Here is a 288,358-nt window from a genome sequence, read left to right as displayed (position 1 = left end):
ACAACTGACCCAGCCAGCACCGCTGTCTTGTGTGGTGTCTGTGGTGCGTATTCTTGCCTTAAACCTCAGGGCAGTTTTTCTGTGCTGCTGCCGTGCTGCATTCACATAATCACAGCAAATAGTACGCACGCACGGTACTGCGCAACTGACACGCAGGCAGCACCACTGTCTTGTGTGGTGTCTGGGGTGAGTATTCTTGCCTTAAAACTCAGGGCAGTTTTTTGTGCTGCTGCCGTGCTGCGTTCACAGCAAATAGCATGCACGGTACTGCACAACTGATGCAGCCAGCACCGCTGTCTTGTGTGGTGTCTGGGGTGCGTATTCTTGCCTTAAACCTCAGGGCAGTTTTCTTGTGCTGCTGCCATGCTGCATTCACAGCGAATAGCACGCACAGAACTGCACAACTGACAGGCAGGCAGCACCACTGTCTTGTGTGGTGTCTGGGGTGCGTATTCTTGCTTTAAACCTCAGGGCAGTTTTTTTGTGCTGGGAGATTTAAGAAGGTTGGTGCATCTATTTTCCTGGCGAAATTTCCTGATCTGGAACATAAACGGGCCTGGAAGCCAGAAGAACAAGAGCGGATTCTGTCTTGGATGGCTGATAAGGCCTCCACGAAATGTTCTAGCAGCACCCAATCGTCCATGACAAAACAGTCTACAGTTCATACAGAGAACGCTGGGTCATCCTATTCTCAACCTGTTCCTAGTTCAACATGAGGTCAGGAGTCACAGGAAACATTTGACCCCAACCTTGGTCACTCTGAGGATCTGTTTGGTCCATTTTCTTTTGCTGCCTCTGTTCTCTCACCGTGTGACATTGAAGAGGAACGTGAGGGGGCATCGTCTGTTGAAGATGGCCAAATATTTGAAACCCCACATCCAGAAGAAAGCCACTTTCATCCACGTGATATACCGTGTGAAGAGGTGGAGGCTGATGGTGATGACACACAGTTGCCATCTGTCCAGTCGCCAATATCAACACGGAAGGAGGATGACATGGACGACGAGGTGGTCGATGATGAGACCACCGATCCGACCTGGGCCGTTGGCACGCATAGCCAGCACGGCAGAACAGAGGATGATGGTGGATACGTAGCACCAACAAAGGCACCAAGGGCTACTGGATTGAGCAGAGTGCGAAGTGTGTCAACTGTTGCCAAGAGCAATCCCTCTGTGCCCCAAGTCAAGGCAAGGGTGCGTTCAGCCGCTTTATGGAAAATTTTTTCCAATAGTCCTTCTGAACCAAATGTTGTCATCTGTAGCATCTGCCATAGGAAGCTGAGCAGAGGCCAGGGCAAAGGCAACCAAAGCACCACCAGTATGCGGAAACATATGGCAGCCAAGCATCCTAGTTGGTGGGCTGAACAACAGGGTACCAAATCAGTGTCTGCGACTGCGGGTCAAACCACTGCCATGTCGTCTGTGATACTGCCTCACCAATCTGCTGGGCAGGAAGCAGGTGATCATCATACCTCTTGCTCACAAGCTGCAGTTGCACAGACACAGGCCACAACAAGCTAATCCACTAGTTTGTCCCAGGAAAGCGTCCAATTGTCCATGCCCCAGATGTATGAAAGGAGGCGTAAATACCAAGAAACGCACCCACAAGCACAAATACTGAACGTGCACATTGCCAAGTTGCTAGCCGTGGAGATGTTGCCGTTTAGGCTTGTGGGGACATAATCTTTCCGTGATCTTTTGGCTGTGGCTGCCACACGATACTCGGTTCCCAGCCGGCACTATTTTTCCCGGTGTGTCATCCCCGTGTTACACCAGCATGTGTTAAACAATCTAAAGCGTGCTCTCACTAATGCCGTAACCGGGAAGGTCCTTCTTACAACAGACACGTGGACAAGTACTCTTGGCCAGGGACGACACATCTCTGTCTCCGCACACTGGCTGAACCTGGTGGGAGGTGGGACAAAGTTTCAAACTGGACATCAACACATATCCTACCCATGCCACGAATAGCGGGCCCAACCTCAATCAGGGTTTCCGCCTCATCATATAAGTCCAGTCTCCCCTCTTCCTTTTCCTCTGCCTCGTCATCCTATGCTGAATTACCCTCCACATCACTCCCAAGTTGGGAGCTGTGCAGCAGTGCATCGGCAAAGCGGCAAAACGCTCTGCTCAAGCTGATCTGCTTAGGTGACACACCACACACTGCAGCAGAGCTTTGGCAAGGAATAAAACAACAGACCGATCAGTGGCTCTCCTCACTGCAACTCCAACCTGGTCTGGTTGTCTGTGACAATGGGCGTAACCTGGTGGCGACTTTAAAGCTCGGGAAGCTGGTACACGTGCCATGCATGGCTCACGTGCTGAACCTGGTGGTGCAGAAATTTGTAAAAACATACCCTGACTTGCCATACCTACTTGAGAAGGTGCGCCGTTTTTGCGCCCATTTCCGCCATTCCTCAACCGCTGTTGCCGATCTTGCAGCACTTCAAAAGCAATTTAATTTGCCAAACCACAAACTCATTTGCGACCTGCCAACATGGTGGAACTCAGCATATCATATGTTGGCAAGGGTAAGTGAGCAGCAGAGGGCACAATCTGAATACCAGCTTAAACATGCCCGTCACACTGAGACTCAGCCAAGACACATAACAACTGTCGAGTGGGTGTGGATCGCTGATATTTGTGAGGTACTTGATAACTTTGAGTACTGCACCAAGCTTGTGAGCGGTGATCACGCTATTATCAGCGTAACCATCCCTATGCTATGTCTGCTGAAAAAATCACTTCAGAATCAAAAAAATTGAATCTTTGCATGCCCAGCAGCTGGGTATGGAGCAAGATTTCACAATGGGTGATCCTACCCAGCCCAGCCAATATCATCAGGTATCATTGGGGGATGAAGAGGATGATGAAAATGAGGAGGGAGAGGACTTATTTTTCAGTGGTACCGAGGGGACACCTCATGCTACAGAGGGGAATCCCAACCCAAGCTTCATGTCTGTCCAGCATGGGTGGGCTGAAGAGGAGGAGGTGGTGGAGGAGAGTCAGTGTGAGGAGAGGATGGGCATTGTTTCTCCTTCAGGGGTCACAGAAAATTTGCCTCTATGCAGCTTGACACTCATGGCACACTTCATATCTGACTGTCTGTGGCAAGACCCTTGCGTAATCCACATTTTCAATAGCAACCTATACTGGTTGGCCACCTTTCTAGACCCACGGTACAAGGACAAATTTCCTTTGCTACTATTGCAGTCACCAAGGGGTTTCACAATGGAATCCTTCAAGAAGGCTGTTGTCGATAATTTGATGGCAACAGCACCCTCAGACTCCACTGCTAGCAGAGATACCAGCTCTGTGCAACAGCATGCATTAATGGGGAGAGATGCCAGGCAGGTCCAAAAGAGGTAGTGGTAAAATGTCCACAAACTGGGCCATCTTCAATAAACCGGCTCATCACCAAGAACTAGCTGGAACAGTAGCAATGTCAAGGAGGGAGAAGTTGAACAAGATGGTCAATGACTATCTAAGTGACCATACCTGCATCCTTCCTGATGCTTCAATACCATTTAATTACTGGGTATCCAAGCTGCATATTTGGCCCGACCTCTCCTTCTATGCCTTGGAGGTGCTGGCCTGCCCTGCTGCTAGTGTGATGTCAGAGCGTGTTTTCAGTGCTGCTGGGGCAATCATCACAGATACACGCACACGGTTGACTACAGAGAATGCAGACAGGCTGACTGATAAAATTTAACAAGGACTGGATTTCGCAACAGTATTTAAACCCTCCAGATGACAGTATCCCAACCTAAAGTCACCCAACACGTTTTTTTTTTAAAAATTGGTGATCACATCTATCCCTTTCCATACAAGCCCCTTTTCTTCTTCTTACACATGTTTTCAAAACCTGCTTCTGACACATGTACCTCACGGTCAATAAGCTTAAAACAATGTTACATTAATTAATATTTCCCATCGGAGGCACTTGTGATGATAGTGAGACCCTTCTTCCTTCATCAACCATGATACAGCCCCTTGGGCTAATTTTTGGAGACACTATTGCTATGCCTGGACACTGGGCACGGCCACCTCTATGCTCATAGTCCTGGCTTTATCATAATGGTTTGGCCCTTCAGACCTGCCTTGCTTCCTTCATCAACCATGATACAGGCCCTTGGGCTAATTCTTGGAGACACTATTGCTATGCCAGGACACTGGGCACGGCCACCTCTATGCTCGTAGTCCTGGCTTTATCATAATGGTTTGGCCCTTCAGACCTGCCTTGCTTCCTTCATCAACCATGATACAGCCCCTAGGGCTAATTTTTGGAGACACTATTGCTGTGCCTGGACTCTGGGCAAGGCCACCTCTATGCTCGTAGTCCTGGCTTTATCATAATAGGATGGCCCTTCAGACCTGCCTTGATTCCTTCATCAACATGATACAGCCCCTTGGGCTAATTTTTGGAGACACTATTGCTATGCCTGGACACTGGGCACGGCCACCTCTATGCTCATAGTCCAGTCTTTATCATAATGGTTTGGCCCTTCAGACCTGCTTTGCTTCCTTCTTCAACCATGATACAGCCCCTAGGGCTAATGTTTTGAAGACACTAAATCTATGCCTATACATTGAGCAGTGGCACAACAAGGACAGTAGTCCAAGCTTTATAATTGCGAATCCCTTGTGATGATGATGATGGGTGGCTTCTTCCGGTGTTAACCATAACACAGCCCCTACCCCTAGGGCAGATTGCTCTCCTTACACCACTTACACACTCAACCGTCAGTAGATTGCCTCCAGCATCACTCGCTCTTACGGTACTTCTGATATATCACTGACTGGCACTGCGTAAGTGGCATACGAGTCCCACTCTTCCGGCAAAAAAACAAAGGACTTAAAATAGTGTTTGCACATTCTAGTGAAGCAGTGGTGTAAAAACAATCGTGCAGCCTCTAACCAGGTGCCCCCATGTTATATACAGCAGTTTACAGTTTACAGCATACATTTTTTAACATTTACACATTTTTTAGCATTTTCCTCAGCCCCAGACCGCTTTGAAGGGTCCAGCAGACAATTACTCACATTTTCCATTGACTATCATTGGACTCGCTATTCGTACCGAATACCCAAGTATTAGTGTATACTTAGTACGAGTATTGCGAGTCCGAATACTTCAGTACTCACTCATCCCTAATGATGAAGTCTTGCTATGTTTCTGTTGAATAAAATGCCTGTATGCATGAGAGATCTCACAATTAGTATCAAAGGTATTGTAGATGACAAGTTCTCAGAGATTAGTTTGTTTTATAGTTTCTGCAATGTACAACCAACATATATTTTGTCGCATGAAGAACATTTGATGATATATATTACATTGTTACTATTACAGTTTAATGTAATGTTTGACGTCAAACTGCTGTGACTCATCTGAATTAGAATAATTTTTTGTTGTACATGCCTGATGAGTCATGACACATCTTGCAATGGTTAATACCACATTTATAAAATTCTCTACAATTAAGCCAGCTGTGATGGTGTACCATGGTCCTGGATGAATCGGATGATAGTACTGTATATTTCCTAGAGTCCTTGCTCTCTTTGCCACAACTGAGCAAACCGGGCTGAGGATTTTTGAAAGATTGGTATCCTCATGTAGTAAATGAAAATATTCTAGCACAAAATTCTTAATTTCACTAAACTGGGGATTGAACTGAAGGGAAGGAACTTGTTTATTGTCCAAAGAGCTGTCATTCCTAGGTGTACACCTGATTAAATCTGTACGATTTTTGTCATAGATATAGTTTCTTGCAGAGATTTGTACTTACTTTGCTGCGGTTGAGGTAAGCTCTAGTGATGAGTGAGTGTACTCGTTACTCAGGTTTCCCCAAGCATACTCGGGTGGTCTCCGAGTATTTTGTGGAGAAAGCCACACAAAAAGATTAAATAACAACCACTAGGGTCAATGTATGTGAAAAGCCATCAGTTTAAAAAGCAATATGCATGTGACACTGAAGCAATAGCAGTGCCTGAAAAAATATACAGTAGTTATTTGTACTAAATGATGCACGAGAAACTGATCAAATGATCAAAAAATAATAGCATACCCATCATGACACAATGTGAAGTAAGTGCTGGCCTAGGACCCAACGCACGTTTCGCGGCTGAATACCGCTTTCTCCACTAAAATGGGGCCCACATAGATCATTATATATGTGTATATTCCTTGAGAGCCATTACTGCAGTTGCATGTTATATGCATTTTTTCTCTCCTACAAAGAGATAGTTCTATTTAAGTACTATATGATACAGTTTTGACATTAAATCTGCTTCCCTTTTGGTACACAAGAGGCTCTGATATATAGATATATATATTCATGCCCTCATTTACACACATTTGTGATGGGCTACCCTTGTAGACATGTAGATTCAATCATACTCTTTTGCTGCTGTCCCTAATATTATGAAATTTATCTTTGATTACTGCAGTATGTAAGCTTTATTATTTGGGCTATGTGCAATAATTAATATATTACTTTGCTCACACTAATTTAATAGTGTTTGATCGATTTGTATTACAATAGGAGTGTCTACTAGGTTATCCTTTTGATCCTCAATAGTGCTGACCTGTTTTTCCATTGGTTCCGGGTTACCTATTTACCTCATGCCTCACTTTTTCATATTTTAAAACATTTTTGTCGTGTTCTCCTCATGTGCCTTTTTTTTTATGCTAATAAAAATTGATTCTATTTAAATAGTTTTGGACTCCATTGTCTATCCTGTTTTTCATTATGCTGTTTTAGGAGTCGTCTATATTGCAAACATTATTGAGGCCCACTATATGTATATCATTGGTGATGGGTTTATAATGTATTTTTGGAGCATTGCTTTCATGAATATTGTGGGTTTGCCTGCTCAAGTTAGTGTTCAATTCTTAAGGGTCATTAGAAAATGTATAAAATGTAAAATGTATACATAAATCAGATGAATAACTACTGCATTGGGACAAGTGAAATCTCAAAGCTTCAAAGGCAACCTCATATGGTATACAAGTATACAACGAAGTGACATCACAGCCGACCCATGAAAATTCGGTACACCAGGACGAACCAGACAATTCATCTAGTATGTCCCAAGAATCCTTGAGGAAACCAGAAGTTCTTTGTGCAACTGGCTGTAATAAAGAGTTCAACCAGTCTCCCAAATGTTCAGTTACCGAACCAATATCAAAAACTATGGGTCTCAGTGGGGGAGGGTTGCTGGCTTTATGGACTTTAGGAAGACCATGTAAAAGAAGCAATGTAGGATGTTCTACAATCAAATAATCATTTTGTTTTTCAGTTGTGACCCCAATGTAAAACCTTCACTGATGAAAATATGGGTTTACTTAGTATATAAAGATAAAAGATTGGAAGACAATTTTCTATAAGCAGCTTCATCAGACAAGATGCAAACATCAAAATCCAAAACAACCACCAATCTTCCTTTAGCTGACATTTTAATAATAATGTCATCCATATTCTTTTGCTTTTAGTGCAGCAATTTCTTGAGGAGAAAAATTAAATTATCTACAAGTTGAGGCAATTGACGCATTTAAATCCCTTAATTCTCGCTGAACTACTTCTTGGAATCGGTCCATAGATTCCGAGCTAGACTGAATTGGATAAAAATATGGGTTGCGCGTTTTACATTTTTGAGTCTGGTTGATGGTGGATGTTGCGTAAGCCTCCTCTATATGTAGTTCTTGCAAGTTCAAGAGTGATATTTTCTCAAGAAAATTGAATGAGCGATATTCATGTTCATAATGCAGGATAAAATCATTATTTGAGTATATGGAATCCTCTGGAAAAAAAAGTCTTTGCATACTTAAATTCCTGATAAATTTATTAATATCCATAAAAGTGCCAAAAGATTGGATGATTGCTGCTCATTTAAAACACTTTCTTGCAGCAGGTTAACATGCCGGAAACTTTGTTATGCTTGCATCCACAGTATTTTTTGCTTTTTTTTGGACAATTTTTATTTTTTTGCTTTGCAATAGTAGGAAAAATCCTGATAGGAATTGGTGGAGTCAAATTCATTAGTAGTGCTGTCTGATGTTTCCAGTTCCAAGGAAACTTTTATATATATATATATATATATATATATATATATATATATATATATATATATATATATATATATTATAAAAGCATAAATGCTATTGGCACACAAAAGACAAAGAGACATTAAAAAATAAGTAAAAACATGTGGCTATATCCACTCAGAGTCACCTGCATGAAATACATAATACACAACATAATATACAGTGGGGAAAAAAAGTACAATTTTGCTTCTGATGTCCTTCAACAGCTCTTTGGTCTTCACCATAGTGGAGTTAGGAGTGTGAATGTTTGCGGTTGTGGACAGGTGTCTTTTATACTGATAACATGTTCAAACAAGTGCCAATACTACAGGTAATGAGTGGAGGACAGAGGAGCCTCTTAAAGAAGAGGTTGCAGGTCTATAAGAACCAGAAATCTTGCATGTTTTAAGGTGACATCTTGCATGTTTTAAGGTGACCAAATACGTATTTTCCACCATAATTTGCAAAATGAATCTTGCCAAATCAGACAAGGTGATTTTCTGGATTTGTTTTCTCATTTTGTCTCTCATAGTTGTGGTCTACCTATGATGTCAATTACAGGCCTCTCTCATCCTTTTAAGTGGGAGAACTTGCACAATTGGTGGCTGGCTAAATACTTTTTCCCCTCTGTATATATATAGATTTGTGTCTGGATCCTTGTTTCTTGAAGCTTGGCTTATAAAGCAGTTTCAACAGAAGGTCTATCATGATGCTATGTTATGCATACCATTTTGGGTCACAGCCACTGATATAACCACTGTATTCCTCCTCATTGGTTTTACATCCCCATTATTGGGCCTAAAGTTGTGAAATGCATAGGCATATGGTATTTTTTTTCTGGATTCCTAGTCTTACACACCACACTGTTTATGCCATGGCTGTGTTAACCTAATCTCAAGGCATGCCCATTTGCAGTGTTAGCTTCTTGTGTATTTTGATGATTTCATGCATCCAGCTGAAAGGAATCAATGTCACTGGGGGGTGTTACTGGTGTCCACCCTCCTCTGGGATACTTCTCTGTGTGAGTGAACTGGATGTGGTAAAACATCCAGGTTGTATGCGCTTTACAATGCGGTCCGAAGGTCTGAAGTAGCGTCATATACCGGCGCTACTTGAGAGAGAGCGAACTGGATGTGACATCACTCACATCCAGTTAACTGCATCCCACCAGAAATAAGATCAGACACCAGCACTAATGAGGGGGAGCACATCCTCATTTAAGGGGTTATTGTATTGGGGGCCTTTTCATGTATCACATACCTGTTAGATGGGTTATGAAAGGATTTATGAAACCTGATATTGGGTTCCTTGTCATTGCAGGAACCTGTTACTTTTTCCCATAATATACTTTTTTACTCACCTGATGAATCTCTCACATGATGGAGAAAATGCGTATGGAGGAGAACACATTTAATGTGGGTACATCTCAGCAGCCTATATTTGGGGACTGTCCTTGTGAGGGCAGAAGCAATATAGGGGCACAGCAGGGGATCATAGGAAACCCCCACCACCCCACTATACATTTAGGTTGAATTTTGTTCCTGCATGTTTTTTCCTGCTGATGGCAAGATAGACAGATTATTTGTGAGACCAAACCATTTTTTATTATTGAACACTGGTTGATTTAGAGCACATGCACTTTATCATATTGTCATGTTTCTCTGTTGTGTTGAGGAAATGTAAACGAAAGATGACATCTTTAGGTAAATCTGTTGAAATCCCATAAGGGCGAGGGAGTCTGTGAATCCTGTCTATGGTTAAGTCTACAGTATCTCAGAGAGGGATGGAATAGTCTTGATCAGGAGATTTTTCATGTAATTCAGAAATTTATTTTGTGTGTTTTTTTTTCTGTAATGCCTCTTAGTTTGACTTTATTCCTTCTGTTGTGATTTTCTAAGTCTGCTATTTTAGTGTTGAAATAATGGATTTCTCTTTGTAACATTTTCTGGCCTTTGTTTAGGGCTTCATTCTTTTTCACCACAACTTCTTTTTGTCTCTGGAAATTTAGCTTTGTGTTTGTAGCTCCTATGTTGGATTGGAAGAGTTGTTTGTTTTTCTTGTGCAAGCTCAAAATTGTTTGTTAAAGCTGTAACTATGTCTTTTATATATTGCTCTGTAGCATTTTTTTTATGTTGCATTGACAAAATCACATTTGGTGGGAACATTTGGTCAAACTACTGGACCAAAAACAGAAGTAGATAAGGTGGCTTCATCTAGTTCTAATCTTGGTCTGTTCTTGTTGGGCTTTGCATTAGTAAACTTTCTTCCTGTTCAAGGTTAGTATTGTGTTGTGTCTCAGGGAAATGAACCAAAAAAAAGAGGGACTTGCCCATGAAAAGGGGAACACCACTGAAAGAACACATATAGAGAACAAAAAATGTTTTTATTAAACAAAAATGGCACACACATAGAACAACACCTGACTAGTGTTGAGCTTTCCGATACCGCAAGTATCGGGTATCGGCCGATATTTGCCGTATCGGAAATCCGATACCGATTCCGATATTTTTTTTTATATCGGATACCGGAATCGGAAGTCCCAAATTGAACAGAGCCACTTTTGTGGCTCTGATTGGCTGCCGAAATGACGCCATCATGATGCGCGGTTTGTGCGCATCATGATGCGCCGTCACTTCGGGCCTTCCGGGTGGTCTGTACCGGCCTGCCGTGGGGCTGTGCAGGCTCCGGGGGGTTGGTGCCGGCCTGCCGGGGGGCTGTGCAGGCTCCGGGGGTCTGTGCAGGCATCGTCCGATGGGACTACAAGTCCCATCGGGCGATGCCTGCTACCATGATGGTGATTGACACATTTGCCAATGATGGGACAGTAGTAGTCGGATGGCTAATGTGTTGAATGTAAAAAAAAAAAAAATTACATACATACTACATACATACATGCTACATACATGCTACATACATGCTACATACTACATACATACTACATACATGCTACATGCTACATACATGCTACATACATACTACATACATGCTACATGCTACATACATGCTACATACATACATACTACATACATGCTACATACATACTACATACATGCTACATACATACTACATACATGCTACATACTACATACATGCTACATACATGCTACATACATGCTACATACATACTACATACATGCTACATACATACTACATACATGCTACATACAAGCTACATACTACATACATGCTACATACTACATACATGCTACATACATGCTACATACTACATACATGCTACATGCTACATGCTTGCTACATACTACATACATGCTACATACATACTACATACATATATACTACATGCATGCAACATACATATATACTACATACAATACATTCATACAATACATACATATAGACATACAGTACATATAACATAGAGTACATACTTACCATCACTTGTCACATTGTTCCCCGAAGCCATTGTCGTCTGAGGATTAAAAATTAAAATAACAAACCACAAATATACATACATACATACAGCCCCCCGGCAGGCCGGCACCGACCCCCGGAAGGCCCGTACAGACCCTCGAAAGGCTGTACGTGGGAAAAAAAGGGTATTTCTAATTCCGATACCGGAAGTCCCATAGACTTGAATGGGACTTCCGGTATCGGAATCGGCGATACCGATACTTTTTTTTAAGATCGGCCGATCCATTCCGATCCGATATTTTCAAGTATCGTCTGGTATCGCTCAACTCTACACCTGACCCATAAAAACAATTAAAAACATGCAAAAGCACAAAATGGTCATATCATGTAATAATGATACAATGACCCTCCCACATCCAAAAAATCCACAGAATGAAAACAGATATATTTGAACAATGCCAATTGCACACACATAATGTGCATGCAAACATAAGTACTCTATAATATCATTATATATGCACAATTCAAATGAAACAATTCACAGCACCAAGCCAGAGATTAGGCATTTAAATCTATATATGGAGATAGGTTTATATACCTCTCAAGTGATTTAGTTGAATATAACAATCACTATGTATATATAAGAGTGGGCAAAAAAGGAGACTTAGAATACCTCTAGAGTAGTTTTAAACAAATGCATATGATGACCATGTGTCGTCAGAAAGCAAGGAGCAAGATCAAACAAAGCTCCAAAAGACATGAAGGTGCAAAAGTGATACCAACATGCATACAGAGACACCTATGTACCTCTAGAGTAGTTTAAATAACTATAACAATCACCATATATTACCCAAAGGAGAGGAAGCCTGGAGCAAAATCGGTCAAAGCTCCAACAGGTATGAAGGTGCATCAAAAGTAAAGTGCATGGTGCAAGTGTGGAGTGGAATAGGGGGAAGAGCGGCCCCACGCGTATCGCCACAGCCCAGGTGGCTTTCTCAAAGGAGGATGAAGCGCTGAGCGTCAGTGTGTGCCCAATATATTTATACAAAGAACACATGTGCAATATAATTAAGCATAACAAGAACTTACTGCAATGAGGTAACATGGGAATCGCGCGTCCGTGGCCATCTTGTTAACATCTTAAGGTATAGTAATAAAGTTAAGCAGAAGGTAGAGCGGCGCCTGCGCTAGAGCCAGTGTAAGGCGCATGCGTAGAATTTTGCATCCATATTCTCTCCCAACACAGACAGTGCTTGCGTTGAATTCAGATAAAGGGCGCATGTGCGGACGCTGCATCCATGTTACGTCATATAAGGCATCTTAGAGGGCAGAGAAAACAAACAAACAAGATATGCACAGATGTCATATCATAATGAGTGCATTGAATCTATGAGAAGCAGAGGGTATAGGTCAAAACAACAGCACATGTACAAAGAAAGACTTAATGCATGTTATGTTTCATATATTTCCAGAATGGATATCCCCCAAGTCAAACAGCGCTTGCATTAAATTCAAATATAAAGCGCAGATTCGTTTGTCCAAGATACTTTCCATCTGATCCGCCAACTCCAAGATATCACAGTGCCAGATGGTACTATCCTTGTGACCATGGACGTTGAGTCTCTGTACACATGCATTGGCCACACGGATGGAATTGAAGCAGTATCCTACTTCTTCGACAGATAACAGGTGATCGGAGGCACCAGTCATTTTTGTTGGATTTACTGCTTTCTGTTCTGTCAAATAGCTACTTTGTCTTTGACTGCACGTTTTACAAGCAGGTGTCTGGCACTGCCATGGGGTCACGCTGTGCACCTTCTTATGCCAACCTCTTCCTGGGTTGGTGGGAGGAGACGCAGGTGCGCCCCCTGGCTGCCTTTCATGCCAATGTTTTCTGGTGGTTCAGATACATTGATGACGTTTTGGTATTTTGGTCTGGTTCAATAGAGGATTGTCGTCTATTTGTAGATCTGTTGAATAGGAACTCACTTAATATATCTTTGACAGCCTCATTTTCTGACAAAAGTGTTGATTTCCTGGACCTAAGGATCATGAAGCATGGCACTACAATACAGACCAAGTTATTTCGGAAGGCCACAACGACAAACAGTCTTCTCCATTTTTCCAGCTTTCATCCTCAACACCTGCGCAACAACATACCCAAAGGGCAATTTTACCGGGTAAGACGTAACTGAAGCATGGATCTTGATTTTCTTGAGGGGGCCAAAGACTTGACCCAATGTTTCGTGGAAAGAGGATATCCACGTAGAGTCATCTCTAATGCCTATCAAAAATCATTGACCATGGAGAGATCAATGTTATTGCAGCCTAAGAACCGCAGCACACCACGCACCATCAATTTGACTACACCCTATAATAACCAGTGGCGGGAAATTTACAACGTACTTGAAAAACACAGGGATATTCTTTTGAATGAACCCAAATTAAAACCCTTTCTCTCGGATAGGCCAAAGATGGTAGCCAAAAAAGCTAAAAATTTGAAGGACCATCTCACAACTAGTAACTTTAAAAGACCTGTGTCACGTATTGGGACTGGTCATCATTTGTTTGGTTCCTTCCCTTGTGGTGGATGCTCCATTTGTCCTTTTATGATTGCCTCTGATGTCATTACTCTTTCAGTTTTTCCAGGCACGATCAGACTGAAGTACTTTTCCAACTGTAAATCCAAGAACGTGATTTATTTATTGATTTGCCAATGCCCGAAAATCTATGTTGGCCAAACCAGCCAGGAACTCATGCGTAGAGTTCAACAACACATTTCGAATGTCAATAAAGCCCAAATTGATCATGAACAGGGTAAGTCCATTTCCTCTCTGGCAAGCCACTTTCTGTACCATCATGGTGGCAAACATCAAGGCATAAGGGTTTTGGTGGTAGATGAGATACAGGGCAACATTTGTGGTGGCAATCTCACTAAGGAATTGCTTCACAGAGAATCACGTTGGATCTACAATCTCAAGAGTATGGCTCTGCAGGGGCTTAGTGAGGAGCTCCTCTTTTCAGGTTTTTATGGTTAATCTTATATATATTTTTTCTTTTTGTTTTCAGGGGAACAAGTGGACTTCGTCCAAATCAATGATACCATTGTCACTTTGATATGGATTATATGCACCGTTTTGGATTCTGAGCCCCTCACCATCTTGGTGGACTAGCCAGTCATCTTTAATCAAGGGGGCCCCCTTCCAAGTCTGGGACATACCTTATTTTTCAAACTTGGAATACATATATTGACTTTCTTGAAACAGATTGTTCAGCTTGCTGTGCATCGAAATGGACTTTGAGCTCTATGGAGTATATAGAATTCTTTGTCTTTTCTGATCAAACCTACTGTGTTCATTCGATCGAGGTGTCCTATGTCCTTTGTGTCTTATGCCCTCTGTATGGTTTAGCTTTAATGGCATTGTTTCTGACTAGAGTTGAGCGAAACGGGTCGAAAAAATTCAAAAGTCGCCGACTTTTGGCAAAGTCGGGTTTCATGAAACGAAACCCGACCCTAGGATGAGGTCGGCCATGAGGTCGGCGACTTACGCGCCAAAGTCGCGTTTCAAAAGTTTGTTTTGCGCTCTTTTTCAGCCAATCAGGATCCACGGACACTGTGGGCAACGTGATGACATAGGCACGGGTCACCACCATCTTTCAGAAGGGCATGAAAGTGATTGGCTTGCTTTGATGGGCGTCACAGGGGGTATAAAAGGGCGTGCACGCCGACCGCCATCTTACTTCTGCCGATCTTAGCATAGGGAGAGGTTGCTGCTGATTCTGTAGGGAGAGCGTTAGGCAGGGAAGAAGACAGAAAAACTGCTTCTGCTGCTAGCGATTTGGCCTGCACAACACACCAGTCACTGTGTGTGCAGTGCAAGGGGAGGCTATATAGTGGTGTATCAGTGGTGTTGGTTGTTGGGCTGCCTTCTAAGGCTTCCTGACAGGCTGGCATTGCTGTTTACCCACTGCTCCGCAAACTGCTTTTTTAAAAGCAATCCAATCTCCCTTATCCTCTAGTCACTTTGGTCACAGCTGCGCCATCGAGCCTGTCACATAGCGCTCAGATATTCATTGGGCCTCAAACTGCTTTTTTAAAAGCAAGCCCAATTTTTTTTTTTGTCCTGCTGAGAAGAAAAAAAAACTGCTTCTGCTGCTGATAGCAATTTGGCCTGCACAACACACCAGTCACTGTGTGTGCAGTGCAAGGGGAGGTTATATTGTGGTGTATCAGTAGTGTTGGTTGTTGGGCTGCCTTTTAAGGCTTCCTGACAGGCTGGCATTGCTGTTTACCCATTGCTCCGCAAACTGCTTTTTTAAAAGCAATCCAATCTCCCTTATCCTCTAGTCACTTTGGTCACAGCTGTGCCATCGAGCCTGTCACATAGCGCTCAGATATTGATTGGGCCTCACACAATCCAAAAGTGTCCAGTGTCCAAAAGTGTGTGCAGAGATTAAAAATCTCCCTTATCCTCTAGTCACTTTTGTCACAGCTGTGCCATCGAGCCTGTCACATAGCGCTCAGATATTCATTGGGCCTCACACAATCCAAAAGTGTCCAGTGTCCAAAAGTGTGTGCAGAGATTCAAAATCTCACTTATCCTCTAGCCACTTAGGTCACAGCTGTGCCATCGAGCCTGTCACATGGCACTCAGATATCAGTGGGCCTCACACAATCAAAAAGTGTCCAGTGTCCAAAAGTGTGTGCAGAGATTCAAAATCTCACTTATCCTCTAGTCACTTAGGTCACAGCTGTGCCATCGAGCCTGTCACATAGCGCTCAGATATCAGTGGGCCTCACACAATCCAAAAGTGTCCAGTGTCCAAAAGTGTGTGCAGAGATTCAAAATCTCACTTATCCTCTAGTCACTTAGGTCACAGCTGTGCCATCGAGCCTGTCACATAGCGCTCAGATATCAGTGGGCCTCACACAATCCAAAAGTGTCCAGTGTCCAAAAGTGTGTGCAGAGATTCAAAATCTCACTTATCCTCTAGTCACTTAGGTCACAGCTGTGCCATCGAGCCTGTCACATAGCGCTCAGATATCAGTGGGCCTCACACAATCCAAAAGTGTCCAGTGTCCAAAAGTGTGTGCAGAGATTCAAAATCTCACTTATCCTCTAGTCACTTAGGTCACAGCTGTGCCATCGAGCCTGTCACATAGCGCTCAGATATTCATTGGGCCTCACACAATCCAAAAGTGTCCAGTGTCCAAAAGTGTGTGCAGAGATTCAAAATCTCACTTATCCTCTAGTCACTTACGTCACAGCTGTGCCATCGAGCCTGTCTCATAGTGCTCAGATATTCATTGGGCCTCACACAATCCAAAAGTGTCCAGTGTCCAAAAGTGTGTGCAGAGATTCAAAATCTCCCTTATCCTCTAGTCACTTAGGTCACAGCTGTGCCATCGAGCCTGTCACATAGCGCTCAGATATTCATTGGGCCTCACACAATCCAAAAGTGTCCAGTGTCCAAAAGTGTGTGCAGAGATTCAAAATCTCACTTATCCTCTAGTCACTTAGGTCACAGCTGTGCCATCGAGCCTGTCACATAGCGCTCAGATATCAGTGGGCCTCACACAATCCAAAAGTGTCCAGTGTCCAAAAGTGTGTGCAGAGATTCAAAATCTCACTTATCCTCTAGTCACTTAGGTCACAGCTGTGCCATCGAGCCTGTCACATAGCGCTCAGATATCAGTGGGCCTCACACAATCCAAAAGTGTCCAGTGTCCAAAAGTGTGTGCATAGATTCAAAATCTCACTTATCCTCTAGTCACTTAGGTCACAGCTGTGCCATCGAGCCTGTCACATAGCGCTCAGATATCAGTGGGCCTCACACAATCCAAAAGTGTCCAGTGTCCAAAAGTGTGTGCAGAGATTCAAAATCTCACTTATCCTCTAGTCACTTAGGTCACAGCTGTGCCATCGAGCCTGTCACATAGCGCTCAGATATCAGTGGGCCTCACACAATCCAAAAGTGTCCAGTGTCCAAAAGTGTGTGCAGAGATTCAAAATCTCACTTATCCTCTAGTCACTTAGGTCACAGCTGTGCCATCGAGCCTGTCACATAGCGCTCAGATATCAGTGGGCCTCACACAATCCAAAAGTGTCCAGTGTCCAAAAGTGTGTGCAGAGATTCAAAATCTCACTTATCCTCTAGTCACTTAGGTCACAGCTGTGCCATCGAGCCTGTCACATAGCGCTCAGATATTCATTGGGCCTCACACAATCCAAAAGTGTCCAGTGTCCAAAAGTGTGTGCAGAGATTCAAAATCTCACTTATCCTCTAGTCACTTAGGTCACAGCTGTGCCATCGAGCCTGTCTCATAGTGCTCAGATATTCATTGGGCCTCACACAATCCAAAAGTGTCCAGTGTCCAAAAGTGTGTGCAGAGATTCAAAATCTCCCTTATCCTCTAGTCACTTAGGTCACAGCTGTGCCATCGAGCCTGTCACATAGCGCTCAGATATTCATTGGGCCTCACACAATCCAAAAGTGTCCAGTGTCCAAAAGTGTGTGCAGAAATTCAAAATATCCCCTGTCGTATAGACACCTTGTACCTTGTTTTACATACTATATAGTTTGTTGGATTTTGTCTACATTTCTACCAAAAATGAGGAAGGCTGGTGGAAGAGGCCGTGGAATTGGGCGGGGGTTGGCAGCTGGTAATGATGGTGTTGGTGGTGGATCTGATGGTAGTGGCAAGAGCAAAATAGGACCGAATGCAGGAGGTGTTGAGCCTGCGTCATCGTCTGGCTACATAAGGCCTCGAACGCTTAGTTTTCTAGGAGTTGGCAAACCGCTTTTAAAACCAGAGCATCAGGAAAAAGTTTTGTCTTACATTGCTGACTCAGCCTCCAGCTCTATCGCCTCCTCTTCTTCAGTTGTAAAAAGTAAAAGCACTGAGTCGTCATTGGAGGGTCATGTTCATGAACCACACCTTTCCTTGTGTCCTTCACCCCAACCAAGATTGAAGAATGACGCAGGCCATACTACTGATTACTCCATGGAGCTGTTTTCACATACCATGCCTGGATTATCAAGTGAAATGGTGAATTACCCAGGCCAAGATGAATCTGAAATGGAGTGCACTGATGCACAGCCGCTGATGGATGATTCTGCTGGTACATTCACTCAGAGCACTACATTGTCCTCGCAGTGTACAGAGCCAGATTCTGACCCTGATGAGACTCAGGTGCCCCTTCCCGCACACTATACCACCATACACGGTGACACAGAGGAAGGTGCACATGACATAGAAGAGGAGGTGATGATGACCCAGTTGTTGACCCAGATTGGCATCCATTGGGGGAAGAGGGTGCTGCTTCCAATAGCTCAGATGAGGAGCATCCACAGCAGACATCGACATCGCAACAGCTGTTATCTGGCAGGCCCGGAGCACTCCAAAGACAGGTTCCAAACATCAAAAGAGTTGCTGGACAGCTTGTCCAGAGGGTCAAAAGATCACAGCGTGCTAGGCCGCAAAATGTCTGCCAAAGTAGGAAGAGTGCAGTGTGGCACTTTTTTGAACAAAATCCTCATGATCAGGCCAAGGTTATCTGTAAGAAGTGCGCAAAGACCTTTAGCCGAGGGAAAAATCTGAAAAATTTGAATACCAGTTGCATGCTTAGACTTTTAACCAGCATGCACTTGCAAGCGTGGACACAACACCAAACCTCAAGTGCCACATGTGCAACTGATCACAACGAAGGTAGTCAGCAATGCTACATTGTTTCCCCCACTGTAAGCCCACCGGTTAGCACAGCAGCAAATGTTGAGGTGTCGTTGCAAGGCCACAGCAGTCAGGGAATCCCACTGTTATATCAACGAAAGACTGATTCCAGGCCATCAGAAAGAACACCAACTCCATCACCATCATCAACCCTCTCTCAGTCCGCCCTGTCCACCGCTACTTCCACCATATGCAGCTCTCAAGTCCAGCTCACCCTCCCAGACACTATGAGCAGGTCAAGAAAGTACTCAGTCTCTCATCCACGTACACTGGGTTTGAACGCCCACATTGCCAAACTAATCTCGTTTGAGATGATGCCCTTTCGGTTGGTGGAAAGCACAGCTTTCCGTGAACTCATGGCCTATGCAGTACAACGCTATGACCTACCCAGTCGCCACTTCTTCTCTCGCAAAGCCATCCCAGCCCTCCACCATCATGTGAAAGACCGCATTGTCCATGCACTCAAGCAGTCAGTGAGCGGAAAGGTGCACCTCACTACTGATGCATGGTCCAGTCGGCATGGCCAGGGCCGTTACGTGTCCATCACTGCGCACTGGGTTAATGTGGTGGATGCAGGGTCCACAGGGGACAGCGGTGGTGGGACAGTGCTGCCTAGCCCACGGTATAGGAAACAGTTGGCTGTAGGCGTTCCACCCTCCTCCTCCTCCTCCTCCTCCTCCAGAAGCGAAAGCTCGTCCACAGAGCGCAGTCGTACGAGCACTCCATCTGCAGCTGCCACTGTTGCACATGATGTGTCCCCCTATCGAGCAGCTAGTGGAAAGCGTCAGCAGGCTGTGTTGCAGATGATGTGTTTGAGCGACAGACATACCGCCGAGGTGCTGGCCGAGTACTTGAAGCGACAAACTGAGTCATGGCTGGGCAGTGTACATCTTGAGGCAGGCAAGGTAGTTAGTGATAACGGCCGTAATTTTGTGGCAGCCATAGCCCTTTCAAAACTCAGCCACATACCTTGCTTGGCTCACACCTTGAACCTGGTGGTGCAGTGCTTCCTCAAAAATTATCCGGAGTTAACAGCCCTGCTCCAGAAGGTGCGAAGACTGTGCGCGCACATACGCCGGTCGCCTGTACACTCCGTTCGTATGCAGAAGCTGCAGCGATTGCTCCACCTTCCCAACCACCGCCTCATTATCGACATTGCAACAAGGTGGAACTCCACCCTGCACATGGTGGAGCGGCTGTGCGAGCAGAGGCAGGCCATAATGCATTTGTGGGAGGATACACGGCCAGGCACTTTGAGAGCAGACATGGAGTTGACAGGTGTGCAGTGGTCGAAGCTGAAAGACCTCTGTAAAGTCCTTCAGTGTTTTGAGGAATGCACACGGCTGGTAAGTGCAGACGACGCCATCCTAAGCATGAGCATCCCACTTATGCGTCTGCTCATGCAAACTTTGACGCACCTTAAGGAGCAGGCTTCTGCAGCCAATGTTGATGAGGAGGAAGAGGAGGAGGGAATCCTTGATGACATTCAGCCATTGTCTGCTCAGGGACCTCTCCTGGACGAGGTGGAGGAAGAAGAGGAGGAGGAGGATGATGATGGGGATGATTACTTAGGGGAGGAGGATGCATCTCGTGGGGCAAGTGAAAATGTTGGCGTGGCAAGGTCTGGTACAGGGTTTGTGCGTGACTGGAGGGATGTGGATTTGCCAGAAAGTGCTCCTCCAACCAGCACTCGCAGTGCATCATTGACACCAGGAACATTGGCCCACATGTCAGATTATGCCTTGCGGATCCTAAAAAGGGACCCCCGCATTGCCAAAATGATGAACGATGACGACTACTGGTTGGCCAGCATCCTGGATCCACGCTATAAAGGCAAATTACAAAACATCATGCCACAGGAGAACCTTGACCTAATATTGGCTAATAAACAAGCAACTCTGGTAAATCGGTTGCTTGAGGCATTCCCCGCACACAGCAGCGGTGATGGTTCTCACACGAGCCGTACGGGCCGGGGGCAGCTTGGCAGAGGTGTTCGTGGTGCACACAGCAGTAGTGGCGTTGGAGACAGGGGTTTCATGACAATGTTGTGGACTGATTTTTCAAATACCGCTCACACAACTGGTAATACTGCATCGATGGAAAGTGACAGGAGACAGCAGTTGTCAACCATGGTTACAAACTACTTTTCCTCCCATATCGATGTTCTCCCACACAGGTCATTCCCCTTTGACTATTGGGCCGCTAAACTGGACACCTGGCCTGAATTGGCCCAATATGCCTTACAGGAGCTCGCTTGCCCAGCTGCAAGTGTGCTATCGGAAAGAGTCTTCAGTGCAGCTGGATCAATCCTGACAGAAAAAAGGACCCGTCTGTCAACCCAAAATGTGGATGATCTAACCTTCATTAAAATGAACCATGCATGGGTTTCCAAGGATTTTGTCCCACCTTCCCCTGATGACACATAGGGTGACAGAAAAATGGCTTGCTTTGGTCCACCTCTTCCTGGGACTTGACCTATTTCGCCTTTTGCATCAGCTGAATGTCCAACATCAACATATGCCACTTTCTAAAACTCCCTAACTGTGCTGCCTCCCCCCCCATGGCCGGGGTTACCACCTAGCGCACGACACCGTGCAAGTGCCGTTGCCCTGGACAGGTGAGTAGGCTGACTCTTGGGTGCGGGCACTGGCACAGGGTCCCTCATAGTGCAATCAAGTGTCTCTGACGGTGGTGGTGCACACCCGCCGTCAGACACACCGCTGTACTATGAGGGGCCCAGTGCCAGTACCGACGCCCACGAGTGGGCCCCCCTTGCTTGGGCAGGGCCCCAGCATTTGCAATCTTTACCTCTCCCTGCTCCTCCGCTGTGTAATCTGGGCCGTCAAATCCATACTGTGCCTGACACCGTCTGAGCCTGCCTCCTGAGACATATATTTTGAATGTGTACGCTATCCATACATGTTATCCGGGGATACGGTACCCTTTCTAACCTTTGTGCAATCACGTGCAATCCATACTGGGCCTAACACCGTCTGAGCCTGCCTCCTGAGACATATATTTTGAATGTGTACGCTATCCATACATGTTATCCGGGGATACGGTACCCTTTCTAACCTTTGTGCAATCACGTGCAATCCATACTGGGCCTAACACCGTCTGAGCCTGCCTCCTGAGACATATATTTTGAATGTGTACGCTATCCATACATGTTATCCGGGGATACGGTACCTTTTCTAACCTTTGTGCAATCACGTGCAATCCATACTGGGCCTAACATCGTCTGAGCCTGCCTCCTGAGACATATATTTTGAATGTGTACGCTATCCATACATGTTATCCGGGGATACGGTACCCTTTCTAACCTTTGTGCAATCACGTGCAATCCATACTGGGCCTAACACCGTCTGAGCCTGCCTCCTGAGACATATATTTTGAATGTGTACGCTATCCATACATGTTATCCGGGGATACGGTACCCTTTCTAACCTTTGTGCAATCACGTGCAATCCATACTGGGCCTAACACCGTCTGAGCCTGCCTCCTGAGATATATATTTTGAATGTGTATGCTATCCATACATGTTATCCGGGGATACGGTACCCTTTCTAACCTTTGTGCAATCACGTGCAATCCATACTGGGCCTAACACCGTCTGAGCCAGCCTCTTGAGACATATATTTTGAATGTGTACGCTATCCATACATGTTATCCGGGGATACGGTACCCTTTCTAACCTTTGTGCAATCACGTGCAATCCATACTGGGCCTAACACCGTCTGAGCCTGCCTCCTGAGACATATATTTTGAATGTGTACGCTATCCATACATGTTATCCGGAGATACGGTACCCTTTCTAACTTTTGTGCAATCATGTGCAATCCATACTGGGCCTAACACCGTCTGAGCCTGCCTCCTGAGACATATATTTTGAATGTGTACGCTATCCATACATGTTATCCGGGGATACGGTACCCTTTCTAACCTTTGTGCAATCACATGCAATCCATACTGGGCCTAACACCGTCTGAGCCTGCCTCCTGAGACATATATTTTGAATGTGTACGCTATCCATACATGTTATCCGGAGATACGGTACCCTTTCTAACCTTTGTGCAATCACGTGCAATCCATACTGGGCCTAACACCGTCTGAGCCTGCCTCCTGAGACATATATTGTGAATGTGTACGCTATCCATACATGTTATCCGGGGATACGGTACCCTTTCTAACCTTTGTGCAATCACGTGCAATCCATACTGGGCCTAACATCGTCTGAGCCTGCCTCCTGAGACATATATTTTGAATGTGTACGCTATCCATACATGTTATCCGGGGATACGGTACCCTTTCTAACCTTTGTGCAATCACGTGCAATCCATACTGGGCCTAACACCGTCTGAGCCTGCCTCCTGAGACATATATTTTGAATGTGTACGCTATCCATACATGTTATCCGGGGATACGGTACCCTTTCTAACCTTTGTGCAATCACGTGCAATCCATACTGGGCCTAACACCGTCTGAGCCTGCCTCCTGAGATATATATTTTGAATGTGTATGCTATCCATACATGTTATCCGGGGATACGGTACCCTTTCTAACCTTTGTGCAATCACGTGCAATCCATACTGGGCCTAACACCGTCTGAGCCAGCCTCTTGAGACATATATTTTGAATGTGTACGCTATCCATACATGTTATCCGGGGATACGGTACCCTTTCTAACCTTTGTGCAATCACGTGCAATCCATACTGGGCCTAACACCGTCTGAGCCTGCCTCCTGAGACATATATTTTGAATGTGTACGCTATCCATACATGTTATCCAGAGATACGGTACCCTTTCTAACTTTTGTGCAATCATGTGCAATCCATACTGGGCCTAACACCGTCTGAGCCTGCCTCCTGAGACATATATTTTGAATGTGTACGCTATCCATACATGTTATCCGGGGATACGGTACCCTTTCTAACCTTTGTGCAATCACATGCAATCCATACTGGGCCTAACACCGTCTGAGCCTGCCTCCTGAGACATATATTTTGAATGTGTACGCTATCCATACATGTTATCCGGAGATACGGTACCCTTTCTAACCTTTGTGCAATCACGTGCAATCCATACTGGGCCTAACACCGTCTGAGCCTGCCTCCTGAGACATATATTGTGAATGTGTACGCTATCCATACATGTTATCCGGGGATACGGTACCCTTTCTAACCTTTGTGCAATCACGTGCAATCCATACTGGGCCTAACACCGTCTGAGCCTGCCTCCTGAGACATATTTTGAATGTGTACGCTATCCATACATGTTATCCGGGGATGCGGTACCCTTTCTAACCTTTGTGCAATCACGTGCAATCCATACTGGGCCTAACACCGTCTGAGCCTGCCTCCTGAGACATATATTTTGAATGTGTACGCTATCCATACATGTTATCTGGGGATACGGTACCCTTTCTAACCTTTGTGCAATCACGTGTAATCCATACTGGGCGTGAGAACGGCTGGCGAGCTGTTAAGCAAGCTACAGCACCTGTGGTTTGCACACGTAAGTTTTTCATTTTTTCAGGAATGACGGTTAGGCCTAATTCCGGAACTGCAGTTGACCTGCACTTACTGGGAAATCATTGTTCGCGGGTAATAATTGTAATCAGTGATCCCCATCACTAACGTTGTTCAGCGGGTTATCTGCACCTGTAAGTGACAAACGCTGGCCTTTTCAGTGTAGCGCACATGCAGCCACGGACATGTAAGGGCATGACACACCAGTTATTGGCCAATCTCATGTTCCAGAGCCTCACGTGTCCCTCTAGTAAGCCGGACTCGGACCGCGGGGCATGACGGAGTCTCGTTCGTTAACAGAATTAAGCTTGCAATGTGTGCATCTGTTCTGTAGCTGGCATGGTTGAGGTTTCCCAGGTGGAGTCGAATTTAACCGTAGGCTCCACTCCTGGTGGTGCCCTTCTGGACATTCCTTTAAGGTTCAGCTTTGCAACCATACTGCCCACGTAAAACAAACAATTTGCCTTCATGAACGCTGTTTGGAGGGTCATGACTCGTGGGAATAACGCCGCCCAATCAGTTAACCTGCTAGAGAGATCCTTCGTTGCTCCCAAGCATGACATCACACTCCCTAGGAGGAAGGTAATGCCACTGTGGCGACCGTACTCCTGGGGGCGACACAAGTGCACTGATGCCCAGCCACTGCTCGATGAATCTGCTGGTACATTGACCCAGACCACTACATTCCCCTCGCACGCTACACGGCCTGAATCTGACCCTGATGAAACTCAGGTTACCCTTCCCATATACAGTTCCATCTTACACGGTGACAAAGAGGAAGCTGCAGATGAAAGTGCAGGTTCGGCCCACCCGCCATCAGACACACCACCGTACTATCAGGGGCCCTGTGCCAGTGCCATCGCCAACGAGTGGGCCCCCCCTGCTTGCTCAGGATCACAGCACTTGCAAGGTTGAAATACTGTGCAGTGAGATGGAAGATGGGGACGACGAGGAGTGCAGACTAGTACAGGGATTCCCTAGCGAGGAGACTTATTTGATTGTTTTCAATGTTGGGACAGCAATTTTTGCGGAGCACGTTACTCTGGAGAATGATAGATGGGGCCCACCATACACTGGAACATTCCAAAGGTGGACATCAGACACTGGAGCAGCATTTACAGGGCCCATTATACACTAGAGCATTAGAAATGGGGCCCATTATGTTTGGAGCATTATTTGAGCCCATAAGACAGTGGAGCTTCATCCATGGGGACCAACATATACTGTAGCATTATGTGGAGCTCATCATATACTGTTTCAAACATTATATGGGACCAATGATTCTGTATGGAGAAATAGATGGGCCTCGTCATGAGATGTAAAAAGTGAAGTATTTTTCATTGTACTATACCGCTATTTCTCTGCCGTATCGGAGCATGATGAGTTTTGGTATGTGTTAAAGGGGCGCTCTTTCGCCCAGGGCACATGAAAACCTGGAGCCAGCCCCCCCCACAACTTTAGCCAAATAACCCCCATTTTTCAGTGCGTAACTTGTATTATGAAGTTAATTAAGGTTGACAAGCTTAAGTAAGAAGAATTGATGCTTTTGGCATTCAAATGGGCACTGTAGGTGTGTCTCCTGTCCTCCTCTCACTGCCGACTTTTATTCCCCATTGACTTACATTGGGTTTAGTGTTTCGGGACAACCCCGACTTTTCCCTATAATCGGACGATCTTGCTCGAAGTCGGGTTTCACGAAACGAAACGCGACCCTAAAAAACCAAAAGTCGCTCAACTCTATTTCTGACTATTCACAGCACCATAGTCTATAAGTATATGAAGAATGAGTGTTTCTGTAAATTTTCTTGTGTAAAGTTCGGCCAAGAACAACCATCCTAATTATTATATACATATATTTCATGGCATATATGCCTTATATACATTATTGGCTTCATTGCACCTTTTAAAAAAAAGTTGTTTTCTATATACTTATTGGTACATCTGTTTGCTCATGCCTTTTCTATGTACTAACAGGGAGATATTTTAATTACCAAATTATGTTCTCTCCATTTTTTGACTTATCAAGGGTTATGTATTGGGATTTTTGATTGCCACATGCCTAACACCATTGACTGGTTGGACAAATGTGCTTATAATGCATTTTTATACCTTCTCCCTAAAGGTACTGTCACATTTAGCGATGTACCAGCGATCCCGACCAGCGATATGACGCAGTCAGGATCGCTGGTATATCACTAAGTGGTCGCTAGTGAGCTGCCACACAGGCAGATCTCACCAGCGACATCGCAGTGGCCGGGGGTCACTACTTACCTGTCAGACGAGGCGATCCAGATGTCCTCCCGCCCACCTCCACGCGTCGCTCGTCGTCACAGCAGGAAGCCCCAGCAGGAAGCTGACGACGAGAAACAGTCCAAGATGTTCTCGCGCGATCAGCGATAACCGGCGGGGGAGCGGTCGGAGGTAAGTATCAGACATAGCGATATCGCTATAACGTCACAAAAACCAGTGACGTTATAGCGATATTGCTAGCGATATCACTTAGTGTGACAGGCCCTTAAGCCCCTAAGTAAATGTATACATCGTTGGCACATTAATGTCTTATTATTGTCATTCTTCCTTTTGAGGCTGAAAAAACAGTTTGTTTCATCAGTGCCGTTACATTACTTTTTTAGACGGAGTCTATAATGGGCTGTTTACCATAATGGGATGTTTACTACAAAGGGCCCAATGCATGTATTTACCCTTTACCCTTGAGTCCTTCTGCGAACGAATGTGCCTTTTGGTTTATTTTTTGGCAGTCTGACTGCCTTCATAGATATACAGATAGCTTTACATTGTAGTTCATGTCTTCATTGACCACCATATGGTATTGCTCTCCAAAAATTCATTTATCCAGGTTTCATATATTTTGGACCTTTCATCTATTTCCTTGCTCATTTCGACACCTTTGCAGGGTTTCATTCGTTACCCATATTTTCTTGGTCGTATGCGCTTTCGTATTATCATAAAATACATGTTCAATAATATTGTTAATTTGCCAAAAAAACTTCATAAAACTAATATGGCATTACAATGGCTTATTTTGTATTTGTTCTGGACGTTTGATCCTAGCATTCACATGTGTATATTGCACCTTTATTTGCTCAACATCATTGTTGATTGATTGGTGCATGATTCCCTCATGGGGCAAGATTTTGTTGTTGTTTTTTTTTCCCCCACAGGCTACAGTTGTGGCCAAAAGTATTGACACCCCTGCAATTCTGTCAGATAATACTCAGTTTCTTCCTGAAAATGATTGCAAACACAAATTCTTTGGTATTATTATCTTCATTTAATTTGTCTTAAATGAAAAAACACAAAAAGAATTGTCCTAAAGCCAAATTTGATATAATTCCACACCAAATATAAAAAGAGGGTGGACAAAAGTATTGGCACTGTTCGAAAAATCATGTGATGCTTCTCTAATTTGTGTAACTAACAGCACCTGTAACTTACCTTTGGCACCTAACAGGTGTTGGCAATAACTAAATCACACTTGCAACCAGTTGACATGGATTAAAGTTGACTCAACCTATGTCCTGTGTCCTTGTGTGTACCACATGGAGCATGGAGAAAAGAAAGAAGACCAAAAAAATGTCTGAAGACTTGAGAAACCAAATTGTGAGGAAGCATGAGCAATCTCAAGGCTACAAGTCCATCTCCAAATACCTGAAAGTTACTGTGTCTACCGTGCGCAGTGTCATCAAGAAGTTTAAAGCCCATGGCACTGTGGCTAACCTCCCTAGATGTGGACGGAAAAGAAAAATTGACAAGAGATTTCAACGCAAGATTGTGCGGATGTTGGATAAAGAACCTCGACTAACATCCAAACAAGTTCAAGCTGCCCTGCAGTCCGAGGATACAACAGTGTCAACCCATAGTATCCGTCGGCGTCTGAATGAAAAGGGACTGTATGGTAGGAGACCCAGGAAGACCCCACTTCTTACCCCGAGACATAAAAAAGCCAGGCTGGAGTTTGCCAAAACTTACCTGAAAAAGCCTAAAACGTTTTGGAAGAATATTCTCTGGTCAGATGAGACAAAAGTAGAGCTTTTTGGGCAAAGGCATCAACATAGAGTTTACAGGAGAAAAAAAGAGGCATTCAAAGAAAAGAACACGGTCCCTACAGTCAAACATGGCGGAGGTTCCCTGATGTTTTGGGGTTGCTTTGCTGCCACTGGCACTGGACTGCTTGACCGTGTGCATGGCATTATGAAGTCTGAAGACTACCAACAAATTCTGCAGCATAATGTAGGGCCCAGTGTGAGAAAGTTGGGTCTCCCTCAGAGATCATGGGTCTTCCAGCAGGACAATGACCCAAAACACACTTCAAAAAGCACTAGAAAATGGTTTGAGAGAAAGCACTGGAGACTTCTAAGGTGGCCAGCAATGAGTCCAGACCTGAATCCCATAGAACACCTTTGGAGAGATCTAAAAATGACAGTTTGGAGAAGGCACCCTTCAAATATGAGGGACCTGGAGCAATTTGCCAAAGAAGAATGGTCTAAAATTCCAGCAGAGCATTGTAAGAAACTCATTGATGGTTACCGAAAGCGATTGGTCGCAGTTATTTTGGCTAAAGGTTGTGCAACCAAGTATTAGGCTGAGGGTGCCAATACTTTTGTCTGGCCCATTTTTGGAGTTTTGTGTGAAATGATCAATGTTTTGCTTTTTGTTTCATTCTCTTTTGTGTTTTTTCATTTAAGACAAATTAAATGAAGATAATAATACCAAAGAATTTGTGTTTGCAATCATTTTCAGGAAGAAACTGAGTATTATTTGACAGAATTGCAGGGGTGTCAATACTTTTGGCAACAACTGTATTTCACTCCGTATTATGCGCCGGTTGTTTGTCTTATACTTTTTGCCTCTCATAGATTCATTGTGCTCACTATGATATGACATCTGCGCATGTCCTGTCCTGTGATAGGTTTCACATGACGGCACATAGAGATGACGTCTGCGCATGCGCTTTATATTTGAATTTAATGCAAGCGCTGTGCGACTTGGGGGATATCCATTCTGGAAACATATAAAACATAACATGCATTAAATCTTGCTTTGTACATGCGCTGTTGTTTTGACCTATACCCTCTGCTTCTCATAGATTCAATGCGCTCATTATGATATGACATCTGTGCATGTCTTGTTCGTTCATTTTCTCTGCCCTGTAAGATGCCTTATATGACGTAACATGGATTCAGCGTCCGCACATGCGCCCTTTATCTGAATTCAACGCAAGCGCTATCTGTCTTGGGAGAGAATATGGATGCGACGTTCTACGCATGCACCTTACACTGGCTCTAGCGCAGGCGCCGCTCGACCTTCTGCTTAACGTTATTACTATACTTTAAGATGTTAACAAGATGGCCGCGGCAGCGCGATTCCCCTGTTACCTCATTGCAGTAAGTTCTTGTTATGCTTAATTATATTGCACATGTGTTCTTTGTATAAATATATTGGGCACACACTGACACTCAGCGCTTCATCCTCCCTTGAGAAAGCCACCTGGGCTGTGGCGATACGCGTGGGGTCGCTTTTCCCCCACTATTCCACTCCACACTTACACCATGCACTTTACTCTTGATGCACCTTCATACCTGTTGGAGCTTTGACCGATTTTGCTCCAGGCTTCCTCTCCTTTTGGTAATATATGGCGATTGTTATAGTTATTTAACCCTCCGTCAGGAACAATGGATCTGACAGGCGCAGCTCTTCTACTTTCATTTCTCCCTTCTCACCAGATTTTCAGGAAACCCCCTCCCTCTAGATAGTCTCCTGGCTCTAGCTGCTGTGTGAAACCTGATACCACAGTTGGTCTGCAGAGCTTCAGGAAGGAAGATATAGCTGTGCTGGCTTCTCAGGCTCATTGGTCCCGAACACATCACACTTTATAAGGATGGTATGTAATGTTTTTAGTCATTACTATTGTTTATTTAGCTTGTTTTATGAATTGATAGAGAAAGGTTTGTGGATATTTCATATAAATAAGGCAGATTTTCTTACAAATGAAAGTGTACTTCTCAGGAGTTTTGAAATTTGTGTATATCAAAGTTATTACTTTTATGTTGAGTAAATGGGTTTGTTTTGCACCTGATAATGTGTAGTATCTTTTATTACATCGCTATGAAGGTCTCTGATCACTTTTAGATCACTGAAATTGAGAAAATTAGATATTCTAGGCATTTTTCTAGCCTGCGCTTGACAGGCACATTGTTCCATTACGAGTTAGTGCGAATATTGTTCCTGATGGAGGGTTAAACTACTCTAGAGGTACATTGATGTCTCTGTATGCATGTTGGTATCACTTTTGCGCCTTCATGTCTTTTGGAGCTTTGTTTTATCCTGCTCCTTGTTTTCTGATGACACATGGTCATCATATGCATCTGTTTAAAACTACTCTAGAGGTATTATGTCTCCTTTTTTTCCACTCTTATATATACATAGTTATTGTTATATTCAACTAAATCACTTAAGAGGTATATAAAACCTATCTCCATAAATAGATTTTAATGCCTAATCTCTTGCTTGGTGCTGTGAATTGTCTCATTTGAATTGTGCATATATAATGGTATTATAGAGTACTTATGTTTGCATGCACGTTATGTGTGTGCAATTGGCATTGTTCAAATATATCTGTTTTCATTCTGTGGATTTTTGGATGTGGGAGGGTCATTGTATCATTATTACATGATATGGCAACTTTGTGTTTTTGCATGTTTTTAATTGTTTTTATGGGTCAGGTGTTGTTCTGTGTGTGTGCCATTTTTGTTCAATAAAGACATTTTTTGTTCTCTATACGTGTTCTTTCAGTGGTGTTCCCCTTTTCATGGGCAAGTCCCTCTTTTTCTCTGGTTCTTGACTTTATTTGACAAGCTCTGGGTGAACTCCTCCTTTTTCTTATTATAGCTAGCGGTGCCCTCCTTTCTTGTTGTTTTTTTTGCATTTGGTGTCTCAGGGAAATGTGACAGTGTGTTAATTCCTCAAGCTCAATGTTCTTTATGTATAGTTTTGGAGGTTCTAATGGGTGTTGTGTCAATAGATGACAATGAAACAAGAACTGAAAATGGGTTAAAGTTGGAGGGGTTAAAGTTGCTACCATCTTTGCTATTTCCTGAGTTTTTTCCAAAAATGATTGGTTTGTTGTTAGAATTTTCCTTGGTGCTTCTGACTTTATTATCCCCATTGAGGTCCTTATTTTTTTACTTTGTGATGATGGTTGTTGTGGTTTTTCTCTTTGAGGTTTCGGGTTATTTTCTGTCACAGGCAGTTAGGAAGAATTTGCCTTTGAGAGTGAAGCAGTTATTTCGAGGTTGTTTTTAGTGGTGTATCAGTTACCAAATATATCTTATCTAACTATGAGTGGTTTAAACAGTTACCCCAGTATATATTAGAAGCACTATATTCAGTTTGAGAAATTGCTCTAGACCTGTGCTTCATCATTTATTGTCACAATATTGGAGGAAAAATATTTGCGACCATTTTCCTAATCTTCTGTTATATTGCAAGCTCATTAGGAACTCAAAAGTTAGCATAAGGAAATAGTAAGGGTAGCTTTTCTGCACTTCTGGTAATGCAGTAGACCAAGAAAACCCCTAAGCAGGAGTCTATGTGCTTTTAGTAATGCTGTATGTTGAGAAGGTTCTGAAGGCGCTCTCCTGTACAGTATTTTCTGTTTTTCAGTTATCTGCATCCTAAGGCTGGTTTCACATTTGCGTTTTTTAGCGCTGGAAAAAAACGCACATGTGCGCATGCGTTTTTTCCCCTATATTTAACATGGGTGCGCATACCTGCGCGCTTGTAAGCGCATGTATGCGATTTTCATGCGCTGCGTTTTTTTGGGGTGTGCGTTTGTATTTTCCAGACGCAGCATGTTGCATTTTTTGGCCCTGCAAAAAAGCGCATGCGCACATATGCGCACGTTTTGCGCTAAAAATGGCCATTATAGCCTATGGATGCGCATATGTGCGCACTGGCATGCTCATGTATGCGTTTTTTTGCATATGCGTTTTTTTTTTTTAAACAAGGAATTTAGGGGTTTGGGTTAGAGTTAGGGTTAGTTAAGGGGGTTTAGGGTTAGGGTTAGGGTCAGGGTTAGGGTTGGGGTTTGGGTCAGGGTTAGGGTTAAGTATGGTTTGGTTAAGGGTTAGGGTCAGGGTTAGGGTCAGGATTAGGGTTAAGTATGGTTTTGTTAAGGGTTAGGGTCAGGGTTAGGGTTAGGGTTAGGGTTAGGGTCAGGGTTAGGGTTAGGGTTAGGGTCAGGGTTAGGGTTAAGTATGGTTTTGTTAAGGGTTAGGGTCAGGGTTAGGGTCAGGATTAGGGTTAAGTATGGTTTGGTTAAGGGTTAGGGTCAGGGTTAGGGTTAGGGTTAGGGTCAGGGTTAGGGTTAAGTATGGTTTTGTTAAGGGTTAGGGTCAGGGTTAGGGTCAGGATTAGGGTTAAGTATGGTTTTGTTAAGGGTTAGGGTCAGGGTTAGGGTTAGGGTTAGGGTCAGGGTTAGGGTCAGGATTAGGGTTAAGTATGGTTTGGTTAAGGGTTAGGGTCAGGGTTAGGGTCAGGATTAGGGTTAAGTATGGTTTTGTTAAGGGTTAGGGTCAGGGTTAGGGTTAGGGTTAGGGTTAGGGTCAGGGTTAGGGTTAGGGTCAGGGTTAGGGTTAAGTATGGTTTTGTTAAGGATTAGGGTCAGGGTTAGGGTCAGGATTAGGGTTAAGTATGGTTTGGTTAAGGGTTAGGGTCAGGGTTAGGGTTAGGGTCAGGGTTAGGGTTAGGGTTAGGGTCAGGGTTAGGGTTAGTAAAGTCATGGTTTGGGTAGTGTGAGGGGCCACCTAAAAATGTTGGAAAAAAACGCAAACGCGGTAAAAACACACTAAAAACGCATACAAACGCATAAAAACGCTGCGTTTTTTTCATGCATGCTCATAAAAATGCTTGAAAAAAACGCAGCAGTTGTATGCTTTTGTATGCGTTTTTTCAATGCGTTTTTTTGCGGGAAAAACGCGCTGCAAAAAAAAGCAAGTGTGAAACTAGCCTTAGAATATCTGGGTTATCACCCCAGGAAATAAAGCTTTTATTAAGCTGTATGCTGCTAATAAGTTCCTTTGCAGCTTGAGAAGCCATTAGCTGAGAAGTCTTATCAGATTCTATTAAACTGGAAAATTCCCTCTAAATGGTTCCTTCGATCACCTCCAATATTCGATGAGAAGTGCCTCACAAGTAATTTCTCTTAACACCAGAGAGATAAAGAGAATGTCTCAGTCTAAGTTCCTTGTCAAACATATGCCCACAGATAGCGTATTACTTTTACTAAATCTCTTCAGTCACACTAAAGGTCCCGTCACACACAGCGATCTCGCCAGCGAGATCGCTGATTTTGTGACGCCACAGCGATCTCGCCAGCGATATTGCTGTGTGTGACATGGATTAGCGACCGGCCCCCCTGCCGGGTATCGCTGATCGTGCAGGATCGTCCTGGGCCATTTTTTGATCATTGGCCTCCCGCTGGCCAGCACGCATCACTGCGTGTGGCAGCGAGAGACCAGCGATCAGCGACGCTGGATGCTGGTTTCCAATGTAAAAAGCGGGTATCGAGCCTCTAGGTTCTTAGATACCCGCTGTTTACATTGGAAACCAGCTTGCTCACTGGTCCTGATTGCTGGAGGGGCTGTCTATGTGACGGGGCCACTCTGGGTCCGATTTGGTGAGCGGGGAAACTCTGGGTTCGATTTGGAGGCCAGGGTGGCTCAGCCTCCGATTTGGAGGCCGGTGTGGCTCAGCCTCCGATTTGGAGCCTGGGGTCACTCAGCTTTCGATTTGGCCAGCCCTTTAAGACTCATTTCGGTGCGCTGGCCCTTTAAGAATCAATTTGGCGCGGCGGCCCTTTAAGAGCCAGTTTGGCTCACTGGGCTTCTAAATCCACTTTGGCGCACATTCTCTCTCAGGGGCATGCGTCGTGATGAAGCTAGATTTGTATTTGTGCTGTGGGTTTCGCTTTAAGAGCTGATATTATCTGCCACTTAGCACACCACTCGTGGATGCTGGCTTTAAAATGACACCTCAATGGAGTCTGTGCTTGTAGTGGTTCGGGCCGCATTAATTGCAGAAAATCAACTGAATAATAATAACGAGATGTGTATTTCCTGAAGGAAGTACAGATAGTGCTTTGAAATGGTGTCTGGGCTGCCCCTTTAAGAGAGACTTGCCTGCTGCCCCTGCAAGACTTTCAACTCAGGATCCGTTTTAACTGTGGGTGCCCCTCAGGGGCCACTTTGGCCTGCAGGGCCCCTCAGGGTCCGATTTGGTGGGCGGGGCCCCTCAGGGTCCGATTTGGTGGGCGGGGCCCCTCTGGGTCTAATTTCGTGTGCGGGGCCCTTCAGGGTCTGATTTGGTGGGTGGGGCCACTCTCAGTCCAATTTGGTGGGCGGGGCCACTCTGGGTCCGATTTGGAGGCCAGGGTGGCTCCACCTCTGATTTGTAGGCCAGCATTGATCAGCTTCCGATTTGGAGCCTGGGGTCACTCAGCTTTCGATTTGGCGCGCCGGCCCTTTAAGAATCACTTAGGCGCGTCGGCCATTTAAGAGCCAGTTTGACGCACTGGGCTTCTAAATCCACTTTGGGGCACATTCTCTCTCAGGGGCATGCATTATGTGATGTAGCTAGATTTGCATTTGTGCTGTGGCTTTAACTTTAAGAGCTAATATTATCTGCCAGAAACTCTGTCCTGTAGGGGTCATGAAAAGTTCGTAGGCGTTGGCATAGTAACTGGGTGTGCTTGCGCATATCAATGAGCTTAACTGCCATTTGAATCGCCTCAGGGCATGTTTTCCCTGTGGCAACATTTTCCCATTGAAATGCATTGAGGAAAATGTTTTTTCAAACGCAAATTGCGCAAAAACTACAAATTTGATTGACACGAAAATTACTTAGCACACCACTTGTGGACGTTGGCTTCGAAACGACACCACAATGGAGTCTGTGCTTGTAGCGGTTCGGGCCGCATTAATTGGGCAAAATCAACTGAATAATAATAAGCAGAAGAACTAGATGTGTATTTCCTGAAGGAAGTACAGATGGTGCTTTGAAATGGTGCCTGGGCTGCCCCTTTAAGAGAGACTTGCCTGCTGCCCCTGCAAGACTTTCAACTCAGGATCCGTTTTAACTGTGGGTGCCTCTCAGGGGTCACTTTGGCCTCAGGGTCAGATTTGGTGGGCGGGGCCCCTCAGGGTCAGATTTGGTGGCCAGGGTGGCTCCGCCTCCGATTTGTAGGCCAGCATTGATCAGCATTGGCCGGGACCCCTCAGGGTCCGTTTTGGTGGGCGGGGCCCCTCAGGGTCCGTTTTGGTGGGCGGGGCCCCTCAGGGTCCGTTTTGGTGGGCGGGGCCCCTCAGGGTCCGTTTTGGTGGGCGGGGCCCCTCAGGGTCCGTTTTGGTGGGCGGGGCCCCTCAGGGTCCGTTTTGGTGGGTGGGGCCACTCTGGCTCTGATATGGTGGGCGGGGCCAATCTGGGTCCGTTTTGGTGGGCGGGGCCCCTCTGGGTATAGTGCTTTCTTCAAAGCACTAATTTTAAAAAAAATCGCTAAATAAATAAAAAAAATAAAAAAATATTCCCTAATAAATTCATTTTTTGAAAATAAAAAAACAATAAAAGTACACATATTTGGTATCGCCGCGTCCGTAACAACCCGCCCTATAAAACTGTCCCATTAGTTAACCCCTTTAGTGAACCCCTGAAAAAATAAAAATAAAAAATGAAGCAAAAAATAATGATTTATTATCATACCGCCGAACATAAAGTGTAATAACGCGTGATAAAAAAAGACGCATATAAATATCCATGGTACCGCTGAAAACGTCACCACACAGCATCATCAGCGAAAAAATAAAAAGTTATAGCTTGCAGAATAAAGCGATGCAAAAATAATTAATTTTATATAAAAAATATTTTTATTGCATAAAAGCGCCAAAACATAAAAAAAGACATAAATGAGGTATCGCTGTAACCATACTGACCAGAAGAATAAAACCACTTTAACAATTTTACCGCACGCGAAACGGTGTAAACGCACCCCCCAAAAGAAATTCATGAAACGCTGGTTTTTGTTCATTCTGCGTCCCAAAAATTGGAAAAAAAAGCGATCAAAAAATGTCACATGCCTGAAAATGGTACCAATAAAAACGTGAACTTGTCCCGCGAAAAATAAGACCTCACATGACTCGGTGAGTCAAAATATGGAAAAATTATAGCTCTCAATATGTGGTGATGCAAAAACTATTTTTACAATAAAAAGCGTCTTTCAGCGTGTGACAGCTGCCAAACATAAAAACCCGCCATAAATAGTAAATCAAACCCCTCTTTAACACCCCCCTTAGTTAGGGAAAAATAATAAAATTAAAAAAATGTATTTATTTCCATTTTCCCGTTAGGGTTAGAATTGGGAGGTTTCCACTGTTTTGGCACATCAGGGGCTTTCCAAACGCGACATGGCGTCTGATCTCAATTCCAGCTAAAAAAGTTAAATGGCGCTCCTTCCCTTCTGAGCTCTGCCATGTGCCCAAATAGTGGTTTACCCCCATATATGGGGTATCAGCGTACTCAGGACAAATTGCACAATAACTTTTGGGGCCCTGTTACTCTTGGAAAAATAAAAATTGGGGGTGAAAAGATCATTTTTGTGGAAAAAATGATTTTTTTAATTGTACAGCTATACCTTATAAACTTCTGTGAAGCCCTTGGGGGTTCAAAGTGCTCACCACTTATCTAGATAAGTTCCTTGGGGGGTCTAGTTTCCAAAATGGGGTCACTTGTGGGGGGTTTCCACTGTTTAGGCACATCAGGGGCTCTCCAAACGTGACATGGCATCGGATCTAAATTCCAGCCAATTTTGCAATGAAAAAGTTAAATGGTGCTCCTTCCCTTCCGAGCTCTGCCATGCGCCCAAACAGTGGTTCCCCCCCACATATCAGGTATCAGCGTACTCAGGAGAAATTGCACAATAAGTTTTCCAATCTAATTTCTCCTGTTACCCTTGGTAAAATAAAAAGATTGAACCTGAAATAATTTTTTTTGTGAAAAAAAAAAAAAAAAAAAAGGTAAATGTTCATTTTTTTTTTTTTTTTTTTTTTTTAAACATTCAAAAAATTCCTGTGAAGCACCTGAAGGGTTAATAAACTTCTTGATTGTGGTTTTGAGCACCTTGAAGGGGTTCAGTTTTTAGAATGGTGTCACTTTTTGGTATTTTCTATCATATAGACCCTTCAAAGTGACTTCAAATGTGACGTGGTCCTTAAAAATAAAATGGTGCTGTAAAAATGAGAAATCGCTGGTCAACTTTTAACCCTTATAACTTCCTAACAAAAAAAAAGTTGGTTCCCAAATTATGTTGATGTAAAGTAAACATGTGGGAAATGTTATTTAAGTTTTTTGAGTGCCATATCTCTGATTTAAGAGCATAAAAATTCAAAGTTGGAAAATTGCAAAATTTTCGCCAAATTTCCTTTTTTTTTTTTCACAAATAAACGCAAGTTATATGAATGAAATTTTACCACTAACATGAAGTACAATATGTCATGAGAAAACAATCAGAATCACCGGGATCCATGGAAGTATTCTAGAGTTATTGCCTCATAAAGGGACAGTGGTCAGAATTGTAAAAATTGGCCCGGGAATTAACATGCAAACCACCCTTGGGAGTAAAGGGGTTAAACCTTGTCCATCATTGTTGTTTTTGTGTATTTTCTTTAACCAACAACATTTGTATTATTAATTTTTGGTTCTTGTGTACATTTTTTTTTTTTTAATTTTATTCTATCGGTACTGAACCCAATTTACATATCCATATTTTGTTTTTGGCATTTTTTTAATATAGTTGTTTTGGTACAATGCCTTAGAGTATTGACTTTAAGCTTTTGGTTTTTCCTATGTTCCTATGCCTGAGAGTACTGTTCTTTAAAACCAAAAAACGTCTGTACTGTAACAAAATAGGGAGTGTTTCAGATGGTAGTGCAGGATTGTGTGACTGAATAAGGTTTTCCACATTTCTGTCATCCTATCTCTTCCAAGATGCTGCCAGTGCCCCAGCAGCATTGGTGACTTAATTCTCCTCTGCCTTGTGCTTCCACTAAGTCTTCTCTGACAGGTGATAATGTCATCAGTAGTGAATCTACCAGGGTGCAGATGTTTTCCTGTATTTTCTAATATGACTCTAGTGACAGAGGTAAGGATGGCATGCTGTGCTTGTAGTGGCGATCCAGCAGGGTGGCCACATAGTATTCAGCACTTGTAACAATCCAGGCAACTTGGCAGTTGTTGTGCTGGCACAGCAGAATGTAATCCCTCATGTATGCCAGGTTGCTCAGATACAATGACAAGCTGTCCTCAGTGGGAGGTGTATCATGTATGTCCTCTGTATCATCTGTATCCCTCCATCACGCTACAATGATACCTGTGAGCTGCTTTGAGTGTCACCCTGCTGTGAACACGGTTGTCCCTCATCCTCCTCCTACTTCTTATCCTCATTCTTCAAAACTATCCCGTCTGGATATTTGTGTACCTGGCTGATGCTGTTAGTACAGGAAACTATTCTCCAAGACATGTGTGGACGCCTGGCCTGATAAGGGTGTAAATGTTCCCTGTTCCTCCTTCTCTTCCTCCTGTTCCACCACCTCATCCATCATGAGTGGCTAGCAGATTTTTTTCACTGCCTGTTTTCAAAGTACCCCCCCAAAAAACAATAAAATCCACAAAATTTAAATAGGACACCTCCTCCTCCTACACCTGTTCCACCTACGCCATGACTTCCACCTTCTCCTCAACATCCTCCATCACTTGGACCTCCGACTCCTGGTTCAAGATTATAATTTTGTTCTTTTTTTATTCTATGTAATTTTAAGCCATTTCCCTATCCACATTTGTTTGCAGGGCAATTGTCCTGCTCTTACCCCTATTTAACAGCCTTTTTAAAGCACCGAAGTTTGGATTCAAATTGACTTCTAATGGGCTGAGTTTGGGGTCAAGTTCGTATACCAAACCAAACTTTTAACTCTAGTTCGGCTGAAAACAACATACCCGAACAACCACAGGACCGCTCGTCTCTAGTCTAAACTCATCTAAATATTTTTTTATTAATCAAAATGTTTTCAAAATCAGGATGGGGTTTACTTAATCTTAAGCTTACAAATCTTTTAAAATTGTGTTAGAACTTATATCCCCATATACAGTTTTACCTTGAATAATAAGAATAGGTGGCATTATACCGTGGGAATTACACTGTTAAATGTGTAATGGATGTCAGTCTTACTTTTAATGACAGGCTTAAATAAAATGCAGTTTTATCTTAGTTTGTAAAGAAAATAAACAGTAACTATGAGGTAGATATGTGCACTCAGCAGTAGAACTTGGTGTGATCCTCATGCTTATTATTCATACCAATATTCCTGACTACTACTTAATGCACTGAGGTTAAAGCTTGTAGTTTCCACATATCATGTTAATTATTTAAATTAGACAAATAAGTTACTGTCAGACAATGGGATTTTAGGACCATTATTATTCTGACCTAGTGTACATGTCATGACCTCCCTTGGCACTCCAGCAGTAAATGAAAGAAATCAGGCAGAGGAGGTGACAGGAGGCCTGTCCATAAATCAAGCAATTGGACATTATGACAAGTTTTAGTAAAGAGCAAATGGATTGCTTGACATTCTGCTTTGTAGCTGGGAGTCAGGAAATGTAAATTCAACCATTTTTTTTTTTTTTCAGTAGAGAAAAAACCGATCACACAAGCCCTTAAACTAGAGAAAAAAGATGCAGCTTGCTTCCACCTCCTGAATACTTTTATTTCAAAACTCAATAAGGCTTTTAAGATGTCTAAAATGCCCAAGATGGATAGTAGGCAACAAAAGTCTAGTTATTTGTAAAAGCCAGCCTGAAACTCAGATGATGAATATAGCTTCTGGTACGGCTCTCTAACTTAATTAACTTAATACACTGTTTTCGGTTGACATATTGGTTTCCACTGATTGTAAACTTTCCTACCGTTATTTACGGTTCAGCCTACAATAGAGTTAGAATGGGAAACCAAAACCTGCAGTATGATTGGCTCCATTTTAATATGAGCCTAGGCTGCTTTAACATTTTCTTTTAACTGCATCTCAGGTTTGTTTAAACTAACAGTCACATATATCTTTATTTTACACCAGTGTTCCCCAGCTCCAGTCCTCAAGAGCCACCAACAGGTCATGTTTTCAGGATTTCCTTAGTATCGCCCAGGTGATAATTGCATCACCTGCACAGGCAGGGATTCCATCACCTGTGAAATACTAAGGAAATCCTGAAAACATGACCTGTTGGTGGCTCTTGAGGACTGGAGTTGGGGAACACTGTTTTACACCATTCTATCGCAAGTCTCAGCCCTCAAATGTCGTCTATCACACCCTTTAAAGAATAACCGTCACTTTGCTTTTTATTAAAAAAATTAATAGTCCACAAGAAAAAAACTAATTTTTTATATATTTTATCAGAGAAGTGTGCTACTTTCCCAGACAGGACTGATTTATCATTTTAAAAATTCTAAATTCACAGGTAAAATCTGTATTCAGTGAAGACACTTTACCATTACTGATATAGGAGATGGCAGTTGCTACTGATAAGATTCTATGTAGAAGTGAGGGATGGGGGATCTGCTTGTAGCACCTCCCTCCTTCCTTTTAGATAGATTTTTAGATTATAAATCAATAATACACATGAACATTAGCAACTATATTATACAGGGTGGGCCATTTATATGGATACACCTAAATCAAATGGGAATGTGTTGTGAGCTCATTTTCGGGTTTGCTTCTGGTGTGGGTTATGGAGCTGGCTGTGCTGACAGAGGAGTAGTGAGTTCTCTATCTGGACTCCCTCTGTTGGTGAAGGGAGGTAATGAAGCTGATCTAAATGGCAGAGACTGGCCACTTGAGGAAGAGGACTGCGATTGGACATCAAGAGTTTCTGATTGGATTTAAGGCAGCCGACTCCCTAGTTTCTTGCTGGTGATTTTTCCTGACTCTGGCTCCTGGTTTCCAGCTTGGTTCCTGCCTTCCTAAAGCTAAAGTTTTCTCTGCTATTGTTCATATGAGTTTTTGTCTGGTTTACTTAGTTTTTGTGTTCAGCCAGCCCTGGCTGGGACTGGGCTGAATCCCCATTTTGTCTCTGATCAGTTGATCTCTTTTGCTCTGTCTTCAGAATATACCTGAGTGCTGATATAGTGATTTGAAGTCTAGCGACTTCAGGGCCTTTTTCTATCAGACGTGTTGGACATTCTTTTTGGCAGGGTATTTTGCGTGATTGCAGACAGCAGCTTTTCTTTCCTGTCCTTTCTAGTTAGGGTACCGTTACACCTAGCGATGCACCAGCGATCCCGACCAGCAATATGTCGCGGTCAGGATCACTGGTGCATCTCTAGGTGGTCGCTAGTGAGCTGCCACACAGGCAGATCTCGCTAGCGACATCGCTGGGGACGGGGGATCGCTACTTACCTGTCAGACGTGACGATCCTGCGTCCTCCCGCCCAGCTCCATGCTTCGCTCGTCGGCGCCACAGGAAGCCCAGCAGGAAGTGACCGATGAGGAATGGTCCAGGAGCTTCTCGTGCGATCAGCGATAACTAGCGGGGGAGCCGGTCGGAGGTAAGTATCACATGCAGCGATATCGCTAGCAATATCGCTGCAACGTCACAAAATCGGTGACTTTACAGCGATATTGCTAGCGATATCGCAGTGTGTAACGGGGGCTTTAGCGAGGGCCCCATCATTTGCTCAGCCTATCTTTCTACCTGTGTCTGTGTTTTCATCTTGTTTCACTGACAATACATGTTGGGGGCTGTCTATTGCTTTGGGGTCTGCTCTGGGGCAGTTTAGATTTTCCCTTTCTTTCTTTAGGCTTATTTAGTTCTCCGGCCGTGATGAGGCGTCTAGGACCACCGTAGGCACGCTCCACGGCTACTGCTAGTTGTTGTGGATAGGATCAGGGGTCTGCAATCCGCTAGTTACCAACCTCTCCGGTTTTCTGGGCTTAGCTTGCTTTTTTGTTTTTTTCCTCCTCGGTGACTCATTCACAACAGTAATGGTTGGTGATATCAACTTCCTGTTTGTGGCACATTGGTATATGGGAGGGGGAAAACTTTTCAATATGGATGGTGACCATGGCGGCCATTTTGAAGTTGGCCATTTTGGATCCAACTTTACTTATTCCTATGGGAAGAGGGTCATGTGACACATCAAACTTATTAAGAATTTCACAAGAAAAACAATGGTGTGCTTGGTTTTAGAGTAACTATATTCTTTCATGAGTTATTTACAAGTTTCTTTGTTTACAGTCATTGACATGTCACAGAGTTTAACATGTGAGGAGCGGATAGAAATTGTGTTGATGACTGGTGAATGCACTACCTGGGTGATTGCAGCAGATTTCAATGCAAAACACAGTAAGCAAGAAAACTGTCACCATTCCCATTTGATTTAGGTGTATCCATATAAAAGGCCCACCCAAAAAAGTGTGCCCCATCACTGAATATAATGTTCTGTGCAAACTGAGGGTCCTGTTCGAATTTTTGTTTTGCCCATTCTGCAAATTCAGCATGCCGATATGGGTCATCCTTGTTGAGATGCTGCGGAAAGCTGGATTTTGTAAGGGTGCCATTTGTGAGTAGCTAATATCCGCCGAAGGGATGTTCGACTGATGCCAGATTGGCACGCTGAATTTGCAGAATGAGCAAAACAAAAATGGGAACAGGACCCTCAGTTTACACAGAACATTATGTTCAGTGATGAGGCAAACTTTTTTGGGTGGGCCATTTATATGGATACACCTAAATCAAATGGGAATGGTGAGTTTTCTTGCGTAGGGTGTCTTGCATTGAAATCTGCTGCAATCACCCGGGTACTGCATTCACCAGACATCAACAAAATCTCTGCCGACTCCTCACGTGTTAACCTCTGCAACATGTTAATTGCTGTAAACAAAGAGAAACTTGTAAATAACTCATGAAAGAATAAAGTTATGTTAAAACCAAGCACACCATTTTTTTTCTTGTGACATTCTCAATAAGTTTGATGTGTCAAATGACCCTCTTTCCATTGGAAAAAGTAAAGTTGGATCCAAAATAGCCCACTTCAAAATGGTCGCCATGGTCACCACCCATCTTGAAAAGTTTTCCTCCTCCAATATACTAATGTGCCACAAACAGGAAGTTGATATCACAAACCATTCCCATTTTATTTTGGTGTATCCATATACATGGCCCACCCTGTATAGCTTATCACAGAAATCTGCTTCTTTCTCCTCCTGGACTTACTATTGATTCTCAATTCACGGATAAATTCTGTTTTCGGTATAGACAGATTTTACACTACTGGACGAGATAGAAGCATAGATCTCTGAAAACATATATTACAAAGTTGCTTATTTCCATGTGTACAAATTGTCTATAAACGGCATCGGCGTTGGGAAGAGCTGGCTGGGAGCAGAGCTGGACTGTTCATGTCTCTGGCTATGTTTGGCTGGGATTTCAGAGAAAAAAATACCTGACTACAAACGTTCAGCCATTTTCTGATTCATGTTACTCACAGTTTGAGGTGCAAGAATCAGGTGAACATTTCCCTTTAACCTTCTGCATAATTCAAACCTCCAATTACCCTCTCAGACACTTTTCTCAAACTGCAGCAATGCGCTGAAATAAAGTACACCATAATATCATGTTATTAGCTGACGTTCAAAAATATCCATGGTTAACAAGCACAAATCAACTACATACTAATTTATCACACTTGTTTAGTATTTCTGTCACCTATGCTGACAAAAGTGTGCAAATGAAAAAAAATTGCAAACATTGAGAGCCCACAGCAGGCATGAGAGGATAAGGCAAAGTTTGAGTTCATCTGTTTGTGCAAATTTTCCTGGGTAATTTGAATTGCAGAAGCGTTATTCCCCACAAATTTAATGTCCCTTATTATGCTCTGAGGTTTCTCCAGACTGAGTTAAAATAATTGTAAGATGTAGAAAATGAAAAAAAAACTTCTCACCACTGCTCATTCTAAAATCCTAGACCAGTCACAATGGGCTCGAATTTCCAGCTCTAATGAGGCCTGTGACAGTTATACCCAAGGGTGCAAAAAGTCATGACTAGAGTTGAGCGAAACAGGTCGAAAAATTTCAAAAGTCGCCGAGTTTTGGCAAAGTCGGGTTTCATGAAACGAAACCCGACCCTAGGATGAGGTCGGCCACGAGGTCGGCGACTTACGCGCCAAAGTCGCGTTTCAAAAGTTTGTTTTGCGCTCTTTTTCAGCCAATCAGGATCCACGGACACCGTGGGCAACGTGATGACATAGGCAGGGGTCACCACCATCTTTCAGAAGGGCATGCAAGTGATTGGCTTGCTTTGGTGGGCGCCACAGGGTTATAAAAGGGCGTGCACGCCGACCGCCATCTTACTTCTGCCGATCTTAGCATAGGGAGAGGTTGCTGCTGCTGATTCTGTAGGGAGAGCGTTAGGCAGGGAAGAAGAAAAAAAAACTGCTTCTGCTGCGAGCGATTTTGCCTGTACAACACACCAGTCACTGTGTGTGCAGTGCAAGGGGAGGCTATATTGTGGTGGATCAGCGGTGTTGGTTGTTAGGCTGCCTTCTAAGGCTTCCTGACAGCTGCATTGCTGTTTACCCACTGCTCTGCAAACTGCTTTTTTAAAAGCAATCGCAATTTTTTTTTTTTTGTCCTGCTGAGGTACTGAGCGTGCATTTTTTCACACCATACAGCGGTGTACGCTCCTCACACAGTACCGTATAATGGCTGTTATCACAGCCACAGTGAAGCTATCTGTGTGTCACTCTGTGAGAATAAGTCGAGGACATGTTCCGTTCTTACAGACCTGCACCTACAAGTTTTGTCTAGCTTTCAAACAGTTAAATATATTTGCTGCTTGATCACATTCAAAACTATAGAGAGACAGCGTGTGTATACTTAAAAAACACAGAGCTTGACAATTTTACATACACCGGACAGCCGTGTACGTGCACGCTCCTCTCAGTACCGTGTAACGGCTGTTATCACGGCCACAGTGAAGCTATCTGTGTGTCACTGTGGAAGGATAAGTGGAGGACTTGTTCCGTTCTTACAGACCTACACTCTAGGGAGATTCCTATTATGCCCAATTCTACATACACCTTGTAGTTTGTGATACACTAGCCAATTTCTGCCTGTGACATAGCGCTCTGATATTCAGTGGGCCTCACAAAATCCAAAAGTGTCCAGTGTCCACAAGTGTGTGCAGAAATTCAAAATCTCCCCTGTCCTATAGACACCTTGTACCTTATTTTACATTACTATATAGTTTTTTGGATTTTGTCTACATTTCTACAAAAAATGAGGAAGGCTGGTGGAAGAGGCCGTGGAATTGGGCGGGGGTTGGCAGCTGGTAATGATGGTGTTGGTGGTGGATCTGATTGTAGTGGCAAGAGCAAAATAGGACTGAATGCAGGAGGTGTTGAGCCTGCGTCATCGTCTGGCTCCATAAGGCTTCGAAGGCTTAGTTTTCTAGGAGTTGGCAAACCGCTTTTAAAGCCAGAGCATCAGGAAAAAGTTTTGTCTTACATTGCTGACTCAGCCTCCAGCTCTATCGCCTCCTCTTCTTCAGTTGTAAAAAGTAAAAGCACTGAGTCGTCATTGGAGGCTCATGTTCATGAACCACACCTTTCCTTGTGTCCTTCACCCCAACCAAGATTGAAGGATGACGCAGGCCATACTACTGATTACTCCATGGAGCTGTTTTCACATACCATGCCTGGATTATCAAGTGAAATGGTGAATTACCCAGGCCAAGATGAATCTGACATGGAGTGCACTGATGCACAGCCGCTGATAGATGATTCTGCTGGTACATTCACTCAGAGCACTACATTGTCCTCGCAGTGTACAGAGCCAGATTCTGACCCTGATGAGACTCAGGTGCCCCTTCCCGCACACTATACCACCATACACGGTGACACAGAGGAAGGTGCACATGACATTGAAGAGGAGGTGATGGATGACCCAGTTGTTGACCCAGATTGGCATCCATTGGGGGAAGAGGGTGCTGCTTCCAATAGCTCAGATGAGGAGCATCCACAGCAGACATCGACATCGCAACAGCTGTTATCTGGCAGGCCCGGAGCACTCCAAAGACAGGTTCCAAAAATCAAAAGAGTTGCTGAACAGCTTGTCCAGAGGGTCAAAAGATCACAGCGTGCTAGGCCGCAAAATGTCTGCCAAAGTAGGAAGAGTGCAGTGTGGCACTTTTTTGAACAAAATCCTCATGATCAGGCCAAGGTTATCTGTAAGAAGTGCGCAAAGACCTTTAGCCGATGGAAAAATCTGAAAAATTTGAATACCAGTTGCATGCTTAGACATTTAACCACCATGCACTTGCAAGCGTGGACACAACACCAAACCTCAAGTGCCACATGTGCAACTGATCACAAAGAAGGTAGTCAGCAACGCTACATTGTTTCCCCCACTGTAAGCCCACCGGTTAGCACAGCAGCAAAGGTTGAGGTGTCGTTGCAAGGCCACAGCAGTCAGGGAATCCCACTGTTATATCAATGAAATACTGAATCTAGGCCATCAGAAAGAACACCAACTCCATCACCATCATCAACCCTCTCTCAGTCTGCCCTGTCCACCGCTACTTCCACCATATGAAGCTCTCAAGTGCAGCTCACCCTCCCAGACACTATGAGTAGGTCAAGAAAGTACTCAGTCTCTCATCCGCGTACACTGGGTTTGAACGCTCACATTGCCAAACTAATCTTGTTTGAGATGATGCCCTATCGGTTGGTGGAAAGCGCAGCTTTCCGCGAACTCATGGCCTATTCAGTACCACGCTATGACCTACCCAGTCGCCACTTCTTCTCTCGCAAAGCCATCCCAGCCCTCCACCATCATGTAAAAGACCACATTGTCCATGCACTCAAGCAGTCAGTGAGTGGAAAGGTGCACCTCACAACTGATGCATGGTCCAGTCGGCATGGCCAGGGCCATTACAGTCATATGTAAAAGTTTGGGCACCCCTATTAATGTTAACCTTTTTTCTTTATAACAATTTTGTTTTTGCAACAGGTATTTCAGTTTCATATATCTAATAACTGATGGACTCAGTTATATTTCTGGATTCAAATGAGGTTTATTGTACTAACAGAAAATGTGCAATCTGCATTTAAACAAAATTTGACCGGTGCAAAAGTATGGGCACCCTTATCATTTTCTTGATTTGAACACTCCTAACTACTTTTTACTGACTTCCTGAAGCACTAAAGTGGTTTTGTAACCTCATTGAGCTTTGAACTTCATAGCCAGGTTTATCAAATCATGAGAAAAGGTATTTAAGGTGGCCACTTGCAAGTAGTTCTCCTATTTGATTCTCCTATGAAGAGTGGCATCATGGGCTCCTCAAAACAACTCTCAAATGATCTGAAAACAAAGATTATTCAACATAGCTTTTCAGGGGAAGGATACAAAAAGTTGTCTCAGAGATTTAACCAGTCAGTTTCCACTGTGAGGAACATAGTAAGGAAATGGAAGAACACAGGTACAGTTCTTGTTAAGCCCAGAAGTGGCATGCCAAGAAAAATATCAGAAAGGCAGAGAAGAATGGTGAGAACAGTCAAGGACAATCCACAGACCACCTCCAAAGACCTGCAGCATCATCTTGCTGCAGATGGTGTCACTGTGCATCGGTCAACAATACAGAGCATGCATAACGCCTTTTTGTATGACCAAACAACTCAATCTTTGTTTCATCAGTTCACAGGACCTTCTTCCAAAATGTAACTGGCTTGTCCAAATGTGCTTTTGCATACCTCAGGCGACTCTGTTTGTGGCGTGCTTGCACAAACGGCTTCTTTCGCATCACTCTCCCATACAGCTTCTCCTTGTGCAAAGTGCGCTGTATTGTTGACCGATGCACAGTGACACCATCTGCAGTAAGATGATGCTGCCGGTCTTTGGAGGTGGTCTGTGGATTGTCCTTGACTGTTCTCACCATTCTTCTCTGCCTTTCTGATATTTTTCTTGGCCTGCCACTTCTGGGCTTAACAAGAACTGTACCTGTGTTCTTCCATTTCCTTACTATGTTCCTCACAGTGGAAACTGACTGGTTAAATCTCTGAGACAACTTTTTGTATCCTTCCCCTGAAAAGCTATGTTGAATAATCTTTGTTTTCAGATCATTTGAGAGTTGTTTTGAGGAGCCCATGATGCCACTCTTCATAGGAGAATCAAATAGGAGAACTACTTGCAAGTGGCCACTTTAAATACCTTTTCTCATGATTTGATACACCTGGCTATGAAGTTCAAAGCTCAATGAGGTTACAAAACCAATTTAGTGCTTCAGGAAGTCAGTAAAAAGTAGTTAGGAGTGTTCAAATCAAGAAAATGATAAGGGTGCCCATACTTTTGCACTGGTCAAATTTTGTTTAAATGCAGATTGCACATTTTCTGTTAGTACAATAAACCTCATTTGAATCCAGAAATATAACTGAGTCCATCAGTTATTAGATATATGAAACTGAAATACCTGTTGCAAAAAACAAAATTGTTATAAAGATAAAAGGTTAACATTAATAGGGGTGCCCAAACTTTTACATATGACTGTACGTGTCCATCACTGGGTTAATGTGGTGGATACAGGGTCCACAGGGGACAGCGGTGGTTGGACAGTGCTGCCAAGCCCACGGTATAGGAAACAGTTGGCTGTAGGCGTTCGACCCTCCTCCTCCTCCAGAAGCGAAAGCTCGTCCACAGAGCGCAGTCGTACGAGCACTCCATCTGCAGCTGCCACTGTTGCACACGAGGTGTCCCCCTATCGAGCAGCTAGTGGAAAGCGTCAGCAGGCTGTTTTGCAGATGATGTGTTTGGGCGACAGACACACCGCCGAGGTGCTGGCCGAGTACTTGAAGCGACAAACTGAGTCATGGCTGGGCAGTGTACATCTTGAGGCAGGCAAGGTAGTTAGTGATAACGGCCGTAATTTTGTGGCAGCCATAGCCCTTTCAAAACTCAGCCACATACCTTGCTTGGCTCACACCTTGAACCTGGTGGTGCAGTGCTTCCTCAACAATAATCCGGAGTTAACAGCCCTGCTCCAGAAGGTGCGAAGACTGTGCGCGCACATCCGCCGGTCGCCTGTACACTCAGTTCGTGTGCAGAAGCTGCAGCAATTGCTCCACCTTCCCAACCACCGCCTCATTATCGACATTGCAACAAGGTGGAACTCCACCCTGCACATGGTGGAGCGGCTGTGCGAGCAGAGGCAGGCCATAATGCATTTGTGGGAGGATACATGGCCAGGCACTTTGAGAGCAGACATGGAGTTGACAGTAGAGTTGAGCGAAACGGGTCAAAAAATTTCAAAAGTCGCCGACTTTTGGCAAAGTCAGGTTTCATTAAACGAAACCCGAAACTAGGATGAGGTCGGCCACGAGGTGGGCGACTTACGCGCCAAAGTCGCGTTTCAAAAGTTTGTTTTGCGCTCTTTTTCAGCCAATCAGGATCCACGGACACTGTGGGCAATGTGATGACATAGGCACGGGTCACCACCATCTTTCAGAAGGGCATGCAAGTGATTGGCTTGCTTTGAGGGGCGTCACAGGGGGTGTAAAAGGGCGTGCACGCCGACCGCCATGTTACTCATGCTGATCTCAGAATAGAGAGAGCTGCTGCTGATGATGATTTTGTAGGGAGAGCGTTAGGCAGGGAAGAAGACACCAAAAACTGCTTCTGCTGCTAGCGATTTTGCCTGTACAACACACCAGTCACTGTGTGTGCAGTGAAAGGGGAGGCTATATAGTGGTGTTGGTTGTTGGGCTGCCTTCTAAGGCTTCCTGACATTCCTGCATTGCTGTTTACCCACTGCTCCGCAAACTGCTTTTTTAAAAGCAATCCCAATTTTTTTTTTTTGTCCTGCTGAGGTACTGAGCGTGCATTTTTTCACACCATACAGCGGTGTACGCTCCTCACACAGTACCGTGTAACGGCTGTTATCACAGCCACAGTGAAGCTATCTGTGTCACTCTGTGAGAATAAGTCGAGGTCATGTTCCGTTCTTACAGACCTGCACTCTAGGGAGATTCCTACTCTGCCCAATTCTACATACACCATGTAGTTTGTGATACACTAGCCAATTTCTGCCTGTGACATAGCGCTGTGATATTCATTGGGCCTCACACAATCCAAAAGTGTCCAGTGTCCACTAGTGTGAGCAGAAATTCAAAATCTCCCTTATCCTCTAGTCACTTTGGTCACAGCTGTGCCATCGAGCCTGTGACATAGCGCTCAGATATTCAGTGGGCCTCACACAATCCAAAAGTGTCCAGTGTCTGCAGAAATTCAAAATCTCCCTTATCCTCTAGTCACTTTGGTCACAGCTGTGCCATCGAGCCTGTGACATAGCGCTCAGATATTCAGTGGGCCTCACACAATCCAAAAGTGTCCAGTGTCTGCAGAAATTCAAAATCTCACTTATCCTCTAGTCACTTTAGTCACAGCTGTGCCATCGAGCCTGTGACATAGCGCTCAGATATTCAGTGGGCCTCACACAATCCAAAAGTGTCCAGTGTCCACTAGTGTGAGCAGAAATTCAAAATCTCCCTTATCCTCTAGTCACTTTGGTCACAGCTGTGCCATCGAGCCTGTGACATAGCGCTCAGATATTCAGTGGGCCTCACACAATCCAAAAGTGTCCAGTGTCCACTAGTGTCTGCAGAAATTCAAAATCTCCCTTATCCTCTAGTCACTTTGGTCACAGCTGTGCCATCGAGCCTGTGACATAGCGCTAAGATATTCAGTGGGCCTCACACAATCCAAAAGTGTCCAGTGTCCACTAGTGTGAGCAGAAATTCAAAATCTCACTTATCCTCTAGTCACTTTGGTCACAGCTGTGCCATGGAGCCTGTGACATAGCGCGCAGATATTCAGTGGGCCTCACACAATCCAAAAGTGTCCAGTGTCTGCAGAAATTCAACATCTCACTTATCCTCTAGTCACTTTGGTCACAGCTGTGCCATCGAGCCTGTGACATAGCGCTCAGATATTCAGTGGGCCTCACACAATCCAAAAGTGTCCAGTGTCCACTAGTGTGAGCAGAAATTCAAAATCTCCCCTGTCCTATAGACACCTTGTACCTTGTTTTACATTACTATATAGTTTGTTGGATTTTGTCTACATTTCTACAAAAAATGAGGAAGGCTGGTGGAAGAGGCCGTGGAATTGGGCGGGGGTTGGCAGCTGGTAATGATGGTGTTGGTGGTGGATCTGATGGTAGTGGCAAGAGCAAAATGGGACCGAATGCAGGAGGTGTTGAGCCTGCGTCATCGTCTGGCTCCATAAGGCTTTGAAGGCTTAGTTTTCTAGGAGTTGGCAAACCGCTTTTAAAGCCAGAGCATCAGGAAAAAGTTTTGTCTTACATTGCTGACTCAGCCTCCAGCTCTATCGCCTCCTCTTCTTCAGTTGTAAAAAGTAAAAGCACTGAGTCGTCATTGGAGGCTCATGTTCATGAACCACACCTTTCCTTGTGTCCTTCACCCCAACCAAGATTGAAGGATGATGCAGGCCATACTACTGATTACTCCATGGAGCTGTTTTCACATACCATGCCTGGATTATCAAGTCAAATGGTGAATTACCCAGGCCAAGATGAATCTGACATGGAGTGCACTGATGCACAGCCGCTGATGGATGATTCTGCTGGTACATTCACTCAGAGCACTACATTGTCCTCGCAGTGTACAGAGCCAGATTCTGACCCTGATGAGACTCAGGTGCCCCTTCCCGCACACTATACCACCATACATGGTGACACAGAGGAAGGTGCACATGACATTGAAGAGGAGGTGATGGATGACCCAGTTGTTGACCCAGATTGGCATCCATTGGGGGAAGAGGGTGCTGCTTACAATAGCTCAGATGAGGAGCATCCACAGCAGACATCGACATCACAACAACTGTTATCTGGCAGGCCCGGAGCACTCCAAAGACAGGTTCCAAAAATCAAAAGAGTTGCTGGACAGCTTGTCCAGAGGGTCAAAAGATCACAGCGTGCTAGGCGGCAAAATGTCTGCCAAAGTAGGAAGAGTGCAGTGTGGCACTTTATTGAACAAAATCCTCATGATCAGGCCAAGGTTATCTGTAAGAAGTGCGCAAAGACCTTTAGCCGAGGGAAAAATCTGAAAAATTTGAATACCAGTTGCATGCTTAGACATTTAAACACCATGCACTTGCAAGCGTGGACACAACACCAAACCTCAAGTGCCACATGTGCAACTGATCACAACGAAAGTAGTCAGCAACGCTACATTGTTTCCCCCACTGTAAGCCCACCGGTTAGCACAGCAGCAAATGTTGAGGTGTCGTTGCAAGGCCACAGCAGTCAGGGAATCCCACTGTTATATCAACGAAAGACTGATTCTAGGCATCAGAAAGAACACCAACTCCATCACCATCATCAACCCTCTCTCAGTCCGCCCTGTCCACCGCTACTTCCACCATATGCAGCTCTCAAGTGCAGCTCACCCTCCCAGACACTATGAGTAGGTCAAGAAAGTACTCAGTCTCTCATCCGCGTACACTAGGTTTGAACGCCCACATTGCCAAACTAATCTCGTTTGAGATGATACCCTTTCGGTTGGTGGAAAGCGCAGCTTTCCGCGAACTCATGGCTTATGCAGTACCACGCTATGACCTACCCAGTCGCCACTTCTTCTCTCGCAAAGCCATCCCAGCCCTCCACCATCATGTGAAAGACCGCATTGAACATGCCCTCAAGCAGTCAGTGAGCGGAAAGGTGCACCTCACAACTGATGCATGGTCCAGTCGGCATGGCCAGGACCGTTACGTGTCCATCACTGCGCACTGGGTTAATGTGGTGGATGCAGGGTCCACAGGGGACAGCGGTGGTGGGACAGTGCTGCCTAGCCCACGGTATAGGAAACAGTTGGCTGTAGGTGTTCGACCCTCCTCCTCCTCCTCCAGAAGCGAAAGCTCGTCCACAGAGCGCAGTCGTACGAGCACTCCATCTGCAGCTGCCACTGTTGCACACGAGGTGTCCCTCTATCAAGCAGCTAGTGGAAAGCGTCAGCAGGCTGTGTTGCAGATGATGTGTTTGGGCGACAGACACACCGCCGAGGTGCTGGCCGAGTACTTGAAGCGACAAACTGAGTCATGGCTGGGCAGTGTACATCTTGAGGCAGGCAAGGTAGTTAGTGATAACGGCCGTAATTTTGTGGCAGCCATAGCCCTTTCAGAACTCAGCCACATACCTTGCTTGGCTCACACCTTGAACCTGGTGGTGCAGTGCTTCTTCAAAAATTATCCGGAGTTAACAGCCCTGCTCCAGAAGGTGCGAAGACTGTGCGCGCACATCCGCCGGTCTCCTGTACACTCCGTTCGTATGCAGAAGCTGCAGCAATTGCTCCACCTTCCCAACCACCGCCTCATTATCGACATTGCAACAAGGTGGAACTCCACCCTGCACATGGTGGAGCGGCTGTGCGAGCAGAGGCAGGCCATAATGCATTTGTGGGAGGATACACGGCCAGGCACTTTGAGAGCAGACATGGAGTTGACAGGCGTGCAGTGGTCGAAGCTGAAAGACCTCTGTAAAGTCCTTCAGTGTTTTGAGGAATGCACAACGCTGGTAAGCGCAGACGACGCCATCCTAAGCATGAGCATCCCACTTATGCGTCTGCTCATGCAAACTTTGACGCACCTTAAGGAGCAGGCTTCTGCAGCCAATGTTGATGAGGAGGAAGAGGAGGAGGGAATCCTTGATGACATTCAGCCATTGTCTGCTCAGGGACCTCACCTGGACGAGGTGGAGGAAGAGGAGGAGTAGGTTGATGGGGATGATTACTTAGGGGAGGAGGATGCATCTCGTGGGGCAAGTGAAAATGTTGGCGTGGCAAGGTCTGGTACAGGGTTTGTGCGTGACTGGAGGGATGTGGATTTGCCAGAAAGTGCTCCTCCAACCAGCACTTGCAGTGCATCATTGACACCGGGAACATTGGCCCACATGTCAGATTATGCCTTGCAGATCCTAAAAAGGGACCCCCGCATTGCCAAAATGATGAACGATGACGACTACTGGTTGGCCAGCATCCTGGATCCACGCTATAAAGGCAAATTACAAAACATCATGCCACAGGAGAACCTTGACCTAATATTGGCTAATAAACAAGCAACTCTGGTAAATCGGTTGCTTGAGGCATTCCCAGCACACAGCAGCGATGATGGTTCTCACACGAGCCGTACGGGCCGGGGTCAGCTTGGCAGAGGTGTTCGTGGTGCACACAGCAGAAGTGGCGTTGGAGACAGGGGTTTCATGACAATGTTGTGGACTGATTTTTCAAGTACCGCTCACACAACTCTTAATACTGCATCGATGGAAAGTGACAGGAGACAGCAGTTGTCAACTATGGTTACAAACTACTTTTCCTCCCATATCGATGTTCTCCCACACAGGTCATTCCCCTTTGACTATTGGGCCGCTAAACTGGACACCTGGCCTGAATTGGCACAATATGCCTTACAGGAGCTCGCTTGCCCAGCTGCAAGTGTGCTATAGGAAAGAGTCTTCAGTGCAGCTGGATGAATCCTGACAGAAAAAAGGACCCGTCTGTCAACCCAAAATGTGGATGATCTAACCTTCATTAAAATGAACCATGCATGGGTTTCCAAGGATTTTGTCCCACCTTCCCCTGATGACACATAGGGTGACAGAAAAATGGCTTGCTTTGGTCCACCTCTTCCTGGGACTTGACCTATTTCATCTTTTGCATCAGCTGAATGTCCAACATCAACATATGCCACTTTCTAAAACTCCCTAACTGTGCTGCCTCCCCCCCCCATGGCCGGGGTCACCACCTAGCGCACGACACCGTGCGAGTGCCGTTGCCCTGGACAGGTGGGTAGGCCGACTCTTGGGCGCGGGCACTGGCACAGGGTCCCTCATAGTGCAATCAAGTGTCTCTGACGGTGGTGGTGCACACCCGCCGTCAGACACACCGCCGTACTATGAGGGGCCCAGTGCCAGTACCGACGCCCACGAGTGGGCCCCCCTTGCTTGGGCAGGGCCCCAGCATTTGCAGTCTTTACCTCTCCCTGCTCCTCCGCTGTGTAGTCTTGGCCGTCAAATCCATACTGTGCCTGACACCGTTTGAGCCTGCCTCCTGATGTATAGACATATATTTTGAATGTGTACGCTATCCATACATGTTATCTGGGGATACGGTTCCCTTTCTAACCTTTGTGCAAACACGTGCAATCCATACTGGGCCTAACACCGTCTGAGCCTGCCTCCTGATGTATAGACCTATATTTTGAATGTGTACGCTATCCATACATGTTATCTGGGGATACGGTTCCCTTTCTAACCTTTGTGCAAACACGTGCAATCCATACTGGGCCTAACACGGTCTGAGCCTGCCTCCTGATGTATAGACATATATTTTGAATGTGTACGCTATCCATACATGTTATCTGGGGATACGGTACCCTTTCTCACCTTTGTGCAATCACGTGTAATCCATACTGGGTGTGAGAACGGCTGGCGAGCTGTTAAGCAAGCTACAGCACCTGTGGTTTGCACACGTACGTTTTTCATTTTTTCAGGAATGACGGTTAGGCCTTATTCCGGAACTACGGTTGACCTGCACTTACTGGGAAATCAGTGTTCGCGGGTAATAATTGTAATCAGTGATCCCCATCACTAACGTTGTTCAACGGGTTATCTGCACCTGTAAGCGACAAACGCTGGCCTTTTCAATGTAGCGCACATGCAGCCACGGACATGTAAGGGCATGACACACCAGTTATTGGCCAATCTCATGTGCCAGAGCCTCACGTGTCCCTCTAGTAAGCCGGACTCGGACCGCGGGGCATGACGTAGTCTCGTTCGTTAACGGAATTAAGCTTGCAATGTGTGCATCTGTTCTGTAGCTGGCATGGTTGAGGTTTCCCAGGTGGAGTCGAATTTAACCGTAGGCTCCACTCCTGGTGGTGCCCTTCTGGACATTGCTTTAAGGTTCAGCTTTGCAACCATACTGCCCACGTAAAACAAACACTTTGCCTTCATGAACGCTGTTTGGAGGGTCATGACTCGTGGGAATAACGCCGCCCAATCAGTTAACCTGCTAGAGAGATCGTTCGTTGCTCCCAAGCATGACATCACACTCCCTAGGAAGAAGGTAATGCCACTGTGGCGACCGTACTCCTGGGGGTGACACAAGTGCACTGATGCCCAGCCACTGCTCGATGAATCTGCTGGTACATTGACACAGACCACTACATTCCCCTCACACGCTACACGGCCTGACTCTGACCCTGATGAAACTCGGGTTACCCTTCCCATATACAGTTCCATCTTACACGGTGACAAAGAGGAAGCTGCAGATGAAAGTGCAGGTTCGGCCCACCCGCCATCAGACACACCACCGTACTATTAGGGGCCCTGTGCCAGTGCCGTCGCCAACGAGTGGGCCCCCCCTGCTTGCTCAGGATCACAGCACTTGCAAAGGTGAAATACTGTGCAGTGAGATGGAAGATGGGGACGACGAGGAGTCCAGACTAGTACAGGAATTCCCTAGCGAGGAGACTTATTTGATTGTTTTCAATGTTGGGACAGCAATTTTTGGGGAGCACTATACTCTGGAGAATGATAGATGGGGCCCACCATACACTGGAACATTCCAAAGGTGGACATCAGACACTGGAGCAGCATTTACAGGGCCCATTATACACTAGAGCATTAGAAATGGGGCCCATTATGTTTGGAGCATTATTTGGGCCCATAAGACAGTGGAGCTTCATCCATGGGTACCAACATATACTGTAGCATTATGTGGAGCTCATCATATACTGTTTCAAACATTATATGGGACCAATGATTCTGTATGGAGAAATAGATGGGCCTCGTCATGAGATGTAAAAAGTGAAGTATTTTTCATTGTACTATACCGCTATTTCTCTGCCGTATCGGAGCATGATGAGTTGTGGTATGTGTTAAAGGGGCGCTCTTTCGCCCAGGGCACATGAAAACCTGGAGCCAGCCCTACCCCCCCACAACTTTAGCCAAATAACCCCATTTTTCAGTCAGTGCGTAACTTGTATTATGAAGTTAATTAAGGTTGACAAGCTTAAGTAAGAAGATTTGATGCTTTTGGCATTCAAATGGGCACTGTAGGTGTGTTTCCTGTCCTCTCACTGCCGACTTTTATTCCCTATTGACTTACATTGGGTTTTATGATTCGGGACGACCCCGACTTTTCCCTATAATCGGCCGATCTTGCTCGACCCGACTTTTGGAAAAGTCGGGTTTCACGAAACGAAACTCGACCCTAAAAAAACAAAAGTCGCTCAACTCTAGTCATGACATCATGATATCATGAAATGCGACATGACCGATGCGAGTGCTGGTGATAAGAAGATTCACCGAGGACCGATGGATGATGAGGACCAGAAGGGCTGCAGAGGTGAGCCATGAGGTGAGCATAATTTTACATGCTTTCTTATCTTTTTACGATCTTTATGATTCAGAGGAAGCGCATTGCAAAAAAACTCTGCATTTCATCAAATGTGGATTTTTGTAAAGTTCAAGTAAAATTTAATTACAGACAAGTGTATTTGCTCATCCCTAGTCCTAAGTGGTTGTCGGGATCCCTCAGATATCTCTTTCATCTGAAGGACCGATGTTCTTGGGTGTAGGACACCATATGTCTCTAATTGATTGCTCCATCGAGAAGAATAACACAGACACAAGCTGTATAATACAACTCGGGATGCCTGCCAAGACGCCTCTGGCTTATCAGTTAGGCTTCCATCTTTTATAGCAAAGAATTTAGACATTTACAGACATGCGCAATAAAGAAAAGAAAAATAGTTACTTCTACAACAGCTTTGCCATGTAAGCAGGAAATATTTGACCTTGGTTCACAAGGGAGATGTCTGAGACATCTCCTCGAAGAAAAGATAAAGTTCAGCAGAATTCATTTAACTCATTCAGTTCTTATCATTCCCCCTTTGACATCTTCATTTTCCACAATCTGGAACACTGGATCCTGCAACAACAGCGGATAGTGGCTCGTTCACCAGGTACTATCCCAGGCCGACGGGTTGCCCAAGGGAGACAGGTCTTCTACCTTCTCCATCCCCCAGATACTGAAGCCACGTCCATCATTGCAAGAGTACGCTCCTTCATGCCAGAAATGAGATGTCAATCTAGGACTCAAAGGAATAATAGTTAAATTCTTGTTGTTTACAGTCAAACTTCCTTATCTATTTCTACATCTTTTCTTGCATACAGAGATACACCAAAAAACAAGTTTCAGTAACACATATATTATAAGGAGACAAACGGCAATACGTAATAAACTTAGTATAATCCCAGCTATCCAGCCTCCAATACCCTTAAACCAATTAGCTGGATTAAGAAAGGAGAAAGTGTCTGACCACCAACTATCTTTAGTACGATCATTGTCTTTATCATACTGATCTCTAAGTCTCAGGACTTCAGAAGGAGACAAGCCTGTGTTTCTATTTGGAGTGTGTCTGACTGAAAAGAGTGCAAGAGGCAAGCACTCCACCCAGCTCTTTCCTGTGTCTGCCATGGCCTTTTGAATTTTCAGTTTGTGTCCCATTTAGTCTTTCCACTTTCCCTCTACCTTGTGGCCTATATGGTGTATGAAATGTTTGCTGTACACCCGGGGCCTGCATGACTTCCCTCTTTATTTCTCCCGTGAAGTGTGCACCCCTATCTGTTTCTGTGGTTTCTGGGACACCATACCTGCAGATCAGTTCTTTCATCAGTTTGTCTGTAGTCATTTTAGCATTTGCACGTTTTACCGGATAGGCTTCCGGCCAACCAGAGAAGAGATCTACACATACTAGGATATTTGCATACACTCCTACCTTGGTAGCTGTATGTCGTCAATCTGCCGTCTCTGAAACAGGTAGAGAGGCCTAGGTGTCGCTTTCTTAGGGACTTTTACTGTTTTACCTGGGTTGTGCTGTGCCCAGATGAGGCATGATTGTACAAGTTTCGCGGCTGCGTAACTGAAACCAGGAGCGATCCAGAAGGCATCTACCATGGCACACATGTGACTTTTTGAGGTGTGATTGGGGCCATGTGCTGCTTGCGCCATGATTGGGAACAGGGACTTTGGTGGGCACATTTTATCCTTATTCTCCCATACTCCATTTGAGTTCAGCTCAGCTCCCAGTCTCCCCCGGTGTACCTTCTCTGTTTGGGCAGCTTTATGCTGGAGGGATTTCAGGACATCTAGACCCAATGTGGCTGGAATATGCTGACTCCCCGCCACCGTCCACTGCTCTCTCTAGGCCGCCTTGTGCTATTTTAGCAGCCTAGTTCGCCCTTCTATTGCCCTCTACCTCCACGGAGTCACCTTTGTGTGTGCTTTTACCTTGACAATGCCAACCTGGACTGGTAACATCAATGCCTCCATCAATTGTTTCACCAGCTCTGCATTTTTAATGGGCTTCGAATCTGTGAAAATATTAGCGACTTTACCTGCAGCGGCTCTACACGCCTCAGTGAGTGCCTTCAACTCTGCCTCCTGCGCCGACATGTGAGGAGAGAGTGGTTCCGCTCGGATTACCTCATGTGAGGATACTACTGCATATCCAGTGTAGAATCGTCCATCCTGGTGGTATCTGGGGCCATCTACAAAAAAGAAACTCAAAGTCTGCATTAGGAACAGGTTTTTCATGAATGTGTGCAAACCCAACTGTCTCCTGACTCATCAGTTATATGCAGACATGTTCATGCGTCATGTCAAAGTATCCTTCCTCACTCGCTAATACGGTCACCAATTCCCCCTTTTCTGAATCCACAGGCAGGAGGGTGGCTGGATTCAGAACGTTACATCTTTTGAGGAGTGACATACTCAGGAATTAGTAGAGCACACTCAAGTCGGAGCTGTCTGGCCATAGACAGATGTTTTGGTTGAACTTGTAGGAGTATGGCATGGATGTCATGTGGGGAATAGATTGTCAAAAGAAACGTCAGTGTGATCTCACATGCCTTCCCTATTACGTCTCCACTTTTTTCCTTGTGCTCCAGCATACATGACAGGTTGTCTTATTGTCCTTGTTTGCTCAATTTCTTTAGCTACCTTAAGGAGGTCTTTCGGATCTACATGTCTCCATTCAGGTCTGGCTGTCTGTACTGCGTCTCGTAAGTCTTTGTTCATACCGTCAATGAATGCATTCACCAATATTCTAACATCAAGTGGGTTTATGCAAATGTACCCCATGTCTGCCCATTTCAGCTGTAACCGTCCAAAGTACATCTATACACTCTCTCCTTTTTGCTGTGTCACATTAGTCAGGAGTACAGACTGCTCTGATTGTTCCACTGCAGCCCATTGTCTTAGTGACTCACAGTACGTCTCCCCAGATCGTGCAGATTTATCATCCATGCCCCAAGCCTGATTCTTTGTCACATCTGTATGTGTCTTAATTATATGTCCTAGTGCGTCACCTGCCTTTAAACTCACCAACCTCTCTAGGTCTGCCCAGGTACACTTATATGTCTGCTGTACTTCCTTTATGTGTCTGTAAAACGGGAATGGTTGGTCTTCAGGGTCAGGCAGCTGCTTCAGCAAAGCTAGCTGGTCAGAGGGGCTCCAGGCATAATACACCTGTATCTTTCTTATTCTAGTCACACTTCTAGGTCCTGATGGGGTTGGTCGTCTGATGTCTACTGTCAGCTTACTCCTCAAGGGCCAATGTCCCCACTACCCACTATCCACACTATTATGTCAGCTTCTTATGATCTTGTCGGGATAAGATTTAGTGCAATTCGCTTAGGTCAGTAGCACAGGTCACACAATTAGCTATTCAGTCTGGGTTTGTCTGAGTCTGACCACAGTGTTTACAAGTCCATCTGTTTTGTCTGGGTCTCTGGTTACACTTTGTCAATCAAACATTCATAATACACCTTCCATACTGCTGCACATTCTCAAGCATCATTTATTCACTTGCTATTTTCTTCCCTTGTCTGTGCCTTTTTGTACATCCAAACATTCACACTCTGGTATTTTTGCCTTTTTCAATATTTGTCCCACTTGTTTTACTGCTTCCTTCCTTCTCTGTCTTTTGTAATTTGACACAATTTGCTATACAAATCAATCACACAACTAGAAGCAGGTTCAAACACATTAATGACCAAGCAATTACTTACAATGACCAAACAATCACTTACAATTCCCTTCTAAATTAGGCACCATATCTTACTTTTAACTTCCAATCTTCAATTAAGTACTGTTGCTTTAAAATGCACAAATCTTTCAGCGCGTACCTTACGGATAGAATTACAGAGAATTTTGAGCACAGCTCACACTCAGCAGAGATAAGAGCGAAGGGAGAAGAAAAACTGCGCAGCGCCATCCTTCCTCCCTCCCGTCAGAATGCAGCGTCGTCCTTCACAGAATTCTATAGTTCTTTAGACTTATCAAAATCAATTTCTACAAAGAAACTCAAAATCACGGGATTTCACTGTAAGGGCAGATAACTTTATAATGAGATTAACCATGCTTTGCCCTTTTTCTGGCCAAATGCATTCAGGAAACTTTACAATGTAATGCCACATATAACACGAACTATATCATTACTCAATTCATTCAGTCTCAGATGTAGATTTGAAATATCTATAACGCATCTGTCCGGGATTCCACCACAACTAGAAAGGTCACAAATCTCTTGACACAAAAATGATGTGTGATGATTCATTCATACGTGCTCATTCACTGATTTTTTTTTTTTTTTTTTTTTTTTTATACTCAATTACTCATCTCTCATCTTATTCAGAGGTTCTCATAGACATATATACAAGGATTCACACAGCCTGCCTATCTTGCACTTTGGATTTGATTAATACTTTTTCCAGGTTCTTTGCTGCACTACTTCCATATCTATCCTCAATTATATCACATAACCGGTCTCCTCCTTCGGGTGTCTTTCCCTGATTGTTCCCCATTTTATCTTTTATTCTTATCCTGTTTTTCTTGTTTCTTTCCTGTTACTCCTCTCTTCCTTAGGTGGTGTATTGGGTAAGCTCAAGACTAGGCTCTACTATACCTCGTTACCTTCTTCCTAAGGTGCCAACAGGTTAAACGGGGTGTCTGTTCCTCCTTGTACTACGTGTCTCGTGTACTTATATGCTAGGTAGCATCCGAACAGTAACACTCCCACAACACACAGGATTGTAAACAAAGTATCCATTTATCGGGGTTCTTCAGTCATATCCTGTCACAGGCTCATTTCGTGGTCCTGTGCTCATTCGGTCACACTCTTATCTGTCACAAGGTTTATTCGTAAAGGGTGTTGATTTAAGCTTAGGCGGTGACCTCCCCGAAAGGACGCTGTCACATAACCCAGTTAGGCAATATCACCACTCTTTGAACGAATACCTACTGTGCAGCTTATTTTTCTACTTTCCACAACCTTTCAAATCAAAGTAGCCATTCAACAACCTCCCTGATTCCTAACACGGAATCTTCTATTGTGGAGAACTTGTCCGTCGGGGCTTTGCAGCATGAACTGTTCACCCAGCCATATATTCCGTAATGTCAGACCTCTCCCATTTCGATTTGCATCAGCTCTTTTTCTAAAAATAGCTGTGCACAGACAGAACCTACAGTAACCTCTCATTCGAGCAGAAATTACATATGCGTGTCACACCCGATTTCCTCAGAGTTCTTATATGGACCTGATCTTACGGCCCCCTCCTCTACTAGATTCCCCTTTATACGGACCTTAGTTATAATGATAGATTATGAAGAGCAGAGAAGAGAAAAATTGATCTCTTACCTGGCCAGGTGTTTTGGTCTGCTGTTCACAATTTCATCAGTAACTGGAGTGGTCTGTAGATTGGGTAGTCTTGGAGAGGTGCCTATATCAGGTCCCTGTTTCGGGCGCCAGGAAACTGTCGGGATCCCTCAGATATCTCTTTCATCTGAAGGACCGATGTTCTTGGGTGTAGGACACCATATGTCTCTAATTGATTGCTCCGTCGAGAAGAATAACACAGACACAAGCTGTATAATACAACTCGGGATGCCTGCCAAGATGCCTTTGGCTTATAAGTTAGGCTTCCATCTTTTATAGCAAAGAATTTAGACATTTACAGACATGCGCAATAAAGAAAAGAAAAATAGTTACTTCTACAACAGCTTTGCCATGTAAGCAGGAAATATTTGACCTTGGTTCACAAGGGAGATGTCTGAGACATCTCCTTGAAGAAAAGATAAAGTTCAGCAGAATTCATTTAACTCATTCAGTTCTTATCATGGTTGATACCAATTAACGACTAACTTAAAGGGGTTGTCCAGACTTTTCACCAAGTCTGCAGTCACACTATGTGACTGCAGATGTGTGAATCCTCACATCATGCTTTGTGTGCGCCATGAGGATTCTCCCATTCCGGTGGCAACATAGAGCAATCATGTGACCACAGGCATGCAATATGCATACATCCAAACACATTCAAACTAGACATATGTGAGCTCATATGTCTAGTCGGAATGTAGCTGAAAGTATGCATATTGCATATTTTCACATAAAGTCATAAAGTAAGTGCTCAATGCCTTTTAACCTGTTCACCCCCAAGCCTGTTTTCACCTTCATTACCAGGTTAAGTTTTACAATTTTGACCAATGTCAATTTTGCGGTAATAACTCTGAAATGCTTCAACAGAACCCACTGATTCTGAGAATGTTTTTTCATGACATATTGTACTTCATGTCAGTAATAAAATTTAGGCAATATGACTTACAATGTTACTTATTTGTGAAAAAAAATCAGATATTTGGCAAAAATTTGCACTTTTACTTTTTATGTCTTTAAATCAGAGAGTTATGTTACACAAAATAGTTAATAAATTACATTTACAACATGTCTACTTGACATCAGCACCATTTTTGAAACATACTTTTTTTGTTAGGATGTTAGAAGGGTTAAAATTTGACCAGAGATTTCTCATACTTCTAAAAACATTTACAAAACCATTTTATCCATATCACATTTGAAGTGACTTTGAGAGGTCTATATGACAGAAAAACCACATTCAAAAAGTTTATTAACTCTTCAGGTGCTTTACAGGAACTGAATCAATGTGATATGAAAAAAATGAACATTTAACTTTTTTTAAATTACTTTAGACACCAATTTTTTATTTTTTTATTTTCACAAAGGTCACAGGAAAAAAAATGTTGTGCAATCTCTCTCTGTTTGGGCTCACAGCAAGGCTCGGAAGGGATGATGCATCATTTCACTTTTTGAATGCAAAATTGCATGACATGTCATGTTTGGAACCCCCCTGATTTGTCTAAACAGTGAAAAACCCTTACAAGTGACCCCATTTTGGAAACTAGACCCCTCAAGAAACATATCTAGATGATTTGTGAGCACTTTGCAACCCCAGGTGCTTCATAGAAATTTATAAGTATTAGCCCCAAAAGTTTTTCTTTTCACAAGGATAACATGTGATAATGGATGCCTGAAATTATTGTGCAATTTCTTCTCAGTATGCTGATACCACATATGTGGAGAGAACTACTATTTGGGCACATGGTGGGGCTTTAACTTTAACATCTTTAACTTTTTAAATGCAAAATTGGCTGGAATCGAGACAGTGGAAACCACCCAACAAGTAACCACATTTTGGAAACTAGACCAAAAAAGTAACTTATCTAGAGGTGTGGTGAGCACCTTGAACCCCCAGGTGTGTCACAAAAACTTACAACTTTGAGCTTACAATTTTTTTCCATGAAAATGTTCTTTTAGCCCTAAACTTTTTATTTTCACAAAACTATGAGGAGAAAATTGACTGCAAAATTGTCATGCATTTTCTCCTGAGTATGCTGATACCCTTATATGTGAGGGAAAACAACTGTTTGGGCACCCAGCAGGGCTCAGAATTTAAGGAGCCCCATTTGACTTTTTGAACGCAAAATTGTCTGGAATCGAGAGCCGATGACATGTTGTGTTTGGAGAGCCCCTAAACTCCAATAAGTGACCTCATTTTGGAAAATATACCCCTCAATGAACTTATCTAGATGTGTGGTGAGTACTTTCAACCCCAAGGTGCATCACAGAAATTTATAACTTTGTAAAAATATCAAAATTAAATTTTTTTCCACAAAAATGTTCTTTTAGCCTCCAATTTTTTATTTCCACATGGATAACAGGAAAAAATGGATCCCAAAATTGTTGTGCAATTTCTTCTGAGTACACTGATCCCCATATATGGGGAAAAACTACTGTTTGGGCACATGGCAGGTCTCAGAAAGGAAGGAGTGATGTTTGGAATGCAGACTTTGATGGACTGGTCTGCGGGTGTCATGTCAATTTTGCCAAGTCCCTGACATGCCTATACATTTGAAACCCCCAAAAGTGACCTTATGTTGGAATCGATCTAGTGTTTCCTGGTATGTGAATTTTATAATGTAGTGGCATACATAAGATGTGCAATGTTCATCAGGTTAGCATATGTGAGTAATGTACAGTAGCGTGCATCAGGTTTGCATACGAGAGTTATGTTGAGTGCATAAGGTTGGCATATGTCAGTTTCGTAGAGTGCCTTAGGTTGGCATACATAAGTTAAGTAGAGTGCATGAAGTTGGCATACATAAATTATGTAGAGTGCATGAAGTTGGCATATGTGAGATTGGCCTAAGTAAGTTGTGTAAAGTGTATCAGGTTGGCATACGTGAGTTGTTTACTGTACGTAAGGTTGGCATATGTGAATTGTGTAGTGTGCATCAGGTTTGAATTCATCAGTTGTGTAAGTCAGAAAAGAATTTAATAGTGAATTTATGTGTGGTGCACTTTGGAGCATTATTTTATACACAATCCAGGTTTGTCGCGGCAGGTGTCGCATTGATCAGTCATGTCCTTGCGTATCCCCATTCTATAGCACATTCAGTACCTCTTTTGCGACCTTCCTTTCTTTGTGATTTGAGGGATGTCACTGGCGAAATGTTGGCCTGGTATGATGCAAGCGCCTTCAGTTCCAGAAGTACTAGGGCTCTCTCCTTATTGACTTCCAAAGATTAGGACCTTGATCACTTTTTATAGGAACTTAAGGTACATACCCATCTGGCCTGCACATCATGATAGCATGAAAAAGTTGTAAATTGACATCTGTTATGAATGGGTCACCGAGGCGGATGGCAGGAACAGGCTAAGCCACCAGAAGACCAGAGAGGTTGGTAATTAAGCGGATTGCAGACCTCTGATCCTATCAACACAACTAGCAGTAGCCATGGAGCATTCCTATGATGCCCTAGACGCTTCGGCACAGCCGGAGAACTAACTAAGCCTAAAGCCAGAAAGGTGAAATCTAAACTGCCCCAGAGCAGATCCCCAAAGGAATAGACAGCCCCCAAACATATATTGTCGGTGAGACAAGATGAGACACAAACACAGGCAGAGAACATAATGAGCAAACGGTGGGGTCGAAGCTGTCTAGACAGGACAGGACAGAAAAGATACTGTCTGCAATCACGTACAAAACCCTACAAAAGTCCAACACTTCTGATATACAAAGAACCTGAGGCCACACGACCTCACACCCACTAGATCAGCACTCTGGTATAAACTGGCAGCAAAGCAAAAAGATACTAACATAACAGGGGACTGAACAAGCTGTAACATATGAAGCAGGGCCCAGTGCTGACCCCAGCAGGGAGCATGCTGAACCCTAGCAACAAAGCAGAAAGCAAACAAAAGGCACAACCAGATTAAATGCAAAGGATTAGCAAAAGAATCACTTAACTGAACCATGCAGATCAGGCAGGGGACAAAAGAACTCCAAATGCACAGAGAGGAAATCACCAGCAACCACCAAGAGCAGCCAGCTCAATTATATGCTCTCAGCCAGTCATCCCTGGTTCTCAAATATTGTCGTAAGGTGGGGAACTTCCATCAACCTGGCCAGCTCCACTACTCTCAGTAACCGCCAGAGGGAGCAGAGGGAGCTTCGGCTCAGAAATCCAAGCAAGGGAGTTCACAACAGACATCTGTATGATGTGCATGGCACTGTTTGGTCTAATTTGATGACCTGTGTAGAGGTACCTCATTCAGTGGTGGAGGAGCAGACATCAACATGTATGATGGTCAAGAAATGAACATTCCTCTTGTCCTTGTTCTTGACCACCTGCATGTTGTCTCTAAATTGGACTCTGCCCTCACCCTTTCTAAGGCCCTGCCCAATTAAAGTCTTAGGGAAGCCTCTCTTATTTTTGCAGACAGTACCGCATGCTGCGGTAGCTCTTTGAAAGACACTTGAAAAGTGGGATAATGGTATAAAAGTTATATATGTACAGGTGATAAACTTGATCCAAGTTTGGGTGCACTCACTCCCATGACAGGGCAAAATCCAGGGGGGTTCAGTGTGGGTAATTTCCCTTCATAAACTCTAAAAATGTGGGTGCACCATGAGGTTTACAAAATCCTCAGAGAAAAAGACTGAAAAAGACTGAACAAGCCTACTTCTTTGAGACAGGTAGAGTCAAATTAGATTCCTGATTGTGCCACAAAATCATGAATATATGGCTCATAATATTCGGGGGGTTGAGGTCCATATGGGGTAAGTAATGGTGGCCGCTGGTTCATTTCCTGTCTTGGGGCCTCTGCGTGGTGGTTCAGTATCACTTGAGGAAGAGGAGGAGTATGAAAAATAAAGTAAGATGGCATCCCTTCCCTCACTATCAATGTTGGAGACAAAGAAAGCATATGCCTCCTCCTCTGAAAACCGTGATTGAGATAAGCAGGACATGTTTTCACGTATGAAGTGTTTGTGTGAGTACCAACTTTTATTCAGGTGTGTGAGTGATTGGTGTAAACTTTTTTAGTTAGAAGAGAAAAAAAGAAGAAAATCTAGAAAGAAAAATGTAAAAATAAAAAAACTCTAAAAATTTGGTAAAATAAAAAACAAACTTTACAGTACCTTGCAAAAGTATTTGGCTCCCTGGAACTTTTCAGCCTTTTCCCACATATCTTGCTTCAAACATAAAGATACCAAATGTAAATTTTTGGTAAAGAATCACCAACAAGTGGAACACAATTGTGAAGTTGAACGAAATGTATTGGTTATTTTAAATTTTTGTGGAAATTCAAAAACTGAAAAGTGGGGCGTGCAATATTATTCCGCCCCTTTAATTTAATACTTTGTTGCGCCACCTTTTGCTACGATTAAAGCTGCAAGTCGCTTGGGGTATGTCTCTATCAGTTTTGGACATCGAGAGACTGAAATTTTTGGCCATTCTTCCTTGGCAAACAGCTCGAGCTCAGTGAGGTTTGATGGAGATCGTTTGTGAACAGAAGTTTTCAGCTCTTTCCACAGATTCTTGATTGAATTCAGGTCTGACTTTGACTTGGCCATTCTAACACCTGGATAAGTTTATTTGTGAACCATTCCATTGTAGATTTTGCTTTGTGTTTGGGATGATTGTCTTGTTGAAAGACAAATCTCTGTCTCAGTGTCAGGTCTTTTGCAGGCTTTCTTCAAGAATGGTCATGTATTTGGCTCCACCCATCTTCCCATCAATTGTAGCCATCTTCTCTGTCCCTGCTGAAGAAAAGCAGGCCCAAACCATGATGCTGCCACCACCATGTTTAACAGTGGGCATGGTGTGTTCAGGGTGATGAGCTGTGTTGCCTTTACACATTGTTGCCAAAAAGTTCGATTTTGGTTTCATCTGACCAGAGCACCTTCTTCCACATGTTTGGTGTGTCTCCCAGGTGGCTTGTTGCAAACTTTAAACGACACTTTTTATGGATATCTTTGAGAAATGGCTTTCTTCTTGCCATTCTTCCATAAATGACAGATTTGAGCAGTGTACGACTGATTGTTGTCCTATGGACAGACTGTCCCACCTCAGCTGTAGATCTCTGCAGTTCATCCAGAGTGATCATGGGCCTCTTGGCTGCATCTCTGATCAGTCAGTGGTATGATACTCCTTCCATTTCAATATGATCGCTTGCACAGTGCTCTTTGGGATGTTTAAAGTTTTGGAAATCATTTTGTTTCCAAATCCAGCTTTAAACTTCTCCACAACAGTATCATGGACCTGCCTGTCGTGTTCCTTGGTCTTCATGATGCTCTCTGTGCTTCAAACAGAACCCTGAGACTATCACAGAGCAGGTGCATTTATATGGAGACTTGATTACACACAGGTGGATTATATTTATTTTATTTATTATATTTATTATCATTAGTCATTTAGGACAACATTGGATCATTCAGAGATCCACAATGAACTTCCAGAGTGAGTTTGCTGCACTGAAAGTAAAGGGGGCGAATAATATTGCACGCCCCACTTTTCAGTTTTTGAATTTCCACAAAAATTTAAAATAACCAATACATTTCATTCAACTTCACAATTGTGTTCCACTTGTTGTTGATTCTTTACCAAAAATTTATATTTGGTATCTTTATGTTTGAAGCTGAATACTTTCGCAAGGCACTGTAAATGAATGTCAATTTAAAAAAAAATTCTGAGCACCCGCAACTCTCAGACACTTACCCTGGCTATATTCATTAAAAAATACTGTAGTAGATCAAGTACTGATTAGCACTCAGCTGAAGAAGGGGGTGTGGGAAGGGGGTTAGTGAGAGGAGGAAAAGCAGGGAGAGGGGGTCTTGGGTGGATTAGGAAATTTCATGGATCAGAAATGGATCAGTAATGGATCATCTTTCTTCTTTCAGGAATCGCAGGAACATGAGCAGCAGTGATGGCACAGGCTTCAAAACGTTTGTGGAGCCGCAGGACTCAGCACAGAACAGCACAGCCCAACAGAACAGTACTTTGACATAATAGCAATCTGATTGGTGCGATCAACATAACAGCACCAATCATATAGGCTGGACCAGGGCTGCCACTAGGAATTTCGAGGCCCCATACTGGCAAAATTTTCGGGGCCCCCTTGAGACTCTGCCCAGGCTCCACTCCAAACCCACTTCCACCCCTCAAACTGTCCACAGTAAAAAGATTTTTTTAAGCAGCCACCACAACAAGGCACACTCTTTTGGCCGGGCCCGACTCTACTCTAACCTTTTAAACATTTGTTAAAATATCCAATACAATTTAGTTATCTTTTTACAGAGAAAAAATACCACCACACCATGACAAGACACCATATTACCACCACATAGTGACCAATAATACCACATACAAGGGATAAATACCACCGCACCATGTTCCAATCACATATTACCACCACATGATGACCAATAATACCATATACACTACCTTTCAAAAGTTTGGGGTCACCCAGACAATTTTATGTTTTACATGAAATCACATACTATTATTAATCAAATGAGTTGCCAAATGAATTTAAAATCTAGTCCAGACATTGACAAGGTTCGAAAAAAAGATTTTTATTTGAAATAATAATTTTCTCCTTCAAATTTTGCTTTTGTCAAGATTGCTCCCTTTGCAGCAATTACAGCATTGCATACCTTTGCATTCTAGCAGTTAATTTGCTGAGGTAATCTGGAGAAATTTCACCCCATGCTTCCAGAAACCCCTCCCACAAGTTGGTTTGCCTTGATGATCACTTTTTGGGCACCATACTGCCAAGCTGCTCCCACGACAGCTCAAGGGGGTTGAGATCTGATGACTGCGCTGGCCATTCCATTAGAGAGAATACCAGCTGCCTGCTTCTTCCCTAAATAGTTCTTGCATAATTTGGAGGTGTGCGGTCATTGTCCTGTTGTAGGATGAAATTGGCTCCAATCAAGCACTGTCCACAGGGTATGACACGGCGTTGCAAAATGGAGTGATAGCCTTCCTTATTCAAAATGCCTTTTTAACCTTGTATAAATTTCCCACTTTATCAGCACCAAAGCAACCCCAGTCCATCAAATTACCTCCATCATGCTTGACAGATGGCACTCTTCCAGCATCTTCTCAGCTGTTACTGCATCTCAAATATTCTTCTGTGTGATGCAAACTCCTCAAACTTGGATTCGTCTGTCCACAACACTTTTTACCAATCTTCCTCTGTCCAATGTTTGTGTTCTTTTGCCCATATTAATCTTCCCCTTTAGCTAGTCTCAGATATGGCTTTTTCTTTGCCACTCTGCTCTGATGGCCAGCATCCCAGAGTCGCCTCTTCACTGTAGATGTTGACACTGGCGCTTTGCATGTACTATTTAATGAAGCTGCTAGTTGAGGACCTGTGAGGCGTCGATTTCTCAAACTACAGGCTCTAATGTACTTGTCTTGTTGCTCAGTTGTGTAGCAGGGCCTCCCACTTCTCTTTCTACTCTGGTTAGAGCCTGTTTGTGCTCTCCACTGAAGGGAGTAGTACACACCGTTGTAGGTAATCTTCAGTTACTTGGCAATTTCTCACATGAATAGCATGGAATAGCCTTCATTTCTAAGAACAAGAATAGACTGCAGAGTTTCACATGAAAGTTATTTTTGGCCATTTTGAGAGTTTAATGGAACCAACAAATGTAATGCTCCAGATTCCCAACTAGCTCAAAGGAAGGTCAGGTTTGTAGCTTCTCTAATCAGCCAAACTGTTTCCAGCTGTGCTAACATACTTGCACAAGGGTTTTTAAGGGTATTCTAACCATCAGCCTTCTTACACAGTTAGCAAACAAAGTACCATAAGAACACTGGAGTGATGGTTGCTGGAAATGGACCTCTATACACCTATGAAGATATTGCATTACAAACCAAACGTTTGCAGCAAGAATAGTCATTTACCACATTAACAATGTATAGAGTGTATTTCTGAATCATTTAATGTTAGCTTCATTGGAGCAAACTGTGCTTTTCTTTCAAAAATAAGAAAATTTCTAAGTGATCCTAAACTTTTGAACGGTAGTGTACAAGGAACAAATACCACCACACCATAACCAGATCACATATTACCACCTCATAGTGACCAAATAATAACACATACAAGAAAAAATACCCCCACACCATGGCCGGACAACATATTACCATCAATAGTGATTGAATACTACAGTGCTGATCAATGATAAAAAAACAATACTAATATCATCACAGGAGATCTGTATTTAGTATGCAGTGTCAGTGTACAGGTAATAAAGTGATCACCGTTGACATTATACACAGGAGCTCTGTATATAGTGTATAGTGTAAAGGTAATAAAGTGATCACTGGTGACATTGTTCACAGGACCGCTGTATATACTATACAGTGTATAGTGTCAGTGTACAGGTAACATACTGACTCACTTGTGACGGCTTTAGGTCAAGTCCTTCATCTTTGCTTTTCATCTTCATCCACCACAGACCACCGTCACTTCTTCCAGCCAGAGCTCGTCTCTGCAAGAAATAACAGTTATCTAAAGAACCACTTGAAAAACACATTACTTATTTTTTTCTAAAATTCTAAACTACACCAGATGAAAAAACCCTAGGACGTGCTGTGTTTAACGGGGGGAATGTGGCACCCCTGAGGATCCAGTCACCATAGAGGTACAGAACCTCACTCACACACTTGCACCCAACATTAGACCTCTCCAGGCCAGGGAGGAGCTGCGTAGAGAATGTGAGTGGAGGAAGTGGAGAAGGGGAGGAGCTTAAGGGAGTGACAGGTAGAGCAGTGTGTTCAGTTGGTGAAGAAGACTGGAAGAGTGAGGAGCTCGTCCCAAGACTAGAGAAGAGTGAGAAGAGAAAGAAGGGGTCATAAGGGGAGAGTGAAAGCACCCTTACACTTTCATACTAGATATATATTTGTATCTGATATCTTATGACGTGTCACATTCGGCAGTTCCAGTTGGTCAACGCTGCCTAGTATAAACAATGAAAGACAGAGGGATGTGGGGTAGATCTGTCCAAACTGTGATATGGACCTTACTGATTAGTCGCACATCTGTGGATTTACAACTGGAGAGGAAGTTTTTGACAGAATCTAAGACATGCTACATAGACCTTTCAGTGACTGGAGCAATCTGCAGTTTACCAACCTAATTGATTAATTCGCTGCATATTGCAATATTATATTTGAGTCAGAGACAATTGAAATAATGAAAAATCAGTTATAGTTTTAGGCTGGGTTCACACGTAGCGGAACTCCCACGGAAGTTACCCTGAGAATTCCGGAATTCCATTCCGTGGGAAAATCGTATTTTAAATTCCCACGATGTTCCAGTGGAAAACTAGCGATTTGCAAGTGTAATTAGCTTGCAGAATGCTAGCGTTTTCCAAGTGATCTGTAGCATCGCTTGGAGAACTGATTGACAGGTTGGTCACACTCGTCAAACATAGTGTTTGACAAGCATGACCAACTTTTTACTATTGAGGCCGCCTATGCAGCATCAGTAGTAAAAAGATCTAATGTTAAAAATAATAAAAAAATAACAAATCCCATACCATATCCCTGTAAAAAATAGAATTAAAATAAAAAAATCGGGTTGCATTCACCTTCCGATGTCCCGCGCAGCGTCCCCAGGCCTCTGCGTTGCTCCGGCAGGTCCTGTTCCCAATGATGCATTGCGGCAATGACCTTTGATGACGTCGCAGTCTCGCGAGACCGCTACAGTATCGTGAGACCGCGATGTCAGCAAAGGTCATTATTGCAATGCATCACTGGGAACGGGACCTGCCGCGTGTATCGCTGGAGACGCTGCGCGGGACATCGGAAGGTAAATATAACCCGATTTTTTTTATCTTAATTCTATTTTTTACAGGGATATGGTATCCACAGCCCGGAGGACAGTCTCCTCTTCTCCGGACTGTGGGTACCATCCGCAAATGTTCTGCTTCCTTTGCGCATGGTGGGCACAGCCACATGCAGATAGTAAGCAGAACAATGCATTCCTATGTGGGCGGAATTGCCACGATAACCCAAAATAATGAGCATGCTGTGTATTTTTCCGTGATGCGATTCCGCAGAGGGAAAATCCCCAGCATTAGCACAGAATTGCAGAATCCCATAGGATTGCATGGGAGGCTGTTTTTTTGCGGCAAAATTGCGTGTTAAAAAACGCCGCAAAAACGTGAAAAAACTGCGACTTGTGAACGCAGCCTTACTACTTGCATGTACAAAGTCAAATAATACATTCCAGTTTTCAAGTTCTGGCTGTTGTAGCTCAAATTAGAAAAACATTGAGAAGCGTAGGTCTAGATATAGTACAGATTGGCTTAATGGTAGTTATTATGGCTGATAATAATATTTCATTTTTTACGTTTCATTTTTGTCTTCATTGTCAGATTATTATATACAATTGGAATATTCCCTAGATAGATCTGATTAAGTTTTCAACTACTTTGATGATTTCTTTATCATAAGTCTTCGATACAGGGAAAGGCAATAAGTGGTTGGGTACGGGAACAGTTTTAGACAGTACAAGCTTATTCACAGAGCAGGAGTGAATGTGATAAACTGCTGCTTTTTCACCAGAAATAAAAAATGTTTGCCTTCTATTTCATCATCTCCTGGAGGCGTAAAAAAAGAAAATAAGCACATAGATTGTCATTATGACAGGATGAAAATGGAGCCATCATATTTCAATAACACAATGCAAGTAGCCCCATCAAGTGATAAATTATGGAGTCTCTCTTTTACACTCTACTATAAGTTAATATTATCTCCCCAGGATAATTAGAGTGAAGTTCAATTACTGACCCTGAATTACCATGTGGGCTGCACCATGGGTTTTGACACAGCATTTCATACATTTATCTTTTCACCTAACAGACTAAATCTGCATTACAGCAGAGATTAATCTTTGTAGGTCTTTTCTAACCGTAGCTATTTTTCTTGTAAGGATTGGCTAGTCCCTGGAGTCCCCTTGAGCAAAATACAGGTCTATCACACAGCTCTTATGCCAATTCTTGTGCAGGCTTTCATGTCCTTATCTGGCAAGGCAATTTCAGAAATGTATTGACATTGGCAAAAAACTATAAAGTTTAGCTTTTTGGAAATTTTTTTCAGTAAGTAAACTCATGTATGCAAATGTACTTATTTAAGTCCTTATGGCAGTTTTTTTAAGCTAAGCAATGAAGTTTTTAAGAGTTTCAGTTTTTTCTTCCTATTAGTTAGATTAATTCCAGGCCCCAATTTTAAAAACTTAAACAAAATTTGACACTAACAGGGAAAATTCATAAACCAGTTTTCACTATAGTTCTGGTGGTAAACAGTTTGAAATGTCAAATAGAGTTGCACAAAAAATTGTGAATTTTAGTATTTTTATTCCAGTCCTGTAAGCATAACCATTTATTTTAAAAGTATTATTTTTAAAGTAGGAAGAGCTTAGTAGGGTGGGCATGTGACAGAGTGAAGCCAATAAGATTAGTCAGCATTTTCACCACAAAAGTAATATTATTTACATCACCTAAAGCAAAGGAAATAATTATTTGATCCCTTGCTGATTTTGAAAGTTTGCCCACTGACATGAAACATCATAGATATGAACAGTCTATAATTTTAAAGGTAGGTTACTTTTAACGTTGAGAGATAGAATATCGAAAATAAAATCCCGAAAATTACATTGTATAAATTATATAAATTTATTTGCATTTTGCAGTGAGAAATAAGTATTTGATCCCTCTGGCAAACAACAATTATTACTTGGAGGCAAAACCCTTGCTGGCAAGCACAGCAGTACTACTTTTTTTGTAGTTGATGATAAGGATTGAGCACAGGTCAGGAAGTATTTTGGTCCACTCCTCTTTGCAGATCATCTCTAACTCATTAAGATTTTGAGGCTGTCGCTTGGCAACTCGGAGTTCCAACTCCCTCCATAAGTTTTCTATGGGATTAAGGTCTGGAAACAGGCTAGGTCACTCCATGACCTTAATGTGCTTCTTTTTGAGCCACTCCTTTGTTGCCTTGGCTGTATGTTTTGGGTCATTGTCTTGTTGGAAGACCCAGCCATGACCTATTTTTAATGTCCTGGCGGAGGGAAGGAGTTTGTCACTCAGGATTTTAGGGCACATGGTATCATGCATTCTCCCATTGATGCGGTGAAGTAGTCCTGTGCCCTTAGCAGAGAAACATCCCCAAAATATAATTTTTCCATCTCCTTACTTGACAGTGGGGACGGTGTTCTTTGGGTCATGGGCAGCATTTCTCTTCCTCCAAACACAGTGAGTTAAGTTAATGCCAAAGAGCTCAATTTTTGTCTCATCTGACCACAGCACCTTCTCTGAATCACTCACAGAATCATCCACATGTTCATTGGCAAATTTCAGACAGGCCTGCACATGTGCCTTCTTGAGCAAGGGGACCTTGCGGGCACTGCAGGATTTTATCCTTTATGATGTAATGTGTTAGCAATGATTTTTTTTAGTGACTGTGGTCCCAGCTGCCTTGAGATCATTAACAAGTTCCCCCCGTGTAGTTTTTGGCTGATCTCTCACCTTTCTCATGATCAAGGATCGCACACATTGTGAGATTTTGAATGGTGCCCCAGATCAATGTCAATTGACACTCATTTTGTATTTCTTCCATTTTCATACTATTGCACCAACAGTTGTCTCCTTCTCACCCAGCATCTTATGGTTTTGTAGCCCTTTCCAGCTTTGTGCATGTCTATGATCTTGTCCCTGACATCTTTATAAAGCTCTTTGGTCTTGCCCATGTTGAGGTTAGAGTCTAACTGATTAATTGAGTCTGTGGACTGGAGTCTTTTATAAAGGTGACTATGTAAGACAGCTGTCCTTAATGCTGGTAACGAGTTGATTAGGTGCATCTAAAGCCCCCGTTACACACTGCGATATCGCTAGCAATATCGCTGTAAAGTCACCGATTTTGTGACGTTGCAGCGATATTGCTAGCGATATCGCTGCATGTGATACTTACCTCCGATCGGCTCCCCCACTGGTTATCGCTGATCGCGCGAGAAGCTGCTGGATCATTCCTCGTCGGTCACTTCCTGCGGCGCTTCCTGCTGTGACGACGAGCGACGCGTGTAGCTGGGCGGGAGGAAGCAGGATCGCCGCGTCTGACAGGTTTGGCAGCTCACTAGCGACCACTTAGCGATGCACCAGCGATCCTGACCGCGTCATATCGCTGGTCGGGATCGCTGGTGAGTCGCTAGGTGTAACGGTACCCTAAGTTTGTCTGTAGGAGACAGAACTCTTAATGGTTGGTAGGGGATCAAATACATATTTCTCACAGCAAAATGCAAATAAATTTGTATAATTTATACAATGTGATTTTCTGGATTTTATTCTTGATATTCTATCTCTAAATGTTAAAATTAACCTACCCTTAAAATTATAAACTGTTCATGTCTTTGTCAGTGGACAAACTTACAAAATCAGCAAGGGATCAAATAATTATTTCCTTCACAGTATGCATTCTAGTCTCTGACTGGATTATATTTGCTATGGTGGCATACAGCAGCTGAAAGATTTACAAAATACATTAAGAGGTGCAAACTCCTTATTGAATTTGGTGCTTCTAACACCAGCGCACTACTCATCAAGACAAGCATGCAAAATGTCATTCTTGATGAATGGAGGCCCTAAACTGCATGTTTGATTCCAGCTTATTTGTCAGAGTTGAGAAAAATGTGGTGAAAAGATTTGTCTGAAGCATAGCTAAGATCAAATTGACACACAGAGAAAATCAGGTAAAACAAGCTGGGTTTGGATCTGGACTAGGATACACATAGAATCAATAGCTTACCAGGAATATAGGTAAACCATATACAAGAAGTTTCCTAGAATGACACAGCCAGTCACCTGACCTAAATCCAATAAAGTTCATAGGAGAAGACCATGGAGCCCTCAGCATGAGAAGAGTGTTTGTGTGCAAGAAAAGGACAAAATCACATATCAGCAAGACATGCTACTAGTTTATCCACAAAGGAGGCGTTTTTAAGCTGTGATCTCCAACATAGGCTTTTGCATTTATTATTAGATTAAATTAATGTTATTTGTAATTATGAGAAATGACACAAGAAAAAAGTATTGAACATGATTATCAAAAAGTATGTAATACTTTGTTCCAAAGCCTATGCTGGTGATGACAGCTCCAAGATGCAAATATAATCCAGTCAGAGATGGTCTACTTTAATTAACTTCTTCAGAAAATCATGATGAGGTAAACGCTTTTTATTCACAATGCACTACAACGCCGTACCGGCATCTTTTTCAATTTTTCACTTGAAAAAGACGTTGGTAAAGCTTGGAAACGCATTGTGAATAAAAAGCCTTTTTTTTAATTTACGCCAACATTCAGCCCATCTACGCGTTCATCCAACTAGGTTCAAATTGCACTGAAGGATTAATCCACCAGCCACGGGGTAGCATCAGCTATTTTTCTTCATACCTACAAAGGAGTTGTGCCTTTAACAACTCTATCAGATGAGGGAAATCAATAACCTAGTGACAGATTCACTTTAAAAATAAAAAGTAGCAATCAAACAATACATTTATTTTCAGCAGGAGTGTAAATGAAAGTAATTGGAAATGTAAAAATTCCCACAATAAGCTTTTGGTGAGTTTTTGATGAGTTTCTGCATTTATTGAGGTAATTATGTTACATAATTCAAAAGTACTGACTCTGGAGTAAAAATAACTTTTTTGTTGCCAACAAATTAAAGAACATTTATTTTAACTTAGTAGGAACAGTATTAAGATCAAGTACAGCACGCATTTTCCTTTTACATGGTCATAGCATGCGGTGTCCAACAGTTACCACAAACAGTACTTTCTTCCACTTTCCCAGTGCATTTTCCACAAACTAGTTTGTTACAGCTTGCGCAAGTTTTAGTTGTTTTGCTTTCGTTGCATCTTCCAACTCTACATTTTTGATGCTTGCGGATTTCTTGTCCTTTTGTTTGTGGTTCAGACTTTGCGGATGATGGGCCAGTTCTTCTGACTCATTTTCAGATAAATTCTGAAGACATTTCAAAATTTCATCACTTGTCAGACCCCTCTGTTTACTAATGTTTCAAATATACGTCGCAAAAAGGGACTTGTAAGATTGCAGAAGTAATAAAACGACATTGTACAAACATGCAGAGTTGTAGCTTCAACTGTAATGTTTGCTACTGAAGTGCAGACAGAAATCGCTTCAAGAGACATGGATCAAACATGTTCAGACAAGTTTAGACAAAACAAAATGCTGAATCATCCCTGATATGCAAAGATACAATTACACTCTACAACTAGGGAGAAGCACTGTGATTTTCTGTACTCTGTAATATTAGGTGACTTGCCTACTACTACTTTTATGTATCGGGTCAAATTGACCCCTTCAGTACTTATAGGTATGAATTGTAAAATCCGGGCCCCTGAAAAAGTTACAATTCATTTTTGTGTCCTAAAATATACTACCATGAATAAGTAAAAGTCAAAAAAAGTCAGAACTCATTTGTTAAAATTTTAGAAATTATAGGAAAAAGAAATAGCAAAAGGGTCAAAATGACCCCTCCGGTAGTTCTAGTGTTAAGTTTCCACACTAGAAAAAGAAAAAAAATCTACATTGTGTAGCAGAATAAACTGTTATAAGCAGCAAAAATGTGATTAAAATAGTGCTTAGAGGTAGAGTATTGAATTATCCACACATTTTTCTAGTAAAACAGACAGCTCAATACTGTCTAAAAATTACAATTCTAAACATTTACCAATCAATCCTCCACCATTTATCTGTAGTACTGCTCAGATCCCTTTGCCAGTTACCTTGCTTCTTCCAGTGTGGATGGCATGGGACTGCTGTGGATAGTGATTATCTGTGTACTCCGATCATCTGCTGTCAACCACTGGTCACAGCAAGTCATCTACCATCCATTTCCACGTATGAAACCAACCTGTTGAAGACCATGGCATTGCCAAGAGTGATGGGGATCAATAGGTGATTACATACAGTAGTATGTTAATGTTTGGGCACCCCTGGTGTTGCTGTTATTGTGAATATTAAGCAAGTTGAAGATGAAATGAACTCTAAAAGGCCTAAATTTAAAGATTACACATTTCCTTTGTATTTTAGGCAAAATATATACAGTATATATTTTCATCTTTTATCTTTTTAAAAATTATTAAAGGAAAAATGGGATGATGCAAAAGTATGGACACTCTGCATAGTTAGTATCTAGTAGCAACCCCCTTGGAAAGTATTACAGCTTGTAAATGCTTTTATAGCTATCCAAGAATCTTTTAATTCTAGTTTGAGGGATTTTGATCCATTCTTCCTTGATAAATTCTTCCAGTTCTGGGAGGTATCTCAGTCATCTTGCATGCACTGCTTTTTTGAGGTGTACACAGATTTTCAATAATGTACGGTTCAGGGGACTGTGAGGGCCATTGTAAAACCTTCAGCACGAGCATTATGAGGTAGTCTATTGTAGATTTTGACTTTTGTTTAGGATCATTATACATTTGTAGAAGCCATTCCCTTTTCATCTTCATCTTTTCTACAGATGGTGTTATGTTTGCATCATGAATTTGTTGAAATTTTATTGAATTCATTTTTCCCTCTACTCGTGAAATGTTCCCCGTTGCTACAACACGACCCCAAAGCATGATTGATTCACTACAATGCTTAATGGTTGGCAGATGATATGTTTCTGAAATTCTGTGCCCTTTTTTCTCTACACATACCTTTGATCATTTTGGCCAAAAAGTAATATTTTAACATCATTGGTCCACAGGACTTGTTTCCAGAGTGCATTAGGCTTGTTTAGCTGTTCTTTGCACATGCTTCTAAAGCTGAATTTTATGGTCAGGATGCAGGAGAGCTTTTCTTCTAATAAACTTCCATGAAGGCTATATTTGTGCAAGTGTCTCTGAACAGTATAAAAATGTACCACAACTCTAGAGTAAGATAAATCTTTCTGAAGATCTTTTGTAGTTAAGCAGGGGTTCTAATTTGTTTCTCTAGCAATCCTGTGAGCAGCTCTCACTGAAACTTTTTTTGGTCTTCCAGACCTTATCATGACTTCCACTGTTCCTGTTAACTGACATTTTTTAATTACATTTCGAACTGAGAAAAGTGTAACTTGAAAACGCTTTGCTATGTTCTTATAGCTTTCTCCAGTTTTGTGTTTTCAGAGTGCTAGGCAGCTGCTTAGAAGAACCCATGGCTGCTATTGTGGCAAAAGGTTAGACGAGGCTGGGTTTTATAAAGCTGGGAAATTTGTATCACCTGACCTTTTCTAACGATGTTAGTGAACAAGACAAAACCCTAACAGGCTAATTAAGGTCTGAAACCTTGGTCAAAGTGATCTGAGCACACAAATATCCAAGGGTGCCAACATTTTCTCACTGCCTTATTTTCCTTTTTGTAATTTAAAAATGTAAAAAATGTCAATTTTTTTTGCCTAAAATACAAAGCAAATGTGTCATCTATAACTTTATGCCTTTCAGAAATCATTTAATCTTCAACTTACTTAGCTGTCCACAATAACAGTAATTTTGATAAGGGGTGCCGATACTTTTACATGCCACTGTATTTGTTATTTTTAGACACTGTTGGAATGTTTATTTTAAGTAGAAACAGAATTGAACAATTAATTATTGCTGATCTCCTCTTCACTCTCTTGAATAAGCTGTTTTTCATTATTGTGAAACATAATGGAACATAGATATTATTTTTAAATTTGATGAATAGTTTGACCAGTGCGACAATTTCTTTCCCTTGTGTGGCAGATGCCCTTTTAATAACAGTGGGGTAAAGTCAATGCCTGTTTGTAAATATATTTTTAGAATACATTTTTAGAAAAGTGCTGGATATGTTAGGCTATTATTGATAACTTTTTCCTAACAGTCACACATGTTAAAAAAGGAAAGTTACCCAGTCCAAAAATATTGCGTTTAACTTAGACACCTTATTTTTTTAATGCATTTATGTCCTAAATGCATTGCTAAATATGACCTAATTACATTGTTAGACCAACCCTACTGTGTCTATAGATGAAGGGTTAAAGTTAAAATGGAAACCTAAAAGCCAGCAAATTTCATAGGATGAATAGCGGAAATATTGATCTGAAGATACAAAGCCTTGCACAATTTTAAGAAACAATGGGTTCAGCACTTTGCCAGTTTATCAAAGGTATAAGAACAATTGGATGTTACATCAAGCTAAACTTGGAATCAATATCCTTGTTATTTTGTTCTTTCCTTATTTCCAAAAATAATTCACACATCTTTCTAAGCTAACAACCCAAATGATACAATGGTTGTATTGATATATGTATTTTTGAAAAATGTGCTGTAACTGGCATACACCAAAAACAGAAAAAAAAGGAAATTGGTATCACAAAAGCAGAACATACAGATTTTAAATATTTAATAGTATGTCGATTGGAATTGAAGATGAGTTTTAAGTTGTGCAAGATTGCAATAGTAAAATTGAAAGTAGATTACATTTGGCATTATAAATAAGAAGAAAAGCAGAAAGTAAATTCTGAGAAAACAGAAGCCTTAAGCATTGACCTTCTAGGAAAATATGAACACCTGAATTTATTTTAGAATGCAACACACTTATATAAATGATGCAAACTTATTATAGCACAAAAATGCAGTGAATAAATGTCTTAATCATGCAACAGATTTGTCTTAAAGGTTTTACATAGAGGAATAATTTAATTTAGAAAACAATAAAAAGAAGAGCAATATAGAGTTCCAACGCTCCTTATAAAATTCTGCTTACAAAACACATAATAATTCAGCTATGTTAAACATAAATGATTCTATATGTGTTTCAAATATTTTAAAACATTTTGTAATTGAGATTTTGTGCACTTTGAAAACAGTTACCAATTTCCAACATGGAAAAATGAGATAAAGCCTTCCGCTTTATTCATTCATTTCTGCTGCTTACAAATTCTGTATATCTTTGATCCTCATCAATATATTGAAATGTTTATTGAGGCTGTAGTTATTTTGTCAGGTCTGCTGTTGATCGGGCGTGTATATTTTCCATTTGCAACTTGTAATGCAATTATTACATTAATTCCTTAGCATTGAGCCAAAACTACATAAATCAGATGTATAGTTATTTGCATTTCATTTATATTATTAGTTCATTTAATGCTAAAATATAATATTAACATCCTCATCCTAAACATCAAACATAATGGGAATTTACCTTGACATTCGTATTAATTCCTTTGTCCTCATCAGTCATTAGATATTGGGAAACAATGATGAGCATTGTGATTCTGCTCTAGTGCAGCCAGCTCCTTGCATTGCTAGATTTCAGAAAATTTAATTCACTTTTATGAAACATGTGTTAAAAAGTTGTACACTTCCAATAATTATACTATAACATCTCTGCTCTTATGCAAAACTAACTAGATATTGTCACATTAAAATAGAAAATTCAATCCCCATTTTATGAAACACATGTTTAAGAAAAAAAAAAAAGGAAAGAAAAGGCCCCCTGTAATTATTTCAAGAGTCTTCCAACAGACTGGCTGGCCTACTGGATATTGCATTTGTTTAAAACTCAATCATGCAAAATGAAGACTCGATTTGAAAAATTTTAATAAAGATAACCAGCCTATCATTATATCATGTGAATGCTAATCGCCACTTTCATTCAGTGGAAGAAAAACTGATAGTGTCAACTTTGCTGGAGGCTCTTTATTTTGCAATAAAAACATTTACATTCTAATGATTTTATTAAAGCACAGTAGCTGTCACCGGCCCCAGATGACTCCCTTGCAAACTGTATCAGTTATCAACTCATATTGCCTTTATCAAAACCACCCAGTGGTGAGCCAGGGCCTGCCACAATGAGGTGTCTGTAGCTCGGAGAGCTGGTATTTAATCATTTCTTCTCCAGTATTGTTCTGCTTACAGTGCATAAATAAGTGCTTCAAAATAACCCCAGAGTGCTACTGACAATGAAGCAAGTATCGCTTCTATTTATCTTCCTTGCATTCTTCAGAAATGCTTTTTTCCCCCTCCGCTAGTGCTGCAGGCGCTCTTTTTATTCACTATAACCTATCTTTCAGCAGCTTTGAATTTCTCCAAGATGAGCAATCGCATTCACGAATAGAGTCTTTTTTTTCCAATCAAAGAGGCGGGTGTTATTTGCTTTGGGAAGTGATATAATGAATGTTGAAAACAAGTATATTAAAGACAAAAAGTGGACTGCGAAGTTGGCTTGACCTTAAGAAGGATAGCTTGAAGAGGAAAGATGTGAGATGTTATTTTTGTTGCTGTCATTGTAATAGGGTAGTAATCTGAAGGCAAAACAGATATACAATATCAAAATGTAGGTGACTGTATCTTGTTCTGCTCGGCATTACCTATGAAACATAACAGAAATAAAAGGAGCTGTCATTATTTTAGTCAATGGCTGTCTACCATAATTCACGTCAGTGAGTGTGACTGCGACGTTCCTGAGATTCACATAATAATTTGCATTTTACTCTAACCACATGAAAAATTAAGACAATAAATGGGGTTGTAAACAGTTGAAGTAATAAATATAGCTGCAGGAAGCAGTAGAAATCAAAAAATGCAGACGTTACTACTGATGATGAGTGAACATACTCGTATAGGGTGTTATCCGAGCATGCTCATGTGCTAACCGAGTATCTTGGGCATGCTTGAAAATATGTTTGAGTTCCCTTGGCTGCATGTCTTGAGGCTGTTCGACAGCCGGCATCACATGCTGAAATTGACTGCTTGGGCTGTGTCAGCACTTTCACATGAATGAGGATAAAACTTTTTTCTAAATGTAGATAACCTCATTACATCCTATTGGACAGTTACATATCCTACAATAATTTTTCACAATTATTACAGCTATTTCTCCAGTATCAACATGGGATGCATTTTATCCATTAAAATTTGGTGACTGTAGAATATCTACTGCATTTCAGAAAAAAAGACAAAGTTTGGTTGCAATGTAAATCTTTATAAGGTAAGAACTAGTGATTAACGAGTACACTCGTTGCTCGGGTTTTTGCGAGCATGCTCGGGTGATCTCCGAGTATTTTGGCGTGCTCGGAGATTTAGTATTTGTCGACGCAGCTGCATGATTTGTGGCTGCTAGACAGCCTGAATATAAGTGGGGATTGCCTGTTTGTTAGGAATTCCACACATGTATTCAGCCTGTCTAGCAGCCACAAATCATGCAGCTGTGTTGACAAGCACTAAATCTCTGAGCACGCCAAAATACTCAGAGCTCACCCGAGCATGCTCGGGAAAACCTGAGCAAAAAGTATACTCGCTCATCCCTAGAAAGAACCACAAAAACCTAAACAAAGTATGTAAAAACATTTAAACCTGTTTCCTAGGCCAAAACTTGGCACTAGGATATAACCTAGGTGTATGGCCGACATGATAACTAATAGAGTCAAAATAGTATAATGGATACTTGAAATACAGTATGCATGCATAGACACTCAAGACCTCTGAGGGAGCCACCTCCTCCTATGGCGATATATGTCAGGTCCTCATTCCCATATGATGCTTTTTCCATGAGCCAATTTAACTGGGTGGCTATATGCATGGCATTTTTTTGCTCATAGTTATTGCTTACCATATTATATTCTTTTGATGCTACATTATTTGTGTACTTTTTGTACATGTGCATTGCACAAATACTATCTGACATCACTTTAGGGGTAGTGTCCATTCATAACTATGTCAGATATCCATTACAAAGACATTACTGAACTTGAAAGGGTTCAAAGGCGGGCTACTAAAATGATAAATGGAGTTGGTTCACTACAATACCCAGAAAGGTTATCAAAATTAGGTCTATTTACTCTAGAAAAGAGAAGACTTAGGGGAGACCTAATATATATGTACAAGTACATCAGAGGGCAATACAGAGATCTCTCCAATGAACTGTTTGTACCAAGGACTGTGACAAGAACAAGGGGGCATTCTCTTCGTTTGGAGGAAAGACAATTTCTGCACCAGCATAGAAGAGGGTTCTTCACGGTAAGAGCAGTGAGGCTCTGGAATTCTCTTCCTGAGGAAGTGGTGATGGCCAACTCACTGAATGAATTTAAGAAAGGAATGGATGCTTTTCTTGTGAGTAACAGTATAGAAGGTTACGAATATCAGAATATTATGGGTAGGTGGTTGACCCAGCTTAGGAGAAGGAATTTTTTTCCCTATGGAGAAAATCGGCTTCTACTCTGTGGGTTTTTTGCCTTCCCCAGGATCAACAATGCAGAACAGCTGCACTAAAAATAGGCTGAACTAGATGGACATAAGGTCTTCCTTCAGCCTTCAAAACTATGTTACTATGTTACTATGTTATATTTGCTTGGCTCTATTGTTTATTATCATACTGGTCATATGGGTTGTGTGCACCCAGGAAACAGGCTCTGGGGCAATGTCGCTATTTTAAATGTTTTATCTAGTTTGTCTAGGTTTTTGGGTTTGTTACTTAATAAGGATTTACATTGCTTAAATTTATGAAGTGCACCCGATCTTTTGTACATGTCTTTTCTATATTTTTAATTGAATTTGTTTTATATGTATTTTGGCTATTACTCCATTAATACAAAGGTGATGCCTGCTCCATTGTTACTTTTTAGTACAATGACCACACCAACTGATAAATATACTACAGATTAAACAAATCAGACTACTACTACTAATAATAATAATAGTAACTAATATTTCAGAACCTTTTTAATTTACAATGCTTACCTAAATTTTCAACATATATTTGAACTTTCTTCAATGAACCTTTCACCTTTAAATATATACACGCTATATAATTTTACCCAATGCTTGTTAACATAAATGTAATCCAAATCTACTTTTCTAAGTAGAGGACAAATTCCTGGTATTTACTATTACCATTATACAATGTATCCTATAATGTCCTGCATGCATACTAGCCTTTATTGCACAGCCTGTGCACATGTAACATACGTGTTTGGCTATGATTTTGCAGTGTTTCATGTGTAAGGCAAAACTAGGCAATCAGAAATGATTTATGGTGCTCAGGTTAAAGGTTATGTAAGAGTACAGATACTATGTTATAAAGGCATCACTGACCCTGTGAAGACTTCATGATGACCATACAATAAAACCAAGTAATGAATTGTAAAAATACTATATTTTAAAAAAGAGAGCTAAATAGCTCAATGTACTTTACAGAGCAGGGATTGCCATCACTATAAATTAATTGTGAAAATATGAAAAATAATCTTTTATATTAGAAATTTGGAAAGCCTGAAAACATGGTATGCTCTAAATTTACAATGTTTCAGACAAATTACATTTCTTCACAGCTGGAAAATTATCATTACTAAAAGTCATAGAACAGTATTCCCAAAACTGCATTATTTGACTATAACTGAGTAAATGAGTTTCTGAAAAAACTTTCAGACAGGACGGACATGTCAGGCTCTGTCATTTTCTTTATTAACAGTAAAATTTTCATCTAGTTTGAATTGTGGTTGAATTATCAGCAGGTTAATTTCATGTCAATAAAAATCTTATTAATGTTTAGTATAAATATAATATTTATATACATGTACATTACAGATGATTGATTGTGCCAAGATTCAAATTCAGCAAACTGCACAGATTTTCCAGTGAAATTCAATTTGCAGAGCAGTCATTCTCATCTAATCTTCCTTATTGAGATATGGCATCAGTCCAGACCCCAGAGCATAATAAAAGTAGGATGTAAAAAAATAAATACCACACTGTACACTTGTTTCATTGCCCCTACAGCTCACGCTCTAGGCCTCTGCACCTCTTCTTTTCCCCTTTCCCTGTCATGTGCATTTTGTTTGGATTATCTACTCAACTCGACCAGTACTCTGATGTCACCATGTGCTATGCGATCACTCTGGTAATGCACGACTCGATATTTGGGGTCTGGTCAAACTAGAGGCCATGGCCTGAAGTGAAGACGCAGAAGAAAATACTCACAGCAGGGGAAAAGAAAAAGAAGACCATCAAAATACCAGATGGTAGGTTGCATGGGCAGTGGAACACTTGAGTAATCAGGTGAGTATTCTACTTTTTAACCATTTGCAGGACACTCTACAGTTCAGAAAACTAGTAGCTACAGCAGGCTGCTGAATTCACACGGAGCAAAATGCAAAGCATTCTTATTCCTTTTGAATTTGAATTTTTGTGAAACTCATTACGATTTCAATTCTACTCAAATAAATTTGTTCATCTCTAATGCATATCTACTTTCATTCTGTCTGAAGACTGAACTTTGGATTGATATCATCCTCTGCATTGTGACCGAATCATCTAATATGACTGGGAAAGATTATGTAATTAAAGGTATTGTTCCTTATTTTTATGCTTATCTTAACCCCTTTGCAACCTTCGCCGCACTAGTACTGCTCTGCGGGTGTTAGGATTGGCGGAACGCACCAAATGTAAATTAAAATAAGGTGTGTTTGCAATCCGGGGTCCACCGTGCGGTAATGGATGAACTGCAGCTATAAATCAATGGCGGAGTGAGCAGTACGAAAACTAAGAGCACTCGAACAGAGCGCAAACGCCTGACTCTGTTACTCCACAGAGCAGTACGAAAACTGAGAGCACTCTAGGCTATGCCCTGTTAGATGTCACAGGAGCAAAGACGAATTGACGCTAGTGGGGTCCCTATAATTCATCCTCCACTACGCTGGTGATTGAACATGCACGGACACGCAGTGGCTTTTGAGCCCGTGCCTGAGGATGCCAAATGCAGCTGCTCAGTTCAAGCGGGAGTTCCCACCCTACACTGCTTGTCTAGAAAGACACTCGCAGTGCTATTAGCGACACACGTGCACGCAGGGTGGTAGCTGTCCCACCTACACACAGCAAATAAGCATGATACTAGCACACAGGTGTGTGCCTTTTATACCTTTAGCTCAAGTCCAGACAGACAGGACCTTGCCTGTGGACCAATCAGAAGCTGTCATCTCACCAGAGCAGCTGATGTCTGAGCACCAATGAGAAGGCTCCACATTATGGCCATGCTCAGTAGGGTGAAATCTGGACTTAGCCTCCAGAGCACAATGCTGCACTTGTATACCAGTAGTCACTATAGGCTTAGCTGGAGAGTCAGCAGCAAGTACACAAGCAACATGAGCTTGGGCAAGGTGCTGGGTCCTGAGTCTATGCTGAGCAGTCATCCCAGCATCCGAATCCGAATGGGAGACCACTGCACCAGACAAGGCTTGGGATCAATCCTGTGCAGCGGGAGAATCCCGGCGCCTAACAGCGGGAGGTGCATTTGTGAACAGAGCAGTACTAGTGCGGTGGCACAATTGCGTGGCATCACACTGAGCACTGATTCGATCGCGTGCAGGTGTCAGCTGTATGTGACAGCTGACACCTTGCAGCAACGCCCAGATTCGGCCCATATTTATCCTGCTCTTTGTGCTGACCACTTACACCAGGGTTTCCGTGTAATTCTCTGAAATATGTGATTCAGACAGAATCTCTGGCTGAACTTTCCCTATAGTAAGGCAGATGTAGGCACTGTGACCACCGTCTGACCTGTGATCTGAGGGTGTCCCTTTTTTTAGGATTGAAAGTGCCATCGGCCACAGTTTTGTGCACTTCTGAAAAGAAGGACACCATGGAACAGAGGCCAGATGGAGTTCAGAGTAACTCTGCTGCCACACTAGTGAATGGATCCATAAGGGGTTTCATCTCAATCACATCACTCAGAGATTTAGATGGAGACCCCAAAGTAAGTGGTCAGCTAGAGCACCAGATAACTGTGATCCCAAACATTATGTAAAATGTTCCCAATAAAAAAAGTCCACTAAATCCTCAAAATAATCAAGTCCCCACTCAGATCTGTCATCTGATAACGGAAATATAGGGGGGTTCCATGTTATTGGTAGCGCATAGGCTTTAGAAAAGCGAAGTGGCTCCTCACCCACCAAAAGAAATTCAGCTTGTTATCTGTTTTCAACTCCAAATGCCCCCCCATTCTAAGCCCCAGTGTGCCTAAACCACATATAGCTCCAAGGTAGGACTAGTCCACCAGAGAAGCAGAGGAATCTCCAGAGGGCCCAGGCTCTATCACCTGCTGGCATACTGGCCAGCAGCTGCCTAGGCCCCCACTGTTTCAGGGGCCCCAGCCAGTGGCATGTCACTTATAGTGGCACACTTAGCAGCTATGGGGCCCCTGAGTCAGTGGGGCCCGCACAGTGCCAGCGGAGCAGCAGCTGGAGTAAGGAGCCTGTCCCCGCTGCTAAAGAAAAATGAATATTCACGCTTCTCCACTCCCCCATGGGCATGGAGAGGAGTGAGTATTCATTTCACTTTAATAACAGGCAGTGTTAGCTGCAGGCTGAGGCTAATTCTGCCCACATTTGAAGCCGGTGTGGCTGCATCGAGGCCCCAGAGGTGGGCTCCTGCAGGGCGGCTAACCCTCAGGGCGATCGGTGGCCAGGGAGCAATCCCTGCAGCTTGGCAGCAGAGTGGAGATGCAGGGATCTGATGCCATTTAGCTTCCTGCTTGACATGTCCTGCCTGACACAGCACGGCTGTATGACATCATTCAGTGCGGCTGTTTCAGAGAGAAAACTGCCGGCAATGAAAATGCTGTCGGGATGTTCTGCGGCTGCAGGGAACATACAGAGAGGTGAGTGGTGATGTGTGTCTGTCTGTGTATCGACCTGCGTGCATGTATGTGGTGCAGAGCGGTGCTGTGTGTTTGTGTCTCTGTGTGTGTGTGTGGTGCTGTTTGTGCATTGTACAGGGTGGGCCATTTATATGGATGCACCTAAATAAAATGGGAATGGTTGGTGATATCAACTTCCTGTTTGTGCACATTAGTATATGGGAGGAGGGGAAAATTTTCAAGATGGGTGGTGACATTGGCGGCCATTTTGAAGTCGGCCATTTTGGATCCAACTTTATTTTTTTCAATGGAAAGAGGGGCATTTGTTGTGAATTCACTTTCTGGCCTACCTCTGGTTACTAGTGATATTTCCAGGCTCCTCTGGTGGTTACAGGAGGTAATGGAGCTGATCTAATTAACAGAGGTCTGCCACCTGATAATGAGGAGGACAATTGGACATCTGGAGTTTCTGATTGGATTTAAGACAGCCGACTCCCTCTATCCCTGCTGGTGATTTTTTCCTGCCCCCTGAGGTCTTAGCTTAAGCATGCAGGGACTGAGCTGGAAACTAAGTGTTCTTTTGCTATTGTTCACATTTGATTTGGTTTTGTCTATTTCAGTTTTGTGTGGTCAGCCAGCCCCGGCTGGGGCTGTGTTGAATTTCCATCCTTATGTTACTGTTTGTGGCAGTTTGTTTTTGTCCCTTATTAGATTGGCCTCTCTTTGCTCTGTTTTCAGAATATACCAGAGTGCTGATATAGTGGGAGAAGTCTAGTGACTTCAGTGTTTATTCTATCAGACGTGTTGGGCATTTTTTGCAGGGTTTTTTGCGTGATTGCAGACAGTGTCTTTCCTTTCCTGTCCTGTCTAGTTAGTTTGGGCCCCATCGCTTGCTCAGCCTATTTTCCTACCTGCGTTTGTGTTTTCATCTTGTATCACCCACAATATATCTTTGGGGGCTATCTATTCCTTTGGGGTCTGCTCTGGGGCAGTTTAGATTTCCCCTTTTCTTGCTTTAGGCTTATTTATTTCTCCGGCTGTGTTGAGGCATCTAGAATCATCGTAGGTACGCTCCACGGCTACTGCTAGTTGTGTGAATAGGATCAGGGGTCTGCAATCCGCTTAGTTACCAACCTCTCTGTTTTTTTGTTGCTTAGCTTGGTCTTGTTTTCCTCCTCGGTGACCCAATCATAACAGGCATGTGTCTCATCAAACTTATTGAGAATTTCACAAGAAAAACAATGGTGTGCTTGGTTTTAATGTATCTTTATTATTTTATGAGTTATTTACATGTTTGGCATCTCTGTAGTGATGAGAACCCGCCTAATTTACAGGTGCTTGTTTCCAGAAGCATGAGCTGGACATAACATACTGGTGACTACAACATACTGTTCTGTTATGAATGAGTCAACGGAGGAGGAAAAAACAAAAATGCAAGCTAAGTCCAGAAAACCGGAGAGGTTGGTAGCTAGCGGATTGCAGACCCCTGATCCTATTCACAACAACTAACAGTAGCAGTGGAGCGTTCCTACGGTGGTCCTAGATGCCTCTTCACAGCCGGAGAACTAAATAAGCCTAAAGAAAGAAAGGGGAAATCTAACTGCCCCGAGCAGACCCCAAAGCAATAGACAGCCCCCAACATGTATTGTCAGTGAAAACAGATGAAAACACAAACACAGACAGAAAGGCAGGCAGAGCAAACAATGGTGCCCAACTAATTAGATAGGAAAGGACAGAAAAGATGCTGGCTGCAATCCGCAAAAACCCTACCAAAAATGTCCCAACACGTCTGATAGGAAAAACGGCCCTGAAGTCACTAGACTTCAAAATCCCTATATCAGCACTCCGATATACTCTGAAGACAGAGCAAAAGAGATTTAACTGATCAGGGACAAAAATGGAAATTCAGCAGAGCCCCAGCCGGGGCTGGCTGAACACAAAACTAAGCAAATCAGACAAAATCTCATGGAACAATAACAGAGCAAAACTTAGCTTTATAAGACAGGAACTGAACTTGAGGGCAGAGCTCAGAGCAGAGAAATCACCAGCAACCCTACAGGGCGTCGGCTGCCTTATATCCACTCAGAGATTCCGGATGTCCAATCGCAATCCACCTGTTCAGGTGACTGGTCTCTCCCATCCAAATCAGTTTCACCACCTCCTTTTCACCAGCAGAGGGAGTTCATCGGACATCAAAGGTGAACGAGAAAATGAGCTCACAACACTGGTCCCTACAATGTACTGGTCACTACAATGGCAGATTGCAATTTTCAGTCAGCAACATCCACTGCTACCTGTTTCTGCAAAACACCCATGGAGTCAAAATCATCACATCTGTAGATAATTTCACAAAGGGTTAAAATTTCCAAAATGGGGTCACTTTAGGTTAGATTATGCTATTCTAGCACTTAGGGTCTCTTTATATGGAATCCACAAACTAGTCTAGGAAAATCTGCGCTCCAGGAGGCAAATAGCTCTCTGCCCCTTGCGAGTCACTCTGTATGGTAAAGTAGAACTGTACAGTCACATATGGGGGATTTCTATATTCAGCATAAATTGTGAGACAAATTCTGGTGCCATTTTTACCCATTTCCCAGTGTGAAAATGTAAAACTTGAGGCTAACACAATCTTGGTGGTAAAAATATAAATTATTTTTTCTTCACTGCCCAATGGTATAGAAGTCTGTGACACACTTGTAGTGTCAAAATAATCACTGTACCCCTATATGTCTTCACTGAGAGGTATAATTGGTAAAATGGGGTCACTTATGGGGGTTCTGCTGTTCTGGCACCTCAGGGGCTCTGTCAATGAAACATGGCACTCTCAAACATGTGCAGCTAAATCAGCACTGTAATATGGCACTACTTCCCTTCTGAGCTTTGCTCTGTGCCGCAAAATAAGTTTTCTTGGTAGCTTTCTTCTTTTATTAAGTTCCACTACGCGTTTCGACGGATAACCTCCATCTTCATCAGGTAACATGCCACCTGACGAAGACTGAGGTTATCCGTCGAAACGCGTAGTGGAACTTAATAAAAGAAGAAATCTACCAAGTATACCCTCCTCCTTCTTGTCCTTTGCGCTCCCCTGTGACCGGGCTTTCTCTGCTTTCCATGTACTCAACCTCTCTTGAGGCACCCAGCAGGAGCAGCACCGGATCTCAATTCACAGGCGCCCCGAGACCTGTCAGCCTGGCTCTCCACTAATCTGTCTCATCTGGACTGTTTCAAAAGTAGTTTTCAACCACATGTGGGTTATCGGTGAACTCAGGAGAGATTGCACATCAAACTTTTGGGTCCATTTTCTCTTTTTGCCCTTGTGAAAATACAAAATTTGTAGCAAAAGAAGATTTTTGTGGGAAAAATGTGATTTTTTTATTTTTTTTATTTTCAAAGCTTAGCATTATAAACTTCTGTGAAGCACCTGGGAGTTCAAGGTGTTCAATACACATCTAGATAAGGTCCCATAGGGGTCTAATTAATTTCCAAAATGGTGTCACTTGTGGGGGGTTTTCACTGTTTAGGCACATCAGGGGCTCTTCAAGCGCTACATGGTGTCCACTAATTAGTCCATCAAATTTTGCATCCCAAAAGTCAAATGGCGCTCCTTCCCTTCCAAACCCTGCCATGTGCCCAAACAGTTGCTTTCCTCCACATATTTTGTATCACCGTACTCAGGAGAAATTGCACAACAAAATGTATGGCACAATTTCTCCTTTTACTCTTATGAAAATGCAAAATATAGAGCGAAAAAGATTTGGGAAAAATGTGATTATTTTATTTCCACTGCTCTATGTTATAAACTTCTGTGAAACACCTGTGGGTTCAAGGTGCTCAATACACATTTAGATAAGGTCCCTAAGGGGTCTAGTTTCCAAAATGGTGTCACTTGTTGGGGGTTTCCACTGTTTAGGCACATCAGGGGCTCTCCAAATGTGACATGGCAACTGCTAATTATTCCAGCATATTTAACATTCAAAAAGTCAAATGATGCTTCTGCCCTTCCAAGTCCTGCGATGCACCCAAACAGTAGATTTCCCTTACATGTGGGGTATTGGCATGCTCAGGAGAAATTGCACAACAAAATGTATGGTCCATTTTCTCCTGTAATCCTTGCAAAAGTAAAAAAAATTAAGTCTAAAGAAAAATTTTTGCGAAAGAATAGTAAATGTTTGTTTTTCCTTCCAAATTCCAAAAATTCCTGTGAAGCACCTGAAGGGTTAGTAAACTTCTTGACTGTGGTTTTGAGTACCTTGCAGTTTTTAGAATGATGTCACTTTTGGAAATTTTCTTTCATATCGACCATTCAAAGTGACTTCAAATGGAATGTCGTCCTTAAAACAATGGTTTTGTAAAATGTGTTGAAAAAATGAAAAATTGCTGGTCAACATTTAACCCTTTATAACTTTCTAACAAAAAAAATTGGTTTGAAAAATGTGCTTAAGTAAAGTAGACATGTGGGAAATGTTATTTATTAACTATTTTGTGCAATATGACTCTCTCTGATTTAAGGGCATAAAAATTAAAAGTTTGAAAATTGAGAAATGTGAAAATTATCACCAAATTTCCATTTTTTTCACAGATAAACGAAATTTTACCTCTTTCATAAAGTGCAATATGTCACAATAAAATATTCTCAGAATCAATGGGATCCGGTGAAGCCTTTCAGAGTTATTACCTCATAAATTTACAGTGGTCAGAATTTTAAAAATTTGCTTGGTCATTAAGGTGAAAACAGGCTTCGTCTCGAAGATGTTAAAGAGACTCTGTCAGCACAGAATGACTGTTCAAGCCAAGTACAGGTGTTTGGTGCATCATGGTGGGGCCAATCATTTAAATACACCTTGCAACCCAGTTGTTTTGAAGTTATCTCCACTCTGTGTCTATGAAGCCAGAGCTGTCAAATAAATAAGGGAAGGAGGGTGGAGATAAGGAGACAGGAAGAAGGTGGGAAGGTGTATTTACATGATTGGCCTTATTGTAAAGTGTTAAGCACCGATCAGATGGACTGTCAGCACAGAATGATTGTTCAAATGCAGTCCCTTTAACAATCAAATATACTCTACCTTTCAAAAGTATGGGGTCACCCAGACAATTTTGTGTTTTCCATGAAAACTCTTACTTTTATTAATAAAATGAGTTGCCAAATGAACTTAAAATCTAGTCCAGACATTGACAAGGTTCAAAAAAAAGATTTTTATTTGAAATAATTTTCTCCTTCAAACTTTGCTTTCGTCAAAGAATGCTCCCTTTGCAGCAATTACAGCATTGTAGACCTTTGGCAATCTAGCAGTTAATTTGCTGAGGTAATCTGGAGAAATTTCACCCCATGCTTCCAGAAGCCCCTCCCACAAGTTGGTTTGGCTTGATGGGCACTTTATACGTACCATACGGTCAAGCTGCAACCATAACAGCTCAATGGGGTTGAGATCTGGTGACTGCACTGGCCACTCCATTACAGATAGAATACCAGCTGCCTGCTTCTTCCCTAAATAGTTCTTGCATAATTTGGAGGTGTGCTTTGGGTCATTGTCCTTTTGTAGGATGAGGCTGGTAGTGCAATAAGAGACTGCGCTGCTGTGGTAGAGTTCAAGATATCTTTATTGCCAACGCATTTCCTGAGCCAGTCCCAGCTCACTTCATCAGGGCTGAAGAAGTGAGCTAGGACTGGCTCAGGAAACGCGTTGGCAATAAAGATAACTTGAATTCTACCACAGCAGCGCAGTCTCTTATTGCACTACCAGCCTTCTCTTTGTACCAAGTCCTTGGACCTCGTGCAGACTGCTGCAGCTCTTTTATGCGATTATAGGTGTTGTGACTCTCACAACCCTATCAGGTGAGCCTAACATTTGCTGTGCACTCATCTACTTTCCATCCAGACCTACGCATTGGAAGCGCCCTGTCTCCCCCTTTTTCTTTCCTTTTGTAGGATGAAATTGGCTCCAATCAAGCACTGTCCACAGGGAATGGCATGGCATTGCAAAATAGAGTGATAGCCTTCCTTATTCAAAATCCCTTTTACCTTGTACAAATCTCCCACTTTACCAGCACCAAAGCAACCCCAGACCATCACATTACCTCCTCCATGCTTCACAGATGGCGTCAGGCACTCTTCCAGCATCTTTTCAGTTGTTCTGCATCTCACAAATGTTCTTCTGTGTGATCCAAACACCTCAAACATGGATTCGACTGTCCATAACACTTTTTACCAATTTTTCTCTGTCCAATGTCTGTGTTCTTTTGCCCATATTAATCTTTTCCTTTTATTAGCCAGTCTCAGATATGGCATTTCTTTGCCACTCTGCCCTGAAGGCCAGCATCCCGGAGTCACCTCTTCACTGTAGATGTTGACACTGGCGTTTTGAGTGTACTATTTAATGAAGCTGCCAGTTGAGGACCTGTGAGGCATTGATTTCTCAAACTACAGACTCTAATGTACTTGTCTTGTCGCTCAGTTGTGCAGCGGGGCCTCCCACTTCTCTTTCTACTCAGGTTAGAGTCTGTAGTGCACACCGCTGTAGGAAATCTTCAGTTTGTTGGCAATTTCTCGCATGGAATAGCCTTCATTTCTACGAACAAGAATAGACTGTCAAGTTTCACATGAAGGTTCTTTTTTTCTGACCATTTTGAGAGTTTAATGCAAAAAAACAAATGTAATGCTCCAGATTCTCAACTAGCTCAAAGGAAGGTCAGGTTTATAGCTTCTATAATCAGCCAAACTGTTTTCAGATGTGCTAAAATACTTGCACAAGGGTTTTTAAGGGTATTCTTACACAGTTAGCAAACACAAAGTACTATAAAAACACTGGAGTGATGGTTGTTGGAAATGGGCCTCTATACACCTATGAAGATATTGCATTACAAACCAGACATTTGCAGCTAGAAAAGATAATTTACCACATTAACAATGTATTGAGTGCATTTCTGAATCATTTAATGTTAGCTTCATTGGAAAAAACTGCTTTTCTTTCAAAAATAAGTAAATTTCTAAGTGACTCTAAACTTTTGAACGGTAGTGTATTCCTGTAGCTCTATTATTAATTAAAATTTAACAAAAAAATTTCACTGACGAAGAAGTCTTGGCTTGCACATAGTTTGATCTTTTCTGTGGTAACATACAGATATGAAACCTCGAAGATAAAGAAACAAGACAGAAGAAGAATCAACACCTTCAAAATGAGGTGCTGGAGAAGGATGTTATGAATAACATGGATGGCAAGAAGAACAAACAAATACATTTTTGTTCAAATCAAGCCAGACATATCACTCAAAGTAAGGTTCACCAACCTTCAACTTGCCTACTTTTGACACATCATACAAAGAGAGCAATCAATAGCAAAGGATATCATGGTCAGAAATTTAGAAGGAACAAGGTGAAAAGAAAGACTAGCATCTGATGGCTTGATATTATCAAGATAAAAGCGGAAAAGGCCATGGTGAACCTATCTAGGCTTGCACAAGATCAATCTTCCTACATAGCATTCATCTATGGCTCCAAATGAAGCACAAGGCTGCTATATAAAAATTAATATGTATTAAGACTGTGTTTGTGGCAGTAGCATTCTTCTGATAATTTCATCTACTAAATTTAAAATTATCAAATTTACCAAGATTACACAGATTTTACCAGGAAGTTTGATTTGCAGTGCAGTTATTCTCTATGAATGAATTGATTGCCCTGTAAAATGCTCTGGGGGTACATAAAACCCTATGAAAAAAATGTATAAGCAATAAATTAGAAAGATCTTTGAGGGATGTCTAAAACTCTCATTGGCAACCTCAAAGGGGTACAATCTGTTATTTGTCAGAGCTTGACAAAAAAGGAACCATGTTTCAATTTCTTTATTCTACTCCAAAAGTAGCCCAGATGTAAGCCACTCTATATAAGGCCATTTTAGGTCATTTGACCTAAAATAATTCAGTCTTAAGAATGAGGCTAAAGCTATCTAAATTTTGGGTTACTGGACATGAAAGGTAGCCAAGAAATTGCCAACAGTAATAACAGCCCTCATAGACAGGCAAATATAGTTGTTATTATACCCTTTCAACTTTATTTTTAGCATTTTCCTCAGTGAAGATCAATTTTAGTGTTAAGTATACTCATGGATCTGCTCATTTGACTTACTAGACATGCATAAAGACAAAACTTTTAACAACCCAGTTTGCAAAAGGCTGATATTTGATTTGATAGCAGATACTTTAAAATGTACAACCATGATCATGAGAACTGGTGTTCTGAATAACATTTTTTATGTTGAATGCAGGCCTTTAGACCTCTTTGCCCCTTGTCATCTCTTAGCTCAGTGCCAATTCAAGCCTTCAGCTAATGACATAAGAGACCTGAGATAGATTCACTGTTTGACAACACAAGTTAAGCGGCTAATGCTGCCAGGTCATGTATCAGCAGCAGACTGTCTGTTTTAGATGACTCAGATATTCAGCACAAAGATAGACTTGCACTGTGTTGACAACCGGGAAGAGGAAAGCAGCATGGTAGCAATCCTGCCATGCCATTCCTCGTATCAATCTGAGATATTAATAAGATTTTTAAACATGACTTCAGAAGGAGTGGCTACAAAAATGTGTCTTGCTTTTTGCCCAGCTTCCCCAGAGCCTTTCATTTTTTTTCAACAAGTAAATCTCAAAGCCAGATTGATGATACAATTTGAGATGTTGTACTGAAGGCAGTGAAGTAAAATGATATTTGATGGATTTCATATGCACAGTGAGCAAAAGGATGCCTATACACAAGAATAATCTGAAAACTGTTCTCAGCAATGTGAATTTAGACTGACTTACAGGAAGCTTGTGTATGCTATTGCCTACTGTCATACTGTATGTAAAGATTTTAGCTTGGAAAGAAGCTGCAAGAAAGCATAAGTCAATCCAGATGTTAATCCAGCAGAAAGAACCACCATAGACATAAGCAAATTGCCCTCATCTAAGGGAAATTACCTCTTGACTTCAAACACACCTCCAGGAATCTAGCACCCATAACTTGTAATAATGTTTCTTCAGAATTGAAGCAAAAGATTGAAGTATGTAACTTGTTTAAGAAGTAACATTTTATGAAGCTTTTATTTTATGATTTGAGTTGTTTTATTTACTTATATGATTTTGGCAGAAATGATCATGACTAGTGTTGAGCATTCCGATACCGCAAGTATCGGGTATCGGCCGATACTTGCTGTATCGGAATTCCGATACAGACTTCCGATATTTTTTCAATATCGGAAGTCGGCATCGGAATCGGAAGTTCAAAGTTGATTGACAGCCTGACGTCATCATGATGCGCGGTGTGTGCGCATCATGATGCGCCGTCATTTCGGGCCTTCCGGGGGTCTCTGCCGGCCTGCCGGGGGGCTGTGCCGGCCTGCCGGGGGCTGTGTGGACTGCCCGGGGTCTGTACCGGCCTGCCGGGGGGCTGTGCCGGCCTGCCGGGGGGCTGTGTGGACTGCCCGGGGTCTGTACCGGCCTGCCGGGGGGCTGTGCCGGCCTGCCGGTGGTCTGTGCACCCTGTGGGGGTCTGTACCGGCCTGCCGGGGGGCTGTGCCGGCCTGCCGGTGGTCTGTGCACCCTGTGGGGGTCTGTACCGGCCTGCCGGGGGGCTGTGCTGATGTCCGGGGGTCTGTGCAAGCATCGTCCGATGGGACTATAAGTCCCATCGGGCGATGCCTGCTACCATGACAGTGATTGACACATTAGCCAATGATGGGACAGTAGTAGTCCCATCATCCGGCTAATGTGTTAAATGTTAAAAAAAAAAAAAAAAAATACTACATACATACTACATACATACTACATGCATGCTACATACATACTACATGCTACATACATACTAAATATATACTACATGCATGCTACATATATACTACATGCATTCTACATACATACATGCTACATACATACTACATGCATGCTACATACATACTACATGCATGCTACATACATACTACATGCATGCTACATACATAGTACATGCATGCTACATACATACTACATGCATGATACATACATACTACATGCATGATACATACATAACATATACTACATGCATGCTACATACATACTACATGCTACATACATACTACATACATACTACATGCATGCTACATACATACTACATGCATGCTACATACATACTACATGCATGCTACATACATAGTACATGCATGCTACATACATACTACATGCATGATACATACATACTACATGCATGATACATACATAACATATACTACATGCATGCTACATACATACTACATGCTACATACATACTACATACATACTACATGCATGCTACATACATACTACATGCTACATACATACTACATATATACTACATGCATGCTACATATATACTACATGCATGCTACATACATGCTACATACATACTACATGCATACTACATGCATGCTACATACATACTACATGCATGCTACATACATACTACATGCATGCTACATACATACTACATGCATGCTACATACATAACATATATACTACATGCATGCTACATACATACTACATACATGCTACATACATACTACATGCATGCTACATACATACTACATGCTACATACATACTACATATATACTACATGCATGCTACATACATACTACATGCTACATACATACTACATACATACTACATACATACTACATGCATGCTACATACATACTACATGCATGCTACATACATACTACATATATACTACATTCATGCTACATACATACTGCATGCTACATACATACTACATACATACCACATATATACTACATACATACTACATGCATGCTACATACATACTACATACATACTACATGCATGCTACATACATAACACATATATACTACATGCATGCTACATACATACTACATGCTACATACATACCACATACATTCTACATACATACTACATGCATGCTACATACATACTGCATGCTACATACATACTGCATGCTACATACATACTACATATATAGTACATGCATGCTACATACATACTACATATATACTACATACATACTACATGCATGCTACATGCTACATACATTCCACATACATACTACATACATACTACATACATGCTACATACATACTACATATATACTACATGCATGCTACATACATACTACATGCTACATATATACTACATGCTACATACATACTACATACATGCTACATATATACTACATGCATGCTACATACATACTACATACATACTGCATGCTACATACATACTACATGCTACATACATACTACATATATACTACATGCATGCTACATACATACTACATGCTACATACATACCACATACATACTACATATATACTACATGCATGCTACATACATACTGCATGCTACATGCATGCTACATACATACTACATACATACTACATGCTACATACATACCACATATATACTACATACATACTACATACAATACATTCATACAATACATACATAGACATACAGTACATATAACATAGAGTAACATACTTACCAATACTTGTCACATTGTTCCCCGAAGCCATTGTCTTTTAAAGGAATAAATATTAACATAACAAACCACAAAAATACTCACCCACGATCCGAAGCAGTCCACGAGTGTGTCCCACGACGATCTTGGGTAGAGAACGGCAGCATCAGCTGATGCCGCCGTTCTCTACGGGCTGCAGGAATCCAATGACGGAAGGTAGGTATCCTTCCGCACTGTATTCCTCCGCCACTTAAAAAAAAAAAAGTCCCTAGTCTCACTTTATGCCATTGCTGCGTGGGAAATTCCCACACAGCAATGGCATAAAGTGAGACTAGGGACTTTTTTTTTTTTTAAGTGGCGGAGGAATACAGTGCGGAAGGATACCTACCTTCCGTCATTGGATTCCTGCAGCCCGTAGAGAACGGCGGCATCAGCTGATGCTGCAGTTCTCTACCCAAGATCGTCGTGGGACACACTCATGGACTGCTTCGGATCGTGGGTGAGTATTTTTGTGGTTTGTTATGTTAATATTTATTCCTTTAAAAGACAATGGCTTCGGGGAACAATGTGACAAGTATTGGTAAGTATGTTACTCTATGTTATATGTACTGTATGTCTATGTATGTATTGTATGTAGTATGTATGTAGTATATATGTGGTATGTACACTCACTGGCCACTTTATTAGGTACACCTGTCCAACTGTGTGTTAAGACTTAATTTCTAATCAGCCAATCACATGGCGGCAACTCAGTGCATTTAGGCATGTAGACATGGTCAAGACAATCTCCTGCAGTTCAAACCGAGCATCAGTATGGGGAAGAAAGGTGATTTGAGTGCCTTTGAACGTGGCATGATTGTTGGTGCCAGAAGGGCTGGTCTGAGAATTTCAGAAACTGCTGATCTACTGGGATTTTCACGCACAACCATCTCTAGGGTTTACAGAGAATGGTCCGAAAAAGAAAAAAAATCCAGTGAGCGGCAGTTCTGTGGCCGGAAATGCCATGTTGATGCCAGAGGTCAGAGGAGAATGGGCAGACTGGTTCGAGCTGATAGAAAGGCAACAGTGACTCAAATTGCCACCCGTTACAACCAAGGTAGGCAGAAGAGCATCTCTGAACGCACAGTGCGTCGAACTTTGAGGCAGATGGGCTACAGCAGCAGAAGACCACACTGGGTACCACTCCTCTCAGCTAAGAACAGGAAACTGAGGCTACAATTTGCACAAGCTCATCGAAATTGGACAGTAGAAGATTGGAAAAACGTTGCCTGGTCTGATGAGTCTCGATTTCTGCTGCGACATTCGGATGGTAGGGTCAGAATTTGGCGTAAACAACATGAAAGCATGGATCCATCCTGCCTTGTATCAACGGTTCAGGCTGGTGGTGGTGGTGTCATGGTGTGGGGAATTTTTTCTGGGCACTCTTTGGGCCCCTTGGTACCAATTGAGCATCGTTGCAACGCCACAGCCTACCTGAGTATTGTTGCTGACCATGTCCATCCCTTTATGACCACAATGTACCCAACATCTGATGGCTACTTTCAGCAGGATAATGCGCCATGTCATAAAGCTCGAATCATCTCAGATTGGTTTCTTGAACATGACAATGAGTTTACTGTACTCAAATGGCCTCCTCAGTCACCAGATCTCAATCCAATAGAGCATCTTTGGGATGTGGTGGAACGGGAGATTCGCATCAGGGATGTGCAGCCGACAAATCTGCGCCAACTGTGTGATGCCATCATGTCAATATGGTCCAAAATCTCTGAGGAATGCTTCCAGCACCTTGTTGAATCTCTGCCACGAAGAATTGAGGCAGTTCTGAAGGCAAAAGGGGGTCCAACCCCTTACTAGCATGGTGTACCTAATAAAGTGGCCAGTGAGTGTATGTAGCATGTAGTATGTATGTAGTATGTATGTAGCATGCATGTAGCATGCAGTATGTATGTAGCATGCATGTAGTATATATGTAGTATGTAGCATGCATGTAGTATGTATGTAGTATGTATGTAGCATGCATGTAGTATGTATGTAGCATGTAGTATATATGTAGCATGTAGTATGTAGCATGCATGTAGTATATATGTAGTATGTATGTAGCATGTAGTATGTATGTAGTATGTATGTAGTATGTATGTGGTATGTATGTAGCATGTAGCATGCATGTAGTATGTATGTAGTATGTATGTAGCATACATGTAGTATATATGTAGTATGTATGTAGCATGCAGTATGTATGTAGCATGCATGTAGTATATATGTAGCATATATGTAGTATGTATGTAGCATGTAGTATATATGTAGTATGCATGTTGCATGCATGTAGTATATATGTAGTATGTATGTTGCATGTAGTATATATGTAGTATGAATGTAGCATGTATGTAGTATGAATGTAGCATGTATGTAGCTTGTAATTTTTTTTTTTTTTTTACATTCAACACATTAGCCGGATGATGGGACTACTACTGTCCCATCATTGGCTAATGTGTCAATCACTGTCATGGTAGCAGGCATCGCCCGATGGGACTTGTAGTCCCATCGGACGATGCCTGCACAGCCCCCCGGCAGGCCGGCACAGCCCCCCGGCAGGCCGGCACAGCCCCCCGGCAGGCCGGCACAGCCCACCGGAGCCTGCACAGACCACCGGCAGGCCGGCACAGCCCCCCGGCAGGCCGGCACAGCCCACTGGAGCCTGCACAGCCCCCCGGCAGGCCGGCACAGACCACCGGAGCCTGCACAGACCCCCTGGCAGGCCGGCACAGCCCCCCGAAAGGCCCGTACAGACCCCAGAGAGGCTGTACAAGGCAAAAACAGGGTTTTTCTTATTCCGATACCGGAAGTCCCATAGACTTGAATGGGACTTCCGGTATCGGAATCGGCGATACCGATACTTTTTTTTAAGATCGGCCGATCCATTCCGATCCGATACTTTGAAGTATCGGACGGTATCGCTCAACTCTAATCATGACTGAACTTGTTCTAAGATGTGAGCAGCAGTTCAATTTCACAGCAGTCACTCAAACATGATGACACTTTAGGTCTCCAGACATTAGATTAAAGTTGTGTGAACCTAATGATTTTAGACGACTGTCTCTCCATTGTGCATGAGGGCCTCCCGACTTTTCCCAGACAATGTTTGGGGAGGTAAGAATGTAGTAATTTGAATACAAATACCTAATTTTTTCATTCCTATGTGAAAGATATTTGTGAATATTAAAAGATTTCATGGAAAAAAAAACAACAAACAAAAATGTCACTTTAACCCTTTAGCAACTGTTGATATGCTTTTGTGGAGTCATATATTAAATTACAGAATTATATCCCAATGAAGGTCTTCTAGAGGTCATTGGAGCAATCTATCTGTCCTAGAATATAATTATTTGAAGGGTTTGATGAATGATAACGCTATTACCATCAAACAAGCCAATATAAATGGGGTAATAGTTGTAATGGATACATGTAAATATTGGGAAGAAATTTTACACAAATTTAGGAAGGAGTCACGCATGCATTTGGTGCACATGAATTGTGGAGCCACTATGCTATGGGGCCAGGCTTACCTAGGAATGGCATTGCTAAGTGGCTGCCTTGTTTTCACTAGAGCTCATGATGGTGGAGTTATACTTGAGGTGCAGTTAGCTGCCAGGTACGACTTCAGGAACCAGTTACTGCAGGTGCTTCACAGACACGGACACGGGTTCATAGTCACTGTAGGAACAGGATTCGGACTTTGTTCAGACTATACAGGTTCTGGGTCATTGGACAGAACAGATACTGACATGGAGTAATTGGGAGGGCTACATTCGGATACTGGAAAAGGCTCTGACAGTACGTACTCTGGAACACTATCCAAAGAAAAACTGGTGTATGTTTAAGTACCGCCTTAATGGGTTCAGGTTCGGGTACTGTTGATGCGGCTTCAGGGTTCAGTTACTGCAGGTGTGGCTTCAGGGATATGGTACCTCTATTGCATCTTCAGGCTCAGATACTGCCAAAGCGGTGTTCGGGTTTGCATACCACAGGTGCTGCTTCAGGCACAGGTATGACTGGGAGTGATGTCGGGCTACAGGTACTGTTGGTGTGGCCTCAGGCACAAGTACCGAAGGGAGTAATGTCAGGGTTCACGTACCACAGGTGCTTGAACCCTGACACTACTCATGCCTTCCTGCTTCAGAGGTGCACTGCGTATGTCCAGAAGTGAAGAAGACATCTTCTTTACCACCAGACATGCGCATTCTGCCTCTGGAACTTTGAGTCGTGCAAACGGTTTCAAAAACACAATGGCGTTGGCAAAGAAAGCATATGCACAACATTTGCAGAGCTGGCAATGACACAGACTCTTGCAAATCATGCTATTATACCCAAAGGTGCGAGATAACATGCTGTGCAGGCTGACTACCTGAGAAAAGCAACACCTCATCAAATAGTCTAGTCTAATAAATGTGTAGGGCTCCCTTTTTTAATCAAATACAATTTCAGTTGTAATTAGAGTTGAGCGAAACGGGTCGAAAAATTTCAAAAGTCGCCGACTTTTGGCAAAGTCGGGTTTCATGAAACGAAACCCGACCCTAGGATGAGGTCGGCCACGAGGTCGGCGACTTACGCGCCAAAGTCGCATTTCAAAAGTTTGTTTTGCGCTCTTTTTCAGCCAATCAGGATCCACGGACACTGTGGGCAACGTGATGACATAGGCAGGGGTCACCACCATCTTTCAGAAGGGCATGCAAGTGATTGGCTTGCTTTGGTGGGCGTCACATGGGTTATAAAAGGGCGTGCACGCCGACCGCCATCTTACTTCTGCCAATCTTAGCATAGGGAGAGGTTGCTGCTGCTGATTCTGTAGGGAGAGCGTTAGGCAGGGAAGAAGAAAAAAAAACTGCTTCTGCTGCTAGCGATTTTGCCTGTACAACACACCAGTCACTGTGTGTGCAGTGCAAGGGGAGGCTATATTGTGGTGGATCAGGGGTGTTGGTTGTTAGGCTGCCTTCTAAGGCTTCCTGACAGCTGCATTGCTGTTTACCCACTGCTCTGCAAACTGCTTTTGTAAAAGCAATCCCAATTTTTTTTTTTGTCCTGCTGAGGTACTGAGCGTGCATTTTTTCACACCATACAGCGTTGTATGCTCCTCACACAGTACCGTGTAACGGCTGTTATCACAGCCACAGTGAAGCTATCTGTGTGTCACTCTGTGAGAATAAGTCGAGGACATGTTCCGTTCTTACAGACCTGCACCTACTAGTTTTGTCTAGCTTTCAAACAGTTAAATATATTTGCTGTTTGATCACATTCAAAACTATAGAGAGACAGCGTGTGTCAGTCCATATACTTAAAAAACACGGAGCTTGACAATTTTACGTACACCGGACAGTCGTGTACGTGCACGCTCCTCTCAGTACCGTGTAACGGCTGTTATCACGACCACAGTGAAGCTATCTGTGTGTCACTCTGTGAGAATAAGTCGAGGACATGTTCCGTTCTTACAGACCTGCACCTACTAGTTTTGTCTAGCTTTCAAACAGTTAAATATATTTGCTGTTTGATCACATTTAAAACTATAGAGAGACAGCGTGTGTCAGTCCGTATACCTAAAAAACACGGAGCTTGACCATTTTACGTACACCGGACAGCCGTGTACGTGCACGCTCCTCTCAGTACCATGTAACGGCTGTTATCACGGCCACAGTGAAGCTATCTGTGTGTCACTGTGGAAGGATAAGTGGAGGACTTGTTCCGTTCTTACAGTCCTACACTCTAGGGAGATTCATATTCTGCCCAATTCTACATACACCTTGTAGTTTGTGATACACTAGCCAATTTCTGCCTGTGACATAGCGCTCTGATATTCAGTGGGCCTCACACAATCCAAAAGTGTCCAGTGTCCACAAGTGTGTGCAGAAATTCAAAATCTCTGTGATCCTGTAGTCACTTTTTTCACACCTGTGCCATCGAGCCTGTGACATAGCGCTCTGATATTCAGTGGGCCTCACACAATCCAAAAGTGTCCAGTGTCCACTAGTGTGTGCAGAAATTCAAAATCTCCCTTATCCTGTAGTCACTTTTTTCACACCTGTGCCATCAAGCCTGTGACATAGCGCTCTGATATTCAGTGGGCCTCACACAATCCAAAAGTGTCCAGTGTCCACTAGTGTGTGCAGAAATTCAAAATCTCTGTGATCCTGTAGTCACTTTTTTCACACCTGTGCCATCGAGCCTGTGACATAGCACTCTGATATTCAGTGGGCCTCACACAATCCAAAAGTGTCCAGTGTCCACTAGTGTGTGCAGAAATTCAAAATCTCCCTTATCCTGTAGTCACTTTTTTCACACCTGTGCCATCGAGCCTGTGACATAGCGCTCTGATATTCAGTGGGCCTCACACAATCCATGTGTCCAGTGTCCACAAGTGTGTGCAGAAATTCAAAATCTCTGTGATCCTGTAGTCACTTTTTTCACACCTGTGCCATCGAGCCTGTGACATAGCGCTTTGATATTCAGTGGGCCTCACACAATCCAAAAGTGTCCAGTGTCCACTAGTGTGTGCAGAAATTCAAAATCTCTGTGATCCTGTAGTCACTTTTTTCACACCTGTGCCATCGAGCCTGTGACATAGCGCTCTGATATTCAGTGGGCCTCACACAATCCAAAAGTGTCCAGTGTCCACTAGTGTGTGCAGAAATTCAAAATCTCCCTTATCCTGTAGTCACTTTTTTCACACCTGTGCCATCGAGCCTGTGACATAGCGCTCTGATATTCAGTGGGCCTCACACAATCCAAAAGTGTCCAGTGTCCACTAGTGTGTGCAGAAATTCAAAATCTCTGTGATCCTGTAGTCACTTTTTTCACACCTGTGCCATCGAGCCTGTGCCATAGCGCTGTGATATTCAGTGGGCCTCACACAATCCATAAGTGTCCAGTGTCCACAAGTGTGTGCAGAAATTCAAAATCTCCCCTGTCCTATAGACACCTTGTACCTTGTTTTACATTACTATATAGTTTGTTGGATTTTGTCTACATTTCTACAAAAAATGAGGAAGGCTGGTGGAAGAGGCCGTGGAATTGGGCGGGGGTTGGCAGCTGGTAATGATGGTGTTAGTGGTGGATCTGATGGTAGTGGCAAGAGCAAAATAGGACCGAATGCAGGAGGTGTTGAGCCTGCGTCATCGTCTGGCTCCATAAGGCTTTGAAGGCTTAGTTTTCTAGGAGTTGGCAAACCGCTTTTAAAGCCAGAGCATCAGGAAAAAGTTTTGTCTTACATTGCTGACTCAGCCTCCAGCGCTATCGCCTCCTCTTCTGAAGTTGTAAAAAGTAAAAGCACTGAGTCGTCATTGGAGGCTCATGTTCATGAACCACACCTTTCCTTGTGTCCTTCACCCCAACCAAGATTGAAGGATGATGCAGGCCATAATACTGATTACTCCATGGAGCTGTTTTCACATACCATGCCCGGATTATCAAGTGAAATGGTGAATTACCCAGGCCAAGATGAATCTGACATGGAGTGCATTGATGCACAGCCACTGATAGATGATTCTGCTGGTACATTCACTCAGAGCACTACATTGTCCTCGCAGTGTACAGAGCCAGATTCTGACTCTGATGTGACTCAGGTGCCCCTTCCCGCACACTATACCACCATACACGGTGACACAGAGGAAGGTGCACATGACATTGAAGAGGAGGTGATGGATGACCCAGTTGTTGACCCAGATTGGCATCCATTGGGGGAAGAGGGTGCTGCTTCCAATAGCTCAGTTGAGGAGCATCCACAGCAGACATCGACATCGCAACAGCTGTTATCTGGCAGGCCCGGAGCACTCCAAAGACAGGTTCCAAAAATCAAAAGAGTTGCTGGACAGCTTGTCCAGAGGGTCAAAACATCACAGCGTGCTAGGCCGCAAAATGTCTGCCAAAGTAGGAAGAGTGCAGTGTGGCACTTTTTTGAACAAAATCCTCATGATCAGGCCAAGGTTTTCTGTAAGAAGTGCGCAAAGACCTTTAGCCGAGGGAAAAATCTGAAAAATTTGAATACCAGTTGCATGCTTAGACATTTAACCACCATGCACTTGCAAGCGTGGACACAACACCAAACCTCAAGTGCCACATGTGCAACTGATCACAAAGAAGGTAGTCAGCAACGCTACATTGTTTCCCCCACTGTAAGCCCACCGGTTAGCACAGCAGCAAATGTTGAGGTGTCGTTGCAAGGCCACAGCAGTCAGGGAAACCCTCTGTTATATCAACGAAATACTGAATCTAGGCCATCAGAAAGAACACCAACTCCATCACCATCATCAACCCTCTCTCAGTCCGCCCTGTCCACCGCTACTTCCACCATATGCAGCTCTCAAGTCCAGCTCACCCTCCCAGATACTATGAGTAGGTCAAAAAAGTACTCAGTCTCTCATCCGCGTACACTGGGTTTGAACGCCCACATTGCCAAACTAATCTCGTTTGAGATGATGCCCTATCGGTTGGTGGAAAGCGCAGCTTTCCGCGAACTCATGGCCTATGCAGTACCATGCTATGACCTACCCAGTCGCCACTTCTTCTCTCGCAAAGCCATCCCAGCCCTCCACCATCATGTAAAAGACCGCATTGTCCATGCACTCAAGCAGTCAGTGAGTGGAAAGGTGCACCTCACAACTGATGCATGGTCCAGTCGGCATGGCCAGGGCCGTTACGTGTCCATCACTGCGCACTGGGTTAATGTGGTGGATGCAGGGTCCACAGGGGACAGCGGTGGTGGGACAGTGCTGCCCAGCCCACGGTATAGGAAACAGTTGGCTGTAGGCGTTCGACCCTCCTCCTCCTCCTCCAGAAGAGAAAGCTCATCCACAGAGCGCAGTCGTACGAGCACTCCATCTGCAGCTGCCACTGTTGCACATGAGGTGTCCCCCTATCGAGCAGCTAGTGGAAAGCGTCAGCAGGCTGTGTTGCAGATGATGTGTTTGGGAGACAGACACACCGCCGAGGTGCTGGCCGAGTACTTGAAGCGACAAACTGAGTCATGGCTGGGCAGTGTACATCTTGAGGCAGGCAAGGTAGTTAGTAGTGTTGAGCATTCCGATACCACAAGTATCGGGTATCGGCCGATACTTGCTGTATCGGAATTCCGATACCGACTTCCGATATTTTTTCAATATCGGGCATCGGCATTGGAATCGGAAGTTCAAAGTTGATTGACAGCCGAAATGACGTCATCATGATGCGCGGTGTGTGCGCATCATGATGCGCCGTCATTTCGGGCCTTCCGGAGGTCTCTGCCGGCCTGCCGGGGGGCTGTGTGGACTGCCCGGGGTCTGTACCGGCCTGCCGGGGGGCTGTGCCGGCTGCCGGTGGTCTGTGCACCCTGTGGGGGTCTGTACCGGCCTGCCGGGGGGCTGTGCCGGCCTGCCGGTGGTCTGTGCACCCTGTGGGGGTCTGTACCGGCCTGCCGTCGGGGCTGTGCCGGCCTGCCGGGGGGCTGTGCTGATGTCCGGGGGTCTGTGCAAGCATCATCCGATGGGACTACAAGTCCCATCTGGCGATGCCTGCTACCATGACAGTGATTGACACATTAGCCAATGATGGGACAGTAGTAGTCCCATCATCCGGCTAATGTGTTAAATGTTTAAAAAAAAACAATATATACTACATACATACTACATGCATGCTACATACATACTACATGCTACATACATACTACATATGTACTACATGCATGCAACATACATACTACATGCTACATACATACTACATATATACTACATGCATGCTACATACATACTGCATGCTTAGATACATACTGCATGCTACATACATACTACATGCATGCTACATACATACTACATACATACTACATACATATTACATGCTACATACATACCACATATATACTACATACATACTACATGCATGCTACATACATACTACATGCTACATACATACCACATATATACTACATACATACTACATGCATGCTACATGCCACATACATACCACATACATACTACATACATACTACATACATACTACATGCATGCTACATACATACTACATGCTACATACATACCACATATATACTACAATTTCCCATGCAGCAATGGCATAAAGTGAGACTAGGGACTTTTTTTTTTAAGTGGCGGAGGAATACAGTGCGGAAGGATACCTACCTTCCATCATTGGATTCCTGCAGCCCGTAGAGCGCGGCAGCATCAGCTGATGCTGCAGTTCTCTACCCGAGATCGTCGTGGGACACACTCGTGGACTGCTTCGGATCATGGGTGAGTATTTTTGTGGTTTGTTATGTTAATATTTATTCCGTAAAAGACAATGGCTTCGGGGAACAATGTGACAAGTATTGGTAAGTATGTTACTCTATGTTATATGTACTGTATGTCTATGTATGTATTGTATGAATGTATTGTATGTAGCATGCATGTAGTATGTATGTAGTATGTATGTAGCATGTAGTATGTATGTAGCATACATGTAGTATGTATGTAGCATACATGTAGTATGTATGTAGCATGCATGTAGTATGTATGTAGCATGCATGTAGCATGCATGTAGTATGTATGTAGCATGCATGTAGTATGTAGCATGCATGTAGTATGTAGCATGTATGTAGTATGCATGTAGTATATATGTAGTATGTATGTTACATATAGTATATATGTAGTATGCATGTTGCATGCATGTAGTATATATGTAGTATGTATGTTGCATGCATGTAGTATATATGTAGTATGTATGTTGCATGCATGTAGTATATATGTAGTATGTATGTTGCATGCATGTAGTATATAGGTAGTATGAATGTAGCATGTATGTAGTATGTAGCATGAATGTAGCATACATGTAGTATGCATGTTGCATGTAGTATATATGTAGTATGCATGTTACATGTAGTATATATGTAGTATGCATGTTGTATGTATATAGCATGTATGTAGCATGTAATTTTTTTTTTTTTTTTTTTTTTTTACATTCAACACATTAGCCGGATGATGGGACTACTACTGTCCCATCATTGGCTAATGTGTCAATCACTGTCATGGTAGCAGGCATCGCCCGATGGGACTTGTAGTCCCATCGGACGATGCCTGCACAGCCCCCCGGCAGGCCGGCACAGCCCCCCGGCAGGCCGGCACAGCCCCCCGGCAGGCCGGCACAGCCCACCGGAGCCTGCACAGACCACCGGCAGGCCGGCACAGCCCCCCGGCAGGCCGGCACAGACCACCGGAGCCTGCACAGACCCCCTAGCAGGCCGGCACAGTCCCCCGAAAGGCCCGTACAGACCCCAGAGAGGCTGTACAAGGCAAAAATAGGGTTTTTCTTATTCCGATACCGGAAGTCCCATATACTTGAATGGGACTTCCGGTATCGGAATCGGCGATACCGATACTTTTTTTAAAATCGGCCGATCCATTCCGATCCGATACTTTGAAGTATCGGACGGTATCGCTCAACTCTAGTAGTTAGTGATAACGGCCGTAATTTTGTGGCAGCCATAGCCCTTTCAAAACTCAGCCACATACCTTGCTTGGCTCACACCTTGAACCTGGTGGTGCAGTGCTTCCTCAAAAATTATCCAGAGTTAACAGCCCTGCTCCAGAAGGTGCGAAGACTGTGCGCGCACATACGCCGGTCACCTGTACACTCCGTTCGTATGCAGAAGCTGCAGCGATTGCTCCACCTTCCCAACCACCGCCTCATTATCGACATTGCAACAAGGTGGAACTCCACCCTGCACATGGTGGAGCGGCTGTGCGAGCAGAGGCAGGCCATAATGCATTTGTGGGAGGATACATGGCCAGGCACTTTGAGAGCAGACATGGAGTTGACAGGTGTGCAGTGGTCGAAGCTGAAAGACCTCTGTAAAGTCCTTCAGTGTTTTGAGGAATGCACACGGATGGTAAGCGCAGACGACGCCATCCTAAGCATGAGCATCCCACTTATGCGTCTGCTCATGCAAACTTTGACGCACCTTAAGGAGCAGGCATCTGCAGCCAATGTTGATGAGGAGGAAGAGGAGGAGGGAATCCTTGATGACATTCAGCCATTGTCTGCTAAGGGACCTCTCCTGGACGAGGTGGAGGAAGAAGAGGAGGAGGAGGATGATGATGGGGATGATTACTTAGGGGAGGAGGATGCATCTCATGGGGCAAGTGAAAATGTTGGCGTGGCAAGGTCTGGTACAGGGTTTGTGCGTGACTGGAGGGATGTGGATTTGCCAAAAAGTGCTCCTCCAACCAGCACTCGCAGTGCATCATTGACACCGGGAACATTGGCCCACATGTCAGATTATGCCTTGCAGATCCTAAAAAGGGACCCCCGCATTGCCAAAATGATGAACGATGACGAGTACTGGTTGGCCAGCATCCTGGATCCACGCTATAAAGGCAAATTACAAAACATCATACCACAGGAGAACCTTGACCTAATATTGGCTAATAAACAAGCAACTCTGGTAAATCGGTTGCTTGAGGCATTCCCAGCACACAGCAGCGGTGATGGTTCTCACACGAGCCGTACGGGCCGGGGGCAGCTTGGTAGAGGTGTTCATGGTGCACACAGCAGAAGTGGCATTGGAGACAGGCGTTCCATGACAATGTTGTGGACTGATTTTTCAAGTACCGCTCACACAACTGGTAATACTGCATCGATGGAAAGTGACAGGAGACAGCAGTTGTCAACTATGGTTACAAACTACTTTTCCTCCCATATCGATGTTCTCCCACACAGGTCATTCCCCTTTTACTATTGGGCCGCTAAACTGGACACCGGGCCTGAATTGGCACAATATGCCTTACAGGAGCTCGCTTGCCCAGCTGCAAGTGTGCCATCGGAAAGAGTCTTCAGTGCAGCTGGATGAATCCTGACAGAAAAAAGGACCCGTCTGTCAACCCAAAATGTGGATGATCTAACCTTCATTAAAATGAACCATGCATGGGTTTCCAAGGATTTTGTCCCACCTTCCCCTGATGACACATAGGGTGACAGAAAAATGGCTTGCTTTGGTCCACCTCTTCCTGGGACTTGACCTATTTCGCCTTTTGCATCAGCTGAATGTCCAAAATCAACATATGCCACTTTCTAAAACTCCCTAACTGTGCTGCCTCCCTCCCATGGCCGGGGTCACCACCTAGCGCACGACACCGTGCGAGTGCCGTTGCCCTGGACAGGTGGGTAGGCCGACTCTTGGGCGCGGGCACTGGCACAGGATCCCTCATAGTGCAATCAAGTGTCTCTGACGGTGGTGGTGCACACCCGCCGTCAGACACACCGCCGTACTATGAGGGGCCCAGTGCCAGTACCGACGCCCACGAGTGGGCCCCCCTTGCTTGGGCAGGGCCCCAGCATTTGCAATCTTTACCTCTCCCTGCTCCTCCGCTGTGTAGTCTGGGCCGTCAAATCCATACTGTGCCTGACACCGTCTGAGCCTGCCTCCTGATGTATAGACATATATTTTGAATGTGTACGCTATCCATACATGTTATCCGGGGATACGGTACCCTTTCTCACCTTTGTGCAATCACGTGCAATCCATACTGGGCCTAACACTGTCTGAGCCTGCCTCCTGATGTATAGACATAAATTTTGAATGTGTACGCTATCCATACATGTTATCCGGGGACACGGTACCCTTTCTCACCTTTGTGCAATCACGTGCAATCCATACTGGGCCTAACACCGTCTGAGCCTGCCTCCTGATGTATAGACATATATTTTGAATGTGTACGCTATCCATACATGTTATACGGGGATACAGTACCCTTTCTCACCTTTGTGCAATCACATACAATCCATACTGGGCCTAACACCGTCTGAGCCTGCCTCCTGATGTATAGACACATATTTTGAATGTGTTCGCTATCCATACATGTTATCCGGGGATACGGTACCCTTTCTCACCTTTGTGCAATCACGTGCAATCCATACTGGGCCTAACACCGTCTGAGCCTGCCTCCTGATGTATAGACATATATTTTGAATGTGTACGCTATCCATACATGTTATCCGGGGATACGGTACCCTTTCTCACCTTTGTGCAATCACGTGCAATCCATACTGGGCCTAAAACCGTCTGAGCCTGCCTCCTGATGTATAGACATATATTTTGAATGTGTACGCTATCCATACATTTTATCTGGGGATACGGTACCCTTTCTCACCTTTGTGCAATCACGTGCAAGCCATACTGGGCCTAACACCATCTGAGCCTGCCTCCTGATGTATAGACATATATTTTGAATGTGTACGCTATCCATACATGTTATCTGGGGATACGGTACCCTTTCTCACCTTTGTGCAATCACGTGCAAGCCATACTGGGCCTAACACCGTCTGAGCCTGCCTCCTGATGTATTGACATATATTTTGAATGTGTACTCTATCCATACATGTTATCCGGGGATACGGTACCCTTTCTCACCTTTGTGCAATCACGTGTAATCCATACTGGGCGTGAGAACGGCTGGCGAGCTCTTAAGCAAGCTACAGCACCTGTGGTTTTCACACGTAAGTTTTTCATTTTTTCAGGAATGACGATTAGGCCTAATTCCGGAATTGCGGTTGACCTGCACTTACTGGGAAATCATCGTTCGCGGGTAATAATTGTAATCAGTGATCCCCATCACTAACGATGTTCAGCGGTTTATCTGCACCTGTAAGTGACAAACGCTGGCCTTTTCAGTGTAGCGCACATGCAGCCACGGACATGTAAGGGCGCCAACGAGTGGGCCCCCCCTGCTTGCTCAGGATCACAGCACTTGCAAGGTTGAAATACTGTGCAGTGAGATGGAAGATGGGGACGACGAGGAGTCCAGACTAGTACAGGGATTCCCTAGCGAGGAGACTTATTTGATTGTTTTCAATGTTGGGACAGCAATTTTTGGGGAGCACTATACTCTGGAGAATGATAGATGGGGCCCACCATACACTGGAACATTCCAAAGGTGGACATCAGACACTGGAGCAGCATTTACAGGGCCCATTATACACTAGAGCATTAGAAATGGGGCCCATTATGTTTGGAGCATTATTTGGGCCCATAAGACAGTGGAGCTTCATCCATGGGGACCAACATATACTGTAGCATTATGTGGAGCTCATCATATACTGTTTCAAACATTATATGGGACCAATGATTCTGTATGGAGAAATAGATGGGCCTCGTCATGAGATGTAAAAAGTGAAGTATTTTTCATTGTACTATACCGCTATTTCTCTGCCGTATCGGAGCATGATGAGTTGTGGTATGTGTTAAAGGGGCGCTCTTTCGCCCAGGGCACATGAAAACCTGGAGCCAGCCCTACCCCCCCACAACTTTAGCCAAATAACCCCCATTTTTCAGTGCGTAACTAGTATTATGAAGTTATTTAAGGTTGACAAGCTAAAGTAAGAAGAATTGATGCTTTTGGCATTCAAATGGGCACTGTAGGTGTGTTTCCTGTCCTCCTCTCACTGACGACTTTTATTCCCCATTGACTTACATTTGGTTTCGTGTTTCGGGACGACCCCGACTTTTCCCTATAATCGGCCGATCTTGCTCGACCCGACTTTTGGAAAAGTCGGGTTTCACGAAGCGAAACTCGACCCTAAAAAAACAAAAGTCGCTCAACTCTAGTTGTAATGTAATGATCTTGAAGTATGGCAATCTTTTAGAACCTGTCATAAGCAGAGTCTTACAAGCTGTGTCAATGTGATACTAAGGCCACGTGCTGAGTATTTTGTGAGTTTATTACCTTAGTATTTGTAAGCCAAAACCAAGAGTGGGTGAAAAGTGCAAAATTGGTACATGTGTTTACCACACTTTTCCTCTGATTGTCACACTCATGATTTTGACTTACGAATACTGAGTTAAAAAAGCACCAAATACACAACATGTGCACGTGACCTAGGAGGTCTTCTGCACTGCAGTTCATAAAACCAGAAAACAAAGTAAAAAAGTCACATAACACAGTAGGAAGAAGTTATAAAAAAATCAATAAAGTGTGTAAAAATTTAAAAAGTGCAAAAAGTCACAGAAAGTTTTTTCACAAATGTAAAAGTAGCTTTTGTGTAAAAAACAAAAATAAACCGAAAAAATGCATATAACTGGTATCTATACATTCCGGAACAACCCACGCTATTTATTCCACACTGTGAAAACTTTAAAAAGATAAAAACTTGCCAAAAACGTAGCTTTGTCATTGTAATGATTCACAAAAATTAGAATAAACATGATCAAAAAGTTGTATGTAAAAAATGGTATCAATGAAAGCATCAACTTGTCCATTAAAAACAAGCAATCATTCATCTGTTAACAATAAAAAATAAAAGTACAGCTGTTAGAATGGACAATGCAAAAGAAAATACACTTTTGTAAAATAGTGCTTTTAGTGTTCAAAAGTAGCAAAACAAAAGAAAAACTTACAATATGTAAGTTTGATTTCACTATAATTGTTCTAAATATGATCACCTTAAATGTATGGTGAATAGTGATGAGCAAACCCGTGAATGTTAGAGTCTGGTGGGTTCAGCTGAACATCTAAATAAAAAGTTTGGATCGGGTACCAGAATGGTACCTGAACCCAAACTGTCAGGAACATTGCACTGCACTTGATCACTGAGCCATTGCGCATGTCCTGAGTAGAACAAACTATACTCTAAGATACCTGTGGGGCGGGACAGCAGCAGTGGAGATGCATGCTTCAGGCAAATAGGACCTGAAGCATGTGACTGTTGGGGGAGTGTTTGGGGGCGGAGACAATCCCGGGTGCTCCGAGACCAGCGCTTGGGCTAGAGATGCCCAGGATTAGTCAGGCAGGAGTGGGTCTAAGCCAGAACATGGCATGGTACAGGAGGGGCAAGACAGAGACATAGTCAGTCGCAAAGCAGAGTCTGGAAGCCTGAGATAGCAGCACGGTACAGGCAGGAGCAATGGAACAGAAGGTCGGGGACAGGCAGAGGTCATAACAGAGAGGCAAAGCAAGTACAGAGTCGAGCAGCAATATCAGAAATAGGAACAGACCAGGTCATACACAAGCAAACATACACAGACAGACAGTATCCACAAATACACAGGGGTCAGGATCTAAGCCGAGGTCAAAAGCGTCAATGACAATGGACAGAGCCCAAATGAGGCTATTTAAAGCCCTCCCAGAACCAAAGAGAGGACAAAAGTATTAAGCCCTGCAGCACTAAACCAGAATTCACATACAGACCATGACACAAACCTGGACCCCAATCAGATGAATGCTTTGCACGAACATCTGTTATTTGTCGCGCTGTCATGTAGCACTGATCAGCTGTAAGATAATTACCACCGGTTAGACAGCTGCAGTTCCTACTGTCAGATGACTTTGTGAGCCAGCAGCTGCGCCCGACAGTAAAACGTTTACCTCTGGTCACAAGTTGCACTGTGAGATCATCGGGATTCATCAGGTAAACTTTCTCATGGGAGCTCAGTGTTAGACACAGCAGGCTTGCTTTTTTAGGCTGAGGGCAATATCTGTGGCCCATTATCATCCCGAGGATACCATCCCCCTGCTGTTTGCTTTAGCTTGGCTGGTTGTTAAAAATGGGAGATCCCATGCCGATTTTTAAATTATTTATGTAAATAATGGGAATAGTACTCTCTTGTCAACTGATGCTTGTGACCAGGGGTAAACTTTTTACCGCTGGTCATAGCTGATGGCTCACACTGTCATATGACAGAGTGGTAATCACAGCTCAGCTGATCTTACTGCTGATCAGAGCCACCAGTGTTTCTTGTGCTGTCATGCAGATGACAGCATGGGAAACAATGAGGTTTGGGGTGCCTTACCCAAACAGTAACATGGACTTCCTGTAACAACAAGCTTAGGAAGCTGACAGTTCATTGAGGGACAAGGTCAGGTGACTGGTGGGTCACATCCTTGTTTCTCCGAACATCTCTATAGAGCCAGGTGACCAGTGGGTTCCAATCCTGGCTTTCCCATGCGTATCCAAATGTGGTGGGTCCAAATCCTGATTACCCAAAATGTATCCATGGGTTCAATGATGGTCAATGGAGCAGATCTGTATTCTTTCAGGTGAGGCCATGGTCCCCTATGCTGGCATCCTGTAGAATGTCAAATCTGTGTCGCTTGTGATTGAGCCATGATCTGGCAGCTATCCTGTAGCATGTTCCTGGCTGTCGTTTTGAACAAAATATCCAGTTCTCTAGATCTCTGAATCTTTGGATGTCTTGGATGTTTGGATACATTGTTACAAAGGCATATCCCCTTTATATAGTTGACAACTGTTGTCCTTCAAGCCATCATCCAGAGGTGAAGAGAAAAGTTTGATGAAATTAACTTGCATTGTTTAATTATTTAGTTTAGTGAGATATAAGAGATAAATAACAACCATTCATTAATTTACAAATATCAATTTAACATACAAGAGTTAACATTTCAGACTCTTGACCAACCAAAGAAAGAAACACATATATTCAAAAGTCGACATTTAGATAACAGTTTATCCCTCCTGGCTTACTGAAAATAGACGTCTGGTTCAATAAGATAAAATGCTATGTCGTCACAGTGCTCCTTCCTTTCCAATCTCAACGGTGTGTTCATACAGTAGTGTATAACCACACACAGAGTATTTGGTAAAAATTGCATAACAAATTTTGGTGTCCATTTCCTTCTATTAAGCTTTGTTAGAACATTGAGGCAAAAGAAACCTTTTAGCAGAAAAACCTTAATTTTTTGCTCAATCTTATAAAATTATGTGATGTAGTTTCTGGGTTGAAATTGCTCACCACACCAAGAGGAATTAATTGTGGGGTTTAGTTTTCCAAATTGGATTACGTTTCAAGCCCTGCCATGTGCCCAAATATTATTTTGGACTATACAGTAGATCAAGTATCAAGATATCACTTTGTTTGGAAGAAATTACATAACAAATTGTGGTATCAATTTTCCCCTATAACCCCAATTATGACATTTGTAAAGTTCAAATTTAATGCTAAAACAACATTTTACTGGAGAAAAAACACAATTTTTCGTTTTTATATCTATATCTTACAAAATCCTACAAAGCACCTGTTGGGTAAAAATGATCAACATACCCCTAGATGAATTTTTTTAGGAATCTAATATCTAAAATGTGGTTGCCTGTGGGAAGTTTCTTCTGCTTTGGCATGTTAGAAGCTATGAAAATGTAACTTAAGATCCACAATCTATTCCAAATTTGCAATCCAAGCATAAAATTGAGAAATTTAATTTTAGAGCCCTGCCATGAGTCCAAACATCAGCTTTTGACCATATATGGGGGGGAATGAAATTGTGAAGCAAGCCAAATGATCTCTCTTTTCCTTTTACCCTTTGTGAAAATTATAAATTTGGGACTAAAATGATATTTCACTGGAACAAATTTAATTTTTAATTTTCTTGTATAAAGTTCTGCTAACAAGTTATGGTTATGAAATGGTCAAAACAAATAGATTAATTCCTTTAGTGGTCTAGTGTACAAAAATATGGTCACTTGTGGACATCTCTGCTGCTTAAGGATCTTAAGGATTTTCCTGGGAATTTAACTTGTAGGATAGTTATTTTCTGAAAATTTAATATCCCTTATTATGCTCTGGGATTTTTTAAACCCCAAATGTAAGATGTAAAAACAAATAACCATATACATAATTCACCACACACCTTACCAGCCACCTCTACTGGTCCCTGTCTGCTATTCAGTTTTCCACGTCTATATTGTATCACTACAGGTTGTAATTTTGGCCTTGAGTAGGTCCCAAAGTATGCACAATAAATTCCAGGGTATACTCATGGCCGGAAGTTTCGGCCTAGAGTGAACAGTGGACGAGAGATGCAGTGCAATGTAGGACTGGACTAGGGAAATGGAGAAACTGAGAAGGTTGCAGAGGTATGCGGCTGCCTAAGTGTTAAAAATCAAAAATTATATAATTGCTAACCTTTTCTATTGTCCCCTCTGTGTCCTGAATTTACTTTTAGTATTCACTTAAGGCCACGGTTTCCAGCAGCAAAGCGGCTTTGGAGCATGCATATTGAACTCAGCATATTGAACTGGGAAAGCCTCAGTCAAGAGTAAAGACTAGATTGAAGATGCAATTCAACAGAGGTGCCAAAGACCAGATATTGGGCACTGAACAGCTGGGGTGATCAGAAACATGATCTGTAAAGTGCGTATATATTTTTCCTTTTTAACCTTTTGCCGCCCTTCTACTTTTCAGCAAGATGGTGGCTGCAACTAGATTTTTGTAAAATTTGATTTGAATTAATTTCTACTTCTAGCACTTCTTCCCTTTCAAGCCTTAACTTGTGTCCAAACAGTAATTTTTAACAACAAATGGGATTCTGCTATGTTCGGAAGAATTTGTTAATATACAGTATAGTCATGTCAACTTACCCCTATTGCCTCTTGTGAAATTGAAAAACAATCTTTTAGTAAAAAATATAATAATAATTTTTTTATTTGTTACACTTTGCCTTAATTTCTGTGGAGCACCTAAAGACTGAACACATTTACTGACAACAGTTCTGAATAATTTGAGTGGTGGAATTTTTAAAATAGCATCACTTTTTGAGGGTATTGCAATGTATAGTTACTTCAATGTGAAAAGATTCACAAGCAAATTGCAAGTTTCCTTGAAAAAAAATGAGAAATTCATGTCAAATTTTAACCTAACATCCTAACTTTTTTGTTAGGATGTTCGGTTAAAATTTGACATGAATTTTTCAAAAGTTTGACAAATGATGCTGACCTAAAATAGATATACATAAAAAATATTTATTAACTTTTTGTTTGGTATGGCTATCTGGTGTACAGATACAAACTGCTAGGGTTAGCAGATTGCATTTTATTAGTTATTTTACGTAGTGCAATCGCAACTCGGGGTCCACCATGCAGAGATGTTAACCTGCTGGTAATGAGCAATGGCAGAGCAGTGCGGCATGCAATCACAAAGAACACACGGAGTTAAATGTCACCCTGTGTGGACTGAGTGCAGATTACCTTGCTCTGATAACTTCTCAGAGGGGTGAGCACTGGCCGTGGAATACCAGTTGTTCTAGACGCAGAGTGGCAACGAAAATAAAACTAACTAATTCAGCTCCAATAAGTGATGCAAAAATACAGGTACCATGCTCAGCTAGCCGCCGAGCGGTGCCAAAAAGGTGTGTGCTATACCCAAAACAAAAGGGTTAAAGCACATGGGTTTGATTGTGTCCTGTAAACAGCCCATGCTAACAGCACACGTGGCCAAGACAGGTGCTAGGCCAAGCCAAGGAAAACCTGCCTTTCTAGGTAAAACTAAATCATCACACAAGTCGACAGAGCGGCAGAGTCTCCACCCACACATACATGACATAAATGATCTTAGCGCGCCGCCAGGCACCCCAAGGACCCTTTTACAGACTGCGCCTAAGTCCAATCAGACAGGATCTTGCTTGCTGGCCAATCTGGAGCCAGCAAAGGACCTGAGCAGCTGACAACAGACCACCAAAGAAAGGTCACCACTAGAGTTGAGCGATACCGTCCGATACTTCAAAGTATCGGATCGGAATGGATCGGCCGATCTTTAAAAAAAGTATCGGTATCGCCGATTCCGATACCGGAAGTCCCATTCAAGTCTATGGGACTTCCGGTATCGGAATAAGAAAAACCCTGTTTTTGCCTTGTACAGCCTCTCTGGGGTCTGTACGGGCCTTTCGGGGGGCTGTGCCGGCCTGCCAGGGGGTCTGTGCAGGCTCCGGTGGTCTGTGCCGGCCTGCCGGGGGGCTGTGCCGGCCTGCCGGTGGTCTGTGCAGGCTCCGGTGGGCTGTGCCGGCCTGCCGGGGGGCTGTGCCGGCCTGCCGGTGGTCTGTGCAGGCTCCGGGGGGCTGTACCGGCCTGCCGGTGGTCTGTGCAGGCTTCGGGGGTCTGTGCAGGCATCGTCCGATGGGACTACAAGTCCCATCTGGCGATGCCTGCTACCATGACAGTGATTGACACATTAGCCAATGATGGGACAGTAGTAGTCCCATCATCCGGCTAATGTGTTGAATGTAAAAAAAAAAAAAAAAAAAAAAAAAATTACATGCTACATACATGCTACATACATACAACATGCATACTACATACATGCTACATTCATACTACATACTACATACATGCTACATTCATACTACATAAATACTACATGCAACATACATACTACATATATACTACATACATACTACATGCATGCTACATACATACTGCATGCTACATACATACTACATGCTACATACATACCACATATATACTACATACATACTACATGCATGCTACATACATACCACATACATACTACATACATACTACATACATACTACATGCATGCTACATGCATGCTACATGCTACATACATAACACATATATACTACATGCATGCTACATACATACTACATGCTACATACATACCACATACATACTACATGCATGCTACATACATACTACATGCATGCTACATACATACTACATGCTACATACTACATATATACTACATGCATGCTACATACATACTACATGCTACATACATACTACATATATACTACATGCATGCTACATACATACTACATGCTACATACATACTACATATATACTACATGCATGCTACATACATACTACATGCTACATACATACTACATATATACTACATGCATGCTACATACATACTACATGCTACATACATACTACATATATACTACATGCATGCTACATACATACTACATACATACTACATATATACTACATGCATGCTACATACATACTACATGCTACATACATACTACATATATACTACATGCATGCTACATACTACATGCTACATACATACTACATATATACTACATGCATGCTACATACATACTACATACATACTACATGCATGCTACATACATACTACATGCTACATACATACCACATACATACTACATATATACTACATGCATGCTACATACATACTGCATGCTACATGCATGCTACATACATACTACATACATACTACATGCTACATACATACCACATATATACTACATACATACAATACATTCATACAATACATACATAGACATACAGTACATATAACATAGAGTAACATACTTACCAATACTTGTCACATTGTTCCCCGAAGCCATTGTCTTTTCCGGAATAAATATTAACATAACAAACCACAAAAATACTCACCCACGATCCGAAGCAGTCCACGAGTGTGTCCCACGACGATCTTGGGTAGAGAACGGCAGCATCAGCTGATGCTGCCGTTCTCTACGGGCTGTAGGAATCCAATGACGGAAGGTAGGTATCCTTCCGCACTGTATTCCTCCGCCACTTAAAAAAAAAAAAAAGTCCCTAGTCTCACTTTATGCCATTGCTGTGTGGGAGAACGGCAGCATCATCTGCCCCCCACAGGGTGCACAGACCACCGGCAGGCCGGCACAGCCCCCCGGCAGGCCGGTACAGACCCCCACAGGGTGCACAGACCACCGGCAGGCCGGCACAGCCCCCCGGCAGGCCGGTACAGACCCCGGGCAGTCCACACAGCCCCCGGCAGGCCGGCAGAGACCCCCGGAAGGCCCGAAATGACGGCGCATCATGATGCGCACACACCGCGCATCATGATGACGTCAGGCTGTCAATCAACTTTGAACTTCCGATTCCGATGCCGAATTCCGATATTGAAAAAATATCGGAAGTCGGTATCGGAATTCCGATACAGCAAGTATCGGCCGATACCCGATACTTGCGGTATCGGAATGCTCAACACTAGTCACCACCTCACGAGCATGCTCAGTATAGTGAATCCTGGACTTAGCCTCAGGAATGACTGCTCGCTGCTGTCTATTGTTAATTACCATAGCTGGGGACCTGGAAAGGCAGCAGAAACAATGCACACAGCCTGAGTCTGAGCAAGATGCTGTGACTGATGTCTTTGCTATGCAGAATCTACTGCGGTCAGAACTGAATGGGAGACTGCAGGAGAAGATAAGGCTTGGGATCCACCCTGTGCAGAGGGAGAATCTGGGCGCCTAACACAAGTGTTCACATTTTGAAAATTGCAATTTTTTCTAAATTTCATCAAATTTAAGATGTTTTCATACAAAAGCAAAACATGAAACATATCAACCTAAATTTATCATTAACATAAAGTATAATATGTCACGAAGAAAGATTCTTTGAATCAATTAAATATTTTGAAGCAAGCCAGATTTATTACAACAAACTGTATGTCAGATTTGAAAAATGGGGCTCTGTCAAAAGGATAAGACTAAATTCACATGTTGCATTTTTGCTGCGTTTCTTTCTGCAGACAAAACCTGCTCTTAACAGTAAATTAGCTGCTTACAAATAGCAGGTTTTGGTACATTTTTTTGTTATTTTTTTCTGCGTATTTGCTGCATTTTTTGCTGCATTTTATTGTGTCTTGTGAAAGCTGAAAAAGTTTAGTACACAAAAAACATTAGGTTTCAGCACAAAAAATGAAGCAAAACCATTTTTTGCTGCGTTTTTGCACTTAGTCATTAATTTCTATGGGTGAAGAAACGCTGCAAAAGTGCTTAAAAAATGCTGAAAAAAGTGACATGCTGCAGCTTGCAAAAACAAAGCAGTTTTTAATTCAGTCAGGGAAAAAACAATGTGTGTGCATGAGTTTTCTGAAATATCATAGCTTTTGCTGATACTGTAAAAAAGCAGCTTAAAATTTTCATTAAAAAAGCACAGCAAAAACGAAACATAAGAGCAAAGCCTTGAGGTCAAAATTGGCTCCTTCACTAATGGGTTGAATAGAGAAAAAGCATGACCCATATTATAGCTAATTTTTCTGATGTGGACGCATTACTTTAAGTATTTGTACAATAGACAAAGATTTGTTGCAATAAAGGCCTAGCCTGCATTGTGAAAATAATTATTAAAATTAAATTTGTTGGAAAGAAACACAAAGTGTGATATTTATATTGGAGCTTAATAAGGCAGTAAGCATCTTCCATAAAGGACACTAGCTTCTGTATATTTTTAAGTGAAGGATCAACATATTATTTTAGTGAGAACCTAATGTTTAAATAAATAGGGTGATCTTTTTCCCACACAAAATTACAACTAATTAAACATTGCAACTCATATTTCTGAGGAAAGAGTAACTAATATCTCTGTGGGAAAGAAGATGATGTGTGTCAAAGTTATAACAAAAAAATGTTGTCAGTTTTCTCAGCTACAAGTAATTCGCCATTTACTGACAACAGTCTTATCTGATGTCCTGTTCATGCCCTTCTTCATATTGCTGATAAATTTAACCATCCACTATACATTCAATAAAGACAGAGCTGTATTCACCACCAATCATATAATAAAGGGCGAGTATTTAAAATTGCTATGGCAATATTTTAACAAACTTAATTAAGAACATGGCATTCCTGCCAAACACAGTATCTATCATTCTATTCATTTATCTACATACCGTATTTTTCGCTTTATAAGACGCTCCGGATTATAAGACGCACCCCAAATTTTGAGGAGAAAAATAGGAAAAAAACTTTATTTTTAATAAAATGGTGGTGCATCTTATAATCCATGCGTCTTATTGCTTTCCAGGGGTGGTGATGGAGGAGGCCGGAGTGGAACATTGCTGCTGGGATGAGGGGGTGTTTTGATGTGCAGCGTGCCGCTGCCGGTGTCTGTTACTGCCGCCGCCCTCTGTCCCCTGATGCTTGCCATCACCGCCACGCTCTGTCATCCGGTGCCTGCTTGCCACCACCGCCGCACTCTGTCCCCCAGTGCTTGCCACCACCGCCACGCTGTCCCCCGGTGCCTGCTTGCCACCACCGCCGTGCTCTCCCCCGGTTCTTACCGCCACCACCGTGCTCTGTCCCCCGGTTCTTACCGCCACGCTCCTATCCCCCGGTGTTTGCTGCCATCGCCGCGCTCTGTCCCATTCTGAGGGTACTTGCCGCGGCACTCTGTGCCCTGATGCTGCCGCTGCGCTGTCCGCCACCGCCGCGCTCCTGTCCCCCGGTGGTTTCTTCCGCCCCACCGCCGCCGCGCTCTGTCCCGTTCAGCATGGGGGGTCTCTGTCGCTCCATGCCTGCTTTCTTCCTGGAAAATGGCCGCCGCGCATGCGCAGATGGACATCTCGGCACTGAAATCTCGGGAGATGAGATTTCAGCGCTGAAATCTCATCTCCCGAGATTTCAGTGCCGAGATGTCCGTCTGCGCATGCGTGGCGGCCATTTTCCAGGAAGAAAGTAGGCATGGAGCGACAGAGAGCCCCCACGCTGAACGGGACAGAGCGCGGCGGCGGCAGTGGGGCGGAAGAAACCACCGGGGGACAGGAGCGCGGCGGTGGCGGACAGCGCAGCGGTAGCATCAGGGCACAGAGTGCCGCGGCAAGTACCCTCAGTGGCAGCGCAAATGTATATCCTCTTTGTAAGACGCACCCCCTTTTTCCCCTCAATTTTGGGGGAAAAAAAGTGCGTCTTACAAAGCGGAAAATACGGTATATCTATTATCTATCATCTATCTATGTACGTATTATCATCTATCTATTATCTATCTACACACGCGGTCAAAATTATTGGTACCCCTCGTTTAATGACAGAAAAACCCACAATAGCGACAGGAATGACTTGAATCTGACAAAAGTAACAATCAATCAACCAAAAATCTATCAAAATAAACAAATGAAAGTCAGACATTGTTTTTCAACCATGCTTCCACAGAATTTAAAAAAAAATCAAACTCATGAAATAGGCCTGGACAGAAATGATGGTACCCTTGAAAATAATGTGACAAAAGGGACATGTTAAATCAAGGTGTGTCCACTAATTAGCATCACAGGTGTCTGCAATCTTGGAATCAATGAGAGGGCCTGTATAGAGGGTTACAGATACTCACTGTCCTGTTTAGACCAGAGGAAGAAAGAGTTGTCTCAGGAGTTTAGAAAGAAAATTACTGACAAACATGTTAAAGGTAAAAGATAAAAGACCATTTCCAAGCAGCTTGAGGTTCCTGTGACTAGAGTTGCAAATATTGTTCAGAAATTTAAGCTCCATGGGCCTGTAGCCAACCTCCCTGGACATGGCCGGATAATGACCCAAAACACACAGCTGAAAACACTCAAGAATGGCTAAGAGGAAAACATTGGACTATTCTGAAGTGGCCTTCTATAAGCCCTGACTTAAATCCTATTGAGCATCTTTGGAAAGAGCTGAAACATGCCGTCTGGAAAACGGAGCCTTCAAACACAAGACAACTCGAGCAGTTTGCTCTTGAGAAGTGGGCCAAAATACCTGTTGAGAAGTGCAGAAATCACAATGACTGTTACAGGAATCATTTGATTACAGTGATTGCCTCAAAAGGTTGTTCAACAAAATATTATGTTAAGGATACCATCATTTCTGCCCAGGCCTAAACCATGAGTTTAATTTTATTAACAACTAGCTATGAATCCATTCTAAGCCCGGGTGGTGAGCATTTTTATTGGCACATGGTATCCTATCCTGGTATCTGCTGCCCCCCCTCCTATCCTGGTATGCATGGTTCCCTCACCCCCCAATACTGGTATGTATGGTCCCCTCACCCCCCAATCCTGGTATGCATGGTCCCCTCACTCCCCTATCCTGGAATGCATGGTCCCCCTCACCCCCCTATCCTGGTATGCATGGTCCCCTCACTCCCCTATCCTGGTATTTATGGTCAAAGTGACAAGTGATGGTTAGTATGTACTCTATGTTATATGTACTGTATGTCTATATGTATGTATTGTATGAATGTATGAATGTATTGTATGTAGTATGTATTTAGTATGTATGTTGTATGTATGTAGCATGCTGTATGTATATAGTAAGTATGTAGTATGTAGTATGTATGTTGTATGAAACTCCCAGAAAAGGGAACCTTAAAGGCCTTCTTGTGCCAGATGATGACGCAGGCTCAACACCTCCTGCCTTAGCTGCTATTGTGCTTTTGCCAGAACCAGCCAATGCATCACCATCATCAGTACCAACTGCGCCCCCCCTGCCCACGTCCTCTTCCACCAGACTTCCTCCTGTTTGGGAAAATTTACCAAAAATACCAGCAGAGAAATGGTACTGTATGAGCAGCGTACAGCTGTGTAAGGTGTTTGCAAGAAGTGAAATCTCCGTATATATTTTGTGAGTCACAGACACTCACCCAGTATGTATTTCACCGCAATCCAACAAGCAGATATACGGTACTGTATCAGAGGTGTACAGCTGTATACGTTGTTGGTGAAACTGTCAATCTCCGTATATGTATTTACGGCATGTCACACACACACGCTGACTCTGTGTAGATGTGACCGTAATAAGAACACCAGATATCTGATACTGTTTGAAAATCGGACAGCTCAATACGGTGTGTAGAGAAATGGAAATGTCTGTATATGTATTTATGGAGTCTCACAGACACACGCTGACTCTGTGTAGATGTGACCGTAATAATAACACCAGATATCCAATACTATTTGAGAATAGGACTGCTCAATACGGTGTATAGAGAAATGGAATAGTCCGTATATGTATTTATGGAGTGTCACACACACACGCTGGCTCTGTGTAGATGTGACCGTAATAAGAACACCAGATATCCAATACTGTTTGAGAATCGGACACCTCTATATGGTGTATGTATGGAAAAATGTTAATCTCCGTGTATTTTTTTACGGAGTCACACACATATAGCATGTATTTATCGGTGATACCAGCCGGTACACGGTAGTGTGTGAGGAGCGCACACCTCTATACGGTGTGTGAAAAAATGTACGCTCAGTATCTACTGTGCAGAAAAAAAGGAATAAAAGGATTTTTGCTTTTAAAAAAGCAGCCTGCGCAGCAGTATGCAAACAGCAATGCAGCTATCAGGGAGCCTTATAAGGCAGCCTAATCACCAACAGAGCTGCTGCACAAAAAAGTGTGAAAAAATGAAGGATTGGTAACTGTGCAGAAAAAAGGAATAAAAATATTTTTGCTTTAAAAAAAGCACTCTGCACAGCAGTGTGCAAACAGCAATGCAGCTATCAGGGAGCCTTATAAGGCAGCCTAATAACCAACAGAGCTGCTCCACACAAATATATCCTCCCCTGTCACTGCACACTATACTGTTGTGTTGTACAGTGACATTCGCTATCAGCAGAAGAAATTTTTTTTTGGCCTGCCTAAACACTCTCCCTATTGAGAACAAGCAGCAGTAACCTCTCCCTATGCTAAGATCGGCAGAATTAAGATGGCGGTCGGCGGTCACGGCCTTTTATAGGCACTGTGACACCACACAAAACCAGCCAATCACTTCAATGCCCTTCTCTAACATGGTGGGGGCTGCTGCCTATGTAATCGTGTTGCCCACAGTGTGCATCCTTGATGATTGGATGAGAAAAGGTGCTGGAAGCATTGTGGGTAATGCGACTTTGGCACGCAGGTTGGCGACCTCATGGCCGACCTCACGCTATAGTCGGGTTTTGATTGGCAAAACCCGACTTTAGCCAAAGTCGGCGGATTCTGAATTTGGCCGACCCGTTTCGCTCAACTCTAAGTGGCACCAATTCCCCGGCCGGCCGGTTACGAGAGGATTTAGAGTGAGCAATCCTTTCACAGGAAGACACAAACCCAAAGACATCAGAAGCCAACGAAGGCCACCAAAACAACCTAGTAATGGATTTACATGTGGTCGAGATTCCAGGATGCCAACTCAGAGCTGAGTCATGGAACTCCCGAAGCACCCTTAACCAATACTGAACAGGCACAAAGAGCTTATTATCAGGTATGGATGAAGGAGCAAGAGATTGGGCCTCACAAATCTCTCATTCCAATGCTGAGGACACCACAGCCACCACTACTCCATGCTGAAGAATGGAGATAGGAGGTTCAGGAGGTGAAACTGGATCTAGGCTACGAGATAAAGCATCAGCCTTCAAATTCTTGGACTCTGGTCTGACAGTAATAGAAAACTGAATTCGGGAAAAAAAATTGACCACCTTGCCTGTCTCGTAGTCAGACGTTTTTTCGGACTCGATGTACGACAGGTTCTTGTGATCCGTAATGACAGTGATACGATGGACAGCCCCCTACAAAAAATGCCTCCATTCTTCAAACGTCAATTTAATGGCCAGTAGCTCCTGGTTACCCACATCATAATTCCTCTCAGCAGGGGAAAATTTTCTCAAAAAAAAGGCACAAGGCCTTAAGATAGTCAACGTGGTGGGTCCCTGAGACAACAGCCCCCACTGCCACCTCCAAGGTGTCCACCTCTACGATAAATGGTTTAGACAAATCAGGTTGAACCAATACAGGGGCAGTCATGAAACAGTTTTTTAAAGAAGAAAACACCGCCACAGCTGGAGCTGACCAGTTTTTAAGACCACCCCCCTTACGAGTTAAATCCATGAGGGGTTTGACAATCTGGGAAAACCCCTTAATGAATTTTCTATAATAATTGGCGAAACACAGAAAACGCTGAAGACCTTTGAGATCTCTGGGTTGCACCCAATGCACAATAGCCTGTACCTTCCTAGGGTCCATACAAAACCCCTCAGCAGACAAAATGACCCCTAGGAAGGACAATTCCTGAGCAAAGAATGAACACTTCTCTGGTTTAGCAAATAGTGAGTTCTCCCTAAGCCTCTGATGAACCGCACAGAGGTGGCCTATTTGACTCTGCTTGTCAGAAGAATATTTAAGATTTCCATCCAATTAAATTACCGTGAAATGCCCAATAAAAACTGAGAAAACATGATTCATCAAATTTTCAAATACTGTTGGTGCGTTAGTCAGGCCTAAGGGCATAACCAAATTCTCAAACAGACCCTCAGAGGTGAGAAATGCAGTTTTCCACTCATCCCCCTCCAACATATGGATGAGATTGTATGCCCCCCGAGGTCCAACTTAGAGAACCACTTGGCCCCTGACAATTGATTGTACAAATCGGGTTATAAGTGGAAGGGGATAAGTGTTTCTTATAGTGATTTTATTAAGTTCTCAAAAATCAAGGCATGGGCATAAACCACCATCCTTTTTCTTCACGAAAAAGAACCCTGCCACTACAGGAGAGACAGATGGCCGAATGTGCCCCTTATGGAGGCTATCAGAGATGCACTCCTTCATAGCGGCCCGCTCAGGGACGGAGAGATTGTACAGATGGGCTTTGGGCAATTTGGCACCGGGAGCAAAATCAGCAGCACAATCGAATGGATGGTGTGGTGGTAGAACCTCAGCCTCCTTTTTGGAGACCACATCCTCAAAGTCCTTCAGGTACTCTGGAATGCCCTTCAGACTGACGGATGACACCGATACAGAACGAAGACATTTCTTAGAATATTTGGGACCCCATAATAACAATGTTCCAAGATTCCCAATTAATCACAGGATTATGTAATTGCAACCAGGGTAACCCCAACACCAGTCCCACAGGCAGATTGTCCATAGCAAAACATGAAATACGTTCCTGGTGCAAGGAACTCACTTTAAGGAGAAACTTCTCTGAAACAAATTTGATGCCATTCTTAGCCAGTGGTGTTTTGTCAATGGCGACAACATGCATAGGAGTCTCCAGCCTGACTGTCCCTATCTTACACCTGGACACCAAGTCAGAGTTAATAAAGTTAATGGATGACCCACAATCCACAAAGTCAGAAGTGGATGTGGAGCCACTCCCACATCAAAGTTCCACTTGCAACAAAATTTTTGAAAATGGAGAAAAAGGTACCGGAGAGTCTGGGTGACCTCCACGACAATCACGCAGACTCAGCCGCTTGTTGGTCGGTGGACTGGAGGAGCAGTCCTTTTTCCAATGTCCGGGATCTCCACAAAAAACAAACAAAAAAAAAACACAATTTACCTTCATGACACCGTCTCCTCTCCTTCTCCTTGAGGGTGGCGACACCCGCCTCCATAGGTTTAGACAGCGGCAAAACAACTGGACCAGTATAGAGCAATGGAGCCTCTCGCTGTGCGATATCTCTCTCACGCAACCTCCGATCCATGCGGATATCCTGAGTCATAGCTTCCTCCAATGAGCTGGGAGGTGAATGGAGAGCCAGAGTGTCCTTCAGATTATCTGCCAGTCCACACCTAAACAGATCTCTCAGTACGGAGTCACCCCAGGACACTTCAATGGACCATCGACGGAGCTCGGAGTTGTACAACTCGGCTGAGCGCTTTCCCTGAACCAAACCAATAATAGTGTCCTCTGCCACCCTGACACGGTCTGGTTCATCATAGATAAGTTTTAGGACCTCAAAGAACCTATCTATCAACATCCGTTCAGGGGAAGAAGAGGGCTGTGAGAAAGCCCAAGATTGGGGACCCTCCCTAAGTAAGATTATAATCCCTACCCGCTGAGTCTCATCCCCAGACGATCGAGGTCTCAAAGAAAAAAATAATTTACAACTCTCAGTGAACATATGAAATTTATCTCTTACACCAGAAATGGTATCAGGAAGCTGAGGTTTGGGAGAGTGCACAACAACATCAACTGAATCCCCAAGTCGACTAACAGCATCATGGGTGGATTCCTGCACAGTCTCAACAGTCTCAGTCAGTTTTTTCTGTAAGAGAGTATGAGATGTGACAAGGGCCTGATGTTCCACCGAAGAAACCTGCATCTCCTGTGTCAACCTGGAAACTTGATCCGCTAAGTTACCAAGCGGATCCATGACCAGAGGAAAAAAAAAGCAAAATCCTCTTTAAATGTATAGGTCAGCTATAATGTAATGTGCTGCTGCAGTGCAGTACAGTGCAACCTCCACCAGGGGGTGCTGGTGAGGGAAGAGCAGTTGCACACACACACACATACACACACACAGTGTAGTAACAACAGCACAGGTGTCACAGGTAGCAAAAGAGTGGTCAGACTAGCCAAAGTCAGTAACTGTCAGGAGCAGAAGTACCAAGGGAGACAGCAAGTGTGTAGTCAGGGGCGAGCAAGAAGTTAGGACCTACCAGGAACGTGGTATCAGAAACATAAGACATAAGACGTGGTCAGGGTACAAACCAGAGTGTCAAAAGCCAGTCGGAAAGCGTGGTATCAGAAAGGTAAAAACCAGAAGCATAGTCCAGAGATCATGCCAAGTCATACACAAGTCCAGGTAATCAGGGGCAGAACGAACACTAAAGGAATACAGGTCATAGGCACTAGCTTGGAAGCTTGCAGTATAGCTGACACTGGTCCGCAGGCTGCAGAGGACTGAAATAGCCCAGTCAGCTCCAGAACAAGGCAGAGGGGATTAACCCCCACATGACCAGTCCAAAGAGAAGACAGCAGAAAGCAAACTCTGGACTGGATCATGACAGTATCCAGGACAATGGCTACAAGTGTCGCATTCCTTGTGTCAAGCCACTCATGACCAATAGACAATGACAAAAGCGTCTTATCTGGGCCAACGAGAAAAAGAATTGGACTATTGCTCAGTGGTCCAAGGTGTTGTTTCAGATGAAAGTGAGTTTTGCATTTCATTTGGAAATCAAGGTCCCAGAGTCTGGAGGAAGAGTGGATAGGCACACAATCCAAGCTGCTTGAGTTCTAGAGTGAAGTTTCCACAATCAGTGATAGTTAGGGGAGCCATGTCATCTGCTAGTGTAGCTCCACTTTGTTTTATCAAGACCAAAGAGAGTGCAACCATCTACCATTAAATTTTATAGCACTTCATGATTCCTTCTGCCAACAAGCTTTTTGGAGATGAAAATTTGATTTTTATGCTGAACTTGGCACCTGTCAACACTGTCAAAAGTAACTATACCAGGTTTAAAAACAATAGTATCACTGTGCTTGATTGGCCAGCAAACTCGCCTGATCTTAACCCCATATGCGATATTGTAAAGAGGAAGATGAGACACCAGACCTAATAATGCAGTCGAGCTGAAGGCTGCTATAAAAGCAACCTGGACTTCCATAACACCTAAGCAGTGCCACAGGCTGATTGCCTCCATGCCATGCTGCATTGATGCAGAAATTGATGGAAATGGAGCCCCAATCAAGTATTAAGTGCATTTACTGAACATACATTTCAGTAGGCCAACATTTCAGATTTTAAAATCATTTTTCAAGCTGGTGTTATAAAGTATTCTAATTTCATAATCCATCAACATTAACAGAAATAAACACTTGAAATACATCACTCAGTTTGTAATGACTCTATAAAATATATGAGTTTCACTTTTTGTTTTGAAGAACTGAAATAAATTAACTTTTTGATGATATTCTAATTTTGTTAGAAGCATCTGTATATTCTGTGTCTATTATCCAAATATATATCTATTATCTATCTATTACCATCTATCAATTTATTATCATCTATCAATCTATTATCTGTCTATCTAAATCTACCTACAGTGAGGGAAATAATTATTTGCCCTCTGACAAAGACATAAACAGTCTTTAATTTTAAGGGTAAGTTAATTTTAACATTGAGCGATATAATATAAAAAATAAAATCCAGAAAATCACATTGCATAAATTATGTAAATTATTTTGCAGTGAGAAATAAGTATTTGTTACCCTACCAAACATTAAGCGTTCTGGCTCCTACAGACCAATTAGACGCTCCTAATCAACTTGATACCTGCATTGAAGAAATCTCTCTTATATAGTCACCTTTATAAAAGACTCCTGTCCACAAACTCAATTAATCAGTCAGACTCTAACCTCTACAACATGGGCAAGACAAAAGAGCTTTCTAAGGATGTCAGGCACAAGATCATAGACCTGCACAAAGCTGGAATTGGCTACAAAACAATACGTAAGGCTCTGGGTGAGAAGGAGACATCTGTTGGTGCAATAGTAAGAAAATGGAAGAAATACAAAATGACTGTCAATCGACATCGATCTCGGACAACATGCAAAATCTCACCTCATGGGGTATCCTTGATCATGAGGAAGGTGAGTGATCAGCTTAAAAGTACATAATGGAACTTATTAATGATCTCAAGACAGCTGGGACCACAGTCACCAATAAAACCATTGGTAACACAATACATCGTAAAGGTTTAAAATCCTGCAGTACCCACAAGGTCCTCCATCTCCTGAAGGCACATGTGCAGGCCCATCTGAAGTTTGCCAATGAACACCTGGATGATTTTGTGAGTGATTGGGAGAAGGTGCTGTATTCAGATGAGGCAGAAATTGAGCTCTTTGGCATTAACTCAACTCGCCGTGTTTGGAGGATGAGAGATGCTGCCTATGACCCAAAGAACATTGTCCCAACTCTGAAGCATGGAGGTGGAAACATTATGTTTTGGTGGTGTTTCTCTGCTAAGGGCATGGGACTACTTCACTGCATCACTGAGAGAATGGATGGAGCCATGTACCATAAAATCCTGAGTGACAACCTTCTTCCCTCCACCAGGACATTAAAAATGGATCTTGCCTGGGTCTGCCAGCAAGACAATGACCCAAAACATACAGCAAAGATAACAAACTAGTAGCTCAAAAAGAAGCACATTAAGGTCATGGAGAGGCTTAGCCAGTCTCCAGACGATAATCCCATAGAAAACTTATGGAGGGAGTTGAAGCTCCAAGTTGCCAAGTGACAGCCTCAAAATCTTAATGATTTAGAGATGATCTGCAAAGAGGAGTGGACAAAAATTCCCCCTGATGTGCACAAATCTAATCATCAACTACAAGAAACATTTGATTGCTATGCTTGCCAACAAGGGTTTTGCCACCAAGTATTAAGTCTTGTTTGCCAGAGGGATCAAATACTAATTTCTCACTGCAAAATGCAAATACATTTATATAATTTATACACTGTAATTTTCTAGATTTTATTTTTGATATTCTATCTTTCGGTGTTAAAATTAACCTACCCTTAAAATTATAGACCATTGACCATGTCTTTGTCAGCTGGCAAACTTACATAATCAGCAAGGGATCAAATAATTATTTCCTTCACTGTACCTATCAATCTATTATCTATCTACATCTATTTATCTGTTATCAATCTATTTATCTATCTATCTATTTTTGTATCTACACCTATCTATCTTTCTATCTATCCCATATCCATTTATTATCTATCTATCTATCTATCTATCTATCTGTCATCATCTATTATCTATATATCATATCTATCTATCTATCTGTCATCATCTATTATCTATATATCATATCTATCTATCTATCTATCTATCTATCTATCAACAATTTATCCCATAACTATCTATCTATCTATCCATATCTATCTATCTCTTATCTATCTATTCCATATCTATCAATCTATCTAAAAAGTCAAAAAAATAAGATCAGCACAAAAAAAATCACAGTTTAGAGTGCAAGGCCCCGTAGGTATGTACCAAATAGAGATGAGTGACTTTGCCTTTTTTCGGGTCGAGTCGGGTTTCACGAAACCCGACTTTCGCAAAAGTCGGGTCGAACGAAATCGGCCGATTATTGTGAAAAGTCGAAGTCCGACTGAAACACGAAACCCAATGTAAGTCAATGTGGAAGAAAAGTCGGCAGTGAGTGGAGAACAGGAAGCACACCTACAGTGCCCATTTTAATGCCAAAAACATCAATTCTTATTCCTTAAGCTTGGCAATCTTAATTTACTTTATAATAATAGTTAGGCATTGAAAACTGGGGGTTATTTGGCTAAAGTTAGGGGGTAGTGCTGGCTCCAGATTTTCGTGAGCCCAGGGCCAAAGAGTGTCACTGGGCTCTTTAACGCATGACACAATTCATGATCCTTTGATACGGCAGAGAAATAGCGGTACAGTACAATGAAAAATACTTCAATTCTTACATCACATGACTGATATCCATTTTAAATCCTCCAATAGCTCCAAAAACATACAGTATATTCCTCCATACAGTATTATGGCCACCGCATAGTGCGCCATACAGAGTAATGAGGCCCATATATTTATCCATACAGAATCATTGGTCCCATATAATGTTCCATACAGTATATGATGAGCTCCACATAATGCTACAGTATATGTTGTTCACCATGGACGAAGCTCCAGTGTCTTATAGGCCCAAATAATGCTCCATATATAATGGGCCCCATTTCTAATGCTCCAGTGTATAATGGGCCCTGTAAATGCTGCTCCAGTGACTGATGTCCACCTTTGGAATGCTCCAGTGTATGGTGGGCCCGAGATATCATTCTCCAGAGTATCGTGCTCCCCAAAAATTGCTCCCAACCTTTAAAACAATTAAATAAGTCTCCTCGCTAGGGAATCCCTGTACTCTGGACTCCTCGTCATCCCCATCTTCCATCTCTCTGCACTTGGACTGTTTAGGCAGGGGGCGTACAGATGTGATGTCATCGCGCTCTTTGACCAGAATGTCACTGTCAGGAAAAGTGTTTGGTTTCTGGGGGCAGTATGGTTGCAAAGCTGAACCTTAAGGCTATGTGCCCACGTAGCGATTTTTAAGTGTTTTTGCCACGATTTTCAGTGTGAAAACGCTTAAAAATCGTGTACAGAACGCCCCCCATGCATTCCTATGGCATTCCGCACATGCTGTGCTAATGCTGCGCTTTTTTCTGCGGCGAAATCGCATCACGGAAAAAATCGCAGCGTGCTCATTCTTTTGTGCGGAATCGCAAAGAATTGACGCGATTCCGCACCCATAGGAATGCATGGGAATCGCTTACTTCCCGCATGTGGCTATGCCCACCATGCGGGAAGTTAAGCGTCTCATGTGCGGTTGGTACCCACAGTGTGGAGGAGAGGAGACTGTCCTCCAGGCCCTGGGTACCATACCCCTGTAAAAAAAAAGAATACAAAATAAAAAATCGGGGTATATTTACCTTCCGATGTCCCGCGCTGCATTCCCGGCCTAGCGTTCCCAGTAATGCCTTGCGGCAAGGCCCTGTAATGATGTAGTCTCGCGTGACTCTAGCGGTCTCACGAGACCGCTAGAGTCATGCGAGACTACGTCATCACAGGTCTCGCAAGGCATTACTGGGAACGCTGAGGCTCGGGAATGCAGCGCGGGACGCCAGCAGGTAAATATACCCCGATTTTTTTATTTTTTTTGGCATTTTAACATCCTATCTTTTACTATTAATGCCGCATAGGCGGCCTCAATAGTAAAAACCTGGTCACACTTGTCAAACACTATGTTTGACGAGTGTGACCAACCTGTCAATCACTTTCCAAGCGATGCTTCAAATCGCTTGGAAAGTGCTTGAATATCGCACTCGAAAATCGCGGCAAAATCGCGATCATAATCGCAGCAAAATCGCGGTGAAATCGTGCGGAAAAAAACGCGCGATTTCTGGGAAGGAGTCCGGTTTTTAGTGAGCGTTTTAAAACGCTACGTGGGCCCACAGCCTAAAGGAATGTCCAGAAGGACACCACCAGGAGTGGAGCCTGCGGCTTAATTGGACTCAACACGGGCAACCTCAACCATGCCATCCACAAAAATGCTGCACAGATTGCAAGCTTAATTCCGTTAACGAACGAGACTCAGGCATGCCCCCCGCGGTGCATGTCCAGCTTACTAGAGGGACACGCGAGGCTCTGGCACGTGAGATCGGCCAATAACAGGTCTGTCATGCCCTTACATATCCAGGGCTGCACTCGTGCTACAATGAAAGGACCAGCGTGTATCGCTTACAGGTGCGGATAACACGCTGAACCACGTTAGTGATGGGGATCTGGGATTACAATTCTTCCCCACGAACAAGCATTGCCCAGTAAGTGCAGGTCAACCGTAATTCTGGAATTAGGCCTAAACGGCATTCCAGAAAGAATGTGAAAAAATTAAGTGTCCAAACCACAGGTGCTGTAGCTTGCTTAACAGCTGAGCTCCTCTGCTGAGTAGTACACAGATCTTACATAAACAGGCGGCATAGCTTGGTTCATGGGTGGCCAACTCTGCTGAGTAGCATACACAGTTACTAGGCCCAAAGTATTAAGTGGTGTAAATGCAGTCAAAAACTGGTTCTTTCATAAACAGGCGGCATAGCTCGGTTCACGGGTGGGCTCCTTTTCTGAGTAGCAGACACACTTACTAGGCCCAAAAGGATTTTCAGGACAATATGCGGGAAAAATTATTAGAAACACACACGGTGTAGCTCCTTCACAGGTGTACTACACCGCTCGCTACCAGACACCGCTACTATGCCCTAAAACTGTCTATTATCATTGAAAACCATTATTAATGTGAAAAAAAGATACGCTTTTGTTTAATGAAACGTTCTCGAACGGAAACTCGAACAGCTGAATTTTAATCAAAGTGTTGTAGTTCGATGAACGGATCTAACACCGCCCAAAACAGCTAGAATTTGAACTTGGCCAACAGTTCCACTCAAACACCACTCATCTGTAATCAGGAGGCAGACTCAGAAGGTCTCAGGCACAGTATGGATTCGACAATATTGCAGAAAGTTGAGAAAGGGTACAGTATCACCAGATAACAGGTATATATAGCATAGTTTAAACATTTAAAATCTCCGTGTTTATTTCTGGAGTACGACAAAGACACACAGCCTCAGTATGGATTAGACAACAATCTAAAAAGTAGAAAAAAGGAAATGTTTTTGAAGCGTACACCAGTATACACTGTTGGGGTATTTTTAAATCTTCATATATATTTCTGTCTCAGTAAGACAGTCCAGACTATCCGCAAGAGGAAACGAGATGGATAAAAGTACAGACATAAAGTCGAGTGATTGCAAAAAATTTAGGAATTACTAATAAGGGGAAAAACTCCCTGGAGAATTCTCAGAGGCGATGCTGACCCTCAATTACTTTGTATGTGGAGACAGCTAAAACAGTTCTTTGTAAAGAAAGGGTTGCTGTATCGCAGTACCATTGATCCCATCACCATTACTCATCTCCATCAAATTTTGATCACAGGGAGAAATGTAGACATGGTCCTCACTGCCTATCATGATCTATCAGGTAACTTTAGAGTGCAAAAGACAGAAGCTACAGGCTGTAGGCAATTCTATTGGATTGGCATGAGAGGGCACATTTAAAAATGTGGGCAGGAATGTCAAACGTCTGTGAGTAGGAAAACTGTGAAAGCTGATTATAAACCACCACTGCATCTCATTGTGAGTTGACGTCCATAAGAAATGGAAGCCATTGATCATCTGAAGCTAGAGCCCGGCCAGCAGGACAGGGCATAGCTACGTCTTAACCATCATCTATCAGTTCACCAAATTTGTAGTGGCAGTCCCAGGGAAGGATTTGACAGCTCATACTACACAGCGGAGGAGCAGAGAGAGGTAAATATTGCAAATGCTGGGGCCCTGCCCAAGCAAGGGGGGCCCACTCGTGGGCATCGGTATGCCGGTGTGTCTGATGTGCACCCCCACCGTCAGAGACTCTTGATTGCACTATGAGGGACCCTGTGCCAGTGCCGGAGCCCAAGAGTCAGCCCACCCACCTGTCCAGGGCAATGGCACTCACACGGTTGCGTGCGCTAGGTAATGACCCCGGCCATGGAGGTGAGAAGCAGCCCAGTTAGGGAGGTTTAAAAAATGGCATATGTTGATGTTGGACATTAAGCAGCTGCAAATGGAGGAATTGGAGAAGTCCGAGGAAGAGGAGGACAAAAGCGAGCCATTTTTCTGGCAACCTATGTGTCATCAGGGGAAGGTGGGACAAAATCCTTTGAAACCCATGCATGGTTCATTTTAATGAAGGTTAGATCATCAACATTTTGGGTCGACAGACGGGTCCTTTTTTCTGTCAGGATTGAGCCAGCAGCGCTGAATACTCTTTCCGATAGCACACTAGCAGCAGGGCAAGCGAGCTCCTGTAAGGCATATTGTGCCAATTCAGGCCAGGCATCCAGTTTAGAGGCCCAATAGTCAAAGGGGAATGACCTGTGAGGAAGAACATATGGGAGGAGAAGTAGTTTGTAACCATAGTTGACAACTGCTGTCTCTTGTCACTTTCAATCGATGCAGTATTACCAGTCGTGTGAGCGGGACTTGAAAAATCAGTCCACGACATGGTCATGAAACCTCTGTCTCCAACGCCACTTCTGATGTGTGCACCACGAACACCTCTTCCATGTTTCCCCCTACGGCTCGTAGGAGAACCAGCTCTGCTGCTGTGTGCTGGGAATGCCTAAAACAAATGGTTTACCAGAGTTGCTTGTTTGTTAGCCAATATTAGGTCAAGGTTCTTCTGTGGCATGATGTTTTGGAATTTGCCTTTATAGCATGGATCCAGGATGCTGGCCAACCAGTAGTCGTCATCGTTCATCATTTTGGCAATGCGGGGGTCCCTTTTTAGGATCTACAAGGCATAATCTGACATGTGGGCCAATGTTTCAGGTGTCAATGATGCACTGTGAGTGCTGGGTGGAGGAGCACTTTCTGGCAAATCCACATCCCTCCAGTCACGCACAAACCCTGTACCAGACCTTGCCACGCCAAAATTTTCTCTTGCCCTATGAGAAGCATCCTCCTCCCCTAAATAATCATCCCCATCATCATCCTCATCCTCCTCCTCTTCTTCCTCCACCTCATCCAGGAGCAGACAATGACTGACTGTCATCAAGGCTTCCCTCCTCCTCTTCCTCATCCTCCTCGGCTGCAGATGCCTGCTCCTTAATGTGCATCAAAGTTTGCATGAGCAGACGCATAAGTGGGATGCTCATGCTTATGATGGCGTCGTCTGCGCTTACAAGTCGTGTGCATTCCTCAAAACACTGAAGGACTTTACAGAGGTCTTTCAGCTTCGACCACTGCACACCCGACAACTCCATGTCTGCCCTCAAAGTGCCTGGCCGTGTACCCTCCCACAAATGCATTACAGCCTGCCTCTGTTCGCACAGCCGCTCAACCATGTGCAAGGTGGAGTTCCACCTTGTTGCAACGTCGATAATTAGGCGGTGCTTGGGAAGTAGGAGCAACCGCTGCAGCTTCTACATACGACTGGAGTGTACGGGTGACCGGCGGATGTGCGAGCACAGTCTTTGGACCTTCTGGAGCAGGCCTGTTAACTCTGGATAATTATTGAGGAAGCACTGCACCACCAGGTTCAAGGTGTGAGCCAGGCAAGGTATGTGTCAGAGTTTTGAAAGGGCTATGGCTGCCACAAAATTCCGGCCGTTATCACAAACTACCTTGCCTGCCTCAAGATGTAGACTGCCCAGCCATGACTCAGTTTGTCGCTGCAAGTAGTCGGCCAGCACCTCCGCGGTGTGTCTGTTGTCGCCCAAACAAACCATCTTCAACACAGCCTGCTGACGCTTACCACTAGCTGTTCGATAGTGGGACACCTCGTGTGCAACACTGGCAGCTGCGTATGGAGTGCTCGTGCGACTGCGCTCTGTGGACGAGCTTTCACTTCTAGAGGAGGAGGAGGCGGGTCGAACGCCTACACCCAACTGTTTCCTATACCGTGGGCTAGGCCGCCCTGTCCCACCACCACTGTCCCCTGTGGACCCTGCATCCACCACATTAACCCAGTGCGCAGTAATGGACACGTAACGGCCCTGGCCAAGCCTACTGGACCATGCATCTGTTGTGAGGTGCACCTTTCCACTCACTGATTGCTTGAGTGCATGGACAATGCGGTCTTTCACATGAAGGTGGAGGGCTGGGATGGCTTTGCGAGAAAAGAAGTGTCGACTGGGTAGGTCATAGCGTGGTACTGCGTAGGCCTGGAGTTCGCGGAAAGCTTCGCTTTCAACCAACCAGTAGGGCATCATCTCTAATGAGATTAGCTTAGCAATGTGGGCGTTCAAACCCAGTGTACGCGGATGAGAGGATGAGTACTTTCTTGTCCTACTCATAGTCTCTGGTAGGGTGAGCTGGACTTGAGAGCTGCATATGGTGGAACTAGCGGTGGACATGGCGGACTGAGAAAGGGTTGATGATGGTGATGGAGTTGGTGTTCTTTCTGATGGCCTAGATTCAGTCTTTTGTAGCAATAACATGGTGATTCCCTGACTGCTTTGGCCTTGCAACGACATCTCAACATTTGCTGCTGGTGGTGTGCTAACCGGTGGGCTTACAGTGGAGGAAACGATGTAGCATTGCTGACTACCTTCATTGGGAGCAGTTGCACATGTAGTACGTGAGGTTTGGTAGTCCGTCCACACTTGCAAGTGCATGGTGGTTAAATGTCTAAGCATGCAACTGGTATTCAAATTTCTCAGATTTTTCCCTCGGCTAAAGGTCTTTGCGCACTTCTTACAGATAACCTTTGCCTGATCATTAGGATTTTGTTCAAAAAAGTGCCACACTGCACTCTTCCTACTATGGAAGACATTTTGAGGCCTTGCACGCTGTGCTAATTTGACTGTCTGGCCTAGCTATCCTGCAAATCTTTTGGTTTTTGTAACCCGTTTTTGGACTGCTCCGGGCCTGCTAGATAACAGCTGTTGCGATGTCGATGCCTGCTGCGGATGCTCCTCCTCCTCTTCTGAGCTATTGGCAGCGGCACCCTCTTCCCCCAATGGATGCCAATCTGGGTCCACAACTGGATCATCCATCACATCCTCTTCAATGTCATGTGCACCTTCCTCTGTGTCACCATGTATGGTGGTATAGTATGCGGGAAGGGGCACCTGAGTTTCATCAGGGTCAGATTCTGGCTCAGTACACTGCGAGGACAATGTAGTGCTGTGAGTGAATGTACCAGCAGATAAATCTAGCAGTGGCTGTGCATCAGTGCACTCCATGTCAGATTTTTCTTGGACTGGGTAATTCACGATTTGACTTGATAACCTAGACATGGTATGTGAAAAGAGCTCCATGGAGTAATCTGTAGTGTGGCCTGTAGCATCCTTTACTATTGGTAGGGGTGAAGGACACTAGGAAAGATGTGGTTCCTGACCATGAGCCTCCAATGACGACTCAGTGCTTTTATTTTTTGAAAGTTCAGAAGAGGAGGCGATATTGCTGGAGGCTGTGTCAGCAATGTAAGCCAAAACTTGTTCCTGAAGCTCCGGCTTTAAAAGCAGTTTTCCTACACCCAGAAAAGGGAGCCTTTGAGGCCTTGTGGAGCCAGACAATGACGCAGGCTCAGCACCTCCTGCATTAGGTGCTATTGTGCTTTTGCAACTACCAGCAGATCCACCACCAACACCATCATTACCAGCTGGCAACCCACGCCCACTTCTATGGCCTCTTCCAACACACTTCCTCATTTTTGGGAAAATGTACCCAAAATGCCACCAGCAATATGGTACTGTAAAACAAGGTACAAGGTGTATTTAGTATTGGGGGGAATTTGAATTGCCCTACAGACTTGAGGACACTGAACTAATATCTCAGGCCCAGTGTAGATTACACCTCAATATAACAGGCTGAAATTGGATGGTGTATAAAATGTCTATATAGGACTGGGGAGAATTTGAATCTCCCTACAGACTTGAGGACACTGAACTATTATCTCAGGCCCAGTGTAGATTAAACCTCAATATAACAGGCTGAAATTGGATGGTGTATAAAATGTCTATATAGGACTGGGGAGAATTTGAATCTCCCTACAGACTTGAGGACACTGAACTAATATCTCAGGCCCAGTGTAGATTACACCTCAATATAACAGGCTGAAATTGGATGGTGTATAAAATGTCTATATAGGACTGGGGAGAATTTGAATCTCCCTACAGACTTGAGGACACTGAACTATTATCTCAGGCCCAGTGTAGATTACACCTCAATAAAACAGGCTGAAATTGGATGGTGTATAAAATGTCTATATAGGACTGGGGAGAATTTGAATCTCCCTACAGACTTGAGGACACTGAACTAATATCTCAGGCCCAGTGTAGATTACACCTCAATATAACAGGCTGAAATTGGATGGTGTATAAAATGTCTATATAGGACTGGGGAGAATTTGAATCTCCCTACAGACTTGAGGACACTGAACTATTATCTCAGGCCCAGTGTAGATTAAACCTCAATATAACAGGCTGAAATTGGATGGTGTATAAAATGTCTATATAGGACTGGGGAGAATTTGAATCTCCCTACAGACTTGAGGACACTGAACTAATATCTCAGGCCCAGTGTAGATTACACCTCAATATAACAGGCTGAAATTGGATGGTGTATAAAATGTCTATATAGGACTGAGGAGAATTTGAATCTCCCTAGAGATTTTAGCAAGCTGACAATGATGCTCTAAGTCCCAAGTATGGCAGCAGGCAGCCTAATAAGCGGGACTGCTGCACACAAAAGTTTGGAAAAATGAACGCTTGGTAACTGGGCAAAAAAGAGGATGAAAAGTATTTTTGCTTTTAAGAAAGCAGTTTGCTCAGCAGTGTGCAAACTGCAATGCAGCTATCAGGGAGCCTTATAAGGCAGCCTTATAACCAACAGAGCTGATGCACCAAAATATAGCCTCCCCTTGCACTGCACACTAACTGGTGTGTTGTACAGGCAAAATTGCTAGCAGCAGAAGCAGTTTTTTGTATCTTCTTCCCTGCCTAACGCTCTCCCTACAGAATCAGCAGCAGCAGCAGCAGCTCTCCCTATTCTGAGATCAGCAGAAGATGGCGGTCGGCGTGCATGCCCTTTTATAGCCCCTGTGACGCCACACAAAGCAAGCCAATCACTTGCATGCCCGTCTCAAAGATGGTGGTGACCGCTGCCTATGTTATCGCATTGCCCACAGTGTGCGTCCTCCATCATTGGCTGATAAAGGGAGCTGAAGCATCATTTGAAACGCGACTTTGACGCCATGGTCACCGACCTCGTGGCCAACCTCACACTATGGTCGGGTTTCGTTTCACGAAACCCGACTTTTGCGAAAGTTGGCGACTTTTGAAATTGACCAACCCATTTCGCTCAACTCTAGTAAAAAACCTTTATGTAGAGTTTCAAAAAAATGGAGGCAGCACACCATTCAAAGTGAAAAAGTAGAAGTGCTTCTGTTTAATAGCCCATCATGGCGATTTTTCAGCTCACAATGAGCTTTTCTCAAAGAGCCCTATCTATCTATCTATCTATCTATCTATCCCATAACTATCTATCTATCTATCTATCTATCTATCCCATAACTATCTATCTATCTATCTAGCCCATATCTATCTATCTGTCTAGTCAATAGTATGACGTTTGGTTTATGAACATTAAATATTTGATATTTCACTATTTTGTAGTCTTTTACATCTTTGCCTTTTAAGCAAAGATGTGAATGTCTCAATGTCTCTGTGTATTTTATCCCTCGATTTCTGCACTGTAGTTAGTGTTTAAGAAACTAATCTTCCTTAATGCAAAACAAATATCAAGGAGTTCATATCCTTTTTCCAATGACCTTTTCTCAATTTGTTATAGTTGATTTAAGTACCTTAATAAGTATTGATTGAATCATTTATTTACAATAAAATTCTAGACTATTTTTAAAAGGTTTATAAAGGAAGGGAAAATATTATTGCTACGGAAAGCAAAGCTTACTGTTTGTGACCTCCACCTTGATTTTTAAAAGTTCACTGCTATGTGCCAGTATAATTGTATAGGTTTCCCAAGGAAGTAAAAAGTGTATTAAAATGGTTATACAATGACAATAACAAGATAACCAGGCAACGTAGAAAGCTCATATTTGTCACTTACCTAAATTGATACGTCGCTGATGCATTCTGGTGATTTATGTTGCTCTTTACATATTAAATATATTTGTAAATATTAAAGATATCAAATGAAATATTTAGCAGATATATTTTATCATTGAGCCTCATGCACAAAACTATTTTTTTTACATACTGTACTCAGAGTCACATGGATACTTACATTTTTTTCCTAATGCAAAGACCTCTCAAGAATTGACTGTTCAATTGCAGCCACTTTTTATGGCACTCAAGGGTGTTTTCTAGATTCCTCCTTAGAATGTCCCCCCAATTTATAAATATTGGTGAACAAAGGTTTTTTTTCGTGTAATAGCTTTTATTGACTGCTCTAGTACAAGAGTTTCTGGTCAGTGGAGTGGAATTGAGCTAATATGTTTAATTGAGCTCTTGCATTGGACATGTTTGGTCAACAGTTCAACCCTTTAACCCTGGAGGTATTTTCATGTTTGTGTTTTCATTTTTGGCTCCTCCTTCTTTCCAGAGCCATAACATTTTTATTTTTATGTCAATATGGCCGTGTGAAGACTTGTTTTTGTGGGACAAATTGTACTTTTGAATGACACCATTGGTTTTGCCATGTCATGTACTAAAAACCATGAAAAAAAATCCAAGTGTGGTGAAATTGCTAAAAAATTTCAATCTCACACTTGTTTCTTGTTTGGTTTTTTTACTAGGTTCACTAAATGCTAAAACTGACTTGCCATTATGGTTCTCCATTACGAGTTTATAAACACCAAATATGTCTAGGTTCTTTTTTATCTAAGTGGTTAAAAAAAATTCCAAACTTTGTTAAAAAAAATTGCGCCATTTTCCAATATCCCCAGCATCTTCACTATTTGTGATCTCAAGTTGGGTGAGGGTTTATTTTTTGCGTGCCGAGCTATCATTTTTAATGATACCATTTTGGTGCAGATACAATCTTTTGATCACCCGTTATTGCATTTTAATGCAATGTCGCGGAGACCAAAAAAACGTAATTCTGGCATTTTGATTTTTTTCTCACTATGGCATTTAGCGATCAGGTTAATCCTATTTTTATTGATAGATTGGGCGATTCTAAACACGGTGATACCAAATATGTGTATGTTTGATTTTTTAAGTGTTTTATTTTGAATGGGGCAAATGGAGGGTTATTTGAATTTTATAATTTTTTATACTTATAAAAACTTTTGTTTACTTTTGGCATGCCAGCAAGCTGGCACTGACAACCATAGAGGTCTCCAGGAAGCATCCAGTTGTCATGCAAACCCACTGGAGATCCACGATCATGTGAGGTAGGTCATGTGTGGGCGGATTTCCAGCACGATTGCTAAAAGTGCTTCTTAAATGCCGCTGTCTGCATTTGACAGCGACATTTAACGGGTTAATAGCCGCAGGTGGATCATGATTCCACCCACGGCTGTACCGGGCACATCAGCTGTTCAAAACAGCTGACATGTCCCAGGAAATATGAGGGCTAAGTGCCAGAGCCCACATCAAAGGGAGGGAGTCCGACATAGGCATACTCTTACACCTGATGTTGGAAATGGGTTAAGTAAGAAATGCAAAAAAAACCCCACAAAAAATCTGTAACAGCAATTTCTAGATATAACTTTTTAGCTTAAAAATTATTGTAGTTGAAAAAAAATTGCATAATATAACAATATAAATTGATATAACATTTTTGGCCAACATATTCAAAGTGAATGTCAAAATTTTCTTAAGTTATATCTTTGTGACTTATTTGGTCTAGTCCAATTCAATACATTTAGTGGGGCTTATATACATTCTATATTATATGAATAACAAAAACATAGTAGTCTCTATCTGTCAAACAAAGATATTAAAACACCATTCAAGCATTTTTTTATTTTACCATTGGAGTAATGCTTCTAACCTCAGGTACCTGACCCTATTCTTATACTTACCACCCACCACCTTCATCTTTTTTCACCGCCACTCACATAAGTCTCCAGCAATTTCTTACCTGGCAAATACACAAAAAGAAAGCACAGAATGACAAACGTGCAAAAATACTCTATAGTAAAAAATATAACAGTAGTCAGCTAGTGCTAGTAGAAAGATGGTGACAAATACAGGGTATTTAGTCGATAAACTTTTTGCAAAAAATGTATACAAAGCTACTCCACCTCGTCACGGTAACCCTTAACGGAGCAGTCCCTATCTAATGTATTTAAAACCTGAACATGTGAACAGTACCTAAATGAGCAGGATTCAGACAGGCGCTTCCTGATCTGGGCACGTGGTGTAAGATGGCTTTTTATGTGAATGCCACACAAGAGAGGGGGGTGGGGATCTCCAAAACCATGCATAAGCAAGGAAATAATTGATTAAAAACACATGTGACATGCACATATGTGAACAGGTCCGACTGACCTGTTCACATATGTGCATGTCACATGTGTTTTTAATCCATTATTTCTTACCTAGCAAGTTGCTCCATATCTCTCATAGGCTTGCATTGAGAGCTTGTGATGTAACTTCTGACTTTCAGACAGTCTGAAATTGTGGTCACAAGATGACACCATGAGATCGAAGCAGTACTGATAAAGGTGAAGACACTGACGGGTGAGTAAAAGAGTGTGGCAGGAACCTTACATTAGAAGCACCTCTCCAGCACTGAAAAAACCCACTCTAGTGGTGCTTTAAAGTGAACCCATGCTAATCACTCCCATTCCAGTAAATACTTTTATTTTTCGTGAAATAATAAAGCTTAATTGGGCTTTTTCATATATGTAGGTTATTCCATTCCACTCTTATTTATGAAGAAATTGACAACTAGGCTTTGGATCCTGTGAGGGTGATGCTGTCCAATCGGAGCTGGCACAGTCAGAGTGAATAGAGACACGCTCTTTTGACACATGCAATGCTAACATCCAGTATTTGTTTAATGAGGAATGATTAGGAGGAATAACGGAGTGTTAGGATTGGCAGATTGCGCTAAATAAATTATAATAATAAAGTGCTATCGCAACCTGGGGTCCACCATGCAGAAATGTCTCTGCTGCTAGAGTGACTAATGATGAAAGCAAACAGCGAGCAATTGCTAGAACACACTGTGCTAACGCCAACAAAGTGTGAACGGAACATTGAGTAGCCCGCTTCATTACTTCACAGCGATACTGAACAAAAGAATACTTAGTGCAATACCCTGTGAAACGTCACAGGGATAAAGCATGAGAAACTTATATGATGCTAAATATAATACCCTCTAAGCTAAGGGTTGGACTTGCCCAGTAACTCAACTGTGCTAACCGCACACATGAAGGAAACTGGTCCTAAGCCAAGAGACTAATTGCCCCCACTGACACTAACTGCCTGCCAATGTGCACAGTCTCAGGGCTTAGACAGGCTCACACAACCTGCAGGCAGAATGGTACAATCACACACAATAACACAATAACATTCATGATACTAGCACACTGGCATGCGCCTCTGAGAGCCTTGAATACACTAGGCTCCACCCAAAACATGCCCATCCAGTCATGACATCGCCCACAGGCCAATCCAGAGCTGCCACATCACCAGAGCAGGTAATGTCCAACCACCAATGAGAAGATGCCACATTACGGACATGCTCAGTAAGGTGATCTCTGGACTTAGGCTCCAGAGTGCAGGACTGCACCTGCATATTGCTGGCTCCCATAGACTTAGCTGAAGAGCCTGCAGCAACCAAGCATGTACTACGAGCCTCAGCAAAACCCTGGGACCGATGTCTGTGCTGAGCAGCAATCTGAGTGGCTGGACCCGAATGGGGGACCACAGCACCAGGCAATGATCAAGATCTATCCTGCGCAGTGGGAGAATCCCAGCGCCTAACATGGAGAATTGGTACAACACCGAATTATAGCAAAAGATGCTAAAAAAAAATTAGTACAGGAAAATTTTTATTGCTAAGGTAGCCAAGTCAGACGGCTATTTTACATAATATGGTCATCAACTATTTCTACTGTTACATGCAAATAAAGTAGAATTAGATGCATGAATTTAATCAAGCACCTTTCATTTTATTACTCCAGCAGCACAACACATTTCTGCAGACTGCCGACCTTACTGGTCATCTACTGTCTTTTAACACATGAAGCTGGACTCAACACACAAAAAAAAGTCAAGAAACTTCTTTTGAATGCATGAAGCTGACCTGCTTAAACATGTGATTGGCCCATGAATCCTTGGGTTATTTTTTTCTCTTTTGTTCTGACTCCCACTGTCACTGACCCTGTTATCAATGAAAAGCATTGAAGATTTCGAAAATCTCCCATGAGGTGGCCATTTTAATAAACTACTCACAGCAGTCACCTGTCACCAGCTTGTCTGTTAGAGAGTGTGAAGGAAAATTTATCTCGGCTGGACAATATGTAACACCACTTTTCACAAGGGCCTGGACTAATTTAACTCTGCAGTTTACTGAATTAACAAGGCTGGTCTTCAAACCTTTTGACATAAGAGCATTTTGTTCTTTTATTTTACGTCTTTTTTCCACCCTCTCCGAGTACCCTGTGTAATCCTTCTGAGAGCTCTATAACCAGGACATTTTGCTTACTCCAAAATGAGGGACTTAGCCTTAATTTCTTATACAGTGAAACATCTTTGCTGCCGATTTCCTCACCATTCGTTTCTACTCCTACAGATCTGACCTGTTTTAAGGACAGAGATAAATATATGATATACGTGATTACCATAAATGCCTGTTATTAGAAAATCCGGTGGCACTGTGTGAGAGTCTAGTAAATATTTGTCACCAAGATTTGAAGAAATGATGAGAGATGAGATGGGACAAAGCAGTGATGGTTCTGTACAGCTTCCTGTTTAATTCAAATTTATCTAGCTTATATATTATAATATTAATCAACTGTTTCCTTAAGGCAAGGAAGCACAAAAAAGCATCGGAACATCTTATGCGACACAAAGCTTAAGTCTGCCTCATTCTCATATACTAACACATTGTTTATATTCCTCTTATCTTTGCCGGAATGCAATCTCATTCTTCATTTAACTACTTATTATGCGTTCTTTAAAATGAAAGCATATGTATTCCATTAGTGACTGACAATTGGATAAAAATTAAGTTGTACTATGATATTGCTATACAAACCCAAGGTGCAAATAACCTAGTTTGAATAATCACAGCCGGTGTCCTGTTAAATTATTTTCCACTCCCTATAACAGACCCTTTGATGTGATAATATTAATTCCCTTGGTGATGGGGAAAGGAGGAGGAAAAAAAAAAGTGGAAAAACGGAAATTAAATGAGTAATGCAATGTCAGTCAATCTTTTAAAACCAAGACCTTATTAACTGCTAATCATATTGTCATTTTGTCACTCAAGGTAATGAATATGAAAAAAAGCAAAGAGGTACATTCTATGGCAGGGGTATATTAGGAGTGTTAAATGAGAAGAGTTCTGCAAATATTATATTAATGATCATTCCAGGGCAGCATTTAAGTAGCTTAAGAGAGCATGTCAGGTCTGGTGCTGTACGAAATCTTACATTTCTATTTTGATTGTTTGATTGATGTAGTTCTTAGAGACATGCACAATAAAAGATAAGAGACATTTCAGCTGGCAACTGTCTGTGCAATCAAACGAAAAAGGTGATCATCAGTTGTTTTCTTTCCCTGATTAAAAGGCGATGATTCTTTAGTGTTAAAAAATAGTCTGTTTTGTCGCCACAACACAAAGGACAAGACAATAGGGACTCTCTTGTTCTCCTACTGTAACAGCCACATGGTATATGTTTTTGGCTTTTCCACAGTTGGTCCAAATTGTATTGTTGCCAATTACTATCTAACTTTCTGAGATATTCACGTTTTAATTTCTTTGCACAATAACCATTTTTTTCCTTTTGGCCATGAAGAAGTTTCTGCTTTAGGAAATATTATTTAGGTAAAAATCTGCAAGACAATCACCCGTAATGCTCACTTAACAAGGGGATCAGTGAATCAAATTGAAACTTAAGCACAAAAACCAGAATGCATAAAAAATAAAGTATACTCACCTTACCTGTTCCTAACCGCATGTGATCTGGATCGAGTATGTCCATGTAATGTACAGTAGTGTGTGTTAATATACTCAACTACTGCTACTGTCTCTGGTGTTTAGCATTGTTCTGCTCCTTTTTTCTGAAAAGTCATCCCTCTGCAGACTTTCCAGGTCACACTGCTGTTTGTGTGGCTCAAAAGTGGCTTTTACTTTGTAAGTCTATGAAGCGTCATAACAAGGCTCTATAGGCTTTTGTTCTAAAATTGAGTTCCGGCTCACACATAGAGTATTCAGAGAGCTGGCTCGTCACAGTTGCGTTGATGTCCCTCAGAAGAGGAGAAGAATGCTGCTGGACATCAAAGGACGCAGTGGTAGGTGAGTATATTAATACACTCACGCTACATTACATGCAAATACAGCATATCAGAACAGTGAATACACCCCTCACATTTTTATAAATATTTAATTATATTTTTCATGGCACAACAATGTGGATGTGACACTTCGATACAATGTAAAACAGTCAGCATACAGCTTATATAACGGTGTAAAATAGGTGTGCCCTCTAAATAACTCAACACACAGCCATTAATGTCTAAACTGCAAGAGTGAGTACACCTCTAAGTAAAAATGGCCAAAATTCTAATCAAAGTTTCAATATTTTGTATCGACACCATTATTTTCAAGTACTGCTTTTATTCGCTTGGGCATGGAGTTCACTAGAGTTTCATGGGTTGGCACTGGAATCCTCTTCCACTCCTACATGGCAACATCTTGGAGCTGGTAGATAATGGAGACCTTGTGCTCCTCCACCTTCCATTTGAGGATGCCCCACAGATGCTTAATAGGGTTTAGGTCTGTAGACGTGCTTTGCCAGTCCAGAACCCTTACCCTTAGTTTCTTTAGCAAGTCAGTGGTTGTCTCGGAGGTGTGTTTGTGGTCATTGTCATATTGGAATATCCACAACGTGTTTCGACAGATTAACTCCGTCTTCCTCAGGTGGCATTAAGACGGAGTTAATCTGTTGAAATGTGTTGTGGATTATAACTGTTACTGTAATAAACAAAGATTTATCTAATAGCAGAACTTTGTCCTTTGTGCTTCTGTGGACCGGGTACATCCAGCATCATGCTTCAATTGTTCCTCATCCGAGGCACCCGGCTGGAGCAGCAGTGGTTTCATACCTTCCTACCAAAATTCACGTGCAGCTGGCACTCCTATTGACGATCTTTTTGACGTTACTGAAATAAGACAATCTTGGTCTAATCAGATCACAAGATATGATTCCAGTAAGCCATGTCCTTAGTTTGCTTGTTTTCAGCAAATTGTTTGCGGGCTTTCTTTTGCATTAGCTTTAGAAGAGGCTTCCTTTTGGGATGACAACCTTGCAGACCAATTTGATGCATTGTGTGACATATGGGCTGAGTACTGACAGGCTGACCTCCCACTCCTTTAACCTCTGCAGCAATACTGGCAGCACTCATAGATCTGTTTTGAAAATACAACCTCTGGATATGACTCTGAGTGGTGCACTCAACTTCTTAGGTCAATCATGGCAAGGCCTGTTCTGAGTGGAACCAGTCTTGTTAAACCCCTGTATTGCCTTGGCCACCAAGCTGCAGCTCAGTTTCATGGTGATGGCAATCTTCTTATAGTCTTGGCCATCTTTATGTAGAGCGACAATTCTTTTTTCAGATCCTCAGAAAGTTCTTTCCACTGAGGTGACATGTTGAACTTCCAGTGACCAGTAAGAGAGAATATGAGAGTGATAACAACAAATTTTACACACCTGATTCCCATTCACACCTAAGACCTTGTAACTCTAATAAGTTACTTAACAGCAGGGAGAGAAAATGGCTAATTTGAAATAATTTGACCATTTTCACTTAGGGGTGTACCCACCAGATTTACATTGTTATACAAGCTGTACACTGAATACTTTAGATTGTATAAAAGTTTCATATCTTCTGTGTTGTTCCATGAAAAGGTACAGTATAATAATATACAGATTTACCAAATCTGAGGTGTGTTCTCACTTTTGTGATCCACTGTATACCCACATTTATGAAATAAAAAACTTAGTGGGAGTGCTTCTTTCATTTCAATATTTTTAACTTTTATGAGTGAATTTTAAGAAGAACATTTCAATGATGGACAATTACTTTAATAAAACATTATAATGCACAAAATACACTTTGATGAAGGGTATTTTATAAAACATAGAATAAAAATTTCACTTGAGTCTTCGTTTAAAATTAAGTATTTCTGGACTGCGCATAGACTTTAAACATGTAAGCTGTCTACATTTTACTCTTCAGTGACATTCTAAACATCATGGTGGTATTAGGGAGCTGGCTATCAAAAACAGACCGACTCCCCAAAAAGAAGATAAATATGAGTTATAATTGATTGTGTGTTTTTTCATTGGTTAATTTATGTGTATATAATTGTGGCTGTACCAGTTTTATGTATCCTATGGCTAAGAGTGCAAACCAGGCACTCGAAACGCGTCAGGCAACTTGATTTTAATAAGGCTTAATTTGCCACAATAAAATATTTTTTTTTCTTTATTCCTGGAGTGCCATCAATCTCCTTTTTTCATGATTTATCATGTCTGCCTTCTTGATTGCTGTGTACACAGTGATGAATAAGGTCTTTCATATAGAGATGAGGAATCACTGACAGTGCTTCCTCCTCTGGTCACAGTGATCATGTGATAACTGAGTTTAGGGAGAGAACAGGAGCTGCCAGTTCATAGGAAACTCAGTTAGCCCTGCTTTGCAGCTGGGAAGCTGAATTTTTCTGTTAACTCTGTTAACTGGGGCTAATATACTAGCTCCAGTCACAGAGGAAATTAGCCATAAAAATATTATATAAGGTTCAAATGCACCTTAAGAGGCTACTAAGACATTATGGGGCAAAGTTTATGTTTAAGTAAGCTTGAACATAAATTATAAAAGCAAGAAAAAAATATACATATCAGAACTAAAAAAAAGGAAACACAACAAGTCCAAATCACTGTTTATAGCTCTGCCACTGTCGAAAAAGAAGGATATCTCCACTATATAAATATAATTTTTATGCAAAGGGGAAAAATTTAAAATTTTAAATCAGTCCTTTTTGGTCATAAAAACTAAAAAATTAACAAATATTTAAAAATAGACACATATTTACTATTTTTCTTTACATTTCCCTTATATAAAATCTAAAAATGGCAGAAAAATCAAGCCCTATGTATTTTGAAAACAAAGAGGGAAAAATCATTTGAATATCTGAATGAGAACGTGTTTTAGAGCTGCTAAAACTGCATGTGCAACAAAACCTAACAATGTGCCTGGCCTTGAACGGGTTAAACATAACTACCAAGATCATATCTACTGTTATTTTTCATAGTGCATTTTAAATGTTAAGGATCCATGACTATACATATAAATGCACAATAAATCTGAATATTCCATCAGTACATATTATGCAGTGTTAGCCATTATAACAATGACATAGGACGTCATTCTGGCTCGATAACATTTTCCTTTCTAGAAAAGGGACCTTCCACACATAAGGTCTTTGTGCTGTGCACTGCACTAATCATCTTTTAAAAGGTGTATCAAATACATGATTTGTCTTTGCTGAATACTAGCATTTAATGGATGACTGGCTTTTAGCATGGCCTATAGCTTCTTATTTATGTCTTAAGGTCTAATCACATCCTGGCCTTCTTGTAAAGGTTGAAATGTTGTTTCCCTGCCTATCGAAATCTTACATTTAAATCCATAAACTCATGATGACTTTGTGTCCTCTCAGTATAGCAATGGAAGGAGCATTAGATCTTATGGACTGCTTTGCATTAATAAAGTCAGTGAATGAGACGTCTTAAAGTACATTTGCATTAATCATTGTTTCTGTTGTGTGTGTGTCCTCTGCGTGTCACAGCACTTCATTAACTTCTAACTTCATTACAGGCTAGGTTAGAGAAAAGATATACCACAAATGTACGGCCTGCTTTCAAATGTTTTGACCTTCATGCTCTGTGATTTATTAGTGTAATATTGTATGGAATAATATCATATAAACATAACATATTTATCAAAAGTGTCTCCTCGGTAAAAATTCTTAACCATCAAAAAAGGCTCAAAACAGTTTCTGAGTAAAGCATTGTGATCTCAATTATTACATTTATTGGAAAGTATTTAAAACGCTGAACCTTTTTATTAACACCAATAAAACGGCTAGAAAGCCCAGGTTTACAGCTAGGTCAATATGCCATGAAACATTGCATTGTCATATGTGATTATGTACTGGGAAGAATATATTCTGGTATTCACATATTTAAGTACACAGCATGTGATCTATATGAAATACACATGCTAAAATGAACCTGTTAATGTTAAAGTTTTATAACTCATATGCTAATTGCTTTGACAATCTGTAAATCTACAAAATAATTCTCAGTCGTCTAAAACACAAATTGTATTGAAAATGACAGAGTCTTCCTTTGTATATATAAATGAAAAAAATATACTAATTAGGCTCACTTATAAACGTCACAGCGTTTTTACAGACATGAACATGACTGTCCCCATTGGGGCTCACAATCTGAATTCCTTATCAGCATGCCTTTGGAGTTTTGGAAGATAGTAGAGTACCCGGAGGAAACCCCCAAAAACATGGGGAGGACATTCAAACTCCTTGCAGATGTTCTCCTAGGTTGGATTTGAACCCAGGACCTCAGTGCTGCAATGCAATAGTGCTAACACTGAGCCAGACAGCCCACATTTTTCACAAATTTTAACACTTTGTGAGCAAAAATCCGACAATCTGGTTCCATTTGTAAGAAATCAGGAGCGTTCATTTCATTGGGAAGATAAATTGAATTTATCCTGATGTAGATTTGCTGTTTGGAGATTGGGATAGTGCTAATTAAAGCATTGTTCATATAAAAAAGGCATGGTGCCGGCATAAACAGGATGTCTGTTTATTACCCATTTATTATCAGTTTAACATATTGATAGACCAAGATTGTTTTATCACTACTATAATATTGCAGAAACCTAATTATAAAGCTGACAACAGAACAAGATGGATTGTATTTCTAGATTCTGATTTCTAGATTCTAATTCCTGACATCCACTGCAATTTTTCAGAGCAGGCGGGAAAAGCCATATCTGATTTACAAGCGGAACCTGTTAAACAGAACAAACATCACAGGTTCTTTGTAGTCAGCAAAAGACAATATAGTGTTGCAGGTTTTAGGCGTTTATAAGAACCAGTTTGAATATTGATCGCATGAAGATCCATTATCTCTGTGCTGACATTACAGATTGATGTCTCTTTAAACTAAGATCCAGATATAACCACTAGGGGAATCCAAATATCGACTTCCATGTGCTATTATATCAATGAAAGATTTTTTTTAACACAATCTTATTATTCTAGCTATCCTAATAACGAACATAAGTAACAGGGGAGTCGATTGGTGATTCACTGATATTATAGTGTTTAGTATTTTAGGGACATTGGCCATCAACTGTAATGTTTTTGATTGATCAAATCAAATGGGCAAAACAAGCGTTCAGCCTAAATTATGTAAGTTGTATAATACAATAACACTTGAATTGCTATTTAAAATAACAATGTGAGGTTGTGACTATGACTAGTAAAAACTCTTAGCTAAAAGCAAGTCTATAAGTTCAAGATATTGATCAACACTCCTCTTTTCTCAACCTCCTGCCCTTATTTTACGTCAATGGATTGGAAACATAATTTGTATCAGCAACTGTTTCTTTAATTAAGACCTCTCCCAAACCTTTCCAATTGATTATAGTCATTAGTTTATTGAGTGCTGGCTTCTGCTTAGCCGCACATTTTGCTCACTTGCTTGTGCTTTGCAGATGTATGGGAAATACAAGTTTAAATAAGACGTTAATAAATATTTATATTAATAGTTTTTTACTAGTGCTCTTGTATAATCACATTCTAATTGTTATTTTATTATAACAATACACATTTTTGAGTAACTGCAAAAGTATTTCAATGAATGGTCTCATAATGGCAACCCATTTCCAATAGTCTAAATAGGTCTTATAAGTTCCATGACCATGTATCTCTCACAGGACCTTCCTCTATGAACTAGATTAGAGAACTGTTTAGATGCAGCAAATTTCAATGTAGTAGACCCAATGAGTCCTTGTGTTCTAAAGATGTTACTTGATTTGTATGACTTTTATTTAAAATTACTCTTGCAGAAGATTTTTTATCAGAAGCAAACAAGCAGATTTCATACTACTCATTTATTTTACTTATTTATATAGTGCCATTAATTCCACAGCATTTTACAGATATTTTTGTCACTGTCCCCGATGGGGCTCACAATCTAAATTCGTTATAAGTATGTCCTTGGAGTGTGGGAGGAAACCGGAGTACTCGGAGGAAACCCACGCAAACACGGGGAGAACATACAAACTCCTTGCAGATGTTGTCCTTGGTGGGATTTGAACCCAGGACCCCAGCACTGCAAGGCGGCGATTTCCTGTGATCGAACTACCCCTTCAATCAGAGGACAGTCTGGCATGCATTCATTTTCTTAAGATATTATTCCAAAGACCTTCAATCATTTGCTCCTAATAGTGTGACCATCAAGGTAGTATATGGGATATTGTCCCTGGGCAAGTGCATGTGTGTGCATGAGGCTCAGATACAGTACTTCTTATGGCAGCCCTGATTTCAAGTGACTGCTAGACTCAGTATGCAAATGTATTACCAGTACTTATGCCTCATATTTTGGCAGATGTTGACTTCCTGAATTTGAGCAACTGTAAATCCAGAAAATAATTTTTACAACCTTCAATGTCAAAATAAATTTTGCTTGTAGGCTTTTTCTCCTTTCAACAGGGTTTAGTGAGAAACTTTAATAAGAAACCTTGCTTTGTAAAATTGTCGCCCCACACATTGGAAAACTCCATTGAAGCCTGCGCTAAGGACAGGCAGTCAGTGCCACATGTGAAAATGAAAGCTTTTCACATGTGAATGTTATTAGGTGCTGCAGGAGTATTTCAGAGGGGACTTCCAATCCACCCTCCATGTTTAGTAGGAAGAAATTGTGAAAAGATCTTGACAGCTAAAGGTGCTGTCACACTTAGCGATGTACCAGCCATCCCGACCAGCGATATGACGCGGTCAGGATCGCTGGTACATCGCTAAGTGGTCGCTAGTGAGCTGCCACATAGGCAGATCTCACTAGCGACATCGCTGGGGACGGGGGTCGCTACTTACCTGTCACACCAGGCGATCCTGTGTCCTCCCGCCCGGCTCCACGCATCGCTAGTCCTCACAGCAGGAAGCGCCACAGGAAGCAGATGACGAGAAACAGTCCTGAACGTTCTCGCGCGATCAGCGATAACCAGCGGGGGAGCCGGTTGTAGGTAAGTATCAGACATAGCGATATCGCTAGCAATATCGCTATAACGTCACTAGTTACAGCGATATTGCGAGCGATATCTTTTAGTGTGACAGGCCCTTAAGAGAAAAAAATATGTGCAGTGGATTTATTGATCCTATGATCAAGCTACTGGTCTATACAGGTACTTTACACTAAGTGTCTAAACAACGATACCTTTGATTATATTATGTAAATAGGCTGACGCACCTAGAGTGTCTCGTCCACTAATGACATGTACAACAATTCTAGAGGACTGAGAAAAGCTCTGCGACAGTTTAGTCGATAGAGACTTTTAAAATGGGCAGGCAACATCATCTATTATAATAGAATTTGGTGACTCGAAAGTAGCAAGGCGAAAAATGTAAGATAATTTCAGAGTTTCTTGTTGATTTGCAGTACATACTCCTTCGCAAACTGATATTTTCTTCAACATTCATAGAAACATACTGAAAAAAAATGTTGCTTTGAGGTCCTTAGTATCACAAACCTTCGGCAGCAATCTCTGTGTAACGCAAGGTAGAAAAGACATGGAGTATAGTTATTTTATAAATAATCATCCTACACATGATGGCAAATTGTTAATTCCCAAATTGTTAAGTGATTGAGTTGCTTTAGTTATTTTGTGCAACAGACTTGACTTACTGTAGGCATTGTGTAAGTCCACACTGTTTGGGCCATTGTTAGGCACATTTGCTTAGGAGAGGAGGAGGAGCTTCTCTCTCCTCCTCCCCATCCTATCTAGATACTTAACCAAGCAGTTCTCATCTTCTATCTCAGTAATAGGAAAGTGTCTTCACTGAATACAGATTTGACCTCAGAATTGAGAATTTTGATAGTGATTGATCAATTTTGATAGAGAAAGAAGCAGATTTCTCTGATAAGATATAATACAAAGTGGCTTATTTTCACATGTATCACTAATGTAATTTATGAAATAAAAATTAAAATGATGGCTACATTTTAATGAAGAATGGAACATCTTACTTATGCCATGCACCACAGTGAAAAACAATACTTCATTGAGGGACTACAGTACATTTATGGCATAATTTACTCCATTAAAGGGAATCTGTCACCCCCCAGGCATTATTAAGTAAAAGAGCCACCTTGTGCAGCACTAATGCTGCATTCTGTCAAGGTGGCTCTTTTACTTAACGTTCCTTCCACCGCAGAAATAATCATTTATAAAATTGGTCAGACATACCAGAATCTTGACCGGGGGGCAGGTCTTTCCCCCTCTGACACCGACGCCTCACATCCATCACTCATTTCATTGTTATGTCTTTGCTCCGCCTCCTCTGTGTTCAATTTCAAATGCTGGCGCCTGCCCTGTAATATATTTTCATGGACATGCGCAGTTTGCGCTGCCCGTTATCACTTCATTGCCTGGGTATCGCGCCTGCGTGGACGAGCTGCCAGAGATCCCGCCCCGCAGTCGCTTATGATTTATTCACACTGCGGGGCTGGGAATCTTGGGCATGCACAGTAGTTCTCTGCGGCTCTCATTTTATAAACGATTATTTCTGCGGTGGAAGGAACGTTAAGCAAAAGAGCCACCTTGACAGAAGGCAGCATTAGTGCTGCTGAAGGTGGCTCATTTACTTAAAAATGCCTGGGAGGGTGACAGGTTTCGTTTAAAGTGCCATAAATTGAAAAAAAATATGTTGAGCAAGCTATGCCACACCGTATCATGCCACAGCTCCACCCATTTTTGCAAAATTTTCTGGGACTGGGGTAAAAATGCTAAATGTTGCAATATTTGAAGGAGTATTATGCCAGAATTTTGGCTAACTTGTCTACAGGGCGGCTTTTAAGGTATGTCAAACATACTTGGCTGAGAAATAATGTAACCTGTGCCTGATACATGGATTTGAGAGCATGTATCAGCTTACCAATTTTTTTTAAGAAATAAAATAAAAATTCATAGCATATGATAAAATTGTGACATTTTTGCATACCAAACCAAGTAGTAATAAGTAGGTGGGATTATGTTACCAAAATGTAAAAAAAATCATTAGTAAAGTTGAGTCACATATTATTCATTAAATAATTTTAACATTTATGTTTTACATTTTTTATCATGGTTATAAATTTAATTTTTGTTCTAATGGAAAAAAGGGCCCTAAAGGTTTTTTGTAAAAGAAGGTCACAGAAACATGGGGAGAACATACAAGCTCCATGAATATGCTGCCCCTGGATAGATTCAAGCTTATGATCCAGGACTGAAAATCAATGCTAACTATAAAGTCACCTGGCTTATATTTTTAAAAAAATTGGTAATAATTAGAGAGTGAATTCACGGAGAATCGATTTTGAATGAAATTTCCTGAAATTTGCAGTTTCACTTGAATTGTAACATTTTTAGATTTGATTTGTGATTTGCACAAAAAAAAACCTGACACTATTTACAACACTAATAATGCTTTAAAGAGCAGACAAACATCATTTTCTATTGCCGCGTGGGCTTCACCATGATGTCCTCCAGCTATTACATCTTATCTATACATTATATATAATTGCCTTAAATTGTCCGACATCCACTTCTGTCTGGATGTCCCCAAATCCCACAATTCACCGCGCCGCATCGGAAGTACGCCGACCGCCATATTGGAATACCCAAGTGATGGGTATTCCAATATGGCACCCGCTGGTGGTAGCAGGTCCTTCCACAGTACCACTAGCAGGACACCGCTGGGACCCCCCGCTGCCACTGGACCACCCCGCCGCTGCTGCTGGACCCACCGCCACCTCCGCCGGACCCCCCCACCAGACCCGCCGCTGCCTGCCCACCCACCTTCATCACAGCCGGCAGAAAAGACCGCGGCTTGTGGCCTGTGCTGGAGATATGGTGCGGGCACCCTCTGGTGGCGCTGCACTACATCTCCAGCACAGGCCGCAAGCCGCAGTCTTTCCTGCCAGCTGGCCGCCGCCAGGACCCCCCGCCACTGGACCCGCCGCCGCTGAACCCCCTGCCGCCGCCGCTGGACCTGCCGCTGCTGACCACGCCGCTGGACCCCCCACCGGACCTGCCGCTGCCTGCCCACCATGTACACACACACATGTACGTACACACCCACACACACACATACGTACACACACACATGTACTGTACACACACACGTACTCACACGTACTCACATACACACACAGACATACTCACATACACACACAGGCATACTCACACACACACGTACTCACACACACATACATATATTCACATATACACATATACTCACATACACACATGTACTCACATATACACACACATACTCACACATACACACACGTACTCTCACACACACACACATACTCTCACAAACACACACACATACTCACATACATACACACACACGTACTCACATACACACACACACGTACTCACATATGCACACACGTATTCACATATACACACACACAAGTACTCACATATACACACACACGTACTCACATATACACACGTACTCACATACACACACACACGTACTCACATACACACACGTACTCACATATGCACACACGTATTCACATATACACACACACAAGTACTCACATATACACACACACGTACTCACATATACGCACACGTACTCACATACACACACACACACGTACTCACATACACATACGTACTCACATATACACACATATGTACTCACATACATACACACATGTACTCACACACACATGTACCCACATACACACACATACTCACATACACACACGTACTTACATACACACACACGTACCAACGTATACACACACTCGTACTCACATACACACACACATACTCACATATGTACTCACATACACACACGTACTCACATACACGTACTCACATATACACACACACGTACTCACACACATACTCACATACACACACATACTCACATACACACACATACTCACATACACACACGCACTCACATACCCACACGTACTCATATACACACACACGTACTCACATATACACACACACATGTACTCACATCTCCAGCACAGTCCGCAAACCACCCTCTTTCCTGCCGGTTGTGACTGCACGGAGGTGGGTGGGCAGGCAGCTGCGGGACACACACACACGTACACACATGTATGTACACACACACATGTACTCACACACACACACATGTAAACACAGACACATGTACTCACACACACACCCCACACCTTCCCTACCAATGCAATAGCATCGGGCACACCTCTAATGGATTATAAGCAAACTTGGAGATGAAAGAGAATGTAAAACTGTGGTGCTCAGACCAGATGTGATATGGATGTGGTGACAAATAAAACTGCATACAAACCGCATCCATACCGTATCTGGTCTCCTACTGTATATTGGATTCTCAGCAGTGCAGTTTTACATCCACTTTCGTATGCTTTCATATCCAAGTTTGCATATGATGTGCTTAGTGGATCTGCAGCAGCCGTCTTCTTTGCTTTCAAGCTATCAAATGGGTTGTGACTTTCACAATCCTCCAGGTGAGCAAATGCCATTTAACTCTTTCTTTTGTAATCCGGAAAAGACCATATTGCATTTTTATATACCAATATCTTATGGATAATCATACCTTGTACATTGGGACATCACAGATCAGCAGTACCCAGTTTGAACAACAAAGTCATTTTACATCTTTAGAGTCACTGGGTAAACCTCTCTTTTAGATTGTAAGCTATTATGGCCAGTAGATTCGTCTCTCACTAGCCTGTAAAGTGTTACGGTACTGTCACACTTAGCGATGTACCAGCTATCCCGACCAGCGATATGACGCGGTCAGGATCGCTGGTACATCGCTAAGTAGTCGCTAGTGAGCTGCCACACAGGCAGATCTCACCAGCGACATCGCTGGGGATGGGGGTCGCTACTTACCTGTCACACTAGGCGATCCTGCGTCCTCCCGCCCGGCTCCATGCTCGTCGCTCGTCTCTCCACAGGAAGCGCCACAGGAAGCTGACGACGAGAAACAGTCCTGGACGTTCTCGCGCGATCAGCGATAACCAGCAGGGGAGCGGGTCGTAGGTAAGTATCAGACACAGCGATATCGCTAGCAATATCGCTATAACGTCACAAGTTATAGCGATATTGCTAGCGATATCGCTAAGTGTGACAGTACCTTTAGCTTTTTTGATTAGTGACACCATATCTCCTGATTAGGGTAGCTGATATGATTAACAAGGTTTTCACTATCTTCTACCCCATTAGTATTTTAAGAGTAATCACAAGGTTTCCAGTATTGAGTTTTGTGCAAATTTATTGGCCACAAATTCAATTTTTGTGAAACATTTAGTATTTGGACACAATGTAGATCTTGGAAAGGAAGGGGCGCCAATTGAATTCTGGAGCGCAATTTTGGCACTTGAAGAGCCCCTTCACTTTTTTTGGAATTCATCTACGGGTGCAGTGAGCATTTTTAACCCTCAGGCGATTCACAGAATTATATAACATTGGGCAGAATCAATTAAAAATGACTATTTTTTCCACTAAAATGTTGCTTTGGGACCATGTTTGCAAAAGGAATAAAAGGAGAAAATGATTAGTACAGATTGTTACTCAATTTCTCCTGAGTGCACCCAAACCACATATATGGTCAAAAACTTCTTTTGAGGCACAGTGTGAAGCTCAGAAGGGAAGATGCGCCATATTGTAATGAAGAGGTGCCAGAACAGCAGAATCCTCCCATAAGTGTCCTAATTTTACACACTACAAGTCTCAATGAATTCATCTAAGGGTGCAGTGATCATATTGACACCACTGGTGTGTCAGAGTTTTATACCAGGGTTGGGAAGTGAAGGTAAAATAATTATATATTTCCAGTACAAATTTTGTTTTAGCACTAGATGTTATATTTTCACATGACAAAATGGCAACAAACTTTGTCACTAGTGATGAGCGAGTATACTCATTGGTCGGGTTTTTCCGAGCATGCTCTGGTGTCCTCCGAGTATTTTGGCGTGCTCCGAGATTTAGATTTTGTTGTCTTATCTGCATGATTTGCGACTTGTAGACAGGCTGAATACATGTGGGAATTCCCTAACAAACAGGCATTTGTCACACCATGTAACTGAATTTTTGACTCTCAGAGAACAAATTTTAGTAGATTAGTTTGCATACATATACAGAGCACTTAAGTGGCAGAAGAGCAGAACACCGCCCTCAATTTAACCTATTTTGGAGATTACACCCCTCTGGGAATTTATCTACAGGTGTAGTTATGGTTTTGACTCCATGGGTGTTTGCCGGGAAAAAGCAGCAATGAATGTTGCCAAGTAAAAATTGCAAATCTGGCAAAGTAGTGCCCTTATAATGTAGTACCCAGTACATTGTTTTGCCTGGACATTGCAGTGCCTGTCCGTTGTGCCTAGCTCGTGCTTCTGGAGAAGAGCAACCTGTAAATTAAGCACGCCCTCATCGCTACAGTCATGGCAAACATTTGGGCACTCAATATGGTTTAAGCACACCGTGGGACTCACAAGGGAGGGGGGTGTTTGGATTTGAGATTGCAGAATTTGCTGGATTTCTGTTTGGGTACAAGGAGCCATAGGACTTTTCCAGAGCTGTTGCACTGTCAATATCATGGAAGCCCCCTATAGTTCCATTGACAGATGAAAGAACTGACTAGGGACTTGCTTTTTGCGAATTGAACAGAAGCTTTTATTGGGAACATATTGCATAATATTTTGGATCACATTGATCCTGCACGCTACGCTGAGCACTGATGTGATTTAGATGAAACCAGCTTAGGGATCTATTCACTAAATGAGGCAGCAGAGTTACTCTGTACTTGATCTGGCCTCTGTTCAGTGTAGTCGTTCTTTTCAGAGATGCACTAAACTGTAATTGACTGCACTTTTATGTACACTTACAAAGACGGACACAGGTGAATCATAGGCCAGACATCATCTACTGTGTCTCAATCTGCCTCATGATAGAGAGTCTTCCACCTGGGTTCTTCTGAATCTTGCATTTCAGAGATTTACACAGAAACTCCAGTTTAAGCGCTCAGCGTACAGCGCAGGGTGGATGTGAGCTGAGCCTTACTGCGATCTTTGGGAGACAAAATGAACAAATTATTGTTCAGGTTCGTGCGATTACAGGGATACCAGATTTATATTTTTTTAATGTTTGCCTAGTATCACACACTAAAAAAACCTTTTTTTTTTGCAAAACAAGGTTTTTGCATCGCCATATTTTAAGAGTTATAATTTTTTTCATATTTCTGTCGACAGTCATGTGAAGGCTTCTTTTTGCAGGATTAGTTGACGCTTTCATTGATACCATTTTCGATCACATAATATTTTTGACAGCTTTGTATTTTTGGAGGCAGAATGAGCAAAAACCAGTATTTCATGAATTTCTATTTTGGAGTATTTATTTTTGCAGTTCACACTGTGGTAAAAGTGATAAGACAACTGTATTATTCAGGTTAGTACATTTACAGCAATACCACATTTATATTTTTTTTTAATGTTTTGCAGCTTTTACAGAATAAAAACTATTTTATACAAAAAGGTTTTGCATTCTTGTGTCTTTCTTTACAGGGGTTCACTGAAAAGGTTAACTAGTGTGACAGTTTTATAGGTTAGATCGTTCTGTAGGCATTGATACCAAATATGTATATTTTATTTGTTTATTTTTGTTTTTACATAAATATATGTATTTATTGAATTCATATTTTTATTTTTTGTTTCTTATTTTCTGTTTTATCTTTATATTTTTACAAATTTTTACAAATTTTTTTTTACTTTTACCTTGTCTCAGGATGGCACATCAACTTTCCCTGCCCTGATTGCTGATCTAATACTCTACAATGCTTCTTCATTACAGAGTATAAGATCTGTGCATTGTGCACAGGGAAGAGGCTTATAAGCTACTGCTCTGAGGAGGAGCTTACAGACCACTGTACCTGTGTGACACGGTGGCCAACTTACGGTCTGGGGTCACCATGTAAACCATTGACACAATGCAATCGCAATCACTTTGTACCGATTGCAGCAGAGAGGGAGCTCCCTCCCTCTGCAATCTAATTGATTTGACTGTCGCTATTAACAAGAGCATCAGAGGGGTCAAACACTCGCGATCAGCACTAGAACCAATTGTGGGTGTTACTGCTGGGTATCAGCTCTCATATAGCGCTGACATCTGCTATTGATCACACCGGTGCTCAAAGTGACCCTGCATAACCTTCACGCCATACATGTGTGTTGGGTTATCGTCAAGGGGTTAAATTATTCAAATCAGAGAATTACTAAAATTATACAGCTTTTTTACTTCTTTTGTTGAACAAAGAAATCGTATTTTGCATTGCAACATTAGAACGAGAACAGTAGTAAACATTGTAGTAAAAATAAGATGGTGCTTTTTCAAAATAATAATAATATAACTAATATTTCACATATGTATTTTTTTTAGGTGGGGGAAAAATGAAAACCAGACATTCCTCTAATGTTTGTATTTAGGAATTACAGCATTCACCATGTGAGATAAATAGCATGGCATTTGTTAGTGTGGGTTGTTTCAGATGCAAGGCTAATTACAGTATAACTTATCAGTTTTATATTTGTAAAAATGTTTTACATAATAATAAAAGCTATAAGGTATTTTTCTATTGCCTGTTTGTGGCACAGTCTATTAGCAGTAAAAAGATGACAAATCTCAAGGCCTTTATTAGGTCCCAGACTGCTGTGCAAATTCATCAGCACTCCATGATCACATCAATGGGGCAACTATGGAGTGACAAAGCAATACCTAAGGAATCTATGAAGTAAAATTGCCGTATTAGCGTTATCTCCGGTTAGAGCAGTGTCTCGGGTGTATAGAACAGTAAGCATAGGTAATCCCTAATAGCCATTTGGCATATAATTGTGTGGGTATGGTCCACCTTCCGTGTAGTATAAGAATGACACAGACAAGGAAAGGAATAACTAATATTAGGGACAGTTTACCATAACTTGATTAAAAATTGACAATATGGCAGTACATCTCATTCTTGAAAAATGACAGAATCTCTACAACTCTACAATAATTATAAATAAGTAGGAAATAAAATAAAATGCTTTACATTTAGGTGGTCCTACAGTCATGTCTTCGTTAACTGTTTGCTTAGGAAACTGATGTTTTTGAATTATTACATTATTATGTATATGAGCATAAGATGTACTTTATGTTTCTGTTTTTAGTACTTTTCTCTTGCTTTTTATGTTCACATGTTATACTTTTTTGTCTTGTTTGTTTGTTTTTCACGCAAGCAATGTTCACCAACGATACAACTATTTAACACAAGCCCTTCTATCTGAGAGTTCAAATTGGCCTAAGTTATCGCGTCAAAATGTCTTACAGATATCAGGAATTTGATAGGCCTTAGAATCAAGTCTGTTCCTGAAAGATTGGTGGTCTGCAGACAAATCCAATAGAAAGTAATCTGATCATCTCCCATCTAGTTTTCATGCTGTGATGTCTTAAGAATCCTCCTTCTTAATTTTAGTCTGTGACAGTGTGATAAGACACTAGAAATTTAGTCATCATAGCTGCTGCAAAGAAGATCGGAGAGGGGATTATGCTGTTCTATAACCCTCATATTAGACACGGATGGGCTAGTCACTACTGTGTTGTTAATTCCCAACAAACTCTTCAAAACTGTATTGATGATTTTGCTTTAGCTTGATGAAAAACCTTAGAAGATTATTTGAGGAAATGGTTACCACTTTCTGAAACCAGTTTGTAATGATTGCTGTCACACAAAGAAAGTATTACTGGCACCTAACATTCCCTTTTTTAAATTAAACCTACTGGTTAATGTCAAAGCTTAATGTCAGAAGTAAGTTTTTCAGTGTTTAAGATTTTTGATGTCGTATTTCATGTATAAAAAACACCATGGTTTTGGTTATTAGTTGCTATTACATAAACTGTGGAAAATGTGGGAATGCATTGTAAATAATTTTCATATTCCATATTGTTATTTGAGCAGTGTTGTAGTAGTTATAGAGAATTCTATGCAAAACGTAAAAATAACCAAACAGTTGTTATAATAATGGTCAGATTTAAGCATAAGATGAAAAAAAGAAACAATAAAATTATATACTCACCTCACTGCTCAACTCTCTGAACGGTTCTACCGTTCAGTTCTCAGGACATCTTCTTTCTGCCTTCACGTACTGCATCTCTGGTGTCTTCACTCCAAAATGGACCTTCTATCCATAACCATGCCTCAGACATCCATGCAGTGCGCAACACTGGTAGTAGAGGCAGACAGTGAATAGCAGTGTGTCCAGGATGGTGAGTGGTGAAGTATTATTTTTTTTCATTTTTTCCCATTTGCCAGCTTTCTACAGTTTAGCTGGCAATTAGTTTGCTGAATTTTCATGGAAATATGAACAAAAATCTGCATTCTGGAAAATACAAATATGGATTATTTTTTAATTTGTGTAGCAATCGATGTCATGTGAGCATATTTGCCCATCTCAACTTACAGGTATAATTCACTATTGTTCTCCTGTATACTAAATACCCAAGTGCTGTATTTTAAGGAATTACTGATATTACAATGGATTCACCCATTTTTAATCAAAGGAGGGTATCATAGTTACCAAGGCTGAAAAAAGACATTTGTCCATCCAGTTCAGCCTATAATAAATAATAATCTTTATTTATATAGCGCCAACATATTCCGCAGCGCTTTACAGTTGAACAGTTTCAAACACAACAGTCATAAGTAACAACGTTAACAATACAATAATTAAAGCGAAATAAGACGACCCTGTTCGTGGAGCTTACAATCTACAATGAGGTGGGGGGGATACAAAGCACAGGTTTGTATTTACAATGATGTATTTACAATGACGGTCCAGCCATCTTCAGGGGGTGGGGGTTAGATGGAGATAGTGAATGGGCTACACACACACAAACATGACTTTGATTACTGAATGTGATAGGCCGCTCTGAACAAATGTGTTTTGAGCGAGCGCCTAAAACTATGCAAATTGTGGATGGTCCTAATATTTTGGGGTAGAGCATTCCAGAGGATTGGCGCAGCACGGGAGAAGTCTTGGAGTCGGGAGTGGGAGGTACGGATTAGGGCAGAGGTTAGTCGAAAGTCATTTGCAGAGCGCAGCGGTCGGTTAGGCCGATAGACAGAAATGAGGGAGGAGATGTAAGGGGGTGCCGCACTGTGGAGAGCTTTGTGGGTGAGAACAAGTACTTTGAATTGTACCCTGTAATGAATTGGCAGCCAGTGTAATGACTGGCGAAGAGCGGACGCGTCTGAGAAACGATTAGCCAGATGGACAACCCTGGCTGCTGCATTAAGGATAGACTGGAGAGGGGAGAGTCGAGTGAGAGGGAGGCCAATTAATAGAGCATTACAGTAGTCTAGGCGGGAGTGGATCAGGGCGACAGTGAGAGTTTTTGTTGTTTCCATGGTGAGAAAAGGGCGGATTCTAGAGATGTTCTTTAGGTGTAAGCGGCATGAGCGGGCAAGAGATTGTATATGGGAGGTGAAGGAGAGATCGGAGTCGAACATAACACCCAGACAGCGCACCTGCTGTCGGGGTGTTATTATGGTGCCACCCACAGAGAGGGAAATGTCAGATTTAGGGAGGTTAGTAGATGGTGGGAGCAGAAGAAGTTCAGTTTTGGAGAGGTTGAGTTTCAGATAGAGAGCAGACATGATGTTGGAGACTGCAGACAGACAGTCTGTATAGTCTGTCAGAATAAATCCCCAGATCTACGTCCTTCTAAAGAACCTAATAACTGTAAGATACAATATCATTACGCTCCAGGAAGACATCCAGACCTATCTTGAACCCCTTGACTGAGTTTGCCATCACCACCTCCTCAGGCAAGGAAGGAATTCTAGATTCACTACGCCCCCCTTCCTGGCAGGCGATCCCCTGGGCAATTATGCCCCCCTTCCTGACAGGCAATCCCCCGGGCGACTACGCCCCCCTTTCCGGTGGGCGATCCCCCATGCGACTACGCCCCCTTCCCGGCAGTCGATCCCCCGGGTGACTACGCCCCCCTTCCTGGCGGGCGATCCCCCGGGCGACTACGCCCCCCTTCCCGACGGGCGATCCCCCGGGCGACTATGTCCCATTTTCCTGCGATCAATCCCCCGGGCGACTTCGCCACATTTTCCGGCTGGCGATCCCCCGGGTGACTACGCCCCCCTTTTTGGCGGGCGATCCCAGAACTGCTCCCCTCCCCCATAGATTACCTCCGGACTCCACACAGAAGTTCAGGTACATCCTGGACCCTGCAGTGTATTTGGGTCACCCCCTGTCATTCCCTTCCTCCCTCTGGAGACCCCCATCTACAATGAAACCTCCAGGTCTCTGCCCTACTCTTCACCACCTCCAGCCTGAAGTTATCCCGTCCACTTACTCTGCAGCAGGGGGGACGTCTCCTTCTTCACATACTTCCCCTGCACCTTGGAATGTTTGGAAACTTCTTTCTTGGTTTTCTTCCTGGATAACATCCCTCCCCGGACTCCGCTATGCGGCGCGTCCCCCCCATAGTGTTTAACAGTTTTCAAATGGCCCTTGAAGCATGATCAATGGCATAATGTCCTTGGCAGCAACACATGTGGCCACCATGGACCCGTGACTTGGGGGCCATTATCACTCAGCACTGAGCCCCTCTTGACACCAGTCATCACAATTTCAGTGGTATCTGCATCCTCAGGATGCAGATACCATTGAATAGAATGGTGGATCAAGGAGCTGAAGGCTCCCTGATCCATCATTCATCCTGCACTCATGAGTTTGAGACTCCATGCACTACAGGCACAAAGGCATCATTACATTGTGCCTGTACTGTGGTGCCTCAGTGCTCAAACTGCACAAAAAAGTGCAGCCCACTGGGGAAATGGGGCAAAGTGAGTGGTAGTTTTTTATGTCATTAATTGTGGAGGCCATAATATTCTTTGGGCATCTGGTGGGGGTCATAATGCTGAGTGGGTTTTGGTGAGGGCCTTAATATTGACTGGAGTGTTGATGGGGCCATAATATTGAATAGGGGGATGGTGGGAGCTATTAGGGGCCAAACTAATGAGTGAGAGGCTGGTACAGGCCATAATACTGAATAGGGGGCTGGTAGAGCTATAGTACTGTGTGAGTTTCTATGGGGAACTGTGAATGCCCCTATGATGAACCCAGAGCTTGCCACCCCACCTGATGTTACAATAACATAAGAAGGATCCCATAGTGCAGTCTCCCCACTTTCGCCAACCTGACGCTCCATACTCCCTTGGGAACACATACGGTCAGCTTGGTACAGTTTTTCACAGACAACCCCTGTTCACACAGGCCTAGGAAGGCACGGAGAGTGAGAGGATGTGGCCCATGCAGTCACTGATGTGGCACCACCATGACCTACCAAGCTTTCAGTGATGGTGCCGCTTCCCCAACGCGCGTTTTGACGGTGTGCCTTCATCAGGGGGAGTGTCATAATGACCTCAGCAAGCTCATTAAATATCTCCCTTAACCAATGAGGTCATGATGCCACTCCCCCTGACGAAGGCATACCGCCTAAATGCACATTGGGGAAGCGGCACCATCACTGGAAGCTTGGTAGGTCATTACTATGGGTGTTTCTTTGATATGATTCTTTGCATCTAGTAGCACAACTCTGACGATTTCTATGTATGGGACTATTTTTTACTAAGGCTGCTAGTATGATTTATAGGATCTCCCTTCTGGGAAAGTTTTTTTTTCAATTAAGTACATGTCTATAATCGCATGAAATCCATGAATATAATGATATAATAATCCATACCTGCCCAGTGTTGGTGTGACTTTTGCAGTTCAGTTGGGCTCATGACTTTTGCACTATTGGCACCTTTTTTGCAATTTTGTAATGTGTATATGTGTTTTTATGTTTTTTTTATAATTTTGAATAAAAATTGAGACTTTGCATGCTCATTATGCGCTTTTTCCCTTTTTTGGTTTTTCACATTAAGTAATGTAGAGACTGTTCAGAAACTGAGATGCAGCTGCACTATATCCATCTGAAACTGCTTTTCTAATTTCTACAAAGATGAAGCTTTACATTAACTACAGCACCACTTAGTATTTAATAATTACCTGTTTTGCCAATTTTAACAACTTATCGATAAAATTGCTAAAACACAGATAAATAAGTCACTCATCCCTATAGTTTGTCTTTCTTTTTTTACAGTTTATCTCTTTATATTGGTATAATAACTGTGGATATTTGCCATATATATTTAGTCATTCATTATAGACACCATGCATTCCATTTACAAATTTATCGGAGAACTTTATCAAATCAGCACTTTAACATGCATGTTATCTGCTAATTACTAGTGCAGTTTGATGCAGGAATTGACACAAACACCAGAGCTGAACGTCTGTTTTCATTTACACAGACCACCTCTGTATCATAGGATTACAAATACCTTTGACTTTGAGTTCATAGTCAAGGTCATATCAATTGCATAATCTTTCCTGCATATCGTGTCCTATAAGTGAAATGCTTAAACGAATACATTGTCTGCACAAGGTCTTGTGATTCATTTCATGCATTATGAGTTCATATCAACTCAAAAACAGTTAAGAATTGTAATTTATATTCATAGGATTTAGTAATGGATGAATGTACAGGTAAATATACGTTTCTCTACACATAAGTGTTTATGTGGACAGTTCAATGCGAGGGTTTTGTATAGTGTCTAGTCTTCCCTTGGTAAAATATTGATAAGGCTGTGATTTGCAATGATTTTCTGTCCTTGCTGATTTTCTCAGTCCGTAGTCAGTTCACATCTCTCTGTGATTTGCACACATTTAAAGTCAGATGAAATTAGGCCAGAGCGGTCTCACTGAAGTCCACAGTGACATGCACGTCCCCAGTTACAAGAATGTGCAGTTACAAGTTACCTCATTGCTGTGTCCATTATCAATTTTTTATTAGGTAACTAAAGCAGGCTACAAATGCCACAGTCCACTATTATGGATTGCTAGAAATACTCTGCAAAATTGGGCTAAAACACAAATATTATATCAATGCTGTTCTTTGTCTAGAAGAACTATGTAGTGTAGGAAATGTAAGATATATTGAAGAAAAAAAACAATGCTAAAGATATTAATACTAATATCTTACATGAAATACATATGTACAGTAGCTTGCAAAGGGAGCCAGGTATTACATATAACTGAATACCCACCATATGGAAAAAAGAAAGAGCTCACAATCTAAAGAGAGAAGAGAACAATAGCAGAGAAGGCATAGGGTTTATGAGAGAGCTTTGAGAATTCGAAACGCATTGAGAGTAAACTGCATCGGCACGTCATACCACATTTTGGATCTATTTGTGGACACAATACCAGCAGTGAATATTACCCAAATCTCCATTTGCTTTATTCTGTATTCAGTAACTTATTCAATCAATCAATCAATCAAATTTATTATCGCCAAGTACATATTACATATATACAAGGAATTCTTTGTGGCAAAGAGGCAACATAATATATAACAACAGATACAACAAGTAACATCTAACAAGACAGATACAGTATATAGTCTACACATGACGATTTAATTGTTGAACAGAGAGTGGATAGAAGCTGTTCATATGGCGGTTGGTGCTGCATTTGGGGACTCTGAAGCGACGTCCTGAAGGGAGTAGTTGGAATGAGGAGTGTCCCGGGTGAGAGGGATTGGATGAAATTTTCAATGCGTGGGATCGAATACTCTTATCATAAAGATCCTGGATTTTAGGCAGGGGGGAACCTATAATTCTCTCTGCTGTTCTGAAAGTCCTTTGTAAGCGGAGTTTGTCATGCGCAGTGGCTCCCCCATACCAGACTATCAGAGAGGAACAAATCACAGATCTGATGACAGCATTAAAGAATAAGATCAGCAGATTCTTAGACAAACCATATTTTTCAGCTGACGCAGGAAGAACATCCTCTGTTGTGCTTTCCTTATAACAGCATCCACGTTTTTCCCCCATTTAAGATCATGAGAGATGATAACACCAAGGAATTTGGTCTCTGTGACCCTAAGAACCACTTCGTCGTGGATGTAGATTGGAAGTATCTCATGTTGATCTTTCCTAAAATCCACAACCATCTCAGCAGTTTTTTTAGTGTTGAGTACAAGATTATTGGCTTTACACCAGTCACATATTCTTTTCACCTCACTCTGATACAAGTCTTCAGCATTTCACCTGATGAGACCAATCAGTGTCATATCATCGGCAAATTTCAAGATTTTTACTGAGTCTGCTGAAGAGATGCAATCATTCGTATAGAGAGAAAACAGTAACGGGGACAAAACACACCCCTGAGGTGCCCCGATGTTTGTGACCAAGGTGTCCGAAGTGAATGGTCCAACTTTTACACTCTGTATCCTGGCTGTCAGGAAGTTATAAATCCACAAGCATAAGTTGAGAGGGACTCCAAGAGCTACCATTTTCTTATGAAGTAAATTCGGATCAATGGTATTGAACGCTGAGCTAAAGTCCATGAAAAGAATCCGGACATATGAGTGCAGTTCATCTGTATGATCCAAAATGTACTGCAGTGCCAGATTCACAGTGTCGTTTGTCGAACGATTCTCCTTATAGGCAAACTGAAGCGGGTCCCATAGCTTCTGCGTGAATTTTATCAGGTGGGACATCATAATTCTTTCGAAGACTTTCATAGCTACAGATGTGAGTGCTACTGGTCTTTAGTCATTCAACTCAGAGGATCCCACTTTCTTGGGGACAGGGATAATTGTGGAACTTTTCCAACACTGAGGTACAACGCACTCTTTCAGTGACACATTGTATATATTTGTCAGTATAGGGGCAAGCTGGGTAGCACATACTTTCAGACACATTGGAGATACACCATCAGGGCCAGGTGTTCAGATTTGGTCTACTACATTGCACATTTCATATACCACAGTCCCAATCTATCTTCACCTACCAAATAGCTAAATATCTATTTAGTGCATGAAATATTTCTTACATGTTTTTCTCTCGATTCCCTCACCTCTGTATATGCTATGATTTTAATTATTTGTTGTTGTGTCTTATATGTTATTAGTTAATAACCCATGGATAACTAATTTGTAAACAATAGAGTTGATGTGAATCAATTCACAGTGTCTGGTCCGTCAGCGATGGGAGTAATCTATGATTTCTGGACCCTAACCCTGAGAACCGCCTCCCACATGACAGCATCGGCAGCTCATCTATTGATTAACTGCACTGGCTCAATATCACATGAGCATCATGCTGCTACAATGATGTCACACCTGGCCAGTTAGTAAAAAGAAGATCCATTAATGCCAGAAGATAGTAAGTGTATGTCAGGGCTCTAGAGCAGCGGTGACAGATTACTGAGGTGGCTAATGGACCAGGTCCTACAAATTGGTTTGCGCAAAGTCTACTAAACAATGCACATTTATTACATATTTTTAGAATTTGGTTGAATTATGTAATATTTCGTACTTAAGGGGGCTGTTTGTTTGCACCAATAGTATTAAGTGTGCCCAACTAACTTAGATTGTGCTATTCTTTAGTCATCTCCTTCTGATGTATTGGTCTTAAATTATCAGTGAGTATACCTGAGGGGTATGACAATACAGGACCATCAAAAGAAAATTTTACATTTTATAGAATATTTTTCTGTATCCACAAGTGTTGTTTGCGTAATCACAATAAGATATACTCTTTAGCCACAAGTAATAGTCACTTTATTTAAGACCACCTCAAATGTAGGTACTCTGTTTCCACAACTGAAATAACAGTGGGAGCAAAAAGGGGGAAATTATTCTTGACAATAATGAAAAATGAAAAGTTTAGATTCAAACACCCATTCATTCATATAAGCATTGTATAAATGATGGCATTGCTGAAAATGTACTACATTTACTTTTTTTAGTTCATGGCAAAATTTAAATTCTTAAGCATAACCAAATCTGCTCAAAGTATAAGCTTAGAAAACAGCAGACAACATAAAAACATAATGCTCTGTGTGTGCTCTGTAAGCCTCGGCTCATATATTGAATATAGTATGCTATTAATCCAGGTAAAAGGCCCAATGTCTATCTGAGTTTCCATACATTACCATAATTGATGTTGTGTGCAAAGTAGTTACTTTGTTTTTTTCCATTCTTATTTTATAGCATTGTCCCAAAACTCCATCAATATTCAAGTTAGCACTCTAAAATGAAACTATAAATTTCAATTTGGAGAAAATTAGACCTCATACAGGCCCATAAGTCTTAAATAATACATTACCATTGGCCACATTAAGTTCGCATTTTCAATGTTATTTTATGCATTTGACAATAGTAGATGTTCCTCTCTGCTCTTTAGTGGAAAGCAAATGCATGTGAAATGTAACTTTGCTTAAAATGTAGGAATTTATTAAAGCTGTCAGTCAACAATGACACTAGAGTTACATTATTTTCCAAATAGTTTAGACACTTTGCAGACATAAGCAATGCCTTTATTTTTTTTAACTCTCTGAAGATTTATGAGATGAAATAAACATCTGTGTTAACTCTATGGATCAGACTGATTCATTTATAGATCATACACAGGCTTTGCTAGCTACAGGCTTTATCATATCACTAATTGCACTCTATTCTTGCAAATCTAAAAGCAGAAGAGATAATTTAATGTCAATGTATTCATTTACTTATCATCATAAAAATATTGTTCTCTGATTCAGTCAAGGAAATACATTTTCATTGAATTTTTTCACATCTTTAAAATCCTACAGTATATCTTAATTCCAGTTGAAAGGTTCTTTTACAGTACGCCATTGTCACAAAGTGACTGGCCGTGTGTGACACTACCCAACAATCAGTCGGTCACTAAACGGCAAACAAACAAGGGAACACCAGGGAAACAATTACAATGGTTTGCCCTGCGATAGGGAACGGGGAAATGGACACCTCTTGCACTCTCCTAAGGATGTGCCCTGGTCTATCCTGACGTCCCTATACGGCTTCTTTCAAACCGTCGCCGAGCAGGATACCATAGCCCTCACCTGCTCTGCACCTATCCCATAGTAGGGAATTGGAAAGTGCGGACACTGCTCCAACCGCTGCAGTCATACAACTCAAGGTAAGGATAGACAGACAGCAAAAAGAAAAGTATAACAAAAACCACACTTAGCTTTCTCTGCTGCAATGCACCGCACAGCAGAGTAAGGCACCAGATAACAGCATTCAGCTGAAGTACCACTGCACCAGCAGCCTCCTGTCTTCAGCACGGTTGGCATCCAAAAGGACCTGTATAACCAAAAGTCATCTGATGCATGAGGTGACCTTTTAATGGAAGGTGGGAGTGGTCACCACCTGCATCAGCAAGCTAAACAGCCATGTAATTACACCAGCGGCCACCGAGGGCCTGAAAAAAATCCCTGAAAAATGGCCTGAAAGGAAAAAGTTTATATGTGAAAATGCAGATCTACCACGGATCTAAAAATGGATTGTGACAGCCATGCAAAGTGTTAAAAAACTGCTAGTGGGCAACATGCTTTCTGTACAGAGGCTGTTTAACACCGCTCAGTGACAACTATTATGACCGAAAACTTACTGCACATCCGCTATCCATTCAAATCAATAGGGGATAGATGTGGAATGCCCAGCCACGGATAGTATTCTGTCTACGGAGCTGCGCAGATCAACAACTGAGCAGCTTCAGCCACTGCTGAAAGCAGGGACAGCTGATCAGCTAGGGTGCCAGGTGTTGCACCCCCACCAATGACATTTAATTCATCAAGGTTATAGTCGCAGACAACCCCTTTAACCCCTTTAGTCCCAAGGGTGGTTTGCACGTTCATGACCGGGCCAATTTTTACAATTCTGACCACTGCCCCTTTAAGAGGTAATAACTCTGAAACGCTTCCATAGATCACGGTGATTCTGACAATGTTTTCTCGTGACATATTGTACTTCATGTTAGTGGTAAAATTTCATTCAAATAACTTGCGTTTATTTGTGAAAAAAACGGAAATTTGGCGAAAATTTTGAAAATTTCGCAATTTTCCAACTTTGAATTTTTATGCCCTTAAATCACAGAGATACGGCACACAAAAAACTTAATAAGTAATATTTCCCACATGTTTACTTTACATCAGCACAATTTTGGAACCAAATTTTTTTTTTGTTAGGAAGTTATAAGGGTTAAAAATTGACCAGCGATTTCTCATTTTTGCAACACCATTTTAATTTTACAGACCACATCACATTTGAAGCCACTTTGAGGGGTCTATATGATAGAAAATACCCAAAAGTGACACCATTCTAAAAACTGCACCCCTTAAGGTGCTCAAAACCACATTCAAGAAGTTTATTAACCCTTTAGGTGCGTCACAGGAATTTTTTGAATATTTTAAAAAAAATGAACATTTAACTTTTTTCACAAAAAAAATAGTTCAGGTTCAATATTTTTTATTTTACCAAAGGTAACAGGAGAAATTGGACTGCAAAATTTATTGTGCAATTTGTCCTGAGTACGCTGATACCTGATATGTGGGGGGAACCACTGTTTCGGCGCATGGCTGAGCTCAGAAGGGAAGGAACGCCGTTTGACTTTTTCAATGCAAAATTGGCTGGAATTCAGATCGGACGCCATGTCACGTTTGGAGAGCCCTTGATGTACCTAAACAGTGGAAACCCCCCAAAGTGACCCCATTTTGGAAACTAGACCCCCCAAGGAACTTATCTAGATATGTGGTGAGAACTTTGAACCCACAAGAGCTTCACAGAAGTTTATAACGTACAGCGGTACAATTAAAAAATCATATTTTTTCCACAAAAAATGATCTTTTCACCCCCAATTTTTATTTTCCCAAGGGTAACAGGACTCTAAAAGTTATTGTGCAATTTGTCCTGAGTACGCTGATACCCCACATGTGGGGGTAAACCACTATTTGGGCGCATGGCAGAGCTCGGAAGGGAAGCAGTGCCATTTGACGTTTTTTGGCTGGAATTGAGATCGGACACCATGTCGCGATTGGAAAACCCCTGATGTACCAAAACAGTGGAAACCCCCCACAAATGACACCATTTTGGAAAATAGACCCCCCAAGGAACTTTTCCAGGTGTGTGGTGAGAACTTTGAACCCCCAAGGGCTTCACAGAAGTTTATAACATACAGCCATACAATTAAAAAATCATATTTTTTCCACAAAAATGATCTTTTCACCCTCAATTCTTATTTTTCCAAGGGTAACAGGATCCTAAAAGTTATTGTGCAATTTTTCCTGAGTACGCTGATACCCCATATGTGGGGGTAGACCACTATTTGGGCGCATGGCAGAGCTCGGAAGGGAAGCAGCGCCATTTGACGTTTTTGGCTGGAATTGAGATCCGACACCATGTCGCGTTTGGAAAGCCCCTGATGTACCTAAACAGTAGAATCCCCCACAAGTGACCCCATTTTGGAAACTAGACCCCCCAATGAACTTATCTAGATGTGTGGTGAGCACTTTGACCCCTCCAGTAGTTCACAGAAGTTTATAACGCCCGGACATGAAAATAAAGAAATCGTATTTTTTCCAGAAACATGATCATTTAGTCACCAATTTTTTTATTTTCCCAAGGGTACCAGGAGAAATTGGACCCCAAAAGTTGTTGTCTAATTTGTCCTGAGTACGCTGATACCCCACATGTGGGAGAAAACTACTGTATGGGCACACGTCGGGTTTCGGAAGGGAAGTAGTGATGTTTTGGAATGCAGACTTTGATGGAATGGTCTGCGGGTGTCATGTTGCTTTTGGAGAGCCCCTGATGTACCTAAACAGTGGAAACCCCCCACAAGTGACCCTATTTTGGAAACTAGACCCCCCAAGGAACTTATCTAGATGTGTGGTGAGCACTTTGAACCCCCCAGTGCTTCACAGAAGTTTATAACGACCGGGCGTGAAAATAAAAAAATTGTATTTTTTCCACAAACATGATCAATTAGTCCCCAATTTTTTATTTTCCCAAGGGTAACAGGAAAATAGTTGTTTTCCAATTTGTCCTGAGTATGCTAATACCCATATGTGGGAGAAAACTACTGTATGGGCACACGTCGGGTCTTGGAAGGGAAGTAGTGAGGTTTTGGATTGTAGACTTTGATGGAATGGTCTGAGGGTGTCATGTGCATTTGGAGAGCCCCTGATGTACCTAAACTATTGAAACTCCACACAAGTGACCCCATTTTGCAAACTAGACCCCCCACTGAACATATCTAGATGTGTGGTGAGCACTTTGAACCCCCAAGTGCTTCACAGAAGTTTATAACGCCCGGGCGTGAAAATAAAAAAAATCATTTTTTTCCACAAAAATGATATTTTTGCTCCCAATTTTTTATTTTCCCAAGGGTAACAGGAGAAATTGGACCCCAAAAGTTGTTTTGCAATTTGTCCTGAATAGGCTGATACCCCATATGTGGGGGAAAAACACTGTTTGGGTGCATGGCAGAGCTCGGAAGGGAAGGACCACCATTTGACTTTTTCAAATCAGAATTGGCTGGAATTGAGATCAGACGCCTTGTTGCATTTGGAGAGCACCTGATGTGCCCAAACAGTGGAAACCCCCCAATTATAACTCCAACCCTAACCCCAACACACCCCTAACCCTAATATCAGCCCTAACCCTAGCCCTAACCCTAATGGCAAAATGGTAATAATTACATTTTCTTTTAATTTTATCATTTTTCCCTAACTAAGGGCGTGATAACGGGGGGTTTGATTTACTATTTATGACGGGTTTTTATGTTTGGCAGCTGTCACAAGCTAAAAGACGCTTTTTATTGTAAAAATAGTTTTTGCATCACCACATATTGAGAGCTATAATTTTTCCGTATTTTGACCCACCGAGTCATGTGAGGTCTTATTTTTTGCGGGACGAGTTGACGTTTTTATTGGTACCATTTTCAGGCACGTGACTTTTTTGATCGCTTTTTATTCCGATTTTTGGGACGCAGAATGAACAAAAACCAGCGTTTCATGAATTTCTTTTGGGGGTGTGCGTTTACACCGTTCCACGTGCGATAAAATTGATAAAGCGGCTTTATTCTTCGGGTCAGTACGGTTACAGCGATACCTCATTTATGTCGTTTTTTATGTTTTGTCGGTTTTATGCAATGAAAACTATTTTATATATGAAATAATTATTTTTCCATCGCTTTATTCTGCGAGCTATAACTTTTTTATTTTTTCACTGATGATGCTGTATGGCAGCTCGTTTTTTGCGGGACAAGATGACGTTTTCAGCGGTACCATGGATATTTATATGCGTCTTTTTGATCGCGCGTTATTGCACTTTTTGTTCGGCGGTATGATAATAAATCATTATTTTTTGCTTCGTTTTTTATTTTTATTTTTTAAGGGGTTCGCTAAAGGGGTTAACTAATGGAACGGTTTTATAGGGCAGGTCGTTAAGGACGCAGCGATACCAAATATGTGTACTTTTATTGTTTTTTTTTTTATTTACAAAAAATAAATTTATTGAGGGAATATTTTTATTTTTTTTTCTAATTTATTTGGCGATTTTTTAAAAATTATTTTAACACTTTTTTTTACCTTTATTACATTGTCCCCGGTGGGACATCACTGTCCTGTGACAGATCGCTGATCTGTCACATCACAGATCACTGTGACAGATCAGCAATCTGTCACAAACACTACACAGACTTCCTCCTTGCCTGCGCTTTGCAAGCACTGAGGAAGCCGGCTCCCTGCAGGCCCAAGAAGGTTCCCGTCGCCATCTTGGATTCTGGGGCCTGCAGCAAGGAGCCCCCCGCAGCAGCGCTGCACATTGCGCTGCCATGGGGGGCTCAGGGAAGCACAGAGGGAGCCCCGTCCCTGCCGATGCTTCCCTTTAACCCCCGGTACACCACGATCGTGTTTGACCGCAGTGTGCAAGGGGTTAACGTGTCGGGGGTGGTCCATGACCACCCCTGACACATTGTGCCGGATGTCAGCTGTGATAATCAGCTGACACCCTGCCGCGATCAGCGGCGCTCACCACGTGGGCGCCACTGATCGCTATGATGTACTATCCCGTCCCTGGGAATTAAGTCCCAGGGCACATGGACGGGATAGTACGTCATATGGGATTAAGGGGTTAAGCTTTTAAAAGTTAAACTTAAAAGGTATGTGTCAACTATTTAATCTTACTTTTATACCTGTAAGACTGTAAAAGATAAAGATTTAGCAATTTATAAATTGGAGATACACACTGCCTTCTTATATTGTCTATATCCTTGCATACACTGTAACTATCCTAATTTATACTGGAATGCAGACAGTATTACAGAGTGTCATGCTCGCCATGTCTGTCGTGTCCGCCATGTCTGTTTTGCCTCATGACCCCTGGAGCGGTGTGCACGCGCATCTCATGTCTGCTATCCTGCATTTTCCCTAGAGCAGTGTGCACACTCACCTCATGACTGTTGGACTGCAAGATGCCTGCGTTTCTGCTCTGCCTTCTGTGATCATCTGTGTGTTCCAAGAACCCCTCATCATGTGTCCTGCCTAGGTTCCAGCACTGTCTGGTTCTGCAATCATCTCTCCATGTCGGAAACCCCTGATCATGTGACCTTTCCTAGGTTCCAGCATTGTCTGGTTCTGCAATCATCTCTGCATGTCTGGAATCCCTGGTCATGTGACTGCTCTCTGTGATCCTGGAGGAGCTGAACTGGAAGTTCTCCCCTGGTCCTGACCCGGAAGTGAAGGTGCTAATGACCTATATCAGACCGCCCCTCTCTATACTCAGGGCATAAGTATTGTGTTGCTTCCCTGCATGGCTGCTTGGTCTGCTCGGTCGCTCCCTGTATTCTGTGCCCCTGCACTCTGCCCTGTCGTGCGTCTCTGCACACGCTCCGTGCTTGTACTCTGCCTCTTGTCACATGCCTTGTCTAGTGTTTGTCCTTCGTGCCATGTTTTGTCTCTGCTCTGCTTTGCCTTGTAGTCCTTCCTTGCTCTGATTCCGTTCTGTGCTTCAGTCTAGCTTCCATTCCTTGTTCCGTACCTTGCCTTGCTCTGCATTGTTCCTCCCTATGGTCTGCCTTTGCTTGCTCTGCCTCGCTCTCTCCTATGGTGCTCTGTAGTGCTCCCTGGCACATGTACCATTCCTCCTCTCTTTCTTTTGGTGCTCTTTTCCATGTCTAGTCCCAAGGCTGTGCCTTGGCCCGGCTCTGGGCTTTGGCCTACACTCCGCTGCTAGACTCTTTCCTATTGTGCTCTCTTGCACGTTTCTAGGCTAGTCCCAAGGCTCTGCCTTGGCCCAGCTCTGGGCTTCGGCCTATGCTCCGCTGCTAGCTCTGTTCTTGCTCTGACGTGATTCCGTGTTTCTGCCTATGCTTCCTTTCCTGGTTCCATACTCTGCCTAAGCTCTGTCTTGTTTCTTGTCTTGCCTTGCCTTGTTGCTTCGTGTGCTCTTTGCATGCGCCTGGCCTTCCTAGCCTCCTGCTTGTGCCTCAGCCGTGCCCGCCTGTTTGTGCCTCAGCTGTGCTCGTCGGTCAGTGACAGCTGTGTCGCCTGTTATGCCTCAGCCGGGTTCGCTGGAGTCATGCCCGTCTGTCGGTGCCGCAGCCCGATCAGCTAGCCAGTGCTCCAGCTGTGCTCTCTGTGCTTCCTTGCACCTTACGCTGTTGCTGCGCTGTGCTCTCCGTGCTCTCTAAAGCATGCGCAGGCCCTTGCCTGCTTCTTGGCTTACCTCCCCGTACTTCTGTAAAGTATGCGCAGGCCTTGCCATGTATCCTGTCGTGCCCTCTTGCATGTACAGTTCCTAACCCTGTTCCTTGTACCTGTCCCTGGCATGTCCCTCTACACGTGCAGGCCTCCATCCTTGTACCTGTCCCTGGTGTGCCCTCTGCATGTGCAGGCCTCCGTCCTTGTACCTGTCCCTTATGTGCCCTCTGCACGCGCAGGCCTCCGTCCTTGTACCCGTCCCTGGCATGCCCCTCGGCATGCGCAGGCCTCCGTCCTGTGAGCCTGACCCTGGCGTGTCTCTGCATGCGCAGGACTCTGCCTCGAACCTTGACCCTGGCATGCCTCTCTGCATGCACAGGACTCTGCCTTGAACTCTGACCATGGCGTGTCTCTATTCACGCACCTTGTTTTTATGTTGTACCTGTCCCTGGCGTGCCCTCTGCACGTGCAGGCCTCTGTCCTTGAATCTGACCCTGGCGTGTCTCCTAGCACGCACCCTGCCTTGTATCCTGGTTTGCCTGCCAGATTCCCGAAGCCTGCCGACTGCTGCCAGAGGTCCGGAACCAGAAGATTGCGACCTGATGTCTGGAGTTGATGTCCGCAGTCTGATGCCTGGATCCTGTCTGTCGTTGTCCGGAGTCCAATGCCATCGCACCCTGCCTTGGACCTTGGCATGTCTCCTTGCATGCACCTTGTCTTGGACTCTAGCGTGTCCTAGCACGCAACCTTCCTAGGAACTCTGGTGTGACCCCTAACACATACCCTGCCCTGGACCCTGGTATGTTTTCTGCACGTGTTATGTCTGGAACATTTGGCGTGCCCTTGCACGCACCTTGCCATGTTTCACCGTTTGTGCCCTGCACCTGATTCCCTGTTTATGCCTTGCACCTGAATAAAGTGTGTACCACGTTTGCTGAAGAAACCCTGTGACTTCGCTGTATGTTTCGTATCCTGTCCGTCCTGTTGCCAGACACTCAATAGTGTCTCCCTGAGCCCGCTGTCTGGTCCAGCTGCTGTGGTGGCTCACCCCCTTGGTCTTGCCCCTGACACTCCCTGTATAGGGGGTGGGTTCTCACTAGGTCAGCTCGCCCTAGGTGGGTGGGTGCCACGGCTCAGAGGGTCCACTCTAAAAAGGAAAACGTCTCAGGGTAAGCTGAAGCTCGTCACACAGAGCAATTGTATAAGACTAGGGGCTTGCACAACAAAAAAAATTCAGTGCTCAGAAGGAAAGTGATGTGATTAATCAATAGAAGAAATCTTCGGTACAGTATTGAAACAAAAAGTTGGAGTCATTTTCAAAATAAAATTATTTGAGCATACCGTGAAAAAAGATATAATGACCAACGTCAAGGTTATCTAGATGTAATACAATAAAAAAAAATGTCAGAAGCAAGAACATAACATTATAGGATCAATAAACAAAAATTACACCAACACCATGTAATTACGTTTCTTAAATACTGATACCACGTGAGCCATCCTCCAGTCCTGTGGCACCACCCCTGTTACAAGAGAGTCTAAGAATATGAGATACAGTGGTCTGTCAATTATTGAGCTCAATTCTCTCAGCATACGTTGATGAATGTTATCTGGGCCGGGGGATTTGTCAATGGTTAAATTGTTCAGATGTACATGTACTTCTTTTTGTGTTAAACCAGTTATATCAGGTTGAGAATTTAGATTGTTGCCTTCTTGTTGCCTTCTTGAATGATCCTTGTAACAGACAGTTCATTGGTGAACACGGATGAAAAGTGCCTGTTTAATATCTTAGCCTTTTGTTTATCCTCTGCAATTATTTTGTTACGGTCATCTTTTATACCATCTACCGTATATACTCATGTATAAGCCGACCCGTGTATAAGCTGACACCCCTAATTTTGCCACAAAAAACTGGTAAAACTTATTGACTCTTGTATAAGCCGAGGGTGGTGCTGCACAAGGGTTAATGGTGGTCCAAAAAAATGCTCCATAGATAAATACTCCCATAAAATGCTGCAAAAGGGTTAATGGTGGCCCCACAAGAAGCTCCAAGGATAAATTCCCCCATATATTGCTGCACAAGGGTTAATGTTGTCCCAAGTACAGTAGATGCTCCATACATAAATACCCCCATATGCTGCACAAGGGTTAATGGTGGTCCAAGTAGAAGCTCCATACATAAATACCCCCATATGATGCACAGGGGTTAATGGTGGCCCAAGTAGAACCTCCATACATAAATACCCCCATATGATGTACAAGGGTTAATGGTGGCCCAAGCAGAACCTCCATACATAAAATACCCCCCTATATGCTGCACAAGGGTTAATAGTGGCCCAAGTAGATGCTCCATATATAAACACCCCCCATATGATGCGCAAGGGTTGATAGTGGCCCAAGTAGATGCTCCATATATAAACACCCCCATATGCTGCACAAGGGTTAATAGTGGCCCAAGTAGATGCTCCATATATAAACACCCCCATGTGCTGCACAAGGGTTAGTAGTGGCCCAAGTAGATGCTCCATATATAAACACCCCCCATATGCTGAACAAGGGTTAATAGTGGCCCAAGTAGATGCTCCATATATAAACACCCCCCATATGCTGCTGCCGCTGCTGCTGCTATAAAAAAACACATACTCACCTCTCCGTCCCTGGGGACCAGGCGCCGGTGTAGACACTGGCTCAGGCCCCCAGCATTGGCTATATTTACCGTTTCCGGTTCCATCGCTGTCTCCGAGTCCTATGCAGAGACATTAGCAGAGGGCGCGCACTGACTACGTGACCGCGCCCTCAGCTAATGTCACAGCCAGAGGACCCGGAGACAGCGATGGAACGGGGAGCGGTAAGTATTGCCCCGTCCTGTGTGACACGGCGAGCAGGCCGGTAACTGATACAACAGGACACGGCACATGTAATTGTCCAGTGTGACGCGGCCCGCAGGCCAGTAACTAATACAACCAGACACAGGGGATAGGGAAAACCTGGGTAACAATAACAATGGTGGCCCTGCGATAGGGAACAGGGACATGGAGACCTCCTGCACTCCCCTGAGTCAGTGTCTCTACACTCCTAACGTTCCCTAGGCCGGTTCTGCACCTGGCGACGATCAGGAACCTAAAAAGCCTGACTCGCCCTGCACCCAAACCCTCACTAGGGAAATGGTCGGTGCGGAAACTAATCCCACCACTGCACTAAACATACATAAGGAAAAGTGACAAAACAGGGGAAACACCACTTAGCTTTGCTCTGTTGCTTACGCTCCCAGCAACAGAGCCCACCATCTGCGTGCATCTTTTCCTCCAACCGGATCCAACACCATAGTGCAGCCTTGGAGCAAACAGAGTCCAACACCTGCGTGCAGCTGTCCAGAAACAGAGTCCAGCAAATGAGTCCAGCTTTTCTGCCAAAGATTCCAACATTTTGAGTCCAGCTTTCCAGCAACTGAATCCAGCATCCTGAGTGCAGCTCTACACCATAACTGCCACTCCACCAAGCAATGCCAGCCCTCCTTGCAGACGCCATAGCTGACACTCCACCAAGCCATGCCAGCCCTCCTTGCAGACACCATAGCTGCTACTCCAGCACCCTGACTGGGCTGCCCATGACTCTCCTTCAGCTCCATTCTTCACCCAGGCTTGCTTGCAAATGAGGAACTATCACCAACAGTGATTGACACACCTGACACTCTTTTAGAGAGAAATCACACCTGTTACATAATCACATGCACAAACTAAGGTAACCAGAGTGCAATGACCCTAATGGCCACCGGGGGGAAAACTATAACTGAAGTCACCACAGTGCAATGACCCTAATGGCCACCGGGGGAAAAACCACCTCTGGCACACAGCCAAAGGAAAAAAAGGTTACTTTGTGCATTTAATCTGTCAGATCCAACCTGGATTATGACAGTACCCTCCCCTTAATGAGGGGCCTCTGGACCCTCAAGACCACTCCTCATCAGGGGACGCCCAGATCCAGAGTTCACCCCTGCAACTACCTGCACTTCAGGTTTATGACAAATGCACCGCTGGTATTGGAAAAGTATGTTCTGGAGGCACCACTCATCTCCAAAGCGCCGACCTGGGGAACGAGTTATGTATGTGCATGTTCGGTATGAGCTGGTAAGACTCCGCAACACACTTCCACAGGATGTTTTTTGGTGGCCACCCATACATGCTCGTTCACACACAGGTCCGGACCTGAGCGTTTATTGCCACACATTCGTTTGTCATATTTCGGTGAACTCATTCTGGGATCGACAACAGAGGCGTCCCCCTGTGTCACCACATTCACACCCCCGCACTCCACCAAGGGGTACACCCCCCAACCCCTTACACCACGAGGTCTGCGCCTCCAGGGTTGGCCAATGGCGAGGGTTGAAATTTGCCCCTACTCCCCCGCAGCACACCTGCTGCTCACACCAGTGAGGGAGGGGCCTGGGATATGGAGGAAAAATACACTTCCTGGTCGCCTTCCTCCACACAACCAGTAGGGGGCGGCTTCTTCTGTGGTATGGAAGATTTGGCGTGAGCCCCACGGACTATAACACCAGTCTGCTCACTACAGGGACGCACCCTTTCACCCCGGGGAACCCCAGAGAGCACCATGGGGACCAACTCCATCCACCTGTCTGGGTATGTTCGCCTGTATGAGCAAGTCCTGCTCCCCAGCAGCGACTCTGGGAGGCTTCTCCGTCGGAGCCGCATTTTGATTTTTCCGGTAGAGCCAGAGGGAAGGCCCCAGACCCTGATTACTGCTGCTGGAACTGCGTCTACACCAGGCAGGTCCTCACTCATCTCAGTGAGGGCCAGCAGCAATTGCTCACAGGTTTGAACAAGGCCCGAGGCTCACCAGAAAAAAAAGTAAGGTTGGTGATAATGTCACGTGCCCCATCCTGTGTGACACGGCCAGCAGGCCGGTAACTGATACAACAGGACACGGCAAAGGAAAAGGAAGAAAAAAGGTTACTTTGTGCATTTAATCTGTCAGATCCAACCTGGATCATGACAATAATGAGACTATTCTCTCATTATCGGCTCATGCTGTCTCTGTTATATGTGACAGCAGACATAGCCGGATGGGAGTTGTAGTCCCATCAGATGACTCCTAAGTACAATCAATATGAGCTGTTCGTTGCATGGGTACACAGACACAGACACCTGCACACACCCGCACACAGCCAAACACACCTGCACACAATGATCGCACACACCCCACAATGATACTGAAGATGGCTGATGCAACTGCTCTCCAAATCATCTGGATCCTCATGGGACAACCTTTTTACCATTGATCACAGCGCTGTCATGCAGATGGCAGCGTGGCAAACAATGGATGTTCGGGCCTCCAATACATTTGAATGTGGTCCGGGTTCAGGTACTTTTTTCATATGTGGGGCTGAACCTAAACATCCAGAGGTTTGCCCATCAGTATTGAAGAGTCCAGTGTAACATCAACATAAACATAATTGTTAACATTACATGGGCTGATGGACTTCTGAGACAGTCTATCTAAAAAAAATGATCTTTTATTTTCTATGTTCTATGGAAAAGATGAATTTCTGGGTCCAAAAGAAATTTGGTAAATGTTGGTCTAGGGCAAAAACAGAGATTACACTGTTCCTCAATCAATTTACAACTAGGGAACTTAAATTATTCACATCTAGTACCTTTATCCCTCCTTGCTCATACCACCCTGTAGAGACATAATGGTCCTTGAGATAATCTTGACTCCTTTACATGATGCACCAACATAATGGCAATATCCCCAATGTGACATTCACCATGCATTATGAGACACACAAGATCAATTTTTTGGATGCCAATGTCATTTTTGATAATGACTTTACTCTGTCTACTGATCTGTATACCAAACCAACTGATAGAAATAGGTTACTACATTAATCAAGCTGTCATACTAAACATATCAAACAAGCATTACTAATAAACAATTTTGCCGGATTAACCCTAAAGTATCTGATGAATCGACTGGAATCTTAGATTGGAAGAGATCGGAAATAAGTTCAGATGTTGGGTTTATCCCAATGATTTATTATCATACCGTCTTTCTTTAGGTGCCACTCATAGCATTTAAGCTCCCAGAATCACATTTGTTAATACACAATACTTTTATTCACCTTATACATCAGTAAATTAAAAAACTTGGCTGTTATTGTTGAAATCATATCCTGGTATACTGGAATTATCTCACCTTCCTCTAGTCTGTCACAAAAAAACACAGAATTTGAGAAAAGTATTGGTTAGGGCGGATATAGGCTCTCTGACTACTGTTACTTCTCAAACCTTTTTGATGACTACACGGAAAGGCACTTTTCCATATCTTTGTTGCCTTCAATGCTTTAATATTATCAGAAGGGACGCTTTTACCTACCTGAGTTCAGGCAAGAGATTTCCTATTAAAACATTTTTTTTACTTGTGACTCCTAATACATTGTCTACCTTATTAAATGCCACGGATATGTTGGAGAGACTGGGTGGATCAGGGAAATGTGGTAGCTATAGTATATTTTGACTTTAGTAAAACATTTGATAAAGTGTCTCATACTATCCTTATTGAAAAAATGATCAAGTATAGGATTGACAAGGCTACAGTTTGGTGGATCCATAACTGGCTCAGTGATCATAGTCAAAGAGTTGTAATAAATGGTTACACATTCAATTGGAAGAATGCTTCAAGTAGGGAAACACAAGGCTCTGTCCAGGTCCAAGTGTTGTTCAGCATTTTTATAAATGATCTAGATTAGGGAACCGTAGGTAAACTAATCAAATTTGCGGATGTTACAAAGCTAGGAGGTTTAGTTAACAATAGCTGAAGAGCCCGTCATTGCCTGGGCATAGTAACCAGGTTAGTGTGGTTAGTTCTAACAAATTATAATGATTATATTGCACATAAAAACATTTCACATCATATATTCAACACTACAGATTTGCAACACAAATTAACTAAACGATTACCCAAGTATTGATAGTATTTTATTTTCAACTCATTCAAGATTTTTGGATTTTCCTTTCGGCGCAAAGATGAACAGATTTTTGGCAGTTCCAACTCTTGAACAGACCACGTAAAGTTGACCATGAGAAAAGCATGGAGATTGCAAATCGATCCCTACTTCTTTCAAGGACTGTCCCTGAGCATTGTTAATGGACATTGCAAATAGCAGTTGAACTGGTAACTGGAGGCATTTAAAATTAAAAAAAAATCAGATGGAATGAGTGGACTTCTTGGAATGAAAATGTCCTCTCCTTTGGCACATCCTGTTTCTGAGCTGTGTATCTAACCCTATCCTGTGTGGTAATGTCTGCTGAGCTGTGTACCTAATCCTCTCCTGTTTGATACTTTCTGCTGAGCTGTGTATCTAATCCTATTGTGTGTTACTGACTGCTCAGCCGTGTATCTAATGCTATCCTGTGTGATACTGACTGTTGATCAGTGTATCTAATCCTATCCTGTGTGACACCGACTGCTGAGCCATGTATCTAACCCTATCCCGTGTGATACTGACTGCTGAGCCATGTACCAAATCCTATCATGTGTGTTACTGACTGCTCAGCCGTGTATCTAATCCTATCCTGTGTGATATTGACTGCAGAGCCGTGTATCTAATTCTATTCTGTGTGATATTGACTGCAGAGCCGTGTAACTAATCCTATTCTGTGTGATACTGTCTGCTGAGCCGTGTATCTAATACTATTCTGTGTGATACTGTGTGCTGAGCTGTGTATCTAATCCTATCCTGTATGATACTGTCTGCTGAGCCATATATCTATTCCTATCCTGTGTGATACTGACTGCTGAGCTGTGTATCTAATCCTATCCTGTGTGATACTGACTGCTGAGCTGTGTATCTAATCCTATCCTGTGTGATACTGACTGCTGAGCCATGTGTCTAATCCTCTCCTGTGTGATACTGACTGCTGAGCTGTATATCTAATCCTATCCTGTATGATATTGACTGCTGAGCCGTGTATCTAATCCTATCCTGTGGGATACTGACTACTGAGCAGAGTATCTAATCCTATCCTGTTTGATACCGTCTGCTGAGCCGTGTATCTAACTCTATCCTGTGTGATACTGACTGCTGAGCCGTGTACCCAATACTATCATGTGTGTTTCTGACTGCTGAGCTGTGTATCTAATCTTATCCTGTGTGGTACTGACTGCTGAGCTGTGTATCTAATCCTATCCTGTGTGATACTGACTGCTGAACCATGCGTCTCATCCTCTCCTTTGTGATATTGACTGCTGAGCTGTGTATCTAATCCTATCCTGTGTGATACTGACTGCTGAGCCGTGTATCTAACCCTATCCTGTGTGATACTGACTGCTGAGCCGTGTAACGAATACTATCATGTGTGTTACTGACTGCTGCGCTGTGTATCTAATCCTCTCCTGTGTGATACTGACTGCTGAGCTGTGTATCTAATCCTATCCTGTGTGATACTGACTGCTGAGCCGTGTATCTATTCCCATCCTGTGTGATACTGACTGCCGAGCTGTGTATCTAATCCTGTCCTGTGTGATACTGGGCTCCCCCTGCAGTCTGTGTCAGAGGGTGGTCTGTGTTGGCACAGTAATAAATTGTGTTATTTCTAGTCAGCTTGGGCCCCATTGTTTCCTCAGTCTATTTTCCTGCCTGCATTTGTGTTTTCATCTTGTCTCACCGACAATATATGTTTGGGGGCTGTCTATTCCTTTGGGGTCTGCTCCGGGGCAGTTTAGATTTCACCTTTCTTGCTTTAGGCTGAGTTAGTTCTCTGGTTGTGCTGAGGCATCTAGGGCATCGTAGGTACGCTCCACAGCTACTGCTAGTTGTGTGGATAGGATCAGGGGTCTGAAATCCGCTTAGTTACTAACCTCTCTGGTTTTCTGGTTGCGTAGCCTGGTCCTGCTATGCTCCTCGGTGACCCATTCATAACAGAATCACCAGCCTCTATGATCATCCGCATTAAAATTCTAGCACTTTTATATATATTGAATAAGCGTGCGATAATTATGATTTATCTTATTTTACCTTTCAACCATGTTGGTACAATTTTTGTTTATTAAACCTGTGATGTTATTGACCCAGCATTGTTAGTTTCTGAAATTTGCTTTTTGTATTACATGCAGATAACCTTGACCAAGGCTTAAATAGGCTTTCACTGGTCACTCAAATAAATTAATTTTAAAAGGAACTCCAACTTTTTGCTTCAGTACTTTGTTGAAGGTTTCTTCTATATAGTATTACAGAGCAGTCATTCAAATGGCACCAATCATTATTTTCAATGTACTGGAAAACAGGGAAAATGCATTCTAGTGTTTTGAAATTGTGTTAATGATACTCATTGTGCAGTATGTGATTCTACAGGTCAGAACTACCAGGGCATTACCAAACTTGTAATTTTTTTTATTTTTTAATTTACCCAGTGAAAAAAAAGTGTATTTTGTTGTCATTTTCTAAGGCGCATAACATTTTGCCTTGCCTGCTACGTTGTTAACAGAATTGGTGTTCTCAAAACACCCATACTGTTAATGGTTGTGACAGATCACAGAGTCGCTGATTCCGTCACTTACCGCAGCAGGCCATGGGTATCATTAGAAATATTGGTCTTGTAGTAAATCTTGCTTTCATCCATCCAGGGTAATATTAGTAATATATCCCTTGTAGACAGGGACAGGACAGAATGGGCCTGTATGATTGAAAATGCCAAGGCTGAATTTCAGTCCCAGCTCGTACCTGGTTACTACTGTTTCCTTCACTACATTGGGCTGCCACAATTACCATAAATTAAACCCTGGATGTCAGCAGAGAAGTCCAAACTAACCAAAGCACGAAAGGTTGTTATTATTGTAATTTATTATAATAGCGCCATTTATTCCATGGCACTCTCCAACTTATTTACAAAATATATATTTTGAACCCAATCTTTTAGACCTTGACCTTGTACCACAAGATTGCAAGTTACAGGACACAATGTAAATTATGTTTGCATTACAATTGTCATGATTGCACTTCTCACAGTGACTATGGATGCTGTGAATTACATCTCTGCCAACCTATGGATCGAGGGCTTGCTGAGCTGTCAGGATTGTGAGTGACAATTCAACTGCCCAATGTGAGGCACAGGTGTTAGTATTGTGAAAGACAGCTCAAACATCCTATTTGGCTATGTCTATCATATCTTCTCAAGGTGTCATTCATTCTAGGTGATTACATGTCTAATTAACACACTGAGAATGGTCAGATCATTGCCAATTGTATCTTTGCTCAACTGGTGTGTGCTTGCTCTGTTCTCTGAGTTGTATTCGGGTCTTTGTTGCCGACCTTGGATTTACCTTTGACCATCCTTTTGACTTACCCCTTTGCCTTGATCCACTACTTTCCTGATATCCTGACCTTGGACTGTTACCTGACTACACTATTGTCTTTTCCCTTAGTCTATTATGAGCCCTCTAGGTAGTGACCCTGGGCCTCTTGACTATTCTGCCTCATGGCAAGTTCCTGAGTAGTGACTAGCATTACACTGAGTAGTGACTAGCATCACACCAATAAATTATATGCCAGTTTCTTTGAAAGGCAAGAATCAATATTCATATTAATCAACCAATGTTTACAATGCAAGGCTTTATCCACTTTCCGACATTGGGTGTAATAGTACGCTGAAGTCAGACACCCTTCCTTTGATGTGGGCTCTAGCAGTGAGCCCACATCTTTCCACACATATTGCAGCTGTTTTGAACAGCTGATAAGTGCCTGGAACAGCTGCAGGTGGAATCTTGATCCATCCGTGGCTATTAACCCATTAAATGCCACTGTCAAATGCTGACAGCGACATTTAACATGTGCTTCCAGCAATCGTCCCGGAAATCCGCTCATCGTTGACCCCATCACGCGGGTTACCAGTGGGTGGGAATGACAACCAGAAGTCTCCTGGAGACCTCTATGGTTGTCACTGCTGGCTTGCTGTGAGTGCCACCAGTAGTCGGCGCTCACTGCAAGAGAGTAATTCAGTTACATACAGGCGAACTGATCATTGCCTGTATGCAGCAGAGCCAATTGGGTTATGGCAGCTTCTAGTCTCCCATGGAGACTATTGAAACATGCCAAAAGTAAAAAAAAATGTTTTTAAAAATATAAAAAAATAAAAAGTTCAAATCACCCCCTTTTCGCCAGAGACAAAATATAACAACTAAAAAAATCAAACATACACATATTTGGTACCGCCGCTTTCAGGATCGCCTGATCTATCAATAAAAAAAATTAACCTGATCGCTAAACGGCGTAGCGAGAAAAAAGTTAAACCGCCAGAATTACATTTTTTTTGGTCGCCGTGACATTACATTAAAATGCAATAACGAGCGATCAAAAGATTGTATCTGCACCAAAATAGTATCAGCAAAAACTTCAGCTTGGCGCACAAAAAATAAGCCTTCACCCAGCCCGAGAACACAAAAAATGGAGATCCTACGAGTGTCGGCAAATGGCAATTTTTATTATTTTTTTGTAAATTAGTTTATTAAGCCATAAACAGGGTATACATTATACATGCTTGCACATGGTGTAAAATACTGTACAAAATAAATATGTTCATATGACATTAAATGCAAAACAAAATGTGCATACCAGTTGTATACAGAATAAAACAATCTCAATTAAATCAAATTGGCTTTATGTTATTGCTCAAGTGATAAAACCTATCTATCTTCTAAACCATACCTTTATCTACAAGAACGACAACTATTTTGCACTCTAAATCCACACAATTAATCATCTATTACGTGACATCTCCATTCTACAAAGTAAGGTGAGAGGAATTCCACCTCTCCCAAATCTTCTCAAATTTACCCCGGCATCCTCTGTTTTGATACAGCGTGCGCTCATATGGGATGATAGAGTTCACTAAACTGATCCAGATCCCAAGAGAGGGAGATGGGCTTCCCATCCACTGTAGTGCCAGTACCTTTCATGCCATAAACAACATCTCCCATAAGAAAATCCCAGTATATTGATCCCATGTCTCCTCATCCCATACCTCAAATAAGCAGACCAGCGGCTCAAGGGGAACAGGAACTTGTACCAGGGACGTTAATAATGATGTCACCTCCTTCCAATATTGTGCAATGATAGGACACTGCCAGATCATATGGATAAAGTCTGCATCTAATGAATGACATCTCAAACATTCCGATGATCGGTATCGGCCCATTTTAAAGAGTCGAGTTGGAGTCAAATATGATTGGTTTATAATATATAATTGTATCATCCTGTTGTTAACAGATGGAGATACCCTGGTTGGAGACTCCAAAATTTCCTCCCACTCCTCTCCCTTTACACCAGGGATGAGCTTTTCCCATTTCCCCTTAACCGAATCTATGGTGGATTCTGTTCCTACTGACAGCATGTATGTATACAGAGAGGAGATGAGACCCTGGGGACCCTGTGATTTAAGGATTCCTATAAAGGGTAAAGATGAGATAGGATTGTCTACACCTACACATCTCTTGTGTGACTGAAAGGCTGAACTTAATTGTAAATAACGGAAGAACTGTGATCCCGGGACATTGCATTTAACCTGTAAATGTTCAAAAGACATCAGAGATCCATGATCATGTAGATCACCTATCGTAAAAACATTGTATTGAGTCCAAAATTCAGCGGATGGGTGTTCAAGTAATGTCGGGAGGTAACCATTATTCAATAGAGGCATTTCAGCTATAATATCCCCAAATCCAATCACCCTTTTAATCTGTTTCCATACTGATCGTGCCAGGCGAAATAAGGGTAACAAACCAGGGACATTTATTTTTCCCAATTCCAAAACACCCAGCGGGCAATCAGCCTGTGCAGCATGAAGCAGATGATCTTCAGAATTAGGGAGATGACCACGGGCATCCACCTACTTATAGCTCTGGCCTGTCCAGCCAGATAATACAGAAAAAATCTGGTAACGCTGCCCCCCCCCCTTTTAGGTCTCTGCAAAGTGGATAGTTTGAGTTTAGGCATGGTTTACCCCCATATAAAAGACGTAATCTGAGAATTTAGATTCGCAAAGAAGAATCTGGGCACCACCACAGCACTATATTGAAGAGAATAGCTGAACTTAGGGAGTAATATCATTTTAATTAAGTTAACACGTCTGGCTACAGACAGCGGGAGTTTACTCCAAATTGTGAATTTGACTTTGACCATCTCTAGCAATGGGTGTGTGTTAAGTTGCAAATCAAGCGCACTGTCTTGAGAAATATGGACACCTAGATACAGTATTTAAAACTGCGTCAATGGGTAATGAGGAGCGAGTCTCAAGTCGTGGCTTTGGGGTATGGGAGAGAGGCATCAGGGCAGATTTCTCCCAATTTATATACAGGCAAGAATATTTGCTGAATTTATTTATAGTGGTGATAACTCTTGTCAGTCTTTCTTCCGCTCTATCCATGAATATCACCATATCATCAGCATATAGACCTATGGTATCTATCCTATCCGCTATTTCTATGCCCACAATACTGGGGAAGGATCATAAGCGTATTGCCAGTGCCTCGATCGCAAGAGCAAAAAGGGCCGGGGACAGGGGACACCCTTGACGGGTTCCCCTATGTAGTGAAAAGGCCTCAGATATGGAACTATTTACAATGACCCGGGCCTTGGGTTTCATATATAATATAATAATCCATTTTAAAAATCTATCACCGAATCCGTATTTCTGTAAACATGCATGGAGGAAGGGCCACTCAAGAGAATCAAAAGCCTTGGCTGCATCCAACGATGCCAACAAATTTTTTTTTTGTTTCTAGCAAAGTTTGGATTTTTTCACCACTTAAATAAAAAAGAACATAGACATGTTCACTGTCTATGAACTTGTAATGACCTGGAGAATCAGGTCAGTTTTAGCATTTAGTAACTTAGTAAAAAAGCAAAACAAAAAACAATTCTGGGATTGCACTTTTTTTGCAATTTCACTGCACTTGGAATTTTTTTTAACATTTTCCAATGTACGATATATGAAAACCAATGGTGTCATTCAAAAGTACAACTCGTCCTACAAAAAACAGCCCTTACATGGCCATATTGATGGAAAAATATAAAGGTTATGGCTCTGGGAAGAAGGGGAGCAAAAAAAGGTCATGAAGGAATTAAACATATACTGACATATTATTCTGCTTGATAATTACTTGGTTAATATATATTTTCTTCTTATCCTATCTCTAAGGCTGGAGTCACACACAACGTGTAAAAATACAGTCCATTTTACAAGGACAAGAATTGCAGAAATGTTCCCTGAACAGTTAGGCTATTTTCACACATCAGGTTTTCGGCATCAGGCGCGATCCGGCGTCGTGCCGGAACGCCGGATCCGGCAAATGTTTTGTAAAACCTGATGTGCCGGATCCGTTTTTCTGCCGGATCCGTCTTGTTCTTGACAGAAAAAACCGGATCCGTTTCATCCGGTTCATCCGTTTTTCTATCCGTTTTTCGACGGATTACGCCGGATCCGGTTTTAAAAATTGACCCTTGTGGCCTTCCGAACGGGATTGGCTACTGGAAAACTATATATAGCGTGTTCCTACAGCCCTTCTTTGACAGGTTGGAGAGGAGAAAGTGCAGGTTGGAGAGAAGAGCAAGTTACTGGCGAAGATGGATGTTGTGATTGGAAATATTTTGAAGAATTTGGCGGATTTTATAGCGGAGGCGAATCGTTTGAGGGTGATTGTTCTGGAGAAGGAGAGAGCGAGACAGCAGCGCATCAGGCATCGTAGACGACGTTTGTGGATCCACCCCATCACAGCCAAGAGAATGATGCGTGGGGTCTATTCTACACTCTGCATGGACCTTCGACGAAACCCGGATAAATTTTTTGGATATGTTCGGATGAAAATGGAGAATTTTGATTACTTGGTGGAGCGCATTGCACACCTCATAAGAAAAGCGGACACCTATTGCCGCTTCTCTGTTTCACCCGCAGAGCGTCTGATGGTGACTTTAAGGTAAGCCACATTTATTGGATATGCTCGCATCAGAGCACACTTTCACTGTAATCTTGTTGGTGGCAGTTTGTATCTCCAAGTGTTATAGCTGAGTTTTGGTATGTAATGCTGTGATTTAAAACTAATTTATTGTTTTTTAATTCCCCACAGTTTTCTTTCAACTGGAGTATCCCTTTCGTCACTGCATTTCCAGTACAGACTCGGGATTTCCACCATATCTGGAATAGTGAAGTACACATGCCGTGCACTGTGGGACTCCTTAGCTGAAGAGTTTTTACCAGAGCCCACAACAGAGAGGTGGATTGAAATTGCTGACAAGTTTCAACAGATATGTCAGTTTCCCAACTGCTTGGGCGCTGTGGACGGGAAACATATCCGCATTGTAAAGCCAGCCGGATCGGGATCGGAATATTTCAATTACAAGAAATATTTTTCAATTGTCCTCATGGCCATCGCTGACGCGGAATACAAATTTATTGCTGTTGATATTGGGGCCTATGGCCGCTCCAATGACTCTCAAGTTTTCAAACTGTCTGCCATGGGGCGTAAACTGTATGGAAACACCTTCCAGTTCCCACCACCTAGACCGCTGCCGCAAACATCTGGTCCACCTATGCATTTGTCTGTGTAGGGGATGAAGCCTTCCAGCTGTCAGAACACCTTTTGAAACCGTACTCTAGCAGAGGATTGACAAGACCAAAACGCATTTTTAATTACCGCCTCACAAGAGCAAGAAGAATGGTTGAATGTACCTTTGGTATTCTGACAGCCAAATGGCGGGTCCTATTGACTGCGATCAACCTCAAGACAGAAACTGTTGACGAGGTGATCAAAGCTTGTGTGGTACTCCACAATTTTGTTATCTGCAAGGAACCCATTTCCATTGAGGACACCTCTGAAGAAACCACCTTGCAAGATTACCATGACATTACCACTAGAAGTTCTGTGTCGGTTTCAGTAATGAGGGACAACTTTGCACTATACTTTATGTCACCTCAAGGCAGAGTACACTGGCAGGATGACAGAGTGTGAAAGATTTGTGCCCAACCAAACTTGTGTACCTTCTGTACCAACAGTATATACCTTTGCCAACCAAAGTTGGCTATCTTGTCATGGTCTCTATTTTTAGCTTTAGGCCACAGGTGTGTACCTGGTTGTGTTTTATGCAAAGTATTTCACCTTTTAACAAAAGTTGTGTACATTGTTAGGAAATCACCAACAATAAACACAACTTTTTAGGTGAAATACTTTGCTTCAAACACAACCAGGAACACAACTGTGGCAAAAAGCTAAAATTTACCCACAGTTATATACCTGGTTTTGAATACCTTTTTAACTTTTAAATACCCTGTATTTAACCTTTTTTTTAAACATATTTCGCCGCAGAAAGAAATGACAGACAACCAGTGTAAACAATAATTTAACTTTTATTTAAAATATTTTTTTTTTGTAAACTGTTTTTAAAGTTAAAAAAACTTTTTTAATAAAGGTTTGAAAAAAAACTGGGCATTTTTATTACAAAACACACATTACAAATCTGTGTAGTGTGGGGTGGAAATACTGCTGGAGGGTAGGCGGGACACTTCGACACTGGGAGTGTGGAGAGAGGACTGGGATCGTGGTGGGGAAGGAACAGTTAGAGGTGATGGTGTGGAAAAAGCTACAGAATGGGTGGACATGTGGGAGGCAGAAGAGGTGGTGGGCGGTGGAGTGGAGGGTTGGGAAGGGACTGTAGGAGCAGATGATGTTGATGGAAAGTTGTATGGGGAAGGAGTTTGGTACAGGGAAGGAGTTTGGTACGGGGAAGGAGTTTGGTACGGGGCAGGTTGCTGGAAGTGGGGAGATGTCTGGTACTGGGGAGGTTGCTGGTACTGGGGAGGTTGCTGGTACTGGGGAGGTTGCTGGTATGTAATAGGAGGGGGAGGATGGAAAGTGGCTGGAGGGGGTGCAGATGTAATAGGAGGGGGAGGATGGAAAGTGGCTGGAGGGGGTGCAGATGTAATAGGAGGGGGAGGATGGAAAGTGGCTGGAGGGGGTGCAGGTGGAGGAACTACAGTGGTGGGAGGTGGAGGTTGGGAGGTAACCTGCTGTAGAGCACCGTGGCACGAATGCATTACATGCATCTGCTGGGTAGGAGATAGTGTTGCCATGCGCTCCACAACAGACCTGAAAAAGGTGTGGTTTGGCGAAGATCTTGCTTCTGAATGCATGGTTTGCAGAAGTGTCTTCACCTCCAGAATGCTGGAGTTGATCTGCTGAAAGCCTGCGGACATTTGCTCTGACAAGACTTTTAGACAGTTCTGGAAAGATGCATTCAGATGCAAGAACTCTGGTGCATAAGTCTTTTCCTGACCCCTCTGCCGCTGCCGCCCAGTACCCGCAGGTGTACTAGAGGTGGCAGGGGCAGAAGGGTGGGGTAAAGGGAAAGCGATCTCCTCACCAGCAGCTTCATGTAATGTAGGCGGCCACGATGCTCCTGTGCTGGTGGATGGGACAGATGGGTCGAATGTGTGGGAAGGCTGGGAAGGTGCAGATGTACCGGGGTGGTCGAAGTGTCCCTCGGTGACGGTCTCCTCAGGGATCGCCTCAGAAGGGTCCAATCGTGCAGGCTCCCGAGTGCTGCTCACCGTGCTGTGGAATAAAGAGAAAAAAACCAATTAAAATAGTGACATGGTATGGCCCTGGCTGAAAAAAAAAAGTTACATCTAAACATTTTTTTGTCACATGTGGTGTGTAATATTTACCTTCTGGTGAGCATTGTCTCCCGGAGGAAAGACAGGGCTCGTGCGTACTTGTACTTGCTTCTGCGTCCTCCAGATTCACTCGGGGCCCGCATCTCTTTATTGAACTCCTTCTTGAAACGATCCCTCACAGACCGCCACCGCTTCACAATTCTCTCCCCTGAAATGAGAAAGGACAAAGTGGTTAGTATACAACATCAGTGTTTCCCAAACTCCAGTCCTCATGGTCCCCAGGGGTCATGTTTTCAGGATTTCCAAAGTAAATAGAAATCCTGAACACATGATCCGTGGGGACCACGAGGACTGGAGTTCGGGAAACACTGGTTTAAATCAAGCAACGGGTACTGTATATACTTACGCTCTTTAATCTGGGCCCGAGCTTCGAGGTCCTCCCAGTGGTCCACAAGGAGCGAACAGATTTCCTCCCAGAGTCGTCGGGTAGCGATAAGGTCAGCGTGGCGGTCAGCCATATTCCAGAGCGGCTCCCTTTCTCTGACGAGATCGATGAGGTGGTCCACATCAATCCCTCCATCCTCACCGTCAGAGTCGGGAGCACGCTGTGAAGGCTGTTAAAGAAAAAGACAAAAATAACATAATTAGCCTCCACAAAAGAAATGAAATAAAAAGTGCAAAAAAAACAAAGCAAAAATATTTATAGTTACACGCTGGTGACCGCCGCGTTGCTGTCGCCGACGACCCCGGGAGGCACTGCGAGGACCTCTTGGCCGAGCACCAGATTGGGAAGACTAGAGAAGAAAACAAAAAATGTTATGTCTTTGGAGGTAGGCATTTGTTTGCTGTGTGTGGTCTGCAGAACATTGTTTTCTATGTGTTGTGTGTAGTGTGATGTTGTGTTTCTGCGTTTGATGCAAAAAACTTACCAATTGTGAGCCCACTCCAAGTGTCTGTCCACCCCTTCCTTCTTCTTCTGGGAGCTCCTCTTCATCTTGTGATTCCTGTTTTGAAATAAAAGGCAATGAATAGACATATATTCCAGAGATGATGGATTTTGGAAATAAAAACTTACCGTCAAACGCTGACGATGCGAGGGAGGGCTCCCAGAAGAAGATGTGCTGTCTTCCTCATGGCCAGACTCCATGGCTGTGGGTGGTGTTCCTGCTGCTGCCATTGCTGCTGCTGCTGCATCTATTGGGCGGCTGTTGAATAAAGAGAAACAAAGGGCCAATGAATATCTTGATATTCCATAGCCCTAGTTTGGAGGAATGGGGGATTTGATAATTACCGTCTCTCATCTGCTGCTGGACTCCCCTCCCGTTGTTCAGCATGCTGCTCCATTTGGGGTGGTGCTGATGGTGCTGCTGCTGCAGATGTCTGCTGCCTTCTCCTGCTCCTGGTTCTTGGCTTGGGTGGCATGTTGGGTGTGGCTGAGGGTCACACTGTCTTGCTTTTATATATGTCTTGTGGGCAGAGCTACTGAGCATGCTCAGACCAAAAAAAACGGATCCAGCCACCGGATCCGGCTGTCGCCGGATCAGGCGCATTGCGGCGCTCATAGGCTTTCATTGTATGAAAAAGCCGGACACGCCGGATCCGGCGTGTCCGGCTTTTTCGCCGGAGACAAAAAACGTTACAGTAGCCGTTTTTTCCAGACGCCGGATCGCGTCACATTGCCGGATCCGGCGAAAATCGGATGAAACGCATGGCCATCCGGCTCGATCCGGCTCTAATGCAAGTCAATGGGGGGGAAACCGGATCCGGCATTGCATTTCGCCGGATCCGGTTTTTGCCAAAAGCGCCGGATCGCGCCTGACGGCGAAAACCTGATGTGTGAAAGAGGCCTTATCCGTATGTCATATTTGTGCAATCCGAGTATGCGATTTTCTCACATTTAAGCATCCGTGTGACATCCGTATGGCATCCGTATGGCAAGATTTTCTCGACAGCTTGAAAAATGGACATATAATGGATCCATGGCTTCAAATATTCATGAAAACATATATACAGTCTATATATGTATACACTGCTCAAAAAATAAAGGGAAAACTTAAATAACAGAATATAACTCCAAGTAAATCACACTTCTGTGAAATCAAACTGTCCACTTAGGAAGTAACACTGATTGACAATCAATTTTGCATGCTGTTGTGCAAATCGAATAGACAACAGATGGAAATTATTGGCAATTACCAAGACACACTCAAAAAAGGAGTGGTTCTGCAGGTGGGGACCACAAACCACATCTCAGTATCAATGCTTTCTGGCTGATGTTTTGGTCACTTTTGAATGTTGGTTGTGCTTTCATACTCGTGGTAGAATAAGACGGACTCTACAACCCACACAAGTGGCTCAGGTAGTGCAGCTCATCCAGGATGGCACATCAATGCGAGCTGTGGCAAGAAGGTTTGCTGTGTCTGTCAGCGTAGTGTCTAGAGGCTGGAGGCGCTACCAGGAGACAGGCCAGTACACCAGGAGACTTGGAGGGGGCCGTAGGAGGGCAGCAACCCAGGAGTAGGACCACTACCTCTGCCTTTGTGGCAGGAAGAACAGGAGGAGCACTGCCAGAGCCCTGCAAAATGATCTCCAGCAGGCAATAATTGTGCATGTGTCTGCGCAAATGGTTAGAAACCGACTCCATGAGAATGGTCTGAGTGCTTGATGTCCACAGATGGGGGTTGTGTTCACAGCCCAACACCGTGCAGGATGCTTGGCATTTGCCACAGAACACCAGGATTGGCAAATTCGCCACTGGTGCCCTGTGCTCTTCACAGATGAAAGCAGGTTCACAATGAGCACATGTAACAGATGTGACAACATCCTGCAGGATGACTTGTTTGGCAGTGAGTCAGTAATGGTGTGGGGTGGCATTTCTTTGGGGGGCCGTACAGCCCTCCATGTGCTCGCCAGAGGTAGTCTGACTGCCATTAGGTACTGAGATGAGATCCTCAGACCCCTTGTGAGACCATATACTGGTGCAGTTGGCTCTGGGTTCCTCCTAATGCAGGACAATGCCAGACCTCATGTGGCTGGAGTGTGTCAGCAGTTCCTGCAAGATAAAGGCATTGAAGCTATGGACTCGCCTGCCCGTTCCCCAGACCAGAATCCGATTGAGCACATCTGGGACATCATGTCTTGCTCCATCCACCAAAGTCATGTTGCACCACAGACTCTCCAGGAGTTGGCGGATGCTTTAGTCCAGGTCTGGGAGGAGATCCCTCAGGAGGCCATCCGCCACCTCATCAGGAGCATGCCCAGGCATTGTAGGGAGGTCATACAGGCATGTGGAGGCCACACACACTACTGAGCATCATTTCCTCAGTAGTCCACTGAAGTTGGATCAGCCTGTAGTTTGATTTTCCACTTTGATTTTGAGTATCTTTCCAAATCCAGACCTCCATAGGATATTAAATTTGATTTACGTTGATCATTTTTATGTTTTCTTGTTCTCAATGCATGTTACTATGTAATGAATAAAGATTTGCAGCTGCATTATTTCATTCAGTGATATCTACGATGTGGTATCTTAATGTTCCCTTTTTTTTTTACTTTCCTCTTTAACCATGCTCACATTTGCCATCACCGTTTTTGCTCCACTAATCTTTACTCTCCTTCGCTATCCCCAAACCCCTGCACCCTCAAACCAAATAACTATCTCCCCCTCTCTCTTACCCCCCCACCTTGCTTTATTTGCAGACATACTCCTTAACCTCAGACCTCTCCTACTAACATACAATACAAGACGATCACTCTCCTTCACCCACCTGCTTTCCCTTTCTCTGCTGCTTCTCACTGCTGGTGACATCCCCCAATCCTGCCCCCCCACCTCATACATCCCACTAAGCCTCACCCCTATCTTTCTCACACTAAGAGAAACCACCGCAATCCCTCACACTTAAAACCCGTGCCATTGACCCCCTCCCGCACCCTCTTTCTGGAGCACTTTGGAATGCTCGCTCCATCTGCAACAAGCTCCACGTGATCCACGACCTCATTACCTCCCGCAACCTTTCCTTCCTGGCCCTCAGTGAGACCTGGCTGACACCCCCTGACATGGCCTCCCCGGCCGCACTGAGTTATGGCGGCCTCCACTTTACCCACACTCCTTGCCCTGGCAACAGACATGGTGGAGGAGTGGGTTTCCTCCTTTCTAAAAACTGCTCCTTCAACCCTATCCAACCCCCACCCTCCCTTATCCTCCCTTCTTTCGAGGTTCACTCTGTCCGTATCTACTCTCCCTCTAATCTCCAAATGGCTGTCATATACAGACCACCGGGCTCAGCCACTACCTTCATTGACCAATTTTCCACCTGGTTCCTCCACTTTCTCTCTGCTGACATCCCCACCATCATCATGGGGGACTTCAACATCCCCATTGACACCCACCAGCCAGTAGCCTCCAAACTCCTGTCACTTACCTCATCCTTTGGACTTACTCAGTGGTCCTCCACAGCCACCCACACAGATGGACATACATTAGACCTCATCTTCACCCGCCTCTGTTCCCTATCTAATCTCACAACCTCTCCCTTCCCCCTATTTGACCACCATCTACTCACCTTCTCATCCTTGTCCTTCTCACCTGCCCCCCATGTCCAGCTACTAGCATATCCTCGCAGAAACCTCACACACCTAGACATTCACAGACTCTCAGACTCTCTTCTACCTCTGTCCTCCATATCTTTACTCCACAACACGGAAAGTGCCACGGCTTTCTACAACGCCACCCTCACATCAGCCATAGACTCAGCCGCCCCTCTCATGCATGGCAAAGTGCGACAAACCAATAGGCAACCCTGGCACAACAACCTCACCAAAAAACTTCGACAAGCATCCAGGGTCGCAGAGCGGCATTGGAAGAAAACACGCCTGCCAGATGACTTCACTACTTTCAAACAAGCTACACTTGCCTTTAACCCCTTCACGACCTTTGACGCCATGTAGGCGTCATGAAAAGTCGTTGCAAAACGACCCATGACGCCTATGCGGCGTCATGAAAAGATCTCCCTCCTGCGGGTCGGGTGAGCGGGTTCAATGAAAGTTCACCCGACCCGCCGGTACAGGAGGACCTAGACTTGACCCCAAGGGGGGTGGCTTCGCCCCCCCAGGGATACGATCACTCCCAGTGACCTTTTTGTCACCCCCCTCGCATCTGATTGGAGCTAGCGTCCATGTGACGCTAGCCCTCCAATCAGATGTGGAGGGGCGGGATAAAATCATGGCTGCCTCGTTCCTCAACTTCATCCTGTCCGTGGAAGCTAAGGAACGAGGTGCCAGACTGCCGCCCTGACCTGCGATCGCCGCCGCCGCCGCTGTCACCGCTGTCATCGCCGCTTCCGCTGCCACCACTGCCTTCCGGTAGTATAACTTCCCCTCCACCGCCTAATTCCAGCCCCTCCCACCTCCGCTCACTCACCCCTGCCCCCTGATCCTCCCCCCCAGCACCCCCGATCTCCCCCCAGCACCCCCGATCTCCCCCAGCACCCCCGATCTCCCCCAGCACTCCCGATCATCCACCTGCTGTTACCTCTGCGCTCCTCAGCCGCCTACTGCCTCCTGTGACTGTGCCGCAGTAATCACCCTCATTAACCCCTGCCCCCCCCGATTAACCCCTGCCCCCCTGATTAATCCCTGCCCCCCTGATTAACCCCTGCTGCTGCAGGTTCTTTTATTTCTTTATCTCCTCCGCCACCTCCTGCCCCCCGGTGCCTGACAGCCCCCCTCTGCCCCTGATCATCCCCCAGCACCCTTGATCCTCCCCCAGCACCCCCGATCTCCCCCAGCACCCCCGATCTCCCCCAGCACCCCCCGATCTCCCCCAGCACTCCCGATCATCCACCTGCTGTTACCTCTTCTGCGCTCCTCAGCCGCCTACTGCCTCCTGTGACTGAGAGCCCCAGTAATCACCCTCATTAACCCCTGCCCCCCAATTAACCCCTGCCCCCCAATTAACCCCTGCCCCCCGATTAACCCCTGCCCCCCTGATTAACCCCTGCTGCTGCAGGTTCTTTTATTTCTTTATCTCCTCCGCCACCTTCTGCCCCCCCGGTGCCTGACAGCCCCCCTCTGCCCCTGGTGATCCCCCAGCACCCTTGATCCTCCCCCAGCACCCTTGATCCTCCCCCAGCACCCCCGATCTCCCCCAGCACCCCCGATCATCCACCTGCTGATCCACATCTGCGAGCTCCTCAGCCGCCTACTGCCTCCTGTCTGAGAGCCCCCTCCTGTGTCCCAGTGATCACCCTCATTAACCTCTGCCCCCTCTGATTAACCCCTGCCCCCCTGATTAACCCCTGATTATCCCCTGCTGCAGGTTTTTTTATTTCCTTATCTCCTCAGCCACCTCCTGCCCCCCGGTGCCTGACAGCCCCCCTCTGCCCCGATCACCCCCCAGCACCCCTGATCACCCCCCAGCACCCCTGATCACCCCCCAGCACCCCTGATCACCCCCACTGTTGCTGCCGCCGCTGGTTCCGTCTCCACCTAATTCTCCTCAGCGCCCCCCGCGCGCCTGACAGTCCCCTCCTGCCCCCCGCGCGCCTGACAGTCCCCTCCTGCCCCCCGCGCGCCTGACAGTCCCCTCCTGCCCCCCGCGCACCTGACAGTCCCCTCCTGCCCCCCGCGTGCCTAACAGTCCCCTCCTGACAGCCCATTCTCCAGTAAAAAGTTTCACCAAACACTCGCACATACACACGCACACGCACACTATAATAAAGGATTTTTACACACGCACACACACCACACGCACAATGTCCCGCTCATCCCAGTCCCAAAGGGTCTACTCAGTTGAGGAGGCATATGAAATTATTGCCTCTGATACTGATAGTGAGAGAGATGACCCCACCTTTCTCTATTCCTCCCACGCTTCCTCTTCCAGCGACACAGACTTGCCACCACCGAGATGTCGCAGGACGAGAAATCGTCCGGAGCCCAGGGAGGAAGAGTCGGAGGCCTTAGAGGAAGAGTCGGGTATCTTGGAGGAAGTCTCACAGCCAAGTGTGAGTTTCCCCCAACCTAGTGCTAGTGACGCCCAATCTAGCACTAGTGCTCCCTCCTGGACCCCCGTCCCTGAAAATTTTGCTCCACGGATTCCTGATTTTGTTCCCCAATCAGGAATCCAGTTTGAGACTGCCAACTTCAGGGAAATAGACTTTTTCAAAGTCTTTTTCTCGGAGTCAATCGTCAGTCTCATGGTGGAGAAAACAAACTTGTATGCCCAACAATTTTTGTCGGAACACCCAATTTCTTTATTCTCTACTTGGAGTCCTGTGGACTCTGTAGAAATGATTAAATATTTGGAAAAAAAAAACGGTGCCGGGTATGCTATAAAAGGGGGACAAGAAGGGAAACTCGTTTCCAATGTGAAACGTGTCCCGACAAACCTGGACTGTGTTTGAATGAATGCTTCAGAATTCATCACACGTCCATGGACTAAACACATCCTGACACTCCACTACAGAACTCACCCACACCAGCCTGACATACACAACACCACACACACCAACCTGACGTACACCACACCACACACACCAACCTGAAGTACACTACACCACACACACCAACCTGATGTAGTATCAGGTTGGTATGTGTGGCGTAGTGTACGTCAGGTTGGTGTGTGTGTGTGGCATTGTGTACTTCAGGTTGGTGTGTGTGGTGTATACTATACCACACACAGCAACCTGACGTACACTACACTACACCACACCACACACCAACCTGACGTACACTACGCCACACACACCAACCTGATGTAGTATCAGGTTGGTATGTGTGGCGTAGTGTACGTCAGGTTGGTGTGTGTGTGTGGCGTAGTGTACATCAGGTTGGGGTGTGTGTGGTGTGTACTACACCACACACACCAACCTGACGTACACTACACCACACACCAACCTGACGTACACTACGCCACACACACCAACCTGATGTATCAGATTGGTATGTGTGGCGTAGTGTACGTCAGGTTGGTGTGTGTGTGTGGCATAGTGTACATCAGGTTGGTGTGTGTGTGGTGTATACTATACCACACACACCAACCTGACGTACACCACACCACACACCAACCTGATGTACACTACGCAACACACACCAACCTGATGTAGTGTCAGGTTGGTATGTGTGGCGTAGTGTACGTCAGGTTGTTGTGTGTGTGTGGCATAGTGTATGTCAGATTGGTGTGTGGTGTATACTATACCACACACACCAACCTGACGTACACCACACCACACACCAACCTGACGTACACTACGCCACACACACCAACCTGATGTAGTGTCAGGTTGGTATGTGTGGCGTAGTGTACGTCAGGTTGGTGTGTGTGTGGCGTAGTGTACGTCAGGTTGGTGTGTGTGTGTGTGGTGTGTACTACACCACACACCAACCTGACGTACACTACGCCACACACCAACCTGACGTACACTACGCCACACACACCAACCTGCTGTAGTGTCAGGTTGGTGTGTGTGGCGAAGTGTACGTCAGGTTGGTGTGTGTGGCGTAGTGTACGTCAGGTTGGTGTGTGTGTGGTGTATAATATAACACACACAACAACCTGACGTACACTACACTACACCACACACCAACCTGACGCACACTACGCCACACACACCAACCTGATGTAGTGTCAGGTTGGTATGTGTGGCGAAGTGTACGTCAGGTTGGTGTGTGTGTGTGTGGCGTAGTGTACGTCAGGTTGGTGGGTGTGTGGTGCATACCCTACCACACACACCAACCTGACGTACACTACATACTTTCCATAAGCGACCTGGTGTCAGCTAATGATTGGAGCTAACTTTCCATTCAAAAAGTCAAATGGCGCTCCTTCCCTTCAGGGCCCTGCCGTGCGCCCAAACAGTGGTTTATGACTACATATGAGGTATCAGTGTACTCATGAGCAATTGCCCAACAAATTTTAGGATCCACTTCATCCTGTTGCCCATGAAAAAATGAAAAAGTGTAGGCAAAAAGAAATTTTTTGTAAAAAAAAAGTACTTTTTCATTTTTACAGATCGATTTGTGAAGTACCTGCGGGTTCAAAGTTCTCACTATGTATCTAGATAAGTTCGTTGGGGTGTCTAGTTTCCAAAATGGGGTCACTTGTGGGGGTACTCCAATGTTTAGGCACACAGGGGCTCTCCAAACGCGACATGGTGTCCGCTAACTATTGGAGCTAATTTTCCATTCCAAAAGTCAAATGGCACTCCTTCCCTTCAGGGCCCTGCCGTGCGCCCAAACAGTGGTTTATGATCACATATGAGGTATCAGTGTACTCAGGAGAAATTGCCCAACAAATTTTAGGACCCATTTAATCCTGTTGCCCAAGAAAAAATGAAAAAATGTAGGCAAAAAGAATTTTTTTGTAAAAAAAAAAAGTACTTTTTCATTTTTACAGATCAATTTGTGAATTACCTGGGGGTTCAAAGTGCTCACTATGCATCTAGATAAGTTCGTTGGGGTGTCTAGTTTCCAAAATGGGGTCACTTGTGGGGGTACTCCAATGTTTAGGCACACAGGGGCAGTCCAAACACGACATGGTGTCCGTTAACTATTGGAGCTAATTTTCCATTCCAAAAGTCAAATGGCGCTCCTTCCCTCCAGGACCCTGCCGTGCGCCCAAACAGTGGTTTATGACTACATATGAGGTATCAGTGTACTCAGGAGAAATTGCCCAACAAATTTGAGGATCCATTTAATCCTGTTGCCCAAGAAAAAATGAAAAAATGTAGGCAAAAAGAATTTTTTTTGTGAAAAAAAAGTACTTTTTCATATTTACAGATCAATTTGTGAATTACCTGGGGGTTCAAAGTGCTCACTATGCATCTAGATAAGTTCGTTGGGGTGTCTAGTTTCCAAAATGGGGTCACTTGTGGGGGTACTCCAATGTTTAGGCACACAGGGGCAGTCCAAACACGACATGGTGTCCGCTAACTATTGGAGCTAATTTTCCATTCCAAAAGTCAAATGGCGCTCCTTCCCTCCAGGGCCCTGCTGTGCGCCCAAACAGTGGTTTATGACTACATATGAGGTATCAGTGTACTCAGGAGAAATTGCCCAACAAATTTTAGGATCCATTTAATCCTGTTGCCCATGAAAAAATGTAGGCAAAAAGAATTTTTTTTGTGAAAAAAAAAGTACTTTTTCATTTTTACAGATCAATTTGTGAATTACCTGGGGGTTCAAAGTGCTCACTATGCATCTAGATAAGTTCGTTGGGGTGTCTAGTTTCCAAAATGGGGTCACTTGTGGGAGTACTCCAATGTTTAGGCACACAGGGGCAGTCCAAACACGACATGGTGTCCGCTAACTATTGCAGCTAATTTTCCATTCCAAAAGTCAAATGGCGCTCCTTCCCTCCAGGGCCCTGCCGTGCGCCCAAACAGTGGTTTATGACTACATATGAGGTACCAGTGTACTCAGGAGTAATTGCCCAACAAATTTTAGGATCCATTTTATCCTGCTGCCCATGAAAAAATGAAAAAATGTAGGCAAAAAGAAATTTTTTGTGAAAAAAAAAGTACTTTTTTATTTTTACAGATCAATTTGTGAAGTACCTGGGGGTTCAAAGTGCTCACTATGCATCTAGATAAGTTCGTTGGGGTGTCTAGTTTCCAAAATGGGGTCACTTGTGGGGGTACTCCAATGTTTAGGCACACAGGGGCAGTCCAAACACGACATGGTGTCCGCTAACTATTGGAGCTAATTTTCCATTCCAAAAGTCAAATGGCGTTCCTTCCCTCCAGGGCCCTGCCGTGCGCCCAAACAGTGGTTTATGACTACATATGAGGTATCAGTGTACTCAGGAGTAATTGCCCAACAAATTTTAGGATCCATTTTATCCTGCTGCCCATGAAAAAATGAAAAAATGTAGGCAAAAAGAAATTTTTTGTGAAAAAAAAAGTACTTTTTCATTTTTACAGCTCAATTTGTGAAGTACCTGGGGGTTCAAAGTGCTCACTATGCATCTAGATAACTTCGTTGGGGTGTCTAGTTTCCAAAATGGGGTCACTTGTGGGGGTACTCCAATGTTTAGGCACACAGGGGCAGTCCAAACATGACATGGTGTCTGCTAACTATTGGAGCTAATTTTCCATTCCAAAAGTCAAATGGCGCTCCTTCCATTCAGGGCCCTGCCGTGCGCCCAAACAGTGGTTTATGACTACATATGAGGTATCAGTGTACTCAGGAGAAATTGCTCAACAAATTTTAGGATCCATTTTATCCTGTTGCCCAGGTGAAAATGAAAACATTGATGCTAAAAAAAAAATTTTGTTGGAAAAATTAAAATGTCCTTTTTTTCCTTCCATGTTGCTTTAGTTCCTGTGAAGCACCTGAAGGGTTAATAATCTTCTTAAATGTAGTTTTGAGTAGCTTGAGGGGTGCAGTTTTTAGAATGGTGTCACTTTTGGGTATTTTCTGCCATATAGACCCCTCAAAGTGACTTTAAATGTGAGGTGGTCCCTAAAAAAAATGGTTTTTGTAAATTTTGTTGTAAAAATGAGAAATCACTGGTTAACTTTTAACCCTTATAACTTCCTAACAAAAAAAAATGTTGTTTCCAAAATTGTGCTGATGTAAAGTAGACATGTTGGAAATGTTATTTATTAACTAGTTTGTGTCACATAACTCTCTGGTTTAACAGAATAAAAATTAAAAAATTGAAAATTGCAAAATTTTCAAAATTTTCGCTAAATTTCCATTTTTTTCACAAATAAACGCAAAAATTTTCAACCTAAATTTACCACTAACATGAAGCCCAATATGTCACGAAAAAACAATCTCAGAATCGCTAAGATGCGTTGAAGCGTTCCTGAGTTATTACCTCATAAAGGGACACTGGTCAGAAATGCAAAAATGGCCAGGTCATTAAGCTCCATATAGGCTGGGTCATGAAGGGGTTAAATCAGCCCTCACCTCTGCTAAACAGACCTATTTCACAAACCTTGTATCTTCACTATCCCACAACCCAAAACAACTGTTCAGCACATTCAACTCTCTCCTCCACCAACCACTGCCACCTCCAACTCCTCTCATCTCTGCTGAGTACTTTGCCACCTACTTCAAAAACAAGATTGACCAAACAAGGCAAACCTTTACCGTTCCATCACCCCAACCGCTCCACATACCAGACCTCTGCCCTTCCCTAATAACCTCCCTCTCCAACATCACTGAAGGACAGCTTACTCATCTCCTTTCCAAATCACGCCTCACCACCTGTGCACTTGACCCCATCCCTTCCCACCTGCTCCCCAACCTCACTAACATGATCATTCCAGCCCTATTCCATCTCTTCAACCTATTCCTAACTTCTGGTACCTTCCCCTCTGCCTTCAAACATGCCACCATAACACCCATCCTCAAAAAATCAAACCTTGACCCAACTGCTCTGCCCAGCTATTGCCCCATATCACTGCTCCCGTTTGATTCCAAACTCCTTGAACAGCATGTCCATGTCAACTTTCCTCCCACCTCTCATCTAACTCCCTCCTTGACATCCTGCAATCTGGCTTCGGCCCCCACCACTCCACTGAAATTGCCCTGACAAAAATGACTAATGACTTACTCACAGTCAAAGCTATCAGACAGTTCTCCATCCTCCTCCTTCTTGACCTGTCCTCTGCCTTTGACACAGTTGACCACTGCCTACTGCTACAGATTCTTTCTTCCCTTGGCATAAAAGACCTCGCCCTGACCTGGATTTCCTCATACCTTTCTGACCGCACATTCAGCGTTTCCCACTCCCACACTACCTCCTCATCCCGCCCCCTCTCTGTTGGAGTCCCCCAAGGCTCTGTCCTGGGGCCCCTACTTTTTTCCATCTATACTCTTGGCCTAGAACAACTCATAAAGTCCCATGGCTTCCAGTACCACCTGTATGCGGACGACAATCAGATCTACCTCTCTGGCCCAGATGTCACCTCTCTGCTGTCCAGAATCCCGGAGTGTCTATCAGCCATATCCTCCTTTTTCACCTCTCCCTTCCTAAAACTCAATGTAGACAAAACTGAACTCACTATCTTTCCTCCATCTCATGTATCTTCCCTACCCAATCTATCTATTATGGTAAACGGCATCATGCTCTCTCCAGCACCTGAAATCCGCTGTCTCAGAGTAACTCTCGACTCTGTCCTGTCCTTCAAACCACACATCCAAACTCTTGCCACCTCCTGTCGCCTCCAACTCAAAAATATTTCCAGAATCCATCCCTTCCTCAGCCCTCAATCTACTAAAACTCTTGTACATGCCCTCATTATCTCCCACCTTGACTACTGCAACACTCTCCTCTGTGGCCTCCCTGCTAACTCCAGTCTGTCCTCAACTCTGCTGCCCGACTAATCCACCTCTCTCCTCACTACTCCCCTATCTCTCCCCTCTGCAAATCCCTCCACTGGCTCCCAATTCACCAATGAATCCAGTTCAAACTACTAACACTGACCTACAAAGCCATTCACATTTCCCCTCCCTATATCTCTGAACTAATCTCCCAATATCTTCCCTCATGTACTCTTCGATCCTCCCAAGACCTCCTACTCTTCTCCACACTTATTCATTCCTCACACAACCGCCTCCAAGATTTCTCCCGAATATCCCCTATCCTCTGGAATGCCATGCCTCAACACGTCCGATTATTCACCAGCCTCGGATCCTTCAAACGGAACCTGAAAACCCATCTTTTCAGGAAAGCTTACAGACTGCAATAACCATTTTGCCGCCTCACCACCACCTGAGCTGCCGCCTCATCACCACCAGACCTGCTGCACCCCCGACCTTCTATCTCTTCACGTAGAATGTAAGTCTGCAAGCACAGGGTCCTCTCCCCTCTGTACCAGTCTGTCATTGTAAATTTGTTGTGGAACCTTGTTTACTGTTAACGATATCTATAACTTTGAATGTAACCCCCCTTCTCATGTACAGCACCATGGAATTAATGGTGCTATATAAATAAATAATAATATTTTTTTGAGCAGTGTGTAAAGAAACCAAAGAAGTGATACTACCTCATGTGTAGTATCATCAAGGAGGGTATGAAGACAGGAAAATGAATGTGCCCCTACCTTGATAAGTTCTGCACAACTCTCATGGAAGTGACCTACTGCCCTAAACCCTCATTGACAGCTTTGACAGTCTGGCCTAAAAAAAGAATGATAAAAAAATATTGAGTTCTGCTGTAGGTGCTGTTCGAGATTCAGTCAGGAGTTTGTACACTAAAATACTGAATACTATATAATATTAAATACTATAATGCTAAAAATGGTATCATATTAACCACTTAGTGGCTGGGCTTTTTTTTTTAAACCTGACCACTGTCGCTTTATGTGGTACGTGTAATAACTCTCGAATGCTTCAACATATCTCATTGATTTTGAGATTGTTTGTTGAGACATATTGTACTTTATGATAATGGTAAATTCATGTCGATATTTTCTGTGTTTCTTTATAAAAATATCAAAAATTTAAAAAAACAAATTAAAAAATTAGAAATTTTTAAACTTTGAATGATTATCCCTTTAATCCAGACAGTCATACCACACAAAAAACATTAATAAATGACATTTTTTCCTCACGTTGGCTTTACATTAGCACCTTTTGCAAAATATTATCTTATTTTTGTTAGTACTTTAGAAGATTCAAAAATGTAGCAGTATTTTTTCTTTTTTTTTTCAAGGAAATTTTCAAAACTTACTTTTTTAGGGGCCTATAAAGTTTTGAAGTGACTTTGGGGGTCCTACATATTGGAAACCCCCCAATGTGATAGCAAAAAAACTCAACCTATTCAAAATGAATCTCAGGTATTTTATTAACCCTACAGGTGCTTTTCAGGAATTAATGCAAAGTGGCATAACAGGAATGAAGAAATTTATTTTTACCATTAAAATGTTAATAACTTCTTAACAGGTCACTGTAGTTGGCAGATTTTAAGGCCATTATTTGGCCTTGGCAAATATCCGGGTGCAGATGAGGTTTAAAAGGGAGCCCCCACACTGTTAACCATCTAGAAGCTGTAGCCATTATTGACAGCAGTATTTAAGTACTAAAGTCAGTAGCAACACTTATCATGGCTGATGCAACAAGTTGTCAGTAAAAAGACGTATTGGTAGCCAATAAGGTGTTAAAAATATATAATACTATACAAATTACTTGGTTTAGTAGCAAAGACAAGCAGTAGCTCACCAGCCTACTGTTTCTGAAGCTGAGTCATAAATTGACATACAGTAACCTTTTTATAGAGTGTGCCATTTCTGCTACCTTCTCTAACCCAGTTTTCTCCCAACTGCCTTCCCTTGTACATTGTGCTCTCTGCCCTCTCCATGTCCCAGCACATAGAGTAGCTTGATGCCCCCATATACCACTTCAGAAATCTTCCCTGAGTCTCTATCACACTAATTACTTTTATGCCCTATTGTATCTGTCACAGACTGTTCTGCATTTCCTCCCCACATACAAATTTGTACCTATACCCCATCTTTCTCCAATATTTTCCCCATGCCTACATTCTGTTATATGGACTAATCCCCATGGTCCTGCATTCAGACAGATTACTCCCTTAATCTCTTTCACGCATACTAACATACATGCACCACTCAAGAAAATGGAAACATACTCAGTAACAAGTATAAGCAACACAGGCAGGAATATGTGCACTTACACATCTTGGCGTGCTAGTTGGGAGTTTATTAATGGTTGTCTGAGGAATGAGAAGCCAAGCGGAGAGCACTTTGGCATGCAAATCATGATCTACTGCTGGATTTTCCCTATGAATTTTCCCTATGAATTTTCTGACACTTTGGAAAAAGGGTTATACTACTAGTTTTACAATTGATGCATTCTTAAATTTGATATCACATACCAAAAAGTTTCTACACAAACCATCAGAATGTATTTGCATGACAATGGGCTAAAAGGCGTTTCATTGATCTTATTACAACTTCCAAAGACTATCATGATGCAGAGCAAGACAGCAAAGAAGACTGGAATGAGCATCTATTCTCTTCAGAATGAGTCCTACTTTTGACTTGCAATGATAGCTGAATATTGCAGGAGAATGTCACACATATGCTACTCCTGGGACTATGGTGTGAGGTGGCATAATGTACGGTAGCCAGAGGCTTCTAGTCTTTTCTCCTGGTACACCAACAGTTTGACGTCACATTGATTTAGTCCAGGAACCAATGGCATAGTCATTTCTCCAAAGTGTTCCATGAGTCATTTTTTCATCATAACAACACCAGGTCGCATGTTGATCATGCAACTGTGAGCAGCGTGCCAGGCCTGAATGTACCACTATGGCCTACAGCACCTTCATACTTGCCTCTCATCATGCAGATCTGGTACATCATTGTCTGACAACTGTAAACGTAGCTGCCAGCAGTGGATCTTGATTATTTGTAAGCTCAAGTGCATGTGGCAGGACAGTAACAGATAACCATTAAAGAAGCACTGCCATGAAGACTTTTTAATAAATCTGTATATGTGTATTAAGTGTAATGTATGTATTAATATACTCCTCTACCTCTGCATTCTCCAGGATCCAGCGCTGTTTCGCTCCTCTTCTCAGTGAAGTCTCCGCTATTCAGACTATCCAGCTCACTCTATGCTCCATACATGAGATGAAAGCCAATATAGTTTCATTCTGAGAGCAGTCTGATCCAAAGATTCTGAAGAGCAGTGAGGTCACTCAGAAGATGGGCAGAAAGGCATTGGATACCGGAGAAGGTGGCGATGAGTGAATTTTTTTTTTAACATACACACACACACAAATTTATCTTAAAAATTATTCGTGGGAATGCTATTTATGAAGCTCATTTATAGTATGCAAAGATGTGAAAGTGCATATTTTATGAATGTGTCGCTTATACTTGATATTAAATAAATTGAGATATTTTGAAAATGTTGTTTCCATTCTATCATCATTAACATATTAAAATGTCTGACTATCCAATGAATTTCATAACTTCATGAATTTTTCTTATTGAAGTTGCAATTTTAATGTTGACGACTGTATATATTAGGGGAGAGCCTGTTCTTTATCTGCTAAAAAAAGAAAATATTCACTTCGGCACGCTTCGGAGATTCTGTACGGCTGTTGGTTCGCACATGTGGTTCCGTCATAATTTCACGTTCAATCACTTGCCTTATTATCCTAGCACTAAACATGGATGATTAACCACTCTCATCACTTATGTGCTGGATGATTTTTCCTAGGTTTATATTACTGAATTTGTGAATTTGTCACAGAGAATAAAGATATAAAGAGATGTGTTACTTGTTGCTCCAATACTAATTATGGGTGTCACATACTGGGCAAAAACGCACTCGGCCATTCAAGTCTATGAGTCCATGGAAAACATTGGGCTGCACTCTGATGACGTGTGAGTGGCATCCAATTTTCATGGATAGACTGCATGGAGAACAAAAAAAAGTTTTCCCCACCTCCTAAAAAAATTAGATCACACTCTGATCACCCTCAGCTAAAACTCTGATCAGAGTATTATTCAACATAGTCAGACCAATTTTCTCGGATAAGAGAAAACAGTCATGTGACCATAGTCTGATTCTGAGGCAATTTATCTTACTGAAAGTAATGAAAGCAATCCCAGAATTTTTTAAAAAATGAAATGGAAGCCCTTATAAATAAAATATAGAGGTATCCAAAGTATCAAAGATCCAGGCTTTCCGTGCTAAGGGAGCCAACTTTTCTTAATGGAACAAGATTCAAAACAAACTCCACATCATTTTCTTACCGATTGGACCCTGCATGGGGAGGAAAAATCATATCGTACTTCTGCAAACATACTCAAGCTTCAAATAGTACCTATTCAGCTTCCCAAGATTTTCCTAAACCGTTCTTTCAAAAATGCATGGTAGAAGATGTTTTTCAAACATGGCTTAAACTGTGTAAAGCTGGCCATACACTCAAGATAGCCGTTGACTGATAGTCTATCCTATATTCCAGAGCACCCTACTTGGCCAACAATTTGTATTTTCAATGGCCAGAGTGGAGAGAGGGGCTGTAGATACCTCTTACAGCAGCTTATTAACCTTTAAAACAATAGGATAGGGCATTGACATTCAAGCTGCAAGAAACCTAAGGGGCAAGGTCTAGAGGCCCTGTACACACCAGATGGTCCGGCTGAAATCACCAAGTTTAGGTGTCTATCCTTTTTACATGTAAGGTTTTCATAAATAGTCTCTGATGATGTAGCGCTTTGTCATCTGGTTATAGGACTAATGTCTTGGAATCATCCCATGTAAATCAGGATCAGTACTTCAGAGGTCAGTGCTTTTATCAGTTTACCTCTTTTGTTTCTTTACCACACTGAGAAAGCAACCTCCAGACATTAATATATGTCAAAAAAGATCTAACCAGCCCACAAAAACTAGTCCCAAACAATTTAGCGTAGTTATAGAATCGCAAAAAAACCCCCAAAAAATACTACTATACTGCTAAACATTTACTTATCAGACATCACATTACTTCATTAATATAGCCACATAGCTCATCATCTAAAAAGCTATAAATTGCTATATCTGTACACCATCATTACCAATATCAGTACAAGAATACAGCACCAGAACAAATATCAGTACAAAAATGCATCACCAAAACCAAAGTTAATAGCTTGGTAATGCAACCAAACCATCAACAGTGCATGAATACAACGCGAACGCTAATGTGAACTTAGCCTGAGGAATAGTCCCCATTTGCATCTGCATTTAACAATTTTCCCTCATCTATTACCACACCTACTAATATTCCCCATCTGTACTCCTACTGAATAATATTCCTCATTTGTGTCCCCATTTAGCAATATCTCATTTAAATCAGTCCTTTATATTTGAGTCAATAGAGATAAAAACGTTAAACCTCCCTTACTCAGCTTCCACAATGAACAGTGATGTGTTCTTTCTACCTTCTTCCTGTAGTTTGCACCCAGGACAGGCAGTGTGGTAACATCAATGATCAATATCTATCTATGGCTCTCTTCTCCTGCTTAAAAAGTACCAGTCTCCAGTTTTCTGTCTTAGAAGCTTTAATGAATCAGACCAAGAGTGTTAGCAAGTTGGGACTCAAGAACATAGAACAAATTCACCATTGTTACGCTTGGTACCTTGGTACCTTTCCTCTAGCACTTCATAATTGTGAATTTGGTTACTGTAATTAAAAATCTTATACATTTATTTTCACTATTACTGAATAAAGAATCTCTAATAAAAGGTCCACAATCAAAAATATTAACACCTTTACCTTCTCATTCTATGTAGAATATAGATTTTATTAAATTTGTGGTCTTTGTTGATTTTACAAAATTCATTATAGCAAGCTGGCAAACGTGAACTATTTTCAATTTGATTTGTCATTTCAGACACTGCATCAGCCAGAGTAGGATTAACTTGACACCGGTGCCGTAGGAGGGCTGCACGCCGCATATGCCGACTTCCTGCTTACAGAAATATACCCTTGAAAAAGGCCATAAAGGCCGAAACGTTGGGAAGAATTTTCTGGTTTTCATTGTCGGCTGTGGATTCCCTAAATAAAATATATTTGTTTCATTGCATTAAGAAACCTCATCTTTTCTTGTTGAGTGCTTGAGGTTACTTATTATAAATTCTGTGCACACTTGTATGTCATCTACTCCTGTATATAGTATATATCTGTATGTCATCTCCCCTGCATATAGTATAACTAGCTATGAACCCGTTCTACGCCCGGGTGGTGAACATTTTTACTAGTATATGGTCTCCCATCCTGGCATGTGCTGCTCCCTTCCTATCCTGCTATGCATGGCCCCCTCATCCCTATCCTGGTATGCATGGTACCCCTTCAACCCTACCCTGCTACGCATGACCCCCTCATCCCTATCCCGGAATGCATGGTACCCCTTCATCCCTATGCTGCTATGCATGGCTTACTCATTCCTATCCTGGTATGCATGGTATCCCTTCATCCATATCCTGCTATGCATGGCCCCCTCATCCCTATTCTGGTATGTATGGTCCACTCCCCCAAATCTTGGTATGTATGGCACCCCATTCTTCATCCTGGTATGCATGGTCCCCTCACCCCCCTATCCTGGTATGCATGGTATCTCCTCATCCCTATCCTGGTATGCATGATCCCAGCACCCCCCAGTCCTGGAATGCATGGTCCCCTCACCCCCCAATCCTGGTATGCATGGTCCCCTCACCTCCCAATCCTGGTATGCATGGTCTCCTCACCCCCCAATCCTGGTTTGCATGGTCCACCCTCATCCTTATCGTAGAATGTATGGTACCCCCTCACCACCCAATCCTGGTATACATGGCACCCCTTACCTCAGAATTCTGGTATGCATGGTCCCCTCATCCCCAAACCTGATATGCATGTTCCCTTCACCCCCAATCCTGATATGCATGGTCCCCTCACCCCCCTATCCTGGTATGCATGGTCCTCTCACCCCTCTATCCTGGTATGCGTGGTACCCTCACCCCCCTATCCTGGTATGCATGGTCCTCTCACCCCCTATCCTGGTATGCATGGTCCTCTCACCCCCCTATCCTGGTATGCATGTTCCTCTCATCCCCCCTATCCTGGTATGCATGGTCACCTCACCGCCTATCCTGATATGCATGTTCCTCTCACCCTCCTTTCCTGGTATGTATTGTCCTCTCACCCCCTATACTTGTATGCATGGTACCCCTCACTGCCCAATCCTGGTATGCATGGTCCCTTCACCTCCCAATCCTGGTATGCATGTTCCCCTCACCCCCAATCCTGTTATGCATGGTACCTCCTCAACACCCAATCCTCGTATGCATGGTCACCTCACCCCCTATCCTGATATGCATGGGCCTTTCACCCTCCTTTCCTGGTATGCATGGTCCTCTCACCCCCCCCTATCCTTGTATGCATGCTACCCTTCACTGCCCAATCCTGGTATGCATGGTCCGCTCACCCCCAATCCTGGTATGCATGTTCCCTCACCCCCCAATCCTGGTATGCATGGTCCCCCCTCATCCCTATTGTAGGATGTATGGTACCCCCTCACCACCAAATCCTGGTATGCACGGTCCCCTCATCTCCAATTCTGGTATACATGGTACCCCTCACCCCCTATCCTGGTATGCATGGTACCCTCACCCCCCTATCCTGGTATGCATGGTCCTCTCACCCCCCTATCCTTTTATGCATGGTCCTCTCACCCCCCTATCCTGGTGTGCATGTTTCTCTCAACTCCTATCCTGGTATGCATGGTCCCCTCACCCCCCTATCCTTGTATGCATGCTACCCCTCACTGCCCAATCCTGGTATGCATGGTCCCCTCACACCCCCTATCCTGGTATGCATGTTCCTCTCAACCCCTATCCTGGTATGCATGGTTCCCTCACCCCCCTATCATGATATGCATGGTCCTCTCATCCCCCCATCCTGGTATGCATGGTCACCTCACCCCCATATCCTGACATGCATGATCCTCTCTTCCTCCTTTCCTGGTATGCATGGTCCTCTCACCCCCCTATCCTTGTATGCATGATACCCCTCACTGCCCAATCCTGGTATGCATGGTTCCCTCACCCCCCAATCCTGGTATGCATGTTCCCTCACCCCCTATCCTGGTATGCATGGTCCCCCCTTATCCCTATTGTAGGATGTATGGTACTCCCTCACCCCCCATTTCTGGTATGCATGGTCCCCTCATCCCCAATCCTGGTATACATGGTCCCCTCACCCCCAATCCTGGTATGCATGGTCCCCTCACCCCCTTATCCTGGTATGCATGGTCCCCTCACTCCCTAATCCTGGTATGCATGGTCCCCTCACTCCCCTATCCTGGTATGCATGGTCCTCTCATCCCCAATCCTGGTATACATGGTCCCCTCACCCCCAATCCTGGTATGCATGGTCCCCTCAGCCCCCTATCCTGGTATGCATGGTCCCCTCACTTCCTAATCCTGGTATGCATGGTCCCCTCACTCCCCTATACTGGTATGCATGCTCACCTCACCCCCCTATCCTGGAATGTATTGTCCCCTCACCCCCTTACCCTGATATGCATGGTCTCCTAAGCCCCCTATCCTGGTATGCATGGTCCTCTCACCCCCCAATCCTGGTATGCATGTTCCCTCACCCCCCAATCCTGGTATGCATGGTCCCCCCTCATCCCTATTGTAGGATGTATGGTACCCCCTCACCACCAAATCCTGGTATGCATGGTCCCCTCATCCCCAATTCTGGTATACATGGTACCCCTCACCCCCTATCCTGGTATGCATGGTACCCTCACCCCCCTATCCTGGTATGCATGGTCCTCTCACCCCCCTATCCTTTTATGCATGGTCCTCTCAACCCCCTATCCTGGTGTGCATGTTCCTCTCAACCCCTATCCTGGTATGCATGGTCCCCTCACCCCCCTATCCTGGTATGCATGGTCCTCTCACCCCCCTATCCTGGTATGCATGGTCACCTCACCCCCATATTCTGATATGCATGATCCTCTCTTCCTCCTTTCCTGGTATGCATGGTCCTCTCACCCCCCTATCCTTGTATGCATGCTACCCCTCACTGCCCAATCCTGGTATGCATGGTCCCCTCACCCCCTATCCTGGCATGCATGTTCCTCTCAACCCCTATCCTGGTATGCATGGTTCCCTCACCCCCCTATCCTGGTATGCATGGTCCTCTCATCCCCCATCCTGGTATGCATGGTCACCTCACCCCCATATCCTGATATGCATGATCCTCTCTTCCTCCTTTCCTGGTATGCATGGTCCTCTCACCCCCCTATCCTTGTATGCATGATACCCCTCACTGCCCAATCCTGGTATGCATGGTTCCCTCACCCCCCATTTCTGGTATGCATGGTCCCCTCATCCCCAATCCTGGTATACATGGTCCCCTCACCCCAATCCTGGTATGCATGGTCCCCTCACCCCCCTATCCTGGTATGCATGGTCCCCTCACTCCCTAATCCTGGTATGCATGGTCCCCTCACTCCCCTATCCTGGTATGCATGGTCCCCTCACCCCCAATCCTGGTATGCATGCTCACCTCACCCCCAATCCTGGAATGTATTGTCCCCTCACCCCCCTTACCCTGATATGCATGGTCTCCTAACCCCCCTGTCCTGGTATGCATGGTCCTCTCACCCCCCTGTCCTGTTATGCATGGTCCCCACACCCCTCATTCTGGTATGCTTCTTCCCCTCACCCCCTATCCTGCTATGCATGGTCCTCTCACCCCCTATCCTGGTATGCATGGTCCCCTCATCCCCCTCTCCTGGTATGCATGGTCGTCTCACCCCTCTATCCTGGTATGCATGGTCCCCTCACCCCCCAATCCTGGTATGCATGGTCCCCTCACCCCCAAGTCTGCCATATATAGTCCCCTCACCCCCCTTATCCTTATCCTGGTATTCATGGTCCCCTCACCCCCCTATCCTGGTGTGCATGGTCCCCTCACCCCCCTATCCTGGCATGTATGGTCCTCTCACCCCCCATATCCTGGTATGCACGGTCCTCTCACCCCCCTTTCCTGGTATGCATGGTCCTCTCACCCCCCTATCCTGATATGTATGGTCCCCATCACCCCTATTAAACTTCACACATACAAAAAAAACATTCATACTCACCTTTCTTCCCTGTGCTCCAGCGCTGTCCCGTTCAGCTGGAGGTCGGGGGAGGAGTGTGGCGCTGGAGTACGCGCATGCCCATACCACGCTGTCCGGCACCATATTGCTGAAGACACACTGCTAATGTGTCTTCAGTAAAATAGCGCCGGATAGCGCTATGCTCTTGCACAATTACGACAACAAACTCCTGCCCAGGCTTCTGGCGAGAAGAGAAGCGCCGTGGCAACGCTCCTCCAGGTCAGGTAAGTATGTAAGTATGGCACCGGAGATCGCGGTATGCATTCAGTGTCTACGCGTACCGCCATCTCCGGCACTGGGTGCCTTATTCTGTCTGGAGCCAGACTGCACAGGCACATCGCGTTTGCACAGTCTATAAAGGCTTCGGACAGTGTGATGCTCCCAGCATTGTGTTATAGATACCTGTATGTCATCTCCTCCTGAATATAGTATATACCTGTATGTCATCTCCCCTGTACTGTATATAGGAAATACATGTGTGTCATCTCCCCGTATATAGTATATATCTGTATGTCATCTACACTGTATATAGTATAGACTTGTGTATCATCTCCTCCTGTATATCGTATATACCTGTTTGCCATCTCCCGGTTCCCTCCCATCTCTACACGGTGGAGGCGCTGTGTCTCTGCAGCACAGAGCATTTCAGTGTGGCGGCTCCGCCCTGTGAGTGTAATAGCCTTTAGTTAGAAATTGTAAAGAAGGACTAATTTAGAGTGGCATTAGTTGTAGTTGTATAAGTAAGTTTAAAGCGAACCAGGCATTGTCAGGTTGGCGCCGTTACACCGATTAAAATGATACCTGGATTGGAGAAGTCCGTCTTGTGTTTCTTTTTTTAATCTGTGTTTGAATTTTTAAGTTAATGAGGTGCTTCATGCCAGTCAAAGAGATGTTGCTGATTCTGCGCTCCCCCTGCAGTCTGGGTCAGACGGTGGTCTGTGTTGGCATGGTAATAAATTGTGTTATTTCCAGCTTTACAGAAGGACAATAACACCATAGAAATGATAAGAATAATAGGCCTCAGTTACCACCACTGTCTGCAAGGAAAACTGTTGCTCATAGCATCCAATCACAGCTCAGCTTTCATCTTTTAAACAGCTCTGGTGAAATGGAAGATGCTTAGAGATTGGTTGCTATGGGCAACACAGGCAGTATAACCTGTTGTGGTCAAGAAGATGTGCCTATGAAATATATATTAGATATTATATATACATATTAAATTAGATATTATATATATACAGTATATACTGTACATTAGATTAGATATTTATTATATGGGGCTTTGCGTGTGGAGTGAGTGTGGCTATGCTCATTGGGCGGGGCTATGTGGAGTGGGCGTGGCTTGACACACACATACATACACTCAGTTTTATACATATAGATGTTTATTTATTTGACAGGGGATGGTTGAAGAACTTCATAAATTTATGCAGGAATTGAAACGTAACTGCCTCAGCATCAGGCTCACTTATAACTACCATCATCAAACCATCCCTTCACTTGATATCAGGTTGCTTGTACAGGAAAATGGATCCATTTATACTGATGTTTTCCGGAAAGAGACGTCAGTTAACCCACTCCTTCACACATCCTCTTCTCATACAGCTTCTACAATCAGAGCCATCTCAATTGGATAATTTTTGCTTATGAGGAGAATCTGCATCTCGGATGAAATGTTTGAGAAGCAGGCTGTGGACCTTGGGGAAAGGTTCCTGGCGCATGGTTATAGCAAGAAAAGTGTTAAACGAGGCTATTCCCGTGCCAGGAACTCTAAGAGGTGTGACATGTTGATCACAAAAGAACCTAGTAGAATTGAGGACTCAAGAATACATTATATCTCCACATTGAATCATCAATGGGAGACTATGCGGATGATTCTGAATAAGCACTGGTTCATCTTGAGAACCAAACCATCCCTGGCAAAATGTCTCTCAGATTCACATCTCATGACAGCCAGGAGGGGCAAAAATCTGAGGGACATTTTGGTAAGGAGTCATTACGTGGCAAGGACACCTGATGTTTTCAGAGCAGGTAAACGCAAGTGGGGATTTTACCCATGTGGAGACTGCCTCGCATGTTGCAATCATGTGCACGCAACGTCATTCACCTCAACTGATAGCTTCAGAGATTTCAGGATTACTGACTACATCTCCTGTAGTTCTACTCATGTTGTATATCTGGCTAGATGTACCTGCAATTTAATTTACATCGGACCAATTTCACGTGAACTCCGGGTACATATCCGTGAGCATGTTAGAGACATTGTGGCTGCAAGCGAGGTGAATGACATTACCTCCTTAAAAACCATCCCTCGCCACTTCAGGTTGCACCATAAATGTAACCCAAAAGATCTTCAGACATTCGTCATCAACCGAGGACATTATGGCATTAGGGGTGGAGGCGTGAAATGCATTTCAGCGCAGTTTGAGTGCTGCTGGGTAACAACTTTGGGAACTATGGCTCCAACGGGTTTAAATGAACAATTGAGTTTTGTTCCCTTTTTATAATATATATTTTAGGTTATGTTTTTCCCTGAATTTGGGTTTTAATTGTGTGTGTTTTTTGTTTAATTTAATCTAGTATAATTGTCTCATCGTGTTATTCCATCTACTGTTTATGCATTCTGGAATGCTTGTGAACTGCTTGAAAAATTATGGCTACTATTTGGAGAACAACTCTTCTATTCTTTTTTGAGGACATGATAGTCCTCCTTTGAGTGTGGCTCTATTGGTGTAACAATTCAACTGAAATTAATGATGTACTTCATATACAGTATATACTGTATACAGAATGTTATTATTCTTTCACTTCTCATTGTTTTGTCTGGTATCCTTCTTTTTATATAACAAGTAGAATTTGGTAAATACACTTTTTAATGCACTTGTCACTTATATCAACTTTGTTATCTCACATGCGTTATATAACCAATGTAATCTGGTGAATAGTGTTGAGCGATACCTTCCGATATTGGGAAATATCGGATCGGATTGGATCGGACCGATACCCCAAAAATATTGGGTATCGCCGATTACGATACCGGAAACCAATGCAAGTCAATGGGACACAAATATCGGAATGAAAAAAAACCCTTTCTTCCCTTGCACATCCAGTTCGGGAGGGGGAAGAGTGTGGGCGGTGCGTGGGCGGACACTGTGCGTGTCTGTGTGTGCGGGCGGGGTCTGTACGGGCCTCTCTGGGGTCTGTGCGGGTCTGCCGGGGATCTGTACGGGCCTGCCGGGGGTCTGTGCGGGCTGCCGGGGGTCTGTGTGGGCCTGCCGGGGGTCTGTGCGGGCCTGCCGGGGGTCTGTGCAGGCCAGCCGGGGGTGTGTGCGGGCTGCCGGGGGTCTGTGCGGGCTGCCAGGGGTCTGTGCGGGCCTGCCGGGGGTCTGTGCGGGCCTGCCCGGGGTCTGTGCGGGCTGCTGGGGGCCTTTGTATCTGTGTGCAGGCATCTTCTGATGGGACTACAAGTCCCATCGGGCTATGCCTGCTACAATGACAGTGATTGACACATTAGCCAATGATGGGACAGTAGTAGTCCCATCATCCGGCTCATGTGTTTAATGTAAAAAAAACCCCACAAACATTAAGTTTTCCCCGGGACAACAGAGGAGACGGCCCTGACAGTTCCTGACCCGGTGTTATCGAGCTGCCCCATGCCCGGTCCTTCTTCCTACACTTCCCTCTCCTTTCGCTCATCATTCCATGGGCGAGAGTTCTTGTAATAGCTATTGACATTCTTCCACTCCTTGGACAATTTGCTGCTAAATAAATTGGTCTTGATTGTATCTGTTGGATAGTATTCCAGCGGTTGCTCGTTCAATGCGTCATAAACCAGATGGAAGGTCGAATCTGGCTGAGGAGTAGGGTTAGGTCATCCAGGCAAGGGCGGGTGGGGCGGGGGCCCACCCATAACCAGGGTGGGCAGGGGCCCACCCATAACCAGGGTGGGGGCTCACCTGGATCTGGTGGATCAGTCAATATAGGCGTCTCGAGCGCCTGTTCTTCCCTGAGTCCACACGTGGCAAATCTAGGCATTCTTCTTCATCAGAGTCAACAACTGTAGGACGAGATATCTCTGGTACACTTGGCATCTCCTCTGCTTGATCGAGAGCCTTTGACAAACAAGGATGTAACATGTTCTGGTACACCTCTTGAGTAGGAGTGTCTTCCTCCACCTCAGGTTTAACTTCATAAATGGGACCTTCTGAGCCGATTCTTCATTTCACCCGATACAGAGTTCTCTCCCACCGGTACTCCAGCTTACCCCATGGGCGTTTGTCTTCAACCAACACATGGTCTCTGACTTGGAGAGCTGTCCCATGCAGAGAGCTATTTCTGGATCTTCAAGTTCCCGATATCTAGCCTGCATGAGTCGATGCAATATTTGCAAATGATGACAATGTTCTCGGACCCAGGTAGACACCCCCGTCCACGGGTAGTCTTCCTCTGGATCCAACTCCAGCTCGGTGATTTCTATTCCTGGCTGGCCAAATAGTAAGGTGTATATTGCATTCCCAGTGGTGCGGTGTACTCGGTTATTGTACACCCAAACAAGTTCGGGCACGGACTCAGGCCAGCAAAGTTTTCAGTCTTCTTCCAGGGTTCTCAAAATCCAAATCAAGGTACGACTGTACTCTTCACAAGCCCGATGTCCTTGAGAATGATAAGGTGTCATTCGAGACTTATCAAGCTGATACATACGATGTAATTCCTCCATCACTTGTCCCTGGAATCACGTGCCTAAATCTAAGTGGATTCTCTTCAGGCAGCTGTACACTTGGATGAAATCCCTGCAGATGGCTTGTGCTGCCAATTCAGCCATTTGATCTCGGGTCGGAGTCACCACAGCAAATATAGTGAAGTGGTCCACCATCACCAGACAATGCTCGTATCCCAGGTGAGCCAGGCCAATGGTCAGGTAGTCTATCATTAACACTTCCAGGGGTGCAGAGGTTGTGATAGTCTGTGTGGGAGCTCTCTGTTCTGGGGGCTTGGCCAGTTCGCAGCTTCTGCACTGCTGACAGACCACTTCCATCACAGCTTTTAAGCAAGAATGATAAACTAGCCTCTGCAACCACTCAAATGTCTTTTCTTGGCCAAAATGAGCTCCTCTCTCATGTGCCCCCTTGGCCACTTGGGGAAGCAGCGTCTCACAGGAAGCACCACTTGCCAAGTAACTCCCCGTTTCTGGTGCAACAGGATCTTCCGGTAAAAGAGACCTTCTTTTAGCTGGAGTCTTTCTTACTGTCGAAGAATTTGCAGCGCCCCTGTGGACAGCACATTCCTCTTCCTCTGGCTGGGAAGTAGTTGCAGGGCCACCCACCGTATCATCCGGGCAAGTTCCTCATCTTCTTGTTGAAGTCACACCCACTCATTGCGGGATCACCCCAAGGTGCATTCCTTAAATGCCGCCTGGACTTGCGTGGCCGTCAATGCCCTGGTGGAATCAGGGAACTCTGGTATCTCTTCAGCCTCCAGTTCTTTGTCCCAGTTGGACCCCGGTCGTTCATGTGTCAATCAGGACAGGGCGTCTGCATGGGTATTTTCAGCTCCTCTCCTGTATGTGATCTTGTAATGATATTAAGCCATCCAAGCCACTCATCGCTGCTCCATCAAAGCTGGCTCTATCTGAACTTCAACTCCTTCCAGGGAGATACAGGCTCAAATGGGTAGAGTGAGCACTGTTTTGACCAGCAGCAAAACAAGGTTGGCGGCGGCTGGAACATTCATTTTCCCCAAAGTCTTCTCATCACTCGAAGTCTCTTGGGCCTTAGCTACCCAGATAAACTGTTGGAACACTTTTCTTTGAGGGGTGCAAGGGCACCACTGTTTCAGGAACGTAGTTCTTCCACCCAGCTCGGTTCAGTGATCACTGACATGGATACCCCCAACTCTGGACCTTCCTTGCAAGGACTGTCACCCCCTGCTCCTGCTTACGTGCACATGCTTCACCTCTGACTTCTGAAAAGGTCATTTGCGGCTTTACCCACAAGCATTCCCTTAGGGCCTGCTTTAACAGCTCATCTCTCAAGCCTGCTATCAGCTGATCTCGTAAAGCTATATCCAGGTGCCCTACACCTACGCCATCTCGCTTGGCAATTACAGCATGAATCTCCTGTAGCACGTTCATGAATTGAGTCATGGTCTCCCCCTCCCTTTGATTACAGCTAAATAGACGCTTATGCAATTCTCCGACATCCGTGGGGTCTTCGTGCATTTCCTCCAGTATTTTCAGCACCTTGTCAAAAGTATCCCGTTCATGAAGAGGCCGGAGCATAACAGAACTCCTTGCCTCCCCATCTAGAGCCATCATAGCAACCTCTGCCTCTAATGCTGGAGTAAAGTGGTGCATCTGGAGCGCCCCGCAGGGCCTTAGGTTACTCGGTACCGGGCCCGTTGACTTCAATAGGGGATGTCATGGCGACAGAGACTAGTCCAGTAATTAAATAGAGGAAAGTTGTGTGATGTTTTAGTGTGATGCCACCTGTGGTGTTCGGCAATGAGTGACCGATGCTGTGGTTTTGGTCCTCTGGGGCTGATGGTGACGCAGCAAAGAATGGTTCAGCTCCCCACGGGTAGAGCGGGGGACCCAGGGCAAAGATATTTGATTAATGGTTCAGATGGCGGTGAATGTAGGGGTGGAAAGAAATAAGAGAAGGACTCAGAAAGGTGCAGTGTTCTTTACCTTTTACTTGCAAGTGGTTGCAATCCGGGGTACCACATACAGGTGATGGATTGTGTCCGGCTCGCCTGGAGGCATTCAGGGGATCCACCCTGTCAGGTGGGGTTAGGGACCTTCCTTCTGCGCTTTGTTTTCGGGTCCCTGCTGTTTGTAACTAAGCTGCGATCCTCTCTTGTGTGATGGTTTCTAACCTGTATGGCTGACAGCATGAGCCTATATCATGGGTACTGTCCTTTTCACCGTCAGCCCCAGGCTCTTGATCTGCTGCCGTGCCTTCAGGTGTTCAATGTCGTCCAGGAACTTGCAGTCCCTTGTACTCCCATATTCGGCGGTCAGAGCATACAGCTCCTGTTCAGCCTAGGACTCTGGTGTCCTCTTTTTACAGTCATATGTTAAAGTTTGGGCACCCCTATTAATGTTAACCTTTTTTCTTTATAACAATTTTGGTTTTTGCAACAGCTATTTCAGTTTCATATATCTAATAACTGATGGACTCAGTTATATTTCTGGATTCAAATGAGGTTTATTGTACTAACAAAAAATGTGCAATCTGCATTTAAACAAAATTTGACTGGTGCAAAAGTATGGGCACAGTTATCATTTTCTTGATTTGAACACTCCTAACTACTTTTTACTGACTTCCTGAAGCACTAAATTGGTTTTGTAACCTCATTGAGCTTTGAACTTCATAGCCAGGTGTTTCGAATCATGAGAAAAGGTATTTAAGGTGGCCACTTGCAAGTAGTTCTCCTATTTGATTCTCCTATGAAGAGTGGCATCATGGGCTCCTCAAAACAACTCTCAAATGATCTGAAAACAAAGATTATTCAACATAGCTTTTCAGGGGAAGGATACAAAAAGTTGTCTCAGAGATTTAACCTGTCAGTTTCCACTGTGAGGAACATAGTAAGGAAATGGAAGAACACAGGTACAGTTCTTGTTAAGCCCAGAAGTGGCAGGCCAAGAAAAATATCAGAAAGGCAGAGAAGAAGAATGGTGAGAACAGTCAAGGACAATCCACAGACCACCTCCAAAGACCTGCAGCATCATCTTGCTGCAGATGGTGTCACTGTGCATCGGTCAACAATACAGCGCACTTTGCACAAGGAGAAGCTGTATGGGAGAGTGATGCGAAAGAAGCCGTTTCTGCAAGCACGCCACAAACAGAGTTGCCTGAGGTATGCAAAAGCACATTTGGACAAGCCAGTTACATTTTGGAAGAAGGTCCTGTGGACTGATGAAACAAAGATTGAGTTGTTTGGTCATACAAAAAGGCATTATGCATGGAGGCTAAAAAACACAGCATTCCAAGAAAAACACTAGCTACCCACAGTAAAATTTGGTGGAGGTTCCATCATGCTTTGGGGCTGTGTAGCCAATGCTGGCACCGGGGATCTTGTTAAAGTTGAGGGTCGCATGGATTCAACTCAGTATCAGCAGATTCTTGACAATAATGTGCAAGAATCAGTGACGAAGTTGAAGTTATGCAGGGGATGGATATTTCAGCAAGACAATGATCCAAAACACCGCTCCAAATCTACTCAGGCATTCATGCAGAGGAACAATTACAATGTTCTGGAATGGCCATCCCAGTCCCCAGACCTGAATATCATTGAACATCTGTGGGATGATTTGAAGCGGGCTGTCCATGCTCGGTGACCATCAAACTTAACTGAACTGGAATTGTTTTGTAAACAAGAATGGTCACAAATACCTTCATCCAGGATCCAGGAACTCATTAATAGCTACAGGAAGCGACTAGAGGCTGTTATTTTTGCAAAAGGAGGATCTACGAAATATTAATGTCACTTTTATGTTGAGGTGCCCATACTTTTGCACCGGTCAAATTTTGTTTAAATGCAGATTGCACATTTTCTGTTAATATAATAAACCTCATTTGAATCCAGAAATATAACTGAGTCCATCAGTTATTAGATATATGAAACTGAAATAGCTGTTGCAAAAACCAAAATTGATATAAAGAAAAAAGGTTAACATTAATAGGGGTGCCCAAACTTTAACATATGACTGTATATCAGCGCTTCGCTCTGGGTTCAGCTATACGCAATTTTAGCTTCCCCAGAGCCTCTTGTCTCTCTGCTCCTGTCCTTTCCCTCTTCACAGATCAGCTCTCCCTCACCAACTGACTGGATCTTCCAGAAAGATCCTTCACCTCAGGCTTAACTGTCTTGTCATCAGCTCAGCTGCTCCAGTTTCCATGACAACTCCCTGTTTTCTCTCTCAGCTGACTCCTTGCTGACTCACTAACCCTATCTGCTGGCCAGAATTTATAAGGAAGCTCCCCTTTCTGACCTGCAGCAGGAATTGTCATGTAATCTATGTTACCTGGCATGGGGGCCCCCTCTTGCCTCCAGGCCTGACTTCACCCCTTAGAGGGAGGCAATGTCACTGTGACAACCGGACTCTGGGGTGTCACACATCCTCATCATACCCCTACCTCGCTCAGTCCAGTCCCATAGCAGAGTGTTGCTCCCAGTGAATTTTGGGAGATTACTCAACATTGCCCCCAGGGATATGCTGGACCTTGTGTTGCCCCCAACTGCTTGTTCTGCCCCCTCCATGCCAGTGGACTGCATCCTGCCGACTACACCAAGTGTGAGAAGGTTGCAAGATGCAGTAACGGATAGGAGGTAGAACAAGGATTAACAATTTTTACTATGAACAGATTTGTACTCCATGCAGGGAGAAGTATAGTAAACCAGGGTACTGGGGGTAAGGCAGGGTATAGATATGCAATAGGAGGGTATAATGCAGGTAGAAAGGAGAGGAACGAACAGTTCTTAAATGTATAACTTATCTGGTCCAAGAGACTCCCAGAATGGAATGTCCACGAGCAGTGAGATGGCGCCAACAACAATCAGCATGCGGTGAATCCGGTGTGATCCTCCAGACGTGGATGAGCAGGGTCCTGAGGAAGCAGCGAGTCCTTGCTGTCTGTCGCGGGTTCCAGGGAAGCAGAGTCGGCAAGGGAATACAGTCCAGCATCTGGCCAGAGCTTAACTTGGCCTGACTGGTATGGGCTGGGGATTCAGGGTACAGCTTCCGATAGCGGGCCCAATATTTTTTAGGAGGAAAGCGTGCAGCATTTAAGGGCCCAGGGTCTCTGTAACTTTGCCTTTCAGGGGGCAGCGGACATTCGGAACATTCTCAATCACAGTCTTTGGCAATGCTAACATGGATGCTGCAGTGCAGGCCTGCACTGCTCTGGTGCTCAGGGGATGAAACACTTCCTTCCCTCTGCCACGCGCTGTCTCTTCCCACCAAGTCTGCCCCCTTCCGCACGTGCTCTCCTCTATTTATCCTAGCTACACCCCCTGCCAACAAGTGCAAAGGTTGGTCAGGATCTCTAAGCTTTCCCCCGGGACAACAGAGGAGATGGCCTTGACAGTTCCGGACCCGGCGCAAACGAGGTGCCCCCGGCCCGGTCCTTCTTCCTACATTACTATCTACCATCTTCAACTGAGGAAATTCTGAAATACATTCCATTACTGCACCTTACTAGGCATTATGCACTTTTGAGCAGACTTATACCTTTTGACTAATTGTAGTGTAGTTCTACTCAGCTTTTTCTTTTGCTCTCTCCCTGTGATTTAACCAACGGTTGTTCGTCCTTCACACATGAGCCGTCTATGTATCTTGTATCCTGAGCTGTCTATTGCATGTGCTGTATTTTTGTAATTTTTGTTAATTTTTTTAATCTTGATTTTTTGGAAAATGACTCCGTGAGCTCTTGTAGGATCAAAATTTGCTTGGAGTGCCCATATATACTGATTCTTGTCTTTGAGGTAGGCATAGGACCAGATTTATCTATATACAGTGTGTATCAGTGGACGTTTCTTTCAAACGCCTTGAAGATGTCCTTGGTGGGATTTGAACCCAGGACCCTAGCACTGCAGTGCTAACCACTGAGCCCAAATGCTGCACAGCTCACAGTTTAGCAATATAGATTTGTTGAGAAATCCATAAAACAGAAAGAAAACTGTACAGATAATTTGAGACTACACAGTAGTAAAAATAGTTACTATCTGTTTATCTTAGCCAAATTGAGGTCACTCACTGCACATTAAATTTGTATGAAATATTTGGTGAAGCTGGTGAATTTTAATTTGAAAAGTAAGTCAATGTAAAGCGGAAACGTGGCACTCACTGTCCCTTAAGACTTGTCTTTAATGTATCACGGTAAAACATAGATATAGAAGAGTCTGTGAAACACATATCAGACAATGGCCGCTTTGCTCCTCTTGTGCTTCGATGGGTCCTGATTACTCACTGTGCTAGTGGAGATCTCACTGAGGTCACCACAGTTCAGGGTTCTGGCTCAGAGCGAAGTGAGCTGGGATCGCAGCCTTAGGGTACCGTTACACTTAGTGACGCACCAGCGATCCCGACAATGATACCACCTGGTAAGGATCGCTGGTGCGTCGCTAAATGGTCACTAGTAAGCTGTCAAACAGTCAGATTTACCCAACGATGCAGCAACGATCCAGCAATTCATATAACGACCTTGGCGGTCGTTAGGCCCTTGCCACACAGCAGCGATTCTGACGACTCCTGCCTGCGTCCATGATTTCTGAGTCACTAACGAGGTCGCTCATCGGTGCGCACTGGCCAGTGGGACACCAGCGATCAAAAAATGGCCCAGGACATTCGAGCATGATCAGCGACATCGCAGCGGGGGCCTGGTCGCTGCTAAGTGTCACATGCAACGAGATCGCTGGTGAGGTCGCTGTTGCGTCACAAAATCAATGACGTTTCAGCGATCTCGCTATGTGAGACGGGGTCTTTTAGTGACCTGCAGTAATCTCAATGAAGTCACTGCTAGTCACTGATGCTGTGCTTGCAGCAGCCCATTCTCCTATGGTTTTCAGGCTGGATGGTTGCATTTTGGCATCGTCCAAGTTGAAAACCAAATATCACAGACATAGATAACGGTGTGGGACAGAATGTCAGACAGGTGAAGCATGTGATTGTTTTTTATTTTTTGTTGTATTATATCAGACCAGTGCTTCAATAGAATGGCCATAAGGTTACTATTATTATTGTTTATTAGTTTCTGTTTTTTACAGAGGATGAGGGCTTCAATGGTAAGGTAAGGTAAGAATAACTTTGCTTTTTATCTTTAAATAAAAATGCAAAAAGGTGTACATTTTTATTTCAAATAAAGGACTTTATTCAGGCTGTGTGTTTATTTACAATCTGACTATGGGGTTAGTAATGGAGAGGTGTCTTATAAACTCCTCTCTATTACTAACTTGCGGGCTTGGTGTCAGCCACCATAAAACAGCTGACATCAAAACCAAAAATATGAACCCCACTTGCCACTGCCACCGGGCAAGTGGGAAGAGCCAGGCAAAGCACCAGAAGTGGCGCAACCAATAGATGTGCCTTTCCTGGTGCAGCTGAGGGCTGCTTTTTAAGTCTGGGGGGGCAAAAAAAAAGTCTGAATGGAGTGTGGGTTTTGGTACTGTTCTGGTACCCGAACCAAACTTTTTTTTAACTGTTCAGCAGAACCCGTTGGACAAGAACATCCAGGGGTTCGCTTATCACCACTTGTGTGTTCATGATCAGTTTGCTTGTCTTATTTTTTCTGTTATCTTTATAAATGAAGTACATGTGATCATAAAGTAATAATCTTTTATGATTACTAGAGATGATCACATTTATTTGATGCAAATTGAATTCATGTACAATTTAATAAAAAATTTCAGGCTCTGGCGATTTCAAACAGTTCAGCTGCCATACTACACATTGCAGAATATTGTATCAGTCAAAAAAGGCTGATATGACCTCAGCAATGACTGTTACATGATATAATGCAGCCAATCAGGAGGACCTATCATAGCATGTGTTAAAGCCTAAGCAGGGAATGCAGCAGCCATTTTTTTGTGATTTAGGATAGTGAGATGTCGCAGCAAAAAGATTAGAGTGTTAGTCTAAGAATAATATAGAGATTGATTGATCAGTGATATGATTGATAGATAATCTGACAGAGTGAGAGACGCAGGGGTGTGAGTTGTGGTAATAATCTTACAGCCGATCAGAGCCGCTGGTGTTTCATGCAGATGACTGTGTGGCAAACACCCAATAATCAAGGTGCTGAACCCAAGCAGTAACACAGACTTCTTGGAGAAGTCTATGTTCGGGGTCCGTGCCTGAACAGTAGGTGTTTGGTAATGTGCCCGAACTTTACTGTTCATTTTCGCCCATCTCTAGACACAAGTAAAAATTACAGCCATTTGGCTTTGACATATAATTATGAGACTAACGTGTACATTTTATTAGCATTTAAATAAACAATTATTGCTAACCAGTCTAAAAGCTTTATGGTATATTTCTTTTATATAATATGGTGCACTTGATGTATTGCAGTAACTCACTTTGTTCATTGTTCGTATTTTTTGAACTGAAACAGAAAATGAGACAGATCACTTACAGTATATTAATATTTTTAAGCTGAAAAAATAAGAGGTCTTTGGCTAAGTAAAGACCGGTAACTTCCCTATGACTATTCAGTGACAAATAAATCCAGGCAGGAAATTGGAGGAAGTAACAAGGGAATAATAATCACATACATAGAAAAATTAAACAAAGGGTCTTTTCATGCCGCATCAGTACAAATATTCTACATAATAATATAAATAAACCCACATAGATAGATGCAGCATTAATTTTATGTTTTTCATCTCCACTTTGCAACTCCGTATGCCTCTGAACGTTATTACTGATGGAAAGATATCAATATAGAAGTTTCCAGTTTCTCATTATTTCCTTTTTAGTCTAATAAGAACAAAGAGGAATGGCTTTATTTTGTCTTTCTAATGACAAATGAAACATCTAGTAATACATCAAATTAATAACTGTGCTTTGTTTGCTTGTTTAATACACCAGCCCAGTACATCTTTTGGTAATATACTTTACAAAAATTGTATAAAAATAAAACAAGCGCACATAATACATACGCATGCACATACGCACGTACAGTATATAGTGCCAGAATTTCATTTACCTGGATTTTTGCTGTATATTATTTATCTTTCCAATTTCAAGCAAGTAAGGCTAATTTCACACTTGCTTTTTTTTGCAGCGCGTTTTTCCCGCAAAAAAACGCATTGAAAAAACGCATACAAAAGCATACAACTGCTGCGTTTTTTTCAAGCATTTTTATGAGCATGCATGAAAAAAACGCAGCGTTTTTATGCATTTGTATGCGTTTTTAGTGCGTTTTTACCGCGTTTCCGTTTTTTTCCAACATTAGGTGGCCCCACACACTAACCCAAACCATGACTTTACTAACCCTAACCCTGACCCTAACCCTAACCCTAACCTTGAACCTAACCCTAACCCTAACCCTGACCCTAACCCTTAACCAAACCATACTTAACCCTAACCCAAACCCTAAACCCTAACTAACCCTAACCCTGACCCTAACCCTGACCCTAACCCTAACCCTAACCCTGACCCTAACCCTAACCCTAACCCTAACCCTGACCCTAACCCTTAACCAAACCATACTTAACCCAAACCCAAACCCTAAACCCTAACTAACCCTAACCCTGACCCTAACCCTAACCCTAACCCTGACCCTAACCCTGACCCTAACCCTAACCCTAACCCTGACCCTAACCCTAACCCTGACCCTAACCCTTAACCAAACCATACTTAACCCTAACCCAAACCCTAAACCCTAACTAACCCTGACCCTGACCCTAACCTTAACCCTAAACCCCCTTAACTAACCCTAACTCTACCCAAACCCCTAAATTCCATGGTTAACAAAAAAAAGCGCATGTGCAAAAAAACGCATACATAAGCATGCCAATGCGCACATATGCGCACCCATAGACTTATAATGGGTGTCTTGCTGTAAAAAAAGCATTGCGCGCGCATGCGTTTTTTTGAGGCAAGTCGGACGCCCAAAACATGCAACAGGTTGCATTTTGTGCGCCCGAGCGCATACCGCAAAAAAACGCATGCGCGGAAAAACGCGTACAAACGCATGTGTATGCGCACATAAGCGCATCCCATGCAAAGTATAGGAAAAAAAAACGCATGCGCTATTTAGCGCTAAAATAACGCGAAAAAAAACGCAAGTGTGAAACCAGCCTCATTCAAGTCATTTTACATTTTTGATCCATTTTTATTTTACCTAGTAATTTTGAGGAAAGGATGTTGTTTTTTTATTAACATAGTTTAGCTAGCTTAGTCTATTTAGCTTATCTTAGTCTATCAGCCTGCATATATTGGGTTAATCTGCAGGTTAATGGCATTCTAAACCTGCCTGGTGCCTGCACTTTGAGCCCCGCTGCCGGGAGAAAATTAATTTTACCCCTCCCGTTAGCATTTGGGTTTCAGTCACGGGGGTGATGCCGGTGTGGGTTCAGTCACCGCACTGTGTATAGTGATCAGTGAGTGCAATCGCACCCTTGATGCTGACTGACAGCAGCAGCATTAGGGTTGGCTGTATGTCAGTGCTGTGGGGACGGTTACAGCCATCACTCTCTATACAAGGAGCAGCGACTGAACCCATGCTGGCACCATCCCTATGACTGAGCACCAGTAGAATAAAGCTCATTTCCACCCGACAGCGGGGCTCTAAGTGCAGATGCCGGGCAGGTTCAGAATGCTACTACCCTGCAGATTAACCCCATATCGGTAGGCTAATAGTGTTTTTTCACATGTCGGGTTCCCTTTAAGTTTTCAGTGATTAGAACTTATAGATAACCAGTGATTGAAGAATAGAAGTTCTGTTTCTTATGGACATGAATTGATTTATTTTATTTAAAATAATAAAAAGGTAGAACAGAGCTCCTTGTACTACCCATATATACAACTGGTAATTTCTCAGGAAATAAAAAACTATAGTAATTAGAGTGCTGGCGGAACCTTGTGAAAAATGTGCATCATGAGGACTCATAGACTTTGTAAATGTATGCCTTGGTTAGTTTGGGGCTATTGGATTTAGAATCTCAATGCTGCTACAACATTAAATACACTGTTGTTTTCTGCAAAGATGTTATGAGAAAGAAGCACTATTATTCCAAACCTTATTCCAGAAAAAAAGCCCTACAATTAATTTCTATAAGATATGAAAAAAGAGAACTTTCCTGTTCTTATACTTGGTGCAAATCAGTTTTTAGGTTCTGGTCCTTCGGACACATTAGCAATCTTTTTCTGCTGGACAAGCATTCTAAAAACCTTTTCTCACATCATCCACAAGTCTTCTTTAGGTTTGCTACTCTAGTGTCACATCATCACTGCAGAAAGACGCAAATATGATGCTGCACCTAATCAAAGGAAGATCCACAGATGCCATCAGGCAAAAAGCTTTTTTTATAGGCTTCAGAGATCAAAGATAATAAACTTTACAATTTGGCAATCAACAACCCTGCAAAATATCTGACGTTCTCTTCTTTGTTATCTAAGCTTTATTAGGACTCATCTGTAATCAGGGACTGCAGGAGATCTGGATATCTAGTATAATACTGAGTTTATGTAGCACGATAGAGGCCATTACAAGACCGTCCATCAGTAGTCGTTTACTGGCTTACTTATATAGGTCAACTAAAATTTTATGTGAATAAAACTATCACAAATATGATCATTTTATGCACATAGAAGAATATTATGGCATTGCAAGCATATCTCTTGTTTATACAAAACATGTGCTGCCACAATCATGGCACCCGACAAATGCTTCTTTTTTGTCAAGTGTTTGCTGACCTGTTTAGATGAGTCTATCATTGCGGTAGCATGGTGGCTCAGTCGTTAGCACTGTCACTCTGGGGTCCTGGGTTCACATCCTCCCAAGGACAATATCTGCAAGGAGTTTGTATGCTCTTCCAGTGTTTGCGTGGGTTTCCTTCATAGACTCTGGTTTCCTACCACACTCCAAAGACATACTGACAGAGAATGTAGATTGTGAGCCACAATGGGGACAGCGATGATAATGTACGTAGAGTGCTGTGGAATTAATAAATATTATAATGATAATAATAACAATAATAGTTGGCTGTCAAAATTACATTCAGCTGGAGGATATGAGAGTGTCTAACATAAACAAGCAATCCCAAATAAAATATACTCTTTATTAAGAGTAATTAAAACAATGTACCCAGTGGTACATTGGGATATACAGTATATCTGTAAGAATATTGCTTCTGTCCCCCTTAAAGGGGATTTTTGTTCATATAAGGGGTTGATATTTTTTATGTATAGGGCTTTGGTAATGTTTAATAGGGTAAGACAACTTTAATCGGCGGCACCTATCTTGTGTGCCTTTATAGGATGCCAACCTCCATGGTCAGGCAGACTGAATTACATTGTTAACAGAAGTTTTTCTTCCTTCCCTTATCCCTCCCACATGCTGCTCTTTTACAAAATATTGAATATTGATTGTGATCCTTAGGACCACTAACCACTTTCTTCTGGGATATGCAGAGGGGAAAATAAGTATTCATACACTGCTGATTTTGCAAGCTTTTTCACCTGCAAAGAATGGAGAGGTCTGTAATTTTTATTGTAGGTACACTTCAACTGTGAGAGACAGAATCTAAAAATAAAAGCCATGAAGTCAAATTGTTTGATATTTAAAAAATTAAATTGCATTTTACTACATGAAATAAGTATTTGTCACCTACCAACCAGCAAGAATTCTGGCTCTCACATACCAGCTAGTTTTTCTTTAAGAAGCCCTCCTACGCAGCACACATTACCTCTATTAATTGTGCCTGTTTGAATTTGTTACCTGTACAGAAGACAGCTGTCCACTCACTCAAACAATTACTCTCCAAACTCTCCACCATGGGCAGGACCAAAGAGCTGTCTAAGGATACCAGAGGCGAAATTGTAGACCTGCACAATGCTGGGATAAGCTACATGACAATAGGCAAGCAGCTTGGTGAGAAGTCTACTGTTGGCACAATCAAATGGACGAAACATGAGGTGACTGTCAATCTTCCTTAGTCTGGGGCTCCATGCAAAATCTCGCCTCGTGAGGTAAGGATGATTGTGAGTTAGTTCATGAATCAGTCCAAAACTTCATGGGTGGACATGCTCAATGACTTGAAGAGAGCTAGAACCACAGATTCATGACCCAACAGGGGGTCAGTCAGCAGACGGCACAACACACACTCAACAGGATGGAAATGGGGAGAGGAACACCCTACCAATAGGGAAAGAGGGATGGAAAACCTCCTGAGCTCCAACTTGAGCTTGTCCCTTCACTTCACTAACACTAGCCTAAATGGGTCCTTCCCCCTGCCACGTCACATACCTCATCCCTCGCTGTCACCTCGCACTGCCCTGGCTAGTGCACTGGCCGGCAAGGGTGCTAGCATCCCACTACAGATGTTACAACATAGGGGGGTGACAAGCATGAGACAGACAAGGTAAAACAACACTTAGCTTCCAGACTCCGCTGCCAAGCTCCACACAACAGAGGACACATAAACAGCACCCCAAAGACTGATCTCAAAAGAATTATTCTATCACCAACAGTCAACTGATGCATCAGGTGACCATTTAAAGGATATGGGAGTAGTCACTACCCACATCAGCTGACCTAGCAACTCTGTCATTGCAACAAGGGAAATTGACATTAACACCTGCTGGCCTGAAAGGAAAAAAAGCTGCATTTAAATTATAGTGGAACCAGAACTTTCACGCATCCAAAAATGGTTCCTGACACACAGTCTCAAACATTACCATTAATAACACACTATGCCGTCATGGATTAATATCCTGCAGGGTACACAAGGTCCCCTTGCTCATGTCACCATCTGTCCAGGCCCATTTGAAGTTCACCAATGACCATCTGGATGATCCAGAGGAGGCATGGGAAAATATTATATTGTGAGATGATACCAAAATAAAACTTTTTGCAATCAACTCCACTCGCAGTTTGAAGGAAGAAGAAGGATGAGTACAACCCCAAGAAAACCATCCCAATCGTGAAGCAAATGGGATAGAGCGACTGCACTGTATTTAAGGGAGGATGGATGGGTCATATATTGTGAGATTTTGGCCAGCAATAAAGATGGGTCTTGGCTAGGTATTCCAGCATGGCAATGACTCAAAACACATAGCCAGGTCATCTAATGAATGGATCTGTAAGAAGCATTTCACGGTCCTGGGGTGGCCTAGCCTAGGACTCGAGGTAGCTGAAACTCAATGTTGCCTAGCGACAGCCCCGAAACCTGTTTGATCTGGAGAATATCTGCATGGAGGAGCAGGCCAAAATCCATGTTGCAGTGTGTGCAAACTTGGTCAAAAAATACAAGAGACATCTGTTCTCTATAACTAATCAAAGTCAAAGTGTGTTGATGCATTGCAGAATATACAATGGCATGTAAAAGTCTGGGCACCCCTTGTCAAAATTACTGTTATCGTGATAAGTTAAGCAAGTTGAAGATGAAATGATCTCTAAAAGGCCTAAAGTTTAAGTTGTCACATTTCATTTGCATTTTAGGCAATATATATATATATATATATATATATATATGTATATATATACACTAGATGGAGGCCTGATGCTATTGCATCGGGAGGAGGTAATGTCACAATGGGGGCAGGCTTTGCAGCATTGAGAATCTCTTCCCCCATGTGCTCACCCACCTATCCACACTCTCTTTCCCCATGTGCTGACTTCTCCCACCTGTGCTCTCTTCTTTGACCTGTCTACACCATGTGCTATCGGTGGTCACATTAAAACTGTGCATGCGCTCCTCCTGCACAAAGATGGCGGCAGTCAGTGAATCATTCAGCTGATCCCAGCAGTAGCATGTTCGTGACGGTGTTCCACTGGTGGTACCGCGCAAGAGGCTGCGTACGGCGTATACAGTGTGTGGTGCATATGGCATAAACAGTATGTGTGTGCATGTGTGTGTGTGTGGTGCAATGGTGTTCCGCTGGTGGTAACACACAAGAGGCTGGTACCACCAGCAGTTTCCATATTGAGACACCCATCACTTGGGTGTCCCAATATGGCGGTCGGTAAACTTTCGCCACTTGGAGTTCTGGGATACGGACACATATGGACGGAGCAGAATGTGAAAACATTACAAGGTAATAATATAATATATATATATATATATATATATATATACATATATATATATAGTCACTTTCTACATTTTAAAAAGGAAAATGGGTCGATGCGAAAGTTTGGGAAACCTTGGAGATTTGTGTGGTCATTTAACTTTGACCAAGGTTTTAGATCTTAATTAGCCTGTTCGGGTTTTGGCTTGTTCACTATCTTCATTAGGAAAGGCCAGGTCATGCAAAGTTCCCAGCTTTGTAAAAACCCCACTTTCTCTAATAAAAACAGCAGCCATGGGTTCTTCTAAGCAGCTGTGTAGCACTCTGAAAATGAAAATGATGGGCCCACAAAGCAAGAGAAGGTTATAGGAGGATAGCAAAAAATTTTCAAATTGCCCTTTCCTCTATTGAAATGTAATTAAGAAATGGCAGCTAACGAGAAGAGTAGAGGTCAAGATTAAGTCTGCAAGACCAAGCAAAATTTTAGTGAAAGCTGCTCATAGGGTTGCTAGAGAGACAAATCAAAACCCCCGCCATATGGCATTAATGAAAGAGTCATCTGAAGAAAACCTCTACTGCATCCTTACTATAAAATTCAGAGTCAAAAGTATGCAAAAGGACATCTAAACAAGTCTGATACATTTTGGAAACAATGATCAAAGAATTGTGTGGATAAATAAGGGCACAGAATTTCAGGAAAAGAACATCTCGCCAACCATTAAGCATGTGGATGGATCAATCATGCTTTAAGGTTTTGTTGCAGTCAATTGCACAGTGAACATTTCACAGATAAATAGAAGAATGGATTCAATAAAATTGTTATAAATTCTGGATGCAAACATAGCATCTGTAAAAAAGCTGAAGTTGAAAAAAGGATGACTTCTACAAATGGATAATGATGCTAAACACACATCAAAATCCACAATAAGCTACTTCAAAAGGTTCAAGCTGAAGGTTTTACAATGGCCTTCACAGTCCCGTGATCTGGACATCATTCAAAATCTGTGGCTAAACCTCAAAATAGCAGTGTGTTATAGACTTACCTGGGTTGGAGTAGTGGTATTGCAACAGGAAATGTAGTCAGGGATAGCCAGAGTTTGGTACACAGGAGGAGCAATGTAGTTTGAAGCAGCAGCATGTAGCATAGACTGGGGTAATAAATGCAAAAAAAGGAAAGATCATACCCACAAAGAGGGAACACCACAATTGCACAAAAAATACAATAATATGAAAAAATTTTTGTTGTAATTTTATTAATAACCAAACAAGAATACATACATGACAAAACCAAAACATGTATAAAAACACTTAAAATTGCATCTAATTAGTGCGAAGAAGCCCAGAACAATGCCACACCTTAATATGGAGACTGTGGCAAACCACACAGGGTACTCACAGAGGCACTATGTAAGAAAAATAGCTGGCTTAAACATATATGACCACACAATCAATGTATGAGAAGACACACCATAAAATCAGTATGAGTCACAAATAGATAACTATGCACCAATATACAAAAATGTATGCAACCTAAATCAGAGTGTGAATACGCTACCAACAAAGAGAGATCCAACAGCATTTACTGTATGATGGAAAGAAAGGGTAATAAGATAAATAATCCTTTCTTTCAAAAAAATAAAACAGAGTGGCCCCTGAACAGGGGTTAACTGTCTGTAAACTGACTGAATGGTGAGTTGAAGCAATGGTGTGTGAAACCACACAAATTAATCTATATAGACACCAGGATCCATTATATGCCCCAGAGTAAATAATAAGACCAGCAGCGCCACTAAGATAAAGAGAGCCCCAGTGTGGGATGAGATCCCACGCATATCGCCACGCAAAGGTGGCTTCCTCAGGAAAAAAAAATAGCATCCCCAAATGTACCCTATATAGGAAATAACTACTCATTATTCAAAATACACACTCTTCTTCATAATAGTAATGATATGGCTTTCAAAATTCTAATTACAGAATCTTTACAATCACTGGCCCAGATTAATCAAATCCGGTGATTTTCACACCCGTCTACATAAAGAGGTTAAACACTTCTTAATAAATCAGAATCATCTGACAAGTGACGTCTTAGACTAGAATAAGATCATGGCATACGGTACACTACAAATATATATATAAATAAATATATATACTAGCTGAAGAGCCCGGCGTTGCCCCGGCATAGTAACCAACTGTGGTTAGTTATAACAAATAATAATGATTATATTGCACATAAAAACATTTCACATCATATATTCAACACTACAGATTTGAAACACAAATTAACTAAACGATTACCCAAGTATTGATAGTATTTTATTTTCAACTCATTCAAGAGCCTTTTGATAAACAACATTTTTGGTTTTTCCTTTCGGTGCAAAGATGAACAGATTTTTGGCAGTTCCAACTTTTGAACAGACCACATAAAGATGACCATGAGAAAAGCATGGAGATTGCAAATCGATCCCGACTACTTTCAAGGACTGTCCCTGAGCATTGTTAATGGACATTGCAAATAGCAGTTGAACTGGAAAGTGGAGGCATTTAAAATCAAAAAACAAATCAGATGGAATGAGTGGAATTCTTGAAATGAAAATGTTCTCTCCTTTGGCACATCCTGTTTCTAAGCTGTGTATCTAACCCTATCCTGTGTGATAATATCTGCTGAGCTGTGTACCTAATCCTCTCCTGTGTGACACTTTCAGCTGAGCTGTGTATCTAATCCTATTGTGTGTTACTCACTGTTCAGACGTGTATCTAATCCTATCCTGTGTGATACTGACCGCTGAGCAGAGTATCTAATCCTATCCTGTGTGATACCGTGTGCTGAGCCATTTATCTAACCCTCTCCTGTGTGATACTGACTGCTGAGCCGTGTATCTAATCCTATCCTGTGTGATACTGACTGCTGAGCTGTGTATCTAAACGTATCCTGTGTGATACTGACTGCAGAGCCGTGTATCTAATCCTATCCTTTGTGATACTGACTGCTGAGCTGTGTATCAAATCCTATCCTTTGTGATACTGATTGCTGAGCTGTGTATCAAATCCTATCCTGTGTGATAGACTGCTGAGCCATGTGTCTAATCCTCTCCTGTGTGATGCTGCCTGCTGAGCTGTTTATCTAATCCCATCCTGTGTGATACTGACTGCTGAGCCATGTATCTAATCCTATTCTGTGTGATACCATCTGCTGAGCCGTGTATCTAACCCTATCCTGTGTGATACTGACTGGTGAGGCGTGTACCTAATCCTATCATGTGTGTTACTGACTGCTCAGCTGTGTATCTAATCCTATCCTGTGTGATACTTACTGCTGAGCCTAGTATCTAATCCTATCCTGTGTGATACTGACTGCTGAGCCGTGTATCTAATATTATTCTGTGTGATACTGTCTGCCGAGCCGTGAATCTAATACTATTCTGTGTGACACTGACTGCTGAGCTGTGTATCTATTCCTATCCTGTGTGATACTGTCTGCTGAGCCATGTATCTAATCCTATTCTGTGTGATACTGTGTGCTGAACTGTGTATCTAATCCTATCCTGTGTGATACTGACTGCTGAGCTGTGTATCTAATCCCATCCTGTGTGATACTGACTGCTGAGCCATGTATCTAATCCTTTTCTGTGTGATACTTACTGCTGAGCCATGTATCTAATCATATCCTGTGTGATACAGACTGCTGAGCCGTGTATCTAATATTATTCTGTGTGATACTGTCTGCTGAGCTGTGAATCTAATACTATTCTGTGTGATACTGACTGCTGAGCGGTGTATCTAATCCTATCCTGTGTGATACTTACTGCTGAGCCATGTATCTAATCCTATCCTGTGTGATACTGACTGCTGAGCGGTGTATCTAATCCTATCCTGTGTGATACTGGGCTCCCCCTGCAGTCTGTGTCAGAGGGTGGTCTGTGTTGGCATGATAATAAATTGTGTTATTTCCAGCTTTACAGAAGGACGAAAACACCATAGAAATGATAAGAATAATAGGCCAAATTGCTAGGTGAATTTGAACGCACAGGGTTAAAATTTCGCCTCACAACATAGCCTATGACACTCTCGGGGTCCAGACGTGTGACTGTGCAAAATTTTGCGGCTGTAGCTGCTACGGTGCAGATTCCAATCCCGGACATACACACATACATACACTCACACATTGAGCTTTATATATTAGACTAGCTGAAGAGCCCGGCGTTGCCTGGGCATAGTAACTAACTGTGGTTAGTTATAACAAATTTTAATGATTATATTGCACATAAAAACATTTCACATCATATATTCGGCACTACAGATTTGCAACACAAATTAACTAAACGATTACCCAAGTATTGATAGTATTTTATTTTCAATTCATTCAAGAGCCTTTTGATAAACAACATGTTTGGTTTTTCCTTTCGGTGCAAAGATGAACAGTAGAGTTGAGCGAAATGGGTCGAAAAATTTCAAAAGTCGCCGACTTTTGGCAAAGTCGGGTTTCATGAAACGAAACCCGACCCTAGGATGAGGTCGGCCACGAGGTCGGCGACTTAAGCGCCAAAGTCGCATTTCAAAAGTTTGTTTTGCGCTCTTTTTTAGCCAATCAGGATCCACGGACACTGTGGGCAACGTGATGACATACAGTAGGCAGGGGTCACCACCATCTTTCAGAAGGGCATGCAAGTGATTGGCTTGCTTTGGTGTGCGTCACAGGGGGTATAAAAGGGCGTGCACGCCGACCGCCATGTTACTCATGCTGATCTCAGAATAGGGAGAGCTGCTGCTGATGATGATTTTGTAGGGAGAGCGTTAGGCAGGGAAGAAGACACCAAAAACTGCTTCTGCTGCTAGCGATTTTGCCTGTACAGCACACCAGTCACTGTGTGTGCAGTGCAAGTGGAGGCTATATTTTGCTGGATCAGCGGTGTTGGTTGTTAGGCTGCCTTCTAAGGCTTCCTGACGGCTGCATTGCTGTTTACCCACTGCTCTGCAAACTGCTTTTTTAAAAGCAATCCCAATTTTTTTTTTTAGTCCTGGTGAGGTACTGAGCGTGCATTTTTTCACACCATACAGCGGTGCACACTCCTCACACAGTACCGTGTAACGGCTGTTATCACAGCCACAGTGAAGCTATCTGTGTGTCACTCTGTAAGGATAAGTCGAGGACATGTTCCGTTCTTACAGACCTGCACCTTCTAGTTTTGTCTAGCTTTCAAACAGTTAAATATATTTGCTGTTTGATCACATTCAAAACTATAGAGAGACAGCGTGTGTCAGTCCGTATACTTAAAAAACACGGAGCTTGACAATTTTACGGACACCGGACAGCGGTGTACGTGCACGCTCCTCTCTCAGTACCGTGTAACGGCTGTTATCACGGCCACAGTGAAGCTATCTGTGTGTGACTCTGTAAGGATAAGTCGAGGACATGTTCCGTTCTTTCAGACCTCCACCTTCTAGTTTTGTCTGGTTTTCAAACAGTTAAGTATATTTGCTGTTTGATCACATTCAAAACTATAGAGACAGCATGTGTCAGTCCGTATACTTAAAAAACACGGAGCTTGACAATTTTACGGACACCGGACAGCGGTGTACGTGCACGCTCCTCTCTCAGTACCGTGTAACGGCTGTTATCACGGCCACAGTGAAGCTATCTGTGTGTGACTCTGTAAGGATAAGTCGAGGACATGTTCCGTTTTTTCAGACCTCCACCTTCTAGTTTTGTCTGGTTTTCAAACAGTTAAGTATATTTGCTGTTTGATCACATTCAAAACTATAGAGAGACAGCATGTGTCAGTCCGTATACTTAAAAAACACGGAGCTTGACAATTTTACGGACACCGGACAGCGGTGTACGTGCACGCTCCTCTCTCAGTACCGTGTAACGGCTGTTATCACGGCCACAGTGAAGCTATCTGTGTGTCGCTCTGTAAGGATAAGTCGAGGACTTGTTCCGTTCTTACAGACCTACACTCTCGGGAGATTCCTATTCTGCCCAATTCTATATACACCTTGTAGTTTGTCATACACTAGCCAATTTCTGCCTGTGACATAGCGCTGTGATATTCAGTGGGCCTCACACAATCCAAAAGTGTCCAGTGTCCACAAGTGTGTGCAGAAATTCAAAATCTCCGTTATCCTCTAGTGACATTTTTCACACCTGCGACATCGAGCCTGTGACATAGCGCTGTGATATTCAGTGGGCCTCACACAATCCAAAAGTGTCCAGTGTCCACAAGTGTGTGCAGAAATTCAAAATCTCCGTTATCCTCTAGTGACATTTTTCACACCTGCGACATCGAGCCTGTGACATAGCGCTGTGATATTCAGTGGGCCTCACACAATCCAAAAGTGTCCAGTGTCCACAAGTGTGTGCAGAAATTCAAAATCTCCGTTATCCTCTAGTGACATTTTTCACACCTGCGACATCGAGCCTGTGATATAGCGCTGTGATATTCAGTGGGCCTCACACAATCCAAAAGTGTCCAGTGTCCACAAGTGTGTGAGAAATTCAAAATCTCCCCTGTCCTATAGACACCTTGTACCTTGTTTTACATTACTATATATTTTGTTGGATTTTGTCTACATTTCTACCAAAAATGATGAAGATTGGTGGAAGAGGCCGTGGAATTGGGCAGGGGTTGGCAGCTGGTAATGATGGTGTTAGTGGTGGATCTGATGGTAGTGGCAAAAGCAAAATAGGACCGAATGCAGGAGGTGTTGAGCCTGCGTCATTGTCTGGCTCCACAAGGCCTCGAAGGCTTAGTTTTCTAGGAGTTGGCAAACCGCTTTTAAAGCCAGAGCTTCAGGAAAAAGTTTTGTCTTACATTGCTGACTCAGCCTCCAGCTCAAATGCCTCCTCTTCTGAAGTTGTAAAAAATAAAAGCACTGAGTCATCATTGGAGGCTCATGTTCATGAACCACACCTTTCCTTGTGTCCTTCACCCCAACCAAGATTGAAGGATGACGCAGGCCATAATACTGATTACTCCATGGAGCTGTTTTCACATACCATGCCTGGATTATCAAGTGAAATGGTGAATTACCCAGGCCAAGATGAATCTGACATGGAGTGCACTGATGCACAGCCACTGATAGATGATTCTGCTGGTACATTCACTCAGAGCACTACATTGTCCTCGCAGTGTACAGAGCCAGATTCTGACCCTGATGAAACTCAGGTGCCCCTTCCCGCACACTATACCACCAAACACGGTGACACAGAGGAAGGTGCACATGACATTGAAGACGAGGTGATGGATGACCCAGTTGTTGACCCAGATTGGCATCTATTGGGGGAAGAGGGTGCTGCTTCCAATAGCTCAGATGAGGAGGAGGAGCATCCACAGCAGACATCGACATCGCAACAGCTGTTATCTGGCAGGCCCGGAGCACTCCAAAGACAGGTTCCAAAAATCAAAAGAGTTGCTGGACAGCTTGTCCAGAGGGTCAAAATATCACAGCGTGCTAGGCCGCAAAATGTCTGCCAAAGTAGGAAGAGTGCAGTGTGGCACTTTTTTGAACAAAATCTTCATGATCAGGCCAAGGTTATCTGTAAGAAGTGCGCAAAGACCTTTAGCCGAGAGAAAAATCTGAAAAATTTGAATACCAGTTGCATGCTTAGACATTTAACCAGCATGCACTTGCAAGCGTGGACACAACACCAAACCTCAAGTACCACATGTGCAACTGATCGCAAAGAAGGTAGTCAGCAACGCTACATTGTTTCCCCCACTGTAAGCCCACCGGTTAGCACAGCAGCAAATGTTGAGGTGTCGTTGCAAGGCCACAGCAGTCAGGGAATCCCACTGTTATATCAACGAAAGACTGAATCTAGGCCATCAGAAAGAACACCAACTCCATCACCATCATCAACCCTCTCTCAGTCCGCCCTGTCCACCGCTACTTCCACCATATGCAGCTCTCAAGTCCAGCTCACCCTCCCAGACACTATGAGTATGTCAAGAAAGTACTCAGTCTCTCATCCGCGTACACTGGGTTTGAACGCCCACATTGCCAAACTAATCTCGTTAGAGATGATGCCCTATCGGTTGATGGAAAGCGCAGCTTTCCACGAACTCATGGCCTATGCAGTACCACGCTATGACCTACCCAGTCGCCACTTCTTCTCTCGCAAAGCAATCCCAGCCCTCCACCATCATGTGAAAGACCGCATTGTCCATGCACTTAAGCAGTCAGTGAGTGGAAAGGTGCACCTCACAACTGATGCATGGTCCAGTCGGCATGGCCAGGGCCGTTACGTGTCCATCACTGCGCACTGGGTTAATGTGGTGGATGCAGGGTCCACAGGGGACAGCGGCGGCGGGACAGTGCTGCCTAGCCCACGGTATAGGAAACAGTTGGCGTTCGACCCTCCTCCTCCTCCTCCAGAAGCGAAAGCTCGTCCACAGAGCGCAGTCGTACGAGCACTCCATCTGCAGCTGCCACTGTTGCACACGAGGTGTCCCCCTATCGAGCAGCTAGTGGAAAGCGTCAGCAGGCTGTGTTGCAGATGATGTGTTTGGGCGACAGACACACCGCCGAGGTGCTGGCCGAGAACTTTCAGCGACAAACTGAGTCATGGCTGGGCAGTGTACATCTTGTGGCAGGCAAGGTAGTTAGTGATAACAGCCGTAATTTTGTGGCAGCCATAGCCCTTTCAAAACTCAGCCACATACCTTGCTTGGCTCACACCTTGAACCTGGTGGTGCAGTGCTTCCTCAATAATTATCCGGAGTTAACAGCCCTGCTCCAGAAGGTGCGAAGACTGTGCGCGCACATCCGCCGGTCGCCTGTACACTCCATTCGTATGCAGAAGCTGCAGCGATTGCTCCACCTTCCCAACCACCGCCTCATTATCGACATTGCAACAAGGTTGAACTCCACCCTGCACATGGTTGAGTGGCTGTGCGAGCAGAGGCAGGTCATAATGCATTTGTGGGAGGATACACGGCCAGGCACTTTGAGAGCAGACATGGAGTTGACAGGTGTGCAGTGGTCGAAGCTGAAAGACCTCTGTAAAGTCCTTCAGTGTTTTGAGGAATGCACACGGCTGGTAAGCGCAGACGACGCCATCCTAAGCATGAGCATCCCACTTATGCGTCTGCTCATGCAAACTTTGACGCACCTTAAGGAGCAGGAGTCTGCAGCCAATGTTGACGAGGAGGAAGAGGTGGAGGGAATCCTTGATGACATTCAGCCATTGTCTGCTCAGGGACCTCTCCTGGACGAGGTGGAGGAAGAAGAGGAGGAGGAGGATGATGATGATGGGGATGATTACTTAGGGGAGGAGGATGCATCTCGTGGGGCAAGTGAAAATGTTGGCGCGGCAAGGTCTGGTACAGGGTTTGTGCATGACTGGAGGGATGTGAATTTGCCAGAAAGTGCTCCTCCACCCAGCACTCACAGTGCATCATTGACACCGGGAACATTGGCCCACATGTCAGATTATGCCTTGCAGATCCTAAAAAGGGACCCACGCATTGCCAAAATGATGAACGATGACGACTACTGGTTGGCCAGCATCCTGGATCCACGCTATAAAGGCAAATTACAAAACATCATGCCACATGAGAACCTTGACCTAATATTGGCTACTAAACAAGCAACTCTGGTTAACCGGTTGGTTGAGGCATTCCCAGCACACAGCAGCGGTGATGGTTATCACACGAGCCATACGGGCCGGGGGCAGCTTGGCAGAGGTGTTCGTGGTGCACAAAGCAGAAGTGGCGTTGGAGACAGGGGTTTCATGACAATGTTGTGGACTGATTTTTCACGGACCGCTCACACAACTGGTAATACTGGAAAGTGACAGGAGACAGCAGTTGTCAACTATGGTTAACAACTACTTTTCCTCCCATATCGATGTTCTCCCGCACAGGTCATTCCTCTTTGACTATTGGGCCGCTAAACTGGACACCTGGCCTGAATTGGCACAATATGCCTTACAGGAGCTCGCTTGCCCAGCTGCAAGTGTGCTATCGGAAAGAGTCTTCAGTGCAGCTGGATCAATCCTGACAGAAAAAAGTACCCGTCTGTCAACCCAAAATGTGGATGATCTAACCTTCATTAAAATGAACCATGCATGGGTTTCCAAGGATTTTGTCCCACCTTCCCTTGATGACACATAGGTTGCCAGAAAAATGGCTTGCTTTGGTCCTCCTCCTATTCCGCGAACTTGACCTATTTCGCCTTTTGCAGCAGCTGAATGACCCACATCTACATATGCCACTTTGTAAACTTCCCTAAGTGGGCGCCCCCCCATGTCCGGGGTCACCACCTAGCGCACAAAACCATGCGAGTGCCGTTGCCCTGGACAGGTGGGTAGGCCGACTCTTGGGCGCGGGTACTGGCATAGGGTCCCTCATAGTGCAATCAAGTGTCTCTGACAGTGGTGGTGCACACCCGCCGTCAGACACACCGCCGTACTATGAGGGGCCCAGTGCCAGTACCGACACCCACGAGTGTGCTCCCCTTGCTTGGGCAGGGCCCCAGCATTTGCAATGTTTACCTCTCCCTGCTCCTCCGCTGTGTAGTCTGGGCTGTCAAATCCTTCACTGGGACTGCCACTACAAATTGATTGAACTGAAAGATGATGGTTAAGATGTAGCTATGCCCTGTCCTGCTGGCCGGGCTCTAGCTCCAGATGATCAGTGGCTTCCATTTCTTATGGACGTCGACTCACAATTACATGCAGTGGTGGTTTATCATCAGCTTTCACAGTTTTCCTACTCACAAACGTGTGACATTCCGGTGCACATTTTAAAATGTGCCCTCTCATGCCAATCAAATAGAATTGCCTACGGCCTGTGGCTTCTGTCTTTTGCACTCCAAAGTTACGTGACAGATCATGATAGCCAGTGAGCACCATGTTTACATCGCTCCCTGTGATAAAAATTGGATTGAGATGAGTAACAGTGATGGAATCAATGGAAGTGCGATACAGCAAGACTTTATTCACAAAAAAATGTTTTCACTGTCTCAACACACAAATTAATTGAGGGTCAGCATCGCCTATGAGAACTGTGACGGAAGTTTTTCCCGTGAATAATAATTCCTAGATTTCTGCAATCAATAGCCTTTATGTCACTAATTGTATGCATCTCATTTCCTATTGCGGAGAGGCTGGACTGTATTACTGAGACAGAAATATATATGAAGATTTAAAAATAACACCAAAAGTATATAGTTGTGTACGCCTCAAATGTATTTCCTTTTTTCCACTTTTTAGATTGCTGTGTAATCCATACTGAGAACACGGAGATTTTACATGTTTAAACTATGCTATATATACCTGCTATCCAGTGATAAAGTACCCTTTCTCAACTTTGTACAATCTGGTCAAATCCATACTGGGCCTGAGAACACCTGAGTCTGCCTCCTGATCTATAGACATATATTTTTAATGTGTAAACTACACTACATATATACGTGTTATCCGGTGAAACTGTACCCTTTATCAACTTTCTACAATGTTGTTGAATCCATACTGGGCCTGAGAACGGCTGCCGAGCTGTTAAGCAAGCTACAGCACCTGTGGTTTGGACACGTAATTTTTTCAGGAATGATGGTTAGGCCGAACTCCGGATTTGCGGTTGACCTGAACTTACTGGGAAATCATCGTTCGCGGGGAATAATCTGAATCCCAGATCCCCATCACTAACGGAGTTCAGCAGGTTATCTGCACCTGTAAGCGACAAAAGCTGGTCCTTTCAGTGTAGCGTGCATGCAGCCCCGGACATGTACTGGAATGCTAGACCTGTTATTGCTCGATCTCACGTGCCACAGCCTCGTGTATCCCTCTAGTAAGCTTGACGCGTACCGCGGGGCCATGCCGGAGTCTCGGTCGTTAACGGAATAAAGCTGAGAAATCGCTAGCACAACTACAAACGGACATACCACACCACACACAGAATCGACAAAGCTTGCAATACGTCCATTTTTTCTGTAGCTTGTATGGTAGTGGTTTCCCGGGTGCAGTCCAATTAAGCCACAGGCTCCACTCCTGGTGGTGCCCTTTTGGACATTCCTTTAAGGTTCAGCTTTGCAATCATACTGCCCCCGGAAACCAAAAACTTTGCCTTCAGGGACGCTGTTTGGAGGTTCGTGGGAATAACGCCGCCCGATCAGCATTCGGCATATGGGTTGCCCTCCCAGGGCTGTGGGGTACTCGGTACCGGGCCGGTGTCAGTGGGATGTGTCACAGCAGCGGTGACCCGGACGGTGGCCCTGGGCGCCCATGTAAATGGCGTGGTATAATGGTAAAGAGTTTATATAGATAGTTTGACGCCACCTGTGGTGTTCGGCAACATAGATGTTAGGCCGATGCTGCATGCAGATCCTCTGGGACTGATGGTGTTGTGCAGCAAAGATGGTGAAGCTCCCCACAGGTGGAGCTGGAGTCCCAGGGAAGTGTAGATGTAGTGATGGGGGAAAGGCACAGGCGGTGTAGGTGCTGGTACCCAGATGTAGCGGTGATGGAATAACTGTAGGACACCAGAGCGTGCAGTTCCAAAGCTTTACTCACAGTCTAGAGGTTACACAGATGCCTGCCTCCGTGTTGTGTCCTCCGGGTCAGGACCTCTGCCAACCTCCGGGACCAGAATGGAAAGCTCCCTTCCAACACTCCGCCAACATGTACCTTCCTGAACGTCTCCTTTCTAGCGCTTGTGGGGGAAGCACTCACAGGACCGTGGTTCACTGAAATGCCTCCTGTCTAACAGATGTTCCTCAGACTTTACTTGTATGGCAGACAGCTGTAGCCTTTTCCTTCTGCCTCGCACACGTCGATGCTGGGGCCTCCGAGCCTTAGTTGGGTACAGAGCATTTATAGCTGCTACTTCCCCCGGTTTCTGCTGCAGGAACGTCAGTGTCCCTACAAACTCCGAGACCGGAATCCGGACCATACGCTCCAGCCAGGAGTGAGCCTTAACTCTGCTCATCCTCCAGCTCCCCTTCTCACGTTCACACACTTCCCCTTCCCTGCACAGAGTGCCCTAACTTACCTCCTCCCGACCACAGAGAGCAGCTCCTCAGCAGTCAGGTTCAGAGGTCTCCCTGCTGGCCTGGAGTGGGAAATGTGTTGTGAGTTGGTTTCACTGCTAGAGAGATCCTTCGTTGCTTCCAAGCTTGACAACACACTCCCTAGGAGGAAGGCAATGCCACAGTGGCGACCGTACTCTTGGGGACGCCACAAGTGCACTGAGGCCCAGCCACTGCTGGATGATGCTGCTGGTACATTGACCCAGACCACTACATTCCCCTTGCACTCTACACAGCCAGAATCTGACCCAGAGGAAACTCAGGTTCCCCTTCCCGCATACTATACCACCTTACACGGTGACAAAGAGGAAGGTGCAGATGAAAGTGCAGGTTCCTTGAGCAGGTGGGGGGGCATACTCATGGGCGATGGCACTGGCACAGTGCACCGCATAGTACGCAAAAGTGTCTCTGCCGGTGGGAGGGCCTAAACAGCCAAGTGCAGTGAGATGGAAGATGGGGAAGACAAGGAGTTCAGAGTAGTGCAGGGATTCCCTAGCAAGGAGACTTATGTAATTGTTTTCAATGTTGGGACAGCAATTTTTGGGGAGCACTATACTCTGGTGAATGATATATGGGGCCCACCATACACTGGAGCATTCCAAAGGTGGACATCAGACACTGGAGCAGCATTTACAGGGCCCATTATACACTAGAGCAGTAGAAATGGCGCCCATTATATATGGAGCATTATTTGGGCCCATAAGACAGTGGAGCTTCATCCATAGGGACCAACATATACTGTAGCATTATGTGGAGCTCATCATATATGGTTTGAAACATTATATGGGAATAATGATTTCGTATGGAGAAATATATGGGCCTCATTACTCTGTATAGCACACTAAGCGCTGGCCATAATACTGCATAGAGTTATATACTGTCCGTTTGTGGAGGTATTGGAGAATTTAAAATGGATATCAGTCATGAGATGTAAGAAGTGAAGTATTTTTCATTGTACTATACTGCTATTTCTCTGCCGTATCGGAGCATCATGAGTTGTGGTATGTGTTAAAGGGGCGCTCTTTGGCCCTGGGCCCACGAAAACCTGGAGCCAGCCCTCCCCCCCACAACTGTAGCCAAATAACCCCCATTTTTCAGTGCGTAACTAGTATTATGAAGTTAATTAAGGTTGACAAGCTTCAGTAACAAGAATTTATGCTTTTGGCATTCAAATGGGCACTGTTGGTGTGTTTCCTGTCCTCCTCTCACTGCCGACTTTAATTCTCCATTGACTTACATTGGGTTTCGTATTTCGGGACGACCCCGACTTTTCCCTATAGTCGGCCGATTTTGCTCGACCCGACTTTTGGAAAAGTCGGGTTTTATGAAACGAAACTCGACCCTAAAAAAGCAAAAGTCGCTCAACACTAATGAACAGATTTATGGCAGTTCCAACTCTTGAACAGACCACGTAAAGTTGACCATGAGAAAAGCATGGAGATTGCATATCGATCCCTACTACTTTCAAGGACTGTCCCTGAGCATTGTTAATGGACATTGCAAATAGCAGTTGAACTGGAAACTGGAGGCTTTAAAATAAAAAAACAAATCAGATGGAATGAGTGGAATTCTTGAAATGAAAATGTCCTCTCCTTTGGCACATACTGTTTCTGAGCTGTGTATCTAACCCTATCCTGTGTGATGTCTGCTGAGCTGGGTAACTAATCCTCTCCTGTGTGAGACTTTCTGCTGAGCTGTGTATCTAATCCTATCATGTGTTACTGACTGCTCAGAAGTGTATCTAATCCGATCCTGTGTGATACTGACTGCTGAGCAGTGTATTTAATCCTATCCTGTGTGTTACTGACTGCTCAGCCGTGTATCTAATCCTATCCTGTGTGATACTGACTGCTGAGCCGTGTATCTAATCTTATCCTGTATGATACTGACTGCTGAGCTGTGTATCTAATCCTATTCTGTTTGAACTGGAAACTGGAGGCGTTTAAAATCAAAAAACAAATCAGATGGAATGAGTGGAATTCTTGGAATGAAAATGTCCTCTCCTTTGGCACATCCTGTTTCTGAGCTGTGTATCTAATCCTCTCCTGTGTGATACTTTCTGCTGAGCTGTGTATCTAATCCTACCGTGTGTTACTGACTGCTCAGCCGTGTATCCAATCCTATCCTGTGTGATACTGACTGCTGAGCAGTGTATCTAATCCTATCCTGTGTGATACCATCTACTGAGCCGTGTATCTAACCCTATCCTGTGTGATACTGACTGCTGAGCCGTGTACTTAATCCTATCATGTGTGTTACTGACTGCTCAGCCATGTATCTAATCCTATCCTGTGTGATACTGACTGCTGAACAGTGTATCTAATCCTATCCTGTGTGATACTGTCTGCTCAAACGTCAATCTAATCCTATCCTGTGTGATACTGACTGCTAAGCCGTTTATCTAATCCTATTCTGTGTGATACTGTCTGCTGAGCCGTCAATCTAATACTATCCTGTGTGATACTGTGTGCTGAGCTGTGTATCTAATCCTATCCTGTGTGATACTGTCTGCTGAGCTGTGTATCTATTCCAATCCTGTGTGATACTGACTGCTGAGCTGTTTATCTAATCCTATCCTGTGTGATACTGACTGCTGAGCTGTGTATCTAATACTATCCTGTGTGATACTGACTGCTGAGCCTTGTGTCTAATCCTCTCCTGTGTGATACTGACTGCTGAGCCTTGTATCTAATCCTATCCTGTGTGATACTGGGCTCCCCCTGAAGTCTGTGTCAGAGGGTGGTCTGTGTTGGCACGGTAATAAATTGTGTTATTTCCCCACTATGTACCTAGGGGCAAAATTGTTTGGTGAATTGGAACGCGCGGGTTAAAATTTCACCTCACAGCATAGCCTATGACGCTCTCGGGGTCCAGACGGGTGACTGTGCAAAATTTTGTGGCTATAGCTGCAACGGTGCAGATGTCAGTCTCGGACATACACACATACTTACAAACATACACACACACATTGAGCTTTATATATTAAATATATATATATATATATAATATAACGGGCTAAGCGTCACTCTGTCCGAAGCCTTTATAGACTGTGCAAGCATGACGCGCCTGCACAGTCTGGCTCCAGACAGAATGAGGCATCCAGCGGTGAGGAGTGTGTATGGCGCCCGGAGATGGCGGTATGCATACATACCGTGATCTCAGGCGCCATACTTACATACTTACCTGACCGGTAGGAGCGCCGCCGCGGCGCTTCTTTTCAGCCGGAGACCGGGGCAGGAATGCGGCCGGAATCACGCATGCACATAGCGCGATCCGGCGTCATTTTACTAAAGACACATTTGCAGTGTGTCTTCAGCAATATGGCCCCGGACAGCTCTATGGGCATGCGAGTACTTCGGCGCCAGACTCCTTCCCCGGCCTCCAGCAGAACATGACAGCGCTGGAGCACAGGAAAGAAGGGTGAGTATAAATGTTTTTTTTGCATGTGCGTAGATTTATAGGGGTGAGCGGGACCATGCATATTGGGATAAGGGGTGTGAGGGGACCATGGATTCCAGGAAAGGGGGGAGAGGGGACCATGCATACCATGAAAGGGGGAGTGAAGGGACCATGCATACCGTGAAAGGGGAGTGAGGGGACCATGCATACCACAAAAGGGGAGTGAGGGGACCATGCATACCATGAAAGGAGGGTGAGGGGACCATGCATACCACGAAAGGGGGGTGAGGGGACCATGCATACCACGAAAGAGGGGTGAGGGGACCATGTATACCATGAAAGGGGAGTGAGGGGACCATGCATACCACGAAAGGAGGGTGAGTGGACCATGCATACTATGAAATGGGAGTGAGAGGACCATGCATACCACAAAAGGGGGGTGAGGGGACCATGCATACCACGAAAGAGGGGTGAGGGGACCATGTATACCATGAAAGGGGAGTGAGGGGACCATGCATACCACGAAAGGAGGGTGAGTGGACCATGCATACTATGAAATGGGAGTGAGAGGACCATGCATACCACAAAAGGGGGGTGAGGGGACCATGTTTTCCAGGATTGGGGGTTGAGGGGACCATGCATACCTTGAAAGGAGGGTAAGGGGACCATGTATAGCAGGATTGGGGAGTGAGGGGACCATGCATACCATGAAATGGGGGTGAGGGGACCATGCATACCATGAAAGGGGGGTGAGGGGACCAAGCAAACCACAAAAGGGGGTGAGGGTACCATGCATACCACGAAAGGGTGTGTGAGGGGACCATGCATACCACGAAAGGGGAGTGAGGGGACCATGCATACCATGAAAGGGGGGTGAAGGGACCATGCATACTACGAAAGGGGTGTGAGGGGACCATGCATACCACGAAAGGGGGGTGAGGGGACCATGCATACCACGAAAGGGGGGTGAGGGGACAATGCATACCATGAAAGGGGGGGTAAATATATGTAAGGTACGATGTTAATGTCTTTGATCAAAGAGTGCAAAAGAAATCCAGCCACTTCAAGGTGTACCAAAATATGGAAGATCTCTAAGGTAAGCTACAACTTGTCATTGATCAGTGGTAGCAAACCCTCACCCTACTCTGATCCATCCATTTAAGAAGAATTGGGAGAAAAAGGTGTAAAAATGACAAAACTTGCTAAATTTTATGTCATTTCATAGCAATTTATGACAGATTTCAAGCATAACAACTTTGATGAATCAGAGCCAAAGTCTTGATTTTTCATGTTATTATCTATATTGAAAAATCTTACAGACATCTTGCATTTTTCCCACTTACCATTAAGCCTCTCAGTAAACTGACACTTCCAGCTCTGTAGAGCTCACTCATCTCAACACTCAGATTGTTATCATCACAGGCAGGATTACTTTAAAAGTCAGCATCCTGATAAAGCAAAGCAAGGATCTTTAAAGCCAATATATGACGAGCGATCTGCCAGGTGGGTTTTTATGTCTATGTGACAGTTGTGTGACATCAATGTAGATTCCTATTTTATACATTAACACTTTTTAATGCACTGGATCAAATACAGTTTCCTAGGTTTATAAATGCAATGTATCCGCAAACACTGGATGCTACACAGATGTTCCACATGGGATCCGATTTTCTGTATGCACCTGTAAGGAGAAGATGCAAGCCAGGCTTGTCTCATCCATAACGGGTCCAAAACTGTCGGGTCTGTCACCTAAGTTACAGAAGGAGCGCTTAGAGTGACTGGATGTTCACTGTGCTGGAGAAAAGGGGGTGTGGCTAAGTAGGAGGAAATGCACACGCAGAAATTCAAACTGTTGAGGCGGAAACGTTGAGCATGCGGCAGTCCTGTGAAGTAAATTCAGCTGTGAGGCGAGAGGGCGGAGTTAAGAGAAGCCAGGGACGAGAGGACACGCTGACAGGAACCGACCGACGGGGTCCCGCTGACACACCGCATGTACCGCTGTCCCGGCTAACACCGATGTCCCCGCTAACATTGCTGTCCCCGCCTACATCTAGGGTGTTAACGAGACTGCAAACTTGGCCGAAGACACTGACACAGCTGCCCCAGCCGACGGTACTGACCGGGGAATGCAAGGTCTGTGTAAGGGATACCGGTGCTCAACGGTGCAACACAGAAGACCGAACAGGCCATTGTGAACTGTGTCGGGACTGTGTCCCAGGCCCCGATAGTACAAGGATTCTCACCGCTGAGGGAAAAGTTTATCTTCCCTCCTTCCCTGCATCCGTTGGGGCCAGTGCCAGTGCTAGAACCCGGAGCAATCATCGCCATCGTCAGGATTGAAAGAAGACACCGTCATCGCAAGTATTATAGAGGACATTGACACCGTCAGGACGACAAGAGGACATTCTCAGTGCCAGAAAAGCTTCCCCCATTTTCCACAGATCTGTAACAGATCCCTGTTGTGGCTCATTCCAAGTGGCCTCAGTGAAAGAGAGGGACAATTCTGTGACTGGAGTCCAAAGGGATAAGTGTATAATTTATATTATCTTCCCCTATTAGTTAAAACCCCCTTGGAAGCATCCTTTGTATTAGGGAAGAACTCTCCCCCTCATTTAAATATCTCCCTGCAAGGAGTTACCTCCTGTTAATTAAACCCATTGATAACCCTTGGTCTTCCTCTTGTCCGTCACTGCATCCTGCTACCTGCTCACACACCCATAGAATTGAATAGGTGAGTCTTATCCAAGACTCAAAGTCCAACAAAAGAAAAATGAACTGCAACTAGGGAACACAAATCACCACTGTAGACAGAAAGAGCTCTTTATCTGAACTTTTGCGGTACTAACAATCAGCTAAAAACAGGTGCTTGCATGGAAACAAGAAATGTCCAAATATTTCATAAAGAAAAAATGAAGCAGTCACCAGCTGAAGGGAAAAGTTATGTCTTTATTTCACAAACATGCCATGGACAATTGAAAGGACAAGCAGGCAGAGCGTGAAAGTTGCTGGGGAAGTGAAAGACGGATGACGGCGGGTTCGCGATTACTCGCTTCTACGGGTCAAGGACATCCATGACTTGAAAGAGAATAATAGTCATTCTAGGCCCATGTAAGAACTGTCTCCTGAACAGCCCTAGTGAATTACATAGGTCAGTGTGCTGTATTAGGGGCAGACATATTATTGATGCAACTTGTGCAGCTGCACAGGGACCCAAGAGGCAAGGATGCCCATTTCCACCTCCAAAGTTGGTGAAATTATGCTTTATCAATAGCAATGGGATTGCAAAGGGCCCACATTCTGTTCTTGCACAGGGGCCCATTTCTGTCTGTGTCTACCACTAAGTCAAATTTCTACTCAGACTGTACATGTCTGTATTATACGCTAATTTGAACAATTTCATAAACACACCATTAAGAATAGATATTAAAGTGGTTGTCGACTAATAGGACAACCCTGTTTAACTCTGAATGTATGCCCTGTTGAAATAAAAACACCTATAATCTCCGCGCGTGCCAGCGCCATTCCAGCGGTGTCGGCACTCGTGCTCCAAGAGGAAGTGATCTGCCAGCTGTAGCTCTCACTTCCTGTTGATTACGTATACATCTGAAGGCGGAGAGAGTGATGCCAGCGCTGACTCGGTGCACGGCTCACATAACATAAAAACGTCTTATAAGCCCTGGTAACCCGAGTGCCAACACCGCTGGAACAGCACTGGCATGGGGCGTGAGCATAGGTGTTTTTATTTTAATGAAGGCAAATACTCAGAGTGAGAAGGGGTTGTCTTAGTATGGGAAAACCCCTCTTAGGGCAAGTTACATCTTCCGTTACCCTGCATAATAATTTATTTATTTTATTCAGAGGCTGTAGCCAAATTTTATATAGTATATATACATAATTATATATAAAGTATATATATATATATATAAATCTACAGTATATCTATATATAGATATATACTGTATATATAAAATATTATTTTTCTGACTTCTGATATTTTTCCTGCAATGAAGCTCTTTATTACATGTAAACATAAAATGTCTCTACAGTTAAACAGAGAAGTAAACTGACTGAACCTTCTGCCTACCTTTGTGTAACGCTTGGCTGATTTATTGTCCTTTGGCATTTTCTAATGCTGTATATTACCAGTGGAGCAAAATAATATGAACATTTGTAGCCATCACAGGATGATATGCATGGAAGTTGTAAATACACTGAAACAATTTATTTTAGCTGTTAATCAATGAGCAGTGATTTTGTATTCTTTTGAACTCCTGGTCTGTCAGCCCGCACCTCAAGCAGGTGCTCAGTTGTTGTTTGCTATACTTACATCTCAACCTTTCAAGCTCGCTGGCTGTGCAGACGAATTTTGCCTGCAAACACTCCTCAGGCAATAAAGTGACTGGTGCAACATGCTCACAGCAATGCAGACATAGCTCAGGGATATGCCCTACACATGAATTGGCTTTATTTCAATCAGATCTGATACCTATTGTCCATCTCAATCAGCTGAATGCACATTATCCTGCAATATTTACTGGTGTTTGCATTTATAGTCATTTGTTTCCTAACATGATGAAATTGCTCTATATGCTGTAGGCATGCACTAGAAATATGTCTGCTAGGTGATAATAAAATAAAAAGAGAGAAAACGATGTATCCGATAGGAGAATTCTGCCTTCATGTGAATAACAAACAAGAATATGGCATTAAGTTACTCATACAGCCCTAATTTACATTGAAACAGAAGGATAGTAAGGACATACTTCCTATATATTGATTTTATGCTTATATAATGTATATTTGGAATAACCAGAAAGTTTAGGCAGAGGAATTTTAATATATATAGCAGCCTTACTCGAAGGAGATTTGTTTTTAACCAATTCTATCTTCTCTGTAATAACTTACATGCCGGTATTGCATAATATGCAAGCTATTATAGGCTAATCTACAAAACAGAGTCAGAGAATGGTTCAAGTACTACTAAATTTAGCAAATGTATCATTCAGAATATGTTACCAAACTATATTAAAAATTATTTTTTAAAGCAACTCAGTGAACGTCTAGAGTTTGTGATCAGGGCAAGGACTACACGGTGTAGTCGAGCCACATTACTCTGCACTAAACCAACAATAGTGAATGAGGTTACTTTGCAACCACAACCTTGCACGCTTTATTGCACAACCATGTTCTGTGTGTTTGCTTTTTTTTAAAGAGGCGTTTGTACAGATTTTTGGCACTACAATTATCTTTATTTTAAAGTTCACAGAAAATGCATATAAAGTGTTAATGGAAAGAATAGTGGATTTTTCCGCACTGCTGGTGGATTACAATGGAAGGATCCAGGATACATAAGAGCTGTAGTGATGTGTTTTGTTATCAACGATTTTCAAAGTTGATGCCCTTGTTCTTCAGGGTATAACACAATGCAAACACATTGACACATTTATATTTTTATACTTTTTAATTTAAATAAAAAATGAAGTTGTGTCACATCGTGTATCCTGGATCTCCATTTTAATCTACCAGCAGAGTGGAAAAATCCATTATTCTCTCCAATCAATCCAGTTCTGGTCTAGCGACCAATGTTTTTGCAGCAGCTGACTACTTCTAAATTCTTAAAATTGTTGTGTACCATGTAACCTAACCAGGTGAGCAAGTAATCCCTAATAATCCATCCAGTGCTCTAAAATTATGTTAGAGTCGCCATGGTTGCATGTCTCGTGGCTGTTCAACAGATGCAACACATGCAGGGATTACCTGTTTGTTAGGCAATCCCTGCATATAGCTGCCAGCGATGATGATGCTGAGGGAGAATGGATGGAGAGGTGAGTAGTGGTGTGTGTTTTTTTTTTAAACAATACATTGGGTGGAGGTGGGGGAGCACAATGATTTGGCTGGTGAAGAGAACAATGATGGGGTGACGGATGAGAACAATGTTTAGGTGGTGGAGAGGGCAATGATGGAGGTGATGGAGAGGGCAATGATGGGGGTGGTGGTGAGGGCAATGATGGAGGTGGGGAGAAGACAATGATGGGATGCAGGGGGGAGTGGGACATTGAGGAATGTGGGGGATTGGGATGGGAGAAAGGGGGACTTATAATGGACTAAGAGGGTGGGGGAGGATGATGTTAGATATTGTTGTTAAATGAATTGGTGGTGGAGGAGGGTGCCAAGCCACTGATAGCGTCCTCCCCATCTCACAATTCTTTGTGATGCTATCAGGGACTTAAAATTTATTGGGGAGTGGGAACAGAGGGGCTAAGGTGCATAGGACACTTTATAATGAATTGAAAGGTGGGAGAAGACGTTGTCAGGAACTTGTAATGAATAGGGAGGTGGTGGAGGATTGTGGCATACCTGATAGCGTCTTCTCCTACCCCCAAGTTCATTATGATGCTATCAAGAACTTATAATGACTGGGGGGGACTCAGGGACTAAGGCTATGTGGACACCTTCAGGATTTCAAGAAGAAAATTCTGCTGCATATCTGTCACGATCTCCACTCTGTTCCTGTCTGATATGTTACTTTGTGTAGGGGCTGTGCTGGGTCTGTGCTGCACCATCTGCTTTAACTTTCCTTGATTGCTCTTCTACTTAAGCATGCTAGCTCTTTCACTGTGTCTATCCAACACTTGCTGTTGCCTGAGTAAGTCTGATCACTCTGCTCTGCGCCTGTCCTAGCCTGACTTTATTCCCTTCCTGGACTTAGACTATTTGCTTGTGACCTGACTTCTCTTTTGCCTGCTTCCTGTAAACTATACTGTCGAGGTTTTACTGACTCCGGTGCGTGAATTGAATTTCATCTCTGACTACCCCTTGTTGTACTGCGCCAATTCCTGGACCTGACCTCCGATTGTTTGACCTCCTTTTACTTATCCAGTAAGTAGTATTACATTACTATCTGTTATAGTAGTCTTTGTCTCCATTTTTGTGAGTTATTATTACTATACTGACTCGCGTCACACTACGATTGAACATTACATTTTTTCTTTTTCCCACCTATGGATCCGTCACATACTCTGTGTGATCAGGTGGTGAAACTGACTCAGTTAGTCCAAGATCTGGCCTTGGAACAACACAAACTGGCATCCTCACATGCTCAGTTACAGGGCCAGATTTCTGGTACTCTTGCTGCCCCTCAGAATCTCTCTCCTCTGACCGCTGTTGTGACTTTTAAACCATCTGACCTATCTTTGAGTTCACCTGAACCTGTTATGGCACTCCCTGACAAATTTTTGGGAGAAAAATATCAGTTCAGAATTTTTAAGGAGAGTTGCAAATTATTCTTTACCTTGCGCCACTGGTCATCTGGGAATGAGTCACAGCGGTGGGAATTATAATGTCACTTTTGCAGGTGGGTCCTCAGACCCGGGTTTTCTCCCTACCCTCTCTTGCCCCTGAACGTCTTTTGGTGGATGCTTTTTTGATGCTTTAGGACAGACCTATGACAAACCTGACAGGGTCAAGGTGGCAGAGACAGGGATCATGAATCTGTCACAGGGAAACCGCACAGCAGAAGACTATTGTACTGAGTTTCGGTAGTGGTCTTCTGAGGTCCTGTGGAATGACGCAGCTCTCAGATTCCAATTCTTCAGGGGTATTTTGGAGTCTCTTAAGGACGATCTGACTCTACATGCTCCACCTGGTTGTTTTGTGCAGGCCATGATTCAGGCTATCCACATGGATTGGAGGATGCAGGAGAGATGCGAGGTACAACAAGAGGTTTCATTTTGTCCTACTAGCCGGGTTGTTCACTTGTTCACCTGAGGTGGAACCTATGGAGGTTGGTGCTGCCAGCTAAAGGATTATGGAGAGGAGACGTCATCGGAAACTTGGACTTTGTCCCTATTGTGGCCAAGCTGGACATTTCTTAAAGGATTGTTTCAGAAAAGGAATAATGTGGTCAGACAATCCGAGCTGCAAATCACTAAAAATTCGGATTATTAATACAGTGGTCTTTATTCTACACGTTTCAGAGTCTCACAGAACTCCTTCCTCCTTTTTTTTTTCCTGAGGAAGGAGTTCTGTGAGACTCTGAAACGCGTAGAATAAAGACCACTGTATTAATAATCTGAGCCACATTTTTCCTGTTCTGAATCTTCTATGTTGGTCCCTCATGGATCTGTGGTTCTGCAGCAGCGAATCCTCCATTGCCTGTTGCAAATCTACATTTGGTGAGTGCATTACTTGCAATTGTTATCTGCACACCAGATAATGTACTATTGCGCTATTTCTCTTTTACAGCAATCTTAAAGGATTGTTTGGCATGACCTGCAACAAACAAGCCATCAGTAAACGCCTAAGTCTTGGCTGGGTAATTGTCGAGGAGGTCGAGGAGGTCACTCAGACTTACAAGTACCCTTTTACTCCTTCGATGAAGTGTTGTTGAATGCTGAACTTCTTTTTCAAGATCAGTGTGTCTGTTCACATTTGCCTTTATTGACTTCAGTTCTGCTGATAATTTCATTGATGCGGCACTTGTTCTGAACTTAGGATTAGGGACAGTTAAGCTAGATAGCCCTATTCAAATCGTGGCCATTGATTGAACACCGTTGCTCAAAAATCTGGTTCGGTTAGTTACAGTGGATTTCACACTCAAGGTGGGGGTCTCTTCATAAGGAATTAATATCCTGTTATGATTTGGACAATTTAACTTGCTGGAATTGTGTTGGGTATTCCTTGATTGCATATGCATAATCTGATTATTGAATGGAATCAGAGAGATGTGGTTTTTATTGTATTGAAAAATGTCTGAAACCTATGCAAGTCTGCTCTGTTATTCTGGAGGGTCTTCCAGAATACCTGAAAGACTTCGGCGATGTTTTTTCAGATAAAGAGTCTGAGATATTACCTCCTCACATCCCCTATGATTATGCTATTGATCTCATTCCTAATGCCAAATTCTCCAGTGCTCGTTGGTATGACTTGTCTGGACCTGAGCTGTCATCCATGAAAATTTACATTAGCGAAAGTTTACGAAAATGTCATATTCGCTCTTCCTCATTGCCGGTAGCTGCTGGATTCTTTTTTGTTAAAAAGAAAGATGGAGGTCTCGGTCCCTGTCTCGATTTCTGAGAATTAAACAAAATAACGGTTAAAAATACTTATCCGCTTCCACTTATCCCTGATGTATATAATCAGCTTTCGAAAAGGTTTTCCAAACTGGATCTCAGAGGGGCATATAATCTGATACCATGAGGTTGATGAGTGGAAGACAGCAGTGTTAACGTCTGAAGGTCTCTTTGAAAAACTCATCATGCCTTTTGATCTAAAAAATGCACCCGCTGTTTTTCAAAATTTTATGAATTTTTTTTATTATATGGGAGATTTATTGTTTATTTGGATAATATTCTAATTTTCTCACCTGACCTGGATTCACATTAAAAGCAGGTCCGTTTGGTTCTGCAAAGGTTGAGAGATAACTGTTTGTTTGCTAAGATTGAAAAATGTACCTTTTCTGTTCAAGAAATATCATTCTTGGGTTTCATTGTGTCTGTCTGTAGGTTTAAGATGGATCCTGGGAAAGTTCAGGCTTTAATTGATTTGGTTCAACCCAGCGACCTCAAGGCTCTGCAACACTTTTTAGGGTTGATGGGTTTGATCTTTATCTCTCAAGGGGAGATCTTCAGATATACCGGATGGTAGCCAGATTAGTAAGCTTGTTGCCCAGGCAATGTGACAGACCAACACAGAGACGGGGTGTATCTGTATCAAAGATGCTGTCCAAGCACACTTTTAATGAAAAGATTTGCTCATATATACCCTTTTCAGTGGGTGTTAACATTACCTAATTATATTTCATTGGACAATAACTTAATCAGCAGTAAGCATAAATGGTTTTCAACCAATCAGATTCTTGTTCCTTGTATGTTAATCATTAGATGTCATTAATGCATTTGGGAAATTCCAGAAAAAGGTGGAAACAGGTATTAGTTATACAAGACACTAATATTAGTCTCATTAACCTGCCTTAGGAAGGGTTCATAGCCCTTTTATCTATAATGATTCATCTAATTCTAAGACTGTGTCCTCATTAGCTACCTAGCCTGATCATTAGGCCTACGTGTAACTTGTGATATGCCCATTAATTACATGAATCATAAGAGGTATAGAGGTGAGAGGCAAGAAAATCTTAAGTAATGAGAATAACAAGATTAGGTAAGAGGTGATCTTTTCTCTGAGAGCTCATATATGAAATGTTTCATATAAGTATGGGGAGCAGGACCCTAAGAGTGTATGAAGGAACCTCAAGGAATCAGGGCTTCCCTATCAGGGTTCACAAATTATTATAGAAAATTTATTAAAGGATATTCTCAGAACATCAAGCCTCTTACGGACCTCACTTGTAAAGGGGCGGAGCTAAAGATTTGGTCACCAGAAGCTGTTGGGGCATTTGAAAATTTGAAGAAATGTTTTATGTCTGCTCCTGTTCTTGTGCAACCAGACCTCCAGAGGCTGCTTATTGTGGAGGTAGATGCCTCTGAGGTTGGAGTGGGGTCTGTATTGTCTCAAGGTTGTGTAATTTTAACTAACCTGGACCGTGCTCCTTCATCTCTAAAATATTTTCTCCTGATGAAAGAAACTATGATGTGGGTAATCAGGAGCTGCTTGCTGTGAAGTTGGCTTTTGAAGAGTGGAGGCATTTTTTGGAGGGTGCTGTTTCTCCAGTCACTGTTGTGACAGATCGCAAAAATCTAGATTATATTGAATCTGCCAAGCGGTTGACACCTAGACAGGCCCGATGGTCTTTATTTTTTTCACTATTTAATTTTTCTACTAAGTTCAGACCAGGGTCTAAGAACATGAGGGCAGATGCCCTGTCTCGTAGTCTTGATTCTGTGTCTCCTCCATAACCACCTTCCTCGATTCTTCCTCAGGGTATTGCTGTGGCCATGGTTTCCTCAGAGCTGGAAGCTGAAATCCATGCTGCTCAGACCTTGGCTGCTTCCAATACCCCTAAATGCAAGCTATTTGTCCCTGTGTATCTCAGATTACGTCTTTTGCAAGAATTCCGTGATTCTGTGTTGAGTGGTCATCCTGGGGTCAGAGCTAACCAGAAGGCAATTGCTAGACTCTTTTCGTGGTCCACTATGCATAAGGATATTAGAGATTTTGTGTCTGCTTGTGAAACTTTTGCATGCGCTACCGTACAACATTGCCGTCCGTCAGGGGAATTTGCTCCTTTGCCAATTTCGGAAAGACCATGGACTCATTTGTCTATGGATTTCATTTCAGATTTACCATTGTCTGGGGGAATGACTGTTATTTGGGTGGTATTCGATTGCTTCTGCAAACAAACTCACTTCGTCCCATTATCTGGGTTACCCAATGCTGAAACTATCTCCAAACTGCTTATTATTCATGTGGTACATTTCCATGGGATTCCTCTAAATATTATATCAGATAGGGGTGTACAATTCGTCTCTAGATTTTGGAGGGCTTTCTGCAAAAGATTGGGGATTGATTTGTCCTTCTCTTTTACTTATCACACTGAAACTAACGGTCAGACAGAGAGGAAAAATCAATCTTTGGAGCAAATTTTAAGAAGTTTTGTCACTGAACAGCAGGAGAATTGGTCATCATTTCTTCTTCTGGCTGAGTCTATCTTAACAGTCGGGTTAATCAGTCTGTCAGTCCACAGAGACCTCACCGTTTTTCTGTAATTACGGGCTTCATCCTCATTTCCGTGAGTTCTCTAGGATAAGTTCTGGGTGTCCTGGGGTGGATGTCACCATTCAAGAGATGTGGGATGTCTGGAGGAGGGTTAAAAAGAACATTGGGGTAGCTCAGCATCGGCAGAAGCGGAAGGCCGATTGGAAGCGCTCGTCAGGGGTTGCCTTCAAAGTCGGAGATAAGGTATGGCTCTCCTCTAAGAATTTTAGATTGAAGTTGTCCTTGCTGAAGTTGGGTCCTAGATTCATAGGTCCGTATGAAATTCTGGAGGTGGTCAATCCAGTTGCCTTCTGGTTAAAGCTCCCTCAGTCTTTCCGTATTCCTAATGTGTTCTACAAGTCGTCATTGAAGGAGTTTATTCCCCCTGTTCTGTCTTCTTTGCTCTCTCCTCCTCCAGTGTCTATTGAGGGAAACTTGGAGTATGAGGTCAAAAAGATCATTGATTCCCGAATGGTCCAAATTTCCGTTCAATATCTGGTACATTGGAAGGGGTATGGACCTGAGGAAAGTTCCTGGGTTCGAGCTCATTCTGTAAGGGCTGATCAGTTGGTCCAGGCCTTTCATCGGGGGTTTCCTGGGAAACCTGGGGGTCCGGTGGCCCCCCTTACAGAGGGGGTACTGTCACGACCTTCATTTTGTTCCTGTCTGATATGTTAGTTTGTGTAGGGATTGTGCTGGGTTTGTGCTGCATCATCTCTGTTCAATTTCCATGATTAGTCTTCTACTTAAGCATGCTAACTCCTTCACTCTGTGTCAGTCATACACTTGCTGTTGCCTGTGTAAGTCTGATCACTCTGTGCTTTGTACCTGACCCAGTCTGACTTTATTCCCTCCCTGGACTTAAAGGGGTTTTACACATAGCGATATCGCTAGTGATATCGCTATAACATCACCGATTTTGTGACGTTATAGCGTTATCGCTAGCGATATTGCTATGTGTGATACTTACCTCCGACCGGCTCCCCCACTGTCCATCGCTGATCGCGCGAGAATGTCCGGCTCCATTTCTCGTCGTCAGCTTCCTGCTGGCGCCGACGGGCGACGCGTGGAGGTGGGCAGGAGGACGCCAGGATCGCTGTGTGTGAAAGGTGAGTATCGTGCACTTCGTGGCTACTGCATCGCTGTGAGGTCTGCCTGTGTGACAGCTCACTAGCAATCATTAAGCGATGCACCAGCGATCCTGACCGGGTCAGATCGCTGGTCGTATCGCTGGTGCATCGCTAAATGTAAAAGGGCCTTTAGATTATTTGCTTGTGACCTGAATTCTCTTTTCCCTGCTCCCTGTAAACAATATTGCGTTACTGGTTTTCCTGACCTCGGCTTGTGAATTGGATTTTGTCTCTGACTACCTCTTGTTGTACTGCGCCATTTCCTGGACCTGACCTCAGATCTCCCTTTACTTATCAAGTCTCGCTGTCATTCTTGCAAAGGATTACTGGGACCGGAGCGTGGAGAGAGGCGGGAAGACTGCGCAGGACCCCGGAAGGTGAGAATAACAATATTTTTATTTTTTTTATTATTTTACAGCTGATCGCTGGTCTCCCGCCTGTCACTCGCAGCGATGCGTGCTGGCCAGCGGGAGATCAGCGACAAAAAAATGTCCAGAGGTTTCTTGCAGCGATCAGTGATACCGGCAGGGGGGCTGGTCGCTGATCGCTGTCACACACAGCGATCTCGCTGGTGAGATCGCTGTTGTGTCACAAAAGTTGTGACTCAGCAGCGATCTCGCTAGCAAGATTGCTATGTGTGACGGGGCCCTAAGTAGTATTACATTAGTATCTGTTATAGTAGTCTTTCTCTCTATTTTTGGGACTTATTATTACTATAGTGACTCGCGTCACAATATCCTAATGTGTTGACAGGAAGAATAATGCGTCAAATACATTTTTTGCATTGTTTTTGACATTCTTTTCTTGCGTATTTTCCCCCACTTATTAGCATGAGTGAAATACGCTGCAAGAATTGACATTATGCAGATTTGAATCTGCTGCAAATCTGCAAGAAAAAATTATACAATGTATGCATGATACTTCAGGGATCTCCTTCAATTTGCTTGTACTGTAAAACCTTACATGTGCACATAACCTTACAGTTAACTGGGGAGAGTCACAGACTGAATAATTGGTATTATTGGGCGGCAGAGATTATACAGTTTTTGCGCAAACTAATTGAGACAAAGCAAAAAACACATATTTTTGAATATTTAATAATAAAATGTTATAATGCACTGTTACATACTAATTTTAGTAAGAAATATGTCCTCCTTTAGCAGATGTGAGATTTTCAATGCGTTTTGGCATTGATTCTACCAAGTTTTTGCATAAATTCTTTGTCATGGAACCACACTTGTATGGCACTGTTTATCATGCGTTCTTTGGTTGTACAGTCCTTTTTGCCAAGAGGTCTCTGCACAATGCTCCACAAATTTACTATAGGATTTAAGTCTGGTGAATTGTCGGGCCACTCCAGCACTTTTACTTTATTTTCTTCCAGGAATTTTTTTTCACACACTTGGAATTGTCGCAAGGAGCCAAATCTTTTTGGAATGCCCCTTCAAATTTATGCATGAATGGCACAATAAAACATTTTAAAATGACTATGTATTTGGATGAATTCATCATACCATCGACAGGAAATAAGCTTCCTGTACCATCAGCTGTAAAAAAGCCCCAAAACATCTGTTTTTGAGGGTGTTTTAGTTTGTTGAATATGATCAGCTCGCAATGGTTCATTTTTGCTTCTTCTAACAACACTTGCTCTGTACCCTTGAACAAAAAGATGGGTTTCATCATTGAAAATTACCTTTTTGCACTGGCTAGTTGTCCAAGATTTATATTTTTTTGCCCATGTGAGTTGTTTTGCCATCACTGGAGATGTCATAAGTTGTTTCTTTACTGGCTTTGTTGCCCTTTGACCAACTTCCAGAAGCCTGCGCCGAAATACAGTCGAATCGCTAATATCAATACCTGCAGCGAACAAGTCTATTTGGAGGGCTTTACTTGTTTTTCTTGCATTAATTTTACTATTTCTGATAAGTGTTTTATCAGTTCTTGGTATCATTTTCCTTTTTCTTCCACATTTCCCTTTTCGTTTTGAAGAAAACAATCAAGTTTCAATGTGTCTGCGAATTATTCTTGAAACGGTAGATTTTCCAACACCAATGGTGGAAGCGATTTCTCTTACAGTCAGACTTGTATGTTCATTGAGAGTAATAATTCTAGACCTCTTCCGTGGAGTAACATCCATTTTTACAGGCACGAATCACACTGAGAGAAAAAGTACACTAAACCACTCCTCACAGAAACAAGCTCTCAACTGAAGCTCAGCGGGCAGCTAGCTGTTATTTTCTGACTAAAACCAGTCAAACCACATTTTGTTACTCAAAGTTGTACACTCACTCCTGTTCAAAGCAGTTAAAACTAGTTTGAATCATTGACTGTTAACCAACTTAAAATTATACTTAAAAAAATACTTTGTCCCAATTAATTTGCTCAGCACTGTAGTTAATGGGGGGCACAGTGCTGCTTATCACTATTTTTTGGGAACATATCTGTATTCAGAGGGGGAAACATGTGTGTATACAATGTACGTGACTGTTATTTTCAGGGTTGTGATGATCATCGTGATAAGACGAAGCGTAGCTTGGTTATGTCAGCATGAAGGTCTGACCAAATGGAGAACAAACAATAGAAAGAGACACTAATTGTTAGGGACAGCAGAACGCACTAAATATTAAATAATAGAAAGTGCGTTCACTGCCCTGGGTCCACCGTGCAGTAGGTGTTAAAACCGCTGCTAGACAATGGCAGACGCGCTATATGAGGTATAATGCGCACGGGTTCAACGTCACCCGATGTGCGCAGAGCGGACTCTGTTAACTCACAGAGGCGCTATAACATAAATATATACACCAAGCCTGTTAGACTCACAGGTCTCAGCGAAATTGCACGCATGGTATCAGGTCACAGGACATGGGTCCATGACAGGGGACGGTGTCCGTCTAGACTTACCGTGCGTGCGGCGTCGCTGCTGCAGATGCTGGTAAATGCTGCTGAATGCAACGCGGTGGCAGACACAGCCGCTATGCGATAGTGCCGTGAGAGACGTGACACCACTGGACGCTAGTGTAGAGGTGCGGTGTGCACAGTGGCCTAAGGTTTGCCACTGACTGGCGCTGACTCTTTCTATAGTTCCCTATCCACATGCGTAATATCAGAGGGAGGGGACTCTTAATAAGTCAGTCACCAGAATCATACATCCATCACCATTCACACATCTAGCAAGAAGAGTCTATACTAGCGCATGGCCGAGCGTCCATGCAGGCCTTTTATAGCCATTCGCTGCCGGGACCTTCCAGATCTCTGAGATGGACCAATCAGATCTGGAGAAGGACCTGAGCACGTGACTCCCGACCTCCAATGGGAGATCGTCTCATGAGCATGCTCAGTGGAGCGGCAGAGGAACTTAGCCTCAGGAATGACTTGTTGCAGAGCAGCATGTGAGGCTCTGGATTCCTGTTGTGCAGCTGCAGGAATCCGACGCCTAATACTAATCAGACGAGAAGTCAGCGGTACGTGCCTTAATGTAAATATTATTCTGTGTCTGTTCTGTATGACTTGGAGTGATAATGTTATCTGTAAAATCCCTTATTCAATATTCTCACATTTGTGTGAAATGTCCATTTGCTTCCAGAATTTTTTATTGGAATGCATCCTGACTTGTAGAGTTTTATAGGTCCATTCAAACATATGTGAAAATCATAGACCTGAGAATGAGATCCATGAGAGTCAGAGAATGTCCTCTTCTGATCTGATTTTGAGGATCAGAATAGGACATGCTCAATGCATCTGTAAAAGTGCGCAGGACACCGACACTGCACACGGATGCAGGAATGTAGCACAGTCGCTTAGTATATAGTATACTCACTTATTATGTATAGTGTAGTCCCTTGGTATATGGTGTACTCATTTATTATGTATAGTGCCATCCTTAGTTACATAGTTTCCTCTTTTATTAAGTATATTACCATCCCATATTATGTAACATCCTCTCTAGTTATATATGGTGCCCTCCCTTATTATATAGCTTCATCTACTAGTATGTACAGCACTGCCCCTTACATAGAGTATTCTTGTTATTTTTGTTAGTCACAGTACCCTCTTTTATTACATAATCCTCTCTTGTTAAATATTAAATGACTGCTGATGGAGCTGATGGTGACCAGAAGACGAGTCCATCAGATCCTGCATTAGAAAAGAAGCTTGCCCATGCTCCATCAGCCGTCATTGCATTATATATCTAAAAAGACAGGACGGTATGTAATAAATAACAAGGCCGTATATAATCTGATATGTAAGTGACTGAGTTGGACAAGAGAGGGTACTGTGTAATAAGAGCATGTAACCTTAGATCTTTCTTGTGGGAGGATGAGGATTCTTATCAGCTCTCTTACAAATAATGCTCTTGTTCAAATTTCACATCAAGGTGAGATGGTCGCGCCATGTCTTATATGCAATATGCCACAGAACTAAAGATGTAAACATATTACGTGCAGGAAGTGGACAGGATTCAAGTGGAAAGTCTGTTAGTTAAACTATTAAGCCTGTTAAGGTTGAAAACTCACTTTATGGAAAAACTTATTGTACTGCATAATTTACTAGAGACATAATTAAAAAAAGCAGCAAAATAACATTATTTATTATATAACTGAATATTTTTGGTAGGAAAATCAGGTTATCTTCTTCCGAATGTATTGCTTCTTAGAATAGGTTTTTAAATATAAATTATTCTAGGAAACATTCATAAATTATACACGGCCTGAATCTGATGTATATTATGAAACACCGACTGCAAGCTATGGCTCAAGTCAATGTAAACTTTGTAAAATATTAAGTCTCAGTTAACAAGATGTCTGCCCTCAAGAAATTACAATTTAGCAACAACATTGATTGGACACTTTAATCACTATTTCTGGCTCTTTGAGGAGTATGTTTGTGTTATAAAGCCTCAGGTTATCTATGTTTTCCTGTCTGCAGAATGTGCGTTTTATTAAAATAATTGATTTAGAGATGTAATTGCATTGTTCATTGTGTGTGATGTGTTAATTTTGAGGACCATTTCAAATAACCACAGTTAAACCCCATAAGCATGTTATTAACAAAGCAATGATACTCTTATTGCAGCAAGCAGCCAGTAACCTCCATCTATCACCATATATGGCCTAAGTCTGACACTGAAATTTCACAAATTTACAATTAAATTATTATTGCTTACTATGGTGTATGAAATTCTTCTTAATAGTGTATTTATTTTGGTAGATCACTTATTTAATGGAGCCAAAATAATACTATATAAATCAGTTGAGTCTGCTATGAGTATTGTAAAACTACAAATGACTTTTTTTTCTTTTAACTTAGCACTTGCTGTAGATAGATCTAATCATTCTGCAACATTGAAATTGCAACAAGAAGAAAATGCCATTGGATTATGCAAATCACAAAATCGATAAACATGTTAATGATATGCAAATGATTAAAAAGATTACAAAATATTCAAAACATAACAAATTATTCAGTAATGAGTATGAGTATCAATGCACAGAAATACACAACTTGACATGCTATCAATGAGATTATGGTTGCCTAAGGAATGTCTTGCCATGCTAAATGCACTTAGATGTGTAAATCATGAAGATTCACTGCTGGCAGGGCCATCTAATATGCTTAATGGTAGACAAGTATTGAGATGCTGGGATCTCCCATTCAGGCTCGGCCATGGGATGACTGCTCAGCACAGACTCCGGACCCAGCGCCTTGCCCAAGCTCATGCTGCATTGAGATGCTGCAGACCTAGGTAGCATGTTTAGGCCACAATCGCTGATTTCAGTAGTGATATTGCGTAATGTATGCAGCTGGAGCCTTCTAGTCATCATTCCAGGTCCTCTAACAGTTTGGTGTTACATTGATTTGTTCATGGAACCGGTGCTACCGCCATTTCTCCAAGTGACCAATGAGCTGTTTTTCAACACTACAAGCAAGACCACATGTTGTCCATGCTTCTGTGAATAGCCAGCATGGCTGAAACATGCTACCATTGCCAGCATTGTCTTCAGATTTGCTTCCTATGGAGCAATTGGTCAAATTTGCAATTGACCACAAAACGCATTGGAAGCTGCCGGCAATGGATTATTGATGATTTGTGTGCCCAAGTGCGCTCAGCATGGCAGAACAGTCCTCACACAACCACTACTAACCTTATTGGCAGCATTGATAGCCAACATGATATTTAAAAATCAAGATATTTCAATTTTGTTTGCATTTTTCATAATCTGAATATAATTAAACTTGTCTATCGCTCCTGTGATTTCTAGAACTCCACAAATTTTCCCTCTTAGTGTAACAATATCAGTGTCGAGTGAACATACAAATGGCCAAAAGAAGGAAAAACACAGTAATCAGTACCTGTACATGTTTTTTTATCTATTCAACATACAGTATATATTGAAACTCTACACATAAAACTGAACTTGTCATCTTTCTTCAATCTCACCTAACCCCCTACCTGATCTGTGGTCTCTAATTTAACACTTTTGGACTTCTCCTGTCTGTCCTTAATGCTGCTTCCTGACTAATCCACCTTTCTCCTACCTACTCCTTGGATTCTCCCAACTGCAAAACCCTTCACTGGCTCCCAATTTTTCAAGTGTATCCAGTTCAAACTACTAACATTTTATGTACAAAGCCATCCATAATCTTTCTTCTCCATATATCTCCTTATCTCCCGATATCTTGCAACATGTAACTACCGATCATCTAAAGACCTTCTTTTCTCCTCCACACTTATATGCTCCTCATCCCATTGCCACCAAGACTTCTCCCGAGTAACCACCATCTTCTTGAATTCTGTGCCCCAACACATCCAATTATGAAAACTCATCTTTAAAAGACAGCTTACAACCTGCACTGACCTCGTTGCCACCTCATGACCACCGTAACTGCTGCAAACCCTCAACCTACTGTCTTCTTCCCCAATTTCCTTTAGAATGCAAACCTGCAAGGGCAGGGCTCTCTCCTTTCTGTCCCAGTCTCTTATTGCTAGTTTATATAATCTATATTTGCATTTTGTATGCAGCCCCTTCTAATATACAGAACCATGGAAAAAATAGTGCTCTAAAAATAAATAAATAATAATAATAAGAAGAAGAATACATATGGCTGTCAAAATGATAGGTGTTAAAAAATCATACCAAGAAGAATCATTTAAGACATTTTTCCACCTTTAATGTCATATATAATCTGTACAATTCAAGGTGGAAAAATTAAAATAAATAGCTGAAATATTGCAATTGCATAAAATTTACACGCCTTAAAAATATTACTTCATTGAAGTACCCTTTGAATTAAATGACAGCATTAAGTTTTTTTAGTAGGAGTATACTGTATCTGTATTCCACATCTAGTATTATCAATGTTTCCCAAATCTGCCCTGCAGTAGTGCTCCAAATCTGTCAGATTACAAGGGCATATCCTGTGTACAAGATCTTGTTCAACATCCAACATCATGCCCGCTCTCTATCGTCATGATCCATTTTTCGATTTGTGGCAGCTCTTGTTCCACTCAGTTTAAAACTTATTTCCTTTTGGACCATCGGGGGATAATGTCAGTTTTTCCCCCACTGGCAATCTGGTGTTATTGCAGTGCTGCTGTGTCAGCTGATGCAGGTGGTGACCACTCCCACCATCCTTTAAAAGGTCACCTGATGCATAAAACTGACTGTTGGTTATACAGTTCCTTTCTGGAAACCAGCCTAGCAGGATCAGCTCTTTGGTGTCAGCCATGCCTGGTGTTTGGAGTCCAGTTGCTGTTGTTATCTGCGGTGTGGAGCTTAGCAGCAGTGTACATAAGCTAAATGTGGTGTTTTTGTTTCCTTGCTCCTTTGGTGTTGTCACTTCCCCCTGTGTGTATTATTCTGCAGAGATGAAGCTAGTGCTCCTTGCCGGCCAGTGCATTAGCCAGGGCAGTAACAGGTGACTTCTAGGGACGAAGTATCCTGATGACGGTGAGGGGAAGGACCCGCATAGGACGTTAGGTGAGTGCAGGGATAGACTCAGGTTGGAGCTCTGGTGGTGACCATCCCTCATTCCCATTCCCTATTGGTAGGGCCTTTCTCTCACCTATACCATCCCCGTTGTATGTGTATTGTGCCGTTAGCTGACAGACCATCCGTTGGGTCGAGTCACTCTGTGACATTTATGTACCGAATTTCTTCTGCTCCCACCGTCTTCTTATCTCCCTAAATCTGACATCTCCCTTTCCGTGTGTGGCACCACAATAATGCCTAGGCAGCAGGCATGCTGTCTGGGTTTTATGTTTGACACCAATCTTTCCTACACCTCCCATTTACAATCTCTTGCCCGCTCTTGTCGCTTGCACCTAAAGAACATCTCTAGAATACACCCCTTTCTCACCTTGGAAGCAACAAAAACCCTCACTGTCTCCCTAAATCACTCCTGCCTGGACTACTGTAATGCTCTACTAGTTGGTCTCCCCCTCACTCAACTTTCCCTTCTCCAGTCCATCCTTAATGCAGCATCCATGGTCTTTTATCTGGCTCATCGTTACTTGGATGCCTCCTCTCTCTTCCATTCATTGCACTTGCTGCCCATACATTACAGAATCCATTTTTAATTGCTTGTTCTCACCCACAAAGCTGTCCACAGTGCAGCACCCCCTACATCTCCTCCATCATTTCTGTGTATCGGCCTACTTGTTCGTTACACTCTGCAAGTGACTTTCGCCTAACATCTGCACTAATCTGTACCTCCCACTCCTGACTCCAAGACTTCTCCCGACTTGCCCCAATTCTCTGGAATGCTCTATCCCAAGAAATTAGGACTAACCACAACTTACACAGTTTTAGGCACTCCCTAAAAACACATCTGTTTAGGGTGGCCTATCATGTTCCCTAATCGAACTCCCCATATATAGTCCATTCTCTACTTCTCTGAATATAACCCTCCATCAAACTCCATCGTTTCCAGAAGCACTACAAATATTGGCTGGTGAGTAGCTCATGCAGCCTTTTTCTACCCCCCCATTTCCTCAAAATTGCAGATTGTAAGCTCTTACGAGCAGGGTCATCAATATTTTTGCATTAATTATTGTATTATTGTTAACTTTGTTCTTTATGACTGTTGTATATGAACTGTTGAATTGTAAAGTGCTGCGGAATATGTTGACACTATGTACATAAAGATAATTATTATTATTATTTAGGTTAACCACAGATATTCAATTGGACTCAGGTCTGGGCTCTGGCTGGGACATTCCAAAATATTGAACTTCTCCTGCCAAAGCCATTATTTTGTTGATTTCTGGAAAGTGAAATTCCTTTATTTATGTTTAACCCTCTCCCATAATGACAATTCTGCTTCACATCACTTGTCTTTTCTATTGCATTATTTCTGTGCTGTCTTGTGTATAAATATGTGATTCTTCGGATGTTGTATTAGTCAATGCCTGATGAAGAGACCTGAGTAATCTCTAAAGCTTGCAATTTGTTACTATCTTTTAAGTTAGCCATTAAAAGGTATCAACCACTGAGGACTCTCAATTCTAAATATTCTTCTATCTACTGGCTAACACTGTACAAAGATATACGTTATGAGTTCATTTTCTGCTCCACCAGCTGGGAGTTCTCCTTCCGTTCTCCCTCTGGTAGTGACAGGAGGTAGTGAGGTTAGTTTAATTGGTAACGGTCTGCCACCTGACGAGGAGGATAGTGATTGGATCTCCAGAGTATCAGACTGGATATAAGACAGCCAGCGCCCTATCCTGTTGCTGGTGATTCAGTCTGGTTTTTCAGGTCTTGGACTTCAGCTCTGCTCCAGTCATCTCAAGTTAAGTTTTTTTTTTGCTAATGTTCACTCTTGCTCTTGTTGGTCAACTCAG

This window comes from Dendrobates tinctorius, unplaced genomic scaffold, assembly GCF_039654945.1.
Source record: "Dendrobates tinctorius isolate UK_male_01 unplaced genomic scaffold, ASM3965494v1 ptg000102l, whole genome shotgun sequence".
NCBI lineage: Eukaryota > Metazoa > Chordata > Amphibia > Anura > Dendrobatidae > Dendrobates > Dendrobates tinctorius.
Note: the sequence above shows the minus strand (reverse complement) of the source record.